This window comes from Hemicordylus capensis, chromosome 4 (genome assembly GCF_027244095.1).
Source record: "Hemicordylus capensis ecotype Gifberg chromosome 4, rHemCap1.1.pri, whole genome shotgun sequence".
NCBI classification, from domain to species: Eukaryota; Metazoa; Chordata; class Lepidosauria; order Squamata; family Cordylidae; genus Hemicordylus; species Hemicordylus capensis.
This window is the reverse complement of record NC_069660.1, coordinates 37024815-37313172: the sequence shown is the minus strand read 5'-3', so window position 1 is coordinate 37313172 and position 288358 is coordinate 37024815. Positions and strand designations below refer to the sequence as shown.

Below are 288358 nucleotides of genomic sequence, written 5' to 3'. Positions count from 1 at the left end.
TTGTTTATCACACATCTAGGCAGTGTTGTGTCATCAAGTCGGTGTTGACTCCTGGCAACCACAGAGCCTTGTGGTTTTCTTTGGTAGAATACAGGAGGGGTTTACCATTGCCATCTCCCGCGCAGTATGAGATGATGCCTTTCAGCATCTTCCTATATCGCTGCTGCCCAATATAGGTGTTTCCCATAGTCTGGGAAACATAGCAGCAGGGATTCAAACCAGCAACCTCTTTCTCCTTAGGCAAGTTATTTCCCCGCTGCACCATTAGGTGGCTTCTAGGCGGTGTACAAAATACAAATTACAATATAAAAATAAACAATTAAAACACTTTCACAGAATAAAAAACAGTTAAAAACAATTCACAAAGTGAAACCACTAAAATAGTTTCCAACTAAATGGAAAGGAGAAAGTGTGCATTGGTCAAATTAATCAATTTACATTCAAGGTTTATGATTTAGCATAAGGTATAGGAAGTGTCCTTCTCTAATGTTGTCAGAAAAACAATGATGAGAGCTGACACTTGGATAGCATTTTCCTGCATTAGTCAATTATTAGGAAATACATTCCTTTCTTTAGCACACTTTTTTTTTTTTTAATTCCAGGTTCTACAAACCAAATAACAACTCCATGATAATGTGGGGTGGCGATCTGGTCTCTGGTCTCTTCTCTCCAGGCATGGTTTTTCCTTTTATCTGGCTTTTCAGCTGAATTAGCATGTGACCTTTTGCAAGCTGCTTAAGCTCTTTGCCTCAGTTTTTCACATTTAAATTGTGGAAAAGCTTAATCTGCCATCTAAGTGAGAGAAAATATTAGAGATTCTCCATGGTCATCAGTGAGCTTATTGGCTATGATAACCTGAATTAGATTGCCTGATTATTAATTCTGTTTAATGAGGTGGCTCCTATTCAAAGTTTCCTTTCCAAAAAGATCAGGGTGATGAGCAAAGGTGGGATAGAAGTTCACATTGCATTATGTTACTTGGTAGCTTTGGATACAGCTTACTTGGTCTGACTTTAATTGCATAACTTGTCCCTCTGGCTTGCACTGATTCAATTGTATAAAATATCTACAGATATTTTTCTTTTTCTGGAGTAAATATATGTGTGTTGTTTCCAAAGGAACTCTAATCAATCTGCACCTTGGTCCTTCCAGTTTCAGAATCATTTTGTGTACAAAATGCTGCATTCCCAACAAGGCCATACAGAGCTCTCTTGTCAAATGTCAGCTTATATAGCTTCAAGCATCGGTTTTGATCAAATAACATCAGGTTATTTTTCTCCCCTTTCTTAAAAGGACACTAAAAACCCATGCTATTGATCATATGCGCTTGCTTACAATAGCATTAGTGCAGTGGTTGTAACTACTACTGTGCAATAGTATAGGACTGTTTTATAAGACATTCCGCACTCCGTGTTGCAAACAATGGCATTTCTTTAGTGAACTGGTTACACTCAAGTGTGGCTTAGAAATGCATTCCTATTGCCCTATAAATCTGGGCAAAGGGAGCACATCTTTCTTTCAAGGACTAGTATGAGCTAAACAACTGTTGCTGATTTGTTATGTTAACTTCGTTCAAGCAAACACTGGGACAGTTTTAAAGGTAAAATGTGTCGCTTCTTGAGGGGAAGGAATTACTTCTATTGTTGGTCAGCATTATGTCTGCTGTGCAGCAGGAAAACAGCCCAGCCATCAAAGACTCTCTCTTAGCATGCATTTGTAGGAACAAAGAGAAATTGTAGCTACACACTGTACTTGGGACAATTTAATGCCTACCCACTTCCTGGCATAATGCCCACCTACTTCCTAGGCTGTTGCATCCAGGCATTACATATTATGCAGAAGTCCATACAATAGCTTGTCTTTGAGAAGTGTGAAGCTCTGAGGTGAGGAGGAAGGCAGGAGCTTGTTCCTGCGATTTTGCTGGGTGTCGACAGTACAGTGACAGTACAGTACTTCAGAGCCCGCTGTGTTATCTGATATTCACACCTACACTGTTGGGGAGGTGCATGGTCTGTGGGGAAGATGCCTGGCTGATTATCAAGGCCAGCCACAATGTATCGATTCCTAATGCTGTGTGTAACTGAAAGTTTTATGTGTATAGAGTCCACTTTGCATAGGTTCAATGAGCTCTGCTTCTCACCTCTCAGCAGTTGCTTGAAGTACACCAGCAGTTGGGGTACTAGGGCATAACTGCTCCATTAAAAGCTCTAATATGGCTACCTATTGCACCTGTCCAAACTGGAGCCAGTCTGGCTTCTGTGGGGCTTGTGCAGGAATCACTTTCATATTTCTGTACCATTTATGTGTGGGTTCCTGCATGAGTGCGCATGTCTACACCACTCCGTCCTCAAAGGGGGAATTGTATTTGGTGCAGTCACGTGGGGAGTTCTCTGCCGGAATAACTATGAACTACATTTAAACAAGTCACTATAACATGGTGATAAAAATGGCTCAGCTGGAATGAGGCTCATTTTGTGTCTGTTTCACACCTCTTCTGCCTGCAGGGGCAGATGTCAGGGTGGAAGGGAATGCATCCCAGTTGCCATGGGAGCAGACTGATGTTCCACGCCCTTCTCCAGTTACACTTCGTTAACTAGCTTGGACAGCATGTAGATGGAGATGTGCCTCCAGATAGGCATCCCTCTCTGCATTCTGCCCCAGCTAGTCATGTAACTGTGAAATCAGTGCTGGATTGGGGCAGAAGTCTTGCTGTGCTGCACTTCCAGGCAATGAAATTACCATTACAACATGGCAGTAAGGAAAATGTCAGCCTGGTTGCCTGAGCAATGGAGATGTGTTACCTCTCCCCCTTCAAGTGAGGGCAACAGGAGGGCTTTGTTTTCCCTCAGTGCTGATGTCATGTAGCTAGGTCTGATTGACTATTTGGTGCTGCAGTATGATGTTTCCTATGGCTGTGACCACGTGGTGTAGAAACCCTAAAAAAAATTTTTTTTAAAGTGGTGCTACAGAAGGAGAAGATCAAGGAAGTAATGGTTGTAAATAGCAAGATTTTTGTGTCGACCTTTTTGTCTCCTCTCAAAATGGCAACTTTCACATTCCTAATGAGGTTCAGAAGTAATGTTAGTGGCCTCATTTGTGAGCTTTCATCCCACAAATGGCTAGATCTGTTTTGAAGATGTAGAGACTATAGCTCTATTCACACATTATATTCAAAGCATGTACAATCCAGTGTTCCCTCTAAGGTGTGTGCACATGCTCACATGGTTTTTTTGTCTGCTCAGTCAATTTTAGATCCCACTTAGGTTAAATCAGGATGGCCCCACTCTGAATGCACATGCGCGCGCACACACTGCCTTGACACTGCTGCCCAGAACAAAATTCATTCTGCACACAGATGGGGTTGGGGAGAGAGAACATTGGTACAATCTGTGTACGGATCTGTACGCATGTGCAGTTATTTATACATGTTGAAAGCATGTACGGTGTACACTTCATATCTGCACTATGCATTTGAGGGATTTGTATTCAAGTTAACTTCTTAAATGAACGCATATGCAGCCATTCACACTAAAACATGTACATTTGCAGAGACAATCTGTATAGACATGTAGCATATCTGAATTGTGCTTATTTCTCAGACTCATGATTAGATGGAAGCCTGGATTGACTAGCCATTGAAGTGAATAATGTGGCCTCCTGAATCTGCTCTCTTTGAGAATAATTAAAGGGATTTGTTAAACACAACTGTTCACCTGATAAACTGCTGCACTTTCAATAGTTTAATGGGTTTCTGAAGAACTAACTGAACATGAATGTCTCAGTGGCCTGAACCTTACTTATAGCACAAGTGAGATTGCCATCTGCAAATGTTAAATCAGAACCTACTGTATGGCTCTTCAGTTTACAAGGGCCGCCTTTAATTCAAACAAAGCCACATACAAAAGCAAGTATTTGCATAAGGGCAAAGAGTACATTTATATCTTCAGGCATTTGTTGGGTAGCCCACTGGATTTTATTCATTTTCTTAGCTGCACTGTCAGCAGAAAGTGTGGAAATTACAATAAGTATTCAACATGTAATTCATGGTAATTTTTCTATTAATGACATTGTGGAATAATTGCGCAAGGAAGATCTGGTGAATTACTGTGTTATTGGCAGCTGACTCGCTCTTCTGTTTAATGAGGGATGAGAAGAATTTTTTTTATATTTTTAAAAGGGAAGTCTTACCAAAATCTGCAAAGTTCTTTCTCATTATAAAATATTTGGCTTGAATGGTTTCCAGAAAATGGTTTTTGGTTTAACAGACCTTCAAACCTCTACCTTATTTTTCATAGGATACCCGCTAGCCTGTGACATGAGAAATGAGTACCTCACGTGTATGCCTTTACACTCCCCCGCCCCCCAATGTCTTACAGAAGAGATATTGCATATCTGAAAGAAAACTGGATTTGACAGGCGAGCACTATAAGACACATGAGGCCATGTTTCTTCTAGCATAATGATTAATTCAGATATTTAAGCATTGGAAAGTAACCCCTCCCTTTGCTGTCTGATCCTATGCATGTTTACTCAGAAGTAAGTCCCATTGAGCTCAGTGGGGCTCTCCCCCCCCCGCCCCGTTGTATGTAGAATTGCTGAGGGTGGGAGATTAGCTTGGCAACCCCCCCCAACTAAATATTTAGAAGGTAGCAATGGATTTATACATTATTTGTGGTTAGGTAAAATCTGGTAGCTTCCAGGAGTTACCAGTTTCTAATTGCTTCAGAACATGTGTAACTGAGAGCTGCTTCCTGTGTTACATTATAAAGGCATTTGTGCACTCTTGTGATCAGTGTTCCCTCTAACTGGGATTCCCAGATGATGTTGACTACAGCTCCCAGAATCCCCACGCAAAAGCTATTGCAGCTGGGGATTCTGGGAGTTGTAGTCAACAACATCTGGGAATTCCTGTTAGAAGGAACACTGCTTGTGACCCCACCTACAAAGCAGGCATAACTCTAGATGTGATTTCTATTAGTCTTATGTGCCTGGTCAGACTCATTCCTGCCTTACATTTGCACATATTTTCAGGCATGGGTTAGACATGTGCATGGGTTAGACATGTGCATATTTTCAGGCATGGGTTAGACATGGGTTAGACATGAGAGTAGATAGCCTTTGGCCTGATCTGGCAAGGCTCTTATGTTCTTGTATACCCATTTAGATGTGTGAAGCAGCTCTCAAAGTGTCTTAGCAGGAGAGTCTTAGGATCACAGGCAGGAAGGGTCTCATTTTTTTGCTAGTCAAAAGGCTGTTTCACACATTACATTCAACACAGGGTTGTGGCCTCTCCTGACTCTTTTTATGAGTGTCCCTGTAAAAATACATGCATTTTCAAACACTGATTCAGGCTTAACTGTTTTATTGTACACTTTATTTTTGTTAAAGGTGGTCTATCCAGACAAACCTGAACTCTTGTGAAGCGGCCCTAGCTCTCTTACCTGAAGCTGGATCTCATGCACATTAAATCCTGATCACATCACAACTTATCTCTCCCTACCTCATCCTGCATGTAATACTTTAGCTAAAATCGGGCAGTATGATTAAGATGCCAAAGGTGCTTGACCAAGGACATGTTTTGTAGAGTAGTCACTTCTGATATTCGCTATTTCAAAAATGCATACCTGTTTGGGGATAAAGAGGATAATCTTTTCTGGCTTTGATACACTAGAGGAACAAGTGCATTCTTTTTGGTGAAATGTCCGCGTCAGGTTTCCACCAGTTCCTGATGATAGAAATGAAAGAGCAAAGATAAGTTATGGGAGGGAGGACAAGAGAGAAACAGCAAAGGGACAGTCAGCAGAGTGCCTGAAACTTCTAAGAGCTTTATCAAAAACATGCAGCGAAAATACTTTGTCTCCTCAGAATGTACCTTAGATAAGGGCCAAGTTATTCCGTACTGGAGAATGTCATAAGAACTGCCCTGCTGGATCAGGCCCAAGGCCTATCTAGTCCATCATCCTGTTTCACACAGTGGCCTCCCAGATGCCTCTGGGGGGGCCACATGCAAGAGCTAAAGGCATGCCCTCTCTCCTGCTTTGCTCCCCTGCAACTGGTATTGAGAGGCATCATTCCTCTGAGGCTGGAGGTGACCCGCAGCCACCAACCTAGTAGCCATTGATAGACCTGTCCCCCATGAATTTGTTTAAGCCCCTTTTAAAGCCATCCAAGCTGGTGGCCGTCACCACATCCCATGGCAAAGAATTCCATAGATTAATTATGCACTGTGTGAAAAAGTACTTCCTCTTGTCGGTCCTAAATTTCCCGACCTGGTGACTCCTGGTTCTAATCTATTCCAGATGCTGTCCACTTCTGTTAGCTTTTGTGCAGTGGTCTCAGGGTGGCTCCCCACGCCCAGATGTAGATATTAAGCTCGGTGTGTATTTTGGAACATGTGCGGGTTGGTGTGAATGTCTCTTTCACTGAAGGCACGTAGGTTGGAAATCCTATGTGCCCATCCATGCCCTGCCCTTGTCCATGCAACTGAAAAGAAGCTTGAGTCACCAAAGACAGCTACACATTAATCGGTGTCTTGGTTGAAGCAGTGTATGAAATGCCCCCTCTCTTTGGCACTGCTTTTATTGCAGTTGTTTTCAGGAGTTTTCTTTATAGTCTTCCTTGAAAATGAAAAAAGCTCTTCCATAGCTTGAGGGGTGAGCTAATTTGTGCTGTCAACTGCTGACCACCAGTTCGCTTTGTGGAAGGATTTGTCTGGTGTCACTTGCTTATATGTCTGCTCAGTTAATTTTGGACCCCGCTCTGGTTTAATCAGGAAGGTCCCACTCTGAATGCACATGCACACACACTGCCTTGATGCTATCACCCAAAACAAAACTCATTTTGCACACAGATGAAAAAATTTAGAGAGAACACTGGTGTGAAGTGCTTTTCCCAGCAATACCTAAATGAATGCATTGGCCATAGGAAGAACAGAAGCCTTTATATCAGGGGTTCTCAGATCTGTTACTCCAGGTGTGGTTGGATCACAGCTCCTGTCCTCTCCAGCCCCACTGGCCTTTGGGACTGGGGATGGTGAGAGCTGTAATCCAGCAATGGATGGGATGGGGAGTCCAGGCAGAAAGTCACTGTTACTGGGGTAACAGAAAGTCACTGTTGCTGTTAAAAGGAAAAGAGGTCTATATGTTTAGCAAAAAATAATCTGACTTGCTTCTGAATTTGATATAAGTTGCTATTGCAAGTTTTGAAATCTCAATAAAGTTGTCAAGTTCAGTACTACTGCAGAAGGGAAGTTTTTTGACTCTTGACCAGTTGCCTTCGAAAAGATTCTGTTGCACTTCTCTCAGTGTACATCCTCTCGGTTCTCATTTTGAGTATATTTTTTTCTGCTTTCTTGAGGGGGAGGAGTCATTTGTTTCTGTATTGTCTGCATGCTTAAAAAAAATCAACCTGTTTTCTTTAGATAGCAAACCACTAAGAAAGCAGTTTGTGGTGCCTTATTAAAGTGGTTGCACATTTCTATCATGATGATGATTAAAGCCTGCTAAGGGGTACAAAATTGTTAAAATTATTTGCCAGAGATTTGCTGTGTTGTTCAGATCTGAACTACGAGATGACTAATTATAGACCAGTTCCTCCCTCAAGGAAGAGAGTGTGTACTTGCAGCCTCCCTTAAAGCTTCTCACTTAGGTATATCTCATGTCTTGCTAGATCATACCTGATCTCCCCTTCAAATGGGTGCCTATGTACATAAATGGCCCTAGCTAAAGACATGTTGGTTTCTCTTATCTATTGTTAGAGCAAATTAACTATTATACCTTTTTGTAAAAGCTTGCTTGTTGTCAAAGCCAATACAGTTATCTCAGGCTATTGTATTTCTCCTCTCTTATTTGAAGTTTAAAATCCAAAAGTCCCCTTTGTGTTGACTTCAAGTGCTTTAAAGCCAGGGGACATTTGCTGTTGACTTAAGTGGGCGGTGGATTTCCATCTTCCACCTCTGCTTGCTGTCATTCTAAAGTTCTAATTCCTGATATACAGCATCTTAACGCATTTCCACAGTGGCAATTTGGGATCTCGCCAGCAGAAGATTATTCAGCTGCAGGTAGAAAACAGGCGAGAAGCAGCACAATTTAGGCTTCCTCTTCATTGTGGATAAAATTGTTAAAAACTGGTTTTGCTGATATTGCTTGAAATTTGTTCAAGCTGTTAATCAGTTTGCTGTTAAGCTGACTGCTGTGTGGAAATGGTGGAGCTAGCTTTTCTTCTCAGTCTCATGGAAGGCATTTTAAATGAGAAGTTCTCTTTTCATACAAGTGTCCATATTAATAAAGCACTGGGAAAATGAGACAGAAATAATTCTGGGTTTTATTTATGCAAATTACTTGATGAAAAATCGGCATCATCCCCACGACTTGTTGGGTTTAACAACACTGTGCTCCTACAGGGATTTCCCATTCATTTCAGTAAAGGGCACTAATCTGTGTGCACATTCTTTTGTAGTGAAATTCTGTGCACATTGAAGTGTATAAAGAACTCTATGTCAGAGCATTGGTTCCATAGCATTGCATGACAAAATCAAAGTAACTTCAAAGGAAGTGTGATGCCTCTTAGGAATCCCTGAAGCTTTTAACTTGGCTTTGTAGTTGCCATTTAGTTTTGTTTTCTGACTGGTACTTTCCTGATAAATGAGAAATTGCAGAGATAGGATACTTTTGGAACCAGATCCCAACATTCCAGCAAGTTCTTTTGTTAAGATGTAGGAATGCTCCTGCAGGTCATTCATGTGCCTGAAAGTATAATATGGACATTTTTGTGCATATGTCAATATTTGAGGGAAACCATGACAAACTGGAAGACTTCTAACATTGCAGCAACACCCCAAAGGGGGCAAGGGGAAGATAGGGAAGGTGGCATAAGAACAGCCCTGCTGGATCAGGCCCAAGGCCATCTAGTCCAGCATCCTGCTTCACACAGTGCCCCACCAGATACCACTGTGGAAGCCCACAGGCATACCCCTTCTCATACTGCTGCTCCCTTCAACTAGTATTTTGAGGCATCTTTCCTCTGAGGCTGGAGATGGCCTCAGACTAGTAGCCATTGGTAGACCTTTCCTTCATGAATTTCTCTAAACCCCTCTGAAAGCTAAGTTAAATATAAGTTCTGTCTTTTTTATAGAACTTATTTGTTGCATGTTCTGTTTATGAAGCACCCAAATAACCCATGAATTAAACATATAAAACCTATAGCATTATTATAAAATGAACAACCATTTTGAAACAGTGTCACATATATTCAGTTCAATGATGAAAGATTGTTTTGAGCTCTTGTTGCTCATCAGTGATGGTCTGTGCACCAATTCCTCAGTGGCCAGCGAAGTCAGTGGCCAGCAACCTTTGGCACACTTGCCAAAAGTGGCTCGTGAGATCAGCCCCTGTGGCACACTCACTTTCCTGAGAGAAGACTGCAACACTGAATTTAGCAGAAGCTGTGCTAGATCATTTTCCCCTTGTGTCCAGAAAGGGACCCTGGAATTTCTCCATGTCTGTATCCAGGGATGGACATTGTATTAGTGGGAGTTTCTCAGAAATTATGCTTGTCCAGGAGCAACTAAATTAGTCAACTGGCAAGATCTGTATTTTAATTAATTTTAAATTTAGCTTATTAAGCATTTAAAAAACATTATTTACTTTACATACAATGTGAGTGAGTGTAGGAGAGAGAACTTCTGCATTTATTACTGGCATACAAAACCTTAAATTAGAGTAAATAAATGAAGACTTGGCACACCACTTCTGAAATGTTTCCGACCCCTGCTATAAATTATGCCCTGTATCGCAGGAAGTTGCCTGTAGTCTGGCCTTTTTCATGAGGGAAGCAGAAGAACGGCCAGCCATTTGGATGTTTTTATCATATGTGTCTTACAGAAGTGACTGGTGGGAGTGCTCCTATTACTTAAAAAGGTAACATGAGAAGTTGCCTTTTCTTTTAGATCTCTATCTATTAGTGAACAGTCTTTCCTTTATCTGGCTCAATATGTCCCCTTAAGCGCAGTTCTCTCCCTGACTCCACAAGTAATTGGCATGGCTTAAATTGGGCCCTTCATTGACGGATATGCATTCCTGGTCAAGGCTAATGTTTCTGTATTTGAATGAGGGCCAACGCTTGTTGAAACAGCTGTTTGGTTTCCTCTGAGGTTGCAGTTCCTTGTTCTAGAGAGATGCTGCTCAGAAAGGACATGCATACACATATGTTGATGTTGGAATACACTTGTGCCATAAATGTTGCTTGTATGGTGCCAGGGATGTTTTTGAGTTAACGAAGTAGGTGAGTGCTCTTTGTATCCCTGTATGACTAGCATTTGTTTTGTAGTTTGACAGTGCAAAAGGATAAAAACAGACCACTGCAAACTTGCTGTAAGTAGTCATGTGGGCTGGAAAGTTTTCCATTTATTAAAATTGCCTTTTTTGAAGTAAAATAATAAATGGATTCGGTCCCAGTCAAATTAAGTATTTGGAGTTCTTTTTAGTTGACTGTCCCAAGGATCCATCCATCTAAAATATACACGCACAGACAAACACAATCTGTTGATTTGTAAACTGGGAGGAGAAGGAATGTAAACACTGATAAATTAAAACTAAATGTACATAATCCAAATTTGCTGAATGAAATTCCAGCCTCAGAGGCAGGATGCCTCTCAATACCAGTTGCAGGGAAGCAACAGCAGGAGAGGGGGCATGCACATACACCTGTGGGCTCCCCAGAGGCATCTGGTGGGCCACTGTGTGAAACAAGATGCTGGACTAGATGGGCCATGTGCCTGATCCAGCAGGGCTGTTCTTATCTTCTTATGAAATCCCCATTGATTTAGGGCACTGGAAAGATTTCCAGTCAAAAATATTTTGCACCAGATGTCTATTGGTTAGGATGCCAAATTGGCAGTTGGTAGGAGGATGTATTTCTTTTGTACCTTCTTTCACTCCCCCAGGGCTGTATCTTCTTCTTTCTCCCCTGTATATAAACTTGAAACACAGATTACATTATTTTTGAAAACTCATACTAGAGAACTGACAGAACCAGAATACTTTAGTCAGATAACTTAATTTTCAGGGATGCAGTTGTGCACACACTGTTCAGCTTCTTAAATCCCATTGAAGCTAGTGAGATTGAAGCAGACTGACTGTAAACAGGATTGCAACCTAGAACAGAGCTTGTAATACTTGAGGCCAGGCATTGTCTAGTAGTGCATGGCAAAGGAATGCTGGATCTGTAGAGCAGGAGTACTGTTCTAGGTGTAGGAAGAAAGTAGTTACTTCTCTTCTCCCCCTCTCCCTGATCTCTCTTTCAGGTCATGTTAAGAACAGCCCTGCTGGATCAGGCCTGAGGCCCATCTAGTCCAGCATGACCCACCAGATGCCACTGGGAGCCTATAGGCAGGAGCCGAGGGCATGCCCTCTCTCCTGCTGTTACTCCTCTGCAACTGGTATTCAGGCATTCTACCTCTGAGGCTGGAGATGGGCCTTCTGACTAGTAGCCATTGACAGACCTCTCCTCCAAGAGATTATCCAAAGTTGATTATGTGTTGTGTGAAAAAGTACTTCCATTTGTTGGTCCTAAATTTCCTGGCAATCAATTTCACCCCCCTGGTTCTAGTGTTATGTGTGTGTGAGAGAGAATTCACTCTATCCACTTTCTCCACATCACGCATGAGTTTATAGACCTCTATCATGTCTCCCCGCTGTCGTCTTTTTTTCTAAACTAAAAAGCCTTAGGTCAACACTTGCCTAATAAGCAGTGTTCTCTCTTGGAATGAGTTTTGGTCTGGGCAGCAGTATCAAGGCAGTGTGTGTGCACATGCATTCCAAGTGAGGCCTTCCTGATTCAACCTGAGCAGGAACTAAAATTAACTGAGCGGACATCAACAAACATGTGAGTGCATGCATTAGAGGGAACACTGCTCATAAGGAAGGTGCTCTAGGCCCCTCATCATCTTGGTTGCCCTCTTCAGCACCTTTTCCAGTTCCACAATGTCTTTTTTTAGATGTGGTGACCAGAATTGAATGTAGTACTCCAGGTGTGGCCATACCATCATTTCGTATAAGGGCATTATATTAGCTGTTTTATTTTCAATCCCCCTCCTAATGATCCCTAGCATGTAATTGGCCTTTTTCACAGCTGCCACACATTGAGTCGACACTTTCAATGAGCTGTCCACCATGACTCCAAGATCGCTCTTCTGGTCAATCACCGACAGCTCAGATCCCATCCGCGTATACTTGAAGTTGGGGTTTTTCATCCCAATGTGCATCACTTTACGCTTGCCAATGTTGAACTGCATTTTCCATTTTGTCGCCCACTCATCCAGTTTGGAGAGATCCTTTTGGAGCTCCTCACAATCCGTATTGGATTTCACTACCTGAAAGAGTTTGGTATCATCTGCAAATTTGGCCACCTCACTGCTTACCCTTACTTTTAGATCATTTATTAATAAATTAAAAAGCACCTGTCCCAATACAGATCCCTGGGGGACCCCACTTCTTACTTCTCTCCATTGTGAAAACTCTTCATTTATCTCTACTCTCTGTTTCCTGTCTTTCTACCAGTTAGCAATCCACACATGTACTTGTCCCCTTATCTCATGACTGCTAAGTTTTCTCAAGAGTTTTTGACAAGCAACTTAGTCAAAAGCTTTTTGGAAGTCCAGGTATACTATGTCAACTGGATCACCTTGATCCACACACTTGGTGACACTCTCAAAGAATTCCAAATGGTTTGTGAGGCAAGATTTACCTTTGCAAAAGGCATGCTGGTTCTCTCCCAGTTCTATGTGCTTTACAACTTTATTGAGAATGCTTTCCATCAATTTGCCTGGAACAGACGTTATACTAGCCGGCCTGTAACTTCCCAGATTGCCCCTGGATCTCTTTTTAAAATCGGTGTTACATTTGCTACTTTCCAGTCCTCCGGTGAAGAGCCTGATTGTAGGGATAAGTTATATATTTTTGCAAGGAGGCTGGCAATTTCCATTTGAGTTCTTTAAGGACTCTTGGGTGGATGTGGTCTGGCCCTGGCAATTTACTAGTTTTCACTTTTTCCAGACAGTTTAGGACATTATCTCTTGTCACTTCTATCTGACTCAGTTCTTTAGCCTCCATCCCCGAAAAGCCTGGTTCAGGAACAAGTATATGCTCAGTATCCTCTGCTGTGAAGACGGACACAAAGAACTCATTTAGCTTCTCTGTAACCTACATATCCTCCTTAATAATCCCTTTCCCTCCCTCATTGTCCGGCCACCTCCCTGGCAGTTTTCCTGTGTCTGATGTATTTTTAAAAAGTTTTTGATATGCCCCTTGCTTCTTTTAGCTAAATGTTCCTCTTTTCACCTCCCTTATTGTCACCTTGCATTTCTTTTGCCAGAATTTTTATTCCTTTCTGTTCTCTTCATTTGGGCAGACTTTCCAATTTCAGAAGGAAGTCTTCTCCTTTATGGTTTCCTTGACTTTACCTGTTAGCCATGCTGGCATCCTCCTGGACTTAGTGATACCTTTCCTCCCTTTTTGGTATACAGTCTAACTGGGCTTCTAGTATTGTGGTTTTGAATAAACTCCATGCATTCTGGAGCGAAGTGACTCTCCTGATTTTCCCTTTCAGCTTTCTTTTCAGCATACTCCGCATTTTGGAAAAGTTTCCTCTTCTGAAATTCAAAGTGTCTGTGTTAGACTTCCTTGTTAAATCCCTCCCCTCATGTATGCTGAATTTGATTGCACTATGGTCACTTTCACTAAGGGGTCCATGACACTGACATCACGCACCAGATCCTGGGTGCCATTCAGGATTAAATCCAAGGTCTCCTCTCTGTTTAGTTCCAAGATCAACTGTTCTAGGGTACAATCATTCAGCGTATCTAGAACTTTAACCTCTTTGTCGTTACCTGACTGTGAATTTACCTAGTCTATTTGTGGGTAATTGAATTCACCCATAATTACAGCCCTGCCTCTCCTTGACGCCTCCCTGATTTCCTTCTGCAACTCCCAATCACTGTCACCATTTTGATAGTACATCCCTAGTAGCACATTTCCTTTCAGCCCTTGTATTGTCACCCAAAGGGTTTTTGTGGAGGACTCTGGTCCTCCTAGGTTTTCTACCTTGTTAGATTCTATCCCTTCTTTAAAATACAGTGCTATTCCACCTCCAAGGCTCCCCTCCCTGTCCTTTCTATAGAGTTTCTATCCAGGGATAACAGTGTCCCACTGGTTCTTGCTGTTACACCATGTTTCTTTTATGCCCACTATATCTATTTCTTTGTTAGCAAGCAAGCACTCCAGCTCACCCATCTTGGCTCAGAGGCTTCTGACATTGCCATATAAGCACCTATATGCTGAATCTCTTACCTCGTGTGTGATATTTTTCTTTTGGCTCTTAGATCTCTTTGACCAGCTAGCCCAGCTTCCTTTCTGCTCTTTATGTGGTTCTGCTCTGTCCCCTTCTATTTGATCTGAATCTTTTACACCTTTGCACCTTAAGGGATGGCATTTGCCAAACCAGATACTGCCCAGCTCTTGTCGGCTATTCCCCAGGCGTCATTTTAAAAGCTGCTCTGCAACCTTTTTGATTTTAAGCGCCAGCAGTCTGGTTCCATTTTGGTTCAAGTGCAGCCTGTCCCTTTTGTACAGGCTTTGCTTGCCTCAGAATGTATCCCAGTGCCTAACAAATCTAAACTCCTCCTCCTGGAAGTAATGTCTTACCCACGCATTGAGACCCTTCAGCTCTGCCTGTCTCACTGAACCTGCTTGTGGAACAGGTAGCATTTCTGAGAATATTCCTTAGCAACACATCTTTGGGGATATAAAGCAGTAATCAGGGCAGATATAGAATACACTGTTTTGGGAGAATGTAATTTTGAATACATCTAAGAATAGAACTTTGCTATGCATTTATCCTGTCCCCTCCACACCAATATTGAAAGGGCATCTTTGCTTCAGTGCCAAAGAGTAAGAAATATAGCTAGAATAATACCTATTAGCACTCGGGAAATTTTGTCTTTTAAATTCTTGTCCCTGATTCGAATGCCTCTTAACTATTTAGCATCATGACTCGAGTCTTTAGGCTATATTTTGGAATTATGCCTGGTTGAATCAGTAATAAACCCATTCGACGGGTATAGTGGGAAAACTGGGAAGGGCATCTACCAGTTTTAACATGCCTAGGAAAGTTTCCTTTCTTAGTATGGTTTTCCTTATGGTCTTCCTTTAAAAATATGGGCTACCTTTATAAATTCTGGGAGGTTTTGTACATGACGAATTTGGATATCCCCATGTGTTGGCGTGATTCATTATAACATTAGCAGTTGACACAAAATGTTGGGGGGCAGTACTTCAGCCATGCCTAACTGCAAGATCTCAACCCCCATGTTATTCACTACCAGGCTTGGGATCTGCCACCTTGCCCAAAAAGACTTATTCAAACACAGCAGTAATAGGATTGCTGATGGTGTTCATAATGATCTTGATTAATACTTGAACACTTGTAATGTAACTTACATGTCCTATCTCTGTCATCCATCAGGGATCCTCAGTGTTGGGCCCCCAGATGTTATTGGACTTCAACTCCCATAATCCCCATCCAAAGGCCACTGGGTCTTGGGATTATGGGAGTTGAAGTCCACTAACATCTGGGGCCCAACGTTGAGTATCCCTGATCTAGATAACAAATCTTTCATAGAAGTCAGTAGTATCCCCCCCCCCCCAATCACACAGCTGTGGGAAGGACTGAGGTGGAGAATGCTGTCTTGCCTAAGGCTCTCTAGTGAGCTCATCATGGCTGAGGTGTGGCATGACCAAGGGGCTTACCAGCTCACTCTCTTTATGTCAAATTAGATGCAACTTTAATGATGTCATTGGTCCTGGTGTGTTTGCTTCACCCTCTTTAAATAGCATATTGGGGGGGTTATCAGGATTGTGGCAGGGGAGTGGGGGCTTTAATTTGTCCCCCTTGCACAGTTGCAGTGTGTGTGTGGGGTCTTTCTCTCTCTCTCTCTCTCTCTCTCTCTCTCTCTCTCTCTCTCTCTCTCTCTCTTTCTCACTCACTCCCGGGTAGCCCTTCCATGGGACAAGATGAGGTGGTTGCCTTAGGCAGCAGATAATTTGGGCACCAGGGAGGCAGCAATTCACTCTCATGCCCCACTTAAAACAAAGAAGGTGGGGGAGTGGAGGATGCATTTATGGGGGAAAGTATTTGCCCACTGCCTCAAGTGCATAGCCACCACTGCTATGTGCACATGCTATTTGTCTTGGGCAAAGAAAGCTTTTATTGGCTCCAACTGGAACTTTTGGGGGGGGGGGACAATGTTGGGGAGAGGATTGTGCCTCCATTACCCCATCAGTGGTCCCTATCTGGATGCCCCTGCCCCTATGCTTGAAACTTACAGAAAAACAAACATTCGACAGCCAAAGGTGTGATTAAAGCCACCTCTAGCTTGGTCCCTCTTCACTATGCTAGATCAGCCTGGAAACAATTGGCCATTCTGGAAGCACATAGGAAGGTGTTGGAAGCACTCGCACTTCCCAGAGACCTCTGAGATGCCTCTGGACTTGGCAGTGGCTGGTTGATGTTGTCGATGGGCATCCTGAAGGATCTGGTGCAGAAAGTCTTACAAGACATGAGTGAGGATCACAGGGTAGTATAAGAGAAAGGAATGGGGCAGAGAGCTGTGGGCAGTAGAGAGGTAGCCCTGCAGCCCAGGAAGAGCACCTGAGGTTTGTGAGAGGAAGAGGAGACAAGTATTCCTTTAATGTCTCACCTGTGTACTGAGGTTCTGGAGTGGGAGGGAAGGTATCCCATTCTCACTTTGTACCCTGTTAGGGTCTAGTTTCAAGTTGTCCTACATTGGTGTTCACAGTGTCTGGAACTGAAGCTTGGAGAATAACTGTATTCAAGTATGTGCAGAAGTACTTGACTCTCATTCTAAATGAAATTTAGATTGTGTCTCCTAAGCATATCCTTAAATCCAACAACTTGCTCTGATTTGTTCTGTTTGAGATGAGCTGAAACTACTTGGGCATCATTTATTTGCCTTGACTGTTCCTGCACATTTTTATTATTGAGAAAGCTTGTTTTTGGTTGGTTATGTTTGGGGAAATAAGTGTTTGTCACTCTAAAACAATTGATCCAGTGTTTACAAACATGCTCTTGGATAAGTACTAAATCTATGGAGAGAAGACTAAGGTCTTGGAAGTCTCTTCTGTATAAGTGTAGCCTGGGATGCTGCTGAGTCTTTGTCTTTTTCCTGTGGGTTGAGAAGTATCATTGCTGTGTGTCCTCAGATAAAGCTAAGAGGTGAGTACTGATTGTTCTCTAGACTCCAAAAACTAGAAAGCATATAATCCTGTTTATGTATACAGATCTGAGCTGGTGTAGTGTAGTGGCTAAGAGTGCGGAATTAACCTCCTGCGGTCAATACATGTCAATGTTGGGTAAGCACTTGTGTCTACAAATGTCACAAGCAAACTTCAGGAACAGCATGAATATGCTGCCTCCCACAATATATTTTCAATACACTGAATGTGGGTACTCTTTTCCAGAAGGACAGATTCTTTGTTGCAACAACCTAATCTGCTGTTGGCTAGGTTTTGTGGAAGGTGCATTGCACATGTGTGTTAATCAGGGCTGCATTATTTGATTCATTGGTTAACTTTTAAATCTCTCAGTGGTTTTCGATACCATCAACCATGGTATCCTTCTGAATCACCTGAGGGATTTGGGGATAGGAAGCACTGTTTTACAGTGGTCCCACTCCTATGTATGTCTCGGGTAGACTTCAGATAGTGGCACTTGGTGACAGTTATTCTTCTGAGCGGGAGATACTATATGGAGTCCTTCAGGGCTCCATTCTGTCACCAATGTTTTTAACATCTACATGAAACTGTTGGGTAAGGTCATCAGGAGATTTGTGCAGGGTGTTATCAGTATGCTGATGACACCCAAGTCTATTTTGCCTTGTCATCTATATCGTCGTCCTCCTCCTCATTGTCAGGAAATGGCATTCATTCCCTAAATGCCTGCCTACAGGTATAAGAAACTGAAGCTGAATCCAAGCAAGACATTGTTGGGGGTCAAAATCTTCAAGATGGGATAGAACCTCCTGCTCTGGATGAGGTTACACTCCCCCAGAAAGAACAGGTTCATAATTTGGGAGTGCTCTTGGACCCAGGACTCACCCTGGTGCCTCAGGTTGAGGCTTTGGCCAGGAGCACCTTTTACTAGCTGTGGTTGATTCAGCAACTCTGCCTGTTCCTTGAGGAGAGTGACCTGAAAATAGTGGTACATCAGCTGATAATTCCCAGATTGGACAACTGCAATGAGCTTTATGTAGGACTGCCTTTGTATGTAGTCTGTAAAAGTCTGCTAGTCCAAAATGTGGCAGCCAGATTGGTCTCTGGGGTATCCCAGAGAGATCACATTATGCCTGTTCTTAAGCACTGGCTGCCAATATGTTTCCGGGCAAAGTACAAAGTGCTGGTTATTACCTTTTTAAAGCCCTGAATGGCTTAGGTACGAGTTACCTTAGAGATCACCTTCTTCTGCATGATCCCCACCGCACGTTAAGGTAATTTGAGGAGGTCCGTCTTCAGTTACCATCAGCACGTCTAGTGGCGACTCAGAGGCAGGCCTTCTCTGTTGTCACCCCTAGGTTGTGGAACGCGCTCCCCATGGATATGAAAGGATTATCTTCCTTGGAGGCCTTCAGGAGAGCCTTAAAGACCCATCTTTTTAGCCTGGCTTTTAAAGATCTCTAGTTTTAGTTTTAATCTGGCTTAAACATTTTCTGATTTTAACTATTTTATTATGTGTGTTTGATTTTTTTTTTTAATGTAAACCGCCTTGAGCCACTTTAGAAAGGGCAGTTTAAAACAGTCCCCTTGGTTAATTTAAATTTAAATTAGCCCCAGCTAATTTAAAGTTAGTAGTATCCACCTCAGCTTTGTACTAGCATGGATGCTGTTTTCCTTGTGTAAGGATATAGCACGTGGCTGCTGTGTGACAAAAAACCCACCACTGTTCTAGACTAGTTATTGCTCATGTGCAACCTATAAGCCCGTACATATGCAAATGGGAAATTCTTTGCTAAACAAGCATTTGGATGGTTTCTCTTCCACATGCAATATAGTGCAGCTTCACAGAGCTCCACAAGTGCAAAAAGTTCCATGAGTGTCACTTGAAAAACTCACCCAAACAATCCTGCAACCAGCAATATTAAAAAAACACCCTTTTTTCTCTAACAGGAGAAATGCATCTCCTATGAAGAAATCTATATGACATAGGTTGTTTTTCCTTACTAGAGTACACACCTTGTGTCAGAACGATTGGTTTTTGCCGATAATCAAATTTATGCAAATGTGATCACTTAGTTAAAATGTCATACAATTAATCAACCATGATTTTGCTCATCAAGTGAGAGTGCTACTGTTGATCGGTACTGAATAGAGTTTCCAGATCCTTGCATTGAGATCCTAGCTGTTGCTCTAAATGACTGGAGATAGTAGGAAAGAAGGCAACTCGCTACATCTCTCCCCCATCACTCTAGGATCCTGTTTAATACAGAAGCCTTTGAGAGAGGTGTAAACAAAGGGACCAGAGGGTGAATTGCATCCCTTCACACTGCATTGGAACTTTTAAAGGGGTAGAGTGCATTTCTGGGCAAAGACCTGGCAGCTTTAGTAATGAATGCATTCGAAGAACTTGGCAAATTCTTCTGTAACATCTTTCTGAGTCCAAGCTGCAGGAGGTAATGTATCATTGCTATCCTCGCAGTGCCACTTTTGGGGGGGGGACGGGGACGGACATTGCAGCAATAATTATTTGATGTCAATAGCTATGTATTGTAAAATAACTAGTTATCTTTTATTAACCTAATATTATGTCATTTTACATAATAAATCACCTCTCCCTGTATTAAATGCATACCCAAGAAAGCTTAAAACCTAAGCATTTACTTAAAGGAATATCTATATACATTTTTTAATGTCCTCTGTTCTTAAGGAAGCCTGCCATAGCAGTGTGGAGCTCTCAAGCACTGAATATTTTTAACTGTTGGTGCTCGAGTGTTGGGAAATCTTCTACTCCTCAAGGTTAGGAATAGCAGGGTTGTATCTGAAGAATCCACTGCATCATCTTTTACAATGGTCCTTTGTAGTTTGATGATGAAGCTTCATTTGTTAGCCACCCCATAACAATTTGTTCTCTGGGCAGCTCACAACACAGCATTAATAATGAAATAAAAAGACATAACACATTAAGTCAAAACAGACCAAAGTGGGAGGGGAGAAAATACAAAATACAATAAAAAGCAATTTAAAATCTCTTTTAAAACAAGTTCCAACATCAAAATTTAAAAGGTCTGCATGAACAAAAAGGTCTTTACCTTTTGTGTGCATTCTCTTAATAGACTTATGTGTTTGGCCTATAGAGAGAGGATATATGTAACTGAACTAAATTCTCCCAAGTGGCTTGCTTTTTGTCCATTAGTTAACCTGAATAAAGTAGGAGAGAAAAATCATATCGGCTCTTTGCAGTGGGAAGAAGGGTTAAAATGTTGTGATGTTATGCACAGATGGGTTGAAATGGATAATCCACCCAGTGGCTTTAGGTAATACTCTGCTCCTCTGCTTCCAGATCTGTTCTGATAAGAGGTGGTTCAGAGCAAGCCTTGACAAACTTCCTTTTGATCTAGGAGCCAGCACCAAAATTTAGGAGCTCGACAATGGATACTTGACAAAATTACTGGACTTCTTTGTGGAGTGGGAGAGTGAATGGGCTTCTCTTTACAAGTAAAGGACAGAAGCAGGACTGCCTAGGACAAATAAAGATGTTATTTAACAAGTATGGACCTGCAACAACAAAAATAGCACTATATCCCTAGTGAGCATGTGTTAACTGAGCCTGTGGCTGACCAATGGTGACAAAACAAAAGTTGGCAACAAAGACAAGAGTCCATCCTCTAATTTGAATCTTACTTCATGTACAAATTTTATTTTAAGAGTTAGTGTTAAGAAGCAGGATTCTCCAATTTTGTGTGAATGTTACAGAGTGGGCCAAGACGTGTTTCTTCTGTTATGTCGTTCCATTTACAGAGTGTTCCCATAAAGCTAGAGAGTTGTGAGGGAATTCCTTCAAAACTTGCCCACCAACACCTGTGAAGGCAGTACTTCATAATATCAAGAGATTAACTACAGGTGGACCTCATTATCTGCAGATTTGTGTATCCGTGGCCGGGAAAAAGATACCTGACCTCAGCATATGTGGATGTGAGGGTGAAAAAGAAGACAACATGCTGACCTCGTGTATCTGCGGAGGTCATTACTGGCCGCCATTTTCTTCAAGGGAGCCACAAAATGGCTCCAGTCTCTGTAAGAGAAATAGAAAAAGAAGGGGGGGACACACACAGATCTTTGGCCAATTTAGGGGCACAGCACAACTCATGGGGAGCAGCAGAGCAAGGTAAGCAGCTCCCCCCCCCCGGTGAAATTCGGCTGATTTTCAGCCGACTGGGAACCTGACTCCTGCGATTGCATAGGTTCCCTTAACTCCATATTTGCCGTGTCCATATCCACGGCTGCAGCCTGTAACAGAACCCCTGTGAATATCGAGATCCACCTGTATGTCAAACTCCTTCCCCTTTAGAAGCAGAACAAACTTCTGACTGGTAAGGGAGCCACAGAGTTTCAGCATTTTCTTCTGCAAAGACTATTGGACAGCTTTTCCCTTCAGAGGCAGCAGGGGTTGCGTACCTGCTTTGAGGGAACACTCTTTAAGCTAAGAAATTTCCCACACTTTTTGCTGAAGTCCTCCCTACTCCCAGCCACTGAGTTCCGTTAGCAGGAGTGAAGAAATGCTAGCTTAGTTTATCAGCCAGACAAAATATTTTACTCATCAGATGGTTCCTCAAGCTACTTTGGTACATTACTCATCAGAACTTTTTTCACTCGGGCATCATTTTTCACTTTTCACAGACTAATAGACTAGTGGATTTCCTCAGCCCTGTCCATTAGCTTCACACACTTGTTAATGAGCTCACAAACATTTTGTCCCATTGACTAACATTGGGGCAGGGTGGGGGGCAGGGTTGGCCCCTTCCAAGTTTTGTGAGACGTATCTATGGGTCTCTGCCAGTACCTCTCACTTGCTTGCAGGCACTCAAGTTCTCTATCCAAAAGGACTAACATTTCAAGCTCTTTCAGAAATAGATATAAGTAACCCTACTGCCTGAATAGAGCCACCTAATGGCGTGGTGGGGAAGTAACTTTCCTAGGGAGCAAGAGATTGCAGGTTTGAATCCCTGCTGGTATGTTTCCCAGATGATGAGAAACACCTGTATCAGGCAGCAGCGATATAGGAAGATGCTGAAAGACATAATCTCATACTGCGCGGGAGATGGCAATGGTAAACGCCTCCTGTATTCTACCAAAGAAAACCACAAGACTCTGTGGGCGCCAGGAATCAACACAGATTTGACGGCACAACTTTACTGCCTGAATATCCTAGCCCAGGCCAGTTGATCAGATACAAGGGAGTGGGCATGCCCTCGCCACTTGCTTGTTGGCTTCTCAGAGGCACTTGGTGGGCCACTGTGGGAAATGGGATGCTGGACTAGAACTTGAGCCTGACCCAGCAGGACTGCTGCTATATTCCATGGCTCCCTGGTGCCTGAGATCTGTCAAGCCGTGATGTAGACTTGTGGTGAAGAAACTGAGCTTTGAACCAGGAAGTCCCAGGTGTAAGAATCACCTCAGTCATACACTGACTAGGGCCCAAAATCTACATTAGGCACAAGGCACACAACAAAACTGTAAGAGCCCTTTCCTCCCCCTAAAGGCAACCTAACTTCAGGAGGGGGCTGTTCAAAGTGAAGAAACAGGTGGGTGTGCACACACATGTACACACAGGTAATTAACTAACTATTCCCTCACATGCTGCTTTTCCAGTGTAATCCCCTCTCCTGAACACAGTTCCAAATCACCAGATATACACATTTGTAGTTATGCCTGAGGCCATCAACTCTCTCTCAACCTCACTTCTCCCATTTCCTCCCCCACATATGATGATAATACTGATGACCTAGTTACTGAGTTGTTGTAAGGATAATTAATGTGTGCTTTGAACACTCAAAAGTTTGATAGAAATGTAGAATGATATTGTTAGGCCATACTACTTTTCTAACCAGCAAATGCTGTCGTTCCATGGGGGAGAGCAATGGATCAGGAAACGTCTTGGTTTGCCTGTCAAATGTGTTCTTGTTTTTAATTTTTATTTTAAAAAAACACACAACAGGAAACCTTTGTAAGGACAGGCAGTGTGAAATCTGCTGATAACTAGGCCATAACCATTGCAAAGCTGTCTCTGTGAGAAGTGGTCTGAAGCTCACTTACTTTTTCTTGCTGACATGAACAGCAGCCCCTACCAGTGCAAATGTGAGAGTTTTGCATCTTCAAACTCTTCTGGATCCTTATGAAAACTGTCTGTTGGTATATTTGTTGGTTCTAATCTATCAAATGTGTATTTCTCCCTATGGTAATGGAACATAAAATCTGTGGGATGGGGTAGTGCACATTGCCCAAACCCTGTACCATAACAGCATTCCATAATTAAGGCTCTGCCCTGTGAACCTGTCCCTGTGGGTCCAATCTATTTGTAGAGGAAGCTGCCTGTTCTGTCTCCCCATTATTAACTTCTCTGGGCTTTCCTTCTTCTAATTAGGGATGTGTGTGAAATGGATTTTGTGTTTCGTTTCAAGCTTGAAACAAAACGCAAGTGCCTGGATCATTTTGTTAGAACAACTGGTCATGCCAGTTCCAGTGAAATGCACTAGGAACGTTCTGTGCATTCAGAGTGCCATTTTGGAGGGATGTTTTTCTGGGGAGAGCTGGTCTACTGGTTGGGGTCAGCGGGTAGACCAGTCCTCTGCCCTGGACTTAGAGCATCAGCCTACCTTGGTGGACTGGCCTGCTCACCATATGAGGCAGGTAAATCAGTCTTCTGCCCTAGACTTAGCATGTTGGCCTGCCTCCGAGAACTAGTCTGCCCAGTAGACCAGTCTTCCAAGGCAGGTCAAGTCACTAAGTCTGGGGCAGAAGCCTAGTCTACCCACTGGCCCCATCGGTTAAACCAGCTCTCCCTGGAAAAATAGTCCTCCAAACTGGTGCTCGGAACATTTCAACTTGAAACAGGGTCATTCACTTCTGAGCTCAAAACAGACCCTTCATTTGAAGGACATTTTGTTTCGAGTGCAGAACACTCAAAATATTTATTTATTTATTTATTTATTTATTTATTTATTTATTTATTTATTTATTTATTTAACACTTCTGTCCTGCTCTTTCTCCGAGGAGCTCAGAGCACCTGTTTCAATCATAATAAAACATGGGGAAAGCGTTTTGCACATCCTGATATTTTATTTATTAACATTTATATCCTGCTTTTCCACCAAGGAGCCAGAGTGGTATACATGGTTATGTTTATCCTCAACAATCCTGTGAGGTAGGTTAAGCTAAGAAATAAGTGATTGGCCCGGAGACTCCCAGTGAGTTTCATGTCTGAAAGGGGATTTGAACTCAGCAGCGGGGAAATGGCTTGATTAGCAAGCCAGAGGTTGCCGGTTTGAATCCCCACTGCAATGTTTCCCAGACTATGGGAAAGACCTATATCTGGCAGTAGCGATATAGGAAGATGCTGAAAGGTATCATCTCATTCTGCTCGGGAAATGGCAATGGTAAACACCTTCTGTATTCTGCCAAAGACAATCACAGGGCTCTGTGGTCGCCAGGAGTTGACACTGACTCCACTGCACACTTTACCTTTACTATTCCCAGGTTCTAATCAGATACTCTAACCACTAGACCACGATGGCTCTCAGTATGCCTTGCTTGAGGGCCTGGCAGTTCTTTTGCATCTGCCTTCAAAGCAGCCCCATCCCGTTTTTCTTATTTGTCCACACTTTAAAACGTAACTTTCTGCATGTCAGTGAAATATGCTTCTGATTTTATTGTTTGTTTGTTTGATTTCTATACCACCCTTCCAAAAATGGCTCAGGTGTTTTATGCAGAGAAATAACAAATAAGATGGATTCGTGTCCCCAAAGGGCTCACAATCTAAAAAGAAACATAATATAGACACCAGCAACAGTCACTGGAGGTACTGTGCTGAGGGTGGATAAGGCCAGTTTCGTTCAAAGAAAACAGTTCCCTATTTATTGGAATATTTTGAAAACACTGCAGGGTGTGCGAGACAGCAATGTGCTGAAACTTGACTTCAGCGTGTTTAAAAAAACTGGAGGGAGATCAGCTATACTGCTTATCATGGATAATCACCAAACCAAAATACACAATAGATTCTGAAGAGTGCCTGTACATACATAAATACATACAGACTTTTTTTTTTTTAAAGCCCTCAGTAGGTATCTCTGGCTCTGGGAAGAGTGATGTGGATTACAAGTAGGTTGAGGGTTGGTGTGTTTGATGGAACACCTTACTGTACTTGTAACATGACTTCGGGAGTGTGAAAGAGAAAATTGAAACTGTTTTAGGTGTGTGCCCTCTGCCTGTTGCAGTATTAGTCTCTCCCCCCACTCCCATTACGGTAAAAGGCATAACTCCACTGAATGTTCCTTTTGCACAAATTTAATTAACATAAATGAGATCTGTACAGAAACTATTCCCTTTAGATTGTGACCTCCTTGTGTTGCCAATCTGCCCTCCTCTCATTCTGTCCACTCATTGCCACCTCTAACATTTATTGGATTCTGAAACAGCCCTGTGATCTTATATTATGCTCATATGAATGTTTTTGCAGAGTAGGGTAGACTCCTCTCTCCTTGGCACTATTATCTCCCGCAACCCCACCCCCCACCCCGTTTTATCTTTATTACAAAGCAGAGGGGAAGGAAGCATCAGTTTTGTGTTTGGCAACGATTGTATATTGAACTGAGCTGAGACTAACCCATTAGCAATATTTAGAAAGCTCAATTCCTACAACTTTGTTTCTAATATTAGAGCATCTTTTTTTTTTTTTTTTCCTGTGCTAGGTAGCCTCACTGCTTGATGTTGGCCTTGGAAATAACTACCAGGAAGCCCATTAAGGTTTCACTTTCAAATGCAGCAGAAACAATTAAGTTGCTTGTTGCAGTTGCTCTCTGTAAATGGTGCAATCTGCATTACAATCCACCTTGCAGCAAACTGTTGCTGATGGCAAAGTGCTTTCTTAACAATGACATTTCAGAGCATAGGACAAACATAAAGAGAGCTTGTGCATAGTTTGAAAGGTTAAGTAGTGGCGTGTGTGTTGTGTTTGAACCAAAGTCAGGAAGCAGCACTTGGCACTGGAGTTGGCTCTGCAGAATGAAGATCAAAGTCTGTGTTGGAGAGAATGAAATATGTTGCTGAGTGTGAACGCTGCCCCATTTGCTAAATCTGCTTTTACAGGCATTGGTTTGTGACCTCACCAGTCCAGTCTTCCCACAGATGAATGTTCATTATTAAATGACTACATCAGGTGAGATGACTTAACCTATTCTGTTCAGCTGTCACAGATCAAGTACCAAAGATTGTATTTGCATGTCAGTAGCCATCATCTGTAATGTAGGGAACACACTTGTTCAGCTGAAAGTCAAGTGTGAGAGTTTCACTGATGTACATGCGTTTGTGAATCAGCTCTTATCCCTGAGCAGGGCTGTAAACTGCAATAGGATTAATCAGTTTAAAACTTTATAGCCTGATCCTATGTAAGGACCACTTCATTCAGTGGGACTTGATCTCACTAACTACATAGCAGCAAAACTAGCCACTGCTAGCAGAGGCTTCAGAGCCAACAAGACAGCACCAACTACAGATTGCATTACTCTTTGCTTTTATCACTAAAGGAAGTGTAATAAATAAAAATTACCACTCGTGTTAGAGAAAAACACCTTCTTTGCTCTTTAAAAACATTATTCTCTACAGAGGTACACTGTGGCCAAGGGGTGTGTGTGTGTTTGGTGCCTATCAGTTGCAACGTTCCTGATTAACCCATGCTATTTAAGCAACTAAGGCTGGAATCTTGTGCCCTCTCACTGAGATCAAGTGATAAAAAGCACTTGTATTGAAGTTCAGCGGTCATCTTCTGTTGTGGCTGGTCATGATGGGAGCTGTAGTCCTTTTAAACATTGTTCACTATTTGTGATGTATATTCCTATACACGCATTGCAAACACAATAGGGAAAATAAGGCAAAAAACCCTAAAGTAATTTTTACTTTAAAGCTTAAAATCAAGATCCGTCATATTTGCTGAGGCCCACCCGCATTACACCACATACACTGAACTGTAACTTCAAAAGTGTGACTGGTTTCTCATTTTTCAGACCCTCAAGCATTAAAAAAAACCTTCTTCAGATGAATTATTTTTAAAGCATTGTCATAACTGCAAAATTGTAAATGTGTCATTCTATATCGATCTATCTATATAAATAAAAACACTTGGGATAAAAATCTGAAAGATCTGGAAACCCATGGAGAAGAAAAGCAGGGAAGGAAAGCCATTCCATAAAAGCCATGCAGCTCTGTAGGTCGAGAATACCTTTCTCTCTCCACTCTGTTATTTGCCATGGGTTTTTAATACAGGTGACCAATTTACAAAGTGGTAAATTTGGAGAAGATTTACTTCTTGGTAAAACTCTGACCTTTACCACAACTATAGTATCTTGCTGCATTTATATTAACACAGTCATCCAAGCAATTAGGTGATAAGTTGGTTGTCAGTATTCACCCAAAGTCTTGAAAACGTATGGGTAACCTTGGTAATTGCAACGCTTAGGCTAGAAATCTTTTTCTTTCATTTAAAAGATTGCTGAGATTTTTCTGGCACTCAGTACCGAATTCTGCACTTTCATGGTATCGTCATGGAATATAGGCAAACTTACATGCGGGCGGGGGGTGTCCTCGCCTACTACTGCGAGTAATGAAACCATGAGTTATGAGGCATTTTGCTTTTGGAAAATGTGGGGTTAGGTTCCAGAATGGACAAAAAAGGCAAAAACCATGCTCTATGGGTTCTATATGTGCCCTGCAATGCCCCCCCCCCCCAAGCTGTGAGAAATAACGGAAGAAAATGCTTTTTGAAAATGAATTGAGCCACAAAATTGATCTTCCTGACAAAATGACGGCTGGAAGTGACCTCTGGTCACTTCCAGCCCTCTAGGAACCACAGATACGTGGGTTTTAACCCTTTTGTATCCATACATAATGAAATTGGGTGTCAATTAGACACCCATGAATATGCGGCACCACGAATAGCGGTTCAGCGTATATCAAGGTTTGTCTGTACACAGCCTCTGTAAATGAGGCAATGCAATGTTTGTTTTTGTCGGTACTGCAGTTTTCTGTGATAACTGTGTGACACTGTTTAATTTTATGGTATACAGTTATGAATATAACGAAATGGGTCTCAAAGGACTTCTAGGCTCTGCCATACAGTTCTGTCAAATACCCCTCCCTATACTGAAGTATTCTGATTTATGGTTGAGTGGAACAATATTGTTTGCTTTTGTAAATGAATTTGTTCTGTTTTCTTTTCTCCACATCTACCCTGGTTTTATCAGCATGATAGATGTTGTCTTAAAAAGACATGATATATGTTGTTTGAAGGAGCCAGAATAGATTAACACTACCTTAAATGGAGCCTCCTAAACCTTGCAACAGTTGTGTGATTCAGGCAGTTGCCATTTTAGTTAGCATATCACCCTGATCCACTTGTGAGGAACTGGGATTTTGTTTGTTTGTTTGATTGATTTTTATACTGCCCTTCCCAAATGGTTCAGGGTGGTTAGAATTAGAATTAGAATTCTCTGCTTTCATCTTTGTTTTGAAATCTTGTTTCTGTGCAAAACTCTGAACTTTGATTTTAAGAAATGTGATGACAAGTAGCATCTCTCATTTAGGAACTTAACTAGAGTTGTAAAGCCACTGATTCATAGGGAGCAACCTTATACAGTACCAGACCACTAATCTGTCTTGCCCGGTGCTGTCTACTCTGACTGGTGGTATACTCCTTGGGCTCAGGTTGAGGTCTTTTCTAACCCTGCTGCTTGCAGTTCTTTTAAGTTTAAATACCAAGGATTGAACCTGGGACCTTCTGTATCTCCTTTCCCAGCGTTTATATGATTGAACTATTTGGTATTCTGTTTGTTTAAATTGGAATAACTTAGCTGAACAGTGAAGTAGCAAATGAGATCTGGTACACATGTTCAGGTAAAATGATGTACATTACATCAATCCATGTACATCAATTTTACATTTCAAGTTTGAGTACAAGCTCAGCCCTCCATCTGTTTTCATTGGGCTAGGACAAATGCAAAATGCAAAGCAGTGTAATGTCTGTTTTGAAGATGGAGGTACGTGAATAAAAGTCAGTGTGCATGAACAAAACTCCATTCTGTGTTTCTGTGAAACTCCATTCACTTGTTTTTAAGGGAGGTAGAGGAAAAACACGCTCAAATATAGTATATTCCGTGAGCAGTGATATCTGATGGAAAGTTGTCATATGTACTTATGACATAATTCTTCGTCTGAAGTCTGAACACCTGTCTGACCCCTGCTCCCATCTTCAAAGCAGGTGGGGAAGGGGAAGAAAGCTGTTAAATAGATTTCAGTGTGATATTTGAATGTTTTGCTGTTAAAAGTGTATTTTTAAAAGCAAGGATAAGTTTAAGGCAGTATTTAGGTTTTGTTTTTCTCCATCTTCCCTGTGCCCAGCTCATTCCAGATAAAATGCCACTGGCCTTTCTCCCCCTTGCCCACATAGATGTCCACAGACATCCTGCACTAGATTGCAGACCCCCCTCCAGCACACATGTGTTTTATCAGTTTTATGTTTTTTTCACTTTCTTAGAAACTATCTTCCTTCTTTGAAGGATTCCAAAGACTGCCCTTTTCGATTTGTGCCAGGCCTATCCCCTTTCCAGCAGCATAGATCACCTGATGATAATGATCAGCTTGGAGGCTACAACCCATATTCAACAACGTGTCCTTATAACTCTGCTGGGCACAGTATTGAAACTGTTAATGAAGTTGTTAGCTAGCCACTCAAGCAAGCTGACAATTTCTTCCTGCTTCTCAGATTGACCTGTGACAGATAGATATCTGTTGGTGGGTAAGCAGATGCATCTGTGTTGAGCTTACCTGCGTAACTAGTGAGATGCTCACACAATGGTGGGAAAGGGCGTGGAATTTCTACCCAAAGATGGCGCTGTTTCTGAGAAAGTGTTTGAGGGGCAGTCCACTGCTGCCCCAGGAAGTGCAGTGGCCAGGATGTGTCATTCCAGCCCCCAGAAATTTCACAGTGCACCATGTGAGTGTGCAGTGCATTGTGGGGATCCTCCCAGCGATGGGTGGCCTCCCATCAGTGTGTCAGCACTGGCTGAAAGCAGCCGGTGCTGACAGATGGTCAAGTAAACTTCGCTCCCTTAACCCCATTTAAGAGGTGAATTCCCTAGACGGCACTGTTCCCTCTAAGGCGTGTGCACATGCATGCGCTCACAAGTTTTTAGATGTCTCCTTAGTTAATTTCAGATCCCGCTCAGGTTGACTCAGGAAGGCCCCACTCTGAATGCACATGTGCACACGCTGCCTTGATACAGCCGCCCAGAACAAAGCTCATTCCACTCAGAGATGAAGAAAATTACAGGGACCACTGCTAGATGGGTTTGCCCTTTGGTTGGGGGCCCTTTGGTTTCTGTGGGTTTTCATGGGCAGCCAAGCCTAGGCCTAGCTGCCCTAGCCCAGTCTTGGCTGCTCATGAGAGCAGTATGTGTGTATGTATATAGTTAGATAGATACTCTGCCTAAGTCCTCAGAGCACTTCGTTATGTTAAATAAAAGCCAGTTCTAACATGTACAGCCCGCATCCCCAGAGAGCACTTTTGGCAAATATTAATGACATCTGAGAGTTGTGTCCCAATACAGCTAGCTCTTGCTCTGTATGCACTGGGTGTTGCAATATCCTATTGCTTTCATTGGAATTCTTGTTTAAGAACGAGGCCTCCATAGGGAAACTGCATTTACCAGGCAATTCTCTTCATCTTCCAGGGGTATATTAAGGTACCAGCATGATCTTGCGGCAGTAAGGAGGCTTAATAAAAGCTCTGTACTCTCAAGTCCAGAAGTGTTAGTGATTTCAGAGACTTGTGCTGTGCTACCTGCAAGTGCCTTGTTTTGATATTGGCACTGTTTTCGCTTGACAGTTCCCAAATACTGCTGCAGGCTTTTTCTGGGCTGAAGTAGGATTACTTTCAAAATGCCCTGAGGAGAATGCTTCAGGTTTGTGTTGTTTCTTAGAGCTAGTGTGGTAATAGTGCACAGTGCTGTTGAACTTGGGTCAGGGGAGGCAAGGGTTCAAATCCCTTTTAAGCTCAGTGGATGATCACTGGGTGACCATGGACCAGTTGTAAGCTCTAAGCTTAATCTACTTCAGAGAATGGTTATAAGGATAAAATGGGACGAGCCAGGGACACCATCCTGAAGTTCTAGGAGGCAGGATGGGCTAAAATGTGATAAAGGGAAGTTGTCCCCCCGCCACCCCCCAAGGCAATTTGATCATGATTGGTAAACTCATCCCACACTTGATTATAAGAGCAGCCCTGCTGGATCAGGCCCAAGGCCTATCTAGTCCAGCACCCGGTTTCATACAGCGGCCCACCAGATGCCTCTGAGAAGCCCACAGACATGCCACCTCTCCTGTAAAACAGTGCCTGCTATCCCCAAATTCCTCAGGCAATCCATAGGGATATCGTGGTCAATGGTGTTGAAAGCTGCTGAGAGATCCAAAAGAACCGGCAGAGTCACACTCCCTCTATCAGTTCCCTGGTGAAGATAATCTATCATGCCGACCACGGCCATCTCAACCCCATAGCCTGCCCTAAAGCCAGTTTGAAATTGGTCTAGATAATCAGTTTCCTCCAAGACCACTTGGAGCTGGTCAGCCACCACACTCAGTCATTTTACCCAATCTTGGGAGGTTGGAGACTGGCTTATAATTATCCATCGCCAGGGGACCAGAGTGGGCTTCATAAGAAGGGCTCTAACCACCACCTCCTTCAAACAAAGTGGCATCCTGCCCTCTCTTACCGAGGTATTAATAATGTCAACTAGACCAGCTCCAACAGCCTCCCTATAAGATGAAATAAGCCATGTTGGCAAAGATCCAAAGAACAGGTGTTAGGCTATACTACTCCAAGCAGCTTGTCCACATCCTCAGGATTCACAAACTGAAACTGATCCAATCTAGTATTGCAAGAGGGATAGCTGGGCAGCTCCCTAACTGAACCTGCAGAAATACTGGAGTCCGGATCAGCCCAAATGTGAACATTTTAATCAAGGAACTCATTGGATTTGTGACAGTGAGACATTGTTTCCTGAAACAGAAGCAGCTTGAGTTAAGCCCCTAATATTTCTCACTGTGCTGACCTCCTGCAAATGCCACGTTTCCCCCAGTGCCGGTGGTTGAGGTGGGGGGTACTGTCAAGCCCCAGTGCAAACTTAGGTGGTGTGCATGGACTGCTGGGAATCATAGTCCTTCCCAGTGCTTCCCCCATAGTATTCTATGGGGAAAATGCTGGGAAGGACTACACTTCCCTGTGCTCCATGCACACCTTCCAAGATGACATTGGGGCTTTCCTGTAAAGGACCCCCACTAGCACTAGGGAAAGTGTGTGTGTGTGGTGGGTTTTGTCACCTCTGCATGGTGCCAGGGGAGCTGTATGGAGTACTTGACTTTGGCTGAAATTTTGAGCCGGCCTAATAAACAGTTAATCAGGGAGTCACGCTTAGAGACAATGGGAGCTGCCACTGGCTCCCGGGCCTTGCAGTGCCTTGAGCATTGGGTTAGAGTGCTGGGCTTTTCTAGGGAGATCTGGGTTCACATTCCTCCTTTGCCTTGGGCTAGTCACAATCTCAGCCCAACATACCTTACAAGGCAGTTATGAAGAAGAATGGGATAACTTACTTCAGCTATGTCAGCCCAAGCTTGTTGGAGGAAAGCTAATATACCAGTGTAATCCAGAAGTGAAATCATCTTGCTTATCCATTTCATCTGTGAAGTTATGAAAAGTTCTATACATTCTTGCATTTTAAGCCTTTCAACAGGAGATATTCTCCGAGTTATTACTTTTGCTTCATTTGCACACCTTGTTGTCGTGGTTGACGTGCACCATGAGTTTGAAGAGCAATCTAACAGAACTTTTGCATACCTTCACAGTGCCAGCTTGTAGACTTGACCTTCTCAATAAATATTTTTAGCCCCTAGTACAAAGCTCTACGATATAATGTTCTGTTAGAAATGCAAAGGTTTGTGTTAGCACAAAAAGTGGCAGAAGAACATCTGGGACCAAATGTTCAGTGCACATTTTGCTGAATGAGTCCTTTTCTATGTTGTTGAGCGGGAACATGGAAAATCAATGAAAATAGTATAAGGCAGGTTGAAAGAGTCACACCAACTGCTGATCTCTTTATAGACCCAGTTCAAGGTGACAAGGCAATCTTGGGGTAGGGGGTTGCTTCATGGGCCGACACCAAGTGAAACCTTGAGTTCATGCATGTGGGACAGTGCTTCTCAAATATTGCCACCAAAATCTGTAATGTCCTCCTTGAGGTGGTCCATGCAGTTTCCACCCTCAGCCTTCCACACAGGCTTGAAATATTCTTCTTTGGAGAGACCTTTTGAGTAGAAGGATGATTTGGCTTCTCTTTGCAGCTGTGGTCAGCAGTGATATTTTTTGTTTACCTTTTAAGCGAACAGGTAAGGCTCTCCTTACCTGTTTGGCCCCTCCTCGCCGCTCCTTCCCCCCCCCCACCAGCGCTCAATTTTGAAAGAGATGTGTGGGGCTTCAGCATTCCTTCCTGCACCCCGATCGGCATCAGCATGCCTATGGCTGGCGTGCATGCTCCCCGGTCATTTGCATGTTATGTTGACCATGCAATGACCCACTCGTGTGCTGACACTGATCAGGGCTGCATGAAGGAACGCTTCTGCCCAGCACGTCTCTTTCAAAATGGAGTGCTGGTGGCAGGGGTGGAGAGTGGTGGGGAGGGAGCAAACAGGTGAAGAGTGCCTTTCCTGTTTTTCAGAGGGGGCCTCCACTGCCGCCCGTTGAACCGGCTCGAATGCCAGCGTTCGGACAGGTTTGGCGCTCCAGAAAGGAGCACCCTATGCCTTGAGGCTGTTTGGTGAAAGGCAGTTTTACAAAGATAGATAGATAGATAGACAGACAGATAGATAAAAATAAATAAATATACAATTGTCATATATCAATAAAAGGAGGAGCTGCCTCTAGAAGACACAGAAAGAAAACTCCATGGGCACCTTCCTTTACCTTCTGCCATGAGATGATCTTCTTTCTTCTTTCTTCTTCTTTCTTCTTCTGTACATTAATCTTAAGCCTCTTAGCCAGGGTCAAGGTTTTCAGGATGATATCATGTTTCTAGCTTGCTGTCTCATCTCTGTTGGGAATAGAGTTGTCAACATCACTGTAGTCTTAATTTAGGGTATCCTAAGCTACGGGATCTCAGGGAATTTGTTTATTATTATCTGCTGTTTAAATTACACTTTGAATCTGCCTTTCTAAAGAGATCCATTAATTACTTCTTTGTGATCAGAATCCCTACTATTGTTGCTGCTACTTAGAGCCAAATTACACTTTATGTTGAGTCATTAGAGCTGATGTGCTCTTGAGACTTTTCTGTTCTAAATAGCTGTGAGAAGAATGATCCAGATTGGACCACGGTGTGTGGGGAAGGGGACTTTGTCCCTGCCATGATCTAGATTCTAGATCAGACCCCTCTGGTCTTGCTGCTTGCCCTGAGAGGAAAGCTTCCATTGGAACCAGTGGGAATTTTTCTCCTGGAGCAAGTAGCTGTAGGAGTCAGTAAGGGCTGTGGGCGGGGAGGGAGAAATTCAAGTCCCACTCCATGCCATAGGCCAGATTGGAGGCCCCTGTGGCTCCTATTTCGGAACAAAAGCAAGCAGGTCAGCTCTAATGACATTCTTGATGTAACATGTATCTTGTCTCTTTTTGTTTACATATGACTCAGGAAGCATTTTCTAGTACTGTGTTTTGTTTCCCCACCCCACCCTGAGTTTTTCTCAACAGCAGCAACTTTGTACAGGACGATACTCTTGTCCCCATGTTATAGATGGGGATTTGAAGAGAAGGGGGAGATTTGCCAAGGCATCACAATGGTTCATTTCAGATGACCCTCAAATGTGATAGCTCTTGTTTCCAAATCAGGGGGAACAGGATTTCTGATTCTGATATGGAGGGTGACTGTTAACCATAATTGATTATTTGGACACTAGGGCATTCTATAATAGTGATGAACAGGAAGTGGAGAGGGGAGGAGAGAGTATGCAAAGCTGCAGTGTGTTCGTGATAGTTTTGAGGATTTCTGAATTGAGGTAAACAGTGTGAAGCAGACTGGAATTCAGGTCTGCCAGACAAAAGTCCATTGATTTTTAAACCTTAAAATCAGGTAAAGGTTTGTATAGATGTTGCATGTAAGGAATTCCATGAAAAGAAAATCAGCAAACAGCTTCTTCACTTTATGAATATGCTTGTTTCCAGAATTTGTTCTTTTGTGACAAACGAGTCATGGGGAGTGTGCAGGCAGCTAATACCATTTGACAGAGCTCCATAAACTATTCTTGTCTTGAGATTATTCAGCACCTCAATAGTTGTCTTTGTCACATTTTGTGTAAACAACCGGGAGATAATATCTGGGAGAAGTAATATGCTGCTTTTAACCTTATCTAGCAATTTAAAACACTCCATGCTAATGTTTCTTGGACATTTTTTCCCTTTTACATCTGCTGCATGGCAGGTCAGGACAAAGTGGCTGCAGGATTTAGGGACTATTCCTTGGTGAAAGCAGTGCCTGCCTAATTAATTAATTTAATCATATTTATATAGCACCTGATATGTGCATCTGTAGATGGGGTACACAATTCAAAACACAACAGATACAAAACAGAGTAAAAGTTAAAATGATTTCACAGAATAAAAAGTTAAAACAATATTATGAGATAAAAACAAATTAATTAACTGAAAAATTAATTTCAGTTAAAAGCCTGAGAAAACAAGTGTGTGTTGAGGTGTCTTCCTAAAAGCAAACAGAGAAGGAGATGCTCTTATTTTAACAGGAAGCATATTCCAAAGCCTCGGGGCAGCTACAGAGAAGGTCCAGTAAGTATCCTGGACCCAAACTGTTAAGGGCTTTATAGGTAATAACCAGCACTTTATTTTGTGCAGGAACAGGTCGGCAGCCAGTGCAGTTCTTTTAAAACCGATGTTATATGGTCCTTCTGGGGCTGCTGCATTCTGTACCAATTGTAGATTCTGGACTATGTACAAAGGCAGCCCCACATAGAGTGCATTACAGTAGTCAAGATTACAGCATATGCACCACTATTTTAAGGTTACTTCTAGAAATAGACATAGCTGACGTATCATTCAAAGCGGATGAAAAGCACTCCTGGCCACTGCCTCAACTTGAGTAACCAGTGAGAGTTTTGGATCCAGGAGCACTCCCAAACTACATAACCTGATCTTTCAGGGGGAGTGTAACCCCATCCAGAACAGGCAGATCCATTCCACATCATCTCTTGGGTCCCGACCACCCACAGTCAGTACCACCGCCTTATTTTGATTCAGCCTCAGTTTGTTATCCTTCATCTAGCCGATTACTGCCTCCAGGCAGGCATTAAGGAAATTATGCCATTTCTTGATAAAGTTGATATGGAGAAATATATATACTGATAAGACCCTGCACCAAACCACCTGATGATCTCTCCATAATGGTTTCATGTAGATGTTAAAGAGCATTGGAGACCGCATGGAGCCTTGTGGAACTCCATACTTCAGTTCTCGCTTTGCAGAGCAGAAGTCTCTTAAGTGACAACATCTGGAATCTACCAGATAGGTAGAAACAGAACCACTGTAATGCAGTGCCACCCAATCCCACTTCCCTCAGGTGACCCAGAAGGATACCAAGGTCAATGGTATCCACTGCGAGATTCAAAAGGATCAGTAGTCATACTCCCTCTGTTGATAGCCAATTGGAGATCATCCATCAGGCCGAAAATGACAGTTTCAATCCTATAGCCTGCTTGAAAGACCCATAGACACATCGATTTGAAATGGGTCTGGATAATCTGTATCATCCGAAACTTCCTGGAGCTGAGAGACCACCACCTGCTCAGTCACCTTGCCCAACCATGGAAGATTGGAAATGGGTCTGTAATTGGCTAACTCTGAGGGATCCATTGCAGATTTCTTCAAATATGGTCTAATAATAGCTTCCTTAAGACAAGGAGGCATCTTTCCCTCCCTCAGGGAAGCATTTATTGTATTTACCAGACCCACTCTAACACCATTACCAGATGAAATAAGCCAAGTTGAGCAAGGGTCAAGAGAAGAGGTTCTAAGACGCACATTCTGAAGAGTTTGTCCACATCCTCCGGAGTCACAAACTCCAATATAATCTTATAGGAGGAGTTGCTGGACACCTCCACAGTAGACTCTGCAGTAACTGTGGAATCCAGTTCACCCCGAATATGAGATTTTATCTGCAAAAAAACCTTTGAGGACATTGCAGCAAGTGAGTGATGGTTCCAAATTCAAATTCAAGGGGGAGCGGGCACATCCTAGCCCAACCACGACCCTAGAACTCCACATAATCATAGGCACCCATTACTGCTCCACATAACCATAGCCACTCATTTAAATTACTTGCATGAAGGGTGAGCATCTTTCTCACAGGAACACAGAATCCTAGTGATGAAAAAGGTGCCACTGGCCCAGCCCTTTCCAGCACTGGGATTCTTTCATAGACTTAAACCAAACTGGACAAATGCTCACACAGTCCCCTCTTGAAAACCTCCCACAAGAGAAAGCTTCACAGTTTTTCTGAGCAACCCGTTCCACTGCTTAAACTATTCTTACGCTTAGAAAGCATTTCTGCTGTGCTCCCCTAAAGTCCTAGAGACACACAGTTCTATTCTGCTAGCTTCCATTTTCCCTAGGCTTGCTCTTGATGGACATTTCATTCAGCTATCCCATTCTTCCTTCTATTGTGTTAGCCTAGTGCATTTCCTTGCACTTAAACATTTGTCACACTTAAATGCTGGCCCACACTTGACATTACATTGCATTTCCAGCCTGCAAATGTTCCTTGAGACTCTGTCTTTTTGTAGCCCCAGAAATGTGCATGCAGATCCCCCACATTCCCTAACAGCTGATGTCCATGACCCATTGGCTCAGTTCAGGTGTTATGCTGGGCTGATAAACCAAACCAAGCATTTGGGAGTACCCTGTGGGCTCTTGTATGTCTTCTCTTGCAAAGCCCTTCCTATGCAGTTTCCCCTCATCTATGGTTTAGGGTTATGTCTGCATAAATGTCTGCCTTTAAATTGGAGATTGAAAGCACTGTTCAAAGTGAAATGATAATGACTAGCTATGGTTAGTGGCAATTATGATTATGTTGGTACAGGTGTCATGCTGAACCATAGTTAATGTGGATTGGAATTGGAGGAATGGGATGAGCCTGCTGGTTCCTCCCAGTCACCAAGTGATAGCTTGGCAATTGGCTCAGCGTGATGTCTGAACCAGACCTATACAAAAATCTGTAGGCTTCTATAATTACTACTATTTACATTTGAATGTGTGCATTCTTGGGCAACTTATAAATGCTTATGACTTTATGGCCCTGACCCTAACCCCTACTAACTAGGCAAAGAGGCACCTTTTTAAAGTGGTGATTCTCTTTATTTAGCAGGGGGAGAGCAACTGGCCCTATCCACCCCCCAGCACAGAATCTCTCCAGTGACTGTTGCTGGTGGCTATCTTATGTTTCTTTTTAGATTGTGAGCCCTTTGGGAACCCCCCCCCCCAAAAAAAAAACCCACAACCCCCCCCCCACCCCACCACTTTGGAAACTTTTGTTGAAAAGCAGCATATACATATTTGTAGTAGTCAGTCTGCCTGCAACTCTTGGGTATTGCAAGTCTTCCGTGTGATGCACTGGCTGCTTATTTTCTGTCTAGTCTGGCAGGAGTTCTTTCTCCCTACTTAAAAACAACAACGGTACTTTTCCAGAATAAAGACTCAATTTTGCTAGTGTATTTTGAAAGTGTTTGACCTTTTGCAATTTCACTTCACTGTTTCAAGCCTCCAAATGGCTAGCCGCTAGCGCTATCTGGGGACATACTGTACTTCATTTCCTCCAAATGATAAGTATGCACTTGCAAGGGTTTCACCCTGGACTCTCAAGATGGGAACTGCTACTATCATGATAGATGGCATATATCTTCCCTATGTTAAAGTCTTTTTTGAATCATTGAGAGGAAGAGGCTCAAATTCATCACCTTTGAGAGCAATCTGCATTAAGCCTTTAGTGGTGCTGCATTTGAGCCTCTTCCCTTCAGTGAGTCGAAATGGGCTTTAACATGGGGAATGGATATGACACCTACCATGATGGCAGCAGTTCCTATCTTTAGAGTCCAAAGCAGACTCTTTGCAAATGTGTACTTAACCTATGGAGGAAATGAAGTATATCCCCAAATTGCTAGTGACTAGTAGTTTGGAAATAGTGAAGTGAAATTGCAAAAGGTCAAATACTTTCAGAACGCTCTAGCAAAATTGAGACTTTATTCTGGAGAAGTAGCTGTAGTGTCACAAAATGCTTGCAGCACTGTAGAGCGTATAGTATGAGTGAATAAGTGCCTACTTTCTTTTCTCCAATAACATAAAAAGCAACCTTTAGTTCTGGGGACAGACCTTGTGTCTGCAAGTGCATGGACAGCTTTGTGTCCATGTTGTTGGACTCCATTGTCATAATTCTGTTAATTCTTATGCTTTTTAATAGCACAGTATTTGGTGTGATTGTTTAGGGTAGGCCTGCTCAACTTTGGCCCTCTTGCAGATGTTGGCCTACAACTCCCATAATCCCTGGCTATTGGCTACTGTGGCCCTTGGATTACGGGAGTTGTAGTCCAAAAACAGCTGGGGGGCTTAAATTGAGCAGGCCTGGTCTAGGGAGTATTTCCTAATCTCAAGAATGTCTTTCCTCCCCCTCCCCTCAATCTGCCATTTGATTAGTACACGACTCAACAATTCCCAGGTCATCATGGCACCTTATACCAGATCAGACCATTGGTCCATCTTGCTCAGTATTCTCTACACAGACAGGATTCTTTCCCAGACCTACTTGGAGATGCCTGGGATTGAACCTGGGACCTTCTGCATACAAAGCAGGTGCTTATCCACTGAGCTGTGGTCCCACCAGCAATTTGTTTTTTTAACTTGAATGTGTTCTCTCCCCCCCCCCCCAATTTTGTATCTAGCAGTTACATGATGCATAAATGTGCATATTTGTATGTCATTCTGCTTGACTGAGCTCATGTTATTTGTAACTGTCAAACTCTTACTACAGATGATATCTGCTCTGTTATGGAGACTTTGTGTGGCAAAATACACTTCTAGTCCCAGGCACAGTTTGGATAATTGAGCAGCACCCAATAATGCAGAGGTTTCCCACCTTTTCTGTGGAGAGGAAGCCATAGCTCAGATGTGTACCTTGTGCATACGCAGAACATGCTCCTCTGTGCCTGGCATCTTCAGGCAGGGCCTGCAGAAAGCCCTGTTTGTAACCCTGCAGAGCTGCTGCCAGTCAGTGTGGATAGTAATGAGCTAGATTTAGCGATATCCTGATACAGGAATGATAACTCCATGTGTTCAAGTTGAAATCTGAAGATTGCAAAGCTTATTGCATCCCTACCTCCCCAACCCTCATTCTTCTTTTCCTTTCCATCTTCCTGCTGCTTGTCGTGATTCTTCCCCACAATGCTTACACAGGCAACTGTCTGTCTAGCTTCCTCCTAATAACAATTTGTTTACCCAACCTCTGTTAAACAAAGCTTATAGCTGGCTCTACAGTTAGTCTTCTAGATTATCTCTTTCCCCAAAGCAAGTTGCTTTAAAGATGTAGAGTAGCTGCTGTTATGGTTTAGGTTTTCTTCCTGGTGTAATACATGGTTTTTGTATAGCTTTCTGCTACAGTAAACCAAGTTAATGTGATGCCTATTAAGGCAAAGTAGTTTGTTCATTTTTGCCAGCAGAAGTTTGTTTGCTTTGTAAGACTACTCATTTACAATTGCTGCGATGATGACATGCACGCTTGCAAGGCTCTTACAGTGAATCAGTCAAAATGTCATGCTATACTATAATAAAGCTAAAGTGTGCAGTCGAGTCTCTATTGACTCCTGGTGACCACAGAGCCCTGTGGTTGTCTTTGGTAGAATACAAGAGCAGGAGGGGGTTTACCATTGCCTCTTCCTGTGCGGTATGAGATGATGCCTTTAAGCATCTTCCTATATCGCTGCTGCCCAATATAGATGTTTCCCATAGTCTGGGAAGCATACCAGCGGGGATTCGAGACGGCAACCTCTGGCTTTGTAGTCAAGTCATTTCCCCGCTGCGCCATTAGTACCAGCCTAAAATTACTACTGTATTCAGCTTTTAGATCATGGAGTTGTATTCTTAAGACCATAAGAGGTCTGCTAGTTGAGACCAAGTGGCCTTTTAGGCTAGATTCTGTTCCCCATAGTGGGATACCAGATGTCTCTAGGGAAGCCCTCTATCAAAGCACAAAGGCAACCATTCTTTCCTTCTCTTGTCCTCCCGCCACCACCCCCAACAACTGTCATGCTTCCTGTGAACACGGAGGTTCCATTTAGTCATCATGGACCTATCCTCCTGAATTTGTCTAATCTCTTGTTTTAGGGCAGGTTCACACATAGCACAGAACCTACTTGAAATATCATTTACCCAGTTTTCATGATTGTGTGAACCCACCCTATGGCAGGAACCACATGTTCCCTTGGGGCAGAACCTAGCTGTGTAATCAAGGTCTGAAGTTGGTTGGTCATCCCTAATAATGATCCACCTTAGATTCATGCTACATCTGAACCCACACTCTTCATGAAACCCTGGATTGTTTCATGTGAGGCTGCCTCCTTTGCCATTGAGACAAATGGCAGAGAAGTGAATGATGAAGGAAAAGCTTGCCATTTGCAGGGCAGCACAAGGCAGGCTAAGATAGCATTCAGGCCCATGCTGGGAAGCATGGACACGGGGCATATCGCTGTCTCAATTCAGCTGCTTCCAGCAAACTAAGAGATGTTACTGTCTGCAGCACCCATTTTTAGTTCCAATTATAACTTGGGCTGCTTGAGCTATAGATTCTCTGCTATGTGTACCCTCTCCCAAAGATAACCTAGAAACCATTGTCATCTCTTGTGGCAGCAATTCCTATAAATTAATGATGGGTTGTGCAGATGCATAACTTTTTCTTTTGCCTGTGAGGATTCTGAGACTTGCACCTTCTTTCTGTGTACCCCTAAATCACATTGTATCATTGTTAATTTGTTCCTCCAAGTCTGTTGTGTAGAATATGGTTGCTCCATCTTGAAGTGCATTTGTTCCCAAGTTTGTTCCTGGCTGCCACACTGGACCAGGGCAGACATAGAAGCTATTCTCATGAGCAGCAGGAACCGGGCTAAGGGAGCCCAGCCCAGTTCCTGCTGCTCATGTGCAGCAACAGGAGCCATGGGGCTTCCAGCAGTGGCTTAGTGGCATGCCTGCTTTCAGAGCCTGCCACGTAGCCTGGGTTTTGGGTGCAAGAGTGCCCGAAAAGCGGGTTAAATTATCGCATGGCGCCAGAACAACTCACGAGTAGCCTCCCAACCTGGAGGCTACAACAAGCCTCCCGCCGTCGGGCGGTTCCCCAAAAGGCCCCACACACTCACGCGGTGCCTTATGGGACTCCCAAGGGCCAGGAGGTCTCCAAACCCTGCCGCCCAGGGAGGGCTCCCTGCTCGTCTGCGGAGAGAGCAGGTCAAACCCGTTCTCCCTGCAAACCCCCTTTTGGCTCTGCACACCAATTGTGTATAGAGCTTTATAATGTGACCTTTCCAGTAACCATGGTTAAAGGATGGTGGGAATAGTCTACAGAATTACTGACTTTCTTTCGCCAGCCCCTTCTCTTTCAAATGCAAACCTCTTCTGTATCTACCAGCCTTAACCACAATTAAGGTTTTACTAGCATCAGCCTGAACTGTGATTAATGAAAACCAGCATTCTGTCTTAACCAGGATTTGAAATCAAGATTTGAAGCTGGTTTCCAAACATGGTTAAGATGGAACCATGACATTCTCACTGACCTTGCAATGTATATTGTTTCCAGCCATGCCTAAAGGTAAAGTTGTGCCCTGGAGTCATTGTCGAGTCCTGGTGCCCACAGAGCCCTGTGGTTTTCTTTGGTAGAATACAGGAGGGCTTTACCATTGCCTCCTCCCGTGCAGTGTGAGATGATGCCTTTCAGCCCCTTCCTGTATTGTTGCTGCCCAATATAGGTGTCTCCCATATTCTGGGAAACATACCAGCAGGGATTCGAACCAGCAACCTCTTGCTCGCTAGGCAAGTCATTTCCCTGCTGCCCCATTAGGTGGCTAGTGGCATGCAAAACCTCTGTATTTTGTTGAACTTGCATTTGTCTTCTTAAAAATTAAACTCAGGTGAAATTGGGGTTTTTGGTTTGGAGGCTACTGGATCCAGGTGTGCTTGTCAAGTGGAGTTTTTGTTGTTGTTTTTGTTCTGCTTCAAATTAGCAGACTGTGCAACATTGCAAGTTACTGTTCACACCCAAGTGTTAGAAATAGCTTGCAATGTTCTTGTAATTGAGCTGCTTATTAAAATGGTAAAAGGCCAACTGCACATGTACTTTGCTTAACTGAGCCCTGTGTGTTTTACCAAACATCGCTGACATCAGGAAATATAGGAACCAATTGCCATGCCAGTGTTGGAGCTGTTGGAGTATCATGCTATCATGGTCTAGGGGGTCAGAGGCAGAGTTCTAAGGCAGCCTGGTGATTAGTTTCTGGAGCAGGCTGACAAAAATCCAAAGCGCCGGATGAAGTGGGCTATGACAGGTTGGTGGTCAAGTTTTGGAACAGGCAGACAAGGAAGCGAGGTGAGTTGCACTGTTCCCTCTAACAGGGATTCCCAGATGTTCACTACAACTCCCAGCATCCTCAGCTGCAGTGGCCTTTGGCTAGGGATTCTGGGAGTTGTAGTCATCAACATCCGGGAATCCCTGTTAGAGGGAACTCTGGTGAGGTGGTCTGCTGGCAACTTGAGCAACAAGTTGCTCAGATGGAGGAGCCTAACCTGTTGCACGTGTTCTATACAGCCAGCCAGGCCCCCATTGGTTTCTCAGATCACTTAGGGGTGAAATTGGGATGCTTTGGTTTGGAGGGTACTGGGTCCAGGTATGGTTGTCAAGTGGGTTGTTCTTGCTGTTTGTTTTTGTTCTGCTTCAAATTAGCAAACTGTGCAGCATTGCAAACTACTGTTCTCACCCTGGCTGTGAACAGTTTGGCATTTGTGTGCTGTTTGGCCATGCAATAGATTTACTCCAGAGTGGATAAAAATCAATGATTTTTTAAATTTTTTTTTAAAATGGATTTTTTAAATTTAAATACATTTTTGTTTATTTAAATCGGATTTTTAAAAATAAAATGCCTTTTGAGAGGAAAAAATCTATCTAAAGATAGTTTTCTATTTAAGATACATTATAGTCCAAAGGTTATTCATCATGAAATAAAAATTAGTTTTTAAGTATGTAGCATTAGGCTGTATATATGCAATGTTTAAATTTTTTGGTGAATGAATTCCATTAATCCATTCACAATGTCATGCTCTTTCAGAAGTTTCTGTAAGATTATTTTGAGCAATTTTTCTATCTAGAAGAGGACCAAAAATAGAAACGTCCATCTGGTTGTAAATATTAAGATTATAGCAGCAAGAATGAGACTTTATGGGAAAAACCATTATTTAAATCTAGTCACTGACAAGTGATTTAAATCCATTTGATCTAAATCGAGATTTAAATCCATTTGATTTAAACCAAATCCACCCTGATTTACTCTGCTGTAATGTTGCTCAGTGGAAGAGCATCTGCTTTGCATGCAGAAAGTTCCAGGCTCAATCTCTGGCATCTCCATGTAGAGCTGGGAAATATCCACCTGAAGCTCCAAAGAGCTGCAGCTACTTAGTGTAGACATTACTGAGTTAGATGGACCAATGGTCTAATTTGGTATAAGGCAGCTTCCAATGTAGCCTATGAGCAGCAGGAACATCGCTGGCCATTAGAAGCGGGATGATGCAGCACACCAGAGATCAGACCAGTAATTTCATATGCAGGAGAACTGCACAGGAAGCAAGGGAAGAAGCCTGACACGATATCTTTCATCACAGTTAAGCTGATCATAACGTACCTTGACACACACTTGACAGAGTTTAGTGTTGACTCTTGCACATTGTAACAATGTTAATGTGAATATAGACCTACGGTAGTCAATGCCTGCTAGTTTATTTCCAGATTAAAACATTACTACAGAATAAATTACTGCTTGACATTATTGCCTTTGGTAACTTTGATCGAGGCCTTAAGCATCCAATTAGTGATTTATTATTACTACTTGTTCTAACTGAACAGATAAACAGAGATGCATAGAGAGCTGTTTGACATGTAAGCGCTTGTTTGGCCATGCAGCGGATTTACCCTGCTATAATGTTGCAAAGTGCTAGTTTTCTTTTTCACTGTCTGCCACACTTGGCTAATTCTGACACTTGAGTCTGGTGGCTTAATTCTGAATTATAATTCAGATGTTTTACACCAAGTAACGTGTACATTTCTTGTATGGGGGAAAGATCTTGTGAGATAGATTAAGCACTGAGGGTAAGCAAGAGTTTCAGGCAAAGAGTTTTTCATTAAAAAGAGAAGGCAGAGTCTCATCTGTGGATCCAATACAGGAGAAGCTGTGCTTTCTAAACCGCTAAGAGAGATCAAGCTGACCCTGCATATAGCAAGTTGTTTATTGGATGAGAACCCTGGGGAAGGATTTGACCTACCCTCGCTTGAAACTTCTAGGGATCCTATGTCAGATGTTGCTGTTGAAATATTTTCAGAACTATTTGTCAGCTTGCTATTGAGCATTCAGTGTGTGAAAGGCAGTAGTCCATATTTGACCAAAGTATTAGTTAGGTCAGGAGATTAACTTGCCATAGCAAACGTTTAGATTTTAGACACTTTCCTTTTGTGCTGGTCTTTGTGGCAGGCTCTTTTATAATAACGAACACTTCTGAAGTCCTTGTCTTCTCCATGTATTTTTACCTTATTATTTTTATTTTATTTTATTTTATTGTGCGTTAGAAAACCTGCAATGAGCCAGAGGAGGCATGTGTAAAATCCTTAACTTTTTCCAGGAGACCAGTAGAGACCAAGGTATTATTTAGGTTCCCAGGAGGATAGGGACTCTGCTGGTGGCAGTCAAAAGCCTTTCTGGCGAGTGTGTTTTGTTTTGATCTTATGGTTGCAGCTGCATATCTTTATGAGCTGAAAAATGGTATGACTCTCTTTGTGTAGAAAGCAGAGATGAGAAATCTATTGATTAGCCTTTCTGCCCGTGTGTGTGTGTGTGTGTGTGTAGTTGTGTGCCAATTATCTGAAACCTCCATGAACAAGACTGGGGATTCCTTTAATATTTGCAAGGATAAACGGTTGGGGGAAGTGTGGTCTGTCTGTTTAAATGAAGACTGTGTTTCTTTGTTGCTCGTTTTGCTATGAATTGAAAAATCCAAATGCTTTAAATACTCTTTTTCTGTGCCTTTATTATGTCATCCTCTGCATAACAGCAGTGTAGACTTGTTTATCCCTAGGGAGAATAGATAGTCTGTAAAACATATGGCAAAATAATACAGAAAAGAGTGGGGCTTAGACTTGCAATATACCTAGGTCCCTAACAGATGATGAGCACTATTAGCATTGACAAGGTTACTTGTGTTCTTGGAGAGGGTGGAAGATTGCCTCTCCATCCCAGTGGGGGTCCCGATCCAGTGGTTCTGTGCATGGATTTGCCTAATGAAATTTGCCATATATACAAATGCTGTTGCCGTGAAATGATGAACAGCATTGGTGCTGGGATTAGTCAGGGTTTATATTTGTAACAGCCAACAAGAAGCTGCTTGTTTTCCAACTGTATTTCCTAATTCCTTTTCTACTTACAGATTCTCACAAACACAAAGATAAACACAAAGACCGAGAACATCGACACAAAGAGCACAAGAAGGACAAGGAGAAAGATCGAGAAAAATCCAAGCACAGTAACAGGTGAGATTGTCAGCAGTTGTTTCCCCCTGGGCATGCAGGAGTAGGCCCATAGAAACTTAATACTGGTCAGGTTATGTTAGGATTGGGGGTTATGTAAGCCCAATCTTGAATAAGGTGGTAATACATTTAAGGAATCTGACAACCAGTGGAAGGAAACAAGCCAAATTCCACTGCTACTGCTATCCTAATGGACACCTCCTGAATGGGGCCTACTGGGCTGTTGCTGCCAGTTCCTAAAGATGCCTGCTCAAGGCAAGTTCTGCTTGAATTGTGTAGGCTGTTGTGGGTAAGACGAAGCTGTACAGCATTTTGAGACCCAGTGCAGTCATTCCAGCTAGCAGTAACTTGCAAAGCCCTGCTGCAAGCCATGTTAGAGCAGTTGGGATCAGAAAAATGAAAGTGGGTGGCAAGAACACCTGGAATCTGGATGAAGAAAAGTGTTGTGGTTCAGGTTTAAATTTGATCCGTTGTCCCCAAGGTCTGAGCCGCGTCATGGTCTGATTGGTCAGGCCGTCATCCCTTGCGCAATAAACACTTAGGCTAGGAACACAGGAAGCTGCCTTATGCCAAGTCAAACCATTCGTCCATCTAGCTCAGCACAGGCTATACTGCCTGGCAACAGCTCTCCAAGGTTTCAGGAGGGAATCTTTACCAGCCCTACACGAAGATGCATGCAAAGCAGATACTCTGTCACTGAACTATGGCCCCATCCCCTGAGCCAAGTATATATGTAGGCAGCATACAGCCTTGCTTTCCCTCCCTTCCATCACTGAGTTTTATCTACCTACACAGTTATACAAATGCATCTTTGGCCAAGCTTAATATCTTGATATTGGAATGCATTCAGTCCAAACATGAATACATTTTCATGAGCTTTAATTCCCACTTCCCCCAATTTTGTGGCTGATGGGAGATTTGCAAGGTAAGATAGCTCCAGTGCTTACAAAATCCACAGACCTCAGAGGCAGAGACTGTGCATTTCTTGGCTGCACTATTGCAATATTTTATTGATTGCTCAAATCCTGCCAACATGTTTCGGTCCAATTGTACATCGTGCTGCTTAGTATGCTTTTGGTTGGCGTGTCCCAAATTGTTGCAAGATACCCCCCCCACACACACACACACTCACTCTCACACACTAAGTTGCATTTATAACTCTTCAGAAAAGGTCCCCTTGTGTGTCATGATCCCAAACCTGTCTGGCTTTCAGTTTATTCTTCTAAAGTATATTTTATTTACAGATGCCTTTATAATTTAAACTACTCACAATCTCCCCAAAAGAGCACTCTTCACTTACTTTTGGTAGATAAGAAGTAAGTAATGCCACAACTGGCTGCTGTAGCAACAATGTCTTTCTGAATGTATCTTTTCTTTTTCCTGAAAATGGAAAATGTTACTTGTATTCACTCAGACTTCAGCATCTTGTCTTTAGTGACCCTTCTGCCCAAGTGTAGAATTGTTTGTTATAATTTTTATGCAATCAAATTAACTATGGTATCAAGAGTTTCAAGCATTGTTGCTTAGTAATTGTACTGATAAAGCCACTTCGCATTTGGTATGATCCAAAATGCTGGAAGCATTTTAAATGAAGGCATTTATGTACCAGTTACTGTTGGAAAATGCATTACTTATCCAGTCACATACTCATGATTTCTTGGACAGATAACACAATCTAAACCTTTGATCGGTTTAGATTTTTTATTTCCAGTTAACAGAGATGCACAAAGGTTTTGGGCTCACCGAAGCATGTATTGTTTTGGTCTCGCCCAAGCATGTGCTGTGTAATCGGCATGATCCAGTAATACTAGATTCAGTGTAAACTTAACCTTCCTACATGACATCCAATTGGAGCAGATCAGGTGATACATTCCAGAATTGATCCCCTCCATGTGGTGGAGAGCAAGAGCACACCTGTTCCACAGTACTGGACATTCATGTGTTGAGAACCTCATTATTCATGGAAATGCTATTCACGGTTCCACATCTGCAGGGTGTCTAATAGACACCATTTTCCAGTATCCAAGGATACCGTTGGGTTAAAATCCATGTATCCATGGTTCCTAAAGGGCCAGAAGTGACCACAGAGATCACTTCTGTGCTCCATTTTGTCTTAAGGAGCCATTTATTGACTTGTTTCTTTACAAACCTGGACTTTTTCCTGTGTTTTTTGAGTAATTTTGTCCTGGGGGGGCGGCATTCCTGTGCACATGGAGCACACCACAGTTTCCTCCACCCTGCAACCTAACCCGCCCATCACCATAGCCTCGTTAATGCCTCGTTACTCGTGGTAGTAGGCGAGGAATGGAACCCCTGTGAGTAACGAGGTTCTCCTGTATCTCGTTCAAATAGGACATTCACTCAGGTCATGTGGTTGATTCCTGGATTTTATATGCAATATCAACTATGCAATTTGTCTATGTACACTAGCGTTTGTGTGTGCACACCACATTTGAATGTTATGTCTAATGGTATTGATGGGACATGGGAGTGATGACAGAAGCACAGATAACTGTGCAGAGTATTTTAATGGTCTTGAAACTATAATAATGGTTTAGGGGAGGGGCTGCTGCTCAGTGCTGGAACACCTACTTTACATGCCAAAAGTCATAGGTTCAATCCCTGGCATCTCCAGGTAACACTAGGAAAAAACCCTGTCTGAAACCCTGGAAAGCAATTGCCAGTCAGCGCCGACAGTCTTTTGGTACAAAGCAACTTCATATGTTTTTGATACTGTATTTTGTAGTCATAATGGATTTAAGGATATGGCTCTGTGATTCCTGACAATTCCATTAAATATGTTTTTGTATAACAGGCTATAACGTGCTTTTCATTCTGTGCCAATTCCACACAATGAGAAGTGTAGATTAGGTGAATTTATGTGATCCAATAAAATGCATACATGTCTTGCTTTTTTTTTTCTTTCCCCTTCTTCTTTCTGCAGGCTTTCAGACCCCACAGGTTGACACTCAGTTCCTTTGTTCAAAGGCAGCATATTGAGTTGAGCATGCAACAAAACTCAAGTCTTGTGCGAGGCTTCTTTGAGGCTGTTCTCATGAGCAGCCAAGACTAGCTAAGGCAGCTAAGCCAGGCATGGCTGCCCATGGGAACCGGCAGGAGCCAAGCTGTTCCTGGTGGCGCATTGGCAGCAAACCTACCTAGAGAGTCCGCTTCATAAACGGGGTTAACGGTGTAAGCACTCCTTTAGCCGTGTTTACTCGACCATGTGTCAGCCAGCCCTGGCTGCTTTCAGCACATGTGGACACATTGACAGGCGCTGCCCCTCGCTAGGGGGATCCCCAGGGAGCACTGCCCACTCTCACAGTGCATTGTGGGATTTCCGGGGGCCAGGACAATATGTCCTGGCCCACGTACCTCCGGGCTGCATGGGGCAGCAGCAGCTCATCTGGGCACATGATCTCCATGCCCAGCAACTCTTATCTAGATAGTCTGTGAGGAAGGTAAGCTGCTACTGCTGCCTTCCCCACCACCTGCCCTCAAGCCCACTCACGGAATCATGAGAACGGGCTCTTTGTGTTGCAGAGCGGGGAAGCCTGGACTTAGTTGGGAGTTGCCAAGGTAATACAGACCTTGAAAGTGAGAAATATTGGGTTGGTATGTTGTATTCAACTCAGTTTCCTATTTAATTCGTCTCCTGAGGAGAAGGTACATCTTAACTCTAGTGATGCCATCAATAGAGAGAGTCCTACTTGCTTTAACCTTGCAAAGAATATAGCAAAGTGTACTTAAAGCAAATGATTTTTGAAGGAATAGCTTTGCATCAATCTATTCATAAAGTAAAGGGTGTATTGCTCTTTTTAAAAAAATTTTCTGAGAATAGATCTTCCTCTGAATCAAATCAAAAAGCTTTTATGAAAAAATACACCTTTCTGAGGAGAAATCTGGAGAATGCAAATGCTTAAAACACTTTATGGTAACAAGACTATCCTTTGCCAAGTGTTTCATGCTTTTGTGTGCAGAATTGTTAGTAGAAGGGACCAGTGTTCCCTCTTAAGATGTGCACATAAGCACATTTCTTGATGTCCACACAGTTAATTTTAGTTCCCGCTCAGTTTAAATCAGGAGGGTCCCACTCTGAATGCATGTATACACACACTGCCTTGATACCGCCACCCAGAACAAAACTCATTCTGCACTCAGATTAAAAGTTTTTAGAGAGAACTCTGGAACGGATATTTCAGACTGCTGTGCTGAGTTGAGCAAAGGGTGTTAGCTTTCTACCAACCGTCCAGTCAGTGTGACAAGTAACTTGAACTTTTCTTTTCTTTTTTTTAAAAGAGAGCTGTCTCTGATTTGAATCTTCTTCACCTACAAATTATTTTACACACTCTGTAGGTTCAAAAATTTTGAAGCCATAGCAGAAACAATCTCCACCAATTAGTCAAGGTTTCTAGTTCATTTCCTTTTAGTTTTCTGGTCCTTAAGGTGGCATTGTTGTTTAATTTTTGAGGCTGTACATCAGTTTTAGCCTTCTGCCAAACACAGTGTCACTGACTCAAAATATACCTGTAAAAATATTTCCAGAGAATATAAACACTCAAACCAACAAAAGGCTATTCTTAACTAATATTTTCTGGTGGTTTTTTCCCTTCATGTGCAATAAAGTGACAGCAGAAATTGCATATAGTAAATGATATCAAAACACCATGTGTCGACACAAGTAGAAGACAAGATGGAAAGACTGGATGATCACAGAAACATTATAGAACATTTAATTGCAATTTGTTAACTGCACTTATGCCTACCCAGAATCTTAATGGTGTAATGAAAAAAGAGACAAATCTGATAACTTGTTTGTTTGCTACATTTATATCCTGCTCTTCCGAAAAGAATCAGGAGGTCTGTTTGTTCGACCTTTTCAACAGATTCTTCTTCATGGAGACTCTGCTCCATATGCAGGAGACTAAGCATTGAAACATATGGCTCCATGTGTTACCAATTTCCACTTACAAAGAAGAAAAGCTGTAAGATTGGATGGAAGCCCTGCCTAGATTACTGTGAAAATTGCTATACAGAGTAAAATAAGGCAAAATAGCCTTTTCTCTTAAATATATGGAACTGATGACCACATTCTTGTTTATAAGAGCTTTGCATTTTGACTGGTATCAATCCAAAGGTGTTCCTTTGAATTTTTGCTTAATCCTGTAGGTAGTCGATAGTATCTAAAGCTACTGAGAAAAGAATCAATGAGGTCTTTCTGACCCAGAGCCTGATTCCAATGGTCAGAAAAACCAACCTCCTTGTGAATACTTGTAACTGGGTGATCACTGCTCCCTTGACCACCCGTGCTAAGGAATGGAAGTCTGAATAGTTAACTGGAAGCTACCAACATCCTCTAGATCAAATGCAAGTTTTTAAAGGAGATATCCCAGGACTGTCTCCATCGTGAGGTACTCATTGAGGGATGTGCATGAACGGCTCGTGCACACGCTGGCGGGGCAGGGAGCGCTTCCCTTAAGAAGCTAGTCAGCGGGTCTGTATCTGCTCCACTGCTGCTTTTCCAGGTGCGGCACTTTCCCTAGCAATAGCCACATGGGTGCGGTGCTGTTCCCTGCAGCCTCTGCGTGCAGCATCAGCACACCCATGTCCACATGGGTGCCATTTGCATGGTCAGCATGGTGTTGCTAACCACACAAATGACACCTGCACATGTGTGGACGCAATGTGCATGCTGACACCATGCTTGAAGGATGCAGGGAACAGCACCACAGCCCTGTGTGGCTTTTGCTGGGGCGAGCAACACGCCCAGATGAGCAGCGGGGCAGCAGCAGAGCAGGTAAGGACCTGCTTACCTGCTCCTTAAGGGAACCCACTCCCTGCCCCAACCAAACCAGTTTGGCTGTGGCTGCCCAAGCCAGTTCGGTGCTTCCCAAAGGAGGTACCGACCCGGCTCGTGCATGAAAACTCGAGGCTATCATGATAGCCTTGTATAAAAAGAGGTCATCTCTCCTCATAAGATTTAATGAACCAGTGTGAACAAGATTGTAGAGCCCAGGTGATCTCTAAGCATGCTGTTCACATAACAAGGAATGTCAGCTGAAGCTGATTCATGTAATTTGAAAAAGGAGGGTTAGGATTCCAAGCATGATGTTTCAATGAAATTGTGGATTTGTGTCTTGTCTTTGCCCTGTAACACTGTCTCCTGTTTGTGTAAGTGTGTGTTTTAATTTTATTTAAAAAAACATTTCTGCCTATTAGTTGGAATCTTTCACAAAGCAAGGATAGCAGGATTCTGTTTATAGCTATCTCTGATGATGAATAATTGGAAAAATCCTTGTCTGCAGGCTAATTGCTACTGAAAAAGGGGGAAGGGGACAGGGAATGGTGATCACATTTATATAAAAGTGTGACTCAGTGCTTATGATGTTGGACTATGAAAAGTATAATGCTAAAATATTCCAGAGCTTTGGTGGTGTGAAGAAGAAAAAGCTATTTAGCACATCTGCTGTCCATCTGGAAGTACTTTCTGTTTTCCCCATGTGGTCATTAGGGATGTGCACAAACCAGTGCGGCACGCCTTTTTTGGAGTGCCAAACTGGTTTGGAAGTCCAGCGCACGAGCTGGTTCGGGAGGGTGCTTCAAGGGGCAGGGAGGGTGGCCTTACCTGCCCCACCACTTTCCCCTCACCGACGCTCTCCCCCAAATTGTCGCTGCAATGTGTGCATGTGCGTCGGCCACTTCCGGTATGATGGTGACCGGGGCTGCAGGGAGGTATGCTGCAGCCCCATGGCAACGATACTGGGGAGAGCACCAGTGGGGGGAAAGCAGTGGGGCAGGTAAGGGCACCCTCCCTGCCCCTTGAAGCCCCTGCCCTGCCTCCCAGGAGTGCATGGACCAGTTAGTGCACATCCCTAGTGGTAATAGTGTAAGTGACTGGTGGCAGCTGCATACCTTCCAACACTTGTGTTCTTTCTTTTCTGTGGGCTAAAATGTGCTCTTTGACCTCCAGGCAGTACAGCCCAAAATGCATTATCTTACAGTTGGCTCTCTTGAACCCTACCATTATAATGGACCTGGGAAGCACAGGTTTTTATCCCAGTTCAGTCATGAGTTGGGGTCAATTCATACGATCCTTCAGCCAGTTTGTGCAGACTTATAAAAGCTGCATGTCTCAGATATGGTAGCATAGTGTACCTTTTGGTAGTACGCTCTGTTCTGAGATGCATCTGATCAACAGATTCATTCAAATTATACCCCTCTGCTTCTTAGAGAATTCTGTGGAAGGGAGTTCAGCACCATCCCTTTCTCCAGGGTCTAGAACAGTGGTTCCCAACCAAGGTTCTTCCAGACATTACTAAACTACAACTCCCATCACCCCCTGCTACAATTTATTATGGCTGGGGATGTTGGGAGTTGTAGTTCAGCAACATCTGAAGGAACCCTGGTTGGTTTGGAACCACTGCTCTAGGAAAGGAAAACTTACAGTTTCGGAATGGCTAATAGTCATAGTTGCTTTGGCCCAAGATGAGGAGGAGAAACAACGGTTGCATACAGTGTCATCTTATCCAGGCTGACCTTAATATGTAACATTGACTTGCTTACTCTGGGAGTCATTGCTTTTCCCTGGTAGGCAAAGTAGCCGTACCCAGAGTAAAGTAAGCCTCTGCTGCTGCTTATTCTCTATGGCTGCTGGCCAGAAGGAGGATTAAGCGATGATTGCTGCTGCACCTTTTAATCCTAGTCAGAGAGCAAGGCAATTATGTCTATTAGCCAATCCCTGCAAACCTTTCTGCTTATGCTGAACCCTGGTGGAAGGAATCCTGCTCCCTTCCAGATAATTCCAGAACAAACATATTAAGATTTGGATTCATGTGGTTAATATAGTGTGGACATCAGCTTCAAAAGTGAGGTGTCCCCTTTATTAAGGCAAATAAGGAATTCATCTCATGAACTCCTTTTAAAAAAACTTTTAATTAGATTTGTATTTTTATATTCCAGTTTAATATATTCATTGTGTAACTGTCTTATAATATTGTGTTAAATGTTTTGTAAACCACCTGGAAATTGTTTTAATGAAAGGCAGTATGAAAATCTAGTAATTTTTTAAAAAAAACTCTTTACCAAGGGTGGGACCTTACCAAGAGTGCAGTGCATCTTTAGTCAACTTCAAGATTAATTCCAGAGGCTTTGATCTAATATGCCATCTCCATTGCCCATCTGTAAAACAGGAATAATTAGTATGTTCTATTTCACAAGATGGCTAACTCTTAAAAAAAAAAAAGAATATATTAAGTAATACCATTCAAGAAGCACTGTAAAGTGTTTTGCATATTAAGTGATATGAATACATGATAGTTGTATTTTCTTTACACAAATCTAAAATATATGATAATTTGCTAACCTTACTCATAACAAAATCAGCTTTCTTTAAAATGGGTGTTAATTCCATGTAGTGAATACCATGCCAGTATTGCTTGTTTAACTACCTGTAACAAAATGGTGTTACTTGAGCAGGCACATTGTGCCAACATGTGTTTCATTAGATGTACCATTAGTCTATGTAACGTTCCTGTTTCACGGCAAAGACATTCCATTCTTCAGAATGACTTTCCTATTCTTTTCTGCTGTCTTGCAAAATTAAATCTTTTTACAGCAGGGTTTTCTTTCTGTGCAGAGGTTTGTTTGTGGTGATATTTATTGTGTGTGTTCTCTAAATAGGTATGCGTCACCAAGGAGAGGTTCTTTGTGTCTCTCCCTTTTGGTTGTCAATCTTTTTAGCTGTGGGGTGCATGTATTTGTGATCTGAAGTAGTAGAACAGAAATCTGGGGTGCTGCAGGTGACAGGAATGCATGTCATTTTTCCAGTTGTGCTAATAGCTCCAGGGAATAGAAGTGTAAAAGCAGAGGAGGTTTCCCCAGTAGAAAAACCTGTACATGCTGTGACTAAGGATTACCTACAAGAAGGCTGCAATCGCTCAAGTGAGCACTGCTACTTAGGAAGCACCATATTGCTGTCTTCTGTGCACTGGAGTATACTAAATTACTACTACTGCAAATATTTATACACTGCTTTTCAACAAAAGTTCCCAAAGCGGTTTATATAGAAAAATAAATAAGGTGGTTCCCTGTCCCAAAGGGTTCCCAATTCGAAAAGAAACACAAGACAGACATCAGCAGCAACCATTGGAGGGATGCTGTTCTGGGGTTGAATAGGAACAGTTGCTCCTCCCCTTTTAAATAGAAGATAATTGCCACTTTAAAAGTTGTCTCTTTGCTTAACAGGGGTAGCATTCAACTTTTTCAAATGCAGCCCAGGAACCGTCCTTAGCCCAATCTGCAACATGTTGTCTATGTTTTTATTTATTTTTAATTATATATGTTCATCTTTTCCCTCTCTTTGTACAGTTGGTTGAGGATTCATAAAATGTGCAGGTGTCTTGATTAATAGTCTGGGAATGGGAAGTAGATTCTCTTTTCTTAGAGCAAGTAGTAGATGGCATTTAGCCATTCCTAGGTCAGCATCTGCTTGCTTCATGACAGGCAGAGCCAAAATCAGACATGATGATAAGTGGAGAGGTTTTGTAAATTGACCTTTTCAGCATCACTTGCATAAAGACAGAAAAACCGTGAAAATGTTTCATCGAATATTTATCTATCTATCTATCTAAAATATTTCTATGCCATCCAAAACCTGCATGTCTGGGCAGTTTACAATTAAAATCATTTAAAACATTAAAAGATTTAAAACCCAATATTAAAACTATAAATCTAATTAAATGCCTGGGTGAATAAATGTGTCTTCAGTGCCTTTTTAAAGGTTGCCAGAGATGGGGCGACTCTTATTTCAATAGGGAGCGTCCAGGGGCAGCAACGGAGAGGGCCTGTTCCTGAGTAGCCGCCAGATGAGTTGGTGGCAACTGTAGACAAACTTCTCCAGATGATCTTAACAGGCAGTGGGGCTTATGGTGAAGAAGATGCACTCTTAAATACCCAGGGCCTAAACTGTTTAGGGCTTTATAGGTAATAACCAGCACCTTGTATTTTGCCCAGAAATGTATCGGCAGCCAATCTAGTTCTTTCCACACAGGAGTAATATGGTCTCTCCTAGATGATCCAGAGACCAACCTAGCTGCCGCATTCTGGACCAGCTGTAGTTTCCGGACTATGTACAAAGGCAGCCCCACATAGAGCGCATTGCAGTAATCCTTCCTAGAGGTTACCAGCAGATGCACCACCGTTTTGAGGTTGTTTATCTCAAGGAATGGACGTGGCTGGCATATCAGCTGAAACTGATAAAAGGCACCTCTGGCCACCGCTTCAGCCTGGGACACTAGGGAGAGGTTTGGATCCAGAAGCATCCCCAGCCTGTGTACCTGTTCCTTCTGGGGGAGCGTGACCCCATCCAGAACCGGGAGATCAAAATTGTCTCCCAAGTTCCAACCCTGCACAATAAGTACCTCCATCTTGTCTGGATTCAGCCTCAGTTTGTTATCCCTCATCTGGCCAATTACTGCCTCCAGGCAGACATTTAGGGAGGTTATGCTTTCTCCTGATGATGTTGACATGGAGAAATAGATTTGGGTGTCATCAGCATACTGATAACAAATTCCACCTCAGAAAGGTGCATTTTCAGTGCCTTCTGTTTTTCCTTTTGAAGCTTAGCTAATCTTGACAGTAGCTTTTAGAGGCCAAATGGTACCTTCATAGCAAGCATTTGGTGGCCAAGGATAAGCAAGGCTTTATTATATCATATTAATTCTCCTGGGTGTGCCTTGGAATGTGCATCCCAGAGCCCAGCTGATTGGCTGGGCGGTGGACGGGCCTGATTGGCTGAGGCGCACTGAGGAGGATTGGTTGCTGCGGCAGTGGCCCAGCTGTGAAGGCCAGAGGTGGCCACGGAGGCAAGGCCCAGAAGAGCGGGAAGGAAGGTGGCGGGGGGGGGCAGACGTGGCAGTGGGGAGGAGATGTGGCTGGGCCTGGAAGCAGAGACTGGGGCAGGAGGGGCGGGGGAGAGGTAACTACCGGCTCCAAAGAGCACACAGATGCTCTGTGTGGGGTCGGCTAGTTTATTTTTATTACACCCGTGTAGTTGGGACCAGCAAAACAATGAGGCTGTTCACACGATGGTAGAAAATCAGGCTAGGGGAGGCTAGCCTGATTTTCTCCCATCGTGTGAACCACCAGGCTTGGCTGCGAGCCCAGTGGTTCTCAAGCGGGTCACCCATTTCTGTAGCCCGGTGCTTAAACCGGGTTTGCGGAGCAAGTGCTCCACAAACCCGGTTTAAGCAATTGTGAGTAGACGCGGCGCGGCTCTGTGCCGCGGCTACTCACTGGTAGACCCCCAGCGGGAGGCTGAAAAGCAGCCTCCTGGCTCGGGGGGTCTCTCCAGTATGCCCTGTGTGCTTGCGCAGGGCGTACTGGAGCTTCCGGGGGCCGCACAGCACCCGATCCTCCCACCCCCCGCCGGCGGCTGATTGTTGTGTGGGCGGCCGATCCAGCCGCCCAGGGCTCCCGCCCCGCTTGTCTGCGGGGATATCCCTAACCCTAATGTGCGAGCATGCAATCCCTTACCCACATATCTATAGGATAAAGTTAATTACACTGAGAGCCAGTCTGATGTAGTGGGTTAGTTGGGCTGGAATAGGGAGACCCAGGTTCAAATACCCGCCCCCTGTCCATGAAGCTCACTAGGTGACTTTGGGCCAGTCACTACCTCTGAGCCTAACTTACCTCATAGGATTATTAGGAGGATGAAATGTGTGTGGTGGGAGAACTGTGTATGCCACTCTGAGCCCTTTGGGTGGGATAAAACCGTCATACATGAATAAATATAAATATTCATTGTGTGTCTGTCTCGGTAGTAGGTTCAAGAATCATCCAGAGGGACAAAGCAGTAAAAGATGTTGAAGTGCCAAAGTTTTGTGGGCTTTTAGAATCAAACTGCAATAAATAGAACGGAGCCGCAAGTGGCAAGAATGAAGATGGAATCCAGAGCGCTCTAACTTGCGGTGTCAGTGAGCGGAAAGGGGGTCAGGATAATGAAGTTAGGAAACGTAATGAGTATAACACTAGCAGGCTGCAATTGACTTCTCAAAATCCAGTGTCTGTGTTCGGCATTCTATACCATGTGCTTGGTATAATGTAATCCCCTGCATATGAGCTACATGCAGGTGTTTGAAATCTTTTCCTAGCATTCAATTTTGAATAAACCACATCCAAAAGCATTTTTCAAGCATGTATCTCTCTAGTTGATAAACAGTCTTTTAGGCTGGTCATGGTCTAGGCCACCACTGAATAGTTAATTGTGAAATGGCTTCTCTCCAAAGAGGTTTCTTTCTTTTCTCTTTGTGAAGGGGAGGAATGCATGGGATTAGTAAGGTGCCACATTGTTGCTAATATAATAGAGAAATCTGTCATTTTTACCCATCTTAAGCAGTGTTTTGTTTCTTTTCCTCCCCCTCACAAGTGACACAGGCTGTTCATGAAGAGGGAGCAGAAATGAGCCTTGACCACGGTCACCTGTGCTATGACCTAAAACACCTAAAATTCACTGCCTAAATTTATACCTAAAATTCACTAAAGAGAAGAGGAATATGAGGAAAATAATTAAGTTAGACATGGAGAGACTTCTGAACTCATTTTCTGGCATAAGTGTTCTGTAAATCTGTTTCTCTCTTGTTTTGATAAATTGTTAGATTTAATACTTGTATGAGCTGTAAAGATGGCACTTGGTGTCATGACTATATGGTTCCCCCTTCCATTTTCACTTGCCTCAATGGAGAAAAACCCCACAGAGGATTCCAGTTTCAGTTCAAAGCATATTTGCAAAGAAGGTAACGTTGAGTATTGGGTGCAAGGTATATTGAACAGTAGATATATTGTTGAAAATTCTACAGGAGAAATTGGTGTCCCTGAGGCAGGCTGACTTCACCACGTTTCCTCCTTTAAAAAACAACAGTTAATTGTAAATCAAATATGGTTTGATGTTTTCCATATGAGTATGTTCACAGCTGTGAATTTTTTAGGGCTTGCAGCTTCAGTCCACTTGGTCATTGATACTGGTTATATCCCAGCTGTCTCTTCTCTGAACCGATTCTTGTATCTTCCAGTGAGCACAAAGATTCCTCGGAGAAGAAACACAAAGAGAAGGAGAAAACCAAACACAAAGATGGCAGTTCAGAAAAACACGACAAACACAAAGACAAACACAAAGATAGAGACAAGGAGAAGCGAAAGGAAGAAAAGGTACAGGATGGTTTCTGGAGTGTTCTTTGGGCAGTACTTTGTGAAAAAAGACCCGACAGCAGTTTTTTCAGGTTTTGAAGTGTGAAGCTGTTACCCAATAGCCAGTTTTGACAAACTTGAGGCTATGAGGATAAAGGCCATACCATGAGGCATTTTAGATGGCAGCACTATGCCTCTGTTTGAATAGCTGTCATAAGAACAGCCCTGCTGCGTCAGGCCCAAGGCCTATCTAGTCCAGCATCATGTTTCTCACATTGGCGCACCAGACGCCTCTGAGAAGCCCGCAGGCAAGAGGTGAGCGCATGAGTTCTCCCCTGCAACTGGTATTCAGAGGCATCTTGTCTCTGAGGCTGGAGGTAACGTATAGCCACCAGACTAGTAACCATTAATAGACCTATGAATTTGTCTAAGCCCCTTTTAAAGCTATCCAAGCTAGTAACCATCACCACATCCAGTGGCAGAGAATTCCATAGATTAATTATGCACTGTGTGAAAAAGTATTTCCTTTTGTTGGTCCTAAAATTCCCGGCCTTCAGTTTCGTGGGATGACCCCTGGTTCTAGTGCTGTAAGAGAGGGATAAAAAGTTCTCTCTGTCCACTCTTTTGATTCCATGCATCGTGATCCATTGCATTCATAAGGAATGGGTTCTGTACCTACAGTGACCAGAACAATACGTGGTACTCCAAATACTGCTGCACCATAGATTTGTATAAGGGTGAAAATCTGTCATAAATATTTGGCAATAAATGTCACATTGAACTTCACAGCAGACAAAGGCCGACATCCTGACTAATAAGCACAGGTGCTATGTAAGAAGCACCGGTAGTGCTAATGGGCTTGATTAATGCAGCACTGGCTTCTTGGGGAGTGGAATTTTCCCTATTGTGCAAGCACCGGTGTTAGTCTGGAACTCAGCCAAAGTACTGGTGCTTGTCTTATAGTGCCTGGACTTTGTTAATTAGAATGTTGGCCAAGAGATTCAGTGTATTAATTGTGTCCCATACGAAGTGTGGTATTGCAGCCCACTTCATGCAGGACACATTGCACTGACAGGTACACTGCTTATCCATCCTGACAGATTATGGGCGGGCAGTAGCTCAAGCTTTTACCTACCCCACCCCTTCTTGTCTAGGAAAAGTATGGAATTGCACAGCTTTATAGTGTGAACTTCCACTCCCCAAGGAAATTGATTGCCAGGAGGTCTAGGACGAACAAACAGAAGTACTTTTTCACACAACGCGTGATCCACTTGTGGAACTCTCTGCCACAGGATGTGGTGACAGCCAACAACCTGGATGGCTTTAAGAGGGGTTTGGATGACTTCATGGAGGAGAGGTCTATCAATGGCTACTAGTCAGAGGGCTGTGGGCCACCTCCAGCCTCAAGGGCAGGGTGCCTCTGAGTACCAGTTGCAGGGGAGTAATGGCAGGAGAGAGGGCACGCCCTCAACTCCTGTCTGTGGCTTCCAGCGGCATCTGGTGGGCCACTGTGTGAAACAAGATGCTGGACTAGATGGGTCGTGGGCCTGATCCAGCAGGGCTGTTCTTATGTTCTTAACTGAAGCCTTGAATACACAAGGAGAGGAGTAGTGGCCAGACAGAAGGAAAAAATTGCATGAACAGCTCTAGACAGGGAAAGACAACTGTGTGATGTACATGTTTGGGATTTGCCCGCTTCATCAAATAATGCGGAAAGAGTTTATAAGGGATAGCTAGAGGTGGACTTGCTCCTGGTGAAAAGTCCTTTGTCAGTTGCATTTGGATGCACAGGGAAGATCTGCCAGGGCTTTTTATAGCATACTGACCAACTCTCACTCCTGTCTTTCAGAATAAATCCTCTTCTGGTGAAGTGAAAATAAAGAAGGAAAAAGAAAATGGCTTCTCCAGGTATGCAGATGCTAGGTTTGTGTGAAGATACATCTGTTTGATTTTTGGTTTTATATCTGCTTGGGAAGAAGAGTGGAATTTCACTGGGGAACGTAAGAGTGTTAGGTTCCTTTTCCCTATTGTCAGTAGGCGACCATGTAGGATTGCCTGAAGAGAAGCTAGCATCAGAAGTGGATAGGTTATGTGTTACGAGGAGATGCCCAGCTATACAGTCAGGATTTGTATTGTAAAGAATTCTCTGGAGTTTGTTTAAACCAAAAAAACCTAGGGTAGGCACAAACACCCTCTGATTTTAAATGAGGACTAGAAAACATGTACTTCTAAAGCCAGTTTCAAACTCTCAGTATAAAACTGAAAAATCAAGTTCACACACTATAGTTGTTCTCCGGTGTGAGAAGAAACAATGGGATATCTAATTCCACACAGTATCATTTGAATGGGTGATTTTCTTATAAGTGCAGTATGCGTGGATTAATAAGGGGCAATCAAACAAGGATTCTGTTTTTTCATCCTGGTTAAGCATACGCTTTTGGGTTCACTGCGTTAACATACAGACGATGCATTTTGTTTCCCCAAAGTCTTTAGAACTATTTAAAGATCTAACTTCTCAAGGATTTTTGGTAGAGGAAGGTTAGGCCCTCTCCAGGGATCGCTTGGAACAGCAGTGTGGAGAATACAAAACCCACGTGCTTATCAAAAGTCTGGTAGCAGTAATGCTCTTCATAGATATTGGAACTGACACTTGGCTAGTCCACCCTTACACAGCCTGTTTTTAGTGATATCTTGCATTATGGGTCATGGATGCTGAATGGATTCAAAACATAATACAAACTAACATTGCAAGTTCTAAATCTGTCTGATGGAGATCTGTGATTTCGACTGCTCCTTGAAATTGACATTCTGACATCCTGCCATGCATTCTTGCTCATTTTTCTCATTTTGGTGGCAAGGAGAAGGCAGTATTTTGTTCTGCTGGCATATTTCCGGTAGAACATGTATTGCCATCAGATATGATCAAAGCTGAATATTTAAGTCTCTGCCCTGTCATCTTGTTTTTTTCATATCTTCTGGGTTTTTTGTTTTGTTTTTGGTAGGGCCATTCATGCTTGCTTGTCAGTTTTTGCCATGTTGTATTTTACTTATTTATTTTTACATTTATATCCCACTCTTCCTCCAAGGATCCTAGAGGTTATGTTTATCCTCACAACAACCCTGTGAGATGAGATTAGGCTGAGAGAGAAATGACTGGCCCAGAGGCACCCAGTGAGTTTCATGGCTGAGTGGGGATTAGAACTTGGCTCCCCCAAGTCTTAGTCCAGCAATCTATCCATTAAATCACACTGGCAATGTTTTTCCCTTTTTTTCTTGTTCAGTTTTTCTTTCAGGGGCAGGGTTTGAGGGTTCCTTATCTTTCCCAGTCTGCCCTAGGGGCAAGGCAGCCCTTTCCTTTGGAGGAACTAATCTGTAAATGATCCTGCTTACTGTTCCAGGGGAGGCACCATGCCACTGTAGAACGCCCCCGAACCAACTCGAATTTAAGCCGAGCTGGGGGTTGGGGGAAAACCAAACATGCCCAGTTCAGTTCGAGTCCGATTCGGACTCGAACTGAAACGGGCAAACCAGTTTTGTACACACTCCTAGTATTAAGCAATCAGAGATGAAAACCCAAAATTTCAACTAACACTTTCTAACTGAGAGATGTACATCTGACTGAGGATCCAGCCAGTGGAAGCATATGCCATAATAAACCTGTTAGGCTTCAAGGTTCTACATGGTTGTGTTTACTGTTGCAGACTAACATAGCTATCCCTCTGGAATTCAGTTGTGATCTCCTATGCCTGATGGTGTTGTTTATTGAAAACTTTAACAGGTAAAGTGAGCTGTGTGAATTTAAGATAAACCAAGGGAAAATGAAAAGGCTGTCTGTTTTTAAATCCTATTGTAATATTTTTCATTTTAGCATCTGGATTTTTGGTACACAGGCAGCTGAGTATAATTTAGTGTTCTATTTCATAGTATTTAAGCAATAAAAGTAGATGAATCAAAGTAGCATTTACTATTATCTATACACTCACCCATGCACATGCGTGTCTTTATGGATTCTCTCTCATTCTCGCTATCTATATATCTGGGTCGAGATCCATAAGAATATATATATATATATATATATATATATATATATACATACATACATACATACATACATACATACATACATACATACATGCTTACTTTGCTATGGCTTCTGGCCAGCTACAGGTGGCAGGAGAAATGAAAAGGTTTGAGCTGCACAGTTGAAATGTTGAGTAACGGATAGTGCCTCAGCTTGAGGCTCTGTTAACACTTTCTTCCCTTGCTCCTTAGTCCGCCACGTATTAAGGAAGAAATGGATGATGATGGCTACTACAAAGAAGACTACAAGCCCCTAAAGAGACCCCGAGAAGATGATGAGTGAGTTGTTTGTGTAGCTTACCCATGGTAGAAAGGGGGCATTGTGGAGAATTTGAATCTGTCCACAGAAAGCAGCTGCAGTACATAACAAATATTATTACATTAATGTTATTAATCCATACTTCTCAGCTCTTACATATGTTCTTCTGTTGATGTAAAATTACTGATACTGTTTAAGTCATGTGACTCCCCTAGGAAAACAAAGAGAACTCAGAAAGCTTGATTTAGTAGTCATTCATCATACATCTCCATGAACTCTTGAATTCTGAATTGTTTTAATTCCCCTTGAGAAAGGTCCAGATGACCCAAATTGCATTCAAGATGAACATGTTTAAGAATTGAGTGAATCATGTGGATTGATAATAATATATTACCTTTGTGTAGCCTAGCTGTCTTCTATGGACAATTGCCCTGATCCAGCAAGGGGGATCTAATATAGATGCAAATGTGTATCCCCATCTGCATTTGAGATCCAAATAGTTGTCTTATGTGTGTGTTAGATGCAGATTGGGATGTTTGTCTCCACTTTATGCAAGACTAGGATTTTGCAACTAGAACTGGATTGGGGCCAGTGGCCAACATCCTAACTAATGAACCGTTGGTGCTTAGTACACACTGTGGTTGCCTATCTCCCCCATTTCCAGAAGCACTCCTGCGACCCAGAAGTGGGTTCTTAAGGATCACACAGCCTTCAAGGACCCATCTCTGGGACACAGGGAGCATTTCCAGGGCAAGGGAGATTGTTGACCCCTCCTCATCCTGCACACACATGCACATGCAACCAGCAGAGCACTACCAGGATATCGGCCACTGTCTGTTGCCACAGTACTGTGAAACATTTGTTACAGAGGACCTTGAATTCCACCCCCCAGCCCCCGTGCGCTTTCCGTGTGCAATTACTGAAAATGGAAAATAGAAGACCATTGCAAGTGAAGAACAATAGGCTTCATCAAATGCTAAAGCAGATTCAGAGACTTCCTAACAATGTAGTTGGTCATCTACATTCTCTGTGTATAATGTGCTGTTGTATGTAAAATCCTGTCAATGCTCGTAGCTCAGACAGAATACAGACATTGGAAATTACTATTTATAGTTTCTGGGCTTGTAGAAGAGGCTTCAAGAAACATAACTAATTATTTAAGGTAGGCAGCATATTTTATGAGAAGCATGTAATACGTCGTATTATTCATATTCATATATAACTAATGAAAGGGAGGGCGCTTTTGGAATGAAGGCATTCTCAAACAGTGAATTTCGCCATCTGCAAGCAGCACAGTGGTAACATTTTCAAAAGACAATATATATCGGGACCTGGAAAGAGATTGATTGTTTGTGATTGTTTGGCCTATTTCAGTATTGACTACAAACCCAAGAAGATCAAAACTGGAGACATCAAAAAATCAAAGAAGCGGAAACAAGAAGAGGAAGAGGTGTTGTTGAACTTATATTTGATGGAGCTATGGGTGGGATGGTTACCACTAAAGATGGAAAACATGTCCTAAGGATTAGTTGTTTTTGCATAGACATTTGAATTTGGTGATCATCTGAAAATGTTTAAACAAACAGAACAGGATCTAGAAAAATGCATAACAAAGCCAGTGTTGTGGAGAGGACTTTTATGGTTACTCAGCAGTGGCTCCCTGACATAGCTTTGGAAGGGAAGTAAATCAGAAGCACCTTGTGATGCAGTGCGAGGAAGCTGCTGTTGAGAAAAAGAATGTAACATAAGCTTGTGTGCATGAACAAACAGGTGAGGGCTGAGTTGGATCAGGGTTGAGATTTTCGGAGAAAGCCATTCTCTCTCAGGCATCCAACATGAATGGCACATTTCAGCTGTAATGCATTTTTTATTGCCTAAAGGTGTTTTAGCAAGTTCACACTGATGAATGTAACATTTTGGAGATATTATGGCAATCTGACATTTAAACTGAACCCATGTTGATAACGTTGACTGGGAACCATAATGGTGCTCAGGCAGCTCCTCCCTTGCCAGCCACCATAGCAGTCCAAGCAAGCTTCTCCTTCTCATGAGGTTGTAATTCTTCATCCATCCAGTTGGGTTAAACAGCAAGGGCTGGCTCCTTTCCCCCTCACTCACTGCTCTCTACACACCTCCCTAAACTTCTCCCTATTCCATCTTCCTTATGTGCCCATTTATTAGGGACTGTCCCTTCTCCCTCTGATATGCATGTGGCACTTTCCTGATCAGCTGTATTTCTTGGTTACTAACAGTGCCTTAGCAACATCAGATAAGCTTTTGGATAGAAGGATGTTTTCATAACTACAGTGCACCTCTTTTATCTCTTTTTAGGACAGCAAAGCCAAGAAAATAAAGAGCAAAGATAAGAAGACTCCTGAAGGAGACATCAAGAAGAAGAAAACAAAAAAAGAAGAGGAGCAGAAATGGAAATGGTAACATCTATACTTGTGAAATTTCAGCTGATGGCCAGTTGTTTCCTCTAACATCTGAAAAATTGCTAATATAGAGTTGTTTCTGGCTGTGTTGTTTTTAAGCTACAATCAGAATTCTCATTATCCCCCCCCCCCGCACCCCCCCAAAAAAGAAACTAGGGCTGTCAACCAAGTAGTAGGTTCCTTAGTAGGTTCATCATCGTAGGGTTTTGTTAGTATAATAGTAATCTTTTTTTTAAATGAATTCATTAGTTACCCAGTGAAACTAGCAATTCCTAAAAGTTTGATATGGGTGACATTTTGAGATAGGGCAAGTTCAGATGATCCGCGGAAAGCAAGTAGGAGGTAACAGGAGGAACTGGATTGTAATCCGTTACATTCATAATAAATGGGTTCAACGCCTGCGCAGGAACCTTCTGGATAGATGGACTAGCTCCTCATGACGCCTACTCTGCCAGGTACGTGCTCCGTGCTTCCATTGAGCTTGGCAGTTGGGGCGCCATCTTCTCAGTTTCTATTTGACCACCAAAATGTCAGCATCTCGTTTCTGGTTCCTTGGTGCAAATAGATTAGTTAAAAACAGTGAGATAAACTGTTGATTATTGTTTGGACTTTGGACTGTTACATGATTATTCTTTGCTGTTTGGACTTAAATTTGGTAGAAAGGGTAACATCAGACCAGTGGGTGCTACGAATTATAGAAACTGGTTACGCAATAGAGTTCAAAGCTTTGCCTCCATTTTCTGGCATGAAATACACAAGGGCAACTCCTGTGTTGCTAGAGGAGATACAGTGTTACTTCAAAAACAGGCAATTGTGCTGATGCGGTGGATGGAAAGAATGTCCGGATTTTATTCCCATTACTTTCAAATCCCAAAAAGGGATTGAGGCATTCGGGCAATTATGGACCTGAGGGAACTCAATGTTTATGTGTGGACATGCATGTTCAGAATGATGACGTTGCAAGGTATACTACATCTCCTGTGCAAGGAGTTAGTGGGCGGCAACGTTAGACTTAAAGGACGCGTACCGCCATGTGGAAATACAGGCGAACCATCACAAATACCTAAGATTTACAATGGGCAATGCAGCTTACCAATATACTGTCCTTCCATTTGGTTTGTCAACTTCACCACGTGTGTTCACAAAGGTGATGGTGGTAGTAGTGGCATACTTACATACTGAGGGTGTCATGATCTTTCTATACAAGACAATTGGCTATTGGTCAGTGATGACAAGGAAATGTTACTTTTTTAGATCCAGTTTGTGTTATGGCTTCTACAGGACCTGGGCATCAGTGTCAACTGGAAGAAGTCGAATCTGGAACCACAAAAGTGCATATTTTACATCAGAGCAGTACTGGATATGTAGTTTCAAAAGGCATTCTTGCCAAAAGACAGACAAATCAAAAACCTAGTTAACCTTGAGTCTGCTGCACCCAGCGGAAGCCATTCAATGACTTATGGGTTTAGTGGCGTCATGCAATGTGACAGTGAGTTATACACATCTACGGCTGCAGACACTGTAGATGTGGTATCTAAACAATTCCCCACCCACCCCTGCCATGTAGACAGTCAGCAGGAAATGCTAACGCTTCCTCAGAATGTATTGAACTCTGCGGTGGTGAACAGTGAAGTCAAATCTGCAAACAGGAGTTCTGTTCGAACCCTTGATCCCCACATGATGGGTAACAATGGATGCTTCCCTGAGGGGGTGGGGGGCACATTGTGATGAACATCAGGTGCAGGTTCAGTGGATGAAGCACCAGAGTTGTATGCATATAAACTACTTAGAACTCCTATCTGTGTTTATGGTTCTGAGGGCTTTCAAACCGTTGCTTCAGAAAGGTGTGGTACAATTCATCTGGGCAATACAATGGCGATAGCATATTTAAACAGACAAGGAGGGACAGTGTCCTGCTCCCTCTGTCTGCTGAGTCTTCAGATATGGGAATTGTGTGTAGACCAAGGAGTCTGCCCTTCAGCCATCCACATAAGGGGTGTGGACAATGTGCTTGTGAACGACATCAGTCGTGCAGTCAGCAGTATCAACACCATGAATGGGGATTGAACAGCGTCTGCCTCGAAAGAGTCTTTGACCTGTAGAGTCATCCATCAATAGACTTGCTTGCGACTGCTGCCAACAGAAAGTTCCTGAGATACTGCTCACATGCAGGAATCGGCAAGGGATCTTTGGGAGATTTGTTCCAACATATATGGAACAAAGCACTTCTTTAACTGTTCCCACCACAACCATTGATAAACCGTGTACTGGCGTGAATGATACGGAACAATACATTAGGAATCCTAGTGACTCCATGGTGCAGCCATGGTTTGCATCACTTCTCAAACTCTCGAGGGATATCTTCTACCAGTTCCCACTCCGCCCAGAACTTCTGAGCCAGGACGGTGGGGTGGTGCATCCCCTAGAAGTAAAAACTCTATGAATAGCAGCATGGAGGGTTGGTTTCTAAATAAGTTGATTTGATTAAGTGCCATCAAGTCGGTGTCGACTCTTAGCAGTAGCAGCCACATAGATAGATTCTCTCCAGGATGATCTGTCTTCCTTGGCCTTTAAGGTCTCCCAGTGGTGCATTCATTGCTGTCACAATCAAGTCCATCCACCCTGCTGCTGGTCATCCTCTTCTCTTTCCTTCAACTTTTCCCAGCATTATGGACTTCTCAGGGGATCTGGAACTTCGCATAATAAGTATGATAGTTTGAGCCTGGTCATTTGAGTGAAAATTCTGGATTGATTTGTTCTATGATCCATTTGTTTGTTTTGCTGATTGTCCATGGTATCCTCAAAAGTCTTCTCCAGCACCAAAGTTCAAAAGCGTGGATGCTTTTTCTATATTGCTTCTTCAAAGTCCAGCTTTCACATCCATAGTGTGTCACGGGGAAAACCATTGTCCGAACGATTCTAATCTTTGCAGGTGTAGACACTTCACAGCATCTAAATATCCTTTCCTCTAGATGAGATACTGCTTAATAATAGAAGGCTTTCAAGAAAGAATTAATACAGTAAATGGAAAGGATTCAAGGTGTACACAAGTCAACATGGGTTCCTTCCTAGGAAAGCCACATTGAGACAAATCTTGGTTTATATGACCTCGTTAAAACTTAAAGGGTTAGCAAATGTGTGTCTTGGAGTGTCTCATTTGACAGCTATTTCATTAGAACACAAAGGAAGGAATCGTGCAACAGTATTCTCCCATCCAGTCCAGATTGTAAGAAATTCCTTCAAGGGCTGAACAACTTGTACCCACCAATTAAGAGGCCAATGGAGCTTGGTATTGTCATCACTGACTTGAGCAGCCTTTTGAGTCGTTAAAGATGCATTTTTAAAACTGTTGACTTTGGAAACGGCTTTTTGATTGTGATCACTACCACTAAGCATGTGAGTGAACTAACTGCATTGAAGATGGACAAACCACAGACTCAATTTTATCCACATAAAGTAGTTATGTGCATGGATCTGCAATTCCAACCTAAAGTGCTGATAGAATTTCATTTGAATGAAGATATAACGCTGCCTGCCTTCTTTCAAGACACGGAAACAAACAGGCTATTTGTAGCGTACAAAGGGAAAGCCAATGGTCGGCCAATATTGAAACAAGGACTAGCCCATTGGCTGGTGCAACTAATTGTGTTGTCATACAAGCGACAAGGGGTTAATCCCCCACATCCTATACAAGCTCATTCCACAGGGGTGCATATATCTTCAGCAGCCCATCTATCAAGAATTTGTATGGCTTATACCTGCAAAGCTGCTACATGGTCATCTCAGCAGCCATTCATAAACCAATACACCATTGAACTGCGTTTGGCAAAGGAAGCAGGTTTTGGGAGGAGTGTGCCAAAGCGGGTGCTGCCATAAGTTTCAAGGGTTACTTTACCCACTACTGATGGGGAAGATGGCTAATGACGCATTCATTATGAATGCAACAGATCACGATCCAGATAAGCAGGTTGTAACTGATGATCTGGTAGTGATCCGTTGTATTCATAAGACCCACCTGAACCTCCCCGCTAAAGTAGCAAAGAGCAAACCTTACAAGGGCACTTAAAAGATCGTCAGCAGATGGCAGTCTACAAGAAAGTGAGAAAATGGCACCCCAACTGCCATTAGCAACAGAAGCACGGAGCACGTACTTAGCAGAGTGGGCGTCATGAGGAGCTAGTCAATCTATCTGCAAGGTCCCTGCGCAGACACAGAACCCATTCATTATGAATACAGTGGAGCACTACCATATCATCAGTTACAGGTGAGCAATCTGTTTGTCCCAGTGAGTGCACACTTTCGGCGCGATCCTGTACTTTTGCCCCTTTCCATGTCATCAATCCTGGAAATGTTGGCTGGACAGTGTTGGATTCCCTCTGCCACCCAACATTTTGGTGACAGGGGGAACTTGACATTGTCCACTGGATATTTCTGGATTCACAGAACATGGAAAGTGGAGGAAGTACCAGCTCACACAGGAAGCAGCCACTCACTCGGAACCTCTGGTTCCCCCCTGCTTTCTGTGAGACATCTGAACCCAATCATATTGAAGTGATATCTCTCTCTCACTCATTAGAAGGAAAGTTCATCCACAGTTTCTTCTTATTTCCTATTGCAGTAACACCTAGAACCAAAATAGCCTTTTTATACCAAAAAAAAGTGAGTATACCCTTAAATTGCAACCTCACTGATTAAAATTAGTCCTGTGGCAGATTGTTTTGAGGTTCAATTATTTCTGTGAAAGTTTGTATTTGGAAAGCTGTGAAAATCTCTAGGGCCAGTGCAGAAGCAAGGAACTATGTCCCCAACTAATTGTATTTTTAAGCTCACAGGAAGGATGCACAGTATGCCTCTGTGCTTCCTGGGATCAGGACCAATGTGATCTTGGATGTTGCTTTAAATGTCATGACCGTGGTGTTAATGGTGTGATGCATTCTGATCTTGATTTTTAGCCGGGCTCTGTTTTATGGAGCTGTGTGTTTGGATAACTTTGGATTCATTCTTTAGTTCTGTCTGTTTTGGCTATCTGGCGCGCAGTGTTTGGAGATACACTCCTTAGAAAGAGGATATGTCAACAAAAAACGTATTAAGTGTTGCCTTTCAGCAGATATCTAAACATGTTTTAGGGCCTAATCATCTGAGAAAGTCTAGTTTCCATGGAGAATTTCTCACTGTTTCAGTATAGCGTGATGTTAAGGGCAGACCTGTTGATACTCATCTTAAATTTTGTTCTTATTTTCTTCACTGCTGTTCCTTCTTGTTGTTCTTTGATTCAGCCTGAAACCACGACATCTATTTGAATCTACACAACTCTGCTTCTTAAATTCACATGCCACCTTAACTTCTGAGGGCTGCTTCTCACATAAGATGTTTTAATTGTAAACTTAAGTTAAAATGTGAATGCAATAAATACATGGTTGCAATCACATGTGTTGTACAGGTATATATGTCAGGAAGCTGTGATTGATTGTAGCTCCATACTGAGTGCTCACTGAATGGCAAAACAGGGGATTGTTGCTGTGTAATTTGTGAAGCAGCTCTAGTTGTTCCTTTAGCCAGCAGGTCCTGTGGTGGTGGTGTGTGTATGTGTGTTTGTTTCCGATAGTGGCTGACATTCCAGCTGTAAAGAAATACTTTATACAGCACTGGCACTTTCATTGGGGACGGGGGGGGGGGGCGGAAGAGAGGTGAATTTCAGCTATTACCCCTTCTCCCCAGAGCACTCTGTGCAACCCAAAAAGATGTCCCTGAGGGCTGCATGACTCTCAGGGACATATTTTTGTGTGGCACAGAGCACTTCTGGGAGAAGGGCAGGTTGTCAAAATTTACCCTGCCCCCAAGGTGCAGTCACCACTGCTGGGTTACTCAAAGTCATCAGGAGCTCCCACAACTTCTCACACAGCGCCAACGTTTCCTTAGTCGGGATGTCAGCCTTTGTTATTATTGAGATACAATCCTCCCATCAATTCCATAACTGTGTTTCAGTTTTCTTCCTTCTCTAGGTTTTGAAGAGTATCTTGACTACCTTTGTGTTTAATTGACTTTGGGGGATGCAAAAATGGCTAGCTAGGACAGGATAGAGATACATATATCAGGCAGTGTATAAATATAATAAATAAATAAGATCTAAGCCTAAAATCTTTTGGCCACTTTTGCTGCATTTGTGTCATTTTTCTAGAATTCCATTGCAATGATCCCTTTTTTGTCATAACCATTATTCTACATTAGCCAACCGTTACTAGAATGCTCTAGCAGTATCTGTCTTATTCTTCTCTCTTGCTTTCCTGGGTTTGGCAGTAAAGCTTCAGTTAGCTGTGCCAGATCCCCGAAAGCCATGCTGACTGGCTAATAAAGCTGCACATTCAGTTCCGTGTTTTGCTAAGCGCCGCAGTTGTTCGGATTGCTTGCCTACTGATGTTCTCCATCTGCAGCTGCTGTTAATGCAAAGTGCTTCTTCCTGGCTCACTTCTCAAGGCTGACCTTTCCTTCCTTAAAGGATCCCAACCTTTGCCTTTAGGGCTGTTTCACACATTAATGTTCACATGTGAAAACACAACAGGTTTGATCCAGCCAAATTAAGCACTTTTATGTCCCTTTCATTTCAGTGCTAGAGAATGTAATATGCAACTTAACATTCCAATTGAAATCAGTGGGACTTAAAAGTGCTTAATTACACACTATTTGGGATTTAATGTGATTCCATGACAGTTTCGGCCAGGGCTAGGCAACCTTGGCTCTCCAGATGTTCTTTATCTACACCTCCCATCATTCCCAACCATAATTTATTGTGGCTGGGGATGATGGGAGTTGTAGATCAACAGCTGGAGAGCCAAGGTTACCTACTCCTGGTGCAGCCCAATTCTCTGTCTTAAGGTAGACTCCTTTGGACTAATCCACATAGCATCTAGCGCTACCTACACTGGATCCTCCAGGAACTGCTTAGGCAGAGATATTCACAATGACTTTAAAATCAAGGATTGTGATCTGAACTCTAGGGTGTCTTTTTTTTTTTTTTTTTAATGAAGAGTTCCATTATGTGGATGTAATTATATGGATGTAGTGAGTCTTTCTTGACCATTTTGCTGATTCACCTGCAGCCACTCTTGTGAAGCCATCTTCTTTTCAAATTGAAGCTGGAGCAGTCAGCTCACATTACCTAATCAATTCCCAGAATTATTTGCACATAATTAACCTGCGCCTCATGCAAAAATGACAAGGTGGAAGCCCAAGATCCAGCTGTGATTTTGCAAGGTCAGAGGGACACTGCTTTTGGTAAGCAGTTTGGCTGGGGTAACAAAAGGTTAGAAGAGTAAAGCTGCTGACCCCCTGCTATATAAGTAATCCCTCCCGGCTATTTTCTCAGCAGGAGTTCTTGTGGTGGGTTTGAAGTTTTGCTTATTTCTGCTATATGAGATGAAAGGTATATGCAAAGGGAGGATGACATAATAGTCTAGAGAAAGATCTGCGGTTCACCATGTGACAGGTTCCTGAGACTCTGACTTGGGCCTGATCTGTACAAGACAGTAGAATGAAATTTACTACTTATGGCTGCAGACAGGAGATGACATCTCCATAATGCTACCTTACATTTCACCTCTCACCCCTGTCCCCCTGCAAATAGAAAGGAAGTATAGCTGGGTGAAGACTGGACTAGAACCTCGTGTGCTACTTTATAACTTGCAAGGAGGTTGTTAGTTTGGTTTAATTTTGTTATTTAACATTGAGAAGTAGTCAAAAGTGACACCTTTCACCTGCAGGAGTATATACTTCACCTCAGAAGTATAACTCTATCACTTTGGTCTACTGCATGTGTAGACCAGGGCTTAGGTTTTTGCCACTTCTAAAATAGGAATAGGATTGCTTTCTAGGCAGCTTTCTTTTTATCATCGGTGTCTCTTCCAGATGGTTATGCCTGCTGGAGCCACTTCACAATGATTCCGTAGATGCAGGCACGTGTTTTAAGAAGTCAGGTAGCATCCAAACTAGAGCTGCCCTTCCACAGGAATGTTTCATGTACGCAGTTATTTTTGCCAATTCTCCCTTCCCTCTGCTACCCCTGATGCCCTCCTTAAATATATCTGAGGGCTGGGGAACTCACAGGTACAGTACATACATAAAAGGTAACGGAGGAAAGGAGGCGATAGGCAAACAACGTTGTGTGTTCTAACACGAGAACACTGTTTTTCTGGCTGGTGCCCATTTTGAGTATTTCTATTGAGTATGTCGCCCATATGTAGTATTCACTTCATAGGAAGTCAACATGGTTCCCTCCCTGATCAGATGCTGGAGGTTAGGCATTTGTCTACTGGAGAGAGGATCTTTTCCCCATTACTCTTTCCCAAGGCATGTTCATTATAATGGTGTCTTCATTATAAGTGCCAGGAGAAATTTATCCTGTTCTTTTGAGCTTTTCATGGCATTTAATTGCCTTTTTGTCATCTGATCTTTTCCCCTCTTTTACATTTAATTTAGAACAAATATGGACTATATTGTTTTGCTTTTATATTCCACATATGTTCATTTTATTTGAGTTGCTTTTTGTTTTATGATTTTGTTTTATGACTTATTGTAAAGTTTTACAGTTTACAATTGAGAATGAGTTTTGCTGTGTCACTTCTGTATATCAAGCAATGCTATCCTTATTTTCGTGTGTTGCTGATGTTCCTCTAGGAAAGGACATTGGTTGGAAGTAACCCTCGGGGTTTTTTTAATTTATAGAACATACTAACTGCTTTAAGTAATACCCCAAATGGATAAAATATAATATCAATATTAACTTTTAAACAAATCTTAATTGTATGTAGAAGCAATAGTGGTGAAGTCTGTAATGTATTGTCTATCTTCAGATAAGTGTGTGCTCAAAAAATGTTGGCTCAGTTCACCAGCCAGACAAAATATATTCCTCAAGCTGTACTGGTACATTACTCATCAGGACTTTTTCCACTCGTCAAGCATCATTTCTCTCTCATTACAGACTAGTAGACTAGTGGATTTCCTGAGCCGTGTACTTACATGTAGTTGAGTAACATAACAGCTTGGCTGGCTAGATACGGCAGGGATGGATAGATACCTCATAAAGTTTGCTGAATTGACTAATTTTAACGTTTGAAATATTTGATGACCCTTTGTATAGACCCTCAATCTGTGCAATATTGGCTGTATTGGCCCATTTTCATTTCTTTCTTTTTCTTTTTAAAGGTGGGAGGAAGAACGCTACCCAGAAGGTATTAAGTGGAAGTTCTTGGAACACAAAGGTCCTGTGTTTGCACCACCATATGAACCTTTGCCTGAAAATGTCAAATTCTACTATGATGGTAAGCTATTAAAGACTAATGCCTGGTAGAAGAATAGGTGTCTTTTATCATGAGCAAGAACAACAAAAGATACTTGTGGGTACCTTAACAACTAACCAGGATTTTGTGACTGGAGCTTTTGTAGACAAGGAATTGTAAGATGCCAATAGACTTTTCTTCATTTTGGCTGGCTGCAACAGACTATCACTGGCTGCTTGTTTAGATTTTATGATAAACGGTTCTTTGGGCAAGTAGAGAAGTTGGAGCAGTGCTATGAGGTCATCTTCTCCTTTCCTCTCCCTCCCCCCTTATGCACTCCATAGAAAAAGCATGGTGATGGAGTCCACAGTCCCATGATAATCAAGGTGAGGTAGGCCACCTGTGAGTAGCTTTGCACATTAGTATGTTTAGTATACTTATATCAGAGCTGACAGGTTAGGGATGCCATAGAAAAGGCTGACAGGATCCCCTCCATGTTTTCCAAGGGCAGTCCTTTGTTTGTTGTTCTACTGCAGCTTCTGAGACTTCCAAGAAAGTCACTTGTACATTTGACTGGCATCATTTCAGGTAACATCCAACACTGCCTTTAGACATCCGTTACTATTATGCCCAGGTGTACATCAGCATTTGATGCAAATACAACCCAAGTGCCACTGCTCTGTAAAACGTTCAATCTACTACATTCCCTGTGGTAGCACAATTGGTTCAGTAAGTCTCCCAAGAGCAGGCAAAACTGTCTTCGGGCAGTTTAAATTACCTCAGGCCCCAAACCCACGGCATGTGTAGATGGTTTGATTCAATATGGCCTAGCTGCTATTACACCAACATATCTTGATTCCTTCACATTATACGCATTTTGTTGTACACATTTAATTGAGCTGATGCAGTATGTCAGTCAAACATTGGTTGTCCAAGATGGATAGTGGGCCTTCTTGAAGAGGGGTAATTGCTAGAGGAACTAGGGCATAACCCAGAGTCCTGACTTTCTCTGACAAGTGCCAGTTGTTCCCTAATACCTTGCACCCAGCCTGATTTTATGCATGCTTCGTGATAAGGACTCTGGGTTGTATCAGAAGAAAGTTAAGATACTTATGTTCTGCTGAAATTAATGGGACTTAAGTTAGTCATGGCTGACTAGTTTCATTGAGTTCAGTCGTGCTTCGTCATGAGTAATTTTCTTAGGATAAGAGCCGTAATATCTGTGTGTGTGTGTGTGTGTGTGTGGTTGGCACTAGACTATAATTGTCATGGGCATTTTGCTTCCTTGTGTTGCTCACTTGTGGCCCTCACAACATACTGAGGGAGATTCTTCTGGTCCTGTTTCTCTTATGCAGCTTGTATTCTGACCTAGCATGGAAGTAAATACAGTCAGCTGAGGAACCAAAACTCCTTTCTTGCACCTGAATTCAGCATACTTGTCTTGTTTATGCACTCAGCTATTGTCTTCCTCAGATATTTTGAAGCAGGGTACAGTCCTTTTCTAGTTGTGCTTCTGAGTGTTTGGAAGGGACACACTCCAGATTTATACACCTGTAAGACTTTGGTATCTGTGCTAGAGTACAGAATGAGTAAAGTGAGAATCGGCTCTCAATAGCTGATCCTTAGACTGGTTGAAAGATACTTTGGGAGAATCACCAGGATTTAACACTTGAGGGCCTCTAATCTGACACATAGAACTCGTCTTGGCTGTTTTCTACAGTGTAACTAATTTCCTTAAAGCTAGGCGATGAAATTCCTCCCCCACTCCGCCCCTCACACCCTACATGTTGAGGAGGCTCATTATTTGGCCTTCTCTGTCTGTCTTAATTACGCCAGTGCAAGCAGTGGCTGGATTTTATTTCACAAGAATCCATCGTTCTAAAATGAAGCCAACTCTATAGAAGATTGCTGGCAAGTAAAATATTTGTCCCTCTTTTCTCTTGTTGCAAAATGCTGGCAAACCTTTTCTGTAGGTGCACAGTCTGGACCCACTTTAGGAACGTTGAGTAGGGAAGGGAGGCCTTGGATCTGCAGCGCATTGGATGCAGCAGTTGCTTTTGCCTCGAGCTGTGGGAAAAGCTTTGTGCCTTTCCACACAGCTAGTTATTTCATGCTGAGCCTCTATTATACTTCTTCAGTCAAGGGGAAACAGGACAGTCATGAATCATTGGAATATCAGGAAGGCAGTCTCTTAACAACAACCTCTTGAGTTGGTTGAGTTAGAAATACCAGTGTACTTTCGTGTGTCACAAAAACAGCCCAGTATGGGGGCTTCTGGTGCCAGTTGTACAGCGTACAAGAACCATACCAAATGAGAGAGAGAGTGACGGACACTCTGACTAAATTACTGAGTGGAAGTAATTTAGTCAGGATGTCAGCCCGTGATGACAGACATGTTTGCTCCTAATTTTTCTGAAATGAGAAACATTGCCAACACACTCACTTTCTAGTCTATACCTTTGTCCTGGACCTACTGCTTTTTCATAAAATAGGGTCAGTACAGTTGTGTGATGTGTGAACATACTTGTGAGCTGCCCTGATGCTCGCTGCCTTATGGAGAGCTTTCATTACTACCCCCCTTCATAACAATAGAAACGAATTGGCTACACTTAGTGTATAGACTAGGAAATTGTGAGCTTTGTCTTAGAGAAGGATTTTACTATCTACCCACAGAGGAAAAGTTAAAAGATGTAAAATCAACACAAAGAGAGAACCAAAGACTTCGGTAGTCCACTGCCTTAGGAACAGTATTGGAAGTTAAGGGATGGGATGGCCTTCAACCATTGTGGCTGGGGATGATAGGAGTTGTACTTTAACAACAACTGGGGGCCCAAGATTGGAATTCTATGAGATGGGTGAAATGGAAAGTGGATGTCAGAGTCTGGATTGCCAAGTCAGGGAAATTCCATATTTGAACTAACCCAGTTTGTTGAGAGGGACAAAGGGAGCTGAGCCAAGGACCCATTTCCATTCTTCTTGCGCATGGAGGTTCCTGGGAGAACCTAAACAAATCTAAAGTTTCCTTCTAGCAAAAGGATGTGGTGATGTTTGTTAGGAAAGTGTATAGAATGAGCTGGTTCAAATGGAATGTGGAACTTTGGTGGTTAGAACTGGGCTCTACACAACATCCCTGAGCTTCAGGAGTGCATTCTCCCCTCCCATCTCCATAGGAACATCTTATTTATTATTTCTCTGTGTAAACTGCATTGGAAACTTTTGTTGAAAAGCGGTATATAAATTGTTGTTACTTTCTATATAGGGTAAAAATAAGCCAAGATTGATCATGTTTTCCAAATCTACTAGTCTCACCTTATTCTAACCTATTTGCTTCAGATAATCCAAGATCTGTAACTTGCTTCAAACCTTGGGTACAGATCTTGGCTAATTTGAAGTAACTAGGTCAGAATAAGCTAAGATTGGTGGGGTTGGACCAATCTCAGCTTATTTTAACCTAGATTGGAAGTAGGTGCTTACATGGGGCTGGGGTGTGCGTTCCTGAGCCTCAGGGATATTGTTTGGAGCCTGGCTCTAAATGAGCTTCCACACAACATCTGAACCAGCCCATTCCATGACATCTGAGTTAGATGATGGGCTGGTACTGTGATATCTGAACCAGCCCAACTTTACTCACAAACAAGATCTGGAACAGACACAGCTTCATGTTCATGATGTCTCTCTTGTTGCCTCATGTAAAGATGCTATGTTAGATTAGGCAATTAAAAGTTAAAATGGTGCAGCTTTGGAACCAAGTGAATGATGTCCATTACAGCACTCCTCTGTGGGCCCTAGTTTACCTTGAAACACCAGGATGTGCACTGACATGTTTGTAGGGTCATTATTCTAGCTGTGCATTGTATATTCACAGAGGGCCAACGCTGGGTAGGGATGTTCCTGGATCCCTTCTCTCTGAGGTAAGAGGAGTAGATTCATTGAAGGGTTGAAGTGTAGGATGCCACCCTGTTTCTGTTTCCTTATGAGTTGCATTTTTTGTTACAGGTAAAGTCATGAAGCTGAGTCCAAAAGCAGAAGAAGTTGCCACGTTCTTTGCAAAAATGCTTGATCATGAATACACTACAAAGGACATCTTTAGGAAAAACTTCTTTAAAGACTGGAGAAAGGTAGGGCACCATGAAAGGGTAGGGGTGTTTGGTTCCTTCAGAAGGCTGAAGACATCCAGCTTGCCACTTGCCTGCTGGTTGATGGTGTGTAACAGTTGCTTATAGGGGAGTAGTTGGTTCCTCCTCCTTTCCTCATTCAGTGCTTGGGATTCTGTGCTAATAATTCTGCTTCTCAATCCCTTGCTTCTCTCCTCCATAGCCAACAACTCTTCACCATTTCAACACTTGCAGGTTTGAATGGGAAAGGAAGAGAGAAGCAAATGAGCCAGAGAGGAGGGCGGAGAACATGCTGCCTGTAGTTTGATTGTCAAGGGAGAACCTTGCAATGGGGATGGGAGTGAAGAGAAGATGTGAAGGAGCCATAGGAATATAGGCAGAGTTCTTACATGCTGACAGTGCAGGAGGGGAGAGAGTGGCAAGTCAAGGCACTGGGAGAAAAAGGCCATGGATAGCCTGTTTTCCTGCTTGAGTGATCCCCATGTTGTGAATAGAACCTTTGTTTAAGCTGGAGGGCAAAAGTGTTCATGTGCAAGGCTTACATGTGTGCATTTTAATATTTTGGAATTCAGATTTCATTGTTACGTGCCTGTTCTGAGTGAATGTTGTGGCACCCAGTTTGTGGTCAGCACTTGTCTATTAAGCAAAGGTTTTAGACAGAAGAAAAGCCCTGCTGGATCAGGCCCAAGGGCTATCTAGTCCAGCATCCTGTTCCACACAGTGGCCCAACCAGATGCCTCTGAGGAGCCCACAGGCAAGAGATGAGGGCATGCCCTCTCTCCTGCTGTTGCTCTCCATAACTAGCCATCAAACTAGTACCCATTGATAGACCTTTACAGTAATTTCCTAGTATCTAAAGGTATCCAGGTATCATCCTTGGGGCAACTGACATTTCAGTTCTCCTTATTTGTGCACCTACACAACCAGAACTTACATGGGCATTGACAATATCTTCTCCAGCACCTCCTCTTTTGTTCTTATATCTTGAAGTTGAGATGCTTTAAGTGTTGCCTGTCACATGAGGAAGAGTCGGCTCTTCTGCTGAATTATCATGTGCTACCAGTGCTGCGTGAGGCTTTTGTCAAATTGGATGGTCTGACCTTTCTCAAGGCTAGCTTGGTTGTGGTACTGTTTTGTGCAAAGGCCTGCTTTGCTTGAACTTTGTAGACCCGGAACCTTTTATTAGTAATCTTGGCTTGTTTTTATTAGTAATCTTGCCACATGACAAAGTACACTAGCTCAGCTGGCACAGACTTCCCAAATAACCGGAGATTGACAAGGTCAACCCCCATCCTCCTTGACTCCCATTTCGACCCTCCAGCTGAACTACAACTGCCACTGTAGCTGGGGATGATGGCAGTTGTAGTTCAGAACAGCTGGAGGGTTGAAATTGGGCAGCCCTGAGTTAGTGTCAGATTGTGCTGAGGGAGAACAAGGTTCAAAATCACACTCTGCCCTGAAGCTCTCTGAATGACCTTGGGCTAGTCGCATCTTGCAGGGTTGTCGTAAGGAAAAAAATAGGTGGGTGAGAACCATGTATGCCACCCTGAGCTTCTTAAGGGCAAGGTAAAAATATAATAAATGAAAATTGCATATTAAAAAAAAGTTTGGATTACATGTGGGCAATCCTGGTTCAAATCTTTACTGAGTCCTGAAGTGCACTCTGATGGCCTTTAGGTAAGGCTGAGAAATGACTCCTTTATCTCTTAGGGTTGCTGGGTAGACGTATCCCCATATAGGTCACCCTAATGGGTACCCATTTGTGTTACATTGAGAATTTATTTTATTTTATTTACATTTATTTCCCGCTCTTCCTCCAAGGAGCCCAGAGCAGTGTACTACATACTTACGTTTCTCCTCACAACCCTGTGAAGTAGGCTAGGCTGAGAGAGAGAAGTGACTGGCCCAGAGTCACCCAGCTAGTATCATGGCTGAATGGAGATTTGAACTCAGGTCTCCCCGGTCCTAGTCCAGCACACTAACCTCTACATGTAGATGTAACAAATAATGTTGGCAGAACAAGTACAGAATTTGGTGTCCTGGGAACCTATCTTTGAAGGAAAAGAATCTAGTGTACACTGGGTGAAAAATGTAACGATTAAGGAGAGTGCTAGGAAGGGCTTCAAGAGGTCAGGGCTGTGACTTTAATGCCCTGCAAAAATATTTCAGTGCCTTCCTCCAGACCCTATTCTCTGTGTATTCCATTCCTTGCCAGGAAGGCATCGAAATGCAGGGTTTCAAAGCACCGTGGAAACTACATTAAATGATACAAATGCATTTAATATGCAGAATTCTGAATGCAGAGTTTGAACCCCTCTGGAGCAGAACGTAGCTGAGGTTTCATCACACTGCACTGGGTTATGCTCTCTTGCTTGATATTGGTCAGGATCAAAGATGCAACCACAATGCTCTTCCTCCATTCCCTTTGCATCTGTCCCCTTCTGGATTTTATTTATTTAGTTAACATATTTTTATACTGCCCCAAAACATACGTCTCTGGGTGGTTTACAACAAAGTAAAAACAGAAAAAGTAAAACAGTTAAAACAAAACAAAACATTACAACAATTTAAATGTTTTAAAATAATATTTTAAAACAATGTTAAAACTATTAAAACAATATTTAATTAAAAGCCTGGGTGAACAGATGTGCCTTTAAATACTTTCTAAAAGTTGTCAGAGATGGGGAGGCTCTTATTTCAGTAGGGAGCGCATTCCAAAGCCTCAGGGCAGCAGCGGAGAAGGTCCGTCCCTGAGTACTTGCTGGACGAGCTGGTGGCAACTCCAGACGGACCTCTCCAGATGATCTCAATAGGCGGTGGGGTTCATGACGAAGAAGATGTTCTCTTAAATACACAGGGCCCAAGCCATTTAGGGCTTTATAGGGTATAACCAACACCTTGTATTTTGCCCGGAAATGTATTGGCAGTCAGTGTAGCTCCTTCAATACGGGAGTAATATGATCTCGCTTTAGCCCTTGTTACAGCCTGACAGTTTTTATTTACCATAGCAGCATCTGAACTTATTTTGCAGAGAATGAGGGTCAAACAGAGTTTCCTTCTCTAACTTGGAATGCTTTTAAGATCTAATTTTCCTCTTGCAGGAAATGACCTCGGAAGAAAAGAGTACTATCACAAGCCTCAGCAAGTGTGACTTCAACCATATGAGTCAGTATTTCAAAGCTCAGTCAGAAGCCAGGAAACAGATGACCAAGGAAGAGAAACAGGTATCTTAGGGTTATCTTGAAAAAGCTTTTCAGCAGAAAACTAAGAGTATGTTCAGATTGCTCTCTGTCTGTACCACCTGTTCTCAGTCCCCTGCATTATGACATCATCTTTACCTGCATTTTGCTCAGTGGATTATCTGAAATCTCCTGACTTGGCAAAAAAAAATGCTTCTGCCTAAATCTACAGGGACTGAAGGTATTTGGTCCCACTAACTTCCTTCAGCAGGCTTGTTTTGCTTTGTATTTTGCACTTTGTCCTGATGTCACAGGTAACACTCAGTACATTCCCTAATAAGAAATTGGCCTCACTTAGGAATTCTTTGACTTATATAAACAGAACCTTTGATCCATTCCTCTGCCTGAAATCTCCTTAATATGGGCAAGATGTGTCATGTGATCAGCTGTGGATTTCAGTAAGAGCTAGAATTTTGGTCTCCGTTTGGTGCCTTTTAGTAATGCATTTTGAGTATCTCTCCACCTTGGGAAGCAAGGCGCTTGTTAACTGAGGGAAAATGCATTTCTTATTTGCTTTAAAAAGCCCTCTGGTGCCAGAATCCAGAAGGTTCCTAGTAGTGGACAAGAGTAAGGAATATGACTGGCTACTTTTATTTATTCATTTAGCAAAAAACTATGGACTTCTCCCTCCCCCTGTTAATAGAGGTGGAACACTTGCTTGTCTTGCTTTTCATTTGTGGTGTCAGTGATGTCATTAGGAGCACAGAAGCACTCTAATAGGGGGCACGTTGCCTTTTTGTCCTGTATTAGTGCCCTTTCACATGTTACCCAGCAACAGACCTGGGTTTGCCACTCAGGCTCTGCTCTCACATTCAGCACCAAACCATGGTTTAGCACAGAAGAAAATAGTCTTGTGCTCCCTCCTTACCTCCCCTTCCTCCTTCTGTGCACTGCTTCGATGAATAAGGCCTGGTTCAGACATAATGGGAAACCATGATTTCCTACACTATGAATGAGCCTCTGTGAGCCATGGACTTGTGTGATCCCCACTTCCCTCTTTCATGTACAAGAGGGGCGGGGGGGGTTCACTTTAAGTAAACCGTGGCCATGCATTATGTGCAAATTCAAGCACCTGTGGTTTACTTTAGAACCACTTGCACGCCCGCCAACACTTCAGTGATGAAAAATAGCAGATGTGTAAGTGGGGTGGCCAAGCAACCTGGAAAGGTGTGGCATACAGTGTATAGAAGTGTGGCCAAGCATCCTGGGTGACATACAGTTGTGACTACAAGCGTGTCACAGATGGAAAGTGGGTAATCAGGTGCATGCAGAACTCCTGATTGCAGGTAGCCGAAACCAATGAGCCAAGCCCAGAACCACCATCATTTTGCAGGTACAATCCATTTCTCATGCCCAGGATCCCCCCAACCATTATTACACATTGCCGTATGCTGCATAGTGCCTTAGCGTTATGCAACCCCATTGACATGCAGGTGCACTAGATTTTTAGAAACCCTGGGGAGGAAGCTGAATTCTAAGGAACATCAATTTAAGAACTTGAACAAGGCATCCCCAAGAGGCAAAAATAGGGATCGTGATTAATCAGGGACCAAGTCCAGAATATAGGAACTGGTAATAGGGGCAGTTGGAGCTCATGCTGTTAGAAAAAAACAAATAAGGATCTAACCATGATTTCAGATGCTAGTTTGTTCCTTAACAGTGGCTGACATCCTGATTAAGAAAGCACATGTGTAAGATGAGGATGTAGCAGGGCTCCTCGCCACGGTTTCATGTAATGGGGATTTCTAAGGTGTTATTGACTACAACTCCCATCACCCCCAGCCACAAGCCCATTGCAGATGGGGATTATGGGAGTTGTAGTCAATAAGACCTGGGAATCCCTGTTACAGGAAACACTGCTCCTCTCCCTGTCCTTGTGCCTTCATGATGTTACGCAAGAGGGCTAAGACTCTGTAGTGCTCTCTGCGCTTCAGAAATGCATAGTAACACGTTTCCGATCTTATTAAGCAGGAAACTCTCTGGATTCTTATCTCTCTTGCACAGCAGCAGGGGGGGCGAGGTTGGACACAGAGTGCTCTTTTGTGCCTCCACACCCTACTTAACACGTGTGCTTTTTTAGATTGTTGGCCACCTTAAGCTGGTACCTAATTTAGGATTGTAGTTTACTTAAATCCGCAAAACAAAAGCTTTCCCTTTCCCCCCTCTCATTTGCAAAAAAGTCTGAGCCAAGATCCTGGTTTGACCAAACCATCACAAGTGGGCACCTTTAAAAGTGCATTGTGTGATGAGGCTCTTGGTATTACGATTTTGACCAGCTTCCCTTGCTCCCATGAAGTGCAGGAAACCTGAGTTATTCACAAGGAATGAAAATATACAGGGATGTATTTCTGCCATAACAGAGTGCTTCTAGTGCACAGGGAAGGCTCCAAAATAATTACCCTCCTGTGCTTCAGAAGCATGAGAACTACTGTGTAGGTAGTACTGTGTGCATGCTGGTGTCCGGAACCCACAGCATTACTCAGGATGGCAGCTTATATAGCTGCCACCTCCTCTTTCATTGCTGTTTATTCTTCATCCCTTATGTTACTTTATTTTTTTAGCATCTGAAATTGCTAGGTGCCGAATAGTAATTAAAATAGAAGCCAAGCCCTCTCCACAGATTTGCAACCTAGTCTAAGATGTGACACATTAAGGAGAAAAGGACAGGAGGGTCAACTGGGTAAAGAGTTGGATCATTTTGGACTACAGCTTCCATCATCCCTGGCCTTTGGCCACTGTAGCTCAGAATGATGGGAATTGTAATCCAAAAATATGTTACCCAAGACTAACCCAAACCTTCCTCACTACAGACAACATTTTTAAAAAAACAAAGAAAGAAGTTGCTCAACCTCAGTAGATCAAGGGAGGGTGGGTGTGTTGATTTTCATAGTGTTAATTTGCATTAGTCAGTCTCCAAATTTGGAAGTGCATTAATCTCCTAGTATAACTTAGTCCCTCAATTTGGAAAGACACTTTACAGCCATGGCAGCAGCAGCAGTCACGCTGTGGGTATTTTTCAAGCCCTTCCTGTAGCATGTAGACCAAGCCAAAGACTGTAAGGCTCCTGGGAGAACAACCACTTTCTTGCACTGTACTTCTAGTACTTGTAAAATGCCTTGCTCAGCAGAGGTCTCTGAGCACAGCTTGAATGCAGCTAATGAAGTTATTGTAATTTGGGCACTGAATAATTTATATAGTGGCATTGGGTACATGTAATTTTTCCCTTTTCCCCCTTTTTGGTGTCTTAGAAAATTAAAGAGGAAAATGAGCGGTTATTAAAAGAATATGGTTATTGTGTCATGGATAACCACAAAGAAAGAATTGCCAACTTTAAGATTGAGCCTCCGGGTCTCTTCAGAGGGCGTGGCAACCATCCCAAAATGGGCATGCTGAAGAGACGGATCATGCCAGAAGACATCATCATCAATTGCAGCAAGTGAGCACTGGCTAGAAGATAGTTCTGGCTATAATACATAGCACCTATTTATTTTTTACATTTTATATCCCGCTCTTCCTCCAAGGAGCCCAGAGTGGTGTGCTACATACTTAGGTTTCTCCGGACCCCAAATAACCTCTTTGTCATGGTGTGTTTGTTTAGGCTAGACAACGTTCCTCCAGTTCAGGCGGATATTCACAGGGGTTCTGTTCCTGGCTGCAGCCCCAGATACCGGAACTGTGAATGTCAAGGCATTGGTGGCTATGGGATTGTGGGGGTTAGGTTCCCAGTCGGCTTGAAAATTCCCCCCAAATTGCCAGAAATCGACCAGATTTCGAGGGGGAGGGGAATGCGTAGTGGGGGAGCTCCTTACCATGCTTTGCTGCTCTTCCCAAGTTGCGCTGTGCCCCGGAATGCCCCCAAATCAACCAAAAATCTCCAGGGTATTTATTTTTGTTTTTGTTTCCTTTTTTCACACGTATGTGTCTTTTTCCCAACCGCAGATATGCAAATCTGCGTGTAGTGGATTAAAGCCTTTGTCTCAGAGCAAGCTCATGTGAGGGAAAGAAATGCTGAATCATCCCTGCTGAGCTACATGACTAGGCTTCTCCTAAAACTCTTCTTTATTTTTGGTAGGTTCAAAAATGGCTGCCGCCACCACCTCTCTTTATTACAGAGCTTGAACCTCCCTGGACTTGGGATGGAATTCCCAGGGAAAACTCTCTTCCTTTTGCTATTGGAAAAGTACACAAAAATCTTCCATGTGCAAGCTTGCACATGGTGAGAAAACTGGTAGCTGCTGAACGTCTGAGGACGTGCTTGCAGCAGAGTAAGACCCCCTTTCAGTCCCACTCCCTTCTCCTGAGTTAAAAACCCCACTCAGAGAGGCTTGTAAAAGAAAATAACAAAAAGAAAAACAGTTATATTCAGTTTTTAGTTACAGGTAAAAATACTCAGCAGGTTACTTAACTTACTTAATACTTCAGAAAGCACCCTGAGTGGATGTTGGGGTGGTACTCTTTAAAAACCGTAGTTACCCGGTTGCAAAGAACATGTATGCAGGAAAATACAAAAGCACCTTTAAAAGCTTCCAGAGTCTTTTGCAACTCCCTGGCTGGATGGGCAAAGGCTAGTGTTTCTTAGTTTAGTTACATTACAGGTAAGCAATAATAGATCAGTCTCAGGAATATACAAAGCACTCACTAAAGAAACAGAAAGTCTAATGCAAAATCTGTCTAAACAGACTTTCCCTAGACTAAACTTCCCAAAGTCAAAGCCCTGGCTTCCTTTGTCTTGAACTCACCAAATCCTGGATGAGAATTCAAGTCCCTGCAGTCATCCTCCAGCAGCCATCCTTCTTGGCCACATGTGTTCCTCTCTGTGCCCCCGCTCCCCCAGCCTGCTTCTTCCAACAGAGAACCTCTCCTTCTTCCCAGTGGCTCTCTAGCTTCCACCCACCTGGTGTGCTGATTGGCTGAACCCTGGAGTTCACCAGCCTGTCAGTCAGGACAGGGTTCACTTCCAGTTAACGCTTTAGGGGAGAGGTGACTGATCACTACACCGTGAATAATGAATCCACAGATAACAAGGTTTCCCTGTATATCTTAAATGGCAATGGGCAGTGCAAGGGTCGAATTGCCAGCACATTTATCATATGTACTGAAAATGAGCTCTGAAATGTGATAGGTTTGTAAGAGGGGCACTGAGGGGGTTGATTTGGTTCTTTTATGTAGTGTGAACTGGCAAAACCTGAAGGTTTGGAGCCATTTGTTAAATCGTAAATATGAGTATGTGGTTGTTGCATCTTACAGGAATCTTGGAGGGTTGTACACTGGGGGTTCCAGCTGCTGTCCAGAAAGAGACTTGATTAGCTCTAACAAGAGTACAACTTGGGTCCTCCAGCTGTTGTTCGACTACAGCTCCCCTGATCCCTGACTATTGGCCACTAGCTGCAGATGATGGGAGTTATAGTTCAAAAACTGCTGGAAGGCTGAAGTTGTGCACCCCTGCTCTAACAGTATAAATGCATCCTGTGACCTCCAACCATTCTCTCCGTCCTAGATTTCATGGTAATTATTGAACCAAAACGTAGACTGTGCTACACAATATAACCCCATTTAAGCCGAAGTTCCTGGTATGCTATAATTCCATGGTATCTCTCTTGCCTAGTGTTCTTACTTGCTGGACTTGTTGAAAATTATCTGCAATTCAGGATATTTTTGTATTTAAGGTAGAGGAGCAGTTACAAAATATCCAGTGGTAGAAAACCCTGGAATGCTAGTAGCCAGGGGCGTAACAAGGCTGGAGTGGGCCCGGAGACAAAATTCTAAAATCGGCCCCTTGTTCACACACACACACACACACACACACACACACACACACACACACACACACTTCACAATATATAGTCATGTGACTTGCCTCTGGGGGGCCCCTCGAGGCTGGGGGCCCCCAGGCAGCCGCCTCCCCTTGCCTAATAGTAGTTACGCCCCTGCTAGTAGCCTAGTCTGCCTGAGGAGCAGCGTATTTTCTATAATACTGACAAACTGATGAATGCAGGGATGTTTGATGAGAGACAAGCCATCTGTAGGCAGGTCCACCTATCTGAAAAAGTGGCTCCTGTAAGGTTCAGAACCTGACTTGACATAATTTGAACATAGTGATTTCAAAAATCATGGTGCTCAACCAGTGAATGAACCCCAAATTGCAATTTGATTGCATCGTTTGAAAATACTGCTCAGAATTATGTGTTCCCACTTGGCAACATCCATTGGAATCAAAGCAAAGATTTATACTCCCCTGTCGTGCCAGCCATGTAGTTGATCAGGTGCAATAACCAGGTCCATTGCAGCCTTCGATGTAACACCTATTCAAGGTTGTGTTTGTGACTGTTTCTTGCTCTCCACCCCTCACCCCATGGTTGCCTATGGATGGACGGATTACTGCTTGTCAGACCTAGAGGTCTAGAAATATTTGCAGAGCCAGGCCTCTAATTGTTATGCCTCTAATTGTGATTTGTAGTTCCAGTCTGCATTGCCTGAACAGACTGAAAAAATGATTTGCTAAATGTATTTTGCAGATATGTATGTCTTCTGCTGTAGTTATCCCCCCCCCTTCCTGTTTTTAAACTCTTTTTCTGTCCTCCCTACTTGTTGCCCCATGTAGAGATTCCAAAGTTCCTCCACCTCCCCCTGGACATAAATGGAAAGAAGTCCGACACGATAACAAAGTGACCTGGTTGGTGTCGTGGACAGAAAACATCCAAGGATCTATTAAGTACATCATGTTAAACCCCAGCTCTAGAATCAAGGTGAATGTTTATCTGAAAGCGTTCCAGGCTAGTTTTGCCAGACCCAGCAAGCTGTAGGGGAGGATATGTTGCCTAGTGGAAGATCCAAAGATTACTAGCTCTGCGACCCACATGCTCCAACCTTGAATGCTTTTTCACTTGTACACATCTGTACAAGGGGAAGTAGAGCCATTGGAAAAGTGGAGTGCAGTCTGTAAGAAGGCAGTAAGGAAGCCTCAACCAAATATTTGGCCCAGGTAGTCCTATACTCTGGGTCTGCCTGGGTTTGCATTTGGATGAGTGACTATCTGTGAACATTGCCTACTGTGAGATACTCCCCTTAGGGAATGGGGCCGTAGTTCATTGGAAGAGCATCTGCAGGTTTGCATGCAGAAGGTCCCAGGTTCACTCCCTGGCATCTCCAGATAGGGCTGGAAGAGGCTCCTGCCTGAAACCTTGGAGAGCCCTTGTCAGTCTGTGCAGACCCTACTGAGCTAGATGAACCAATGGCCTGACTCGGTATAAAGCAGATTCTTCGATTTCTGCGGTGGGCAGGGGAGGGGGACCCAAGCTCGCCAGTCACTTTCACAGCATTCATAGCAACATCACCAGCATGCATCAGTCATGGGACAGCATGGTGATGCCCGCATGAACCAGGCATCGAAGGAGCCGGGCTTTGCTTGGTGATGGGGAAACTCCCCCCCTGACATCAGCTTACCAGATCGCCCACACAGCCCTCCTGACACAAGGATGCCATGGCACCTTCTGTTGCACGAGTCACTGTGGAAGCAAGAGCCTGGAAAGAGAGAGCCAGGACTGCTGCCACAAAAGAATGGTTTCAATCACCACCTTCTGCAGATACCAATACAGGATGCTTTTAGGGATCTTTTTGAGCACATCACATAAAGGAGGGGGCGAGAGTTCCCATGGGGTGGGCGGGAGTATGTGCAGCATGCCTTGCCCCTGGTCCCAGACAAGGGCTCAGATCCCCCTGGGGGAACAACACCCTCTTCAGGGAAGCACCTTTTTGATTGGACACTCGACAAAGGGTGCCTCAGTTGCACTCGAGAAAGGGCGGGGGGATGCTGGGAGCTCACAGAACAGAGGCTAAGAACGCCTGGTTTAAACCTAGCCAGGGGGAGTGGAAAAGTTCTGGTCACATTCACCGTTCTAAGGCTTGAAAGAGACATGGCTGGCCAGCAATAGCCAAGTCAGAAGCAAAAGTGGTGCAGGCAGCTCTTAAGCCTCGCACAGCTTACTCCGCAAAGGAGCCTCCTAACTACCTGGCTACAGCAAGAGGCAAACACTTCCAGCCCCCTTCTGTGACCCAGCCATATCGACAGGAGCACAGAGGCAGCTGGTTGAGCGCTAGCCCCAAGGAGCAGCAAAGGTCACAAGGGGAAGCTGTGGATCTGATCCCCCTTTGGAAAGGGCTGGGCTGGGAGGGTTCCCCCCCAAGCAGGCACATTGGAGAGACTGCAGTGTCGCAGCCAGTCTCCTGGCCTTCACAGCACATTGCTTGCCTTTTGGTCCAGCCATTCCATCATCTTGCCGCACGTGTCCCTTGCTTGCTTGTCTGATTGGCCAGCAGCCCTTATGATCCCCTCACCCTCCCTCCCTCTCACCGGACTGCCTCATTCATCATGGCAACAGCTACATGGCTGCCTGGGAGCCCTTAGAGGGCTGCCCACTCCCATCGCAGGGGTCATAGAGCCCATGTGGGCAGAGCGCAGTGCAGTGGCAGGCCCTGAACCCAGGTGGCAGAGGAGTCCCTGCCCTCTTCCATTCCAGGTCCTGTCCTAAGGGCAGCTGAGGTATGAAACCACTTGAGCTGGAGGAAGGGCTCCCTGTCTGCTAACCTTTGGTAACAATATGCTAAGAATTGTGCAACATCAAAACTTGTATTAAACAGCATCGGAGGCAAAGTGACATTTGAAAGAAAGACACGTGCCGAGTTGCCATCTGTCCCACCTCAGCAGAGCTCCTGTGCCTTTGCACATTGCATGACAGGCAGAAAATAGCACTTGCTCTTTGTTTGGATCTGGCTGCATCTGTTAGCGAACTACCCATCAGGGAGCCTCCAAAGCTATGGAGGTCTGCCTGGAACAAGTAGCTTGGCAGCTCCATGGAGAAGCAGCTGGAATCACACTGGGCACTGCTGCTCATGCTCTGGGCTCCCCTTGCAAGCTGCCCAGCCATGCGTCTGCAGAAGGTTTGGTCCACCCGTTGGAGAGCTGCCTGTAGAGAGCAAAGAGAGACACGGAAAGTCCCACCCATTGGTCAGTGGTGGCAGCAGATGGTTTCTGGACCTGCCTGCAAGATGAGTGTCTGTGATGGAGAGTGGCACTGCCACTGGCCAGAAAAGTGCAGCAGCTGAGGCCATCCTGTTCCCTCCTCCTCTGTTAGGAGTTGAACTCTGGGTGCAGTGACTGTTCTGCTGCTTGTGGCCAGCCTGCAGCCCTGAACCACAAAGGGGCTTATGAATGTTTGGCCGGCAGTAGCAGGGTCTGGCATGCAATGCCCAAGAGAGAGCCCGCTTGCCCTGTGTCTCCAGTGATGGAGAGGCTGCTCTTTGCCATGGAGCGGGAGGAACGGACCATTGGCCCACACCGTTTTGCCAAGGCACCGCAAGAATAAAGGAGGGTGCGGGGAAACATATACATTGGGGTGGGTGTGCTGCAATGGGATTTAGTCTGAATCCCATGGTGCTGGGGTGGGTGGGTGTATGAAGCAGAAGGCTGTGGGGTGGGAGGGGGTGAAGAATCTGGCATTTTTTTGCTCTCCATTGATTTCAGTTGGTGTTTTGTTTTTGTTTTGTGCCACCTCCGACATTACATAACTGTGGTGCAGCGTAGCTATGCCAGCAGAGTGTTCTGCTGGTGTGTGGAGATGGCAGAAGCATCTCAAGTTCTGCCAGTAAAAGGGAGCGAACACCAGATCCTGTGCCACTCAGGCTGGCTCTTGTTAAAGTGTTGGCTTCCACCCTACACCTCCAGACTGGAGCTCTCCTATTCTGATGCAAGCCATCACAACATTCCTTCCTCTTGTCTCTGCAGGGTGAGAAGGATTGGCAGAAATATGAGACAGCTCGGAGATTGAAGAAATGTGTAGATAGGATTCGGAATCAGTATCGAGAAGACTGGAAGTCCAAAGAGATGAAAGTGCGGCAAAGGGCCGTTGCCCTGTACTTCATTGACAAAGTAAGGACTGGTCCCTTTTCCAGCTCCTTTGTGTGGAGTGGGGAGGCAGGGCTCCTGAGCCCAAGGGCTGCTTAAACTCTGCCTAGAAACAAATAAGCTTCTGAAGTGAAGCGATGCAGAAGGTGCTGGAGAGGTGCTTGCCAAAGGAAGCTACCCGCCCTTAGATGGGCAAATGGAACACCCCTGTTAGCTGAGCAAAGGGACACCTTTAAAAGTGGTGATTCTCTTATATTTAGCAGGGGGAGAGCAACTGGCTCTATCCAACCACAGCTCAGCATTCCTCCAGTGGCTGTTGCTGGTATCTGCTGTATGTTTTATTTTTTTTAGAGCCTCTTAGGGAGAGGGGACCATTTTATTTATGTATTTATTTTTCTATGTCTGAAGAGCGGTGTATAAATATTTGTAGTAGTGGTTTTGTGGCTTCTCTAAGCTAAATGAAGGTAGCTGACATACTGAGCAGTATCCCATCTGCCTTGCAATGGGATGTGGGTGCAGTTGCACAAGTGTATTATTGTGAAAATGCAGGAAATTGCATGATTACAGTGGCACGACTGGGGTCCCTTACTTCCAATGGCTGTTGATTGAGCAACTGCATTTGCGCAGTTTCCTACATTTGCACAAGAGCGCTCTCTGCACACCTTCAGTTACAAGGTAGTCAGAACATTGTACAATATGTCAGCGAGTACTCTGCAGATAAAGGTCTGCCCACATTCCCCAGTAAGACCCCACCCCACACACACACACACACACACACACACACACACACACACACACACACACACTACACATAAGTATCAGTCCTAAGCTGTACTAAGCTTGCCATATTAGTTCAGGGCTCTTTGGGGTGCACAAATGGGCCCATGCACTGCAAGTCACCTATGCCTGTTGTCAGAGATTATTTTTACCAAGCAGAACTTCATTGTTTTTCGAGACAAAGTTTAGCATAACTGTTCTGTTGAAATTGTTTCTTTATTGCATTTATGCCCTTCCTTCCTTCCTTCCTTCCTTCCTTCCTTCCTGGCGCCCGGGGGGGGTATGCATGGGGTTCCAAGGCAATTGCCCATCCAGGCATTGACTGAGACCTAGACCTGCTTAGCTTTGGCAAAAGGGCCATATCGTGTGCTTTCAGATCATGGCCTGGAATCCATTTCTGTATGTCTTGAATCTCAGCTCAAAGAGCCCTGAAGCGCCACCCAACTGGATAAGCAGTGCAGTTTTAAAGCCCTTCTTCCATCGGTGTCGATTGTTATTCATGACACCTCTCTGCTCTCTCTCCCACTGTTTCATATTTGTAGCTCGCCCTGAGAGCTGGTAATGAGAAAGAGGAAGGGGAAACGGCTGACACAGTGGGCTGCTGCTCTCTCCGTGTGGAACATATTAATTTGCATACGGAACTGGACGGCCAGGAATACGTAGTAGAGTTTGACTTCCTTGGTAAAGATTCCATCCGATACTACAACAAGGTCCCTGTTGAGAAACGGGTAAGAAGCTTTCCCCATGCTGTGACATCTTTAAAGGAATTGGGGAAGTCTGCAAGCACTCACGATTTCCTAGCCTTATTGGGTATTCTGTGGATGTCCTTCGCCTTTTGGTGGCTTTTTTGACCTCATCTAGGGTATAGAAAGGGCTTGTATGAATTTTAAGAAGTCACTCTTTGAACTCTTGGTCTGGATTAGAGCAAGGGCCCAAACAGTGGCTAGCGCCAGGCAGCGCAACTTTGGCCCTGCAGCTCTTGTTGGACTACAACTCCCATTATCCTCGGTGGCCAGTAGTCAGGGATGATGGGAGTTGTAGTCCAGTAACAATTGGAACAGATAAGAAGCCAAGATATTGTTTGTCTGCTATTCGGTCATACTATCACTGAAAATGGAGGTTCCATTTAGCTGTAATGGATAACTGGTCTATCAGTGGTGGCTTACCGTATATTCTTCTGAACCTTCAAAACCCGGTGGCTATTACCACGTCATGTGTCAGAACATTCTCAAAGCTAATCCCTGTGTGAAGTAGTATTTGTTTTGTCTGTCCTGAATCTACAGCCAATCAATTTCATTGGGTGATCCCGAGTTCTAACATCACGAGAGAGAGAGAGAGAGAGAGAGAGAGAAAAATTGGCCAGCACCCTAACTAACTGTGTGTGCGTGCTTGTAACAAAAAGGTGCTCTTGCATGAGAGCATGACTATTTTCAGTGCTCTCCCTTACTCTGGAAGTGTACTTTGATGGTGGGAATCCATCCCTGAGGGCTGTGGAACCCTCAAGACCCATTTCTGCGGTCAAAGTGTGCTTGCAGAGCAAGCGGGGAGTGCTGGAAATCATTGTGCTCTTGCTTCAGAAGCACAGAGGTCAGTGATGCATGTGCGCGCTTTTGTTCAAAGTGTGTGTATACACCTCCCCCCCCCATTAATCTGGATGTTGACCACTATCTTTTCTTACCATGAATAAGGTAATAAATCACTTACCTGACCCCTCTTTTTAAGATTTCCACCCCCACCCCAAGTTAAGATGTTCCAAATGCTTTAGCTTTTGCCTCTTGAATTCTGCTGTGGAACCATTGGAAATAATGGGCATAGCATCGCACAGCAGCAGTTCTCCTATTTTAAGTAGCCAGCGCACCAGCCCAGACCCACAACACTGCAGATGTTTGAGATGTGTGCAGCAGCATGGGAGGGAGGATCTGTGCCATCTGCTCTTCAGGATTGCGCTGTGCAGAATCTCAGCCAACAGCAGTAATGTCCGGTAGCACAAACCAGCACTGTGATTCTTGGGTTTGGTGCTCACATCCACTAGCCAGAAGTTCTTTGTGCCATTATCAGACCACTAGGTCGTCCAGTTTCCTTTTTTCACGTTGTCACTGTTCTCTTCTTTCCCCTGCACTTGCTTTGTAGGTTTTTAAGAATCTTCAGTTGTTCATGGAGAACAAGCAGCCTGAAGATGACCTCTTTGACAGGCTCAATGTAAGTGCCTGCTGGATGTCACGTTTGAGAGTGTTGCGCACTATGATAACTGAGGGGGCCTCTCATAGAAGCTTTGGTTTCGGTTAACTTAAATGGTGTGGATTGTGCCATTTTGGAGTCGACGATATATAGAAGTTGCTTTGCTTTGGGGAGGGGCTGGGTTTTGGTGCCCCACTTGCAAATGGGGACAGTCTTGTGTTTCTCTCCTTGTGGCAACTGATGTGCAAGTCACTGGATGCAGTATGAAAAAAGGTAGAAGGCAGTGTGCAAAATTCCATTGCTTACCACTTCACTCAGACTGGCTTAAATGAGTAAACATGAAGGAGAAATTCTGTCATTGTCACATGAAAATCCTCCCCACTTCCTAGTGCAGTAATGTCTCCTAATGCCTGTTTCCATTCTGTATCCTGCACCCCAGTTCTTCCTAACTGCATCTGTGAATGTCCTTGCCATCTACTGAATTGGTATTTCTTCTTGTAAGGCTCTGGGAGACAGGGTGGATGGGTTTCCTTCCTTTATAGATCCCACCCTTGTTCCAAAAGATCAGATACAGGCTGCATGCAGAAATGTATGCATGCGGAAGAGCCAGCATGGTGTAGTGGTTAGAGTGCTGGACTAGGACCAGGGAGACCTGAGTTCAAATCCCCATTCAGCCATGAGAATTGCTGGGTGACTCTGGGCCAGTCACTTCTCTCTCAACCTAACCTACTTCTCAGGGTTGTTGTGAGGAGAAACTTAAGTATGTAGTACACTGCTCTGGGCTCCTTGGAGGAAGAGCGGGATATAAAATGTAGATGATGATGATGATGATGTTTGCCTCCCCAAATGGTGAGAATAGGAAGCTTTTTCAAATACTTTTTTGAGGAATTCTTGTAAGTAGTGCTAGACTGGATGAATACCTCTGTGCATCTTTCTCTCTCCCTCCACCTTCAGACTAGCATCTTAAATAAGCATCTTCAAGACCTTATGGAAGGGCTGACAGCCAAGGTATTCCGAACATATAATGCCTCCATTACGCTACAGCAGCAGCTAAAGGAGCTCACTACCCGTAAGTGCCTTTGAACTAGCCCACAACAAGCTTTATTTCTCCCTGTATTGATGTTGCCCTTCATATGGGTGTGCAGGCTTTAAGAGATTGGGTTGGGAATTTACCTGGGCTTCTCCATCACCTCCCTTCATATTTGCTCACAGCCAGATCATTTAAACTTCGTTGAAACAAAATTGCCTAATGAACTTACTGTCACTGCCAGCTTGAAAGCAGGCATAATGGTAATATATGGGTAATTCTTTTGTACCCAAGGCCATGCTTATTCCATATAAGAATAAAGAAATGGACCCCATGAAAATCTGTGAATTTTTTTCTTCTTTGTAGCTTCTTGATTTATGATTGTGCATTAAATTGCTTTGCATTAGCAACACATTAGCATGAATAAAATTGCCATTTAAAATCACTATCCATATTATCAAGGCCCTTTGCAACTTTTTTCAAATAGTGGAAGCTGTTCTTTTTAAAGGAGTGGGGTGATGGAAGCTGTGTGATGGTGAAGTTAAGTGTGGAGGCGAATTTTTAGAATGACATTTCACCATCCCATAAATGTTTCTGTGACTAATTTAAATAAAGAGTCTTCACAGTACAGAGAGACTACCGCAGAAGTGCTGGGTTTTCCAACTGAGTTTATCTCTGGTTTGTTTGTAAGCTTAGAGCAGCTTACATTGTTCTTTAGAACTAATAATTCTGTCTCACAATCTTTATAAAAACATCGAACAAAAGTTAAAATGGGGGGAGTTGCCAGAGGGGAGGGGGCAGGCGAGTTGGTCCTCCTCAGGCTGCTGCAGCCTGGTGACGATGGCTGTGGAGGAGGCCGTGGTTCTTCACAGAGGGCGGTTGCTATTTGGTCAGGAACGTGACCCTTCATGGCAGCATTTCCCTGTCATACGAGTGATGTAAATTTGTCCTTGGAACCGACAGGTTTGCATCCGTCCAGGGGCGTAGCAAGGTTGGAGTGGGCCCAGAGACAAGATTTTAAAATGCCACCCCCCTCCCCCAATGAAGCTCAGCTCAGGTTTTGTAAATTGTGGATGGTGCAAGTCATTTAATGGTACTAGAGAAAGACATGCTGTTCTGGGAGCTCCAGGTTTTAACACTCACATCAATTTCGGAGAATGAATACAACTGAGGGAAGCCCGGGCAGGTGTGTGGCTGGGGGAGTCAGTCATATGACTTGCCTCTCGGGCCCCTCCAAGGCAGTGGGCCCTCAGACAACTGTCTCCCCTTGCCCTATTATAGTTACGCCCCTGCATCCGTCTCCTTGAAGCACCGGCCATGTTTCCCCTTAATTGATATTTTATTTAAATTATTATTTTGACTTTATAACATGTTTTCTATTTACTAAAAGCACTGTACAATTAAAACCCCAAATTAAAAAATTAACAGTGATACAACATAAATCAACGGAAAGGCAACTAGCCAGCCCCAGACATCTCAACCAGCCTAACAATTTACAAGGCAACGGAGAGAATATAAAGATGCCACAAGGCAGGCCTTTCTAGGTAGGTTCCAAAGGCACGATTCTTGAGGGAGCCGCCTTCTGTGTGTCTGCCAGCCTGATTTCCCAGAAGGGAGGAACACAGTAAAGGGCCTCCCCAGCTGACTTGGGTAGACAGGGAAGAATGATCTAGAAGAGACTCCCCTATGGTATGGTAATGTGTCATTTTAGGGTTTCAAAGGTGATTACTAGCTCCTTGATTTGGGCATGGGAGCTCATTGGTAGCCGGTTCAGATGGCAAATGTTGCCCACCCTAACCCAAAGTGAAGCCCCGTAATTCTGAACGAGTTCTAGTTTCCAAGCAGCCTCCAAGGGCAGCCCCAGATAAAGAGTGGCCTCTCTATATTTAAAAATAAATAAATGTGTCCATATTGCAAATGAGGGGCTGAGGTGGAGAAAGTGTGGCTTACCTAGGGCCACCTAGTGGGCCCATGATTCAAACAATGGACCTATGGATTTATTCATTACGTTACATCAGCCTAGTCTGCTATAGCTGGTTGAGGGCCAAGTTGCTCTTACCTATGGAAAAGATGAAATCTCACATGAGATCTTGACCTTGTTGTATAGAAATCAATGCCTACTTCACTTAATCTATTTTGAACTCTTTCAGCGGATGATAACATCCCAGCAAAGATTCTGTCTTATAACCGTGCCAATAGAGCTGTTGCTATTCTCTGCAACCACCAGAGGGCGCCTCCAAAGACCTTCGAGAAGTCCATGATGAATTTACAGAGCAAGGTACACTTCACCTTCAGTTAAAAGCCAAATTAAGATTTACCCAACAATGGTTACCGCTGTTCCTTAACTGATTTGTTTTGGGTTCTTCTCTTAGATTGCTTCACTACTGAAGCCTGTTTCCCTTGCTTTTAAAAAAAGAACCCTGTTTGTTTTTAATTGCCGAAAGTCCCTTAAAGCCTCGGACTTTTCAAATCATTCGCCTTCCCACCAAGCCACTTCAAAAGCTAACTTCTGTTTTCCGTCTCAAGCTGAATTGGACACTTTAGCAAGTTGGCTTTAGGACTGCAAAAATATCTCAAGTTTCTTTGGTGGCAAGAAAATTTCATCTCCATATTATTTGGGAAAGGGATGTTCTCTGGTTTTCCATCCCAGTTTAATCCTAGGACATTGAATAGAATTCAGGAAGGCCTTTATGTGTGCGGAAGGCACCCCTGCTCACAAAAAGAGAGAGCATTTCCAGTTTCTCTGAATGTTAGCTTTTCTAGCAGCAATCCCCCATGCCATATCTCATACTTTGAAAGGGTCCACTTTTCCTCAGAAGGGACTTTTCCAGATGCACTAGGGTCTAGATAGCATGGATCCCACTCACGAGGAAAGGGGTCACTTGGTTTATTAAAGAACCACCAGAGGCTGAGTTGGTGGTGTAATGGCTTGGGGCCTTTCCTGAGGCTCCCCTGAGGCATCATGAAGGTGTACTCTGAAAAAGCTTTGTGTGGACGCATCTTTACTGAATGACCTAGGCCAATACCTGATGTGTTTCTGCACAAAAAGCATGGTGGAACTGTCCTTGGACTGTACCACTTGAGATTTTAGATGGGGGAACATAGGAACAAATGATCTGGATCGTGATCCATTGTCTTCATAAGGAATACAAGATCTGGAAGGTCCTTATGAATACAATGGATAACCTCCAGATCATACGTTACAGGTGAGCAACCTGTTTTTTTCTAGTAAATCACAATATTCATTTCATATAGAAAACTAAGTAGATAGTGGAGAAGGGTTCTAGCCTAGCTTTCTCCCTGAGGTTGTAGTCTTCTGTATGCAGGATTTTTTCCCCATGGAGAAACATTTGAACAAGCAACCCTTTCCCTTGCCCCATGCAGTCTTTTAACGAAAGGCGGTATAAAAATGCAAAAATAAATAAATAAATAAAATGCAGTCTGAAGTGGTAAAGTCCATGAACAGTTTTATCATGTGTAGACCAGATCTGATTCTTCTGAAGTGTTCTTGAGGCTTATGATTTGTGAACTTAAATGAAGTTCAGAACTTCAGTCTGTTTCGTGTCCTTAGCTGGAGGATGATGTTGAGGTTTAACACGAAGTCTTTTCTAAAAGACACATGAGGCAATTAGCCCCCTCCCTCCCCACACCATTGTGGTCTTTTATACATTCAGCATCTATTTGTGTTTCACTCCTCTAACTCACCCTTTTCCTTTTCAGGTTGTATCTGACAAAAGCCCTGAGGTCAATGTGGTTAGGTCGGTTTAAAGCCTGAATCTGAAATAACCCTTTCAATAAGATATTCTGTTTTATTAATCACTGGGGTGTTATTTTGGCTTTCATAATACCTAACCTGGCTGCTTCCATCATTAGGACCTACAGCTTTGACCAAATGATGATAATGACTTGGCTGCCTTCTCTGACCTCCCCTGAAACCAGTTTTTATCATTGGGTTGTGCCTGAATTCATTACGTGAACGGAAGGCACTTCCATCTGGGCAAGGAGGGAGCAGTTTTTTTATGGACACCCTCCCCCTCACGCCCCAAAAATCTGCTCCCGAGAATTGGGTGGCCTTCTGATGCAGAGGGCTGCAGGGGGATGTGAGGGGAATCGACAAATATCTGAGCTGGTGGCAACCTCATTCGTTCTCCCCCCCCCACCCCCAGCACCAATGGAACTGCCCTCTGCTTGTGGAGGATATAGTTAGGATGCAATCCATTATTTCCCAAGGAGCTGGAGAGTCTGCCAGTAACAACTCTAGGTGAAGAGAGTGATGTACCTCCTGGCTTCACATCCATCGATTGCAAAATTTCACTTTTCATTCCTTTTAACCAAAAAAAATGGCTGGATCAGCACAGGAAGCATTGTATGGTTTAGGGACAGTCGACATCTAAATCTTGAAAGGGTTCCAGTTACGTGGCCACACAGAATCCTTACCAGTTGTACAAATGTATTATATAGTATTGCACAGTGTGTTCACTGAATCCCCTTATTTGTATGAAGGTAACTGACCCTTCTTTGTGTAATTGTCCATTTGAATCTTTGTATAACTCTTCCTGAGCCCTTGGGATTTAGTTGATTTTAATTAAATTGCAGCCTGCATCTCTCCCAGGTTTTCTGCCTGTTGGTGTGAAATTATTCTCTCCAGCCTGCTGATGGCACTGTTGTCCATCTGAAAGACAGTCTCTGTGCATATTTTCTAAATGGTTGTCAGAATATCTAAATTTTGAAACACCATCTGTGTGTGGCATGAAAAGTTAATTAGGAGGAAGGCTGCTGTGTTAGTCCTAAAATGCTTCTGACAACAAACCTTTGTTGTACCAACTGCACAAACTGGTAGAAAGTTTTTGAATTTTACAGAACTAATTCTCTTCTGAAAGAGGTCTATCTTTTCAACATTTCTGATACAGTACAAATATATTATTTGAAACTTTTGGTCTCCAAAGTAATTTCAGGGGTTCATAGTCTGACAGTGCACACAATTGGACTTATGACATATTAGGGGGAGTTTGCTGGATAAATCCCTGACTCTTCTGAGGCCGGAATCTAGAGCCCTGCTGGACACTTCTGCAAGCTTGAGTGTCCTATGCTTAGCTAAAAATCCAAGTTCCAGCCTATGAACTTTTACAAGTCATAAGATAGGGGAAAGATTCTTGAACACTCAGTGCAAGTTCTCCTTCTGGATAGAGACTCTACTAGGATGCTTGTATGGTACCCAGGAGGCGGCAAGCATCTCTTGATCAACTGTTTTGAGGCTTGTCAGCGCCACTCTTTCCCACTTGTGCTTTTTGTTGGGGTTTTTTTGGCCTTGTTTAGATTGATGCCAAGAAAGAACAGTTGGCCGACGCCAGGAGAGAACTGAAAAGCGCCAAAGCAGATGCCAAGGTTCGGAGGGATGAGAAGTCTAAAAAGTAAGTCTGCCTGCTATGACATATGCAAACATCTCAATGTGGCCAAGAGTACAACACAGGAACGTAGGAAGCTGCCTTCTACCAGGTCAGACCACTGGACCACCCAGCTCAGTATTGTGTGTTCTTTGGCAGCTCCTCTCCAAGCTTTCAGGCAGGAGTCTTCCCCAGCCCTACCTGGAGAGGCCAAGGATCGAACTTGGAGCCTTTTAAGTGCAAAACAGATGCTCTTCCACTGAGCTATGGACAACCTTTGGTTCAAAATGAGACCTTTGCTAAAATGGCTCTCCTCTGAATACTAGACTCTTGAATTGTGTCTCATTCTCCTTCCCATGCTGCCTTTGAGCTTTTCCTAGACCTGCATGCTCAGAAAACCTCATAACTAGCCAGTAGTAGGGGCAGTACAGGGTAGGTTCACAAGGCCTACCCCAGAAAATACATCATGAGCTGGAGGAATGTTGTTCCACTGGCAATGCTTCTCCCCAGGTGGGAAGACCTGGGTTCAAATCCTCACTTATCCATGAAGCTAATTTTCGGCGACTCAATCAACAGCTGCGCCTATTCTTTGAGGAGGATGACCTCAAAACAGTGGTGCACCAGCTGGTAACCTCCCATCTTGACTATTGCAATGCGCTCTACATGGGGCTGCCTTTGTACGTAGTTTGGAAACTTCAGTTAGTTCAGAATGCGGCAGCCAGATTGGTCTCTAGGGTAACCCAGAGAGACCATATTACGCCTATTTTGAAACAATTGCACTGGCTGCCGATATGTTTCCAGGCAAAATACAAAGTGCTGGTTATTACCATTAAAACCCTGAACAGCTTAGGCCCAAGATACCTTAGAGAGCGCCTTCTTCTGCGTGATCCCCACCGCACATTAAGGTCATCTGAGGAGGTTTGCCTCCAGTTCCCACTAGCTCGTCTGGTGACGACTCAGAGGTGGGCCTTCGCTATAGCTGCTCCAGGGCTGTGGAATACACTCCCTGCGGAAATCCGTAATTTGATTTCTCTATTAGCCTTCAGGAGAGCCCTTAAAATGTATTTGTTTGGCCTGGCTTTCCAGGGTTTTTAAATCTGTTTTAATATTCTAACCCGTTTTGTGGGCTTTTAATCACTATAATTGTTGTTTTAAAATGTTTTTAAATTGTTAATTGTTGTTATATTGTTTTTAAATTGTGTTAGCTTTTATTGTTTTAGTGGTTTGTTTTAATTGTAAACCGCCCTGAGCCATTTTGGAAGGGCGGTATATCAATCAATCAGATTGATTGATTGATTGATTTCTAAGCCTAACCTCACAAAAATGGACGTGTTAGTGAGAATAAATTTTTTTTCTTCTCGACCAAGGTCTCTCTGGGCCACCTTGGGCAAGTCAGTGTATCTTTCGCATTCATAGAGTGTCATGGGGGAAACCATTGTCCAAATGATTCTAATCTTTGTAGGTATAGACGCGTTACAGCATTTAAATATCCTTTCTCAGGCCTTCATTGCTTAGTCTATATCTGATGCAGGCATATTCCTTACATTGATTTTTTAAATTCCCTAGTTAGGATAAGCCATTTATAACTGCTGCATGTTCTTTCTTCCTCCTCACCCTTCACAGGACAGTGGAAAGCAAGAAGAAAGCCGTACAAAGAGTTGAAGAACAGCTGATGAAGTTGGAGGTTCAGGCTACAGACAGAGAGGAGAACAAGCAGATTGCCTTGGGAACCTCCAAACTTAATTACCTGGATCCTAGAATTTCTGTTGCCTGGTAAGCCTCCTACCTGGGGAAAGAGAGTTAGCTGCCCTTTTTCTCCTTGTCATTTTATATATTCATTTACTCAATTTATATACTGCTCTTCCTAAAGTGGCTAAAGGTGGCTTACATTAAAAAAAAAACCCATTTAAACCAGATTAAAACTCATTAAAATTAAAACTAGATATCATTAAAAGCCAGGCTAAAAAGATGGGTCTTTAAGGCTTTTCTGAAGGCTTGTTTTATCTTTGGGAGAAATTAGATGCTGGTCCTGCTGGGATACACTTTTGTGGTTTATGACTGGCCAGCAGTGTGTGTCTTTGGATGCTTTAGTATCCAGTGTAGCATTCCAAGTAAATGTTGAAATGCTGGGTAGATCGTGCACCTCTTGGTTTAACCTAGCTTTTGTTTCTAATGATAATGCAGATATGGCAGTATCTGTGTACAGCTTACCTATGATGGAAGAATGAGGTTCTGTCCACCTGCCTCTTGGGCAGTGGGGTAGATGACAGATGGAAAATGACATGTCTTAATGCTCCTTCACATAAAAATCTTGTTTGTTTTTTTGCTTTGTTTTTTAAGCACCTTGTCAGGCAGAGAGTTCTAGCCTGGCTGCTGGACTTTATTTTTCTATGTGGGAAAGCTTTTTCTTTTAAAAAGTGGGGTTTTATATATTAAAGTGGGGTTTTATATATTGCCTTTCAATGCTACCATTCCCAGTATTACAGCTTACAGTAGTATTAAAACAAGCAAATAAACAACAAAAAGATTGTTTCGAAAAAACAGATTTTAAACTGTGAAGCAGTAAAAACTCAGCAGCCGCAAAGAGAAAATCAACACAATGTTTTAAAAGACATGGTGAAATAAAAAGTTCTTCGGTGTCCAAATGATGTAAGAGTGGGTGCCCAGGTTAGTCTCTCATAGGTGGGGCACCACAATTGAGGAGACCGTCTTCCCTGGTTTCCAGCCACATAACCCCCAAAGGCAAGATAATCCAGAGAAGGATCTCCAAAAATGACCTCAAACATACTGGCAAGTTTATATGGGAATATGTGGTTCTTCAGATATCTGATTCACCTCCCCACCTACAACACCTGAGCTTGAAATGGAACAGCCTAGCAAGAGACTACTACCACTCTCATGGCACTACTGATACAGCCAGCCTTATGGGTGTTTGAATGTAGCTTTCAGTACCTGCAGGTTGTGACTACAAACCATTGGTTATGGCCACAAACCTTATAGCTCGTGTAATGACATAAAAGTGCAATGCAGTGCTGGGTTCTACTGGCTGGAGAGCTAGCATGCTATTGTAACTAGTTTGTTGGATTCTGGCTGGGGAGACCTGGGTTCAAATCCCCACTGAGCCATGAAGCTCACTTTGGGACAGTCCCTCTCCAAGTCTAACTTATTCAAAGAAAACAGGGTTATTTGTGAGAATAAAGTGGGGTATACCCACCCATCTCCTGAACTCATTGGAGGAAAAGGAAGGGCAAAAAATGTGTTTTGTTGTTACAATAATGTAGCTGGTGAAAAAAACACAGTCAGGAGCTAAGAAGTTAGTAGTGTTGGGATTTTTCAGGCAAAGGAGTCGTTTCAATGTCTGCATGCCTGAGAAAACAGCACAGATCTTACGTGTTTCTGACGTGTGTGTGCGCACGCACACACACACACACACACACACTCTGTATATACATACACACCCCAGCCAGCCAAAGTCGTGTACTGTGGACCTGTTTCCACAAAGTTGATTGTCACAGCTCTTGCTGCAGTGTTAATGACAATATGTACTAGCTCTCACAAGCTGAGGCTGTTCTGACGATCCGTCAAAACCGGGCTAAGAAAGCCAAGCCCAGTCTTGGCGGATCGTCAGAACTGCCAGAAGCCATGCAGCGCCCGGCGGCAAATCTGCCTCCAGAGCCTGCCTTTAAAATGAGGCTATGGGAGCAAGTGCTCCCTTAACCCCATTTAAAAAAAAAAAATCATCTGCCAAGCTGCCAGGGCTGGGAGACTGTGTGGCTCCCGGCCGGCATCAGGAAAATCGCCATAATGCACCGCACACTTGCACCGTGCATTATGGGAGTTCCACTGGCCTCCTGGCCCCAAAACCTCCCTGCTGCTGGCAGCAGCCAACAATGGTATGGGCAGGCGATTGGCCCACCCAGCAAAGCTATGGAAATCATCTGCAGGGGAGGTCAGCTTTTTGAGGCTTCCTCCCCTGCCCCTTCAAGCCCTTTCTCACGGATTGTGAGAAAGGGCTTGCTCTGCTACATATGTTTTGTCAGAAGTCACATGGTAATCTGTCCTCTTACTTCGAGAGAGTCTCAGCTTACTGAATAGTGCAGAATTGACCTTCGGGGTACACATGCTTTGCTGTTAACAACTTCTGTGTGCTTGCGCTCTCTCTCTCTCTCTCCCTTTCCCTCCCCTCTTCAGGTGCAAGAAATTTGGAATACCTATAGAGAAGATATATAACAAAACCCAACGGGAGAAATTTGCCTGGGCAATTGACATGGCAGATGAAGACTATGAGTTTTAACCTGATATTAATGGGATGGATTTTATGGAAGAAAAGGGGAGTAGCCTGGTTTTAGGGAGATTGATAAACTGTGAGCCTTACTTGTCCTTTATATTGGGGGTGGGAGGGGCTTCGGGAGGGGAAAGTGAGTGGCTGACAAAATAAATACCCAACATCTTTGAGAAAAGAGACGCCTGGAAATATTATAGAGGAGCTGAGCCAGTTGTCCTATGGACAACTTATTTAAACCTGTTTCAGAGACCCAAATTCTAGCTGTATGGTTTGTGTTTTATCTCTGGAGGGAGGATGAGTGGATGGGGGATTTGTTAACCTTCCACAAGGCAAATTCACCATTTCACTGAAGAGCTTGGACATCATTAGCTACTGTATACAGAATCCAATGAGATATTGGTGTGTTTTTACAGTTAGGGTTTTGCAATAACTTCTATATTTTAATAGAAAATGGACTCCTTAATTTCCTGCCCCATACCCCCCTCATTAATTTAACACAACAGAAGCCCTCAGCACACTGGCTCTGGCCGTAACGGTCGTCATGGAAACACTTAGTTGTTTTCATTTTTACTTGCCACCATCATGGTATTGAAAACGTATAATAAAAATGCAACATCTCTTCAAAGCAAAGCATGATGGGAAGATCCTTCCTGACTTGAGTGGGGTTTTTTTTGTTAATGTGAATTTTTACTACTTTTAATTATTTTAAAATATTTAAACTTTTTTTCTTCTTGATCTTGAAGATCATGTAGATTTGCAGAGGGTAGGAAGGAAAGGGTTGGGGAGGGTTAATGGATTATGAGTACAAATGAATTGGTGATGAAATGGTTTCCCATCATACTTTGTTCTGAGTACATTATATATATCAGAAATATCCACATTTGTGGGTTTCATTTTTATGTTTTGTCTTTGGCAGGGGTTTTTTCTCCCCTTTTTAAAAACTTCTGCCCTCCCCTCTTTTACTTGAAAGGTTTTATTGTGTAAAATGAACTTTCACAGGTCAATAAAATTTTGAGGGAAGTGAACTTTGGTCCCCAAAAAACAAAAAAAAAGAAGAAAAATGGAAAATAATCAAGATTTTAGGGCTTTTATTTTTTTTTTCTTTTGTAATTGTGTAAAAAAATTTAAAAAAAATTAAAGCAGAATTTTAATGTGAACCCTTTTTTGCTATAATCCATTAGTTTTAGAGGCATTGTTAGCTTAGTGTGGTGCAAAGACAAGTTTCCCGCAGTCTTTCCTCAACAAGTATCTTCTATTTTTATCATGAATTCCCTTTTAATCAACTGTAGGTTATTTAAAATAAATTCCTACAACTTAACGCAATGCCAGCATCTGTGTATTCTTGTACCCAGAGAACAGAACAGCTGGCTGCAGGCCAATAGCTGTCAATTTGAGGTGTTAGAGATGCAGCTGGTGCGAGGGCGAGTGTGGACTCCAAGACGAACTCTCAGAGCAACAGTGGGTGGGGGCAAGCTAAGGTGGTCTGGAGTTCCCCTGTGGCTTTCCAACCCACAGGCATTAACAGCCAAACGGTAGATTACAAGTTCTCTGGTTGGGCTGCATTGCATTTTTGTACAGCGACTTGTACAGCACGTTCATTATGTTAATGAACATAACTCCGTTATGTAGGATTCATGTTACGTTGCCCTACATAAATCTCAGCTAGCCTGTGTCTACAGGCCTTCTTCTAGACTCTTATCCATAGCTGGAACAATTTATCCCTTATCTTCTCTAGAAGTGGAGAACCAGGAACAATTGTTTGGGAAGGAAGCACTGTTTTCTTCAAGATGACTATATTTACACTTTCAGGAACTCAAACAATTTGCTTTCTTGGCACAGGAAGATCTGTCATATGTTCAGAAAACTTGAGCATATTTGCTTGGAATAAAATGCCATTGAAATCTTTGGGTCTTGTTTCCGAGAAAATGCTTGGAGGCATTTACTTCTAATGTTCTTACCAAGAACTAAGGTTCTCTCTAGGGTATATCATACCAGATGGTGTGAATCTGTAGCAGTGAATGTGGTACAAGAGGAGCTTCAGTTTCGTATACTGCAGGTGAGTGGGAAGTCAGTATGACACCCTGGTACTAGGATGCTGCTGTTGGTTAAAATGTTATTCATCTTGTGTCTCCAGCTGTACAAAAATCAAAATGCATTCACACTTCTCTTCTGGAATTGATCAAGAATCTAGTACAGTAGAAACCCCATTTGTTTAAAAGGCATGGCAGTTTATTCACACACGTGAGCAAGCCCTGGGAAGGAAACTACTCTAAAGGTAGAAATGCAAAGTAACCAGAGGTAGGAATATTCTATGCTAACCTAACCTTACCTTACCCCCATCTAAATCTCTTTTTATGCAGCAAGGAAGTGCTGATCCAGTGGCAGGAATACATGTGTATACACACTTTCCTTAGAGGGATCATTTGGCTTGCGAGTCAGGACTTTGTAAAAAGCATTTGTCTTTATTATGTTGAATCCATTATGGTCACTGGTGAGCCACCTTGAATGCCAAGAGGAAAGCTGGAAGAATTATGAAGGGGAGAAACTAAGAGCTATAGAGAAAGGAAGAGATTTCTGCATCCCTTGACAAATTGAACTCTTTGCTTTATCGATTTAATAACAAGGTTTGCAATTATGCTGGGTTGAAAAATAAAAACATAACAGGGCTATTCTCACGATTGCTAGCCTCCACTAGTCCAGTTTTCTGTGATTGTGAGAACCACTGGGCTCGGCTGCGAGCCCGGTGGTTCTAGAGCGGGTAACCCACTCAAGAACCCCTGCCGTAAAACCAGGTTTGCGGAGTGAGCACTCTGGAGGGGCGGCGAAAAGCCGCCTCCCGGCTCTGGGGCTCTCGCCAGCATGCCCTGCGCACTCACGCAGGGCATGCTGGAGCTTGCGGGGGGCGAATCGGCTCCAACCTGCTCGTGTGTGGGGAGAGTGGGCTTAGCCTGCTCTCCCCGCTCAGCACCCCTAACTGGGTCTCACTGATTGTGAGACCCAGCTCAACTTCTTTAGCCAAACCATAGTTTTGTGTTAGAACCCAAATATGCACACATGCCCAGGTTTGTTTTGAAGCCTCCAAACCAGGATCTGAAACCACAGTTGGCAGTTTGCTTGCAAAACACAGGTAGGGGCTGCTGCACTCTGAAAACAGGAGCAAACCTATGAAGCTGAGTCCTGAGCAGATGTGGGGGGGGGGGGAATAAAAGCAGACCAGAAGATAGTTTGCCTATTTGTATATCTGGAAGCTCAAACCATGGTTTGGATTCTCAATTATGATGAGCACAAACTATGGTTTTGTGTTACGTTACCCAGCCTGAGAGTTTATTAATGCAGAGTTATTCTCTGTCTCAGTAATCCTCACAGCAGTAGAAGCTGTCATTGTTCTCTCTCTGCAGTGCAAGGAACAACCTCAGGGACCTTCTGGCTGAATTGGGACATGTTCCTATAGCCTAGATTTAGACAGTTCAAATAGTATTGACTTCTTCTGCAGTTCTAAATGTGTGAGAACTAATTGTGGGCAGCTGCATTCTGTACACAAGAGGTGGCCTCTTGGGTGCTTTGGAGCCTAGTGTTGAGAACATATTCACACAACCTTTCAAACGGGGCGGGGGTTGACAAAAGGGCTATTCACATATTGAATTGTATACATGTACAGGTGTCTGTACCCTGTACACATTTTCATGTGAAAGACTAAACACACATGCATTTTTAAAAGTCAACATAGGGACTGGATCCCTCAAAAATGCAGAGTACAGTGTATGTTTACTGCTATATGTGCATTTAATGTATGAATAACTGTACACATGTACAGATTAACAAATACCTGTATACTGTACACAAGTTGAGTATAACGTGTGAATAGGACTAAAGAAAAAGTCAACCAAGTTTAAATTCAGCCAAAATAAATGTGTGAATTATCCCTTTGTTTCCATTGAAATACTGATTTTGAGATTTATTTATTTTTTACTGAATCCAGTTTTGAGAGCTAAGGATACTTCTCAACTCTTGCTTTTTTTAAAAAAAAAAGAAAAGAAAAATGTGCATCACAAACTGCACCAAAAAAGCTAGATTCCGCAACCTGTATAAATTAGGCTAATAGAACAAATTTGCATAATTCCCTGTATATTCCATAATTTATTCTCATTTTGCTAGTTCCGGCAAGGAGCTATGCAGAGCACTGAAAGCCTGTTCCTGACCACTGCTAAATGACAAAAGCTAATATTCTCAGAAAGCTGAATTCCATCTCCAGTGTCACATTCTGCAGACTTTTCTGTGCTCCTGCAGAATTGCAGTATTCACACAAACCCTTTCTTTTCTTTTTTATTGCAGCAAACAGAAATGTTACCAAATATAGACCCAGGCCACAAACCAGCACAGGCTTGAATGCACTTAAGCCCATAGAAATGAATGCACTTTAAGCATGCCTAATTTCTCACTAGGTTGTGGACAAAATATGGCATGCTTCTATTCAGAATTTAACTACAAACTCTGTTCGGTTTGCTGTGAAGTGGCCCTATGAACTAAATCCACGATTGACAGTGTGACTACATTACTCATGACAAGCCCCATTTAAATTAAACAAGTTAGTCATGACTAACTTGTCCCATTAATTTCGGTGAGGCTATTCATAATTTGAACAGGGAAGTAACTTGCCTTGGGAGCAAGAGGTTGCTGGTTTGAATCCCTGCTGGTATGTTTCCCAGTCTATGGGAAGCATAGGAAGATGCTGGAAGGCATCACCTCATACTGCATGGGAGAAGGCAATGGTAAACCCCTCCTGTATTCTACCAAAGAAAACCACAGGGCACTGTGGTCACCAGGAGTCGACACAACTTTATTCAAAAGAGCCCCTGGTGGCGCAGTGGTAAAACTGCCGCCCTGTAACCAGAAGGTTACAAGTTCGATCCTGACCAGGGGCTCAAGGTTGACTCAGCCTTCCATCCTTCCGAGGTCGGTAAAATGAGTACCCAGAATGTTGGGGGCAATATGCTAAATCATTGTAAACCGCTTAGAGAGCTCCGGCTATAGAGCAGTACTTAAATGTAAGTGCTATTGCTATTGCTATTGCTATCATTTAGTCTGGCTGTTGGCCAATATTCATAGTAGTAACAGCATACACAGTGATGAGTTTCCTTACTCCCAAGCAAGGGCTTCTTATTCCATAACCAGGACTCTTACTCCAGAGTAAGGTTCAGAGTAAAGAAAATGATGAGGCTTTTCTCATGCACATCCTAATCTGGGTTTAGGGACTCCCAGCCCAGGTTAGGATGCATGTGAGAACCACCAGGATCAGGCTCTATCCCGGTGGGGCAGCACCGCCTACCCCCACTTTCAAACCTGGCTGTTAGCTGAAGTAAAGGGAGTGAGCTCTTAACCCAAGCTAACTGCTCATGTGTTTGCTAGGACTCTGTTTAGCCTCCAGCGGACACAGAGACGGGTGCCTAGCGTGCCTGCCTCCTGGGGGAATCCTCCAGTGCATTGTGCAAGCTATACGGAGGCATTGTGGGATCTCCTGAGGCCAGGGCGCATTGTCCCAGCCTCCGGAGCTCAGCACTGCAGGCACACAGCACTGCTCGTCTAGGAGCACAATTCGTGCCATCTGGGGGGGAAGGTGAGTTTACCAGGCCTTCCCCTGCCCACCCGGTCATGTGAACAACCTCTATATGTCACCCAGTAATTCTTTGTCATCCCAGTTAAACAGCAGAGGGGTGAGGGTAGATCCGGACTGGGATCGCAGTGTGGGGTGAGACATTTAACTCTTTCACATTACAGCCCCAGTGAAAGGCTGCAGTTTGCCTTGTCCAGAAGCTTCTGTGGAACCATATCCTTGGGAGGGAACTTCTGTTGGCATCAGGTCTGGTTCTTTGCCTCCTCCAAGGCAGCTACGGTAACTAAAAAAAGAGCACCATGTCAGACGATGCATAATGTTTAGTTCAGTGTTCGGTTGGCATTATTGATTGTGTTAGCATGCTTTGTGGTGTCTGTGTTCCACCACTTGAGCTCTAAAATCACCTTTGTTTTTGGTTTCTCTTGCTTTTAATTTGTGTTAATTTAGTGGTGATGGTGGTGATTATAGCGGCAAATAGTAAAAGTTGCTTGCAAGCAGCTTTGTTTCCTTCTCCAAAATAGGAACACCGCAGCCTGGTATGAATGTGCTTTCTATTTATACATACTCCCTCACCCATCCTAATCTCAGTCTGTCTTAATCAGATGTGTGAGATTATTCTCCTGTGCCTGAGATTGACGGGAAAGTCCAGTTCAGAACAAGCCTGTATTCCTAAGGGATAGCATTTCCTATCAGGAGTTCCCTCCTGCTTTTGTCTGCTTCTTAATGCAAGTAGGAAATCCAGAGTTCCAAGGCCTCTCTGTGTGATGTATGGCCCTTGATACGAACAATGTTGCCAAATGGGAGACAGTAATACACTTGGAAAATCTACCCAGAAATAGCACCTTGTTTTAGCTTCAGATCTGGCCAGCCTTAAGAGTATTTCCTGGTCATTTTGTAGAAATGTATATTTTTATTCCCTAGCCAATGTCATAGGATCAGAGTGCTAGTATTTCCTTTATTTCCCTATTCCACTCCACTTCCTTCCTCACCTGGAACAAAGGTTTCTCACGCACTTAACATGACAGTAGCATCCTGAATCTCAAATTTACATTTCACAATTTGCTGATTTTTAATGTGGCATTTAGTAGTGTCTCGATAAGCATGTGCATTTGGCTGGAGCAAGGCTGCACAACTTTGGCCCTCCTACAAATGTTGGACTACAATCCCCATCATCCTTGACTATTGGCCATTGTGGCTGGGGATAATGGGATTGTAATTCAATGACTTCTGAAGTGCCAAAGTTATGGAGCCCTGGACAAGAGCTTGAGTTTTGTCCATAAAATGTAAACACGTGCATCTCTTTGCCAAAATCTGAAATCGCAAACTGAAAATCACTGAAATCCTGAGTTTTTAGACCAAACATATGAAGAAATTTATTGTAATAGAATAAACTATTAGTTTGAAATAAGTACACTTCTGGATGTAACATCAGGGTGCTGATGTTACATCTAGGCTTGCCTTTTTTCTGCTCTGTCAAGAAATGGTTGGAACCAGAGTTCCCTCTAATTTTTTTCATCTCTGTGCAGGAATGGGTTTTGTTCTGGGTGGCAGTATCAAGGCAGTGTGTGCACACATGCATCCAGAATGGAGCCTTCCTGATAATTTTAGATCCTGAGTGGGATCTAGAATAAACTGAGCAGACATAGACGTGTGAGCATGTGCACACGCCTTAGAAGGGGACACTGGCTGAGACAATAAAATGGGGGGAAATCTATATCTTTTGTTAACTTGGAGGCAGGCAAAAGATGGTTCAGAAGTTGTTCAGTTAAGTCTGAGCAGCTTAGCCTTTATTGAGCAATGAATTGCTCAAACTGAGAAGCCAGAGTCAGCAGTTGTATGGTCAGATGGGAATCATGGCTTTTCAGCTCACCTGATTCTGTTGCGCTGAAAGTTGCAATACACCCTCCAGCCAACAGCCGTGGTGGTGGTGCAGTGCAGCAGTCACTGAAAACCTTTTTTTAAAAGTGAACTATAACCGATTCAAAACAGTGCTGAATCCCTGTGTGCCTATCGTATAACTCGGTATGAATTGACTGACTTTCTCTTTTGTTCATCAGACTCTAACTAGAATGTAATGGGATACAAATGCTTTCGTAAATAGTGCATATTTCTCTTTAGAAGTTAGTTTTTTTGTGTGGTCCTTCACCTACAGAAATCCTCTTAACCCTGAGAACTTGATGTAAAATGGATATTCAAGAACTAGAGAAGACCAAATGCCTAAACACGTACAGTGCATATCTCAAATTAAGAAAACCTAGATCCTGTGCTCTAGCACTGCAGGTACACATGGAACTTAAACTGACAGCAACAAGAGCTTTTGAATGGAATGATGTACTTGCATCTCAATGCACAAATTAGCTGTGGGCGCGCTAGATTAACTGCATAATATGAGTACCTTCTGGGCCTCAAAAGTTCCATAGGTGGCAAGATGATCAATTTGTAGTATTATCTAGACCTATGCAAATTCGGATTTGAAAATATGGATATTTTAATGTGAATCTTTTTCAAAGCTATGGGTGAACCCCGATTTTTGACATTTTTCTTTTAAAATGGCTAAAAATTGTCAAATCTGGCGTGTACCAAGCCAGAATTTTACAAAGCTTCTGAAACTGAAGACCCTCCTTGGACCATCCTTCCACCAGCATGTGGAAGAATGCCATTGCCTTCATGAAAAGGGGTAACAACGTGCCTCCTCACCCCAACTTATATCTCCTGAATGGATGGGCATACAGTTATGAAATCTGGCATACATGAAGTCCACATTGGCGGGACTCTGTGTTATCTTTTTTTTTTAAAGGCTATGGGTAACTCCTCTTATTTGGGAGCAAAGTTGGGGGTAACTAAACTAGAAAAAGGGATAAAACTGGCTTGTTTCAAGCCAGGACTTTACAAAAAGTTCTGGATTTGAAGCCCTCCCTAGGACCATCATTCCACCCTCATGTGGAGGGAAAAAGGAAATGCTATTAATTTTTGTCTTCTCCATTGCAGAAGCACAGTCAGTAAAAGTGAAAGTTTTTTTGAATGTTTCTGTTTTTGTGGTTAGACATAATTTCTCACTTTCCCTTCTAGCCATTAAGGGATTAAAAGGAGTGAAGTCCTTTTGATCGCTTTTAAAAAGGTCTGCCTGTTCCTGCAATGGGGAAGGAACAAATTAATATAAAATCAATGGAATGTCCTTCTTCCACATGGGGATGGAATGAGGAGTGGCTTCAGATCCAAAACATTTGTAAAGCTCTGGCTTGAAACAAGCCAGATTTCACCATTTTTAGCCATTTTAAAAGAAAAATTTCAAAAATTCAGCAAAAATCAGGGGATTGACCCATAGCTTTGAAAAAGATTATACCAAGTCCTGCTAATGTGGACTTCATGTGTGCCAGATTTCATAACTCTATGCCCATCCATTCCACATATATAGAAGGGGTGGCAAAAGGGGCATGCTGTTACCCCTTTTCATGAAGACAAAGGGCAGATTCCTTCGAATGTTGGTGGAAGGATGGTGCAAGGAAGATCTTAAGTTTCAGAAGTTTTTGTAAAGTTTTGGCTTGAAACAAGCCAGATTTCACATTTTTTAGCCATTTTTAACAAAAATCAGGGAATTGACCAATTCTTTTAAAATTCACTACAGAGGGCCCTGACCTCCTTCCCCACACTTCTAGCACATTTCAAGACTCTAGGGCCAACTGGTAAAATTTGATGATATTTTTTCTCTTTCCCGATTGACCGCTATGAGGGAAAACCAGAATTCAAGCCAGAATTCGGATTCAAATCAAATATCACCAGAGCCCATAGAATCTGAATCCAATATTATCAATTCTCTAGGAATAATATGAAGGAGAAAAAAATATAGTAGACCTGGGCTATTAGTCTATACTGTATATTTTGAGACTCTAGGCCCATTCACACATTACCTGTATCCAGGTTCACTTTTAAAATGAACACAGGTACAGTCATTCACACAAACACTTGTAAACTGCCCAGAGAACTTGCGTTTTGGGCGGTATAAAAATGTGATGAATACAGAAATAATAAATATGAGTGTACAGACTTCTGTACACTTGTACAGCATAATGTCTGTATTGGGCTTGTGTGCCTCTTAGAAGGGAGAGTGAGGGAGGGATAAAAGATACTTGAGCAGCTTTGGTTTTCTCCAGCAGACTGGGCCTCGGTTTGAGCTCGAGCCAACCCTAGAGCCCTGGATGACTGTGCTGGGCACTCAACATGTCAATCCTTGGGAAACTGTGTGGAAAACAAGATATTTTGCATAAATGGTTAAAGCAGCAATAGAAGACTCCTCAAACTGAGGAGTAGCATCTCATATTTTATTTATTTATTTATTTTCCCCTCTTGAAGAAACAATTATCAAAAGTGGGCCCTCAGAGTCTTCCTTTTATGCTTCCCGCACCTGTTGTAGCCATCTCAAGAACTTCTTTCAAACAGGGAAGTGTAGAATAAAAAAATACCTTAATGTAATGGAAGACCATGTCACATAGTAAGTCCGTGGTGAAATGTGACATGTTCAGGTTTGCTCTTGTGGTGTGCTGCTTTATCTAATATATTTTGCAATTTCTGTGTTGCAGGAAAATCCCAGGCTATCAGATAAAATACTCCCCAGCAGTGCACGGCTAGCTCAAAAGCCCTAAGGAGAAAACTAGGCCCTGGCTGCTGCCCAATAACCTCCAAACCTGAGTAAATTTAATAAAACCCCAAATGTTCTTGAATAAGTTAACTAGAAGAATACCAATGCTGACCTTACCCCTTTAATAAATTTGGGATGAATTAGGGCAGACAGTGGTGTAGGCACCAAGTAGTGTGTTCACTCAGCCACTGCAACTGTGAGTGGTGAATTGCATGTGTGAAGCAGCCATTGTGCATCAAATAACAGAGACAGCTATTGGATGGCTGTCATACCACTTTACTATTCAGAAGAATAAATTCATTGGCTTAGCTGTGAGTCCCTGGATGATGTGCATGCAGGTGTATGTATCAGCCCACAGGGGGCAGTGTTCTGAGTTAGCCAGCAAGCATTATGTGCCCCAAGGAAGTTAATGTAAGTAAGTTACAGTAGCATGCCCTTTCTAGTATACCGCCCTTTACTTTTTGTCCCTGTATAAACAATGAAAAGCCATAAGCCCTATTCACACTTTAAGTTGAACACTTGTATGACAAGTCTACAGGTTCAGATCTGTACATGGTTATTCACACAATATGGTGAGCATATTGCACAGCTGTGTACATCCTATCTGTATACTTCCTATCTGTATTTGAAGGCCCTGTAAAGGTTCACATTTAAAATGGGCACAGTCATTCACATGAAAACATATACAAGTGTGTAGCAGTGCTCCCTATAGCAGGGATTCCCAGATGCTGTTAACTACAACTCCCATCATCCCCAGCTGCAATGTTTAGCTGGGGATGATTGGAGTTGTAGTCAATATCTCAGAATCCCTGCTACAGGGAACATTGGTGTGCAGACATCTGTATTCTCATTCAACAATGTCTGAATAGGGCTATAGTGCTGCACTGATGTGAAAAATACTCATAGGAACATAGGAAGTTGCCATATACTGAGTCAGACCATAGGTCCATCTAGCTCAGTATTGTCTACACAGACTGGCAGCGGCTTTCTCCAAGGTTGGAGGCAGGAGTCTCTCTCAGCCCTGTCTTGGAGATGCCAGAGAGGGAACTTGGAACCTTCTGCTCTAAGGGGAATATCTCTCAGTGCTCACACACATCAAGTCTCCCATTCATATGCAACCAGGGCAGACCCTGCTTAGCTAAGGGGACAAGTCACGTTTGCTACCACAAGACCAGCTCTCCTCACCTCTGCATACTCCTTGGTATGCAAAACACCATAGTGACACAACTCTATATGATATAGGGATAAGCCATCCTTCACATTTCAAGTTAATTGCATTACAAAGATTAGCATAGATTCGCCTGTAGGAGCCTCCTTGTGGTTAAAAGGCCCTGTAAGATTTGGCTCACTGATAACTGAATGAGATTAGCTGACATATATCCTTTGCAAGCCTAGTTATTGTTGTATTTTCTCAGCTCTCCACGTAACCCACACACACACACACACCGAATGTGAACAAGAGGCTAGAGGCCCATCTGCCAAGCAACCGGAGTGTAAGTTGAAGTATAATGGGAACCATCTTATTTATTGTTTATTTCTTTATATAAACAACAGTGAGAACTTTTGTTGAAAAGTGGAATATAAATATTTGTAACAGTAGCAATGAGGATTCCGGGGGGGGGGGGACTGTGAGGCTATCCACACAAGTGTGTAAAACTGGGCTAAGGAAGCCCAGCCTGGTTTTGCACACTTGTATGAACCACTGGGATTGTAATTGATCCTTGTGGCAACACAGTGGCAAACCCACCAAAGTAGCCGCCTAGTTGAACGAGGTTAAGGGAGCGAGCGCTCCCTTATGCTTGCTCATTTGATCGTGTGTCTGCTGCGGCTGCTTGCAGCTGTGACGGGCACACTTGGGGCGGGGGGCGATCTCAGTAATGCATTGCACACTTGTGCGGTGCATTATTTGGGCTCTGGGGGGCGGGGGGGCTATGGCGCTGCACGGCGGCGTTTTCCTACACTCAACCCCCAAAGCGGCCGGGTAAGGTGCGGGTTTGCTCGTCAGGGTGGGCAATCTGCCTGCACAGAGACCTCCTGGAAATAATCTGCAGGGAAGGTAAACTAAATCCTCCTTCCTTGCAGAGAGCCTAGAAGCTCTTCTCACAGATGGTAAGAAGAGCTTCAGTGTTTAAAGCTTTCGTAAGTAATTATGCTGAGAGGGTAAGTGGCACCTCCTAGCCCCATTTTCCTCATTTGAGATGAGACTGTAGCTCAGTGGTAGAGCGTCTGATTTGCATGCAGAAGGTCCCAGGTTCAACCCCTGGCATCTCCAAGTAGGCCTGGGAAAGATTCCTGCTGGAAACCTTGGAGAGCTGCTGCTGTGTGGACAATACTGCTCTAAATGGACTCCGTCTCAGGCAGTTTCCTATGTTCCTATGAAATCTCTGGCCAGAAATACATGACTGTACGCTGGACTCCCTCCCACTGTAAAAGCTGGCCCTGCTGCTTTTACAGTATCATACAGTGCCACAACATCCCCAAAGACCATGCCAGGTTGCCATGACAACATCATCACGTTTACCCTTGAGATAGGAGGAGTGCAGTCTTGAAGTTATGTTTCTGGAAGTTTGCTCGTTGCCACAACCACAGAAATTATGTGAACACTGGTGCAGATACAAATGCTGTGGTAACCATTTCCCCTTCAACTGCTTACTTTATGTTCATGTAGGATACACCACAGGTCATGCAGTGCATAGATTCTAATACCACAGCTGTGTAATAATGCACTTGTGTGTCCAGAATGAAATCTCAGGTCACTGCTCCATTTTGGTTCCGAATGAAGTTGTTAACAAGGATTGAGAAGCCTCACTTCATATATAAGTGTGCTGAAAGAGTGAGGGGAGGAAATACTCTTTTAACTTCCTTTATTGTGAATGAGAGTGGGGTTTGTTCTTAACATATTTATTTAAAACAACAAGAATTAAAATAATTATACTGGCATAGTCATGCCAGTATTGTTAAGAAGATGAGTGTTTTCAACATTCCACCATTATAAGCCCTGGACATTCTATTGCTTATGCTTCAGTGAGGAGGGGCATTTTAAAATCTTGTCTCTGGGCCCACTACAACCTTGCTACGCCCCGGGGGGGGGACATTTCTTTGGGGATTACTTCTGAGTAAAAATGAATAGGATTGAGACCAAGGGCTGCTGCTAGGAAGTTCCAAAGGAAAGGAGGAACCTCAAGGAAATCCTAAAAACCATTCCCACCCTGCATCAAGAAACCATCATTCTGGTGTAGACTGCCCTTGAACATGGGAGGTTCTACATGAGAGCCAAACCACCTGTGACTATGGAGGCTTTCTTTCTTAAGTATGGCCAAGTGAAGCTTCTATATTGACTGGCAGTTTGGCATATTCACTGGCAGTACTAATAAGTATCATTAAAACATGCCTAACTTTATTAAAGGAGGAAGAAGATTTTGGAAGGTGTGTGGAAGGGGAGGGGTTGGGCTCAAGGCGTGAGTGAAGGAATGAGAAGACAGAAGGGCTCCTAGAGGTTTCCATCCCTTAAAAGATTTGAGGTTTCAAGAATTGGGGGGCTTTTCTTCTCTAGAGAGCTCATAAAGCAGAGTATGGGTCGCTATACAGTATATGGTAGTAAGGCACGAATCAGAGGGTTAAGGCCTAGTAGATTGGCTTAAGGCTTACCATTATTTTGCTGATAACACCACCCAGAAGGAAATTACATCAAAACAAGTGTGAGGTTTATGGGAGATTTCTGGATAGATAATCTATAGTTTTTGACATGGTTGTTAAAGCATTTGTTGTTTTTAATTATCAGTGTGTGTTTTAAGAAAAAGAAAAAATCAAGTACAGATTTAAAGTGAACACAAATTATCTGCTGCTCGTTCTATCCTTATTCACTGAGGTGGGATCACACTGCCACTATTACTGAATCCACTAATTTCATTTAATAGTGTTTTTTTCAGGCGGGGTGGGGAGTGTGACTTTATCTTGAGGTTTTGCAAAGTTTTGGTGTTCAACATCAGGAAGTTGAGGTTTGGGTAAGCTCTTCCCCATAGTGTCTAATCAGATTTTATTTTTTCAAATGCCTGGAAATTCAAAAATCCAAAACCCTTCAGTTTAAGATGAAAGTTAGGATGCTTTACATTATATAAGCAAACCTCATTCGATTCACGTATCTGCGGTTGGGAAAAAGACACCCAGACTCGGCATGCGTGGGGGCGGGGGAATGTTGGCCTTGCGTATCTGCGAGTCAGAATGGCCAGAAATGATCACGGAGGTCATTTCCAGCTGCCATTTTGTTTCTCAGAGCCACAAAATGGCTCCCTTAAACACCCCCCCCCAATGCGATTTTTGAAAAACATTCAGGCATTCCGAGGACACCGCGTGACACAGGGCGAGCAGCAAAGCATGGTAAGGAGCTTCCCCCCAGTGTCCCCCCCCCAAATTTGGCTGAAAATCTGCATTTCACCCTCATTTTCCTGGCGACCAGGGACCTAACTCCCAATTCCCCCTTCACTCAATACCACAATATACACAGTTTCCATATCTGTGGTACAACTGCGGAACGGAACCCCTGCAGATATCGAGGTCTTCCTGTATATGCTCTAAAAAGAATGGAAATTTCAAGTTAAGGTGCCCGTCTTAACTTCCATGCCAAATTAGCTGTAAAGACTTTGAACAGTCTAGTATATGATGATGACTTTAAAAATGAGGCTCCATGAACCCACATTTTGCCTTGGTCTTTCAATTGGGCATTGGGCTGTGGAGGGTAGGGTTGTGGAAGCAGGTTCAGAACAGGTTCGAAGTCAAACCAGTTCAGTTTGAAGGCTTGGGGTCAAGCCAAACCACCCCTGGGGTCAAGCCAACCCCCCCCCCGGACCATTTTGGGGGATTTGTGGGCCTTTTGCAAAACTTCCCCCCTAATTTTTTAAAAATTTACTCCATCTGAGGGGCTTCTCTGAGTTGGGGGAGGGGTCTGTGGAGGTTCCCAATCCCCCTGCTGGCCTTCCTTTCAAAAATGGCCCCATTCAGCCCAGGCCATGCAAAGGCCCATTGCACAGGTGCGGCAGCCTCCAAAGTTGCTGCCACGCCCGCAGGAAAGGCCTGAGCAGGCCGAAGAATGGCTGAACAGGGCTTTTTTTTTTTTTAAGGAAGTTAGGCTGGTGAGGGCAGGGAGAACATCCGCAGACACACACACACCCCACCACCTTGGAGAAGCCCCCCATTGGGGGTAAGCTTAACAAAACTAATCCTCCCACACACACACACACACACACAAAAAGAACTTGGGGATCTGGACTGGGGGGTTCGAGAGGGTGCTGGACCTAACGGGTCTGGTTTGGGTCTGGTTCGGACTCAAACGGAACTGGACATGCACACCCCTAGTGGAGGGATGCATCCATATTGCCAACATGCGCCTTTCCTCCTCATTCACTGAATGGGAAACTAGGGATTTGTTGGCAGGAATGTGCATGCAGGCAGACATTTAACGGGTGCAGTTTCCCTAATCACTTCCTAGAGATGTCCCTGATAAACCTCTGCCTGATGCATCCCTGATTAAGGCAAAGTGTGGGTGCATGGAGCCTCATTTCTAAAGCCATTTTTATATACCAGACTGTACAAAGTCTTTACAGATTATATGGGGCAGAACTTAAGATGGGCACCTTAACTTGCAATTTCCATTCTTTTTAGAGCACAAGTGAAAATGTAGAGCATCTTAACTCTCATCGTAAACTGAAGGTTTGGGGGTTACTGAATAAATATGAAGCATGACAACTTCATTATTTTTGCCAATACAGAGTGGAGCACAGTAAATTTAAAAACCTTGTAAGAAATAGTTAAGTAGTAAATGTGGAAGTGAGAGAAACTAGGTCTCAAGGTTCTTTTCCCTCTCCAGTACATAAACATTACACAGGAATGAGGGACAGGTGCTTCCTACAGAAAGATGGCGTCTGCATTATTCACATTTCAGAGCTGAGCCCTGGCCCTGGAAACAACTCTGGGTCTAAACCTTGGTGAGCCCTGCCTCCGATTAATCAATGGAGCAAACAATGGCCTGCAATATTAACCGCTGAGCAAGCCGTGGGTTTCTCTGTCTGGCATTTGGGGCTGCAAATGTCATAATCCTGCCAGTTCCCTGATGTTCCATAGCTGGAGTTACTAAATTCAGCAGCACTTCTGAGCTGTAAGTAGTTGTCTAAAAGGCAGGATATGCATAGCAGTTGAAGTAATTGTCCCTTCTATGCAATCTGTTAAAGGCACTGTCTTGAATCTTTGCCCAGCTGAATCTGGAAATCTATCAGGAGACATAAGCATACAATCACCATGCAATTAATACATCCTATATAATAAGATCCCTGGCGTGTGTCCGTGACGTGCGTCCGTGTCTCGGACGAAGGATGGTGTCTGCGTCCGTGTCTCCCTCGGCTGTTCTGGGCATGCGTGGTGCGCAGAAGAGCCGAGGGAGACAAGGACGCAGGTGCCGGCCGCCATGTTGGCCGGTTGGTCAGCCCGGCCATGGGGAGGGCAGAGGCGGCGGCGGCGGGTCCGGCCCAGCCCCGGGGAGGGCAGAGGCGGCGGCGGGACCGGCCAGGCTGTGGGGAGGGCAGAGGCGGCAGCGGTGGGTGGCACTCTTGGCGGGGGCAGAACTGGCAGCGGCGGGTCCAGCCCGAGCGTGAGAAGAACAGAGGTGGCGGCGGCGAGTCCAGCCCGGCTGCGGGGAGGGGGAAGACGGCGACGGCGGGTCCAGGAGGGGAAAGATGGCGGGGGCGGGGGCGGCCCAGCCGCAGGAAGGACAGAGACGGCAGCGGCAGCAGGTCCAGCCCGACCGCGGGGAGGGAAAAGGCGGCGGCGCGGGCAGCAAACAGCAATGGGCATCAATTTTCTGGAGACTAGCGCCCGTTATTTTAATGGGCTGAAAGGTACTAGTATGTAATACTTAGCTATCCCTCTGCTAAATATAATAGAGCCACAACTTTAAGAGATGTCTCTTTGCCCAGTTCAGAGATTATGATTTTTATCTGGGTTTAGCAGGGAGAGGGCTTAAAAAAAAAAAAAAAAAAAACATCTGCTGAGGAGAGTTCAAGAGTGTGGGCATTGCATCCAAGAAGGCCCAAAAAGAGGTGGGAAGTGGGACATTCTCAGAAGCCCTATTCAGACTTGATGCTGAATTAGTGTAGTGTCTATGCACTCATACATACTAGCCGCTATCCTAAAGTGCCGCAGTAGCCATGTAAAGCGGTACAAATGGTCGGTAGTTCTGCCTCTGCCCCATCAATCACTCTCGTATCCCACTGCTCATGCTTAAAGCGGAGTTTGACTGAACAGGGAAGCACCCTATCAGCAATTGCGGGCACTTCCGTTATGCCAAGGCTGGATCACCCCAGCCTCAGGATCGTGGAAGAACCCACCATCATGGATAGGGTACTTCCCTGTTCATACAAACCCTGCTCTAAGTGTGAGCTTCAGGGAGCACTAGTGACTGAGGGGTCAGGGGTGGGACTTCTCAACCATTTGTGCTGCAGTACACAACTGCAGCAACGCTTTAGGATAACTTCTGAAGAGGGCCGCTGTTGTGTGAATGAGTGTACCTGCATTATCTTAAAAAGTAAACCTGGGTACAGGTCCCTCAAATGCATGGTACAGATTGGAAGTGTACTGCTGTACTTATCCCAACTCAGACATTATGCTGTACGAGTGTACCGCTGTCTGGACAGTCATACATGTGTTTGTGTGAATGACTGTACCTGTGTTCATTTTTTAAAAGAATCTGGATACAGGCCCTTCAAATGCTTGGTACAGACAGGAAGTGTAATGCTCTACCTGCATTCAGAGTAACGTGTGAGTGACTGTACCTGTGTACAGCAAAGGACAGATCTGCACCTATGTACACTGTACATTAGTATGAGTGTTCAACATAACATATGAATGGGCCTCCTGTGATCAACTTAACATGTGAATGAATGTAGCTGTATACAGATCCATACCCGTGTACACACTGTACGCTTCTTGTATGGGTGTTGAACATAAGGTCTGAATAGGGCTAGAGAGAGAGGGCAATTCTGGCCTGTGCAGATTTCAGTAGTAGGGTAATGCCACCCACAAGGTGGCCCCAAATGTACATGCACAAGTGGCTCCTTGGAAAAACTGCCCGCATTGCAGGGGTGTATCTAGGGTAGGGCAGGCAGGGTACGTGCCCTGGGCGCCAGTTGAAGGGGGGCGCCATTTTTTTAAATAACAAAAGAAATTTAATGGCCACTGAAAACAAAATGGCTGCCATGCATGCTCAAATGGCCTCTGTGAGGCCCTAGGCCATGCCAGGCCTCGCAGAGGCCAACTGAGCATACGCGGTGGCCATTTTGTTTTTGGTAGCCTTTTTTAAAAAAAGATTTTTAAAAAATGGACACTGCACATGCTCAAATGGTCCCTGCAAGACCCTCAGCCTGGAACGGGCTGCAGCGGTGAATTAAGAGCCCGGCAAGGGGAGGGGGAACCTTTGCAGACACCCCCCCATGGCCTTTAGGAAGCTCCCCGAAGGGGCTACAGGTATTTTTTAAAAAAATTTAATATAATATAAGTCACTGTACACATATTCAGTTTGGCACTATGTACAGAGAATCAGGGCTTATGAATACTGAACTGAAGCTTATGAGCTAGGATTGTATTCATTTGCTCTTACTTTGCTTCTTGTGATAAGTGAGTTAAATGTGACGTCTTAATAATACGGCTATTAATGGCGAGTTTGTCTTTGAATCAGTGTGAAATCCTTAGTATTAAGGCCCACTGAGAGTTTCTTGGTATCTTTCTCTCATTTTAACCGTCTTTCTGAAATACTAGAATATAGTCCAAGCAGTGACACAGTTTACTCTGCATATCCTTTAATTATTTCCAGAGTCTCTGGGAAAAGTCAAATTCTCCGTTTATTTTTAAAACTTATGTCATGGTGATGCTACAATGCATAGTAGAGAATTAGACAGGCACTTCTGTTTAGTTTCCCAAGTACACCTCCACATAGTATTTGGGTATTTCATGAGCCCCAGCATGCTGAAATTTGTAGTTTCCCAGCATTTTTTGGTCTGGCTACATCCACTGCTAAATAGTTTTTGAAATGTTAAAAGATTAACGAGCTTGGCTTATATTTTTCAGCTGATATTACAGTAAAGTTATCTAAAAGATGGGTGTCAGATGTTTGGACAGGGGGCGCAATTTCAGTGCTTGCCCTAGGTGCTATTTTCCCTAGATACGCCTCTGCCGCACCCATCCCACTGCCACCACCAAAGCATGGGGTCAATGTGTGCCGTGAGTGGAGGAGGATTGTGGGATGGTGGATCTTGCCTTACAACCCGAGCTTCTGTAGGTGTCAAGGAAGAGTTGACTTGCACTTTCCTCAGGTTTGCACTCTCTCTGCTCAATGAGTTGATTTTCCTTGCTGCAAAACATATAGTGCTTTTGTATGCAAAGTTCATGGGGCCCTGTTCTTGATGACGATCTCTGTAGAGAAAGCCTCTGACTGAAGTAGGTTAAACAGCATGGTTTCCTGTGTTGCTAGATTATATCTTGCCAGTTTGCCTCGCTCAAAGGAACATGCTTCTTGTAGGCAGGGAACAGTTTCATCTTGTATGTTTAATACAAACTAGCTGGGCCAGGCGCAGAGCATCTGTGCCTCTAGTTCGCTGCTGCCGCTTTCTTCCCCAACCCCTTGCCGCCGCTTTTTTGCCCGCCTGCCTGTCTCCAGCAGGCACTACAATGCAGGCATCATTAGAGAATGACATTAGCAGGCACATGAGTTCTGATTTTTGTTTAATAGCACAGTTTCAATACTAACACAATGATGCACCATATCTCTGAGCTTACTTCCTCTAGATTTCTCTAAACTTGAGGCTGTGGAGTGTTCTGAAAGCCTAGATATCCCTATTAAGAAGAGGAGGATTTCTGCTAGCAGCAGTTCTGCTTGAGAAGTCTGTAGGCTTTTCTTTCAGATTCAGATGTAGCAACCATAATTCAAGCTTCCATTACTTCGAGAAATGGTGCACAGAGCAGGTTCGGTGTCAGCACATGGAACCCTTGGGCAGCTGCTGAGGGCCCAATACCTCAACAGGGGCAACTGCCTATGCCTGCCCTCAGCTTCCCCCGGAGGATTGGACTTGGCTGCCATTTCACTTGTGGCTGCCATTTTCAACACAATGCCCCAGAAGGAAACTTATGTCTGGGGCATTGTGGGGGAAAATTTTGCCTCCATTTTGAAAGAGCTGCACTGGCTGCCAATTTGCTTCTGGATCCAATTCAAGGTGCTGATTATCTATCTTCTATATTATTAATTCCTGTAGATGGACCAGGGGGATGTGGCAAGCCACACACCCGCTGAAGCACCTGATTGTACAGTGGAGATTCCATATGCAGATAGGGGGAAGGAGCCTGTAAGAGCAAAAGCACCATGGTGATTGGGCAGTGGGGATTCCATATGCAGATAAGGAGGAGGAGCCTGTGATGGTTAAGGTCAGCTCGAATGCAACTGTTACTGGTCGGAAGATGTTCTGTCAGCAGCCTGAGGGAAATGAGCAGCCATGGCAGCAAGGAAGGGCCCAGTCAACCACTGCTGTTGTTTGGAGCTACCAAGGCCATTGTCAGAGAGAGGCAGGCAGGCAAGGGACGAGCCCAGGCATGTCAGCAGCCTGAGGGGGATGAGTGGCCATGGTTGTGGCAGCAGCGAGGAACGGGCCCGGTCAACCACTGCTGCTGCTCCTGTGGGGAGGAGCAGGAGCGGGGCTCAGGTGAGGATGGGGAAGTCTCTGGGGCTGCAGCTTGGCCAACAGGCAGCAGCAATGCTGCAGTCACGACCAAGAGGGATGAGGAGGATGGAAGCAACGGGATGGAGAAGGAGGAGGAGGAGCTGGAGCTGGAGTGCAGCTCAGGTGAGGGTGGGGAGAATGCAGCTGAGGTGAGGGGGGCCGTGGCAGGGGGTGAGGGGAGCAATCAAGTACTTGTGCCCAGATGTTCTAGAGTGCGCGAGAGTTCCAGCGCTGAAGCGGAGAGAAATAACGGTGGCGGCCAGGAGGTGGAGGGCCAGCAGGCAAAGCCCCGTCGGCCAGAAAGGGTGTGCGGACAGCAGGCAAAGCCCCACCGGCCGGGAAAAGGAGGTGGGAGGTGGTGGCGGGATGGCCTGGCCCTGGCCCGCCCGGGTGAGGCAGCGGAGGGCCCTGGCCCGGCCGCATGGAGGAAGTGATGGAGGGATGGCGGCAGGAGGGAGCGGCTGGTCGGCCAGCCAGAAAGCTGGGCATGGCGGGGCGGGGGGCGGCTGGGCCCAACTAGAGGCACAGATGCTCTGCGCCCGGGCTCACTAGTTACCTTCAAAGTCCTTAACAGTTTGGACCCTGGATACTTGAAGGACTGCCTGTTCCCAAAGGTTTCTGCCTGCTTGACATCCAGATAATTCGAGCAGAAGTGGGCTCTGCTCTGCATGCGAGCATTGAGAGAGGCATATGGGACAGGGCCTTCTCAGTCACTGCTCCCAGGCTTTGGAATGCTCTCCTACTGGACATCTGCTTCTCAGACTCCCATGTTCACTCAGGCCTTTGCCTTCTAGAGGGTGCTGGGTTTTCCTGATTATTGGTATTGTTTTATGAGCGTCCTTTATGATTTAATTGTTGTGTGGTTTTATTACTGATTTTATTATTGTCTGAACATTTCTATTGGGAATCACCTTGAGATATTTTATGAAAGGAAAATAAAAATCTAACACATATAAATACATAAATTGTAAGGGTTCTTAAATTGTTTTTAACTGTTTTAACGTTTTTAAGTTGAATTGTTTAGGTTTTATGGCTTTAAGTTTGGTTTTTGACTGGTTTTTTGTTTGTTTGTGTTCTTGTTTTGTAAACTGCCCAGAGCCATAGGATGGGGCGGTGCAGAAATGCAACAATAAACAAATAATAAATAAAAATGTGGCCACCTGCCACTGCACGGAGCAGAAAGGACCCACAAGGCTTCAAGTGCCTGCATGCAGGGAGTCACCCACCGAGAAGTCCTACCAAGGGACAGCTTTCTGAGGACCCCCTCAATGCTGGGTTGTCATTTGTACTTTTAAGAGCACATTCGGACCACTACCTCATGAGTGTCCCCAAATTTAGTTAATTGAAAAATACATATAGAAATGACAGTCAGCTATATGTTCAAGTGGATTGGCCCTTTTGCAATTTGTTTTTAAATTACTTAAAGTGCTTTATAAAAAAGTTTTAATTATTTGTAGAGTCTGCCGTTCCGGTCCTGGTAAATATGTTTGATAAATATTTAAAAACTGTTAGCTGCTGGGAAATCACAGTGAACTAACTCTACGATGGGGCCCTGTTATTTTTTTTTTAACCTGATGTTGAGGCTGGGGAGACAAAAGGAAATAGGGGATTTTGAAAGAAGGAGTATAACGAACTGCCCCCAAATACTTTCCGTACCAGCCCTTAATTCCCATAAGCTGCTCTTTGTTCTGCTTCCAGTGGAGCTTCGCAGTTGGCAGCATAGTTTCAAATGCTATAAGAAAGCTGGTGTTAATTGGAAAAGAAATCTCACCTCTGTCTGAGATGCAAGTTGGTTTTATGTGAGATGGGAAGGAAATACTTTCTGGTTTATTTTTAAATGGGGTCAGTAGGGGCTTTCGGCATGAAAAGGGATGAACTTCTGGCTCAGGCACTGGGCTGAGGCTTTAGGGAACGCTGACTAATTTCCTGTCTCTGCCACAGATTTCCTTTCTGACCTTGGGTAAGTCCACAGGAGGGGGGAAATGTTTAACACATTTTAGTAACAGCACGCATATAACAAGCTCACATAAACACAACTATATGTGCTTAGAATGTATAGACGAATCTATAATACAACCTAGCCGAATCCAATAATATAGTTTGGGGATAAGACCCACTATGTAAGCCACATTGGCTTTCTTCCAAGAACTGTGTCTTTAATATTTAGGACGGGGAAGACAAACGATGAGATCTTGCAAATTACCATTAAATGCAGGAATACCTCTGGGTGTCCTTGCTACTCAAGACAGAGGACACTATTGAGATACTGTTTCCAACCATAGCAATACTGATTGGGAATGGTAGAAGAGGAGCTGACCTTTTATTTGCATGAATCAAGTCACGGCAGGTCAAAACCAGAGCTTGACTTGTGCACACAGAAGGCTGTAGGAAGCAAGTGAAAGACTGGAGATATATTGACACGTGTTCCTGAAGGAACCCTAATCTGGAAGTGGGTCATAATTCTTGTACCAGTTGCAACCAACTTCAGTTTTCAGTTCCATACAGAATGCATAACTTGGTGGTGGTAGTTGTGTCTCAAGGTTATGAGCAGCTTCATCTAGTCAATTAATTGTGGCTGGGGATGATGGGAGTTGTAGTTCAGCAACATCTGGAGTACCACAGGTTGGGAACCCCTGGTCTACTCTAGACCAGTGTTTCCTGTAACAGGGATTCCCAGATATTTTCTAGAACTCCCATCATCCCCACCTGCAGTGGCCTTTGGCTGGAGAGTTGTAGTCAACAATGTCTGGAAATCCCTGTTAAAGGGAATACTGGTCTAGACTGGAAAGAGAGCAGTGAAGCCTTCTTATATCACTAGATGGTGCTGGTGGGAAATGCTACTGTCCACGGTTGCTGACCTTAACAGCAAGGGCATGTATGTATGTTTTGTGGTAGATATGGTTGGTCAGATGAACATCTCTGTGATCTGCACACTGTCTTTCCAGATGACAACAAGATGTGCTACATGAGAAGCTTGTGCACAAGATAACTTGCCACACACTAGTGCTGGCTTCCAGCTCCCTTCCCCGCATGATCTTATACTCTGACCACATGCGAAGCAGGGTCCTTGTACAATGTTTGCAGTGCCACTTACTTGCTGAGACAGCTCTTGCTTGCTGAGAAGAACCATCACTTTCCCCCATTCACCAGAACAGTAGTAATCAAAAAGCAAGAGCTGGCCAGCAGGTGCCACTGCAAAAATCGCACAAGGATTCTGCTCACAATCTGAACAGAATGTGAATTCATGCTGAGAAGGAAGATGGAAGTCAGAATATGGAAGTCAGCATAATTCCAGGGCATTGTGAGGAGAAAAATCATGATTGACACCTACCAGTGGCTACCAGGAGGAGTCCCAGAGAAAACAAAAAAACCCAAACATGGGAAGGAACATAGGAAGCTGCCTTAAAGCAGGTCGTGTGGTAGCAAGCATGAATTGTCCCCTTTGCCAAGCATGATCCACCCTGGTTTACATTTGAATGGGAGACTATGAGGCTCTTCTCATGATCGGTGAGAAGAGCCTGGATGGGGTTTGCGGGGAGAGCAGGCTTAGCCCGCTCTCCCTGCACACGAGCAGGCAGTCTGCTCCGGGTGGCCAAAACGGCCGCCCACATGACAGCTGGCTCAGTTATGGAGCGGGCAGGGGCTGGGAGGATTGGGGGGCGCGTGGCCCCCCAAATCTCCAGCATGCCCTGAGCACATGTGCAGGGCATGCTGGAGAGACCCCCAAGCTGGGAGGCTGCTTTTCAGCCTCTTGGTCAGGGGTCTACTCGTGAGTTACCATGGCACGGAGCCACGCTGTGGCAACTCATAATCAGAAAGTCCAGGTTAACAAAGCGCTCGCTCCACTAACCTGGGCTTAGGAGAGGGTTACTTAAGCGAGTGACCCACTTAAGAACCACCGGGCTTGCAGCCAAGCCTGGTGGTTCTCACAATGGTAGAAAATCGGGCTAGCGGAGGCTAGCCCGATTTTCTACCATCATGTGAATAGCCTCTACATGTGTGAGCTCTGCAAGGTATTCTCCTTAGGGGATGGGGCCGCTCTGGGAAGAGCATTTGCTCTTGCATGCAGAAGGTTCCAGGTTTCCTCCCTGCAATCTGCAAGATAGTGCTGAGAGAGATTCCCACCTGCAGCCTTAGAGAAGCCACCACCAAGATGTATAGACAAAGCTGAACTAGATGGACCAGTGTTCTGACTCCATACAAGGTAGCTTCCTATGTTCCAAGTCAGACCATGGACCATGTAGCTCACAATTGTTTACACTGACTGACAGATTTGAGCCAGGGGTCTTTCCCAGTCCTACCAGGAGATGCCAGAAATTGAAACTGGGACTTTCCACATGCAAAGCAGGTGTGCCTCTACCACTGAGCTATGGCCCTATTTATCTTACACAAGACAGTGCTCACATGTAGTCACCCAGCCAAATGCTAATCAAGGCAAACCTTGCTTAGCAAAGGGAACAATTCATGCTTGCTACCACAAGACCAACGTAATCCACAAAACCACGTGTGTCTGACATCACCAAAGTAAGCCCCCATCTGCATAGGAAGGAGCCCATGGGAGGGCATGTTGATAAGGGCTCCCTAAACTAGAGCTGGCCCCATCCAGGCTGACTCCACTGTCTATGCAGCCAAATAAGTGATGTCCACATCAGGCTCTCCCATGGCATGTTAAGAAAAGCTTTCTGGAAGAAATCTTTCTTCTTGATTTGGCCCTAAAATAATTTAGGAGCATACAATCCCTGTCTAAAGAAGCACTTCCAGTAGGGAACACCTGAGGAGCAAATCCTCATGCACATTGTTTGAGAGGAAAGGAAAGCCACTTTCAGGAGGGAGAAAATATGTTTGGGGCACTGAAGATATGAATTATTGGGAGGGGGGTTGGGGGGGAGGGAGATTCAGTAAAATGAGGGGATATCACCTTAAATGTGCAGGAAGGAATCTGCACCCCTGCCAAGACCACCTGCTGGAGTGACTAGAGCAATTGAAACCTCGATCATGCCTGTTGTTCCCACTCCTTCCTGATCAGTCTCCTACTGACTGAATGGCAGGATTGTCTTCTCTTGGGCCAGTTACTTTTCAGTTGATGCCAGGTAAGTATCCTTTACCACTATTCCACCCTGGCAATGAATCAGCCCCTTGTTCAGCTCATATGGATTACTTTCTGATGATGTCACTTCCATTCCAGAGTGTGGAAGCACACTTGTAGCAACATGTCATGGTGGTGAAGCCATAGGAAATTTGTAATGGTGCTCAGACAAGAGGTGCTTCGTGATGCTTTTCTCTCCTATGGTTTCCCCCGAAGATCACTTTGGGATTTCAGATATCTACAAACATGTCTTGGAGAAAAAACATTTTAAAAAATTGATATTAACTGACTGACTTAATTGTTGGCTTCCTTTTATTCCAACTCTTGCTAGTGATCTTTATATGTATGACTGATGATTTAATAAGGAAGTGGGGTCACTCTGGGATGAGACAGGAGAAGCAGATATTGTCTGAAAGCCAGGCCATTGAGTCGCCAGCCCTCCAGGGCTGGGCTGGAGTCTCTAGGGATTCGGCATTCATCTCCAGGTCACTACTGAAAGCAATAGTGGAGATTTTAAGGGCTGGATTGAGCAGGAGAGCATGCTTTTTTAACTTGAGACAGGCAGGGGCATCTGTGGGCTGGCTGAAAGCACCTTGAGGGAATAAGGCAGTGTACTCTGCTGTAAGGCCGGGGGGGGGGGTGGCAGTGGTGGCCCCCATCAACCCTAAGTCCAGCCCCCTGATTAATTGTTTACAGGACCTGTGTGAAGCTTTGGCCAAAGCTACATACAATCACCCTCACCAACCACAAGGGTTCTGTTCTGGAGAAACCTTGCTGTTGGCGAATTCACAGTAGACGAATCGCGGTTGCAAAAGGACCGCAAAATACAGTAAAGAAAATAGGACAAAATCCCCCCAAATTACCAGGAGTAAGAGGAGTGAAGGGGACCCCCCAAAAAATTACCCCCGGACCCCTGGATTTTTTTTTAAATTTAAAATATTTCTATACTGCCCAAAACTTGCATCTCTAGGTGGTTTACATGACCCCTTGACCCCCCAAAATCACGAATCCCCCCCACATTGAAAAAAATCTCACCCAATTGCGGATACTCAGGTTTACTTTTGGTGAGACTGGTTACAATTTCCTGGTCGCAGATACTCAAATCCGCAATTGGGAAACTCGCGTGGTTGGTGAGGGATGACTGTACTTTGCTCAGTGCCCCTGGCACCATGCACTGCTGCACTTTGCCCAGTGCTGGGAGAGGGGTGGGATTCCTTTAAGGTAAATTGAGGACCATCTTGGAAGGCATGCACAGAGTGCTGGGAAAACCTCCCAGTGGTTTCCTCCTAGAGCTCTTAAGAGAGGGGCTCTGTCTCTCTTAAAGGGCCCTCCCAGCCCTGGGGAAAGTGCAGTACTGTGTGGAGGTCAGTTCAGTGGTAAATGGCTCTCACACTGAAGGTTTTTGCCAGAGTGCCCCCCTCCCTTGAAAAACAGTGAAGATCACTGGTGTAGGGCCTTTCTGGGGATCTGATGTGGGGTAGCAAACCTGCTGTCTTGTAGGAGTGTCTTTCTGCTTCCACTTATGTTTTTTGCTTGTACTGTATATTTGCAAATAAAGCAAATATTACCAAAAATGCTATGGGTCTCCAATGTGTTTTTCATCCAAATAATGCTCAACCCAATAGCACTACTTCTGGAAGTTCGCAGCACTATGGGAAATGCGGAGTGCACAATCTTACGATTATGAGTCGAAGAGCCTTGTACCGAGATTGCAGCTCAGGCTGTGCAGATCCCTTCTTAACTGCCATGTAAATGGGTGAGGAGGGAGCCCAGCGTGGGCTCATCTCACTGTGACTTCTGTAGCTTGGGGCAGTTTAAACACTATCCAGTTACCCACCCACCAAACCCCATGTCGATGCACACCCAGATTCTAAAGATCAATCGACTTCCAGCTTTCAGAGGCAGCATATACCTCCAAGAACCAGTTGCTGGAGGGCAACCATAGAGGAGGCAGGTGGTTGGCCACTCTGGGAAACAGGATGCTGGACTTGATGGACATTTTGTCTGGTCCAGCTGGGCTCTTCTGTTCGTAAATGCAAGCAGTGGCGCTTCATCGGCTTTGATGGGGAAGGCTTCACTTGTTTCCTTTCAACCTATTATTCATTAATTAATTCATTTAGAGGTCTAATTCATTTGCTTCTATAGACAGGAAACACGCAACACAAGTAAAAAGGCAAGAAAACAACCAAAAGTTATAAAACTAGTCAAAAATCAATAATAAGCAGCTCATAAATAGCACCCAAGACCAAATAAGTAAAATCATGGGACCAGCAAAACAACACTCAGAGGATTTTAGTCACAGAATCAGAGAAGTTGAGAATTGGAAAGGACCTTGGGAGCCTTCTAGTGCAATCTGCCCTGCTCAAGGCAGGAATTTGCCGCAGCATTTCTGACAGGTAGCCATGCAGCCTCTGCCTGAAAGCTTCCAGCAAGAGAGACCCACCATCACTGCAATAAGAAGACTGCTGAAACAAAAAGGCCTTTAAACAGTGATAGAGCTCTTCCAAAGGAGCCAGACTAAACTCTGGTGGCAGGGAGTTCCATCTTCTACATTCTCCTCCACTTCATTGCCTGGTTGGTCATCTTTAGCATCATCCTTATCTTCGACTATGCAGGGTTGATGGGGGTCAAACAGGTTTATTACCACTGTCTGGGCATGGGGGACCTGTTGGTAGTGAAGTCCTCACATGCTGTCTGCCTCTACTCCAACCTAAGCCACCCTGTCTACCTGGAGTTCCTCCTCATCCTCTGGGCCGTTCCTTGACTCTCCCTCAACCGCCTGCTGCTTGCTTTGCTCTTTATCACCCACTTAATCACCACCCACTTCACTTCTGTGAATGAAGGAACATGTAGGAAGGCCTCACCAGAATACAGGGTGCCAAAAGTTTAGGGGGAGGAAGGTGGCAATCCTTGTATTGCCCATCCCTTAGGACTCCAAATCCTATGCATATTTACCCAACGGCAAGGCCACCTTCCCCAATGGGCTTACTCACAAGTAAACATGCACAGGACTGTAGCCAGGCAGTACTAATCATGCATTGGAAGCAAGTCCTCCCTAAAGTGGAAGTAAGTTTTCTAGGAGTTCAATAGGACTTACTCCCAAGTAACAGTGCCCAAGAAGGCAGATCATATGTGCATTTACAGAGAAGCAAGTCCCGATTAGTTCTATTGAAATGGTTCCAGTTAAGCATGTCCAAGGATCCATAGATCATATGCATGGAGCCACAGCTCAGTGGTAGAATATCTGCTTTGTGGAAGGTCCCAGAAGGTTTGATGTCCAATCCCCTGGCATCACCAGCCAGGCAGGGTTGGGAAAGACTCTTGCTGAAACCTTGGACCATCTAGCCAGTCTGAGCTAGATGGACTAAAGGTCTAACTTGGTATAAGGCCGCTTCTTATGTTCCTATGTTCCTTGTGTAAGACTCTAGCTATGCAATCCCATCCTATGCATCTTGACTCAGAAATAAGCTTCCAATGGTGCTTATGCTTGTCTCACGGCTACACGGGTGGGCCTTCTCTGTTGCTGCCCCAGGACTCTGGAATGTGCTCCCTGCTGAAATAAGAACTTCCCCATCTCTGACAACTGTTAGAAAGTCTCTAAAGACACATTTATTCACCCAAGCTTTTTAACTGGACTTGTGGTTTTGAAGTGTTTTGAGGTTTTAATTTCTGTTTTAATTTGTTTTATGTAGCTGTAAATGGCCCAGAGACAGAAGTTTGGGGCGGTGTACAAATACAACCAACCAGGGGCGGAGCCACCATTCAGACAATGGGTTCAAAGAACCCGGGCCACTGACCAATCAGGGGCCGCAAGAGCGGACCTGACACGCCCTGCGTGTCTGACGTCAGACGCAGGGGTGGTAGTTTAGCTCCCGAGAGGGGGCCGCGCGGCCCCTTCGGGAGCTAAACTAAATGCAGCGCCAGCCAGCAGCTATGCAATCCCATGGAAGAGCCGCTGCGAAGGCAGCGCCAGCCTAACTAGCTCCTGAAGGGGCCACGCAGCCCCTTCAAGAGCTAAAAGACTGGCGCTGCCTTCACAACACAGCCCAGGAGCGGCTCTTCCCTGCAGGGAAGAGCCGCTCCTGGGCTGCACTGCGAAGGCAGCACCAGCCTTAGTTAAACTGCTGAAAGGGCCGCGCGGCCCCTTCAGCAGTTAAACTGCAACCCCCAAACGGCTCTGGGAGCCAGACCATGCCCCAGCATCTGACGTCAGATGCGGGGGGGCTAGCGGGGCCCCCGCCACGGCCACACACGGGCCGCCAGCGGTCTTGCTACGCCCCTGCAACCAACTAACCAACCAATAGAAGAAGAATCTTGCTAGATCAGAGCAAATCTCTACCTAGCCCAGCTTCCTGTTTCATTCCCACTGGGTGGGCCAGTTAGTTACAGGAAGCCAGAAGCAGGCCATGAAGTTAATAGCTGTTCTCTTCAGTTGCTCCCCAGCAGTGGGTATCCAGGCATACTGCCCCTGAACATAGATGTGCAACTCCCCTATCTTGGCTAACAGCCATTGATAGGCCTATCCATCCTGAATGTGTCCAATCCCCTTTAAAAGCCATCAGAAGCCCTATTCTGAAATTACATTGTACATGTGCCCAAGTGCCTATACAAATATCTGACGCACAGATAGAGGGCCATTCAGATGAGCAACCCCCACCCACACGCTATACAGGGATGCATGAATCCATTGGGTCATCCTTCAGGCACACTCTTGGCACAACTCCCTCCTTATCCCCTGTGCCGGAACAGTTTAATCCATACTAGCCCTGCACATGTGTTCACTTTATAAATGTACCTGAAGACAGGCCCCTCAAATGCAGGGTACAGATAGGAAGTGTACTACTCAATATGCATGGAACATAGGGTGAAAAAACTGTACATGCATACAGCTTGGTATGTTTGTCCATGTACACACAGATTGCACATGGTCCCCCAGGGATTGGTACTGGGACCAGTGCTCTTTAACTTGTTCATAAACGATCTAGAAGTTGGGGTAACCAGTGAAGTGGCCAAATTTGCTGATGACACTAAACTATGTAGGCTAGTAAAACCCACAACGGATTGTAAGGAGCTCCAAAAAGATCTCTCCAAACTGGGTGAGTGGGTGACAAAATGGCAAATGTGGTTCAGTGTAAGTAAGTGTCAAGTGATGCACATTGGGGCAAAAAACACCAACTTCATATATACACTGATGGGGTCTGAGCTGTCAGTGACTAACCAGGAGAGGATTCTTGGAGTCATGGTGGAAAGCTCATTGAAAGTGTTGTCTCAGTGTGCGGCGGCTGTGAAAAAGGCTAATTCCATGCTAGGAATAATTAGGAAGGGGATTGAAAAGAAAAGTGCTAATATTATAGTGCCCTTAGACAAATCGATGGTGCGGCCACATCTGGAGTACTGCGAACAGCTTTGGTCACCGTATCTTGAGAAGGATATTGTAGAACTGGAAAATGTGCAGAAGAGGGCAACCAAAATGACCAGGGGCCTGGAGCACCTTCCTTATGAGGCTAGGCTACAGCATCTGGGGCTCTTTACCTTGGAAAAGAGGTGGCTAAGGGGAGACATGATCAAGGTGTATAAAATTATGCATGGAGTGGAGAGGGTGGACAGAGAGAAATTTCTCTCTCACACACACAACACTAGAGGAGAGCTGGTCTTGTGGTAGCAAGCATGACTTGTTCCATTAGCTAAGCAGGGTCTACCCTGGTTACATATGAAAGGGAGATTAGAAGTGTGAGCACTGTGAGATATTCCCTTCAATGGATGGAGCAGCTCTGGGAAGAGCAGAAGTTCCCAAGTTCCCTCCCTGGCCTCTCCAAGGTAGGGCTGAGAGAGATTCCTGCCTGAAACCTTGAAGAAGCTGCTGCCAGTCTGTGAAGACAATACTGAGCTAGATAGACCAATGGTCTGACTCAGTATATGGCAGCTTCCTATGTTGAACCAGGGGTCACCCCATGAAACTGAAGGTCGGGAAATTTAGGACCGACAAGAGGAAGTACTTTTTCACACAGTGTATAATTAATCTATGGCATTCCTTGCTGTGGGATGTGGTGATGGCCACCAGCTTGGATGGCTTTAAAAGGGGATTAGATTCATGGTGGAGAGGTCTATCAATGGCTACTAGTCTGGTGGCTGTGGGCCACCTCCAGCCTCAGGCAGGATGCCTCTCAATACCAGTTGTAGGGGAGCAACAGCAGGAGAGAGGGAATACACATACTTCTTGCCTGTGGGCTCTGCAGAGGCACTGTGCCACTGTGTAAAACAGGATGCTGGACTAGATGGGCTTTGTGCCTGATCCAGCAGGGCTGTTCTTATGTTCTTATGAACATAGGAAGCTGCCTTTACTGAGTATTGTCTACACAGTCTTGTCTGCTCTGTATTGTCAACACAGACTGGCAATGGCCTCTCCAAGGTTGCAGGCAGGAGTCTCTCTTAGCCCTATCTGGAGATGCCAGGCAGGGAACTTGGAACCTTCTGCATGCAAGCATTCAGGTGCTCTTCCCAGAGCTGGCCTAAGGGCAATATCTTACAGTGCTCACATGTAGTCGCCCATTCAAATGCAAACCAGGCCAGACCCTGCTTAGCAAAGGGGACAATGCATGCTTGCTACAAGACCAGCAGCTCTCCTTGGAACATAAGGTGTGATCAGTGCTTGAGCTAATGGCTATCCCCACATCCTTGGTCGTGCATTCCATAGTTAATTACGGATCGTCTGAAAACGTACTTTTCTTCTGTCTGTCCCCACTGCAGCCTCATATCTTGCAGGTGGCTGCCAGAACAATACCTCTCACCCCACATCGCCTTTTTCCTGCTTTCCGTTGTTTGTGCACTGTCACGTGTGAGTGGCGCGCGCGTGCAACATCCCCCCCTCCACCCGAGCCCAGGATGGAACAGTCAGACATTCAGGAGAACACACGCATGCTGCAGTAGGCGGTGACCGGGAGGAGGCAAGACGGGGAAGAAGGCCCCCTGAAGTGTGGAGCCTGATATCTCTTTAAGAGACTAATCACTCTTCTCTCTCCACCCCCTCTCTCTTGCTCTCTGCTTTGTTTTAATGCAAAGCTGCTGGGGGAAGGGCTCGTGGGAGTCTCTCTGAGCGAGCGTCTACCTACTCACCTCACTCACTCTGCAGCTTTCTGTCTCCGTCCTCTCCAGAGGCATTTTAAGCAGGATGCTCTAAGCAAAGGGGGATCAGACGGAAGGCAAGAGAAAGCCGAGCTCAGTCTCAGAGGACCCCAGGCAGATTTCGCATTCCAGGCTCCGCTTTGGGCAGACGAATGACTAATCCCCCCCCCCCGCCAGTTCCTGCACTCGTTTATTTTCGGGGGTTGGTGGTGGTCACTTCTCTTGTTTCCCCCCACACCGCACTCCCTTGCAACGTTGCTGTAGAAGCGCCCCCTCCCCGCCAGCCCCATACAAAAGAACCTTTTAACAGTGTGAGGTCGACTCGGATTAATGTAGGGGGGGGAATCAGAGAGAGAGTGAATGAATGAATGAATTATGTAGGTATATATGCATTACACGTATTAATGAAAGATCTGATAATGAATGAACTAATGAAGAACCCTATATGTGTGCGCGCACACACATGTACATGAATTAGTGCGTATGTACGCATATGCACACACGCGCGCGCGGGGGGTGTTATTTTCCTTCTTCCTTCCAGCCATTACTTGCAAAGCTCTCGGGAGAGATCTTTATCAGCCTCTCTGATCGATCCAGGGAGAGATCTGCAGACACAGAAGAGACAGTGTGTGAGTGCAAAGGGGGCGGGAGGCCGGCAGGCAGTAATCGGTGCAAGGAGGGGGGTGGCTGGGAGAGAAAGAGACCGTGGGGCTTGCAAGAGATCTTCTTCTCTCCAGCTCCGGTTGACTCCAATCCTTTCAGCGCCCAGCCAGCCTTGAGCTGGGAAAGTCCTCTCTGCAATTAATATTTCTTTTCTTTCTCCTCCTACCCCGCCCCCGCTTCTCCTCTTTGCTGGTTGGTTTCGCTTTAGACTCCGCTTGGGAAGGCGAAGAAAAGGAAGAGGGGAGGAAAAAAACCCGAGGAAAAAATGGTGCATGATCTCAAGCAGCAGAGAGGCGATTTTCTGCTGGTTTTTTGGAGTGAAAAGTTGTTGGTTTTACGAGGGGAAGCACCAACCGACCGCGCTGGATTTTCTCTCCTAACCCCCTTAATATAAACATCGATTCATTGGGACAGTCTCCCCTTTCCCTGGAGGAAAGGAGATAGGTTTTTATATGCGTGTACTTTAAATATTGCGTTTGAGCCGTGATCTACAAAAAGGACTACACTTGGAAGGATGTTGAGTTAATTCCTCCCCACCAAAAAAACCCAAAACAAAACCCAACACTCTTTATTTTTCTTCTTCCTCCAGCTCTAGCATAAAGGAGGCTGAAGTTCTCTTTCTTTTGTTTGCAAAGTTTTTTTAAAAAAATCCCCCAGCGTTTGCTGGGGCGGGGGGGGGGAGGAGGAAGAGGGAGCTATGGCGTCTGTTTTTACCAATGGACCCTGTATCCAAAGTGAAGCCGAAGTGATTCACCTCTACAGGAGCCTGGAAGTAGGCACTGTGATGACTTTGTTTTACTCCAAGAAATCCCAGAGGCCAGAAAGAAAAACGTTCCAAGTGAAGCTGGAGACCAGGCAGATCATCTGGAGCAGAGGCTCGGACAAAATCGAAGGCGCGAGTAAGTTTAAAAAAAATAAATGTATATATTAGGGTGCAGTATATAGATTGTACATCCTCCAGACATAGTAAGCACATTCATGCATGTGATTATATATTCTTTGCTTTTTGTTTAAAGTTCTGATTTGGGCTTAAGGGTTCCCGTTTAAATGAACTCTCTATATTGTAAGGGACTCGGCTGGTGAAATTTTAAGCCTGATTAATACATGCATTCGTTCAAAATAAAAACATGAAATGCTTTTTTGTTAGCCTTGCAGATGTGTCCACAAATTGGCCTGGCTGTGCTGAGCTAGAATCCTAAACACCCTTGCTCGGGGCTAAACTCCACAGACTGAGCCCCGTGGGGATTTACTTTTGAGTAGAGCTGCACAGCATAGCACTGTTCAGCCATTTGTGGTGCATCAGTGGGCCAAGACAGCGGTTCTCAGACTTGGGTTCCCAGACGTTGGACTACAACTCCCATCATCCCCAGCCACAACAGCTAGGGGTGGGTATATAGCCCAACAACATATGGAGACCAAGTTTTAGAACAGCTCCCATCCTCCTTAGTTGTTGTGGCTAAGGTTGATGGGAGTTGTAGTCCAACAACATTTGGGGACCTAAGTTTGAGAACCCTTGGCCTAAGAGGAAACAATCGTTTCCTTTCCTAGTCACTTGGGGAAATCCTTCCTTACCCTAGACAATCATTCAGTGGTTATGCAGTTCTGCTTTTTGTAAAGTTGTTGGCATGTTGAGCTACATCGATGAATACCACCAATGCAGTGCAGGCCTTAGGAGTGTTAGACTTGGGAGACCCTGATTCAAATCCTTCTCAAGGAACAAAACTTACAGTATTTACCTAAATCCAAAACTAGTCCCCCCCCCCCCCCAGTTCTTTCATGTTAGAAATCAGGGGAGTCATCTTAAATTCAGAATCCTCTTCCTTTTTATAACCTGTATTTAACCTCTGTTTTTAAGGAGCTTGTCTTAAATTCAGGGTTGTCTTGTATTTGGGTAAATACGGTATTAGCAGCTTTCCTTGGCGAATCACTGTCTTGATTAGATACCAATGCTACTGAGTCCATCTCATGCAGTAGTTGCATGATAGTGTGGCTGCAAGTTTTATTTTTGATAGCAGTCTTTTTATTTAAGTACTACTTCATCCTACCTTATCTCACAGAATTGTTGCAAGGATGTGAAAATGCCTCTTTACTCAGTGCATAATCAGTTTTCAGAACTGAGCATGCATTGACTGAAGTTCAAGAGTGCAAGATGTCAAGATGGGCACTGGCTTGGAGTCTGTAGGAAGCTGCTGTATATAGGAAGTTAGACCATTGGACTGTCGAACTCAGCATTGTCGACTCTGACTAGCAGCGGATCTCCAAAGTTTCAGGCAGGGGTCTTTCTTCTCAGCACTACCTGGAGGTGCTTAAGATTGAACCTGGAGCCTTCTGCCTGCAGAATGGATGCTCTGCTACTGAGCTATGGCAGAATGGCCAGTTGAAATTAATTTAGAGAGCTGGTGCATACAATGATTGAGAAGAGACTGAGCTACAAATCTGGAAGTCTTGGGTTTGAATGTCACCCCTGTCATGAACTCACCCAGTGGCCTTAGGCATGCTACTCCCTTTCAACCTGAGCTTCCAAGCTGCAGTATGGGGGATAATTTGAGAGCTAGTGTGGTGTAGTGGTTAGAGTGCTGGACTAGGACCGGGGAGACCTGAGTTCAAATCCCCATTCAGCCATGAAACTAGCTGGGTGACTCTGGGCCAGTCACTTCTCTCTCAGCCTCACCTACTTCACAGGGTTGTTGTGAGGAGAAACTTAAGTATGTAGTACACCTCTCTGGGCTCCTTGGAGGAAGAATGGGATATAAAATGTAGATGATAATAATAATAATAATAATAGGTAATAATAATACTTTACAGGTTGGTTATGTGGAATGCACCAAGCATCTAAAGCATTCTGAACACTTGGAAGCACTATACAAATGCTGTATTATTGTTATTTTTATCATCATCATCAGACTCCTTTAAAAAGAGATTAGACCAATTTCTGGGGGATTTTATCAGTGGTTAGAGCCTCCAGAGGCCGTATACCACTAAATACCATTTGCTAGGGACACCAGTTGCAGGGTGAGGGTTGTTGCCCTCCTGCCTTGCTTGTGGGTTTCATTGTGTTGTGAAAACAAGATACTAGCCTAGACGGACCTTTGGTGTTGTAGCTTAGTGGTGGAGCATCTGCTTTGTGTGCAGAAGATCCCAGGTTCAATTCCTGGCATCTCCAGTAGAACTGGAAAGGATTCTTGTCTGAAACCTTGGAGAGCCACTGCCAGTCAGTGCAGAAAATACTGAGTTGGATAGATCAGTGGTCTGACTCAGCAGAAGGCAGCTTCCTATGTCCCTTCTTTGATTTAATGCAGCAGAACCTTTATGGTCTTATGAAATAAAAGCAGGGGAATATTGTGTGCCATCACAAGTGAGGAAAGCCAGGATAAAACTATAATAAAATAAATGGTTGAGTTGACTTTATTTTATTGGGCCAACAACTGTGGGTGAAAGCATTATTGTACGAATGGGAAGTTCACAAAACTCTGATTTTATTCCTGAATCTGCTGAAGTGTGGTGTGTTGCCTGCAAAGATCTTCTTAATATGTAATATCTTTTTAATATGTAATACCTCACAAATATTTGATATGCATGCAATTCATCCCAAGTTGAATATCCTTTAGCTCATACTAGAGTACATGGATCTAAATAGATTTGGGCCATCTGCCATTTCAGGAATAAATAACTTTTGATTTTTGTGCATATCTAATGACAAATGTTAGTCTTGATCACCTGACAGTCCCACATATCCCAGTTCTCCTTCTTGCCTTGTTGAGACGTCAGATCTGCTAGAAGAGAAGAGATTTCCTGTTTTTCTCAAGATTAAAATAAATTATTTTTCAAGCTTTTATTCTGTCAAAGGTACTAATTTTTGCCTTCCACGTTCTCAAGTTTGAATATAGTTATAGGATAGCATGATTGCAAATTTTATTTTTGATTTTTAAAAAGATATTAGTAAAATACCAGTTTTGAAGCAGTGTAAAGCTTTATTAAACCATCTTCTAAGGATTTTGACACCAAGTTTCAATCCTAATTCCAGCAGGCAGGTAAACAGTTAATTGTCCATTCACCCTTATTGAGTAAAATTTGCCTGGACATGATGAGACAAATAGGATTTTGTAAGAGTAGGAGGTGTTCTTTCTGTCTCACTCATCTCCTGTAGATGTTTTTAGTAGATTGGCTAGTACAAAATCCTGTGGGCCAGCACTTCTGTGAACTTATTTTCAAGGCTGAATTCCTCAGTCAGATGTACTATCGGAGTATCTACCAACTTTGTCGGATTGCACTGACAAACTTTTGATTCGTTATATTACACATAAAGAGTGCATTATTCCATGCAATACAAATCTTAACTGTTCTGTGAGCCTCACTTTTTAGCATGTGTTGTCTGCTGCATCTGCATTGGAATGTAAAGACAAACAGAGTCAGTAACACTTGAGTCTAATTCTCCCTTCCTCCACCACCACCTCCTCCAACACACACATGCACTCTGTATCCCTGCAACGAGATCATTCATACATGAAGCAATGGAGGGCTGTGATTGAGTACTAGGTAAAAACTAGGAAATTAGGAACTCCTGTTTTTCTACTATCCTTCACGAAATCCATCTATCAGTCTGCAAAATAAAGACAGATAGGCTTCCCTATTAAAGACACTCAAATTTACTGTGGCATAAACTTTCATGGGTTGGAGCCCACTTCATGAGGTGCGATAATGTTGGCCTTAGTTGGGGCACCCACACACTAAATAAAATGTAAGCATTTGGGCCAAAATGGCCATGAAATAGAAGCTGTAGATGAAGTCTATTGACACTGCTACATAAAGCCCATATTTTTACATGCCATGACCTTCTTATGTGCAGGTACAGTACATAATATGTACTTAAATAGCAACTGAGGACAGCACTATGAAGAGGGCTCACAAAATCCTATGCCACAATAAAGCTGATACTTTTAAAAATGCCCAAAGACTCCGTTGTTGTTTTTGCTGCAGTACAGGAACATGGCTACCTCTCTGGAATCTGCAAAGTCAGAAATGCTCTAATCTCTTAGATAAGCCATTAGTAACCAATTTAGCAGCCTTTCAGGCAGAGGTTTTCACAGCTGGATGGTGGATTGATTAGCTGTAATCCTCTTGTAAACTCTGCAAGATGGGCCTTTAGACATCACTAATTTAATATTGCTGTCCAAGCTTTGTATGCATTAATTTTGGAGACAATAAAGCAGCTTAAACTGAGCTTGAGGGAGGGGAAAATTGCAGTCTAGAATGCATCAGCTCTTTGTTGTCATAGAGTTCTCTGTGGGCATCAGTGTTCAGTACAGTAGTAAATTGTGGTGGGGAGAATAATTTTCCTTTTTCGTGATAGTGTGTGCCTTCCTCATGATTGAGGGGATCCTATTTCTTCTTCTATCTGTAAACTAACCATATGCTGTTGTGTATGTTTCTTTGACTCGTACGTAGAGTGCTGTTTAAAAATCTGTAGAGAGCTAAGATTGCCAGTGATGAGTCCTGTTCTGAGATTCTTTGGGGCCATAAGTAATACTTTAGTCTAGGAGTGGCCAACCTGAATCTCCTCAGCTGCTGTTGGACTACAGTCCCCATCATCCTCAGCTGCAGTTTGCAGCTGGGAATGTTGGGAGTTGTCGTCCATCAACAGTTTGAGATGCTCAGGTTGGCCATTCTTGTATTAGTCCTTCAAAAGCCCATGAAGGATTTTATTTTTATTTGGCATATTTATGTACCACCTAAACACGTCTCTCAAGGCAGTTTACAAAAGTTAAAATTAAAATAGTGGGTAGATAATCAAATTCTAAGGTGACAGATTGTAATGTCGATTGTAGTTAAATAGCATTGCTAGTCCAAAACCTCCCAAACAAAGGAGGCTCTCTTGGATTGTGTCATTTGTTCTTAGCATTTTATTGTTATCTCACTTTTCTTTCATCGTGGCACTCAAGATAGTGAACATAGAGTCCCCAGGCAGACTCTGTCCTGTCCATGCACTGGCCAGGCCAAGACCTGCTTGGCTTCAGCAAGGTGGCTGTATCATGTGGTCTCAGGCAGTGCCCTGTAGCCATAGAGGTCATGCACACGACCTCAGCCACGTGCTCGGGAGGGCGGCTGTGGGGGAGGCAGGAGCTTGCCTGCTTATACCCACAGACGAGTGGCTGCCATCTTGGCCTCCGCTGTGCCGCACACTCACATGAGCAGCAGTGCGGTGGAGTCCAGAGCTGGGGTTGGAAGTCCTCTATCATCCCAGTGTGTCCTGCGCCAGCAGCTGCTCAGTAGAGCAGTTGCTGCGTTCAGCGCGGCCACTCTATCCCTCCCAGCTTGCTGCCCAAAATGGTGGTGGGCCAGGGGGAAGCCCAGCTACCTAGCGGTGATCACACAGACAATCGCCTGCCGAGGTAGAATGAACCCACGGTATAATGCTGGGTAGAAGAGGCGGGTAACCCTCAACTGGAGCAGCCGGGCCCCTGGCACTCCAGAAGACCAGGCAGCTCGTGTCGTGTGAATGCCTTCATAGTCTTCTAGAACAAGAACTGAAAGGCATGCTAGGGCAGCCTAGCAGAGAAGTCATGTTATTCATCTGACTTGCTCCACATACCTGTGTGTCACAGGCCATTTTAAAGTTGTATGTCTGGTGAATGGCTTCCCAAGGCGAGGAACATCTGGAAGGATGGTCTGTAGTTTGGTCAGAATCTGAATTAAGGAGTGCTCCTTAAAAAGAGGAGTCTGGGAACTCTGTTTCTTTAGGGATTGTTGATATACGCACGTCATGACGCCAAGCTGAATGTGGATGAATTGGTTCCATTGGAAAGTTTAAAGTGATCTGGAAGATCTGTGGAATGTGATCTGTGCTGGCTGCTCATTCACACATGCAGGTTGCTACTCAGATATTGCCATCTCCAAACACTGGATATGTGTGAACTGGTCCAAAGTGCTAGAGATGTTGCAAAACTAGACTTTGGATGTCTGTGACAGTTTTCACATCGAGTAAGTAAGCCCCAGCCACCTAATGGTGGGGCGGGGAAATGGCTTGACTTCCAAGCCAGAGGTTGTTGGTTCGAATCCCCACTGATACCTATATCGGGCAGCAGCAATATAGGATGATGCTGAAAGGCATCATCTCATACTGTGCGGGAGGAGGCAGTGGTAAACTCCTCCTGTATTCTACCAAAGACAACCACAGCGCTCTGTGGTTGCTAGGAGTTGACACCGACTCGACGGCACAACCTTACCTTTACCTTTTCAAATGTGTGGCTTTTTGCTTCAAAGTATACAGGAGCAGGGGCATAATTCTTATTTGATTGCAGAATCCTTGTGTTTGCAAAGGAAGATATGTTTGAAACATGTGCCCGTGCTTTATTCTCTATTATGTATGTGCTCGATGCACTACATGGCATTTAGTATTGTATAGCAGGCACAGTAGAAATAATAAATGTATTTATAGTTATTGTTCAATTTTTATACCACCTTTCATAAGGCATCCCAAGGCGGTTTACAAAAATTAAAATACAATTATACCCCATAACAATCACATTAAAAAAAATCTGTAAATCAGTTAAACAGTAAACACCACAGAACAACCAAAAAAACCAACCATAAAAAGGCAAATTGAAGCAGGATTGCTGAGAGACCTAGCAGCCCCTAAGGGGGTAAAAGCCTGAACAAATAAAAAGGCCTTGAGTTGTTTTTAAACAACTTTTTAATATGTATTTATTATACTGTGGTATTTTGGACCTGAGAACAGAACGTCTAGTGGCCCTGATTCACTGCCTTCCTACGACGACGACAAATATTTATATACTGCTCTTCAACCAAAATTCACAAAGCAGTTTACATTAAACAAACAAACAAACAAACATAAATAAGATGGTCTCCTGTCTCCAAAGGGCTCACAATCTAAACATTGTGAACTCTCAATCAGTTCTTGCCACGCTGATAATATGTACTAATAAAGGTAAGGTTTGGTTCTCCCCTGGCTCCCCTGCCCGCCCGCCCACATCCATCATGGTGTGAAGACCATCTTTATTTACCGTTAATAGCAGCCTTTTCCTTATTACCTAGCAACCTGCAACTGAATGTGAGGATAAATTTTGTCTCCTCTCTTGCATTAAAGAGCAACATGTTTTCTGTTGTGCCCTTAGCATGTATTTTTAAGACCTGCCTAGCTGTGCCTATCTTCCTTCCAAGCTGTAACACCCAAAAGCATCTATAGATTCTGTCTCGGACATGAAAATTAAGCCCTGGGCCCTAATACAGGAACCATTCCTACATTCCCCCTTTCAGCATTTGCAAGATCCTGAAATAGATTTACTTGGTTTTGTATAATGATGGGAATTATCTGAAGCAGCAGGTTTGGTGGTTTGTTTGTTTTTTAGAATTTTAATTTTATTTTCAACCAATACAGCATATGTATAAAAAATGGAAGGAGCAGTTTTTACCCTGGTTTCAGATTTGGTACCATCTCTATCGGAAAATAAAAGAAGCATTTTCTTACTGCATATCATTTGCTGCACAAATTCAGCCCTCCTGTTTTTGGACGAAAACTCCCATCATCCCCAGACACAGTGGTTAGTAGTTGGGATTATGGGAATTGTAGGCCAACATCTTCAGGAGGGCCAAAGTTTCGCAGCCCTGCATTAAATGATGTGTAAAGTAAAATGTTCCAAAATAGAAAGATGGTGCCTTTAATATGTCATTCTGTCATTTATTTCCTTTGCCAAATAATATATGGTCCATACTAGTGCTTTAGCAGATCCATGAAACCACCTAAAGCACTGCCGACACCCATTTCTGGTCTAATTGCAAAATCATAGAGGATGGCGCATGCTAAAAGGTCATCAGTTCCAGTCTTCTCAACCTCAACATAGGACTCTTTCTATATAGATAAATTCCCTCCCTTCCAAATTAGAAAATGGATACAAGAAGAGTGAAATCTGGCTATGGTATCTGCAGAGCATGTGTCTGCAGATATCTCAGGGAGGGGACAAAGAGAAGAAGGGGGAAATCATCACAATAAAAAAATTTGTCACATCATGGACATAAACAATTATATAAACCAAGCTGTGCTACAATATTACATAGAATGATTTAAAAAGTTGTTTTGAAACAATTAATTTCCTAAACATATGATAAGCAAAAAAATAAATAAATAATAGCCATTAACACTTAGGTATGAATGTTTGAATTCCCTAGCTTGCCATCTTCATCAGTGGCCTGCGTATATATACATTAGTCAGCAAGTTGTTCCAAAGTTCAGTGAGGAAACGTAGGCTTTGCGTTCACCAGTGTAAGTATTCTTTAACGAAGACATGTTACGTTTCAATACTTTTGCATGGAAATGGTGCCTGGTAGTCTTCCGTCACCCCAACCAAAGTGCTCTCTTAAGCAGAGGTGTCTGTCTTGTACTCACATGAGAGCAAATGGTTTTTGTATAAAAGGCAGATATGAAGCCTTTTGCAGCAGGTCTTCTACACAGTCTCAGCTAGATTCCTTGAAATCTGCAGACAGCAGAACCTGCAGACAGACCTTTTATTCTTTTCTATTTATCTCTTGTGGCTAGGGATTGGGTTTGCCATGGTTTGGGGATTCTAACAGCACCAAGCAGTAGGAAAAATGAAAAATGCAACTACAAAGCAGAAACAGGATGTCGTAATAGAAAATACTTCTAACACCCACAATGAACATCCTTTGACTCCAGTTTCTTCAATGATGCATTCTGGAGGATATTGTAGGCCCACAGAATGTGTAGCCCAGAGACTTATCTATCCGCTTTTGTTTTGGCGTTGCACCAGATATTGCCTTTGCTCCCATTTATAATAGAGGAAATTAGCCTGCTGAGTACTTGGCTTGCTTAATTAAATGGATTATTAATATTAAAACAACAACCAAAAAACCCTAAAAGCACTGCTTGTGGCCTGTTCTTCTTTGCCAGAAGAGCAGCCCGTGTGAACTAGTAACATCCAGTGCAGGTCTGCATGTACAGTGCTTACTCTTAAGAGAATATTACATCTCAACACTGGGCCAAGAACTAAACAAAGAAACGCATGAAAAAGACCAGAGAGGCAATAAGAGGGTCTTCTCTTCAATAAATCAGTCACCACCTTGTTGTGGAACTGGCTCCAAATCCACCTTTCTCACAGCAACGTGTCTTGCTTGGTTTGCAGAATAATTGACGTTTTCCCTACTCCGGTGGGCCCTTCATCACTATAGCAACAGTCTGGAAGGAGCATCACTTCTGCCATAATAGGAATATTATTTTCCCACAGTTACATAACCTCAGACCTGGAGCGCCTAGCTTGACGATGCTGGGCCGATTTGTCACTGCAGTCATGCTTAGTTGTTGTTGGCTGAGGAGGTTGCGCTGGTGGTCTGTGGAAGTCTACAGGCCTACCCTTGATGGAATATTCTGGTGTTTTGCCTTCAGTAATCACCAAGGCCAAGTGGATTAGGAAGTCCTCGGCCTCATATTTGATGTATTCATCGAAAGGGTGCCCTCTCCGCTTTTGTAACTCCTTTCACGGTGTTCTTTCTGTCTTCATATTAATCTTGATAAGATGGTTCCTGTGGTAGTTTTGAGTTGTGCCATTTTTAGGCTTTAGCCATTTTGCTGATGGACTGCAGTGATTGAAGGCCATTGAGTTAAGTCAAGAGATGGAGAATGAGTAAGGCGAATTCTCCCTACAGTGATTTTATTCCATGGTTTTCTCTCCACCCTTCGAATCTTAGACTTGGTCTACACATACCATAGAATGAGGTGTTAAGAGTCTGAGGGTGGGGGAAATGAATTCAACCAAAGAATTATTTCTTTGGGGGAAATAATGGGGAAATCACATGTTTGGATGCTCCTCAGAAAATCTAGTTACAAAGAGGAAACTTTCACGGCAGGGAGAAGGCTCTGCTAGCATTTTTCTTCCTGATGTGCTAATTTTTTTTTATATCGAGTTTTTAATAATGTCACATGAATGAGCTTAAGAGACCTATGAGTTTGTGTACTCCCCACACATGAGGGGAAAGAGTGAAAGCTTTTGCTTTTGTTTCAGAAAAGACCTATTTTTTAAAAAGTATTGTGTATGAACTCAGAATTGTTAACTAACAATAGTTAGAGCAAGCCAGGATACCAAGCCATAGTTTGATCCTGGTTTGATACTTGGCTTGTTCTAACTGTAGTTAACAGATCCCTGTGTTTGTACACAACAGAGAGTTACACTTCGTTCTTAAAGTATACTGTAAGTGGAAGCATTCATTCTCCTCTCTCATTCATAACAGAGGAAGTGATGGGATGGGTGAGGTTTTGATCTGTAGGCTTGTTCATGTAGTATTAAATCGTGGTTTACCACTGTATCTGAACTGGGCCAGAAAAACAGGACCTGTGTTTGGATGGATAGCTGATGGTTTCTCTCAGCAACAAGGTGTCCAGATTGTGGATGTGTAGCAGATCTAGAAGCTTTGTATCAGACAGTAGAATGGCATTGGTTTCATCCAATTCCCTAACCAGGTGTTCCCAACCTTGGGTTGCCAGATGTTGTTGGACTGCAGCTCCCATCATTCGCATCCAAAATGGCTTTCTATTGTGGTTGGGGATGATGGGAGTTGTAGTCCAACATCATCTGGGGAGGTGACCCAAGGTTGGGAACACCTGGTCTAGATCAAGAGGTTTCTGGGGGCTGTTGTAATCACAAGTTAGCCTCATTCAGACTTTAATCGATGGAGGCTGTCCTTGAATACAGCCTCCAGAAAAGTCCCGGAAGTCCTGCCTGGCACCTCAGTCATTCCCTTTCCCCTGACACGCAGCTGAAGCTGACAGTCTTCATCTGAAGAGCAGTGTTCTCTCTATTTCCACCCCCATCTGTTTTGTCCTGGGTGGCAGTATCAAGGCAGTATTCAGAGTGGGACCTTCCTGATTCAATTTAATTTTAGAGCGGGATCTAAAATTAATTGAGCAGACATCAAAAAACTTGCTCATGCCTTAGAGGAAACACTGCTGAAGAGGCAAAGGCTGTACGGCAGGCACTTCTGTGAGCAGGAAACATGGGCACCTGAGTACAGCCTCCATGGATTAACGTTTGAATGGGGCAATTATGTTATGTGAATGTACAGGAGAACCGTGCAGCGGGCGGATAGTGAAACCGCAGATAATGGGGCATTAAGGCAATAGGAATTGGGGGTTAGGTTCCTGAGGCAGCAAAGAATTGGATGAAAAGGACGGGAAATGGGGGACCAGTGCCCTACCATGCTCTGAGTGTCCCCAGCTGTCCAGCAATGCCCCCCTGCAAAAAAAAAAATCACACTTTTATTTTGTGAAAAAATGTTATCTCCCTCTCTCTCTCTCTTTTTTTTTTTTGCACAGTGGTGCCACAAAATAGCTCCTGTCCTCAAAATGGCAGGTGGAAATAACCTCAGAATTCACATAAAAACATACGTTTTTGTACATGTACTGTACAATCCACACAAAACACATACATGTTTACGGGCCTGTTCACACATGCAGTGTAATGTTTGTATAGGGCTAGAATCTTGATTTGAACCCCTGTAGGAAACCTAGTCTTGTGGTAGCAGGAATGAATTGTCCCGTTTGCTAAGCAGGTTCCACCCAGGTTTGCATTTGAATGGGAGACTACATGTATAAGCACTATAAGATCCCTTAAGGGATGGAGCTGCTCTGGGAAGAGCTTCTACATGCTTGCATGCAGAAGGTTGCAGAAAGTTCCGAGTTCCCTCCCTGGCATCTCCAGATAGGGCTGAGAGAGCCTCCTGCCTGTAACCTTGAGGAGAAGCTGCTGCCAGTTTGTGTAGACAGTCCTGAGCTAAGTGGACCAGTGGTTCCCATGTTCCTCTGACCAGCCAGCTCTAATGGCTTGGGGACAGAGAACCTGTGGCAGGCCCATAAGAATGCAGAAGAGTCATACATACTAGATCCAACCAAGGGTCTACCTTATTTAGTGTTGTTTCACTCACACTGGCTGGCTGGTTGCCTCTAGCAAGTTTACAAGCAGGGCATGAAGGCAGCAGTACTTTCCTGTTGTACTTCCCCAGTACTGATATCTGGAGGTTGACGGTCTCCGCAGAGGCTCCTGCCGGCCGGGAGGAGCAACCGCAGCTCGCCTCGGTCCCCGGCGCCGAGCTTCCTGCAAACTAGAGCAGAAGTTTGGATTGTGTTGCCGGGGGTGGGGTCTGAAGTGTTATTAACCTTAACATTATAATAATTCTTTATCCCTCGGGGGAAAGACAAGCAAGCATATGGCCTGGAATTCTTCTTCCTCAAATTATTGTTGTATATTTACTATTGTATGTTTTTGTGAACTGCCTAGAGCCTTTGGAGTCAGGCGGTATATTAAATAAATGAAATTAATTAATTAAATTACTGTTTCTAGACATGGTTATTCCAGTGATGTGTAGCCCCAAGATAAATAGAATTGTGGGTGCCTTTCACACTCCCCACTCCACAAACAGCAAGTCTCCCTTTGCCATTGGTAGACAAAGCCTCCTTACATGTGTCTAATTCCTTTTAAGATCTGCCTAAGCCAGGGATTCACAAACTTGGCTCCCCAGATGTTGTTGAACTACAACTCTCGTCATCCTCGCCACAATGGCCCAAGCTTGAAAACCTCATACCTAAAGAAATGCTATAAGTTAATGATGTGTTGTGTGAAATAGTGCTTCCCTTGCCTGTTTGAACTACTCCCAATCAATTTCTTTGTGTGACTTTGAGTTTTAGCAGTATTAGAGAGGGAGGAAAGTATCTCCTGTCTCATTCATAATGTTTCAAACGTCTGTCATGTTCCTTTTAGTCATCTGTTTCTAAACTAAAATGCTCTAAATGCTGTAGCTTTTCCTTTAAGGGTAGGTATACCAACCTACTGCTCACACACACACCCCCCGCCTTCTGTACCATTTCTAATGCTATGCCATTTTTAATGTGATGTCAGTTTTAAGAGGGGGCGATTATAACTATACACAGCTCAACACTAAAGAACTGTACACAATATTCCAAACATGAGTTTTCCAATAAGTTTTGCATTGGAAAAAATCCTGGGAAATTTTTCTCTCATTTGCATACAATTTATATTACAATTCTTCAGAAAGCTTTACTGTGCAATTCTTCTGATTCTCCAAACAGATTGGGATTTGATTTGGGATGTTATCTGACCTAGATATTTAGCTAAAAACAACAACACACAACCCCTAGCCCTTCCAAAAGCCAATAAAACATAAATGTAATGCCTCATACACTTCCTAGGGATAATCACCTGGAAAACATTAACTATGACTTTGCAATTTTTGTCAAAGTTAGTAATTTCAGTGTCATGCATTCATTTTCTCTTTGAATTTTATGGAACAATGAGTTTTTAGAAATGGAAAACCTTCCACAGAAAAATAAAGTACAGTATAGGAATTTTTGTCGAGAATATTTTCAATCCCACACCTCTGATTTACATAGAGGCAATATGATATTGGAAGTTTTATTTTTGGCACCATCCCTAATGATTCCCAACATTATGTTCATCTTTTTCATTGCCACTATTCACTGAATTGACGTTTTTGGTGAACTGATGCTATTTCCCTGAGATATTTTCTACTTAGTCACAGCCAGTTTGGACCCATCAGCATATATATATATATATACAGTGGTCCCTCGACTTACAAACTACTCGACATAAGTATTTTTCGAGTTACAAACGGCAGTTTTAGATCCGGTTTTAGATGCAGTTTTTTCGACTTACAAATTTTTAGATGGGGTTTCCTCGACTTACAAATTTTTAGATGGGGTTTCCTCAACTTACAAATTTTACATGCAGTTTCCTTGACTTGCCTGCCTGTTTACTGCCTGTTTATTCTTGAAAAGAAATGTTCCTGTGCAGTTTGCAAGCCTTACTGGGGGTCTGGGTCTTTTTTCTAGGCTCCGGAACGCATTAATCCGTTCCCAATGCATTCCTATGGGAAACCGCTTTTCGACTTACGAATTTTTCGACTTACAAATGTGCATTCGGAACGGATTAATTTCGTAAGTAGAGGGACCACTGTATATATGAAACTAGGAGTTTTTGCCCTGGTGTATATCACTCTGCACTTAATTGCACTGAATTTCATTTGCCATTTTGTAATCCTTTCACCCATTTGGAGAGATCCTCTTGGAGTTCTGCAGCCTGCTTTGGATTTCAGCCTCCTGAGTAATTTGGTGTCATCTGCAAATTTGACTACCTTTCCTGTAGACAGAGCCCTCTATTTGAGTCCTCTGCTGCCTGACATCCAGGCATTGACTGAATTCTGTGGGTTCCATGTTAATAATTTCACATCAGCCCAATTCAGACATCATGCTACATGAGCATACAGATGTCTGTATGCTCGTACATGGGTTTCTGTGAATGACTGTACCTGTGTTCATTTTAAAAGTAAACCTGGATACAGGCCCTTCAAATGTGAATGACTGTACCTGTGTGCAGTGTTCACTTGTAGAAGTGTTGAACATAATGTGTGAATGGAATTTTCTACATTCAACCTGATCCTTTACAATTAGATCCATGGCAGATGCGAATGTTGTAGCCAGTTAAGAGATACTTCTGTAATTACCACTTTCTAGTCCATTTTGCTTTTAAAAATGGATGAGACTAAGAGTCATTGCAATCATTTGGAGCTCTTCCTTCCAGATCTTATGCATTTACTCCACTTTTATAGTGCTTTTCCTCCCATATATAAATAAGCAACTCTGTTGTCTGTTCCAGGAGGCTTATCATTTTTAATAGCATAATGCAGGAAATAAGCAACATACGGTCCACAGGTTACATGTGGCCCAAGCAGTAGACTTATGGTTATTTTAGAATGCTACAAAATTTTATGAGTTTCTTTTATTATCTCCCCCCTCCATACTGTTGCAGAGACATCTGAAATTGCCCTTTATGGGGCCAATGTGTTATAGTCCAAAACCAAGAATTTGCCATGTTTTAAAGGGCTGCCTCAGGTAGTTATTTTATTAAGTGCATTTTTATACCGCCCCAACCCAAGGTCTCAGGGCGGTTCACAACAAACAAAACCAAAACATTAAAATCAATTAAATACTAAAAACCGTATTATTATTAAGTGCATTTAGGGTTTTCAGAATCCAAATATTGTAAAGTAAGTGTTGCATACCTACTGACTATTGTTCAACTGCTGCTATTATTGTAAAAATGATATGCAAGTTGTATGCTGTTGAAATGACTTGCTCCTTACATACTCACTTCTGGCATATTCACTTCTGCTAAGCAAAGTCAAAATACTTTGAAGAAGCAAGATAGAAAAAGCATTGACACTTTTGAACTTTGTGCTGGAGAAGACCTTTGAGGATACCATGGACAGTCAGGAAAACATCAGTATGCTCAGGGGCGCTGCACCCCCAGTGAAACATCACACAGCATAAATTGGTTGGAACTGTGAGCTGCCCGATTAGCAGTCATTCACTTCCTCTCTCTCATAGAAGGACAACATGTGCTCCTATGCATGGACAACGTCACCACAAAATTGCATATCAACCACCAAGGTGGCACTAGATCCCAAGCCCTGATGAGGGAGACCAAGCATCTATTTCAATGTGCAGAGAGTCACATAGCCCTCATTGTGGCAGAACATCTCAGGGGAGTTGCCATTGCTCAAGCAGTTTGACTCGGCCACCAAGCAGTGGATCCAGTGGAATGGTCTATTCACCCAGACACCTTCCTCTATCTGACGTCCATTCTGGGGAACCCACAGGTAGACCTCTTTGCGTCTCCCCTCAACCACCGCCTTCTGCAGTTCTTCTCCAGTTTGCAGACACCAGAGGGGCAGAGGCCCTCTCAGGAACCTGGCCCTCCAGCCTCCATTACACCTTTCCACCAACTGCCACCATCCCCAAGGTGATCAATAAGATGCTTTCGGAAAGAGCGGAAAACATCCTGGTGGCACCTCACTGGTTAAGACACTCGTGGTTCTCAGACCTGACATCCTTGGCCATATGTCCTCTGCTCTTCCTCACGCCACATCCAGACCTGCTGTCCCAGGGTCGATTCTACATCCTGACTCCGACTGGCTTCATCTCCGCTCCTGGAGGTTGAACACAAATTCCTATCCTGCAAAGGGTACTCACTAAACGTACAAAACACCATCTTGGTGTTCCGCAGGCTTTTGACCAACAGGATATACCAAGCCACCTGGGCCACATCCTCGTGATTCACACACAGGAAACTTCTGAACCCACTTAGGGCAGGAGTCCCTGAAGTCCTCGCCTTTCTACTGACAGGCATTGCTCTAAAACTGAGACTCAATACCCAAGCTTCATGCCTGGCATCTGTCCTCAATTTATCATCATCGGGATCCACAGCTCTGCACCCTCACATCTCAAGGTTTCTACAGGGAAAGGCTAATTTGGTACCCCATTCACTGCTTTCCTTCATGGCGCTTGAACAAAGTTCTCTCACCAGAGCCCCCTTTGAACCTCTGGCCTCAGTACCCCTGAAATCCCTCTCTTATAAGGTCCTCTTCTTAGTGGCCATTGCTTCTGCCTGCAGAATCTCTGAACTTGCAGCCCTCTCAGCCTGAAAATAACTCTGCACCTTCATTCCAGATGCCGCTTTCCTCAATGTTGACTGCCAAAAGTCAACTCTACCTTTCACAGGGCCCAGGACATCATCCTGCCTTTGTTCTGCCCTTCCCCTACCCACTCCTGGGAAAAGATATGGCACACTCTGGACGTACACAGGGCCCTGTGGATCTACCTTTGATGTACCAAGAATCTTTGCCGGTCGGACTCCCTGTTAGTGAACTTTCATCTGACTTCCCTGGGATCCAAGGCATCCAAATCCTCGTTGGCTACCTGGCTCTATCACTGCATTGCCCTTGTGTACGAAGCCTCCAACCTTCCGGTCCCAGGCAACATCACGGCACACTCTACTCGCAGCGCTTCTACCTTGACCACGTTCTCTGCCCAAACTCCCCTTGCGGACATTTGCAGAGCAGCTACATGGCCTTCATTTGCACCATTCATTAAGCACTATAAGATCTCCTTTCTAACTTCCCGGGCTGCCTTCAGTTACATGGTCCTCCAACAGGTGATCTGATGACATCTGGTCCCTCTTGACAAACTCAGCTTGGGCATGTCGCAGTTGTACTGGCCTACGATCTTGCTGGGGAAAGGAACATTGGTTCTTACTGTGAAGGGTTCTTTCCCCTAGGGATCATAGGCCATCTGACCCTCCTTCGGATGTATATAGTTGTTTCTGCACTCGGGAAAGGGAACCAGTGTTTTGGGTGTCCATGGCTGCCAGGGCAAATAAATATTCGGGGATCCCTTCCTTGTGGTGTTCTAAAGTTTTCTTCTCCTATGCTGTTTGTGCTAATATTATTTCCCATTTAGGCTACCATAGACCTGGTTACCTCTCTACACTGTCATCGTCTCTCTGCTCTCTTGGCAAATGAAGTCACGCAATTGGCGATGGGCACTCTCTGGCACCAGAAACAAGCCTTAAAATTTGACTATTTCCTGTCTGCTTTGAGCATGCCTCCAACACAACCCAATTGTACAGGATAGCTTACAATCCCTGGGAAAAAGAGCCCTTCACGGTAAGAACCAATGTTCCTTTCATGAGCTTAGGTTCACTGTTCATTTTTAGGAAAGAAAACTGTGGTCAAACTAAGCATGTTCCATCTCCTCTATTACCATGGTGGTATTTATTAATAATAAAATCCTGATTTTGCACTCTTTTGTAAAGTTTCTTTATTTATACAAAAATTTTCTTCACTTCCTTTTTGTGTACAGTACTGGCTTACATTACTTAATCATCTTCACCATGGTGTTGCCTTCCAGCTCTTGGTGTAATCTGTTTGTTGGGCACTTAAGTGCTGCTTATACTTTTCAAAGAAGTAGAAAATATTGCAATGAATTTTCACTTTCTTTTGTCTTCTCATCTTTTAGACCTTCTTTACTAATCACAAGGTTGCTTTGATTTAAATTAAATCAAGAAGGACTTGATTTTAATGATTTAAATCACTTGTCAGGAAGATTCTGTTTAACCATTATTTTCTAGTAAAAGCACATTCTTGTTGTCTAATGTACCTTAATACATATTCAGGGGTAGGTCTCGGTTTGATTTTTAAAAGGTAGGTGCACACATCTCATAATGCTGCTTCGTTTGGGCAACCAGGCCTTGCATTTCTTTGTTGCACTGTTTGCATTTTGCATACATGCCTGTCTTACCCACAGGTACTGGAACTGCATTAAAAATATTCCCAAATGGGGTCTCCTTTACAGCCTGCTGCCATGATAGGTGTTTCCTTTCTACAATGGAGGATACACTCTGAAAAGGTTTCCTCAGGACTGCATGAATATGTTCCTTTCGCTTTTGTTTTCACTTTCTATTCCACCACACACACACTGCCCCTTGCATCCAGATGACGACTCCTTGCTCAGATCTTCTCCATCCCCTCAAATTTTCTGTTCATTTAGTGACGTGTTTTGTCTTTGCACTTTTGTGGCCAGGGGCGCGGGGCACTTGATCAGGTCTGTTATTTCTCATCCCCATATACTGCTATTAACATCTTCATAGAATATAATTAGAAGTTATGATTAATATTCATGATGATCTCTCTGACCTAGGTTCTTTTCTTAACAAGTTGCTTTAAAAAAATAAAAATAAAAGCCTATTTAAATTTTAAATATCTGATTTTTTAAAAAACGCATTTAGTCTTATCAACCCTTTCTAATCATAAGGGGGAGGGAATGGGAAGTAATAGAAATGGTTGTTTGTGTGTGATATTCTAAACTGTGGAAGAAGAACAGAAGGGCAGCACCATAAACTGAGTAAAAAAGGAGTGGTGGATTTCCGTAAGAAAATACACATTTATTACAGAATCCCCAATGCGTTTCGAATGATGAAATAAGTGGCTGGCATACCACAAAAGGGTATGTCAGCCCAATCAAGTTGCATGTACAGAAGTTGTGTAAACTGCACACGTTGCACAAATGCAAAAATTGCTCAAATGATCTTACACAAGAATAAGTCCAGATTGTGTAACATTATTTGAGATTTTTGCATTTGTGCAACTTGCCCTTGTGTAGTGCTGTGTGGTATGTCAGCCACTGTTCTGTAAAGATTCCTCATGCCTTAACACCATGCCTTATCACTGTTATTTCATAATTATTTTCTCCTAATGAAGAGCACATAGCTCAAAATGCATTGGCATTTTGTAATAAACACATCTTTTCCTACATGAATCTACTGCTCTTTTTTTGGCTCATGTTTTCAACTGTGACTGAAAATTTCTGAACTCTGAGTGCTAGCAAAATAACAGTTATCCTATCTGAGTGGCCTGAGAAATGTTCTCTGAATCTTTTACATGTTGAACTACAAAATGCCGATTTTTATTTTTAAACCCTGTTGGTCGACCACATATGGAGCAGATTTCTGGAAGTGACCGTGAAATCATCAGTTTGACAAGTTGCTCTAATATGGCAGTGAAAACTCAAGGTTTTACAAAACAACAGCTTCCTTCTCTGCTCATTACTCCCCTGCTCCAGTTTTCAGAGACTGAAACAGCAAGTTATTCTTGTATCATAGAAGCTTACAGTCCTCTCTTGTTCAGTAACTCTAATGCACTCAGGGGAATTGCAGTCCCATATATATCATGGAAGAATACTTGGTAGAGTCCTGTGCAAGCACTGTCTTCCTTTTCATGAATGAATGGAATGGAATGTTCCTTGTGGGAGTCCGTGAACACTTGCTATGGAACCCTGTAGAAAGTTTGGAATAAAAGCCATGAATTTACCTTTCTCGTCTTTTTATTCACATCCATTGCCTAGACTTAAGCCTGCAGCAGTTCCAAAACTTGGGACCTGAGGAATGATGGACCAAGTACCATTTTAGTGGCACCACTCCATTCTAGTCAAAGGGGGGAAATTTAGAGAGATCCATAGAGAACCTTCTTTGCTGTAATAGTCCAGATCTGGTCGTGTAATACTCCCATTTCCTTATAAAAGCTTCTGGGTTGAACGTCCTTAATGGGAAGTAGGGAACTTCGCTGTTGTGCAAGGCCACCTTTTGTATCTGCCTTTGTTTGTTCTTTTATCTCACCTTTCTTCCAAGGAGCTCCAGCAACTGCCACTGGGAGGAATGTGAACACCATACATGCACAACTAAGGGACAGCCTCTGAGCACATGCTCAGCCCAGGAATTTCTTTTCAGTACCAGAATTGAGCTCACAGTCCTTCCAGACAGAAATCCATTCCTGGCTTTCCCCCAAGCATTTGTCATTTCAGCAGCTTATTTTAGGGCAGAGGGAGGGTCTTCTTGTTCTGTTCTTGTTAAACAGTTGGGAATTGAAGACCTGTTCTTATCTACTGTGGATCGCCTCATGATCTACCAGTATACCCCGATGTACCTCCTCTCTGCTCGCCACCAATGAATGTGAATCCAGGGACATCTGGGGCTGCTCATGCTTAGAGCAAAATTGCCTGTCAGAAATCTCATTTGCTTCCTACAAATAGTGAGTACTAGAAGAAAATTTCCAAGTGCTTATTTTGTGGGAAACCAAGTTGACTTATGCAAACTGCCAGTTGCATCTGCACAGAAGCAAGTGATTGGAAAAGTTTAAATATGGCAGTTATTAATCTTGGTGACCAGGTAATTGCATCCATAAAATGCTGCAGTAGGGAGCTGCAGATCCCATCTGCCAGATGAATGGTCCCAAGTTGCTGTTCTTCAAGTGGTGTGGGTAACTGCTTAAGAAAGTAGACTTTTTCCTGTTTGTAGCACCAGCTGAAAACATCTTTTAGCAGATGCTCCATAATCAGTTGCAGGTCAAATACAATCTGCATTAGGAAACCTACTTGAAAGTGCTTTTATATACTTTTAAAGAGAGGAGTTTCCACATCTGAGACTCCAACATGGAGGTGTTAAAAATGTTGCTTAGTATTAAGTGAAATCTGTGTCTTCCCCCCCCTTTTAGATACTGCTATTGCAGTTCCTGTCAAGCAGGGATGCTCAAATTTGGGTCCCCAGATGTTGTTGGACTGCAACTCCCATAATCCGCAGTCACAATTGCTGAAGGTGAGTTGGTCCAACAACATCAGGGGACTCAAGTATGAGAATCCCTGCTGTAAGGATAATGGTACTCTAACAACGCTTGTTGCAAGATAATTTTAGTAAATTTTATTGGCATGTTTTTCTAGTATTTTGACCATATTCCTTTCATATTCCTAACTACCCATTTTGGTTCATATTGGTCCAGGCATTGTGAAATTGATAGGAGGGGACACACACACTGTCAGGTGATTTCATAAGTTTACTTTCTCTAAGGAAAGTAGGCTAACAAAAGCAGAACTCATCTAAAGAACAATTAGAGCTGAATAACAGGAATAGAAGAGTGATGCTGAAAAAAACATGGTTTCCAAAGTGACTATTTACACCACCTTTCTTAGATCCAGTTTTATGAGTTTCTACTTGTACCCGTTAATGTCATTTTTTTAAAAAATGTATGAAAGATGGGAAACTGAGGCTGAGAAATTATTACTAACACAAGAAGCCAGGTATTGTTAATGGGATCTTAGATGTGACTAAACTTCTCATTTATTTAAATGGTGTTTAGTCATGACTAATTTAGTCTAGATTCTGCCTGGTGTCACTGGATATTGGCTTCTATTTTGCACAGTGAAACACAGACAGTTCAGCACTGTTCCACCTTGACTTAAAATGGCAGTAATCACAGTTGTGCGACACTATGTCCATAATTTCCAGTGGACGCAGCATCACACAATTGTGATTGTGCAACTTCAAGTTTGCAGTGGAACAGCCGAATTCCACAACAGCATAGGCGTTGCTGAGCTGTCTCTGTTTCACTGCACAGAATCTGAGCCCCTGTTCTTTAGTAGCTTTGTAGCCTGATTGTCTCCACTGATTTGAATGGGATTTTCTCCCATGTAAGTGTCCTAGAATTACAGCCTTGGTGACCCTGATGTCCCAGGAGTTTTTCCATGTAATGATTGTTTCACAGGTTACTTTTACAAGATGGGAGCCCATGTCCATCTGCTTCTAAAATGTCTGGAAACGAAATGCAGAAAGAGCATAACACATTTTTGTTTTGTATAAGGCCGGCCAAGAAGTCATGTGTGCACGATGAGAAACCACCATGTGTGTTACATTTATGTAATGTGTAACACGCCTTTTCAAAGTAATGTGGAAAACAGCACTGATGATGAAGAGGCAGAGGGGAGGTGGGTTGCATCCCAGTGGAAAGATGCAGGCTGAAGGCAGCTGTTGGAAGGATTTTTCCTGTATACATGCTGGGAGAGGTGCCAGATGGTGGTTAAAAGCCAACATTCCTCTTTGCCATTGTTTCCTTGAGAAACATGTGCCTAAGATGAAATGAGCTCCATCTTTTTGAAATGTCAAGAACTGCTATGTCTCTGTGCTTTGCATTGTACCTGCTGGTTTCTTATTCTTGTAGTACACTTTTCCAGTGTGTAGATACTTGCAGCAGCTTGTCTTGGTGTTTCTACTTCATTTTGATAAATTGCTCTGTTGACTCAGATCAGGAGTCTTTGTCATCTCTCTGTCAGCTTCAAGTACACACTTCCTACTACCAGCAGGGCTGCTAGATTTGGTACATGCTGTGCTAAAGATTCAAGACTTCTTCTTCCTGTCGTTATCATTTGATGTGTTGATCTAGTTATCTAGTCTAAAGTCATCTTCTAGACATGATTTTTGGAGGTGGTAGGATTTCACAGTTAGAAATGGTGTGTGTGATCTTGCATCTGTGTCTGCAAGGTAGACTTTCTTTTGAAAAGAAAAAAGAATGGAAATGATTGACAGTAGAGCCATGGTTCACTGAGACACCAGTGGACAGGATCCGATGTTGCCAGTGCAACCAAGCAATTAGGGTTTTTTTGTGCCTGGACTTGAACTCCATGCTGGTGCATCTTCAGCCATTGGTACCTCTGCATTATTCAGCTACAGAAGTGCCCCTACAGCCTTTTATATTGGTGCAATGTTTTTCTTTCTGAAGCAGAAAGTAAAAATATTTTAGTAGTTTGCCTAATATAGAATATTGCTTTATTTTAAGGACCTATTCCCATATTACCTGCTTTAGGGCAGGGTTTGACAAATCCCAGGCACCAGGGAACCATGGCACCTCGAAATATAACTGTGGCACCGAGATTGGGATATTCAGAGGCAGAGTTATTTAATAACACTTTAAGTTGTCCTAGACAACTCTGTTTTTGTTCGCCTAATTTCTGTAAGGAAAGTAAGTTGATGAGATCCCCCCCCACATGAACTTCTCAGTATGAACCAAATTGGGTACAGTTCATAGGGACACATAGGGACACTCAGCGCTGTAGTTTATGATGTCATCCATCCCATTCAAGATGGCGGACACATATAAATGTTTGAGACGCACGTGGGCTAATTTGTGAACAGCCTGATTGAACCAAATTTGCTACAGCTGTAGGGATGCCTCCAATGGCATAGTTTGTGATGATGTCATCCACTCTGATTCAAGATAGCAGATATGTGAACATGAGAGGCATGAGTGGACTAACTTGTGGACTGTCTAACTGATTTGAACCAAATTTGGTACAGTTGTAGTGAGTGACACCTCAGTGGCGTAGTTTGTGATGATGGCATCTACTCCAGTTCAAGATGGTGGATGTATGAACATTTGAGGCACAAGTAGGGTAACTTGTGAACTAACCAACTGATTTGAAACACATTTGGAAAAGGTTGTCTGCCCAGGCCCCACCCCACAACCTGTAGGCTTGCCAGGAAGGGCTTGTGCGGTTCAGGCCTCAAAGTTTCCCCAAAGGTGGGGGCTTGAGTGCCACCCTGGTGGTCCTTCTTTCCATGCTGGTCGGTCCTGGTGTCCGCCTCTTTCCAGAGGCCCAGGACACCACCCACAAGATAGCCTCCCTTCTCTGGCCATCCCCTTATATGCCGCTTTGCAAGCCATGTACCGCCCACCGTGTGTTGGGCCAATGCCCTCCTTTATTCGCTGTAATGTTTCATCCTCTACAGCTGCTGCAGGGTTGTTCCCTGTACCTCCCTCCTCCCTCTCAGGCCCCCTCTCCTTGGGAGGTATACTACTGATGTCATCCTCCTCCCCCCCCCCCCGCTCGCTCTTTCCCTTGGCTGCCTGGCCCTTGATAGCTCTGGAGCTTCCGGCCAGTGTTCCCTCTAATTTTTTCCATCTTTGTGTGGAATGAGTTTTGTTCTGGGTGGCAGTATCAAGGCAGTGTGTACACACGTACATTCAGAGTGGGGCCTTTTTGATTCAACCTGAGCGGGAACTAAAATTAACTGAGCGGACATTTAAAAACTTGTGAGCAGAAGCATGTGCGCACACTTTAGAGGGAGCCCTGTTCCCAGCTGCTTCCGCCTGTCCTTGGCCATGGAGACTTGGCTTCTGCCTGTTGGCGGGACCCCCTGCTTCCTCTCCCTGGCTGCTGCTGCCCTCTCCTACATCTGTTGAAAGCCCTGAGGATTCGTCTATGGGAGTAAGGACAGTGGGTTGCACCGGACACAGATATAGGGACACATAGGGACACCTCAACAGTGTAGTTTGTGATGATGTCATCCATTTGATTCAAGTTGGCGGACGCATGAATGGTTGAGGCATAAGTGGGCGAACTTGTGGACTGCTTAACTTGTTTGAACCAAGTTTGGTACAGTTGTAGTGAGTGACACATGGGGACAGCCCAAGGGCATAGTTTGTGATGATGTTATCCACCCCAATTCAAGATGGCAGGCGTGTGAATGTTTAAGGATGAAGTGGGCTAACTTGTGAGGATGGTAATTATCAATTAAGATTATAGTGAAAAGAAAGTAGGCAGATACATTCTTACCAGAAGAACTTGTTCTAAGTGTGTTAATTCTAACGGGAATAAAGAGCCCATTTACCCTCCCCACGTCATATCCATCTCTAAATCCAGTCATTTTGCCAAGTGTTCGTTGTCTGGCTCCTAAGGTTTTGGACTGATGCCTAGTTCCAAATAAAATTGGTCCAGACCTGCTTTTAGGATCCTTTTTCTACCTGCCCCATCTTTAGAGGTGAGGAAGGTAGCAATTAGAAATAGGGTCTTTTCTGTCATGAATGTCCCAGATGTGGAATCCTCTACCCCAAGCTGCTTGCCTGTTGCCTGCTTTGTTCATATTTAGCTGTAATATGAACAGCTAAAATTTTTGAAAGGTGTATCATGAGAATTTGTATTTTGTTTTCAATTGGAAGCTGACTTGGAAATCTTCTTGCAAGAGAGAGAAAAACTGCCCGCTAACTTAGTTCAGACGATACATCCTACAGCCCTCTCAAATGTGGTCCCTGATCATTTAAAGGTCAACACCAGCATTTTGAATTGGGTTCAGAAATCAAGAGGGAGCCAATGACACTGTTTCAAAATTGTTGTTTGGTCTTGCCAAAAAAGCATCTCCTTAGTTTAATTTTGTATTTTAGATTATTTCCTTCAGTGGGGTTTTAATTTATTTTGTCTCAGTCGGTATTAACACAAATATTTAACAAATATTTGTCATGCTTTTTGTTCTTTGTTAATGGTCACGAGTCTTTGGCCTTATCGCCACTGTAACCACTACACCACATTGGCTACTTCCACAGTTTCTCTTAATGAATGTTTTGCATTGATCTTGGAATTCAGATTGCTTAAGCTCCATCAGCACTCAGCTGTTTAGCTCAGTGCTTCCCAGTCCACCTCATAGGAGCCAAGCCAGCTGTAGCCAGGGGCATGTGCCTGGTAAAACCAACCCTGGAGTTGCAGCAAAGCAACCTGTAGTTTCAGGAGAGGTGGGGCAGGCAAAGAGATCAGAGGTCAAGGAGGTGATTCCAAGGCTAAAGAGGTCTTCGTATGAGGAGGGGAAGTGCAGGTCCACCAAGAGGAGCTTGAGCAATGCATCCTGTTGTTTTCCCGTGACTGTGCGCATGGCCACCTCTAATCTGCTTGTCCAAAATGGTCACAGACCACACTAACAGCCCAAGGGCTGTGAACATGCTAGTTTAATTATAACTTGACAGTTTGATGCTTTTGTTAAAAGCGTTGGTGGTTTTAGAATGTTTTCTTTATTTTGGGGATGGTAAAGATCTAACAGCTTAATAATAAAAAGTGAACTGGGCTATACTGGAGAGTTGCCAGTTAAGCTCTGGGATTTACTCCTGTTCCTCCTTGCCAGAGCTTTGTTTCAGATCTTAAGCTTTCATTGTGAATGTGCTTATTTTGAACCTTTCATCTCCCATTTGGTAGACAGTCCAGCAGAGAGCTGGAACCTATTACAAGAAGGAGTAGAGAGGCGTAGCTAAGGAATTTTAAACTTAGATTTAGACCTCTGATTTTGTTTGTTTTTAAAAGAAAGGACATGCAGTTCGAGTTCAGCATAAACAGCAATATTAGCCTTTCCCCAAAATGTCAAAAATGCAAGCAAAGAGAAAAACCAGCTCCTTCTCCAGCCTTTTATATAAGACTTGGCCATGTGTAACTATGTGCCAGATTGCAATCTTTATCTTCATTTCTTCTCTCTTAAAATTAGATCACTTCCCTTTCTTGCAGTATTTCCTGGGTATTGATTTCATATGCTATTCTTTGTATCTTTAAGTAGAAACTATAAAGACAGCGGAACAGACTTGCTGGATTAGGCCAAAGATCCATCTAGTCCAGTATCCTGTATTCAGCTGCAATGTTTTCATGCATCTGGGAAATTGCCAAGCAGGGAATAGCTCTCTCCTGCTATTGTATCCCAGTAACCAGGATTCAGGTTTATCCTGCCTGTGAAAAACTCCCCGGTTAACGATTGTTTATGTTTGTATATGCTTCTTGGTCTGGGGTTTAGTGATGTAAGCATGGCAACTGTTGCTAGGTATTGGGATTGACGGAGAGTTCCTTGGACCTTGGAAGCAGAGTCATTTGGAAGTTAACTGGCAAGGAGGAGGCTGGAAGAAAGGGTCTTGGAGGGCTGCTCAACGTCAGCCCTCCTGTAGATGTTGGTCTACAATTCCCATAAACCCTGGATATTGGCCACTGTGGCTGGGGATTATGGGAGTTGTAGCCACCTAATGGCGCAGCGGGGAAGTAACTTGCCTAGGGAGCAAGAGGTTGCTGGTTCGAATCCCCACTGATATGTTTCCCAGACAATGGGAAACACCTATATTGGGCAGCAGCAATATAGGAAGATGCTGAAAGGGATCATCTCATACTGTGTGGGAGATGGTAAACCCCTCCTGTATTCTCCCAAAGAAAACCACATGGCTCTGTGGTCACCCGGTGTCGACACCAACTTCACAGCACAACTTTACTTTAATCCAAAAACAGCTGTGGAGCCTGAGAAGGCCTGGACTAAAGGATAGTTAATTGTAATGGGTTGTGCTTTGAGCTGTGCATTTCTTGGAAAGGACCATTTTCTAGTTGTTTTTCTTTGTGAAACAATACATCCTCTTATTTTTAAAATATTTGAACTTTCTGTGTTATAGTTACACCCTTTCCCTAAAGTATTCCCCTGCTATCAAGGGCAATATATATTATAGGAGAGGATTATTGAAGATAAATAGTGGCAGTGAATACAAGAACCATTACACTGTCTCTCAGCGTAAAACATACCTGCCAGCATGTCCCTGTTTTCCAGTTCAGGTTAAGGGGAAAATAGGGACATGTTGGTACTTATGCATAAAGGCTCCATTTAGGCCTCATGGGTAGCCTTCTGTCCTCCGTGAACTTCTTTAATCCTCTTTTAAAACCACTTAAATTAGTGTCCATCACCACATCTTGTGGCTACAAATCCAGTATATTGGTTTTGCACTGGATATGTTCCATCATCTGCTCTGAACCTGCTGCCGCTCCATTTTGTTGGATGGCCCTAGTATTATTAGAGGTCAATTTCTCTTTGTCCACCTTCTTCACACCTCTCTTGTGTCCCTACTGTAGTCCACCATTTTCTAAGCTAAACGCTCTGGGCCAGGAGTGTTCTATCTTGGGTCCTCAGATGTTATTGGACTATAACTCTCATCATCCCCAGCCACAATGACTTGAAGGATGATGGTGGCCAGAGTGCAGCAATAGCCAGACAATGGGAGCTGGAGTCCAGCAAATGCCGTGGGGCCCAGGTTTAAGAATCCCTGCTCTAGGCTTTCCTAGAAAGTTGCTCCCAACCAGTGTTCCCTCTATTTATTTATTTTTCCATCTGTGTGTGGAATGAGTTTTGTTCTGGGCAGCAGTCTCAAGGCAGTGTGTGCACATGTGCAGTCAGACTGGGGCCTTCCTGATTCAACCTGAGCGGGATCTAAAATTAACTGAGCGGACATCAAAAAAACTTGTGAGACCTGCCTTAGAGCAGGTCTGCTCAACTTAGGCCTCCCCAGCTGTTTTTGAACTACAACTCCCATAACCCCCAGCCACAGTGACCAATAGCCAGGGATTATGGGAGTTGTAGGCCAACATCTGGAGGTGGGCTGAAGATGAGCAGCCCTGCCTTAGAATGAACACTGTTCCCAATCCCATGATCATTCTGGTTGCTTGTGTACATAGTGTTCCAGATGTGGCCACACTATAGAGTCATTGGGGCATTGGAAATATGATATGTTACTCCCTTTCTTAATAATCCCTAGTGTGGAATTTGCCTTTTCCACAGCTGCCATACACTGAGTTGATGCTTTTCGTTGAGCTTTCCATCGTAGTCCCAGGATCTCTTTCCGGGCTACTCACTGCCAGCTCAGACCTGGTCAGTGAAACCTAGAAAATAAAATAGGCCATTGGTGTCTCAACAAAATCTGTGCCAAATAGCTAACATTTAACACTTATCACTTTTACTCTGCTGAGTGATTATGTTGAGTAATCTCACAATAATGCTAAGAGATAAAATTATCCTCATGGGAATGGGGCTGTAGCTCAGTAGAAGAGTATCTGTTTTGCATGAAGAAAGACCCAGATTCGATCCCCAGCATTTCCAGGTAGTCTGGGGAGGGTTTCTGCTGAACCCCGGAGGGCCCTGCAGTCAGTGTAGATAGTATTGAGCTAGGTGTACCTATGGTCTGTCTCAGTAGAAGACAGCTTCCTACGTTTAGGGGGTGGTTGGGAAATGGATGCAGACTGATGGGACAGGGCTTTGAGCCAAGGTCTTTCAGATCCAAGCTCAGTCTCTTGTCCACTTTATCACATCAACTAAAAAGTGTATGATTAAATCAGTTAAGCGTGTCATCGAATGAAATAAATTGGCTAATCACATAAATTTCAGTCTATCAATGAAATTTGCATTTGGGTAAAACCGGTTCTGAATCAGGAAACCTAAGTTTGGAAGCAGGAATAAAAAGCAGGGTATTTGAGAGAACTCCTTCATCGTGAGCCCTGCTGCCTCTTAAGACTGTCTGGGGAGGTCCGACTAAGGCTGCCACTGGCTCGTCTGGTGTCAATTCAGAGCTGTGCCTTCTCTATAGTTGCCCCTGAGACTTTGGAATGCACTCTCTGTTGGAATAAGTGCTGCACTATCTCTCCCACCTTTTACAAAAACCTGGAAGATGTTTATTCAACCAGGCTTTTAGTTATTTCTTTTAAAAACGGTTAAAACGTTTAAAGCTGCTTGCATGTTTTTTGTAGCTGTATTTTTATTCTTATGCAAACCGCCTTGATACATTTGTTGTAGGTGGTAAGTATGCAAAATAAGTAAGTGGCATTTTCTCCTAATGTGTGAGAGAAATGGGGTGGGCGGGTGGGGATTCTCTTTTAAGAAGATGCTTATTCTTTGCAGCATCTATATTAATAGTGATATACTAGCTTATCCCACGCAGAACATCTGTGCATCCTTCCCCCCGCCCCAGCTTCGGTTTTATTGCTCAGTGTCAGCCACTCATTCACTCACTCGCGGCCACCCCCTTCTCCTTCAAATCACTCACTCCCTCAGCTCACCCCCTCAGCTCCAACTGCTCACTCCCTCAGCTCCAACCGCCAGCCTCTTGACACCTTGCTGAGTCTCCTCGTGAGGACAACGGCCAAACTGGGGCTTCTCATCCGGCCTGCATGGACAGCCCCTCCGTCTACCACTCAGCCCTCCTCCATGCTCTCTCTCTCTCTCTCTCTCTCTCTCTCTCTCTCTCTCTCTCTCTCTCTCATATTGAGTGTCATCAGAACTCTTGTGAGATGTGCCGCTTAACCGCGAGATGTGTCATGTACATGCTTAGGTTTTTAGATAGATATAGTGGACTGCCTGATTAATTGGAAAAACCTTTGTAGTTAATTAAAAGTGTTTTAGTTGATTAATTTTACAACGAATATGATGAATATGTATATATACCACTTTTCAACAAAATTTCCCAAAGTACATAGATATAAATAAGTAAAATAATGGCCCCCTGTCCTCAAAGGGCTCACAATCTAAAAAAGAAACATAAGATAGACACCAGCAACAGCCACTGAGGGGATTCTGTGCTGGGGATGGAATGGGCCGATTGATTGATTAAACATAGATTAATTACAGATGAATTGATTAAACACAGCCTAAACTTGAGTACAGAGAGAGAGAGAGGTCAGAATTGAGCACTTTTAAATCCTAGTAGTTGAAATGGGAGAGAGATGACTCTCACTGTGCCATGTGCTTAACTCTCCCTTTTCAACCAAAGGGTCTCTCATAAGTGCTGCTTTGCGTCTTATGCGCAAATATTGACTTTTAACTAGTAATGCAGTCTGTATCAAGTGATTTTTATCTTCACAGTAGCTCTTTAAATATTTTTGTGTGTTAAAGTGTAGAAGAATCAAGCAAAGTGTTTTGGGAGTGTAAATTATCTCATCATGGGGGGGAAACATTTATTCATAGCATGGATTTCACCCCCACCTCCAAAAGAAGGGCTTTGTGGAGCTAGAAAGTGGGTATGTTGGCCCACTAACAAGCAATTCTCTTAACTGCAGCCTTGCTGAAGCTGAACAGATCTGAGATGGCTCAGGAACCCCATACGAACCCCATATAGACCTTCTGGAGTTCTGTGGTGGAAAAAAGGGATAGAAATACCCGAAATAAAAGTAATAAAAATAACTTTTGGCAGGCAGTGTTTTGCTTTGTGGACCATATAGAAACAGTTATGGTGATTATTAGTATTTATTGCATGCTTAATTTCTTAAAACACACACATTCACAAACGCTTACTGCTTTGACCCTTAAGTATAGAAATAATTCATTTATGCTAAAGTTATACTAGATATACTGGCTGCCATACAAACTAACCTACTCAGTAGTACTACTCAGGAGTTGCTCTAGGTAAAGGTAAAGAAGTGTGCCGTCAAGTTGATTTTGACTCCTGGTGCCCACAGAGCCACGAGGGGTTTACCATTGCCTCCTCCCACGCAATATGAGATGATACCTTTCAGCATCTTCCTATATCGCTGCTGCCCGATATAGGTGTTTCCCATAATCTGGGAAAGGAATGGTTCGAATCCCTGCTGGTATGTTTCCCATAATCTGGGAAACATACCAGCAGGGATTCGAACTGGCAACCTTCTGCTTGTTAGTCAAGCATTTTCCCACTGTGCCACTTAAGGTTACTAGTTACTCTAGAGGACTACTTAATTTTAGTAGGGCTGCTCAGGAATAATACAGTCTGGATGTCTGGAACTGGAATTTGTATTTACCACCAGGACAAGAAAAAGAATTCAAATTCTTAGGCACTGTTTGTGTGTAGAGGATTACACACAAAATTCGTATGCAACATTTGTCCATCATTCTTTTCCTATCACCCACCTTGTGAACTATTTGAAGAATCCAGCTGTTGCTAATGAAGGTGTAAGCCGAAATGTGCAACTTAAATTTTGTCTAACTTTCTATTGTTGGCCATCTTTTTGGTGTGTGTTCGTTCTCTCTCTCTCTCTCTCTCTCTCTGATTTTCCTACCCCCTGAAATGTTGTTTTACAGCCATTCCATCTTTGTGTTAATAACCTATTTTAGTTACTGTTATCTGTCCCCATCTCTTATGTTTTTTGGATTTTTTCCCCCAGGGTACTGTGGTGCACTTTAAATCCTTGCCTGCACTTTTCATTCCTGTGGTTTATCCAGCCTTTTATGCATGGCCAAAAACACTGTGGTGCAAGCAGCAGCCCCTTCTTTTGAAAATGTTTGATCCTGCATTTTTTCATCCCTTCCTCCAGCTCTTAAACCTCATGGACGCCAAGTTGAAGAGTTGAGTACGTTTCTCATTACTGATTGAGCTTGATCCTCTATGGGTGTCTTTTTCAGATCTGGTTCGCACTGCACACCCACTCCAGTGAATGATATGGGTCTGTTCTAATAAGTTTTGCTAGCTGTCTCTTTCAGTTTCTCTCCATTCTGAATTTTTTCTTCCTGCATTTGGAAGAAAATGAAGGAAGAGGAGGAGACCCAAGGTGTGTCCTCTGCATAGTAAAAATAAGGTCACCTTGGATGGCCTGCGGAGCTCGCTGCTTTTCAGTTGCAAGAAAATTTAATTGCGGGTTATTTTCCAGATGATTTCTGTTGTAATTTTGCCACTGACTTCGGCATCAGTTGGTTAACTGTACATGTGTGTTATGGAGGAGTTGTTTGTTTTGTTTTATTGAGTTATTTCAAGTGGCTTTTTTACCTTGCCTTTCCATTAAAAAGAATCCCAAGACAGCATTCAATTATTTATTTATTATTTATTAATTCTGTTTCTATACTGCCCTTCCAAAAATGGCTCAGGGTGTTTTACACAGAGAAATAAGATGGATCCCTATTCCCAAAGGTCTCACAATCTAAAAAGAAACACAAGATAGACACCAGCAACAGCCACTGGAGGTACTGTGCTGGGGGTGGATAGGGCCAATTACTTTCCCCCTGCTAAATAAAAAGAATCACCACATTAAAAGGTGCCTCTTTGCCACATTATAAATAATATAAAATTATAAATAACATGAAAACAATGCAAGCAAAACAAAATAATACTAACGCTATCAGAGCAGATTAACAGAATAAAATCAGCTGAAAATGTTGGATTTACACTTTTAAAAAGGTGTTCACCTGGCACCTTAAGGTCATTAAATTAAATTAGTTGCCGAGCAAACTTTCCATTATTCTGAAGATGGGTCACCAAAGCTAAAAAGACTTCTTCCCTGATTATCATCTGCCTGGTGTCTGATAGTGGTGGCACCCAGAGAAGGGCTTGGATGACAACCTTAGAGGAAGGTCTGTAGCTCAGTGGTAGAGCATTGGTGTTTCTTTTAGATTGTGAGTCCTCTTGGGACAGGAACCATCTTCTTTTTTCCATATAAAATGCTTTGAGAACTTTTTTGTTGTTGTTGAAAAGCTGTACATACATATTCTTGATGATGCAGAAGGTCCCAGGTTCAATCCCTGGCATCTCCAGGGCAGTGGCGTAGGGAGGGCATAGGTGGCCTATGTTCTTGCGGGCAGCCTCATACTCCCTAACCCTACTGATGGTGGTGCCCCCCCCATGAATACCTACTCCTACCAGCCATGTGCCACGTCCCCAATATCTTGCTGCTGGGGCTGAACAGTATTGCACACCGTTCTGCAGGGAGGAGAATGGGGGTGAGCGAGGTGGCCCCAGAGACAAGCTAAGTGGCCCCTGACGCAGAGCAGTATGGGTTCCTGGTACCTGTGTGCCCTGTTATAGCTCTGTACCCAGAGGCTGGGAAAGACCCCCTCCTTGAAATCCCAAAGAACTGCCACCACTCTGTGTAGATCAACCTCTTAAGTAGCAAGTACCCCCAGCTCCTGAAACATTTAAGAAGTACATCAATTTTCCAGGTGATTTTATATTTATAGTAACGTGTGCCATATGTTGCAAGGTTGTATATATAGAAGGTTGTATATATAGAATCATAATTTGACCAACGATTGGTCTAATATGTATAAAATTGCACCGGGGTTTACAGCTTGAGTATCCAGTGGGATGGAGGTGATGTTGGTCAGAGCCAGAGGGGCTGAACCAAACTATTGCTGGGAACTCTAAAGCACTGCATATTGAATGGCGCTCCAGTCTTTTTTGCCGTCATTTTGAGAGTAGAAAGGGGCAAGATAGAGGGATGGGGAAAGAGGCCAAGAGGGTGGTGGTGGTGGCAGCTTGATAAATGTTAAGTTTTAATAACGGCAACAGTGTAAAAGAGCATTTCCCCCTTTGTAATAAAGATTGGCCTGGTTTGAATAATAAGTCTGGTTTGTTTTTGTTGATTCCTAAACTTTGTCTTTTGAAGTAGTATAGTGAACAGCACACTAACTATTTGCACACAGATTTTTGGTTATATTTTGATTAAAAGCAGTTAGGTTGGAAATCCACCTCAAAATGCTCTATGGATTAGTGGTACGACAAGGTGTGAAGTGCTGTCAGACACACCTGCGTACCTAATTTGCCTTTCAGATGTGCAAGTTTCTTTGACAGCGCTTGAGTGTGTATGTGAATAACGGAAACTTGCTTCAGCCACCAAGCGACCATCAAACTTTGTATGTGCTTTTTAAATGTAATTCTTGCACTGAAACAGCACATTCATGTTCTCCCAATAATTGGTGGATACTATATGCAATGTCTCTCAGTTGCTTTGTTGTTCTGATGTTTGTTCTGTATTAAATAGGTAGAACAGGATCCTGACTAGTTTAGTCATGACTTATTAAAAATAATAGAAATTAGGTTAGCCATGACTAACTTGTCTTATTTATTTCAATGGTACTTATTTATTTTTAAATAACTTGAATAAAGAAAAGTCTATTGAGCCAATACTATAATACTATAGTATTATATACTATAGTATTGCAATACTATACAATACACAATACTAGAAGCCCAGTCAGCTTGTATACCCAAAAGGAGGAAAGGTACCACTAAGTCCAGGAGGATGCCAGCATGGCTAACTGGTACCGTCAAAGAAGCCATAAAAGGGAAGAAGACTTTCTTCTGAAATTGGAAGGCCTGTCCAAACGAAGAGAACAGAAAGGAACACAAACTCTGGTAAAAGAAATGCAAGGTGACAATAAGGGAGGCAAAAAGAGAGTTTGAGGAACATTTAGCCAAAAGTATCAAGGGGAATAACAAAAACTTCTTTAAGTACATCAGAAGCAGGAAACCTGCCAGGGAGGCGGTTGGGCCATTAGACAATGAGGGAGTGAAAGGGATTATTAAGGAGGATATGGAGGTTGCAGAGAAACTGAATGAGTTCTTTGCGTCTGTCTTCACGGCAGAGGATACTGAGCATATACCTGTTCCGAAACCAGGCTTTTTAGGGATGGAGGCCAGAGAGCTGAGTCAGATAGAAGTGACAAGGGATGATGTTCTAAACTGTCTTGAAAAACTGAAAGCTAACAAATCACCAGGGCCGGATGGCATCCATCCAAGAGTCCTCAAAGAACTCAAATGTCAAATTGCCGACCTCCTTGCTAAAATATTTAACTTATCCCTGAAATCGGACTCTGTACCAGAGGACTGGAGAGTAGCAAATGTAACACCGATTTTCAAAAAGGGATCCAGGGGCGATCTGGGAAATTACAGGCCAGTTAGCCTAACGTCCGTTCCGGGCAAATTGATGGAAAGCATCCTCAAGGATAAAATTGTAAAGCACCTAGAAGAACAGGCCCTGCTGGGAGTGAGCCAGCATGGCTTCCGCAAAGGTAAATCTTGCCTCACCAACCTTTCAGAGTTCTTTGAGAGTGTCAACGAGTGTGTGGATCAAGGTGATCCAGTTGATGTAATATACCTGGACTTCCAAAAAGCTTTTGACAAACTTCCTCATCAAAGACTCCTGAGGAAACTTAGCGGTCATGGGATAAGGGGACAAGTACATGTGTGGATTGCTAACTGGTTGAAAGACAGGAAACAGAGGGTAGGTATAAATGGAGAGTTTTCACAATGGAGGGAAGTAAGAAGTGGGGTCCCCCCAGGGATCTGTACTGGGACCGGTGCTTTTTAATTTATTCATAAATGATCTAGAAGCAGGGGTAAGCAGCGATGTGGGCAAATTTGCAGATGATACCAAACTCTTCTGGGTAGTGAAATCCAAAATGGATTGTGAGCAGCTCCAAAAGGATCTCTCCAAACTGGGGGAGTGGGTGACAAAATGGCAAATGCGGTTCAGTGTTAGCAAGTGTAAAGTGATGCACATTGGGACAAAAAACCCCAACTTTAAGTATACGCTGATGGGATCCGAGCTGTCGGTGACGGACCAGGACAGGGATCTTGGGGTTGTGGTTGACAGCTCGTTGAAAGTGTCGACTCAATGTGCGGCAGCAGTGAAAAAGGCCAATTCCATGCTAGGGATCATTAGAAAGGGGATTGAAAATAAAACGGCTAACATTATAATGCCCTTATACAAAACTATGGTGCGACCACACTTGGAGTACTGCGGACAATTCTGGTCACCACGTCTTAAAAAGGACATTGTTGAACTGGAGAAGGTACAGAAGAGGGCAACCAAGATGATCAGGGGCCTAGAGCACCTTTCTTATGAGGCAAGACTACAACACCTGGGGCTTTTTAGTTTAGAAAAAAGACATCTGCGGGGAGACATGATAGAGGTCTATAAAATCATGCATGGCATGGAGAAAGTGGAGAGAGAGAGAGATTCTTTTCCCTCTCACACAACACTAGAACCAGGGGTCACTCCATGAAATTGATTACCAGGATGTCTAGGACCAACAAACGGAAGTACTTTTTCACACAACGCGTGATCCACTTGTGGAACTCTCTGCCACAGGATGTGGTGACAGCCAACAACCTGGATGGCTTTAAGAGGGGTTTGGATGACTTCATGGAGGGGAGGTCTATCGATGGCTACTAGTCAGAGGGCTGTGGGCCACCTCCAGCCTCAAGGGCAGGGTGCCTCTGAGTACCAGTTGCAGGGGAGTAATGGCAGGAGAGAGGGCATGCCCTCAATTCCTGTCTGTGGCTTCCAGCAGCATCTGGTGGGCCACTGTGTGAAACAGGATGCTGGACTAGATGGGCCTTGGGCCTGATCCAGCAGGGCTGTTCTTATGTTCTTATGAGCCAGACGTTTACGTCTCTACACCGGCCTTAGTCTCGCTTCTTCCTCTCTCCTCCCCTCCCCTTAGAGCAAGATGGTGGTCCCTGGTCACTCTGTGGTGACAGTTGAGGGACTGACTTAGTTTGGGTTCTGCACATAATTTTAAAGAATGGGTCAGTTTCACTTGGGAGCAGGTAGGTGTTCAGGTTTGTTGGTGGATAGGCACTCTTTTTTGACATAGTAGGCCTCAGCAGAGAAAACTGGGGCGAAATTATACATGTATCCAGTTCTGCTTCAAACCTGGCAAGGTTCTTTGTTCCAACAACACTTTCAAAGGTGTTGTGTAGGACTACATGTCCCTCAAATGCACTGCAAGGAATTCCATCTTTTGATGCTGAAAGGCATCATCTCATACTGCGCAGGAGATAGCAGTGGTAAACCTCTCCTGTGTTCTACCAAAGACAATCACAGAGCTCTCTGGTCACCGGGACTCGACATCGACTCGACGGTACACTTTACCTTTACCTTTAATAATCCATTTGAGCATAGGCATCTTTAAAGCGATGATCCTCTTGTATTTAGCAGGAGAGTAAGTGTCCCTGTTCAACCCCAGCACAGCATCCATCCAGTGGTGGTTGCTCCCTTGGATTTCTTTTTAGACTGCGAGTCCTTTGGGGACAGGGATCCATCCTTATTTATTTATTTACTCATGCATTAATTCTAGTGAGCCACATGAGAACTTTTGTTGTTGTTGAAAAGCAGTATATAAATAGTAATCGTCCAAAACAGAATTAGGCAACTTTGCATTTGTTTCCTGCTGTGCTGTGAGCAAGCAAGGGCTGAATGCATGGTATGGATCACTAGTACATTTATTAAGTCCAAATAATTCAGTGGAAATTACTCTCAAGAAAATGAGTATAAGATTGCAGAGTATCTAATCTAAACTTTGGTTGTGCTGTCTGCAAGAACAGTTATTGTGTCTGCTGCCAATGCAGAATGAAATTTAATTTCCATAATTAAATATCTACATAACTTTATATATACATTTTTGTTCTGCTTATTATGGAGAATATTAGTTTGGAAATTTGAGGAATTTTGAAGTGCAATCTTGCAGTCCCTCAAAAAATAATCACTGCATCTTGCCCATTTAAAAATGTAATCCAACCCCTTGTCCATCAGAACAATATTTATATACTGGTTTTCAACAAAGGTTTCCAAAGCAGTTTACATGGAGAAATAATAAATAAATAAGATGGCTCCCTGTCCCCAAAGGGCTCACAAGCTAAAAAGAAACCTAAGACTGACACCAGCAACAGTCAATGGAGGGGTACTGTGCTGGGGGTGGATAGGGCCAGTTACTCTCCCCCTGCTAAATAAAAAGAATCACCACGTTAAAAAGGTGCCTCTTTGCCCAGAAAACATACAAAACCTGTTATGTATATTAGGGGGAAAGCTGGCTAAGAAAATGACTATACACGTTGCTTGTTTTTGAAAATAATTTCCACTGAGAGCTTGTGATACCGGCAGAATAATTTGCTGAAAGGAAGTCTCATGCCATCACCTTCCTATGTCATCCTATCTATAGTGCTGCTTTGGGAGCGACATTATTTTATGCACAGAACAGCTGAGCAAGATATATGGGCTCATAATGCACCCTGCTTCCGCCATCAATTTTAGAGCCATGTCAATAAACTTGAATTGCTGTCTGCTAATTACACTGCTATCCTTTTTGTGGAAAATGTCCATTGCAAACTGGCACCGTTTATCCCAGCTGAGAAAGTCTGTTTTCCAAAAAGTACATAACACATGTTTTATGTATATACTAGCTGGCCGGGACACAGAGCATCTGTACCCGCTGCTATCTCTCCCCCTCCTGGCAGTTCGCTTGCGAACTCTTGCGAGAGCTGCCACACGCAGGATTAGCCACGGGTACGCCTTAGCAAAATATATAGAGAAAGCTTATACTCACACACACTCATTCGTGTTATTTATTTAATAACCCCACACACTCACTCATGTTATTTAAATAACACTCGCGCTATTTATTTAAAATGTAAGGGGTAAGTCTCCTTTTGTACATGAACTGAACCATACTGCCTATCGGCATACATCTTATTTTGCACATCTTAGGTTTTGCAAGAAGGTGCAGAATACCGATACAGAACTAAAACCACAGAGATTGATTAGTAAAATGGAAGAATAATAGAGGGTAAGTATTAAAGTGCTCTGAGGTTTGGCAGGGGCAGGCATTGTAGTCGCCGTAGCACAGTTTTGGAAAAAGTTAACATTGTGTTGGCGTTTTGTATTTGAATCTTGGAAGGAGGCAAGCGTTGCTCATAACTCCTGTCACACCGCGTCCTTATCTTTGGTTTGGAATGGGAAAGGACCCACTTCTCAGAAGTGATAGAGTTCATATAGATAGTATATACTAAATTATATTTTTAAAAAAACCTGCCCCCAGACAAGCCACAGGCAATAGCAACCATGAGGCTGTTCACATGCACGGCCTAATCCAGGCTAGGGAAGCCCAAATTGGGTTAGTATGCATGTGAGAACCACCAGGATCATGCCCGACGCCAGTGGGGCAGCATCGCCTAGCCCGGCTTTTTAGCCAGGCCATTAGCTGAGGATAAGGGAACAAGAGCTCCCTTAACGCTGGCTTGCTGCTCATGTGCAAGCCAGGCTACTTCCAGCTCGGTTGCACAGAGATGGGTGCCAGCAGCACCTGTCTCCTGGGGGACTCCTCCAATGGAATGTGGTCAGTGCATGGTGCATTGTGGGATTCCCAGAGGCCAGTACACGTTGTCCTGGCCTCTGGAGCTCTGGGAGTGCAGGCAGCGCTCCCAGAACAATCAGCACTCATCTGTGGGAAGGAGAGTACAACCAGCCATCCACCCTGCCCGCACGGTCTTGTAAGTGACCTCAAAATGTTACATGTTTTATTAATCTTTATCATAATACAAAATATAATATGTTTAGCCAGTTTGTGTACGGGTCCAATTCAAGGTGATGGTTTTGACCTTTAAAGCCCTTAACGGTTTGGGCCCTGGATACCTGAGGGACTGCCTGCTCCCAAGAGTTGCTGCCCGCTTGACAAGGTCATCTGAGGCGGCTGTGCTCCAGGTGCCAAGAATGATGGAGGTTCGGCTGTCATGCACGCAGGACAGGACCTTCTCTGTTGCTGCCCCCAGACTCTGGAATGTTCTCCCGGTGGCTATTCGCTTTTCAGTCTCTATCACAGTTTTTAGAAAGCGTGTGAAATCTTGGCTTTTTACCCAGGCTTTTATATGATTCTCTACTGCTGCTGCTTTGTATTTTGTATGGTTATATTGTGCTTGTATTTTAAATCTTTTTAGTCAGATCGATGTTTTTATATTCTATCTTGATATTTTAAGCTAGAATATTTTAATTGCATAATTTTTATAGTCTTGTTTTAATTTTTGTGTGTGAACCACTTTGGGATTGTTTTAGTGAAAGGCAGTATACAAATTTAACAATAAGTAAATAAATAATGCATGCTGGTGTACTGGGTAATTAAGGGACCGGGTACCTTAGGGACTGCCTGCTCCCAGCTCAATTGACCCACCTGACAAGATTGGTTGGGAGAGCTCTGCTCCACATGCCCACACCTTCCGAAGCCCACTTGTTGAGTACACGGGGCAGGGCCCTCTCCGGCTTTGGAGTTCCCCGGCTGTGAAACCCGCTTCCAGACTTGCATGGCTCCCAGCCTTTGGGAGGAGAGTGAAGACTATCCTTTTTATTCAGGCTTTTGGCTCATGAGCTGTCCCTGCTCTTTTAAATTTTTTAGCTACATTCTGTCTCATTTTTATGTTTGTTTATTGGTTTTTATTGTTTTATCTTGTTAACCACCCTGGGGTCTTAGGACGAAGGATGGTATATAAATATAAAATAAACAAATGTGACTGACTCAGTCTGAAATATAAGCCTCATTCAGTTGTTATTAATGGAGGCTGTGCATCTTCTCATACTGTGAGGGAGGAGGCAATGGTAAACCCCTCCTATATTCTACCAAAGACAACCACAGGGCGATGTGGTCGCCAGGAGTCGACACTGACCCAGCAGCACACTTTACCCGCTCAGCATGTCAGTCACTCTCCTCTGCTGGGCAGGTCCATTACGCTTACAACCTTTGTCTGAAGAAGTGAAAGCTCTAAGTGTGATTGTGTTTCTTCCAGTGATCGGGAGAGTGGGGCATCCCAGTCTGCCAGTCACAGTAAGGCACACCATCACACTTACAGCCTCTGCCTCTTCAGACGAAGGCTGGAAGCATGACTGACCTGCCCAGTGGGGGAGAGTGACTGACATGTGGGACGAGACGTCTGCCTCATTTTTGGAGGCCTCTGTTAATAACATCTGAATGAGGTTATAGCCTCTCCTCATACTGTTTTGCTATTAATTAAGCAGATGCAGTATATCCTTAGCTCAGTTGCATCAACGTGTCCTTATTTGTGCCTCCATGGATGTTATTTACTGGATGGGTTTTCTTTTGCTTCAATTACTGGAACCGAATAATTTAGCTAAGGGTATTTCTGTACCAGCTGTTTCCCTGTAGGATCTGTGCAGCCTAAACACACCACAGATAACGTGGGTAGTCCGCACCTCATGCTGTTTCCTGTCCTGATGTTCCACTTCTGGGTGGGTGGTTGTGTGTGTGTGTGTGTGTGTAAATAGAACTACTGTATTACCAAATACAAAGCACTGCAGACAAAGGGGTTTAGTTCCTTGAAAGTGTGGTTCAGATACTTTCCGCGGATCCTGCTGAAGAGGAAATTGCCTGTACTCAGCTGACAGGAATAATAAAAACACGTACACAGTAGTTTTGTGGCTCATTCCATTGGCCTGAAGAGTGTTGGGCTGATATGTGGGAGGGGTTTGTGGTAATTCTCATGACTGAGGCTAGACTGAATCACCAGTAGTTGATAAGGGACTTGAGGAGATCCCCAAGAGTGTGATGTCTGTGAATGGTTTTCTGATTCCAGTCAGCTGAAATGACACAATTTCTCCATCCATAGGATCCTTAAATAGTATTGTACCCGTTGCCACCACTGGGGCTCTGGCACCAGAATAGTATAATGTCACAGGTTTTGCTGTGTCTTAGTAATTGAAATACCAAGGAGACAAAGAGACATGGTCACAAACCAACCAGCTAAAGGGAGGAAAGTGAGTGGATGGAAGACCTCAGTCATATGAGCCTGTGACTCCACTTTTTCATGATTGAACCTAGATGCCACCAACACTTGATAATGAAAATCATGTGGCATCTTAAAGACTTGTACATCTTCTGTGGCAAAGGTTTTTGTGGACCAGAGCCACCATCATATGCATGAAGTGGTAACCTTCAGGCATTCCTTCAGAAGTGCATCTGTATTAGGGGTGTGCACGGAACCGCCACACTGCGGTCCGGCACTGGGGTGGGGGGTAGCTTTAAGAGCGGCGGGAGGGTTTACTTACCCCTCCTGCCGCTTTCCCGCTCTGGCGCCGTAATCTTAAGAGTAATTGGGGCGGCAGGATACCTCCCTGCCGCCCCTTCCCCGCTGCTGGTCTGCAAAAACTCCCAGTAATCCTTTGCGCACGCGAACGTCGTTCCACCCAGGTCCGGACCGGTCTGGGCCCATCCCTAATCTGTATGCTCAATGGATGCTCATAGGATGGGGGACATAATTGAAGCAGCAGGCTCCATAGCCTGTCCGTTCTGGTACATGTCTGCAGCTTATCCACATGCATATCCTTATACATGTGTAAGCACCTTTCCCAGTCTGCAACACTCCCAACTAGTGATGAACTTGCAAAGCAAAATGAATACTGTGCACAAAACACCCAAAGAGGAGCAGTTAGTTTGTATAATGAACTAGCCTCTCCCAGTCCCTTTTGAGCCCAAGCCTTTATTTGTAGAATCAAATTTGCAGATGAATTCTAAGTCAGCAGCTTCATGCTGGAGACGGTCTTTGAAACCTTTTTGATGAATTATGGAAATGTTCATGTCCGTTTTTAGGGATGGAGGCTAGAGAGCTGAGTCAGATAGAAGTGACAAGGGATGATGTTCTAAACTGTCTGGAAATACTGAAAGCTAACAAATCACCAGGGCCGGATGGCATCCATCCAAGAGTCCTCAAAGAACTCAAATGTGAAATTGCCGACATCCTTGCTAAAATATTTAACTTATCCCTGAAATCGGGCTCTGTACCAGAGGACTGGAGAATAGCAAATGTAACACCGATTTTCAAGAAGGGATCCAGGGGCGATCCGGGAAATTACAGGCCAGTTAGCCTAACGTCCGTTCCAGGCAAATTGATGGAAAGCATCCTCAAGGATAAAATTGTAAAGCACCTAGAAGAACAGGCCATGCTGGGAGTGAGCCAGCATGGCTTCTGCAAAGGTAAATCTTGCCTCACAAACCTTTCAGAGTTCTTTGAGAGTGTCGAGTGTGTGGATCAAGGTGATCTAGTTGACATAGTCTACCTGGACTTCCAAAAAGCTTTTGACAAAGTTCCTCATCAAAGACTCCTGAGGAAACTTAGCTGTCATGTGATAAAGGGACAAGTACATGTGTGGATTGCTAACTGGTTGAAAGACAGGAAACAGAGGGTAGGTATAAATGGAGAGTTTTCACAATGGAGGGAAGTAAGAAGTGGGGTCCCCTGGGGATCTGTACTGGGACCCGTGCTTTTTAATTTATTCATAAATGATCTAGAAGCAGGGGTAAGCAGCGATGTGGCCAGATTTGCAGATGATACCAAACTCTTCTGGGTAGTGAAATCCCAAACGGATTGTGAGCAGCTCCAAAAGGATCTCTCCAAACTGGGGGAGTGGGTGACAAAATGGCAAATGCGGTTCAATGTTAGCAAGTGTAAAGTGATGCACATTGGGACAAAAAACCCCAACTTCAAGTATATGCTGATGGGATCCGAGCTGTCGGTGACGGACCAGGACAGGGATCTTGGGGTTGTGGTGGACAGCTCGTTGAAAGTGTTGACTCATTGTGCAGCATCTGTGAAAAAGGCCAATTCCATGCTAGGGATCATTAGAAAGGGGATTGAAAATAAAACGGCTAACATTATAATGCCCTTATACAAAACTATGGTGCGACCACACTTGGAGTACTGCGTACAATTCTGGTCACCACATCTTAAAAAGGACATTGTTGAACTGGAGAAGGTACAGAAGAGGGCAAGCAAGATGATCAGGGGCCTAGAGCACCTTTCTTATGAGGCAAGACTACAACACCTGGGGCTTTTTAGTTTAGAAAAAAGATGACTGTGGGGAGACATGATAGAGGTCTATAAGGTCATGCATGGTTTGGAGAAAGTGGAGAGAGAGAGATTCTTTTCCCTCTCACACAACACTAGAACCAGGGGTCACTCCATGAAATTGATTGCCAGGAAGTCTAGGACCAACAAACGGAAGTACTTTTTCACACAACGTGTGATCCACTTGTGGAACTCTCTGCCGCAGGATGTGGTGACAGCCAACAACCTGGATGGCTTTAAGAGGGGTTTGGATGACTTCATGGAGGTCTCTCAATGGCTACTAGTTGGAGGGCTGTGGGCCACCTCCAGCCTCAAGGGCAGGGTGCCTCTGAGTACCAGTTGCAGGGGAGTAATGGCAGGAGAGAGGGCACGCCCTCAACTCCTGTCTGTGGCTTCCAGCAGCATCTGGTGGGCCACTGTGTGAAACAGGATGCTGGACTAGATGGGTCTTGGGCCTGATCCAGCAGGGCTGTTCTTTTGTTCTTATGTTCTTATGTTACAGAATGTCCAGGAAATGCTTCCTCCACTAGTTTAAGAATTACTATTTTTAATGTTGGGAATAGGTCATATTTTTTCCAACTGGTCTTATAGCTTGATGACATTTTCATTGCATAGTAACATCTTGCATTGTGTGGTGCTTGGGCTCTGGCTTGTAAAAGCTTATGCCACAATAAATGTTAGCCTCAGGGTGCCCCAAGACACCTTGGTTTTCTTGCTGTAGCAGAATACTACAAACTGCCCTCTGGAACTTAATAAGCAGTTTTTGGGGAGGACTTCCGGTCTTCCCTGCCAGGACTAATCTAGCTGTCAGTTTCTTGGACTGCACTCATCCTCTGAGGCCTATCAAGCTATTAAATGTAACCTCTCAGCCGCTTGTTCTTTTATGATATTTCATACCTTCAACCCTCTTTAAATGTGTGGTGGTTTTGTTTTTTTAAAGTAGGGATGTTGTGCTCACATAGGGCCAGTTTGGACAACACAGTTCCCACCACCCCACTATGCATCATTAAGGCGGGAATGTGTTGAGAATGCGCCTGCCTTAACATCATTAAAGGCCGTGGCAATGCATTTTTGGCATGTCCTCTAATCGTGTGTGATGGTGATCATCCTAATGGATTAAACTGGATTTTGGAGTACAGGTAGTGGGGTGATTCGGATGATCACTCCTTACACAAGACTGCGTTGGCACCTACTTGAGTGAAGTAAGAGTGGGCTCGTTCGCGGTGAGACTGCAGCCTTATCATGTGTAAAAGGGGCAGCAGGCTGATGTTAATCTGAACTGGCCCATACAGTGTTTATCTACAGAGACAAATGCTGTAGACCAGGGATTCTCATTGTTGGGTCCTCAGATGTTATTGGACTTCAACTCCCATAATCCCCAGTCCCAGTGGCCTTTGGTTGGGAATTATGGGAGTTGAAGTCCAATAACATCTGGGGATCCAGCGTTTAGAATCCCTGCTGTAGACCATGGATAGCAGGTGCGTGGGGCTTCTGAGAGCATCAGTATGGGGGTGAGGCTCCAAGGTGTGCTCTCAGGACTCTGTATGCAAATACAGTGTTTCTGCCCTTAAAAAACAACACAACAACTTCTGAAAAGGGCTTTTGTTTGTACCCCAATCTCAAGGTGATGATCTGCCACATGCCTGGCACAAACCCCAAACACCAGCAATAGTTTTAAAGGCAAGAATAAACCAGGTACAAATATCCCAAGATGGTAATTGTTTTCTTACAACTTGTGTATGCAAGACCTGTCATTTCTCCCATTCCGTGCCACGTTACTGAATGTAGCTGTGGTGTTTTGTGGGGTGGGGAGCATGGCTAAGTAAGTTCTCAGAGTTGAAAGTTGGCTAGACTCACCACCCCCTGCTGTGATAAGCCAGCCGGCTCAAAGCAGGATTTGGTTAACTCTCATAGCTGCTCTTTTATTGGCAATGACTGAAGAAAATGTTAGGAAAGAAATGTGATAGAGGGGGAGGGAGATGCTGAATGTTAACGTTTTAGTTATGTGGTTGCCTCTAGCTTGTCGATGTGTCACACTGATGTGTGAGAGGCCGCTAATATGGGCCATAAAGTGTCGCTAAAGAAACTCATCACGTCTGATTATAACGTTATATAATATTACACCGTGCTCCTCCGTCTTCTTTGTGCCCTTCTCTTCTGTCTTTCGAGACCTCTGCAATATTCTCAGGCTACGACACCCATCTGTCACCCACTGAGACCTATTCCCAACCCCGTCCACAAGGCACAGGAACAAATTGCCACCCTCAGGGTACGAATGTTTCCCCTTATGCCAGCCCTCTTCTTCCAGCTGCTTCAGTCTCCTTCCACCCAACTATGATTGCATTGACAAGGGAGAATGATTGTTTATGTAACCAAACCCCAGTGCGTGGGATCGGGTCACCTCTGGCCCTGGCTAAAGTAATCATTGTTGCTGGAACAAGACTATCACTGTGCTTGAGACAAGAGGGAGCGCTGTAAAGCCTGGAGACCGGAGAAGAGTTCCACTCTGGAATGGCTTCCTGTTTACCTTCAGGAGGGTGGCTGGTGTGGGCTGAGGCGTTTGTGTTTATTTGTGACTTGTATGCACCTAGGTGGGGAAAGTGGTTTGAGGGCTTGCGTTTGTTTTATCGTCTTCCTTTCTGTGTCCAGTGCCAGCCCAAGACAGCTGGAACTGTGGCGACAGCACAAGGCCCAGGATAGGAACAAGTGGGTGGAATCCACTAGGGAGGAAAAATTTAGCAAGGACAAGTTCTAAGCTGCAGTTGAGACAGCGGCTGACATGATGAGGAAAATTACTCAAAGCAGTCCCATTGAAATTAAAAGGATTGCCTGCAGTGGGATACTTCTTGAGTACTTTTCCTCAGCCTGTCAGCCAGCATTCTTATGAACAAAACACTAGGTCTGTGAGTGTCTTCAGTACTATGCATTTGCTCTGCATGTATGGGACTACATTTCCCAGTGTTCTGCCTAAAGCATACTGTCTTCTCAGAAGCTTATGGCTCTCCCCTGCTGTGCTTTCTTGAGTGGAAGTAGAAATCCTTGCAGAGGAATTGTAGAAAAGGGTGAGGGTTGACACAAACTCTAAACCAGGCTTGCACAACACAAGGCCCGGGGGTCAGATTCAGCCCACAATGACTATTTTACTGGCCCCCAGGTATCCTGCAGCAACACAGGAGTTGGAAACTGCCTTATAGCATCATCCTGTGCATGCCTTCTCAGAAATATGCTCCAAATATGCACAGAAATGTGCCCAGTGAGACTTACTCCCATGTAAGCATGCCTGGCATTGCAGCTGGAAGCAACAATAATTTAGGGAGAGGAGAAGACTTGGCATTTGTTTGGGACTGGCATGCCATGCACTCTAGGGGCCCCACTGATTGAGCGGGGATAGGACCTATTCTCTGGCCACTATCCTTGTTTAAAACTATGGGTTCATTGATGGGGGAATAGATCCACAAGTAACTAATAACATTTTTAATTTTAATGTGATAATGTGCTAAAAATTTGACCTTGGCCCCTGCACACCAAGTGGTGGATGGTTCCGGCCCACTAGAGCATTTGAGTTGTGCAGCCCTACTCTAAACTAACAATGATTTGGATGATACTTTGTCCATCTGGTCCATATGATATAGGGGTGAGTGTACCACATGACTCCCCACCCCACAGGAGTTTTGTTCCTTAGCTGTGTGGGGGTGCCATTTGTCTGACCTGCTCTATATTTATGGTCCAAATGCTACTTTAAATGTCAGTATTCTTCATTGTAAGGCCCAGGGGGCAGTGGCGTTCCCCATTAACCCTGAGTGTGGCCCTTTGACTAATTGTTTATGGGGCCTGTGTGAAGCTTTGACCAAAGCTGAATACTCTGCATGTATTCAGAGTAAACTCTGAATACCGTCCCCATGGCACCATGTGTGTCGTGGCCTGTTCCAACCGTGTAGTGTTGCACTTCGTCCAGCACCAGTGGGCTTCTTTCAAGGGAAACATCCACCATTTTGGAAGGCATGCACACAGAGTGCTAGGAAGTGTAGTCCTTTCCAGTGCTTTCATGTGAGAGCTCTTAAGAGAGGGCTCTTGTCTCAAAGGACTCTCCCAGCACAGAAAAGGACAGTACTGTGCGGAGATCAGCACCGTGGGAAGTGGCTCTCCCACTTTGAAGGGTTTTTGCCAAAGTGGTAAACTTTAGTATGTGGACTGCATGTAGAGGAGCCACCCCCCCATGCAATTAAAGAATGGTGTGCTACAGCAGGGGGTAGAAGCCATGTGCGTTTGTGTCTTTGTCATGTGGGGTTGGGCCAGTTGGGCATCATATCATGCGAACTGGCCTCTAATGTTCTGGTAATAATTTTCTGGCAGAATCTCAAGAATTGCTGTGTGTGGGTGGTTTCCTTAAAGTACAAGTTCAGGGGGGAAAAACATGTGAACTGAGTTATTTTCTAGTAGAATAAATCTGCCCCCCCCCCACCTGCCCACTGGTTTCCATTTAATCCCCGCACTCCTCTTGGCAACTTTTCTTCACACTTACCTTTTGTGTTTTGAGCCTCATCTCTTCTTCCCAGAATCAGAAACAAAGACAAACAACTCCAAATAGATTAGCAAAACACAAAAAAAATCCCCCAAACCAAGATTGAACAAAGATAATCTGCATATATTGTGTTGATGTACTCTGTATTTCTTAGATGGAACATTGGAAGTGGGAGGTGTTTCTTTGTTATTGATGTAGAATCCTTCTGGATGTCTGATGGGATATTGTAACATTTTAAATAGACACTGGTGATATAGACCCAGAAACTCTGCAAAGTGAAAAATGGAGAGGAGTACCTATAGCTCTCTCCTCTCCGTCTTGATAGCTGTGTTTAAAGGTGAACATTCATTCTCGGTTACAGTCTGGTAACCCTAGAACTGAGACGTTCTCATTGGGTAGTGTAAATAATCCCCAGTTTGAGTGTTTTCAGAATGAACTCTGGAGAGAAACAAACTCCCAAGAATGGAGAGTTTTGTGGGAAACCCTCCTGGCATCCAAGAGGAGAAATAATCGATATAGTTAAGCAGTTAAGACAGAACAGTTCTTAGTGTTTTTATTCAATATGCACATCATGGCCTTCTCCCTCTTTCTCAGAAGCTCCCTTCTTGCTAAGAAACAAAGGGGGAGGAAAGGAAGACACATGAACCACAATTGTGGTAGCAGAGCAGAGTATTGTACATTTAAATATTCTGCTGGCACAAGGTTCAGGGAAGTGGTTTCTACTGTCATGCTATACAAGGGCAAATTTTGGAGGCAGGTGTAGAAAGGAGCAGAGAAGATAAGTATGCTCTTTGTGTCAAAAACATCACATTGTAGATAAAGGGGAAAGAATGATGTTTTTTTAGCTGGCAATCAGATGTGTGGTGTATTCTTTTTCTCATGTAACTTTTTTCTTTGATAACTCCGTAGTCTGTCTGTTCTCAGCCTCATTTTTCTGACCTCCTCTTACTTCACCATTGGAGCTGTTTTCTCAGACACATTTTAATTCCCTAGACAGATGTGGAGATCTGGAAATAAAAAAATATTTATTTATATTTATTTATTGTTAGATTTTTATACTGCCTTTCATTAAAAGAATCCCAAGGCGGTTTACAAAACACTTAGAACAATATAAAACTATCAAACAGTTAAACAATAAAAATATTTAATTTTTAATATATGAACAAGAAATTCACAGAGCTTTAAACAATTCCCAGTTTATAAACAAATACTATCATTCCTTGGTAACTTCTAATATTTTGAATAATTTGTTGTTGAACACTGTTCTGAAATATGGCCTGGAATCTTTGCTCAGGATGCTGCATAAGGGGATTTTTCCAACTTTGTTAAGGTCTTCAAAATGAAGTTTGAATGGGAGCAGTGGTGGTGGGGAGGAGCCTGTTAAAAAAAGTTGTCTTGTTGCTCCAAAAGGGGAAAATAGCAAAAAATGTACTATAGTATATTTTCTTCTTGAATAAACAGTGACAGTTTTTAATGCGAAGGTGCAATGTGAATAATTCTTTCTGCCCTCAAGGCAGTTTGGTGGTGGGAAAACCACTCAGGATGAAAGTTTTTTCCTAGGCCATGAATCTAATGAAATGGGTATTTATAAAAATACATTAGCAATGGCTGAGTTATATTAGAGGAGTTCTTAGAATGGCTAGTTTTATTTATTACAACTTACTGTGCAGTTGTAGGTGTGTGATGGCTCCAATGCAACAGAATCATGGGGAGCTTCTTAGGGCTGTGGCACATAGCCCTTAAACACACACACACACACACACACACACACACACACACACACACACACACACACACACAGAGGTCTTGAACGCCAGCCAATCAGCTGTTGGTGGAAATGGGGAGTGGGTGGGGTGATGGAGTGGGACTGAATCCAGCCCCGTCTCCTGCTTCCCAGTCAGTCGGCAGGATTTCAGCTTTGTTTGGCTGCTAGGTCAGGGATGGGAATTGCGTGCTGTACTGGATATTTTCTGGCATTGCTCGTCTGCCACTTCTAGTTCCTCAGGGAGAAGAGCAGCACTGATTCCTTATGGCGCTTCCAGCACTCCACCAGAGCTCTTAAAAGGGAAGAGACAGGTTTGGGATGCCTCAAGAAGGGGTCATTAGGTCCGGCATTCAGCAGCTGGCACATGTATCTTTTGTTGCAGTTTGCCCAATTCTTTTTGAGAGATTTAGGGCCAAACGATGTGCAATGTTAAATTCGACACACAATGTTAAATGTTAAATTATAAGACTTCTTCATGCAGAAATGGATCAGAAGTGGTCCTTTTATCTCTAAAAATGAGCTGTGGGGGTTATTCCTGATATAGTCCAGGAAAATGGTCACAGTGAAGAGGATGTGAACTCTTAGCTCCTGTGCCATTTTTACCTCTACATCTCCCAAGTGGCAATTTGCCCCCCAAAAGTGTTTTGCTACAAATTGCCACTTGAGAGGCAAATTGCTGCTCCAGGATTTTGAGGGTGAAAATTGTGCAAAGGGAAGTGTTGACTCCCTTCTCACTGTGTAACACATCCTTGGGCTGGATTGAGCCTCCCACAGCTCATTCTTAAAGATAAAAGAACCATCTCCATTCCTCTTCTGCATTGATCCCAATTTGAAATGTTTCATGTTACATACATAAATGTCACACTTCACTCTTAATATGAAGTGTGCATTTAGGTGTTTCCCTAAGGAATCTGAGCAAAGAGGCAACTTTTAAAAGTGGGTGATTCTCTTTATTTACCAGGGGGAGAGCAACTGGCCCTATCCATCCCCAGCACAGCACAGGCTGTTGCTGGTGTCTGTCTTATGTTTCTTTTTAAGATTGTGAGCCCTTTGGGTACAGGGAGCCATTTTATTTATATATATCTATGTAAACCTCTTTGGGAACTTTTTGTTGGAAAGTGGCATATAAATATTAGTCATATTCATATTTGAATTATGAAGTGGCTTTGTATTGAGGTTGCCAAGCAGTTTCCTAAATAAAACCTCTGTGGTGGTTTCTATTTATAGGTTTAATGGGCACAGGCATCCTGGAGTTTGTCATGGCAGCTTTCTAATGGGGGTGGGAATCTTGGGGGTGGGGTGGAATATTGGTGTGGTTCAGCTTGCTTGTCTCACTCAATGTTCCCTCTAAGGCATGTTGGTGTGCATGTGCTCACATGTTTTTTGATGTCCACTCAATTAATTTTAGATCCCACTTAAGTTTAATCAGGAAGGCCCCACTCTGAATGCATGTGCACACACACTGCCTTGATACTGCCGCCCAGGACAAAACTCATTCTGCACGCAGATTGTGGGGGTGGGTGGGCGGGCGGGGAGATAGAACATTGGTCTCCATTCTTGGATGTAGAAAAGTAAAAATATTGTGGTGGGTTTTGCCCTAGGGGGCACCCCACCGTCTTTGAGAGGGAGCGTTCTGTGTGCTTGCACTGCTCCTGTACCATACACATGAGATCACAGTCACCTAGAATGCCTTCATGGCAAGCATAGAAACTCAACAAACCTCAGATTATGCCCAGGAAACATATGTTCTTTCAATGCTTGTAAAGCATATTTTATTCTGGCATTTTGTAATTCTAAATCCTGTTTTCAGCATGTTTCATTTTGTGTGTGCTTGGACACATCTCTTTGTTTGCTACAGTGCCTAGCAGTTTGAATGGGTGGTTCTATTAAAAACAAAGGTGCAGAATAAGTTAGGACGTCAGTGCCTCATGGTAGAACATTTTAAAATATACTTTGACATTGTGCATAGGTTTGCTAACTGTTCACCAACCCTGATAGCTGAGCAGTGAGGCAGCTTACAGTGGTGATTCTCTATATATTTAGCAGCGGGAGAGCAACTGGCCCTATCCAACCCCAGCACAGCATCCTTCCAGAGGTTGTTGCTGGAGTCTACTTTATGTTTCCGTTTAGATTGTGAATCCCTTTGAAACCCTCTATCTATCCATCCATCCATCCATCCTGCCTAGGAAACTTCTGTGGAATAGCAGTATATAAATAGTTGTAGTAGTTTGCTAATGGAAATGTGTCTTAACTCACTTCTCTTCTCTGCCTTTAACCGTGTCTGTGTGGTTTGTTTATTTATTTTTATGTCCCGCTCTTCCTCCGAGGAGCTCAGAGAGGTGTACATGGTTATTTTTATCCTCACAACAACCCTGTGAAGTAGGTTTAGGGTGAGAGATATATGACTGGCCCAGACTGGCCCAGTGAGTTGCATGGTTGAATGGGGATTCGAACTCAGGTCTTCCTGGTCCTAGTCCAACACTAGGAGGTGTGGCGGGGAGGTGCTTGTCCCCCACTCCCCACATCATGGACGTCATCTTCCCAGCCCCTAATCATGTGAGGGGACAGTTCAGACACCACCCACATGCATAGGAGACTGAAGGACGGTGCCCCTATGGAAAAGAGATGTGTGTTCCCACACTGTTCCTCAATGTCATTAGGTTGAGTCAGTTAAAGTGTCATCTCAGCCACCCTCTGTTGTTTTTAAAAAACAAAAACTTGCCAATTGAAATTCTGCATACCAAGTGTCAGTGCGGTGTGATGTTTAGAGTGTTGGACTGGGTAGCTCTGCATTCAAATCCACTCTGAGCAACCCATATCTCTGGGTGAGCTTGGGCCACTTGTTATCTCCCAGTCTAATCTACCTCACAGGTTTGTTATGAAAATAAAATGTGGTTAATTGTGCATGCTTCTCTGAGCTCTTTGGAGGAAGGAAGAGATATAAATGCAAGTGATTGTAGTATTAGTAGGTAGTGAATGAAAAAAGTATAGTGATGTGATGGTGTAGGGGCTGGGAGGGATATGTTCTCACCTCTGCAAAAGGTTTTTGTTTTGCTGCTCGGAAGTGACTTGCACGTCTAGAAAACTGTGAGTCACAAATGCTATTAATTGATTCAATGGAGGTTTTCAGAATCCTTTTTCCAGGAAGCATGCTGACCTGTTGGTTTTTTATGTTAAAGAAAATTCTGTGCATCTTCATTAGCAGTGGGAGGATGGCAGAAATTATTTCCCCCCTCTGCCTCATCCTTTCATACCTAAGTAAGTATCAGTAACTCCTGCTTACTGAGCAAAGAGGCACCCTTTAAAGTGGTGATTCTCTTATATTCAGGAGGAGGAGAGCAACTGTCCTTATCCAACCCCAGAACAGCATCAACTCAGTGATTGCTGATGTCTGCCTTTTTATATTGTGAACCCTTTTGGAACGATCTTATTTACTTATTATTTATTTTTCTATGTAAACCACTTTGAGAACTTGGGTTGAAAAGCGGTATATAAAATATCCATAGCAGTACTAGTACTTGTTATCACATCATGATGATGACCATCACCATCCTGTTCATCACCGAGGAATGTTGCCCTGCTAATTCTTGAGGATCCTTTGACTCCCACATACTTGCAAGATGTGGAATTCAAGACGTGGAATTACGAGAGACAAGACACTGTACTTAACCAAATACAAGACTACTCTGAATTTATGACAAGCCCCTTAAAAAATAAAAGTTAAATACAGGTTAATATTTGTATTATATTTGTCCCAAAAGAAGAGTACTTTGAATTTAAGATGACCCCTGATTTCTAACATCAAAGAAATTTGAAAAAAAATCTAGGATTCAGGTAAATACAGTATGGCTGCACCTGTCCATGACTCTTAACATCAGGTTCTGGAGTACATAGCTGTAGAAAGATGGTCAGATACATGCAAACCAGCAGATGTTTCCTGAAAGGATTACACCACTATTAATACACTTTGTATGGAAATGTGTGTGTTGGGGGGCCTTTTCTTTGAGCCTCTAAGGCAAAGGTGGGTTTTGCTTCCGTGGGGTCTTGTAAAACTGAAACGAAGGGGCTTCTGGCTTACGGTCTCGTTCCAGGTAATGGGGAGGGCTGTTGAATCCCCTGTAGAGCGCTGGGAAGGAAAAGGTGGTTAACTAGTTCCATGCAGAACAGGACACTGTGCTGAGCCTTTCCCCCCTGCGCTGGAGCTCATCAGAATGGGTTGTAGATTCAGCATGCTCGAGACAGGGCCGGATCACGTGATACTAGTTTCCGGTTGCCAGGAGGCACCATAGCCCCAGCTCCACTCCTTTCTTTCTCGGGTTCACAGGTCTTGTAAAGAGCTCATCAGTGTTGGAGATTTTTGCAAGGCTAGTTTCTATTTCTTGACTTGGCATTTTCCTTGTATCTTCTTTTTTATTCCTCTCAGATTATGCAAGGGTGGGAATGGGACTCTTTATAGTTATCTCTTACATTCCCAAATAGCCTTTTAAATTTCTAATTTGGCTAACTGGTGTTTAGTTTCACTTTTGATTTGTTCCTCTTTGCTCCACATGGAGCAATCTCAGGCTGGCAATTTGCTGCTTGGCTCCCTCTCAGAGGGCACACAGCCAAACTCTTGGGGCAAAAGCCTGCCGTGGGAGCCTCCCACCTCCCTAAAATGGGCTAGGTCATCCTCCCCCCATGACCCCTTCCTGCCCCTTCCACAGTGGCGGAAGCCTCCTCCGCAACTCCCATAAAGGCGGAGAAGAAAACAAAACATTGTTCTGGGCCAGGCAAAGCCTCCACAAAAGAAAAAGTGCAAGAAGCCAGCCCTCAGCCGTTCAACTCAGCGAGCACATTTTGATTCAGGCAGTTTGTCAGCAGAAAAAACCACTCCGCCTCTCTACTGTTCCTGCTAGCCTCAAAACAACGCAGGATCACAACCACTGCCCATTGGGCACGTCTTGAGGCTCAGACCCAACTAGCCCAATGATTATTGTGGCAGAGGAGGAACTGGCGGGTTCATGCATTCGCCCCATGCCAATGGCACCCAATCCCAACCCGGACAATTTGTGCCACACTTCCCACGGATTCTGCTGGTGAGGCCCCATCTCATAAGGAAGTGGTGGAGAAACCAGAGGGTGCCCTTCCAGTTCTCCAAGATTTGCCTCCACAGTGGCTGCTGATGCATGTACCAATGTCCCTCCTTGGGTACCGATGATTTCCTTTACCCCAGACATTGCTGACTGGTTGAGAGATTTCATTGAGAGGGAATGCAAGGTGTTATGCAACCCCTTCCTCCCTGCCCCTGTGGTACCACAGCCGGTTGCCTCTGCTCTTCCGACCGGGCCTCCTGTCAGACCCAGACGTACTGTTGGGCAAATTCCTTCTCTCTTCCTCCTCTCCTGACTCCAGCCCCAGGAGGGAGGGCATTCCACTTTCAGAATGGGGCCTTTCTGAACCATTCAGGAGAAGGGACACTAGACGCGAAAGGAGGGTACGCCGCAGATCCTCCTTGGAGGACCAGCCACTTCCACCTAAGCACCTACATATGCAACCAACAATTCCTATCCCTCCTGCGATACCCCTGGAGTTGCCCTCGCCTGTACCTGTATTGCCTCCACCACTGCTGATTCTACAACATCCCTCTGGGAACCTGATCTTGCCAAGGTCAGATTCTGAATACGCTCATTCTCACCATCTTAACCCACGGGTGTCTGATAGGGAGGAAGGAGAGTTATATGAGGTAGAGGTCACACAAGTACCCATCTCCTTCAGTCTATTCTTGTCCATAGATTTTGAAGTCCTTCTTGCTAAGGCTAACAGGACTATTCATGATGTTACTCCTATTGAGGATTTGCAGCCCTCAACAGCATTGGACCAAAAGTATCTTCCCTTCTCCACCCCTTCTGCCACAGCCCCCCCCCCCGATCAGCCTCCTTCCATCAAACTTTTATAGGACTCTCCAGCAGTATTTCCTCTAATTTTCTCCATCTCTGTGAGGAATGAGTTTTGTTCTGGGCGGCAGTATCAAGGCAGTGTGTGCACACATGCATTCAGAACTGGGCCTTCCTGATTCAACCTGAGTGGGATCTAAATTGAAATGAGCGGACATCCAGAAACTTGTGAGTGCATGCATGTGTGCACAACTTAGAGGGAACAGTGCTCTCCAGTGCCTAGATCATGGCATCATAGTCAATCCGGAAAAGATTACCTTCATCCAACACAGTCCCTTTAGCACCAGGGAGCATTATTCAACACGGTCCAAGCATCGGTCTCTCTTCCCCAGGAACAGAAAGACAAGATATCAACTCTCATCACACCTTTCCTACACCAAAGGAGGACAGATCTGATGCCCTTGGCCACTGTACTGGGATCCATGGTGGCCTGCCTCATGGTCCAGGTGGCACTCATGTTCCCTCCAGTGGCTGCTCCTTTCCTATCAGGAATTGATCATGGCAAGCGTACACAAACAGGTAAAACATCCCTCTCAGGGTGTGCCAGTCATTCCATTGGTGGATCTTTGCAGCAATCTACAAAGGCCTCCCCCTGATGGACCCTCAGAGAATAATAGTGACCACAGACACCAGCCTCACCAGTTGGGGCATCTACTGCTTGAACCAATTTGCCCAAGAACACTGGTCCCCTGAGGAGTCGTGCCGAAACATCAACTGGCTAGAGCTCTGGGCTGCCAGACTCACTCACTTAGAGTTTCACCATCTTCTGCAGGAATGCTATGGCCTAATCCACGCAGACAACATCGCCACCAAGTCCCATGTCAGTCGTCAGGGAGGCACCGGATTTCGGTCCTTGATGGTGGAATCCAATCTCCTCTTCAGTGGGCAGAAGACCATTTAGCGTCAATCACAGCAGAACACCTGAGCGGGGCTGACAACTTTCATACAGACTGGCTTAGCGGGCGCACGGTGGACTCAGCAGAGTGGAGCCTCCACCTGGACGGCTTCCACCAGCTGATGTCACACCTGGGCCAGCCAGAGGTGGACCTCTTTGCATCCCCATCAAACCATATTCTCCCCTGCTGCTGCTTCAGGTTTGTCTCCCCTGGCAGAAGCGATTGATGCCCTCATGGCTCCCTGGCCACAGGCCCTACTCTACGCCTTTCCTCCAACAGCCATCCTCCCAAGAGTTCTCAGAAAACTCATAATAGAACAAGCAGAGCTGATCCTCGTAGTTTCTCACTGGCCCTGGAGACCCTGGTTCTCCTAACTACTCTTTCTGTCAGTCCACCCACCCTGGCAACTCCCCTTCCGAAGGGACCTCCTCTCACAAGGTCTCCTCCTTCATCCATCCCCAGAGGCTCCAATTCTCCGCCTGGAGGTTGAGCATACAAAGCTAAACGCTCAGGGCTATGCCCCACCCCAGTCCAAGATACTGTTCTGGCCTCTAGGCGCCCATCCACCAATCACATTTACCAGGCCACATGGGCAGCCTTCTCTCAATGGGCATGTAGAAAACACTATCTTGGTGGGAGTTCCCAAGGTCCTGGCTGTTCTCCAGTCTGGGCTTGAGTTGCAGTTCTGCCATAGGAGTTCTAGACCTGTCCTCTCCTGGGTGATCCACACTTCACCCACACATTACAAGATTCCTCAAGGGGACATCCAATCTGGCCCCCCCTTCACAGGTTCCCATCATGGAGCCCTAACAAGGTCCTGAACGCACTCACACAACTGCCCTTTGAACCCTTGTCCTCTGCCTCCCTCAAGGACCAATCATACAAGGTCCTATTCCTGGTAGCCGTCATGTTGGCTCTTAGAGTATCCGAACTGGGGTGCCTTTTCGGTTAGGAAAGAATTCTGCGTCTTCCAACCAGACTCTGTAGTCCTGAAGCATGACCCCACCTTCATTCCTAAAGTTAACTCTTTCTTTCACTGCTCTCAGGACATAATATTTATTTATTTATCACATTTGTACACCGCTCCAAATTTTAGTCTCTTGGCGGTTTACAATAGCATAAAACAAGTTTAAAACATATACAAAATACTTAAAACAATTTAACAATTTAAAATAAACCAGAGATTAAAACCTAAAAAATTTCAAAAAGCTGAGAAAGCTTGGGCAAAAGGATGGGTTTTTAGGTGTTTTTAAAAAAATTGCCAGAGATGGGGAGGATCGTATCTCAGTAGGGAGCACGTTCCACAATCTCGGGGCAGTGACTGAGAAGGCCTGTCTCTGTGTAGCCTCCAAACGAGTTGGCGGTAACTGGAGACGGACCTCCTCAGATGACCTCAATGGGCAGTGGGGCTCGTAGTGAAGAAGTCGCTCTCTTAGATACCCAGGGCCTAAGCCGTTTAGGGCTTATAACTAGCACTTTGTATTTTTTTCCGGAAACCTATTGGCAGCCAGTGTAGCTCCATCAGTAAGTACTACCCTCCTCCTGTCTGTCACCATCCCATTCTAGGGAAATGGTGAGGCACATCCTTGACATCTGCAGGGCTCTGCACCTCTATATCTGTCACACGAAAGAATTCCGCAAATTCTGTCTCTCTGTTTCATTCCAGTCCTCTTCACTAGGCTCCAAGGTCTCCAGAGGTACTCTAGATGGATCAGGCCTTGCATCCTCCTGACTTATGAGACGCTTAATTTACTAGTCCCTACTGGACTTGTGGTACCTTCCACTCACAGCACAGCTACCTCGGCGGCCTTTTCGGCACACACCCCTCTGATAGATATCTGTAAAGCAGTTACATGCTCTCCTGTTACTACCATCATTTGGCATTACAAAATAGCCTCCTCCTCTCACCCCGAGCGGCTTTTGGCCATCAGGTCTTACAGCAGGTAGCATATGCATCCTTCCCACCCCCTTTCTCAGAGGGGGGCAAGAGAGGGGGCAGGAGGGAGGGGGAGTGGGGCAAGAGAGAGTGGGGCAGGAGGGGGAAACAGCTGGCCCCAAAGAGCATGCAGATGCTCTGTGCGGGTCGGCTAGTATATCTCAATTACATCTAGACTGGATTGCTGTAACACACTCTACATGGGCTGCATTTGAAGACCGTTCAGAAACTTGAGCTGATACAAAATGCTGCCTTTAGAATTTTAACTGGTGCCAAGTTCTGGAAGTATGTTATTCCCTTAGCTATATTGATTGCACTGGTAACTGGCCCATTTCCAGTCACAGTTCAGACAGAGTGCTGGTTATCGCCTTTTAAACAAAACAGCTTGGTTCCTCATGAGAGAGCTTGCCTCCCCCCCCACCCCCCGCTGCCCATGAATCTACCCACCCACTACGGTCATCTAGTAATGTCCTTCTGCTTTTCTCCCCACTTTCTGAGGCATGGTTGGTTTTGACACATGATATGGCCTGTGCTGCTGTGGCTCCCAGTCTGTGGAACTCCTTGCCCCAGGCACATGTCTTTGTCAGCATTTTGTTGCTGAGTGAAGATTTTCCTTTTTCCGCAGCTCAATAATGCTTTTGTTTAGTTATTGACTCCTCACTGTTTTTTCATTCTACTGCAATTTGTTGATTATTTTACCTGGCTTTATTTTTGGAACTGGAAAGGTGGGTAGAAATTTCCACACAAATAAACTGACAGCAGACAAAGTATTCATATCCTTAGTGCAAGATGAAGTGTTAACTCACTAATTTATCAGGGATCCAGGAGGGACAGCCTGCATGTTAATGAGGCACTTTTGTTTTTATTTATTTGTAATCAAAACATAGAATTAATAAACACTAATAATAATAATAATAATTAATAAAACTTATTTGTTAGCCGCCCCATAACAAATCATTTTCTGGGAGGCTGTTCATGTGATTGAAAACCGGATAGGACAAGTGACTCAGCTTCAGGAGCTGTGCACGCTTCCAAATTGCAGTTGTATGTGAACAAATAACTAAGTAGGAGGAGGGGCGAGTGATCGTTTGTGTGAGAGAGGAGCTGGGTAGGATGGCTTTTCTTCCTACCTTGTTAGTGCTGGGCGCGAGAGCTGGGTAAGATTCTACTGTCCTATCTAACTCTTCTCTCACACACATTTACTCTGCCCTCCTCCTACCTAGTTGTTTGCTGGCACACAATTGAAAGTCGGGAGTACACATAGCTCCTGAAGCTGGGTAGGATGCTTGTCTTACCCAGTTTTCGATCTCTGAACCCAGTTTTCGATCTTTCGAGCCCTGGTTAATAATGTGCATGCACACACATGCACACCTCACACCTATTTGTATGACAAAGAAACCAAGGTCTGAGTTCACTTATATTTTCCAGATAAAAGGTTTTGTCTCTGCTTTCCTTTGTCCATTAATATTTGCTCCTGAAACACCTATTGCACTTCCCTTTTGTTTGTGTGAACGCATTCTTTGCTACCGTGCTGGAATATTCCATAGTGATCGCCAGTGTTCCTTCTAATTTTTTTCATCTGTGTGCAGAATGAGTGTTGTTCTGGGCGGCAGTATCGAGGCTGTGTCTGCAAATGTGCAGTCAGAGTGGGCCTTCCTGATTCAATCTGAGCGGGATCTAAAATTAATTGAGTGGACAGCAAAAAAACATGTGAGCGCACACACATGAGCACATCTTAGCAGGCCTGCTCAACTTAGGCCCCCCAGCTGTTTTTGGACTACAAGTCCCATAATTCCCAGCCACAGTGGCCAATAGCCAAGGATGATGGGAGCCTCAAAGGCAGGATGCTTCTGAGTACCAGTTGCAGGGGAGTAACAGCAGGAGAGAGAGGGCATGCCCTCAACTCCTGCTTGTGGCTTCCAGAGGCATCTGGTGGGCCACTGTGCGAAACAGGATGCTGGACTAGATGGGCCTTGGTTCTGATCCAGCAGGGCTGTTCTTATGTAGATGAACATTTGCAGGAGGGCCGGTTGAGCAGCCCTGCCTTAGAGGGAACACTGTTGATCACTAGTAGTCTCAGGTAAGACCTACTGAGCAATCCATAATGATTTGAAATGCAAGCAGGGCTTTGTGTAACTACTACAGGATGAGCAAGGTGGTTTTTAACAGTGCAGCCAATGCTAGAGTGCACTTTTTAAAACGGGAGGGACCTTTTAAAAGTATATGAATTGTTAAGCTTTGTCCGTGCCTCTGGGTTTCTTGGTTACACTTTGTGCCTCTTTGGTTATGTGTGTTGTCTGCCCTTTCTCATGCTCCAATATCTCTGTGGGCAGGATCCAGACTAAGTTAGTCATGACTAAGTACCATTAAAATCCAAGCAACAAGTTAGTCATGACTAAATGGAGTCCCTTTTAAATCTCAGTGGGACCTACCCATGATTTAATCTCAATGGGACTTACTGTGAATCATGCCCATTAGATACACCACTGAGCACCTCCAGAATTGCCCCTAGTTTGTCTTAATTCTTTTTATCAGATGGATCTTATATCTCTCTCTCCCTCTCTCCACCCCCTTTGTAGTTGATATTCGTGAAATCCAAGAGATTCGTCTGGGAAGACATTCCCGAGATTTTGACCGATACCAGGAGGATCCTTCTTTTCGGCATGACCAGTCTCACTGTTTTGTCATCCTTTATGGCATGGAATTCAGACTGAAAACACTCAGCTTGCAAGGTGGGTTTCTTCTCAGCTCTTAGCTTCCCTGGGTGGATAGATTCTAATGACACATGACCATTCTCCTATTCCCCTGTGCAGTCATTGCTTAACCACCTTTCAGCAGAGTCTAGTTGCTGGCACCAGAAGGGAGCAAGTGATTGAGAGATGGCAGTGCTGCTGAGGAGGAGGAAGGGAGTGCTTAGGTGCCTGGAGCAGCTGCCGGAATACATAGCTGCTGCAGGGACTTAGAGGCTTCTAAACACATGGCTACTAAGCACCATTGTTGTTGGTACAGGTGGACCTTGTTATTCGCAGGGGTTCCGTTCCCGCTGATTTCCACAGGGCATTAAGTCTACGGAGATTGGGAGGTTAGGTTCCTGCAGGGCAAAAAAAGGTTTTAAAAGGGCTAAAGACAGTGGTAATCCAGGAAAGCAAGTGCTGTGTCATGGTCCCCAGCTGTCCAGCAATGCTCCCCAAATACCGAATTTTGCCCATTCCCCCACAAAAAATTACGGAAAATAATGATCCACAAAATGGCTTCTTTCTTCAAATTGGTGGCCAGAAATTACTTCTGAGGTCATTTTCAGTCCCCCAGGGACCGTGGATATATGATTCTTAACCTTTTATTTACCCACATATGCCAAGGCCAGAGATAAGCAAAAACGTGGTTCTTGGGACCACGTGTGCGGAGGTCCACCTTTATTCGCTTTTCCTGGCTTCTGTGTTGGGGGCAGCAGTCATTCTGTCTAGCAAGTTCCATTATGTTGCTGTTTTTAACTGTCTGTAGTCATTCTATGAAGCCTCTATACTGACTTGCAAGCTTCCTATAGATGTTTTGCCATTTATTTTAAATAGGGCTGATTACAGTTTTTTGTTCCATGATCATTTCCTGTTCTTAACTTGCTAAAGCAACTAAATGTTGTGGTTTTGAACATATTAAAACTGATTAATCTTCTGTTTAATCATCAAATATTAATTGATAACATTTAAACCAGTTTGCACACTCTTAAACCTTAATATAAGTGCTTTAGTTTTGATATTGAAGGAAGTTTGGGGGCTTATAATTCGACAAACAAAAGCTATCACTCCTTCCTAGAAGGAAAGACTATGTTTAATGTTTTCTTTTTCATTCCTGTTATAGTATCCAGAGCCAACATAGCTTTCTCTCTGTGTCTCCCCACAAATTAAAATTTCTCTGCTGCTTAAGCAACTAATGTTCTTGATTATTGATCTATCAATAATAATGTGAAACTTGGAACTCTAATTTTTATAAAACAATATTCTCTTCCCCCCCCAGTGAAAATTGTGATAATGTGATAAGAAAAGGTTACAGTATCTAGTAGGGATGTGCACGGAACCGTTTGGCGCTCCATTATAGGAACACCAAACCGGTTCTGTCAACTGGCATTTGAGCCAGTTCGGAGGGCCGTGGGGGTGGGGGGGTGTACTTTAAGGGGCAGGAGAGGTGCTGCCTACCTGCCAGCCCCCGCCCCGGTGCTCTCACAAACAGTGCTCTCACAAACAGCCCCCGCCCCGGTGCTCTCACAATCAGCATGCCTCTCTGCAGCCCTGGTTAGTGTCACCACGCAAATACTGATGTGTGTATGCGCCATGCGCACGTGCATCGGCCATTTGCGTGACAACGATGACCAGGGCTCCGGCCCAGCACACCCACACTGCGGCCCAGCACACCCACTTTTGCGAGAGTGCCATTGGGGGGAAAGCGGCGAGGTGGGGGTGGCAGTGCCTCCCCTGCCCCTTAAAGAATCCACCCTCCCGGGAGTGCACGGAACCAGTTCCATGCAAATCCTTGATATCTAGATGCAATATATGCTTAAATGGACTTTTCTCTTTAACTTTCCATTTAATCTGGAGGTAAACATTTTGATGTGCTGATATTAACTAGCATTAACTGAGTTCATCAGTTAATTAATGAATGCCCTTCTCTAAAATACAGAAAGAGCTGTCATGTTGAATCTCATACCAGAAATTGCATAAATGGGATGGTGGATATATACTGCTTCTGTCGGCCTGCTCTCTTGGTCTACTGTGCTCATGCAAATTCTGTTTAATTGTGAGAATGTAAACAGGAAAACCATTTTTGGTTTAGCTTATTTCCATTGTGGGCCTTGGAATCATACAAAAATTGTTCTCCACCCTCAATTCTTGGAATCCACCAACTTACAGAAAAGCTAAAGGAAATATGCAGTGCCTAACACCTACCTTTTCCTCAACACCTTCCCCAAAGTAGAGAGATGGTCTTGAGGTAAAGGTAAAGTGTGCTGTCGAGTCGATTTCGACTCCTGGTGACCACAGAGCCCTGTGGTTTTCTTTGTTAGAATACAGGAATAATACATTGCCTCATCCCACGCAGTATGATATGATGCCTTTCAGCATCTTCCTATATCGCTGCTGCCCAATATAGGTGTTTTTCATAGTCTGGGAAACATACCAGCGGGGATTTGAACCAGCAACTTCTGGCTCGCCAGACAAGTCATTTCCCCGCTGCGCCATTCATTGGCTCTTAGTCTTGAGGTGGTGAGCATGACGTGCCCCTATTGCTAAGAAGGGTTTGCAGTGGTTTGCTTTTGAATGGTTGACTACATGTGAGCACTGTCTGTTGCAAGATGCTCCCCTTAGTGGGTGAGGCATTTGCTTGCATGCAGGAGGTCCCAGGTTCATTCCCTGGCATCTCCAGGTAGGACTGGGAAGACTCCTGCCTGGAATCTTGGAGAGCCACTGTCAGTCATTGTAGATGCTACTGAACTAGATAGACCAATAGTCTGACTCGGTTTAAGACAGCTTCCTATGTTCCAACTGATTGTGGTTCTGTAAGCGATGAGAATGTAACTTGCTTGGATCTGTATAGACGGACATAATTATAAAAAGTTTATGGACTTATTTTGTTGTTCTCTTCTGTTCCCATAGTCTGTGCCACTATAAATCTTCCCAGAATAGGCTGGGTGATGGAATGGTGGACGTGGCACTGTAGTATGGTGATGACCACACCATTGTCTTTTAAAGCACATTAGTCACAATGGCAGTATGGACCCTCCAGATTCAGAGGCAATATTCCACTGAAGACCAGTTGCTGATGATCAACAGTGGAGGAGGCTTAATGCTTTCAAGCACTACTTGTGGCTTTCCAGAGGCATGTTTGGCCATTGTGAGAACTAGAATGCTAGACTAGATGGACCTTTGGCCTGATCCAGCAGGGCAGCTTCTACGTTCTAATAGCAAAGCAGTCACATGGCCATCACCATGTGCAATACTCTGCATGGATCCAGTCAGTCCACATCTTCAGTGTGCTGTTTGGGTCATGTGAATTGTCCTACAGAAGGATGTCTTAAGTTCCAGGGAAGGGATGTGAGCTGGTCTTGTGGTAGCAAGCATGAATTGTCCCCTTTGCTAAGCAGGGTCCACCCTGGTTTGCATTTGAATGAGAGAATGTGTGAGCACTGTAAGGGATAGGCCCACTCTGGGAAGAGCATCGGCATGCTTGCATTCAGAAAGTTCCACGTTCCCTCCCTGACATCTCCAGATAGGACTGAGAGAGACTCCTGCCTGTAACCTTGGAGAAGCCGCTGCCAGTCTGTGTAGACCAGAGATTCTCAACGTTGGGTCCCCAGATGTTATTGGACTTCAACTCCCATAATTCCCAGCCCCAGTGGCCTTTGGTTGGGGATTATGGGAGTTGAAGTCCATTAACATCTGGGAACCCAACGTTGAGAATCCCTGGTGTAGACAGTACTGAGCTACATGATCAGACCAGTGGTCTGTATAAGGCAGCTTCCTATGTTTCTATGGAAGGCTTTGCAAATAAGTATTCCAGAGTTATTAGCCCTTTGAAATGTCTACTAGCTTGCCTGCACACAAAACTATGTTACATCATTTGTAGCATGCAGACTGGCTGCCTGACAGGAAGAAAAGAATGGACTTTTCATTTATAGCAGGTTGTCTGTCTGGTCTCCTGGAGGTGATTCTCACTTGCCACAGGTGACCAGACAAGTAGCAATTTACAGGCTTTCCTGAGAAGATGACAAATGAATTCCTTGTTTATGTAGAAAGAGTAGCTGTGAGTTCTGAATGCTGAAACGCAGGTTTTGTTCTCCCATTATCATCATTCTTCTTTTAATTGTCTTTTATAATGCGTGAGCCACTACCTCAGTGGGATGAGTTTCCTCCTGTTGGAGACCAGCTGTGAAGGGACTTCCTTCATGGAAACAGGGGTCAGTGCCTGTGTCTTGTATCTTTACAAGTCCAGCTTCTTCTTTATTTTCACAGCCACATCCGAAGACGAAGTCAACATGTGGATCAAAGGGCTGAACTGGCTTGTGGCGGATACGCTAAAGGCTGCTACCCCATTGCAGACTGAAAGGTAAAACAAAAATTGGGAATAGGAAGGCAAATGTAGGTAGGTGGGTGTAGCATGGATTTCATTTAATCTTTATGTTGCCAACATAATCCTCTTTAAAATATCTTCTGAGACTGCATGTGTTAAAAGAAAAATCTGTAATGAGCACTTGTAATAAATAACGGCCGACATCCTGATAATGCTGTGTGCATGCAGCTAAAAAAAGTATGTGTGCAGAGATAATATCCCTGCTTCTGAAGCGTGGGTGGGCACGATTTTTGCCAGTCTTTTCTTCCCCAGAAGTGCTCTGTGGGACACGAAAAAATTACGTCCTCAAGGATCGTCAGGGACGTAAATTTGCACTGCACAGAAGGCTTTCAGGGGAAGAGAAGATTGGTGAAAATTGCATGGACATGCATACACCCTGTGTGCGAACCCCTGAGCTTCAGAAATGGGGACACTATTGCTTTTTTTTTTTAGCTGCCAAGACACTGTGTTAATCGGGATGTCAGCCAACAGATATTTATGTATAGACAGTTCACTTGCAGAATTATTGTGCTTCCAAGAGCAAACAATTTTATGTATTTATTTAACACAATAATAACTAAACATCATGTGGTGGAGAGAAAGAAGAGAGAGAATGAGGCATTCCCTCTGCCACCCTGTGCCCAAAAAAGCCCCATGAAGTTGGGATGGAACAGCAGAGCACAAAGTTCCACTGCTTTCACAGTGGTCAGCTCCTGCCAGCCACTATCCACCCCCCCCTTGAAATTTGCATTCCAAGGGGGAATAATGCTGGCCAGCAGAATTCAGTGCTGCTGCTGCCCATCAAAAAATGGCATTTTCAATTAAAAGAAAGAGGATACTGCCATTGCTGCCAGCACCGGCAGCAATGGTGTCCTGCTGCCCCCACATTGAAACCGCCAATGAACTTTGTCCATGACCCCTCCCCTGCAAAATTTGTCAAACGACCCCCTCCACATGCACTCATTTTTACCACCTGCAAAGGGGGTAGTGAAAATAGTTATAAGCATCTGCATGAGCTCTAAACGTTTCCTTCCTTAAAAAAAAATTTTTTTTTTAACATGGGATTTTAGGTAATGTTCTTGCATTCAATTCATTTCATTGCCTCCACTTTGGAGATATTGAAGTGATGGAACTGCTATGTAAATAACATTGTTGTTAATTTTACCTCTTGCAGCCAGCCTATTTTAAGACACCGCCTCCTCCTTTATTTCCCTTTCTATTCTCCAACATTGACCAAGGACTCCCCCTGGAGGCACCATGTGTGTCCTGAGTCTAAACGGCTTGTAGGAGGTAGTTTGGTGGCTAACTTGGTGCTGTGAAAGTTTCTCAGTGATGTATCCAAATGTGACCCATCTTGTTTCAAGGCCTTTGAGGTTGGCCTGGTAGAGGATTGGCAACTTTAGCTTCTTTTTTCTATGTGTTTGAACAGAATTTTAAGTTAGTTAATTACAGTACCGATTCAGTATATTGTACAATACTATAGAGATCTGAAACCTGGGGAAAGTGTCTAATTTAAAGAACATTTCTTTGTATCGAGTCATGTGTAATTAATATGCTAGACATATATGTGCCTAGTTATTCTTTGGTGAACTATAGATAATCTGTACTCTGAAAGTTCTGCAGAGCATAGGAGAGACTTGCATTTCATCACGTATTTACTTTCAGGTGGCTCCGAAAGCAGTTCTACTTTATTGATCGCAACAGAGAAGACAGGTAAATAAAGTGAAACATTGTTGTTTGCCATGTGGTTTTGTTTATCTGAATAATTAGTGAAATATGCAGAAAATATGTTTGAAATAGCCGTTCTCCTTTCCTGAAACTGTGAATTCACCTAGCTGAACCTGTTGAAAAACCAAGGCCAAAGTAATGACTATTGTGTTACTTTGGAAAAGGAGGAGGTATCTTCTTCTGTTGTTGGTTCTCAAGAGTGACCAAATCAGAAGCACTTTTAAATGGAGATAAAGCACTGGACATTTTTTTTAAGCTACCATAATACCATACTAAGTGCTCACCCTCTTAATGATAGCACAAAGATAAATACCCAGCCTTTGCTTAGATATGTGAAATTCCTGAAGTAGACAGGGTTGGCCTGCAAAATATGGTTATTAAGTGCATCAGAGTTGCTAAGTTAAGTCTGGAGATACATGATAGGTTTTAAGACGATTGAATGTGATGTGTGTGAGAGAGAGATATCTTGCTTTCTGCTCTCTGTGTGTGCATTTTTTGTCCTTCAGTTGCCTCTGGTCCAACAGGTTTTGCAGCGATTTTTCTTTTCTTATTTTCAGTGTTAGAAATACTTGCAGCAGCTGTTTGTTTGCTTATCTATCCATCTATCTATCTATCTATCTTCTATACCTCCCAAACTTTCGTCTCTGGGCAGTTAACATAAAAACAACTAAAACACATATAAAAGTTAAAACAATGCAACAATTTAAAAACAGCCATAAAATTCAAAACAGACAGTTTTTAAAAGCTGGGAAAGCTTGGGTGAAAAGATGAGTTTTCAGGTGTTCTTTAAAAATTGCCAGAGATGGGGAGGATCGTATCTCAGCAGGGAGTGCATTCCACAATCTCAGGGCAGTAACTGAGAAGGCCCGTCTCTGTGTAGCCACCAAACGAGTTGGTGGTAGCTGGAGACGGACCTCCTCTGATGACCTCAATGAGCGGTGTGGCTCGTGAAGAAGACGCTTTCTTAAATACCGAGGGCCTAAGCCATTTAGGGCTTTATAAGTTATAACTAGCACTTTGTATTTTTCTGGAAACCTATTGGCAGCCAGTGAAGCTCCATGAGCAGAGGAGTAATGTGGTCTCTCTGAGATGACCCAGAGACCAACCTGGCTGCCACATTCTGAACCAACTGGAGTTTCCAGACTACATACAAAGGCAGCCACATGTAGAGCGCATTACAGAAGTCAAGTCTGGAGGTTACCAACAAATGTACCACTGTTTTGAGTTCATTGATCTCGAGAAACGGGCGCAGCTTACGTAACAGCCGAAGCTGATAGAAAGCACCTCTGGCCACTGCCTCAACCTGAGAAATCAAGGAGAGGTGTGGATCCAGAAGTACTCCCAGACTACGAACCTGTTCCTTTTGGGGAAGTGTGACCCCATCTAGAACAAGGAGATCAAGATGGTCTCTGGAGTTCTGACCCTGCACAATAAGTACCTCCGTCTTATCTGGATTCAGTTTCAGTTTATTCTCCCTCATCTAGCCCATTACTGCCTCCAGGCAGGCATTTAAAGAAGATATGCCATCTCCTGAAGAAGTTGGCATGGAGAAGTAGATCTGGGTGTCATCAATGTACTGGTAACACCCGGCTCCAAATCCCCTGATGATCTCTCCCAGCGGTTTCATGTAGATGTTAAAAAGCATTGGAGAAAGTACGGAGCCCTGAGGGACGCCATACTTAAGCTCAGATCTCGAAGAACAACAGTCTCCAATCAACACTGTTTGGAATCTGTCCGAGAGGTAGGAGCGGAACACTGTAAAACAGTGCCTCTACTCCCAACACTCTCAGACGTTCCAGGAGGATACTATGGTCGATAGTATCGAAAACTGCCAAGAGATCCAAAAGGACCAACAGAGTCACACTTCCTCTGTCAATTGCCAATTGGAGATCATCCATCAGGCCGACCAAGGCAGTCTCCACCCTGTAAGCCCGCCTGAAAACCAGTTTGAAATGGGTCTAGATAATCAGTTTCCTCCAAGACCGCCTGGAGCTGAGGCCACCACCCTCTCAATTACCTTGCCCATCCATGGGAGGTTGGAAACAGGCTTATAATTGCTCAACTCTGAGGGAGTTCACAGACTTCGCAGGCTTCTTTAGAAGAGGTCGAATGATTGCTTCCTTAAGACAAGGAGCCATCCTGCCCTCCCTCAGAGAAGCATTTATGATTTCCACAAGGCTGTCTACAACAGCCTCCCTGCTAGATAGAATAAGCCATGTTGGACAAGGACAAGAGAACAAGTGGTAGGCCTCACTGATCCAAGCAGCTTGTCCACTTCCTCAGGAGTCAAAGAGGCAAAGTGGAATTATGAGAGGCAAAGTGGAATGAATGTATACCCCCTCATTCAAACCATCTTCAGTTTTCTAGGGGAGTTTAAAAAAATCCTTTTAGTTAATTACTAGTCTCAAATTTGACATCGGAGAAATCCTTTATAAAAGGATGTCTATCATTTACACAATCATTGGGCATGATTCAGAAGCTTGTGTCCACAATGGAGTTTTTCTAAGGAATTATTCTTCAGGCAGCCCCCACAACAATAACACCCCCTCTTGTTTCGCTTTTTAAACTCTTCCAAATTTATAACCGTTGGTAGCAGGCTTCTGCAGGGGGGAACTTCTAGCTTGTGTGTGCGTGCGTTGTGTGCTACTCTGAATTGCAACCTGTATTTACTTTATTCTATTTCAAGTACAAAGTTCACTCGTAAATGTGGTTTGCCTGCTATTACTTTAAACTGTGTGTGATCCCTAACCTGCAAACAACATCCGAGTACTTTATCATTCCTATGTCAATTGTTCACGTGTGAGCTCTGTTAGGTGGGTAGCTGCTATTGCTGTTTTGCAGGTGTGGCACTGAAGTTGAGAATTGTGACTTGCTTAAGGCTACTTTCTGAGTTCATGATAAAACAAGAATCTAAACCAGGCCTGCTCAACTGAGCCTGCCCCCCAGCTGTTTTTGGACTACAACTCCCATAATCCCCAGCCACAGTGGCCAATAGCTAGGGATTGTGGGAGTTGTAGGCCAACGTCTGTAGGACGTTGCCGAAATTGAGCAGCACTGATGGACCTAAGGTCTAGTATTCTCTTATTTGTGCCACACCAAACAGGATTACTGTCATCAAAATACATGTAGATTCTACGGGTAATGAATAAGAGGGAAAGGGCTTTTATATTTAAACAAAGTATTTAGTTTAGTTAGTATCCTAAGCTAAGAGTTTAGGACGAACCCCTTTCCTCTTCCCATTGTTCAGCCTAAACATATGACTGGCCAGCTTGCAAGTTGGGGACCTGGCTGAATCTGCCTGAAGCTTAGGTGTTCCATTTTGATCAAGGCTGTTGCTGGAAGTATGGCCAGTGGTCAGAAATATCGGTTGAGATCCAAGGCTAGCCGCTGAATCAGGCTGGGGCATCCATCTTGATTTCAGTTCCCAGGCTGAAACAATTGTTCTGCTCAAGAAGGGGTGAACTTTGTTTTCCACAGAACTAGTCTATAGTGCACCAAATAGGGAGCTGAAAACAAAAGAAACAAGACAAAAGTCAATGTAGGGAAGCAGGAGCGGCAGAAGGGAGTTGCAGGCAATGAAGCATGGGATGCCTGTGCAAGGCTGGTTGTTTCCTGGAGTTGGGAGACTGTAGATTCCCCAGCCAATCAGAAGCATATTCTCAAAGCCAGTCAGAATCTGTTTGAAGAAGCTGTGGAAGCTAGGGTGTTCCTTTTCTTCTTTTCTTTTTGTTAAACTTCCTGTTTTATTGAGTATTTTTTAATGCAAACAAGAAAAACAAAATGTAGACCTTTCCCACCAGCCCCATTGCTCACTCTTTGAAACTTGACACTTCCAGATTCGTTAGTATGTGTAGCAGGTTTGTTTAAGACACTTAATATAAACATAGAAAGGTCGCTCACACAATCATTTTTCCTGCGGCTGGAGGGGAAGGCAGGAGAAGTCCTACCTTCCCATGCATGACCTGCGGTGTCTAGCAAACCATGCCGCGCTCATGCCCACACGATCACTGCTGTGGCAAGCAGCGCAGCTTTCTGGAGGGATGAAGCCTGGCCTCCAGGAATCCCACAATGCACCTCACTTGTGCAGTGCATTGTAGACATACTAGAGGCTGGGTCGTTCCTTCCCCCAGCCACTATGGCTGGCGGCAGCCCCAGAGAAGCTGCCAACAACCCGACCGCACACACGGCTGGGCGGTGGGCAGTGGTCCCTCTAATTTTTTTTCATTTCTGTGCGGAATGAGTTTTGTTCTGGGCGGCAGTATCATGGCTGTGCATTCAGAATGGGGCCTTCCTGATTCAACCTGAGCGGGATCTAAAATGAACTGAGTGGACATCCAAAAACTTGTGAGAGTGCGCACGTGCACACGCATTAGAGGGAACAGTGGCGGTGGTGTAGGAGGGCGTGGGTGCCCCTTCCTACCTCGCTTTTAGCCCAGGTTTAGAACCTGAGCTACCTGGCTGAGGAGCACCGGGATTGGGACCAATCATGGCAGTTCTCATGAGCAGCTCTACATGGGTAGAGCCAGCGTGGTGTAGTGGTTAGAGTGCTGGACTAGGACCAGGGAGACCCAAGTTCAAATCCCCATTCAGCCATGATACTTGCTAGGTGACTCTGGGCCAGTCACTTCTCTCTCAGCCTAACCTACTTCACAGGGTTGTTGTGAGGAGAAACTTAAGTATGTAGTACACTGCTCTTGGCTCCTTGGAGGAAGAGCGGTATATAAATGTATGTATGTATGGATGGATAAATAAATAAATAACCTACCTACCTACCTCATAGTTTGGTAAATGTTTGGCTTATTCCAGTTCACAGGTTTAGGTTCCCAGCAGGGTTCTCTCTAATTTTTTTTCAGTTGCATGCAGAATGAGTTTTGTTCTGGGTGGCAGTATCAAAGCAGTGTGGTGTGCACAAGCATTCGGGGTGGGGTGGGGGTGGGGGCTTCCTGATTCAAACTGAGCAGGATTTAAAATTAACTGAGCGGACATTAAAAAAAATACACATGTGCACACGCCTTAGGGGAACGCTGGTTCACAGTAAGTAATCACTGCCTACCACCAGTCTTCCAAGAAGTGGTCCTCCTTTGCTAGGTTTGAATTTGCTCTGTTAACTTGTCTATTATCAGTGGATCCCAAAAAATATCCCATCTTTTTTTGTTGGTGGGTCAACACATTTCCACTCTTGTGATATGGCTAGGCATGCCTCTGTCAAGAGACTATGGATTAATTTCTTTGCAAAACAGTTTGTGTTGATTGATACAACTCCATAGCATTGCTAATGGATGAAGGTGTAGATTGCATTTTCTACTTCACTTAATGTTGGTTCTGATCATTTCCCAAAATAGTTGCATTTTGGCCCCAGTTCACCTGGAATTCCCATTCTACGATTAGAAACGGGGGTGTTTCTATTATTGTCTGAGCAATCTGAGGTGGCTGAGTGAGAAGATTTTGACCCCTTGTTCTGAAGGACCTGACATCTGGTCCCAGTATATGACACGGCAGTGGAGCAGTTTGCTCACCCCAGGCAACCTCTCATTAGTTCAAAGAGGGAACTGCACTTTATGGCTGCAACCTTAAGGATCCATGAATGCAAACTGCTTTGGCACAGAGACACATTGCACCCAAGGAAATAAATTGTGCTGTCCATTTGCTGACATATTTTGAAGAGATTGAGATGTTCCGTTTTCCAACATTTGCTGTGTGCCTTGTAGCCTGTCCTTCCATCTTAGTGTCCTCTTCTATTATTGCTAGGTTTTTCTCCCTCTCAACACAGGTCTCCTTTAATGATATTAAGAGAGTACGTTAACCTTTCAATATCGATTTTTTTTTAATGCACTCTTCCCCTGGAGAGATTAAATGTTTTAACTATTAGCATTGAACACAGAAATACGAGAGGGAGGAAGAAGGGCACTGCCATACATCTAGTAGAGTCTGATTTCAGTAAGAAATCTTCCCAGTGGTTCTGTCTTAATGCTTGTGTTTTGCCTAACCATAAATACTGCCTTTGCTGCAATGGAAAGTGAGCACCTGAAGGATTTAGTAGTGCGCAGGATCACTTGGTTTGGTATCTCCAGTAAAACCTTTTTGCATGAAGAGTGGGTTGTGTTCTTTCTCCAGAGATGTGTTGCCATTTCAGTGAGAAGAGGTTTTTTTACTGCTTGTAAATGCCAGAACTGTATGCAGCTCTTTGAAAAGATTAATTTCTTAGGGAAGCAAGCTCTTCACGAGTTGTTATCCAGTTCCAGGAGAAGCTTTTGAATAGGGTTGCTGATAGGGCTGTTCACATGACCATAAGACTGGTCGGACAAGCATCCTACCCAGCTTTGGGAGCTGTGTGTACTCCTGATTTTTGATCATGTGTACGTAAAAACTTGTACATGATCGTCTGTGATACTTGTGCTAGTTAGAATGGCACCATCCTACCCAGCACCTGTACCTAGTTGTTTAATGCGGTAGGAAGAAAAGCCATCCTACCCAGCACAAGACTCACATATGATCACTTGATCACTCCCTCCTCCTCCTCCCTAGGTTTTTACTTGCACATGATCAAAAGTCGGAAGCATGTACAGTTCCTGAAGTTGAGTAAGATGCTTGTCCTACCCACGTTATGGTAGTGTGAACAGCCCTACTGCCTCCTCTACTTTCATCCTGAAGCAGTGATTTTTTTCCAGCTGCATTCCAAGGAACCCTGGTGTTATTGGAGGTCCTTCAATGAGAAGACCCTTGCTGGTGGAACGTTTTAGGCAACTTGTCCATCATAAGAACATAAGAACAGCCCTGCTGGATCAGGCCCAAGACCCATCTAGTCCAGCATCCTGTTTCACACAGTGGCCCACCAGATGCTGCTGGAAGCCACAGACAGGAGTTGAGGGCGTGCCCTCTCACCTGCCATTTCTACCCTGCAACTGGTACTCAGAGGCACCCTGCCATTGAGGCTGGAGGTGGCCCACAGCCCTCCGACTAGTAGCCATTGATACACCTCTCCTCCATGAAGTCATCCATACCCCTATTAAAGCCATCCAGGTTGCTGGCTGTCACCACATCCTGTGGCAGAGAGTTCCACAAGTGGATCACGCGTTGTGTGAAAAAGTACTTCCGTTTGTTGGTCCTAGACCTCCTGGCAATCAATTTCATGGAGTGACCCCTGGTTCTAGTGTTGTGTGAGAGGGAAAAGAATCTCTCTCTTCACTTTCTCCACACCATGCATGATTTTATAGACCTCTATCATGTCTCCCCGCAGTCGTCTTTTTTCTAAACTAAAAAGCCCCAGGTGTTGTAGTCTTGCCTCATAAGAAAGGTGCTCTAGGCCCCTGATCATCTTGCTTGCCCTCTTCTGTACCTTCTCCAGTTCAACAATGTCCTTTTTAAGATGTGGTGACCAGAATTGTACGCAGTACTCCAAGTGTGGTCGCACCATAGTTTTGTATAAGGGCATTATAATGTTAGCCGTTTTATTTTCAATCCCCTTTCTAATGGTCCCTAGCATGGAATTGGCCTTTTTCACCGCTGCCGCACATTGAGTCGACACTTTCAACGAGCTGTCCACCACAACCCCAAGATCCCTGTCCTGGTCCGTCACCGACAGCTCGGATCCCATCAGCATATACTTGAAGTTGGGGTTTTTTGTCCCAATGTGCATCATTTTACACTTGCTAACATTGAACCACATTTGCCATTTTGTCACCCACTCCCCCAGTTTGGAGAGATCCTTTTGGAGCTGCTCACAATCCTTTTTGGATTTCACTACCCGGAAGAGTTTGGTATCATCTGCAAATTTGGCCACTTCGCTGCTTACCTCTGCTTCTAGATCATTTATGAATAAATTAAAAAGCACGGGTCCCAGAACAGATCCCTGGGGGACCCCACTTCTTACTTCCCTCCATTGTGAAAACTCTCCATTTATACCTACCCTCTGTTTCCTGTCTTTCAACCAGTTAGCAATCCACACATGTACTTGTCCTCTTATCCCATGACCGCTAAGTTTCCTCAGGAGTCTTTGATGAGGAACTTTGTCAAAAGCTTTTTGGAAGTCCAGGTATATTACGTCAACTGGATCACCTTGATCCACACACTCGTTGACACTCTCAAAGAACTCCAAAAGGTTTGTGAGGCAAGATTTACCTTTGCGGAAGCCATGCTGGCTCACTCCCAGCAGGGCCTGTTCTTCTAGGTGCTTTACAATTTTATCCTTGAGGATGCTTTCCATCAATTTGCCTGGAACGGACGTTAGGCTAACTGGCCTGTAATTTCCCGGATCGCCCCTGGATCCCTTCTTGAAAATCGGTGTTACATTTGCTATTCTCCAGTCCTCTGGTACAGAGCCCAGTTTCAGGGATAAGTTAAATATTTTAGCAAGGAGGTCGGCAATTTGACATTTGAGTTCTTTGAGGACTCTTGGATGGATGCCATCCAGCCCTGGTGATTTGTTAGCTTTCAGTTTTTCCAGACAGTTTAGAACATCATCCCTTGTCACTTCTATCTGACTCAGCTCTCTGGCCTCCATCCCTAAAAAGCCTGGTTCAGGAACAGGTATATGCTCAGTATCCTCTGCCATGAAGACAGATGCAAAGAACTCATTCAGCTTCTCTGCAACCTCCATATCCTCCTTAATAATCCCTTTCACTCCCTCATTGTCTAATGGTCCAACCATCTCCCTGGCAGGTTTCCTGCTTCTGATGTACTTAAAGAAGTTTTTGTTATTCCCCTTGATACTTTTGGCTAAATGTTCCTCAAACTCTCTTTTTGCCTCCCTTATTGTCACCTTGCATTTCTTTTGCCAGAGTTTGTTTTCTTTTCTGTTCTCTTCCTTTGGACAGGCCTTCCAATTTTCGAAGGAAGTCTTCTTCCCTTTTATGGCTTCCTTGACGGTACCCGTTAGCCATGCTGGCATCCTCCTGGACTTAGTGGTACCTTTCCTCCTTTTGGGTATACAGTCTAACTGGGCTTCTAGTATTGTGGTTTTGAGTAAACTCCATGCACTCTGGAGCAAAGTGACTCTCCTGATTTCCCCCCTCAGCTTTCTTTTCACCATACTCTTCATTTTGGAGAAGTTTCCTCTTCTGATATTCAAAATGTCTGTGTTAGACATCCTTGGTGATTCTCTCCCTGCATGTATGCTGAATTTGATGGCACTGTGATCACTGTTCCCTAAAGGGTCGATGACACTGACGTCACGCACCAGATCCTGGGTGTCACTCAGAATTAGATCCAAGGTCGCCTTCTCTCTGGTCGGTTCCATGACCAACTGTTCTAGGGCACAGTCATTTAGCGTATCTAGAAATTTGACCTCTTTGTCCTGACTTGAATGTGAATTTACCCAGTCTATGTGTGGGTAGTTGAAATCACACATTATTACAGCCCTGCCTCTCCTTGATGCCTCCCTGATTTCCTCCTGCAACTCCCAGTCACTGTTGGCATTATGATCCAGAGGGCGATAGCACGTCCCCAGTAGCACATTCCCTTTCCGGCCTTGTAGAGTCACCCACAGGGTTTCTGTGGAGGACTGCATTCCACCTAGGTTTTCTAGCTTTTTAGATTCTATCCCTTCTTTAACATACAGTGCTACCCCTCCTCCAAGGCGCCCCCCCCTGTCCTTTCTATAGAGTTTATACCCAGGGATAACAGTGTCCCACTGGTTCTCACTGTTCCACCATGTTTCTGTTATGCCCACTATATCTATTTCTGCGTTAGCAACCAAGCACTCCAGCTCACCCATCTTGGCTCGGAGACTTCTGGCATTGGCATACAAGCACCTATACACTGAATCTCTCCCCTGATGTATGCTATTCTTTTGACTCTTTGACCTGCTGGCACAGGCTCCCGTCTGCTCTTTATGCGGTTATGCTCTGTCCCCTTCTGTTTTATTTGAATTCTTTGCAGCCTCACACTTTAAAGGATGGCTTTTGCCAAATGGGATACTGCCCAGCTCCCATCGGCTGTTCCCCAGGTGTCATTTTAAAAGCTGCTCTGCAACCTTTTTGATTTTAAGCGCCAGCAGTCTGGTTCCATCTTGGTTCAAGTGCAGCCCGTGCCTTTTGTACAGGCCTTGCTTGCCCCAAAATGTATTCCATGTATGTATCCCATGGGGATCCCATGGGGCAAATAGTCATACATGTGGCACTCTGTGCAATACACTGGGAAGTGCCCCTTCCCCTGCTGACCTTCTCTCTTCATACTGTTTTTGTTGGCTGTTTACAGTATTTAGGGAGCTTATTTTCCATTTATTAGATAGTTTATTAGAAGGATAGGTCTCAGCTGTAATGGTCAGCTATTTAAATGTCCAAACAGCCTTTCCCAAGAATATGAGGGATACGAGGGAGGGATATGTACTTACGTTCTCTTCTCCACCAGGCTCCTTGTGATCGCAGGGGCTTGTTCCAGGCTCCCCCCGCACACTTCCCGCTAAATTCCTGCAAAACTCCGACGTCCTGTTTGCTATCCCTGTTCGCTATTCTCTTGGGCCTTCACCTCATATGTAGAGTAGCCTTCCAACTGTCACACAGGATGTGAGTCAAAGGAAAGGAATGTGGGTCTCTCCCAGCCCTAGCTGACTCCACCCCCTCCAAGCAGCCTCTAAGTAAACACTGGAGTTAGGTAAGAACTCCTAGCCCTGTGATATCTTAACCCTAACAAGTAACCCTAACAAGTAACACACACACAGAGATAGAGAGACTAAGACCTACCCCTTAAAGAGAAACAGCCCCTGCAAAACTCTACTCTTCCTGTTAGTTTGTTTGAAGGGGAAAAGGCTAGATGTTTAGAAAGGCTTGCTCACCTTCTCAGCTGTGTCTGCTCTTCCCAGAGTAGCCTTCCAATCATGACTGATGTTCACTCGCAAAGTGTGTTAATCTGTTGTATCTTGATGATAGAACTCAGAATCCACGTAGGTGTTGGTAGCTTAAGTGGTTTTATTCACAAGCTTCTACACAGCCCTTGGCAGAACTCCTAATACAGACTTGCTGCATGATTTCCCCTGTGCCATTGGAAGAAAAAGGGAGGAGGGTGGCGAGCAGTCTGCAGCTGGGTATATATACGGGGACAGTGCACAGTTAATTCACTGTACCCAAATACAGCACATCTCCTGTGCAAACAGGAGAGAGGTATCGTATTGCTGGCAATGGCTCTGCTCACACTGACATCAGATTGCAACACAGCCCTTCCATTCTTTGGGCTGGGAATGCAGCCGTTCCCTGTCCTGATCTCCCATCGCAAAACCACATGAGGGCATTTAGGTGTGTCCTAAGGTGTACTCTGAGGTTTCACAAGGTAACAGCTAAGCCCAGCAGGCCTGGTAAGAAGTGGTGGTGCTAGTGGTGATGATAAGTACCCTGTGTGACCTGGACACATACCCTTCAGTGCATATTGTTCCTTAGCAATCCAGTGAATGTGGAAAGTGTTCTACAGCCTTGAAGGAAGGATGCTTCAGAGTGCAAACTTTGTCACCAATGCAGTGATATGTGAGAAGATGCCAGGGGCGTCACTAGGGGATGGCCTCATGGGGACAGGCCCTAAACGATTTGCTTAAGCCCCAGATCTCATCAGTCACCTCGCTCTTCTATAGCCTCTCCCAGAAAGAAAGTGTAGCAGTGGAGGCACCTTGTACAGAGCATGGGAGAGAGCTCCTAGGCTCACCTAGAACATAAAAACAGGCCTGCTGGATCAGGCCCAAGGCCTATCTAGTCCAGTATCCTTTCACACAGGATGGCCCACCAGATGCCTCTGAGAAGCCCACAGGTAAGAGGTGAGGACATGCCCTCCTGCTGTTGCTCCCCTGCAGCTAGTATCTAGAGGCATCTTGCCTTGGAGGCTGGAGGGGGCCTATAGCCACCAGATTAATAGTCATTGATACTGGACTTGTCCTCCATGAATTTGGCCAAGTCCCTTTGAAAGCCATCCAAGCTGGTGGCCATCACCACATCCTGTGGCAGAGAATTCCATAGATTTATTATGTGCTGTGTGAAAAAGAACTTCCTTTTGTCCTAAATTTCCCAACCAACAGTTGAAGAGGATGACCTGGTTCTAGTGTTGTGAGAGAGGGAGAAAAAAATTATCTCTGTCCACCCTCTCCATTCCATGCGTAATTTTATACACCTCGATCATGTCTCCCCTTAGTTGTCTCTTTTCCAAGGTAAAGAGCCCCAGATGTTGTATGCTCACCTCATAAGGAAAGTGCTCCAGGCCCCTGATCATCTGGTTGCCCTCTTCTGCACCTTTTCCAGTTCTACAATGTTTTTCTTAAGATATGGTGATCTACCTCTATGCTGTTTCCACCTTCATAGGTGCTGTATTATAATATTAGAGACTTTTTAAAAAAACCATATGTTATACTTTGGAGCGGGTATGATTGAGTATAATTATCAAAGAGGGGGCTGTGGGCACGATCTTTTTAGTAACTAGCAATGCCCTTGGAAGGTTCTGCACTAGGCAAAGTTGACTCGAACCACTTTTTAAAGGCAAAGGAGCCCTATTGTGTGCTGAATCTGGCAACTTTCAAGCTTGATCCCAGAAGTGAAACTGCTGCCTGTCTTTCCCCACCAAACAAACGAAAGTAGCATTTCCTTTACTTCCAGTGCCAGAGGCTGCCTGGCACCTCTGCTGCTTACTTGTCTCCTTTCTCCCTTGGGCAATCTCTCTTCCGATTTCCTGTCCTGGCAGAAGGCCACTTGGGTTGATCATTATTTTGACTAGGAACTGGGACAGAGGCAGCCTGCAACTTCAGAGCAACATGGCTACAAATAATGGGCAACATCTGTCAGAGAGGGAGGGGTACATTTTTGCATGATTTGCATATTGATGAGCTTGTATCACGACTTCAGGAGATTATCGCCACCTGCTTTCTGAATACTTGGCTCCAGGGACTCGCTTGCAAAGCAGAAAAATGCTAAGTGCTCTCAATGGATATAATAAGCCAGCCGAGTATGCTAAATGAGCCTTTGTCATTCATCCTTGTTTTTATGTGTCTTTAAAAAAAAATATTTGCAACTGAGTTTTCCTGTTTCCAGTGTCCCCAGTCTGAGAGGGAAGAAACAAAGATGCAACTGGCTGGCATGTTTAAAAAAGAGTCCTTGTTGTATGAGGAATAAATAGGCTTCTTTTTGTCCAAGAGGCATGAATGGTCAGATTACCAGAGTAAGGCTCTTGAAATCTGAATGGCAGTTATCTTCTTTATGTGTATATAGCCAGCTCTTTGTGGGAAATTCCAGCTACGCAGCTTGCCTTGGCAGATCAGGTGTGGTTTAAAAGGGGAGAGATGTAGATGTGGAGGCTGGAGCCAGTGGGGTGTAATGGCTGGAGTTTGTGGCTGCAGAGACCCACTGCAGACTCACTGCAAAGACCCACTTTCCAAATCCCTGTTTAGCCATGAAGCACACTGGGTAACCTTGGATCAGTCACTGAGCCTATTCCCACGATCACTGGAAAGCGGGCTAAAGGAGTCTAGCCGGCTTTCCAATGATCGTTGGAACCACCAGGCGAGCCCGGTGGCTCCAGGGCAGCTAGCCCGCCTAAATCCCCCCCCCCCTTGAATGAATGCTCCATTAACCTTGAGTTTTTTGCATGTGTGCCGCTGCGGCGCACGGTGATACATGAGTGGACCCCCGGCTGGGAGGCTACAAGCAGTCTCCCAGTCTCGGGAGTTCTACCAGAATGCTCCGCACGCTTGCAGGGGGCATCCTGGGACTTACGGGGGCCACATGGCCCCCTGATCCCTGCAGCCCCCGCTGGCTCCGTGACGGAGCCGGTAGTCATGTGGGCGGCCAATCCAACTGCCCAGGGCTGCAGTCCTGATCGTCTGCTGGGCGAGTGGGCTAGCATCTGCAAGATAAGGCTGGGAGAGACTCCTGCCTGCAATTTTGGAGAAGCCGCTGCCAGTCTGTATAAATGATGCTGAGCTAGATGGAGCAATGGCCTGGGCTCAGTATATGGCAGCTTCATCCTATGTCCCTGAAGTCAATGCAGCAAGAAACTTTAAAGCCAAAGCTTTAAATCCACATTTTGCTTTATTGCTGACAATTGTACATACAAATATATATATATATTGGGGCAGTTCCAACCGCGTATGAGTTAAAGCCAAGGTCAGAGGCACCGTCAGTGCCTAATTTGCATATTATGTAAATTGGCGTGAAAATAATGTTTGAGCAGAATAGTGACTGTATGTTTTGCTCCATAACTCCGTTTCGACAAGGGTTAGAACTTAGCTTCTGCCACCCCCTTCCTTCCTTCCTTTAAAAAAAAACAAAAAACGAAAGCTGGAATCTGGGTGGGCCAAGCAATCTGGGTGAGATGCTTAAAATCTGGGTGAAACCCGGAATTTCCGAGGGCATGGCAACTCTAGGGTCAGAGGACTTTTCCTCCAGCCTCCTTGAGCATCTGGGTTGGGTATAGCCGCTGGGCAGCAAGGATGTCTCCAGCCCAGCTCCTGCTTAGCAAATGAGCATGGACAGCTCCTCCAACCTTGGTTTTAACTCTCACATGATCGGCAAACAGCAGCATGCACAGCTCCCAAATTAGGGTAGGAGGCTTCTTCTACCCTAATCATGATAGCGTGAACTGCCCTTTTGGCTGATATCCCTCAGTGTAACCTACCTCATAGGGCTGCTGTGAGGATAAACGTAACCATGTATAGTGCTCTGGGCTCCTTGGAGGAAGAGTGGGGATATGTATGTAGTAAATGAATACTGGTATCTAATGAACAATTGAGGTCAGGCTTCTTATGAAATAAAACAAAAATGCATCCAGATCTAACTTCCTTCTCTGCCTTTATCTGATGCTTTCTTAATGTATATTTATACCTCTTTAGAGAAATCTCTCTTCCTGCAAGTAGTCAGTCTTCCTAATCTTTATATAATCATCACATTCATACCAACTGTTTCTTGTAAACTCCGCCATCCTCAAGCTTTCAGAAACCTCTTAACATTCTATTCCATTCCACTCTACCAATCGTGCCTGAGATCTCAAGCTCCACCTTCTGTTTCCATAACATTGACACAAGTTAATGTTAGCACTCTTCAGATGTTGTGAGCTCCATGGGCACTCACACTTGCAGTGGCAAAAGTGGGAAGCGGAGGTCCTGCCCCGCCGCTGTTACTCACCTCCTCCTGCTGGGTGCACACGCTTACGGCGCCATCTGTCTGAAAGGGGATGTGCCGTAAGCGTGTTCACCAGCAATTCTGTGAGTGCTAACTTGGATCGATCTAGCTGGCAGCGGCCCATGTTTATATTTTTTGGTGGGCTAATCCCACAGCAACCCCCTCCCACCACTGCCACCACGGCCCTGTTAATCACCACAGCTGCCCCAGCCGGTAGACAGTTGGCCATCAAAAGGTATAATGACGTCAATGCCCTGAGCCGGGCAGTGACATCATTCTACCATGTCATGGGAAGGAGAATGAGTAGGGCTTCCTCAGTGGAGGTGACAGATGGTGGCAAATGGTGGGGTGAAAGGGGCTCATGGGTCCTCTTCCCTAATGGGGCCCCTTGCAGCCTGTATTCCTTGCACACAGCCACACAAACGGTTTTTCACTCCTAGGCTGCTGGGTACTTGTTCCCCAAGGCACAATGGGTGTGTAGGAGACTGTTTCAAGTAAACCTGCAAGGTTTAGTTGCTAAATTAATCCACTAAAGTTGACCAGCAAGGCCATTTTTAACCTGTTGGGATAAGAGTTTAGAGCATGCTGCTATTATTATTTCTTGTTTACACAGTCAGACAGGTGTTATTGACTGGTTTGTTTTATCCAGACATCGAGTCCTTCCCAAGGACCTGGGATGGCTGGATTTTATTGTCAATTGTTATAGATATCGTCGCAGAATATAGGCTGTTCCCAGTAAAGCTGCTTTTTGTAATTGGCTGATGGTGATTTCTGTGGCCCCTATGGTGTTGAGGTGCTCTTCAAGGTCTTTTGGAACTGCACCCAGGGTGCCAATTACTAGGGGTGTGCAATTCGGGTTTTCGGTGATTCGGTTCGGGACCCGAACCGAATCACCCCCGTTCTGTTCTGTGCCCGAATCTGGGCTACCTGAATCACCCCTGATTCGGTTCGGATTAGGATTGAATCCGAATCGATTCGGGTAAGAAAAACGGGTCCCACGGGCAAAATAGTGGGGTGGGGTGGTAGTGCCCAATGGTTGGAGGCTACCACCCAAATTTCAGGGGAATTGGGCAAAGGGCTGATTTTGGGGGGATTTTTGAAGTTTTAGTGTCTTTGGGACAGTTTGGGGGCATAGCGTGGGATCTGGGCAAAAAGAGTGGGGTGGGGTGGTAGTGCCTAATGGGTGGAGGCTACCACCCCAATTTCAGAGTGATTGGGCAGAAGGCTGATTTTTGGGGAATTGTTGAAGTTTACGCGTCTTTAAGGTTTTTCCCCATAGAGAAGCATTGAGGTGTCAGCAAATGTATAGCTTCACGCGGGGGGCAAAGGGGTGGCCTAGAGCAGTGTGGGGTTGGTGGTAGTGCCAGGTAGGGTCAAGGAAGCTACCTGAATTTTTTCAAAGGATTTGGGCAGAGGGCTGAATTTTGGGGAATTGTTAAAGTTTACGTGTCTTTAAGGTTTTTCCTCATAGGGTATACATGGAGCTTTCAGCAGCCCCATAACTGCACTTGGGGGGTGCTGGGGTGGCCCAGAGTGAGTGGTAGTGTAGTGCACATAGGGTGCCAACCACCCCCATGGGTTTCTAACCCATGGGGTACAGGGTTCTGTTGTTTCAGAGGTATTTTGAGTGTGGATTCTATGATAGCTAATGAGATTTTCAATGAAACACCATGAATCCACTCTAATTTAGGCACTACCACCCCACCCCACCCTTTTTGCCCAGATCCCACGCTATGCCCCCGAACTGCCCCAAAGACACTAAAACCTCAAAATTTCCCCCCAAATCAGCCCTTTGCCCAATTCCCCTGAAATTTGGGTGGTAGCCTCCATCCATTAGGCACTACCACCCCACCCCACTATTTTGCCCCTGGGACCCGAAATTCGAGCTGACATCACATCAGACCTTTTTGCATTCAAATCAATGAAGGCAAAAAGGCAGGAAATTCAAAGAGACGTCATCCCGAATCACCTGAATTTTTCAGGCACGAATCAGGGGTGATTCGGCTCGGCCCCGAAAAATATCGGGGGACATCGGGGTGATTCGGTTCGGACCCGAATCACCCAAAATTGCTCGTTTCGGGCACAGATCAATCTGTGCCCGGATTTTTTTGCACATCCCTACCAGTTACCACTGGGATTACTTTGGTCTTTTTCTGCCACAGCCTTTCAATTTCCCTTTGTAGATCTTTGTATTTGGTGATTTTTTCTATTTCTTTATCTTCTGTTCTGCTATCCCCTGGTATTGCTATGTTGATTATTTTGACTTGTTTTTCTTTCTTCTCGACTACAGTTATATCTGGTGTATTGTGTGGCAGATGTTTGTCTGTTTGTAGTCGGAAGTCCCATAATATTTTTACATCTTCATTTTCTTCAACTTTTTCAATTTTATGGTCCCACCAGTTCTTGGCTACAGGTAGCTTGTACTTTTTGCAGATGTTCTAGTGTATCATCCCTGCTACCTTGTCATGCCTTTGTTTGTAGTCAGTCTGTGCGATCTTTTTACCACAGCTGATTAGGTGGTCCACGGTTTCATCTGCTTCTTTACAAAGGCGGCACTTGCTGTTTGTGGTTGATTTTTCGACTTTTGCTCTTATTGCATTTGTTCTTAGTGCCTGTTCTTGTGCAGCCAGTATTAAACCCTCTGTTTCTTTCTTCAAGTCGCCATTCTTAAGCCATTGCCAGGTCTTGGTGATGTCTGATTTTCCACTTATATTGTGCAAATATTGACCATGCAGTGGCTTATTTTTCCAATTTTCTGCTCAGTTCTTGACTTGTTCTTTCTTGTAGGCCTGCTTTGTTTCATTGGTGTTGAATAGTTTCGCGTTCTTGACCATTTGAAGTGCATCTTCTTCACTGTCCCTTATATATTCTTCAAGGCCTCTTTTCTCCTCCTCTACTGTTTGATGGACTTGCAGCATTCCTCTTCCACCTGAGCTGTGAGGGAGGTATAGCCTATCGACATCACTGCGGGGGTGCAGAGCATGATTGATGGTCATGATTTTCCTGGTCTTACGATCTAGCGTCTCTAGCTCTGCCTGGGTCCAGTCTATTATTCCTGCAGTGTATCTGATAACAGGTATAGCCCAGGTGTTTATGGCTTGTATGGTGTTCCCGCCATTGAGTTTGGACTTGAGGATTTTTCTAACTCTCCTGATGTATTCACTTCCAATTTTTCTTTTAACTTCAGTGTGTGCGATGCTATCAGCCTGGAGAATGCCCAAGTATTTGTAAGGTTCTTTTTCTTCCAAGTTCTTGATCTTGCTTCCATTGGGCAGTTCTATTCCTTCTGTTTTTGTTATTTTCCCTCTGTTCATTATTAATGCAGCACACTTGTCTAGTCCAAACTCCATTGCTATATCGCTACTGAATATACGGACGGTGTTTAGCAGTGATTCGATTTCTGACTGGGACTTTCCATACAACTTCAAATCGTCCATGTACAGCAGATGGTTGATTTTACTTGATGTTTGAGATGTTTGGTAACTGAGGCCTGTTTTGTTTAGTATTTGTGAAAGTGGGGTCATGGCGATTACAAACAATAGAGGGGATAGTGAGTCCCCTTGGGAAATGCCTCTTCTAATGCTTACCTGTCCAAGTGTCTCGCCATTGATTGTTAACTGTGTACTCCACATGCTCATTGCTTTTTAAAATAAATATCTGAATGTTTTTGCTGACACCAGTTGTTTCTAAACATTGTAGTATCCATGTGTGAGGCAATGAATCGAAGGCTTTCTTGTAGTCAATCCATGCAACACTTAGATTGGTTTTTCTTCTCTTGCAATTTTCTAAAATCATTTTGTCAATCAGCAGCTGGTCTTTTGTTCCTCTGGTGTTCGGGCAATTTCCTTTCTGTTCAACTGGAAGCTGTTTGTTAGTTAATAAGTGTTGCATCACTTCATCTGCTATTATTCCAGTTAATGAACATGGTTGGCAGACAGGTTATCGGTCTATAATTACTTGGAACTGCACCTTTTGCTGGGTCTTTCATCCTGAGATGAGTTTTCCCAGTTGTTAGCCATTGTTCAATATCACCGCCTTTCATAATGTGATTGAACTGTTTTGATAGTTGTTTATGAAGGCTTGTTAGGTGTTTAAGCCAAAAGCCATGCAATTCCTCGTCGCCTGGAGCAGTCCAATTTTTAATTTTCTTTGCTCTTTCACTTATTAATTCTGGTGTTATTATTAGATCTTGTTGGTTACATTTTTTGACCTCTTTCATCCAGCCTGCTTTTTTATTATAATCTATTGGATTGTCCCATAATTTCCCCCAGAATTGCACTGTTTCTTCTTTATTTGGTGTTTCTATGTTTCTTGTAGTTTCTCCTTCTATGCTTTGGTAGAAATGTCTCTGATGAACAGGCACGTTTAGGTAGAAACAGGCACGTTTGGGTAGAAACGTCTCTTTGGTAGAAACGTCTCGACTGGAATTGGAGATTCTGCCTGTGTTGTGTAGTTCTGGCTTCATATCTGCTAATCTTCTTTGACACTGCTGTTATTTGCTGCTTTATTATTTCCAGGACTTCTCTAATTTTCCTTGAATCTAGGTGGTATTTTTGGATCAGATAGTGTTTGGTGTTTTCATTCTTCAGCTTCTTGTCTTTCATGTCTTTCAATTTACTAGCATCTGATCTTAGCCTGGAGATTTTATTTTCTAATCTAATCTTCCATTTAGGTGATGTACTACTTTCTTTTTTTACAGGTCCATTGATCTTATATCCAAGCTCTTGTGTTGTTATTGTTGCTGCACTGTACATTAGTTGGTTTGTTTCTTGCAAATTATTGGTTGTTACTTCTGCAAGTGCAGCATTGACATCTTTTAATACCTGAGCAAGTTGTTTTTTGGCAACTGTTTTTAGAGCTGGAAGTCGAACCCTGGTGGTTGTTTGGTTCATGTGCTCAGCTATTTTTTGCTTTAGTTCTTGTTGCTTTTCTGTTAAACAGCATTTGGGTTTTTGAGGTGAAGGCAAAGGGGAGGTTGCCTGGTTTTGATTTTGAAACAGTTCAGCAACAGTGTTATCCTCTATTTCCAACACCTCCTCCACCTGCGCCTGAGCAGCTGCTTCAGTTGGTGGTAATTCTTCTTCCATATCTTGAGCCTGTGTTGCTCTTTGCAGTTCTTCCAGCTCAACTCCTGTGAATACTTTATTTCTTATTATGAATCTTCTCTGGTCTGCTAGCCTTTGTTCTGTTATTTCTGTATCTGGATGCTTCTCTTTCGAAATTTGGTACATTCTTTTAAAATAACCTCTTCTTGTTGGACTAGACTTGTAATAGCAGATCATTATTTCCTTGGCATTTTTCGTATATTTTTTTTCGGTTAAGCGACATTTCTTCCAGTAACTTTGCTGTCTCCAGCCCTGGTTGCTCAACTGAAGATCCTGAGTCCTGTTGCCCACTTGCCACCAGATGTCCAGGGACTCCAGCACCTGGCGCGGTCCTTGTTGACCCGGGCGACGACCGATCCGGTATAGATTTATTAAAGTTACGTCTCACCATATTGTTGATGGGAGAGGCACTCTTTGTCTGGCTCCTCTGGTGAGACCTGTCCAGTATGGTTGGACCTCTGGCATAGCTCTCACCTTCCTCAGAGCACGCAAGCCCCACAACCACGCCACTGTAGTGCCTTACTGGGGGTTGTTGTTGTTGTTATTGTTATTATTATTATTGGAGAATATTACTAGTAATGGAAAGAAATAATTAAGAGGGTCTACCTACCTAATGGTGCAGCAGGGAAATGACTTGACTAGCAAGCCAGAGGTTTCCGGTTTGAATCCCCGCTGGTATGTTTCCCAGACTATGGGAAACACCTATATCAGGCAGCAGCGATATAGGACGAGTCTAAAAAGCATCATCTCATACTGTGCGGGAGATGGCAATGGTAAACCCCTCCTGTATTCTACCAAAGAAAACCACAGGGCTCTGTAGTCACCAGGAGTTGACACCGACTCGACGGTACACTTTATCTTTACTACCAAGGAGTGGTAGCTTTTATTACTCGTAAGTTATCTTGTACTTCCTTTTAACATCTCAGGAAGGATCTCATATTGAGATTTCAGTAATAACACAAATATAGTTTAAGTTTGGTTAATCAGTGAAAAGGCAGATGGTTTGCAGGAGGACGTTGCTAGTGAACTCATGATTTAAAGGAACAGATTAGTAGCCCTTTTAAGTTTTCAAAAGCACTTACTGCCTTGGATCTCAGATAGCTTGCCAAGAGAATTGCACTGAATAGAAAAACAGCTAAAAATAAGATGGCTGTATTGTGCAGAGATGGCTTTACCATGTTTACCAGTGGTGACTGATCTAATATGTTTTGAGCTCTTCATCAGGGACATCTTTACAAAGAAATTCTGGAACAAACTGTAAATAATCACAAAATTAATTAAATCCAAAATTTATTTTTAAAATCCTGCATTAAAAATGAGCATGCATATTCCAGGTTTAAAATATTTTTGACGATTGATGTGCCTCAAAGACAGCAAACATTAACACAAAAAAAGAGAAAATAATTGTGTTTGAACAGACAGCTGTAATCCTGAATAACAAAAACTTGCCATCTGTTTCCCACAATTTGGTAAGCAGTATGAGGTGAAGATTGGTGAGGCCCCAGGACAGCAATAATTTAGGATGTCCCTCCGGATACATTAGAGTGACTAGAGCTGGAAGTGTACTTTTGCTTAAGTGCAGTGCTCTTTGCTGCTGCTTCTTTTCTTGCCAGCAGTCTATTCTTGCTTCTGGTCACGGAAGGGAGTGAGGAAGAAAACAATCCCAGGGTGCATCCAGCAGTCAGCCGCTTTTGCATGAATGGCAGCGGACTGCTGATGCTGCTGGCTTCCTTGCCTTGAACCAGTCTCTTCATGTGAGATCTATGGACGAATCATTTCTGAGCAAGGCTGTGCACTTTGAATAGGTGCACAGCATACATCTGTGGGGATGGAGTTGTAGCTCTGTGCAAGAGCATTTGCTTTGCATGCAGATGGTCCCAGGTTCCATTCCAGGCATTCCCAGGTAGGGCCAGGAAAGACCCCTGAATGAAGAGCCACTGCCGGTCAGTATAGACAGTACTGAGCTTGATGGACATAGGAAGCTGCCATATAGTAAGTCAGACCATTGGTCAATCTAGCTCATCAGCACAGACTGGCAGTGGCTTCTCCAAGGTTGCAGGCAGGAATCTCTCTCAGACCTACCTTGGAGAAGCCAGGGAAGGAACTTGGAACCTTCTGCTCTTCCCAGAGCGGCTCCATCCCCTGAGGGGAATATCTTACAGGGCTCACACTTCTAGTCTCCCATTCATATGTAACCAAGGCAGACCCTGCTTAGCTATGGGGACACGTCATGCTTGCTACCACAAGACCAGTGCTCCTCTCCAAAGATATGCTGTTCCCATACCGGGAGTCGATGGTCTGACCTGAGACCAATGGTCGGACCTGGAATAAGGCAGCTTTCTATAATGTAACCTGAATACAGTATGGAAAAGGCCCTCGTCTAAAACCTCAGAGAGCCACTACAAGTCAGTGTAGACAATACTGAGCTTAATTGACCAATGGTCTGGCTCAGTATAAGGCAACTTCCTGTTTCTAGTCTTATTTTAATAGTCATGGTTTCGTGAATCTTCAAGGTGAGGAGAGGGTCAAGGCTGGCATCCTTGTGGCAGCTGTCCTGATTCCCCATATTCAGCTGAACTTTTAATATTGGTTCTTCCCACACAGCAGATCTCTGCAGCAAACACTGTGGTTAAGGGCCAGTGACCAGAGTGTCAAGCTGTGAATGTTGGTTCAGCGGATTCCTAGTTTTTGCAAATGTTGAAGTGGCCATATGACCTCAACATCTCTTCATCTCTCAATCCACATTTGTCACAAGGTTGCATAAGCTACTTTTACCCTCTTTGTGGTGATGCAGAAAATGAGAGTTGAGTTGCTGGTGTGCTGGAGCAGCCATATAACTGCTTTGTTGTCTGGGTGCATTGAAAGGGCATTCAGCAGTCACCAGTTTGATAGTGTCAATTGGCTGTTGACAATGCTGAAAATCAGTTAAATGCAATTTCTCACACAGAACTCCCTCTAGTGCAAAGATGATAGCACTACGGGCTTTCCTTCTGCTTCAAACTTGAAGCAGGTTGAATGAACTTCTTTAAGACAGGAGAACAAATGTATATTTGAATCTCCTCAAACATAATGAGAAGACAGCCACAGTAAATTGTTTTACCTGGCCTTAACCTGAGAGGGGAAGAGAATGAATGGGGCCGCATGAACCACAGCATAGCTACTTGCCCCTGTGGGAGGAACAAGAGGGAATTACGATATTAGTAGGGGTGGGGGAAGTGAGAGCCCATGAATCTGGAAAGATTTTTCTAACTGATGAAGGACTGCACGTGTGATTAAATATAAAATATCCAGTCTAAGGTTAATTTATTATGAAGAAAATGCATAAATGTAGCTTTACAAACTGAAAACGCTTCTTCAGAGACTACTACATTATAGAAGTCCGAAGACAGAAGATCATTGAAAAGAAAAGAAAAAGCCTCCTGGAGACCAAAACTTAAAACAAAACAAAACACCCCAAAACCTCTCGAAACATGTTGGGTCACGTGTTTTAGAATAGGAATATAAGCAATCCTTTATAGCACCTGTGGATATTTTCCTCTTCTGTATGTTGTCAGCTTGGCAGGGGGTAAGGGGAGCAATCAAGTACTAGCGCTCAGATGTTCTGTGCGGGTTAAGCTAGTGTAAATATATTGTGTGGGGCAGGGGGCAGTTCATTCAAATAATAATTAGACTGACATGGGTTGTGGTCATTGCAGCATGGTTCTTGTAATAGTTAAGGTTTCTTATGGTTTGTTTGTTTGTTTGTTTACATTTATATCCCGCTCTTCCTCCAAGGAGCCCAGAGTGGTGTACTACATACTTGAGTTTCTCCCTTGGTTGATGGTTTAAGGATGCTAAGGGGAAATGTTGATGCAAGATTCCAAGGGTTGGCTGGTGATTTGCTTCCAGTGTTGCCTGATCCATTCAATAACAGAGGAATGAAATGTTTTGCTGTATTAGAGCAGTGTCTGTCTAGTCAGGTGTTTCATTTCCAACTAGATGCTTCTGTAAGTTCACATGTATGAAGGTGCTGGCTCTCCACTGTTGGATTTAGTGCGAGCATCATCCCATGCTTAAAAAGAAGCATTTCTTTACTGGATATTATCTGGCTAAAAGTAGACAAAATATAAAAAGGAAGGCTCTGAATTCTTCCTGGAGCCGTGTTGGAAACCCCTGGCGTAATGCAATCTTCTTATTCAGACTATACAGTGGAAACATCAAGTGTCAATGCGAATGTAGGCAACATTTGATCAGTCTTTTACATTTGTGCAAATGCAGCCTCCATATGATCACTCTAAACAAGAGGTTATCAGTTGTTCCGTTGCATGGCTGTTAGCCATGACAGCTACATGGAACTCTCGTGTTCAGAATCAACTTGTTTATTTTCCATAATCATATTATAACAGAGAAATAAAATGCATGGATTGTAAACAAGCAGTGGCCAACATCCAGGCTCATGCTGTGCTTGTGCAATAACCTTGCTGCGCAAAGTTGCAGGGATGTGCAAAGTTGTGCTCTGGCACAGAAGTTGCCTGCAAAACATACGCGGAAGCTGGTGGTACATAGCACTGATTGGCTAGTAGCCATGATATTATCAAGAAATCCCCCTCCCCAAACAACATAGCTAAACTCTTCCCCCAAGCAGCTTTGTACTTTATTTTTTAAAAAAGTTTTCTTTTGTATTAATAAGGTAGCAAATAGATACAAGTGACTGCAGTGGTTTAAAAAGCGATATTAAAAATGTAAACAGCCTGGCTAAAGCATGGGTAGAGGGTCAAGAGGCTAAGTCATTTGCTAGTACATGCGTCTGTCATTTTGGTTGCAAAGCTGGGCTCACCCAGTGGCTGAGGGCCGTGGGCTGAACTGTCTATCTCGCTATGCTGTTCCCCACCAATGGATCGCTGGTTTGAAGCTGACATGTCCACTGTAGAACTCAAGGGAGGAGAGAGGATGGTAAAAAAAACCCTTCCTCTGCTCCTGGCTGTCTGCTGCAGCTCAGCATACTTTCCCCTCAGCCTGTCTGGCAGGCTTCAGAAAATTAGAACTGAGTACTCCCTTTGAAATTAATGGGACAACTAAACTTATCCCATTAATTTCAATGAAAGTACTCATGAATAATTTAGTCTCGATGTAAGCAAGTGACTGGAGTAGCCTGTCTCATAACTTGTAACATTTAAGTGTGTGTACACATAGACACACAATCTCTAGGTGGTATCTGAGCTGCAGGTTTGCAACAGACGGGGTACACTTGTTAACGTAGGTTGGAAACCCCGGCCCTATGCCACTGAATTTGCAGCTGTTCTTGGAATCCCTATGCACTGGGGGGAAGAGAGAGCCTGAAGTCATGCCTCCTATCAGTGGTTACAGTGTGGAGAACGGATTAGTGACCATTGGTCCTTTGTTCAGCCTTTCTCTTCCCCTTCCCCCTTCTTGGAATGCAGACACTCTCTTCTCACCCACTGAGATCTGGAAGTAATAAATGGGTAGTTACTGGGTTCCATTTCCTGACCTAATGACTGCAGCTAATCCTCCAACTGCAAGGTTGTCTGTCTGCAACATGCATCTCTCAGGAGTTCAGCTGGGGAGGATTTTTAACTGGATTAAGTCCCGTGCTTTCCTGTTCTGCTGAGGAGGGAGTCTCTGTTCCTGGGGAGAGGAAACCATTGCTTCTAAGTCGCCAAGAGCACATGCCAGCAAATCATCATCTGAAATTGATTTGCCTGGGTTTCATCAGTCATCATTTGGCTGACTTAAATTGTAGTGAATCATTAGACATGGGTTGCTCCTCTCAACAGCAGATTGCTCTGTGGAAGAGAGAATCCCTAGATAAATGGAAACCATAGCTAAGTAGCAGGTGGGTGAGCTCTGGATGTTGAAAATGCTCATTAATTGAACTTCTGTATGCTGATCCAGAGGTTTGAGGTGGTGCACAAAAACATAAATGTGACACTTCTCTAGTGTAGGAGCAGTATGTTCATGCTCTGCTCTGAATCTTTGGCAGCCATTTGTGCAGTGCCGTTTAAATAGTCGTCATGCATATGCTTTTGATTGTTAAGTAGAGTAAGGCTGGGAAAAGGTTAGCATGGATGTTCATCCAGCACAGCCCTTGAACTTCTTCATACTTGTGACCTTCATGAAATCCTTTCTGCATCAACTCCTCTGTGGAAGCACTGCTGAATGTCTGCCACAGCACCCTTATGCATTGAAGAAGATTCTGATGCGTAGTTGAAAGGGAGTGTGGTGTAGTGGTTAGAATGTTGGTCTAGGACTAGGGATCATTCAGGCTCAAACCCCAACTCTGCCATGACGGTCACTGGGTGACCATGGACCAGCCTCCCTCTTTCAGCCAAGCCTATCTTGTACTTATGGAGGATAAAAGTGGGCTAAGAACCATGCATGCTGATCTGAGATCCTTGGAGGAAGAATGGAACATAAATATGTTCACTAGCTAGCATGCAGGTCACTAGCTAGGCCTGTCTGGCTGCCTGATTAGACAGTCAAAATCAGAATATACTAAATATTTTCCTGTGGGAAGTCAGTCTACCATTAATGATCTTCTCACTGAAAAACCCTGATAGGTTTCCAACAAACAGAGCCAGAAAACCATGGCTTAGACCCACGGAAGCTGGTCTTGTGGTAGTAAGCATGACTTGTCCCCTTAGCTAAGCAAGGTCCACCCTGGTTGCATATGAATGGGAGACGTGATGTGTGAGCACTGTAAGATATTCCCCTCAGGGGATGGAGCCGTTCTGGGAAGAGCAGAAGGTTTCAAGTTCCCTCCCTGGCAGAATCTCCCAAGATCGGACTGAGAGAGATTGCCTGCAACCTTGGAGAAGCTACTGCCAGTCTGTGAAGACAATAATGAGCTAGATAGACCAATGGTCTGACTTGGTATATGGCAGCTTCCTATGTTCCTATGGAAATGTCGAACAGTAGCTCCAGGCAGCATTCCCAGGGCCTCTTTCCCAAAAGCAACCAAATCAGTTCTGCCAGAATGGCTTCTGCCACAACAGGTGGGGAATGTCTTATTACAGTGCACTTTTGCTCAACACTTATTGAACAGAAGCCATTTCCCAAACAGTTTCTGAATACTGTCCAAAAGGTGCCAGGAAAGCAAACAGACCTGTTTTTCTGAAGCTGTTTGGAAAGACTCTTTTGAAATGGTTTCCGTTTGCTGCTTGGAAAAGATGTGCAGAAGTAAAAGCAGTCTTCCCTTCCAAGCAGTACCTTGCAGAACTGCCAGCTTTAAAGCTCTCTGTGCCTTGTAATTTTTTGAAATGCTTGAAGATAGTCGCCTCTTCTGCTAGTCCATTGCTGGCTTTGATCTACATGCTTCCATTTGTCAAATTGCCTTTTATTGGATTTGATATGGATGTTATATATTTTTGCATTGATTTGGTTTATTTAGTAGCTGTCCTTCAGCAGTGCTCCCAGGGGTGGCATATGATTGAAAGTATAAAGCAATACAATTGCATAAAATGCAACACAGCAATAAAGGTATGGAGAAACAGCAGCATCGGCCAATTAAAAATTGGCTGAACTATAGAACAAGCATTAAAAACAATTGTATGAGATGCTGAAATGCATGGACAAATAAAAGAAGCCTTTGGTGCTGGGAAAACATCAAAATAGGTCCCAGGCAAGCTTTTCTGGGGAGCATGTTCTGAATATGGAGCGCCAACCTATCTCGAGTCAACACCTGCCTAATCGCAGGTTATCGCCTAATCACAGGAGAGCCTCTGATGAAGGTTGTAGAGCAAGCCTTGACAAATTTTCTTTGGATCTAGGTGCCAGCCCAAAAATTTAGCAGCTAAATAATGGATACTTGTCAAAATTACCAGACTTCGTGATGGACATGTGGGGGCAGGTGTTGGTATTTATAAGTAATATACTTGGACAGAAACGGGATTGCCTGGGAAAAATATTTTATTAAATAACTTTGTCTGTTAATATTCTAGTCTATGCACCACAGTTAAATTTCTAGGCACCATAGCCTCCTGGGATTCGCCAAGCCCTGTTGTGTAGGGTTTGGCATATTTGCATGGTGGAATCAGTAGCTTGTTTTCCCCTTTTCCTGGATTTTAGAGGGAGGGCTCAGAAGGTTTTGGGGAAACCCCAGTGTAACCAGGATACAGTGGCATTCCCTGACAAATATTCTCTCCCCACCCCCCACCCCTTTGCCCTTGATGATCTAGGATTTCTGCAAAGGATTTGAAAAACATGCTGTCTCAAGTAAACTACCGAGTACCTAACATGAGGTTTCTACGTGAGAGGTTAACAGTAAGTACTTGACTTTAGTGCTGTGTCTTCTTTCTCCTCTTAGAGTCATTAGCTGCGCCACTAATATTATAATAGTGTATGTCTTGATATTGAGTAACTTCCTAACATATCTCCTTGGGGAAATCTAGGAGATCACATTTGTATATACCCATCAGGGAGACCAGAAGGTCTTGACTTTCCCTGCTAGGAAGATGGCATTTGATTTTGGACCTTTAATTCTTCGGATCATTCAACAGTCAAAAATGGGTGGCCATCATCACCACCTGCTTCATCCCTTTATTTTCTTGTAAAGATTTTCAAGTAAGCTGACTGAGGACTAGGGATGTGCATGGAACCGTGGCAGGGAGGCTCGAAGGCGGTGGGGGTGCCAGTTTAAGAGTGAGGGAGGGTGCACTTACCCGTCCCACCGTTTTCCCCCCACCGGCGTCTGTCTTTTGGGAAGCCCATTGGGGCAGCAGCGTACCTCCCTGCCGCCCCGTTGGCCCCATCTTCCGGATATGACCAGAAGTCGCTGTTGTGTGTGCACGTGTAAGCACATCGACGACTTCCGGTCCTATCTGGAATACGGGGACAATAGGGCAGCAGGGGTATGCTGCTACCCCGATGGGCTTTCCAAAAGACGGACGCCGGCGGGGGGAAGTGGCGGGAGGGGTAAGTGCATCCCCCCCCCACTCTTAAAGTGGCACCCCTGCTGCCATCAAACCAGTTTGGAGGCCCATAAAGGGCCGGTTCCGTGCACATCCCTACTGTGATGGCGAGAGCATTATAAATCCCCCTCCTTTTGGGGTGGGGGGAATTGTAGGGTACATCTCTTCTGTCTATCCAGACTGCACCCTTGGAACAGATTATCATCAAGCTCTTCCTCTGCCTGTAGGCAGTATGTATTACACAACCACCTCTCTTTCCACCACCAGTATGACACAAGAAGAGAGCAGAAATGTATCAAATGTTTGTAGAGGATGAATAGTTCAAGTAAAACAGCAAGGTTGTATGCTGTACACCAGGGTGGACAGTTGGTAGACTGGTGAATTATCAGCCAATTTCTGGTGGACTACCTTGCACCTGCTGAGACTTTTGCAAAGGCACTTATGTTTTTGCATACTCAGGTATGCACAGATTAGATGTTTTACTTATTCATTTAAAAGTATATATACATTGGGTTTATTAAAAAAAAAAAGATTTACAACAACAGTACAATTTAAAGACCAACATAATAATTTGAACTAACACAGCCAACAAAATAGAAACAGTCATAGAGATCAGCCAAAAACCTGATGGGACAGCTTCAGAAAAATTGTATGTATTCACTGCTGAGATATCTTGACTACACATTACTGCTTTGTATATTTAGAGCACATTGGTGGATCATGGGGTTTGGGCTCTCCTTAGGACAAGGTAACCAGGGTGACCACCCAGGTCCCTGCTTTTGGCCCTGCACACTCATTGCCGCCATTAAAATTAGTTGGAGGCCGCACTGGCTGATTTGCCCCAGACCCTGAACCCAGTCAGGGCACGTTAAGAATGACCCTACGTCGCATGAACATCTGCTAGAGACTGTCTTTTCCACAGAGAGGTGGGTTGACCTCTCCTACGTGATTTGAAAAGCAGACTTCATTAAAACTGTGTTCTTCTAATTTTGTCTTTTAGGATGTAGAACAAAGGAATGGAGATATCACATATGGACAGTTTGCCCAGTTGTACCAGAGCCTGATGTACAGTGCACAAAAAGGAGTGAGATGCTTCTTATCTTAATATTCAGTGTTGTTCTTTAAAATCTGCCCTCCTTTTTAATTTCTCGCTCCTTATTCTCATTCTTTCACTTTTGTTTGTCTCACATGTGAGTTTAGTAAATTGCAAATAGTAAACAGTTGCCCTGATTTAGCTAGGTGGGGTGTGTGTGAGGGGGGGGGGGCATGGCGTGGAGAGAGGGAATGAAAACAGATTTCTAAACCTAGAGAAACCTATACATTCTGCCCTCAGATAGCCCCAGTCATAAAACTTGTGATAAATCTAACCCTTGGTGCTGTTGCCAGTTATTTGACTGTTGCATGAGAAATTAGGGGTGTGCACAAAACTGGCTGGCCTGGTTCAGTTTGGGTCCGAATTGGACCCAACCAGAACCAGGCCAGATAGATATAGATATAGACACATACAGAGAGAGGTTTTTTTGTACTTATCGCTCCTCTCTGAGGCTGTGTGGTGGGGTGTCCCTGGAGGATCTCCTTCCCCCTGCTGGCCTCCATTATGTGTGAAATTGCCATGTTCGGGTGGTCTTCGGGCTGTTCTGGGCCTCACCCTGTCGCGGTGGCCATTTTGGAGGCCGCCACGCATGCCATACAGATGCCCATTGGGCATGCGCGGCGGCCTCCAAAATGGCCACTGCGACATATAATGGAAGTCGGCAGGGGAGGGGGAACCTCCAGAGGAGCCCCCCCCCCCCCAGCCTCAGAGAATAGTAAGTTAAAAATATTTTTTTTAAATGATGGCAAACTGCCATCGGTGGTTGGTCCGCCATTGCACCGTTGATGGCAAATGGTCTGGTGCCGAACCAAACCGGGGTGGGAGTGCGGGGAGGTTCAGTTTGACCCCAGACCATCAAACCTGTTTGCACATCCCTATGAGAAATGGGAAGTACAGGCACAGTTTAAGAGGAGGGTGACCAACTTGAGCTTCTGCAGCTGCTTTTGTACTACCGCTCTCATCATCCCTAGCTCCAAGTGTTATCATTAAGGTTGATGGGAATTGTAGTTCAGCTACAGCTGGAAATTCTCAAGTTGGCCACTCCTGACTTAAGATTTTGAAGCCATGGGAGAATTACAGGAGAGCTGTTGCATTACCTTCATTGGGATGTAAAGTTTGATTTGGTCCAGAGTGCGTGTGAAAGAGAGTGAACAGGATTTGTGCATTTCTTGTGAATTTGTCTGACTTGTGCATTTCTTCCTATGCAGATGGCTGTTCCATACTTAGAAAGGTAAAGTGTGCATCCTTTTTCTTCTGTATTGAGGTAATAAAACTGCTTAGCTGTGAATTACGAGTGCATGCGGATGGTTAGCCTCAGTGTTCACTCCTACAGGACCTGTTGCCAGGTTGCCACATTGTTGTAAAAATGCTGGCCTGAGGTGTTTGGTGGTAGAATCTCCAAATCAGGGATGCTCAAAATAGAGATCAGAGCACCTTTTTTCAGCCCTTAGCCCCCATCTTATGTCGAGAGCTGTTCGGTAGCAAATTGCAAACTCAATCAAGTTGCACTGGTTTTATAAGTTGCTGTGATAACATTTGGAATTGTTGAAGTTACTGGTGCAGAGTTCACACATTTTAGGTCTCTGTTCCAGGGGCATAGCATGGATGGAGTGGGCCCAGAGACAAGATTTTAAAATGCACCCCCCCTCACTGAAGCTCAGCTCATGAAGTAAAGAAATCTTAAAGGAGGCTGAATAGTGGTAACAAAAAGCATAGTAAAATTGATAGATAGATAGATGTCTCCAATGTGCCACAATAGAACAGCATCCTAAATTATTTTAGGATGACCTAAATTAGTCAGTCATGTGACTTGCCTCTGAGGGGACCCCCAAGGCAGTGGGCCCCCAGACAACTGTCTCCCCTTGCCCTGTTATAGTTACGCCCCTGCTCTGTTCACCTTCAATAGTCAGACATACTTCTGGTAATGGGGCTCCCAATGGCAGGATATTCTGTCCGGCAGTGATCTGTCTCTGTCCAGAGATCCGTTAGCACCCTTATTTCTTCAGCTGATTCTCAACATTGCACTGTGGAGAAGGAGGGGCAGAGAAAAAGGGTAAGGCTATCATGTGGAGAGCTGGTCCTCTCTAGTTCCTCTTAGTAGGGCATCTTGGCTCTCGCTGTCTTCAGGGTTTGGCTGATTTCCAAAAGTGATAAGAGTTTTTCCTCCAGCGTGATGCTTTCTAACAAACATGCCTTGTCTGTGCTTCCTCCTCTAGTAATGGAGAAAGGCCTGAAAACTGTAAAGTATCTCTGACAGACTTCCAGAGATTTTTGCTAGAAAACCAAATGGTGAGTTCAATGTGACAGCAAGGGAACAGAGGCGAGAAGAATATTACCTTTTAATATGGGGCAAATCCTAGGAAATCTTTGGATGCCCACATGTAGTCAGACTTCTGTTAGGCAATGGTGGCTGTACTTTGGAAACAAGACTTCTTCCCTTAGTCCTGAGAGAGAACTGGAAGCTTTCAGTCTCAGTACCATCCAGCAAAACGGCAGTAACAGTACCTTATTTTTCAGCTCTGTTGCACTGACACTGTTTGTGCTATTTAATAATAATATTAATGTAATGATAATATTAATTAATAATACTCATGCTATGGACCTCCCTTATATGAAGTTGAACCCATCTCTGAAGTTCTTTACCTAAACCCCTGCTAACTGGGCAAAGAGGCACCTTTTACCATGGTGATTCTCTTTATTTAGCAGGGGGAGAGTAACTGGCCCTACCCACCCCCAGCACAGTACCTCTAGTGACTATTGCTGGTGTCTGACTTGCGTTTCTTTTTATATTGTGAGCCAAGATAGGGATACATCTTCTTTATTTATTTATATCTCTGTGTAAACCGCCCTGAGCCATTTTTGGAAGGGTGGTATAGAAATCGAATAAATAATTACACAATAAACACCCAGGCACTCACTTCCTGTTTTGAACTTTCTGTCCCTTTCCTGGTTCAAAACAGGCAACTGCTGAAAAAGCCCCACATTAACAGACCACCCTGTGCCAATGGAACCTGGTATATGGAGCAAGACCCTTCCCAATTATCTTTTTCAATTTATCATTTTAGTTTAGGGGGTGGGGCCATAGCTCAGTAGTAGAGCATCTGCTTGCATGCGAAAGGTCCCAGATCATCTCCAGACAGAGCAGGAGAGCCGCTGCCAGTTGGTGTAGACGGTACTGAACTAGATGGACTCATGGTCTGACTCCGTATAGGGCAGCTTTCTATGTTCCTATGTACAGTTTATTGTTTCTAGGTAGATGGGAGGTTTTTAATGTCAAGTGTTTGTAACTGATTCATAGATGTTTCTTTTTGCTATATGTTGGTTCAAATGGGGGATGAGTGGGATACAGATATTTTAAATAAACCAATGTCCAGAGAATGTTGGAACTTGATGCAGTTCCACTGCACAGAGTAAGCAGGTTGCTGCTGTAAGCTCTTTGGATGGGAGGAAGCCTGAGAATTGTACATAGGCCACTCTGAGCTCTTTGGAAGAATGGGGTTACAGGCATAATTCATTCTCAACTAAAATTTACATTTTTTTATTTGTTCAGTTTGTATACTAGGGATGTGCACGAATTGATTATTTCATTTCAATTTGTACCCAAATTTCGATTTGTACACAAATCGAATCACACACACACATTTGGGGGGGGGTCTGAATCTCTCCCTCCCCCCAATCACCTCAGATTCGATTTGTACCCAAATTTTCCGAATCAATTCGGGGCGAAAAAGGGGGCCCTGGGGGCAAAAGTGGACTCTCATTTCCTTCCAAAGAATTTACTCTCAGAACACCTCAGAAACAACAAAACCCAGTGCCCCATGGGTTTGTGGGTTTCGGAGTGGTTGGCACCCTATGTGCACTACATCACCACTCTCTCTAGGTCACCCTGGTGCCCCCGCAAGTGCTGCTGAAATCCCCCTTATTCCCTATGGGGAAGAAGCATAAAGATGCACAAAATTCAGAAACTGTTTAAAAATCACTCCTTTCACCAATTTCTTTGAAATCTGGGTGGTAGCAGGCACCCGTTAGGGCACTACCACTTGACCCACTCTTCTGCCCCCGAAACCCCTTTTCCTGACCCTAATCTGCCTCAAAGACATGGCAACTTCAAAAATTCTTTAAAAATTACCCCTTTGCCCAATTCCTTTGAGATCTGGGTGGTAGCTTCCTTTCACCCATTGGGCACTACCACCACCACAACCCACTCTGGGCCACCCTGCCCCCCCCTTGGGGAGTTATAACTAAGGCTGCTGAAATCCCCATTATTTCCTATGGGAAAAAGCTTAAAGATATGTAAACTTCAAAAAATCATTTGAAAATCACCCCTTTGCCCAATTTCTTTGAAATCTGAGTGGTAGCTTCCTTGCACCCATTGGACACTACCACCCACCACAACCCACTCTGGGCCACCCTGGTGCTCCTCAAGTGGATGGGGTGTACAACCCCATCCAAAGCTGATTGGATCACCCTATCGCCATTGGCTTTTTTGCTGACTAGCAGCACCTCCGTCTTGTCTGGATTTAACCTCAGTTTGCTAGCCTACATCCAGCCCATCACTGCCTCCAGTCCCTGGTTCAGTACATCCAGTGCTTCCCTAGGATCTGATGTCGGAGAAAGATAGAGCTGAATGCCATCTACATATTGATGACACTTCAGTCCAAACCTCCCTATGAACTCTCCCAGGGGTTTCATGTAGATGCTAAACAGCATGGGGAACAATACTGAGCCTTGAGGGACCCCATAGATTAGAGGCCAAGCAGAAGTCCCCCAGCACCACCTTTCGGAACCTCCCCCCAAGAAAGGATCAGAACCACTCCGATGCATAACCCCCACTCCCTGTACCCGAGAGGCAGTCCAGAAGGATACCATGGTCAATGGTATTGAACGCCACTGAAAGGTCCAGCAGAACCAACAGGGACGCACTCCCCCTGTCTAGTTCACAGCATAGGTCATCCACCAGGGCAACCAAGGCGGTTTCAGTCCCAAACCCAGGGTGAAAACCAGTTTGAAAAGGGTCTAGATAATCCATATCATCCAAGACCCTTTGCAGTTTTCTGCCCAAGGGCATCCTAAGTAGCATACAACATGATTACAATGGAGTGATGTATTGTTAGAACAATATATAATATTGTTATATATTATATGTTGTGTTATATATATATATATATAGAGAGAGAGAGAGAGAGAGAGAAAACAATATACAGAACAACATATGTAATCTTATAATTACAATGGACCAATCAACAATTTTAAAATAAATAAAAGAACTAGTTGTTGCTCTTGCAATAACATAAATGCAAGTTTAAATTGACTAGTCTTAGCAGGTAAACTGGAAATCTTGATGCTTGTCTGAACTGTTTCTCTAGTACCTAATGCAGTCTGCAGTGACCCCAGGTGTGCATTCTTGGCTTCCAGAATGCAGTAAGAAACACCCTAACCAGCACAATCTCCATTTCATCCTGCTGCTATCATGGAACGAAGATTGTGGGCAGACTGATAGCAGACAGTGTTGGAAAGGCAGATGAAGAAGAGCACATTATAGCCAAAGAGCCAGCCCTTCTCCCTGGTCTCTTAATTACTTGGAGATGTGGGGAGTGGGGGTATGTGTGTGTGTGTTTTGTTAGACTTGTGAAAAGCCATTTAGGACCACTTTCACACATGATTTGTCTCCTCTGTGAAGCTAATTTCCCTTTGAAAACAGGCATTATCTTCTCTGTTATGCATTAAATTGGGCCAGAGAGTTTGTCACAAATACATTTATCAGGTATATGATGTGTGTAGAGGCTTCTCAAACTATGTTCCTAGGGTGAACTGAACTCTTATGCCCCACTTCATACATGGTCGTGCACACAGGTATTTTTTAAATTCACTTTTTGAGAAATATGCACCTATATGAACTTGATAAAGATATGGCATAAGGCACCATTCTGGAATACTGAACCTCTGTGGTGTTATGATGTATGGATTATATTTGCCATTGTAATGTATGTTGTTGTTCCTTGGAGGTAGGAAGGTGTTGGAGATGTTTTGAGGGAAGAGTGAAAATGGGAATTTGTTTAGCAGAGTGATTAAGAACTATGAGGTGCCTGGTTCAGATCTCAGCACAACCATAAACTCTCTGCGTAGACTTAAGTCAGGGGTTCTCAAACGTGGACCCTCAGATGTTGGACTACAACTCCCATCATTCTCAGTTACAGTGGCAAAAGGATGAGTGCAAAACGCGGCAGCGAGGGTGTTATCCAGAGCTGCCCGTTGGGAACATATCACCCCCATTTTGAAAGAACTGCACTGGCTACCGGTTCGTTTCCGGGTCCAATTCAAGGTGCTGGTTTTGACCTTTAAAGCCCTAAACGGTTTGGGCCCAGGGTATTTGAGGGACCGCCTGCTCCCAAGGGTTGCTGCCCGCTTGACGAGGACATCTGAGGGGGCCCTGCTCCGGGTGCCGACAATGAGAGAGGCCCGGCTGTCGTGCACTCGGGACAGGGCCTTCTCTGTTGCTGCCCCCAGACTCTGGAATGCTCTCCCAGTGGTCATTCGCTCCTCGGACTCCATCATGGCTTTTAGAAAGCTTGTAAAGACTTGGCTTTTTATCCAGGCTTTTACATAATCGTTTTTACTGCTGCTTCTGGGTGTTTTTATTTCTTGTATTGTTTTATGCCTGTTTTTATATGTTTTTATACTCTTAGCATGTTGTTTTTATTGTGTTTTTATTGTATGTTTTTAACTTTTGTAAACCGCCTTGGGGTTATATTTTAACGAAAGGCGGTATAAAAATGCAAAAATAAATAAATAAATAAATAAATAAATGATGGGAGTTGTAGTCAAATGACACCTGAGGACCCCAAGTTTGAGAACCCCTGACTTACACAACTGACTATTCATTTCTGCTTTTCATCACATCTGTCTTTCACCAATCCTTCGGAGAGATTCATGGCCAAGCAGTGATTTGTGATTTGGAGCCAGGTTTCTTCAGTGCAAGTAAAAAACCATCTCTCATCCTCAGCTTTGCATCTACAATATGGGAACAGTAATAAAACTGACCTTTTTGCAGGGCTTCGGCTCTTTAGAAACAAACGTTCTGCTTCAGGATGGTGGAAGAAGTCACACTAAGCCAAATAACATTTCCACCCCTTCTTTGCAGGAACTCTGGGCTACGGACCTTCTCTTGGTTCAAGAGTTTATGTTCAACTTCCTGAAGGACCCACTGAGAGAAATTGAAGAGCCTTATTTTTCCCAAGATGAGGTAAGACTCTCAAAGAGCAACAGATACACATGGGTGAGAAGGAATATTATACATCAGAGTTGCACAACTTTGGCACTCTAGCTGTTCTAGAATTGCAATACTCATTGACCCTGAGTGTTGGCCCACTATGACTGGGGATTATGGAAATTGTATTCCAACAACAGCTTGCAGAGCCAAGCTTGCGCACTCTTGTTGTCCCTGAATGACCTGGTCCTAGAAACCTAAAGGACCAACTGCTCCCAAATGAATCTAAGCACCTTACAAGACCTTCTGCAGGGGATCTGTTCCATTTGCGGACACCAGCAGAGGCCTGCTTGTTTAGCATATAGGACAGGACCTTCTCGGTAGTTGCTCTGAGAACTCCCTCCCCAGGACAACTTGTGCTCTTAACTTCCTCATACCCTTTCACAAGCAGGTTAAGACTGCTCTCTCCCTCCAGACAGAAGAGGGTTTCTGAGAGAACTTTTCAACCACTGCTGTAGATGTGTTTCTATTTGCTGCTGTGCCTATTTTAGTTGTGTTCTAGTTGCTATCTCAATATTGTTTCATTAATTATGGATTGGGGTTTAATTCTTTGCATGCTATCTTGTGGTCCGAAGATGACAGGTGGCCTAAAATGTAAATAATTTTTTTAAATGTAGCTAACCTGGGATAATTTAGAGTTCTCATTCTCTTATTGGTTGTCTTTAAGCCACATTGGGCCCACTGGATTAGGTATGTGCAGAATCGGTTGGATCGCGACTAGTCCACCACAACCCAGGCTGGTTGGAGCAGTTCGATCGCGGACCACTCTGAATTGGTTCAAGCTGCTTCGTTGACCTGACTTGACTGGCTCAGCCGATGGATTCGACCGAACTAGTTCGGAGCCCCACAGTTTGGTCCGAATTTGGATCGAACTTTGCCAACCAGTCCGTGCACACCCCTACACTGGATCTTTACCCCTCCTTCCCCCCCACTTGCAATTTATCTGCTATTCTTGAACACCCTTGTCCTGACTGCAGAATGGAAAGCTGTTTGTTCCTGGGGATGATGCGAGTTGCAGTCTAACAACATCTGGGGACCCATAGTTGGGAATCCCTGTCTTAAGGGACTGCCTTCTCTCATATGATCCCTACCTTAGGTCATCATTGGTGGCTCTGCTCTGATATGTGGTGGTTGCCCACCCAAGAAAGGATGACCTTCTCAGTTTTAATTGCTTCTTGTTGTTTGTGGATGGTTTACTGTTCTGTTTTTATGCTGCTTCCTTGTGAATCTTTATGGGACAAAAAGGCAGGATTTAAATAAATTTATATCTGTTTATTTTCACTTATTGAGCCCTTTTTGTATTGATACTTGGGTGGGTTTTTTCTCTCTCATTTCTTCTCCCTTGGCAGTTTCTCACATTCCTCTTTTCCAAAGAGAACAGCATCTGGAACTCAGAGCTGGATGTTGCCCGGCCAGAGGACATGAACAATCCTCTCTCCCACTACTGGATTTCCTCTTCTCATAATACGTAAGAGAGAAGAAGGGCTTCCTGCTGCTCCTTCCCATCGTATTCTGCTTCCAAGAATCTGTTTGCATGTTGTTTTGGGTTTGCTTTTGATGCCTGTTCATGCCGGCAGTTCAGCATGTGAGGTGACAGCTCTGGGATTTCTCTCAGCAAGCTTTGAGATCTTCCAGAACATTTCTTGGAGATCCCTGAGCTGCTAGTACATGCACTAAATTGGTGGTGAAAAGTATGGGAATGATGGTGATGTGTGAACTAACTCTTGAGTTACGATCCCTTGCACAGAATCTGGCAATCACACTTCACTATCACACCATCTGAAGACTTTCTAAGTTGCAATATTCTTACTTCAGTCCCCAAATTTCCCAGTTCTTTTCACTGTTCCCGAGAGAAATGAAAACATCAACCACTTCATTCTTCTTGCTCCATACCTTAAACTTTACACCTTAAATTTTACTTATCCCTACAGTGTATGTAGAATACTGTTGACAAACTCTTTGCCTTTGAACCATAGGTATTTCTACCAGATCAGTGTGATCCTATGCAACTTGCTGGGGGTATTCACAGCTACATCTTCATTGATCACATTAGTTTTTTCTCATGATAGGTACCTAACTGGAGATCAGTTCTCAAGTGAGTCCTCCTTGGAAGCCTATGCTCGTTGTCTGCGCATGGGATGCCGCTGTATTGAGCGTGAGTGTGCTGGCCTCTTTCTTCTCCCCTCCCCTCTTTCTCAAGGCTGAAATAATGGTCTTGTGGTAGAAAGAATGAATTATCCCCTTTGCTAAGCAGGGTCCACCCTGGTTTGCATTTGTATGGGAGACGTGAACACTGTACGATATTCCCCTTGGGGGGTGGGGCCGTTTTGGGAAGAGCATCTGCATGCTTGCATGCAGAAGGTTCCAAGTGCCCTCTCTGGCATCTCCAGATAGGTCTGAAAGAGACCCCTGCCTATAATCTTGGAGAAGCTGCTGCCAGTCTGTGTAGACAATACTGAGCTAGACGGACCAAAGGTCTGACTGGGATAAGACAGGTTCCTGTGTTCCTGTTTCATATTTCTACATAAGCCCAACCCAATGTTCTTTGGGCCAGAAACCTTTTAAGGAAGCCACTGTCACAGTTTCCTCTGGTGGATAACCCTCTACCCTTTAGATGACAATATTTAAAGATACATACTCAAGAGTAAAACTTATGTAAATAAACTAGTACTTCATACAAGTTTTTGTACTGCATATATGGGCACTAACAAGCAATTAAAATCAATTAAACAATTAAAATCATTAAACATTAACATCATTTAAAACCAATATTTAAAATGGCAATAAAAATAAATTAAGAAACACGGCAATGATTACACTGATTTTCATGAAAAATAGGGTTTCAAGTAGCGTAGGTTCAAGAAGCATTAGTTCACATACTGACGTATAAATTGTAAAGTAAGAAAAGGGTTAAGTGAAGTGCCCAAAGGCAACCTGATATCCATACAAATTTCTACCTTTTTAATCCTAAAATTTCTCATGATTATACAAAACCATAACTTGGAGAAACATGTCAACATTCTAGTCCCCTCTTAATACACAACTAGTGATCACGTACACGTTTGTTTACTGCTGCTTTGATCTATTGCTACCCTAACACAAATTTATAATTAACCTCCTTAACTAATCCATATGTTTGAGAAGCAAACATAGATAGATCTTAAAAACACATCCTGTGAAGCATCTAGTTCACGTAGGCATCTTTAAAAAACAGTTGCAGGAGCAAAGGTTGTAAGTGTAAAAAGGTTACAGGTAGGTTGTCGTCTTTAAGTCTAGCTGAATTAAAATCATATAAGGGATTCCCCTTTAGGGATGGGGCCGCTCTGGGAGGAGCATCTGCACTGATGCTTCATTCTTATATCTGTGACACTATGAAACTTATTCTGTTAATTTCCTTGAGCTTGTGAATGGCTCCTTCAATGCTGTTTTGCAATGCTATTGCACAATACTATTGCCCCTGTAATACTATGGTACTAATAGCATCATCAGTGCATTGCATTCTTCATGTCATCACCATGTTGCTTGAAAGTGCCTTTTTGGTGATTCACCACTTGTTCATGTGCTGGCATCGAGAGGAATGAGATCTTGTCCACTAGTATGTGTTGCAGCAAAGTAGTTGGCTATCACACAACTGTTTACGTTTGCCTCTGGCTTCTTCATTCACAGGAGATTCCCTGCAGGGCAGTGCCCTGCCTCTTTAATGTTGTGGTCCTTTGCTTGTATTGCAAGGCTTTGGCTTGAATGTCTTTTTCTTAATAATTTCCTTTTTAGTTGACTGCTGGGACGGTCCTGATGGGATGCCAGTGATTTATCATGGACACACGTTAACCACCAAAATCAAGTTTTCTGATGTCCTAGCCACCATCAAGGAACATGCTTTTGTGACCTCGGAGTAAGTAGAACAGGAGAAGCTACACCCTGTCTCTTATGAACTTGCCTTCCTGTAACTCAGATATCTGCATTTCAGGGAGCTCTCATAAGTGGTCTGATGCCTGCTTCTAAATGCTTGCTACAGCATGTTTGCATGCATTGCTGGAATTTATATCCATGAACCACCACTATAATGAACCTGTCTAAGACATTGTGCTGGCACAGTAGTCAATACAATATAAGAACATAAGAGCAGCCCTGCTGGATAAGGCCCATGTAGTCCAGCATCCTGTTTCGCACAGTGGCCCACCAGACGCCACTGGAAGCCTACAGCAGGAGTTGAGGGCATGCCCTCTCTCCTGCTGTTACTCCCCTGCAACTGGTACTCAGAGGCATCCTGCCTTTGAGGCTGGAGGAGGCCCATAGCCCTCTGACTAGTAGCCGTTGATAGACCTCTCTTCCATGAAGTTATCCAAAGCCCTCCATAAAGTTATCCAAAACCTACCATAAATATTTGTGCTCTCAGTGTGGGTACACAGAGGGGATCAGTGCCTGTGCAGAACATTGCTCAGGACTTTCTAGAGCAGGGCTGTATTATATCAGCCCTCCAGCTGTTGCTGGACTACAGTTCCCATAATGCTCAACTGCAGTGGCAAATATGGGAGTTGTTATTGAGCAACAGCTGAAAGGCTGAAGTTTTGTAGACACAGGGACCTAGGAAGCTGCCTTCTACTGAGTCAGACCACTGGTCCATCTACCTCAGAATTGTCTACACTGACTGGCAGTGGCTCCCCAAGGTTCGGTTCTAGAGCTTTGACCTAAAGGGTTTTTGTTATTGTTGGGAAGGCCTGCCCCTCCAAACCTAGTTTGCATGCCTAGAGGGCAGGTCCTGCGCTTCCCCTCTCAGTCCTCTTTTGACTGCTACTGCAGCAGTAAAAGAGAACTTTCTCTTGGTTATCTTTTCTAGTGAACTTCACCTGTGTCATATTCCTCATCATTTTCCCTTTTTTTCTTTAGTCTTCCAATCCTATGTATATATTTCTTCTTCTACATGTTACAGCATAGTCATCAGTACATCCCACCCTGGACCTTTCTTTCTCTGTTGCAGCAAGCTTTATAATTGGAATACAAGTAGTTCAGAGTGCATTTGACTCCTCTTGTGTGTGCCCTGGATCTCCAGGACATGCACAGTAGGAGTCACTGAATGTGCGTGTTCAGTTGGGTGTGCATGGTCTGGATTCTGCCCTAATAGCCCTTTTGTTTGGCTCTCAGCTATCCTGTCATTCTGTCTATCGAAGATCACTGCAGCATCGCTCAGCAGAGGAATATGGCTCAGAACTTTAAGAAAGTTTTTGGAGACATGTTGCTGACCAAACCAGTAGATATCTCTGCTGATGGGCTGCCATCTCCAAATCAGCTGAAGAGGAAGATCCTCATAAAGGCAAGTCACACTTGTGGCCTTTGCTTATGCAATGATATCTTGAACTCAAAGTGTGGATTAAGGTGCAAAGAAACCTGGGGACTGCCATATGCATACCCATTTGTATAGGTTGCTTGTTTGGATTTAAGTACCTTGATGTTAACAGGCTGGGTGTGTGTGTGTGTGTGTGTGTGTGTGTGTGTGTGTGTGTGTATCAGGGCTGCACAACTTCAGCCCTCTTGCAGATGTTGGACTACAACTCCCATCATTGCTGACTATTGGCCACTGTGGCTGGAGATGATGGGAGTTGTAGTCCAAAAACTGCAGGAAGGCTGAAGTTGCGCAACCTTGGCAGGCGTGTGTGTGTGTGTATAAAATGAGGGAGAGATATGTAAATATCACAAAAACAATGTATTTTATTGCTAATGAGAGAGAGAGAAAGAGAGAGAGAGAGAATTACTGGCCTGTTAAAGAAATATACTAGCCTATTCTTTGAAAAGGCCATTAAATAAATTTGCAATATTCTGCAGGGTATTTATGTGGGACCCTTTTATTAATGTCATTTGTTTATTATTAGTGCCACCCTTGAATGTATCTTGCAGATTATGCCAATATTAGAGACAGCCACTAGCACTTCACTCCCCATCACCAACCCAAACTACAAACTTAAAACCTCCTTTAAAATTCCTACAGATCATTTTCTTGAGCAAGATTTTTCAAATTCAAATTTCACCTTAGGCAGGATTTACCATGAAATAGTGTCCCTGGGCAAATCTTCAAGGTAATGACTTAATGCACAGTCTGCATATTTCTGGAAAGGTAGTCATGTTAGTCGGCAGCAGTAAACAAAAAACACCAAGAGTGTTGTTAAAGACGAACATATGTATTGTATCATAAGCTTTCATAAACTATAGATAGTGTGTTTGGTGTAGTATTTTGTGCACTGTTGTTACAGAGTGTATTGTCTGTGCCCCAGTGATATCAGAAAGCCATGCAACAGCCTAAACTTCAGTCTAGATCTTCTTGTAGTTCTTGTTTAAAGACTGTATGTCTCTCATTGCAGCACAAGAAACTGGCTGAGGGCAGTGCTTACGAAGAAGTGCCGTCATCTGCAGTCTATTCAGAGAACGATATCAGCAACTCCATAAAGAATGGAATCCTCTATCTGGAAGATCCCATCAATCATGTGAGTTTCTTTCCATGCTACTGCTGATGCCTCTGCTTTGCTATATGTTGCCTGGAATTACTTGAGGCGAGTACAGATGATACTTCACCAGCCCACACAGTTAAAAGAGGGATGCACTGAGAGCACACCCATTGCAGCATCTTTTGTGGACATTATAACACCCTCCGGAGACATCCATTTATCACTTAGGGGTTTGTTTATCTGAATGGCAGCTCTACATGCACTCGAAATACTTGTTTAAACACATATCTGTTTATTTGGAGCATGTATATGGTGGCCATATGGACGAACACCCATGAAAGAAAGAGGGAGGAGGAGAATGGTGCTGGATAGATTAATGAATGATTTATTTAATATTGCCTGACGCGTTTCGAGTTATGCTTTTCTTCAGAGGCAACTGTAGTAAGGTTTCAGTTTATAGTTTTAAAGCTTTGGTTTTAGAGTTTTTATTGTTTTTATTTAATTGTTTTAATTAAGTTAATGTGTTAGTGGTTTTATATTGTAAACCACACAGGGACTTTTTTGTATGGGGCGGTATATAAATGTACTTGATTAAATAAAACTATTTCTAATACCTTTCTGGGGACTGAATCCCACACCATCCCTGTTGGTGTAGGATACAGTCACCAGAAATATACTAGAAATACCTCCCCCGCACTTCCCTGCCCCTTGGATGAACACCCCCCACACAATAAAGGAACATTCCGGAAGGGTGTCAGGATGTCCACAGAAGATGTCACAAAGAGTGTACTCTTGGCATGTCCCCTTCCTAAACATGAGGGTTGGTGAGGTATCATCCAGATCAGCCCTTTGTGATCCTGATAGAGGACCTGAACAGCTTAGATCCTGAGAGCTTGGTTCTAGGATGAACATTTTTGCTGCATGTTTCCCTGCAGGATTGGAACCCCCATTACTTTGTCCTGACCAGCAGCAAAATCTATTACTCTGGAGAAACAACTCGTGATCTGGGAAATGAGGATGAAGAGGAGCAAAAGGAGGTATGTGAAGCAAGTTGGCATGATGGTTTCTGAGGTACTGAACATCTTCAGTCTTCTCTGTCATTGAAGAGCGAGAATCTGGAGGAGGTTAATTGGGGTTGGAAGACAGGAAGTCCTAATGCTTTCTATGGTGGTGTATGCAGTCTTACCCAGACTGAAACTCGTCGTCATCATCATGGCAGAAGACCAAAATAATCCCAGTAGTAATTGGCGCCCTAGGTGCAATTCCAAAACACCTTGAAGAGCACCTCAACACCATAGTGGCCACAGAAATCACCACCAGCCAATTACAAAAAGCCGCTTTACTGGGAACAGCCTATATTCTGCGATGATATCTATAATAATAACAGCAACAATATTGATAATAAAATTCAGCCGTCCCAGGTCCTTGGGAAGGACCCGATGTCTGGATAAAACAAACCAGTCAATAACACCTGTCTGAGTAAATAATAATAATATAATAAATTAAAGAATAAAAATAAAAGGTCAGGGTTCCAACAAAGCTACCATTTCAGGGAAAGCAGTTTTCAAGGCTCCCTTTTTCTTTTAGCCTGCCCAGTGATGAAGGCCAGGGCTAAAACCCAGTTGAGAAGGATTAGGAAGGACCACACTTTATGTAAGGAAGAAGCAAAGAGAAGTGGAGCAGCTAACTTGACTATTGATTTATTAATGAAGGAAGTGAATTACAGGGATCAGCAGCCAGAATTGGTTTTGAAATAAAGTTTATGAGCATGCAAAATTGCGTTATACTGTTTCCTAAAGCTATTTTGCATATTAACAGCAGCACACTGTTTTCTTAAGTTTTTATTAGAAGTTGGTGGTTATTATTACCATCCATGTATGTGATGCATTGGAGAAGATGAGAAGACAGATCTCAGCCCCAAGGAGCTTACATTGTAAAAGATGCAAGGGAGACAACAGAAGAAGGGAAGGGTAGCAGAGGCATGGATAAATTGTGGGAAGAATATGTGATTACTTCATGTAAAATATACTTGGGCTTAGTTACAATACAGTGTGAAACGTATGGAGTTGGGTCAAAGGTTTCTTGGGAAAGGTGAGTGTTGAAATGTATCGAATACTTCTTGTTATTAGCAACAGGGGTTGAAGATTTCACTAATAAATAATAATACACTTCATTTGTTAGCTGTTCCATTACAATTTTTTTTCTGGGTGGCTCACAACATAACATTAAAACATCCAATAAAGACACACAGCAAAATAAAACAAAATACAATACAGTGCAATTTAAATACTCTTTAAAAATCAGTTAAAAATCAAATTTAAACGGCCCGAGTGAACAAAAAGATCTTTGCCTGGCATCTAAAAGAACAAAGTGATGAAGCCAGGCGAACCTCACTGGGAAGGTGAATATCTTCCATAAATGGGTGCCACCACCAAAAAGGTCTTTTCCCTAGTAGCCACTCCCCTCACCTCTTTTGTCAGTGTCACTCAGAGGGGCACTCCAAATAAAATCTTAAGGTCTGGGTGGGGACATATGGGGCAAGGCGCTGTCTCAGGTAACTCAGTCCCAAGTCATTTAGGACTTTAAAGGTTAAAACCAGCACTTTGATTTGGGCCCGGAAATGGACTGGGAGCCAGATGAACCGCTGGCGTAAAATGCTCAAAATGTTCAGTCCCAGGTAATAACCTTGAAGCCCTATTTTGTTCCTTGGCCTTTCAGGAGCTTACTTTAAAGGGGAAAAAAATTAAAATTTTATTAGAGTTTTCCCTCTTCAAAATACAGTGACAGGAAGGTATCATAATATGGAATAAAAATGACACATATTTATAACATTGATTCCCCCTGCATCTATCAATTGAATAACCCGTTTTGAACATAAAGAATAGAGGCTTCTGCTCTTGTAGATGAAAGTCAAGCCAGCTGATACCTTTTTTTTAAATAAACTAATCCTTCCCCTCCATTCCCAAGACAGTCAACAGACAAATCAACAATTTAACAAGAATTAAACATAAACAAGATTGGTGGTGAGATTTCATTTCACCTTTCTTTTTGTTCCAGAATTTCTACAATGGTTAATTTACCCTTTGTCTACTTTGGCGGCTCCATTTTTACCATTGGCCAAATTTTTAGAGTGTTGCAACAAGATTGTCATCCATTTTATCATATAACATGTAAACAATGTATAGTACTGAGAAGTATTGATTGTGATATGCATATAGCAGGAGTATAGGAAGGATTAAGTTCAAATATATATATTTATAGCGTTTAGCTATTTCCTTCTTTCCTTCCTTGATTTCAAATAATTATTCAAAAGACCATCTCTGTGAAGTCCCCAAAAGAGCATTTTACTAACCTGTATACACATACACACACACACACACACACACACACACACACACACACACACGGACGCCCCATCTATAAGGGATATTTGCTGCTATTAATACTTCTGTTACAGGGCGCATTGTTCTACTTTGTTTCAAGGTTTCTGGAGATATGTCTGAAAACACTTGTATAGGTTTATTCAGATATTGAAAGTATCCATGTTTTCTGGCTTCTTGCAATGTTTTATATTTTGTACGCATATCCAGAAATTTTACAGCGATATCCCTGTGCTGCATTAATGGGAAGGGAACCCATTCAATATTTTATTTTATTTTATTTTATTTTATTTTCACGGCTCTACCGCCCAAACATGTTTAGTATAGTCAGGTAGATTCCAGCTTTCAAATGCAACTCTTTTTTTAACCACGTAGATATAAAAGAGATAATATCCCTGCCTTCTACCCTCTCTCAAAACCTCTAAATCGGTTGAGTCCCTTTTAAATTGGTTTTCAAGATTTTCAGTGTGAGAAAGATCGTCTACTTCATTTGTCTGCATTATTTGTATTTCAGCCTGTAAGATAGTACTTACTTCCATCGCTGTTTCTGCTGTCTGGGCACTGTCTGAAGTTTTTTGCTCAAGTTTTCCCATTCTTTGCTGCAAAGATTGCAATAATCATTGCATTTGTGTTAGAATGTTGCTTTGACTTTCTGCAACTCATTTAGCAGGAGCTGAGTGTCATTTGTTGATTCTGTGTCCACAGGAGGCTGTCAGCCATTTCTTTGCTGTGTTGATAAGGCCTTTCTTTGTTGTATTGATGAGAGCTTGAGGAGAGGAAATCTTTAAGGTCTTTTTTTCTTTTGTTGCGATCCTTAGGTGCTGCAGCACTTGATTTCCTCATTTTCATTACAGTAATGGGTACATTGACGCCTTTAAAAGATTCAGCCCTGAGATGAGGAGCTCAAAAATTAGGCGTGTGACGTCACTTCCTCCCCGAGCTTACTTTTCTACTTCTGTTATGCAGTAATGCAAGTTGAGGAGGATTTGGGAGGCTCCTGAGAAAGTTGTTCTCCTGCTGTGCCGAATCCTGGTTTTTAAATGCCTGGAATCTGTTTTTACTGGGCAGAGGAAGTTGAACTGAATTCTCGAACAATATAACAGTGGCTCCACTTTCACACACACAGCCAGTTTTTTCCACAGGGAACTAAGTTGGCAAGTCTACCTTTTGTTTCCATGCTAGGCAAGCAACAGCACTGAACTCCACTCCACCGAAAAGTGGTTCCATGGCAAGCTGGGAGCGGGACGTGACGGGCGCCACATAGCAGAGAGACTGTTGACCGAGTACTGCATAGAGACGGGGGCCCCAGATGGCTCGTTCCTGGTGCGAGAGAGTGAGACCTTTGTCGGCGATTACACCCTTTCTTTCTGGTGAGGGTATTTGATCCTGATTGACTAGCTCTGTAGCTGAAATGTATAGGTCCATAGGTAGAGGGCATATACAAATATCCCTAATACTGCAGCTGGGATGCTGATATAACTTCCATCAGCAAGACAAATTAGCAGAAAGTATGTGAGGCAAAGCATTCACATGAATATCCAGTGGTGGCTCCATCCGAATGGGGCGGGGAGGGTGGAAAACAAGACGCATGTGTGGCTCATTCCCACTCTCCTCGCCCCACCCTGGCTGCCTTTGCCCCACTGCTGCATTAATCTCGGATGCACAGACTGGTCATTTGCCTGGTTCCCAAGCCCAGCAACTGACCAGCCCCTGTGCCTGGGTTTAACATGGCGATGGGGCGAGACAAGGAAGAGCGAGGCAGCCAGGGTGAGAGGATTGGAATGAGCTGCACCCAGAGAAGGCAATCCATGAGGTTATCTGGCAGCTCTTTGCACAGTTATGGGTTAAAATATCAGCTGGCGCGGCAGGAAGGTATGTGCTACCTTGCTTATCTTTAGTGAAAGCTAAGAACGGGCATTCTGTAGAAGAAAACATTTCTTAAAACACTGTAATTGCAATATGAAACTCAGAATAGTCACAGAAGCATAAGACTCCTGTTGAGATTCAATGCTACTGAGTAAACAATGTGCTTGCATCATGTAGCATGTTCCTTTCTTTCATGTGTTTAGACAGTGTTGATCAGCAGTTAAATGAAGAGGGCAGCTCATTCTCTCCCTTCTTTCCTGTATACAGGCGCAATGGGAAAGTGCAACACTGCCGGATCCATTCCCGACAGGATGCTGGTAGCCCTAAATTCTTCCTCACAGATAACCTGGTGTTCAACAGCCTGTATGACCTCATCACCCACTATCAGCAGGTGCCGCTCAGGTGCAATGAATTTGAGATGAGGCTGACCGAACCTGTGCCACAGACCAACGCTCATGAGAGCAAGGAGTAAGCAGATGAGGACATTGTTAAGGGTGATGTCTGCACTATGCCATAAAAACCCCAGTCTATATCTGCACTGACCTTAACCATGGTTAATGCTAATGAGATCCTCCTCTTAACCAGGGTTTGCATACTAACATCAAGACCTCATGTTTATGGAAACCCTGGTTAGTCCTAACTATGGTTACAGTTAATGTGGTGGTAACCCATAACCATGCCTTTGGTGAGGGTTTTTATGAGAAGAGGGGGCTTTTGAGATTGTGGCCTGCTTTTGGACTCTTATCCCCGGGAAGATTACATCTCCATTGGGTTGCAGGAAAAGAGAAGCGGGGACTCATTTCGTTAGCAGTGCTTCTGGGATAAAATTAGAAATGGCTCTTAATCTGTAGGGAGAACAGCTTGGCCCCTTTTATCCCTTTCTGTCTTGTTCTATAGAATCTAGGACCCAAACCCTCACCAGTTATTCCTGGCCTTGCCATTCACTTATATCATGTTATTTTTTTCACCCCCAGATGGTACCATGCTAATCTCACCCGAGCTCTAGCTGAGCGCATGCTGATGAGAGTGCCCCGAGATGGAGCCTTTCTGGTGCGCAAGAGGAGTGAGCCAAATTCCTATGCAATCTCTTTTCGGTGAGTTCTTCCTCCAGGTACTCAGGACAATTGTGGGACATGTTTTAATGTGTGTGCTGATAGTGCATTTGTTTCAGGATGACCCTCTGCTTCTAGTGGAAAGGGGAGAGTGAATTTCCCCCTGGCCTTCATCAGGGCCTTTTTAAGAGGCCCAGGGGCAGAATGTTCATTTGAACCCCCTCCCCGTTTTGCTCTGGGTGACATAGTAAGCAACATTACACACAAGTTGGAACATAATGTTTGTGCAGTTGTGCAAGCGTGCTGTCGTGCAAGCGCAAAAATTGCACAAATGAGCTGCACAACAGTGCGACCATTCTATATAATAGCTGCACTGTTGCACAACTCTGTGCAATTTGGGGGCTTTCACAACAGTGCAAACGTTACATTCCAATGCAAGTGTAACTTTGCGTACTAACGTCAGCCGTTGCATCCTGTGTCAATGTAATTACCCAAAACACTGAAATAACTTTTGATGCTGCAGTTATTCTTCAACTTGATTAGGTTTACTGGCTTGAATGAAAAGGATAATTTCAAATACTGAACCATACTCTAAATGTGGGACCTCTCATGTGCGGGGGCCCGGAGAAATTGCCCTCCACTCCAAAAAGGCCCTGTCTTCATCCATTATAAAATGGTTATTTGGGAGATGACTTCTTCGGTCACTTGTTCTGCTGTTGTTTGTCTCCCAGGGCAGAAGGGAAGATCAAGCACTGCCGAGTTCAGCAAGAGGGTCAGATGGTTGTGTTGGGCAACTCAGAATTTGACAGCCTGGTGGATTTGATTAGTTACTACGAGAAGCATCCCCTGTACCGCAAGATGAAGCTGAGATATCCAATTAATGAGGAAACACTAGAGAAGATTGGGACGGCGGTGAGTGTGGCATTGGGAGTGGGCTGATGTCCAGTATTATCATCCTGGACTTGGGTTGGGACCACTTTTGTTTTTATGGCACACAACTCTATGGGAGTGCCATTGTTGGATGATCTCTGGTACTGCCTAGTTGGAGAGGACCTGCATTTCTTGCTTAAGCTGGAATGTTATTGCCCATACTTTTAGATTGGAGGAGATCTGGTTTTGTGGAAGCAAGCATGAATTGTCCCCTTTGCTAAGCAGGGTCTGTCCTGGTTTGTATTTGAATGGGAGACTACATGTGAGCACTGTAAGATATTCCCCTTAGGGGAATGGGTCTGCTCTGGGAAGAATAACTGCATGCTTGCATGCAGAAAGTTCTAATTTCTCTCCCTGGCATCTCCAGGTAGATGAGCGAGTCCCTTGCTTGTAACCTTGGAGAAGCCACTGCCAGTCTCTGTAGACAGTACTGAGTTAGATGGACCAAGGGTCTGACTCAGTAGAAGGCAGCTTCCTATGTTCCTCTCTGCATAGGGGACACTCCTTCTTGAAGTCAGTTTAATCTCATTGGTTTAGAATCTGCCACCTTTTCCAGCTGTCCAGTGCTGGAGATCTTAGTTACATCCTAACTCCTGTGATTCTTTCCCAAATAAGCAGCAAGAGAGGAGAGAAGCAGCAATAGACTCAATGATTTTCTCTTATCCACCAGGAACCAGATTATGGTGCTCTCTATGAAGGGCGGAATCCAGGATTTTATGTGGAGGCCAACCCAATGCCAACTTTAAAGGTATTTTCTTGGTGTCTGTCTTGCTACAACAATGAGTGAGCTGAGACCAGGGGCTGCATTTTCCTTTCCAGCCTTGTGAATCTTTTGAGACCCTCTGAGTTATAGAACGTCTAAAAGGAAGGAATAATTTGGATGAGGGGCAACAGCAGTGGGATTCGTATGAATGCATGCCGTAGTCTAATGGTTGTTACAGGTTTCCCTGTCAAGTGGCTCTGTGGTTTTTGAATGGGTGCTACTGTTGTGGGTTATATTGCTCTTTCACAAGAACTGCATTCCCTTTGGAATGTTGCTGTGCAGGCCCAATACAGTCATCTGGCCCTTGTGCCATGGGATTTGAAATGGCAGAGCATAGGGCAGGCATCCTGTGTGCTCTTGCCTTCGTTTCCGGTGTGATCAATAATGATGGTGCTCATGTGGCATTCAAGATAGGAGAAGAAGGCTTCTTTGTTGAGACACCAAATGATAAAACTGATGTTGCAACTGGAAGGGGCAGGAGTGAATTGGGGTGAAATGATGTTGCCTGGTCTTGTTAGCACTCTGACACATGTTCATCTTGGGTCCCCATCCCCTCTTTTTCCCCTCTGTTTTTAGTTCAAGGAAGGGTCTTAACAGTCAGTTAGCAGATATAAAAATGTATCCCATCTGCAAGAATTCGTTTGCTACACTGTAAGTGTGTACTTGGTGCCTTTTGTATAATGGAGGCACTAACATGTGCGATGAAGTTGTTTACACGTGCAAGCTTCTTTCTTGTATATCCATTTGGAGAAGAAACCGAGCTTCAGTAATAAGCACCTATCAGGCATTGGGATATTCCTATAGTTTGCATGCCAAATTTCTCACTGTGAGCCTACCCATGATGGGTATGTACAGGCAAGAGGTCTATCTGCAAGTGGATTCTTACATAATTCTGTAGCTATAGCCATGTTGCTGCTGTTGAAATTGGCACCCATCTCTGCTTCTGCATTTCTCATCTAGTCTCACACTTTTGTGTCTCTTAGTGTGCTGTCAAAGCCTTGTTTGACTACAAGGCTCAGCGGGAGGATGAACTCACCTTCACCAAAAATGCTGTCATCCAGAATGTGGAGAAACAAGAAGGAGGCTGGTGAGTTTTCTCTGCTCTTTCCTTTGTAAAGATCTACCAGGTAACCAGAGATCATTTGCTCACATCACCAGCTCTTACAGCATCTGTTAACGTCACTTAAAATAATTAAGTAGCTTCGGTGCATTATGTGCTTTCAAACATGCAGGTGGGTTACAATGCACCCCTGCCTCATTCTGGAGGTCAGGCTAAAGATCCATTGGCAAACCCTGACCCAGGAACTTGGGCTGTTGTCATGCAGCTGCAAAGTGGCAGGAGGTGTCATTTTGAAGGGGAGAAGGAGAAGTGGGCTTAATCCTTCCCCTACTCCCCACTTTTCTCTTGCAATGTTCTTTTCTGCCTGCTGCTTTCCCCCTCCAAATCAGACCCTTCCCTTGCTGTTTTGCGACTGCTTGAGGACAACTTGGTTTCCCAGATCTGCTCCTGCTACTGAGCATCTATTTAACTATTCATCAGGAACACTTTCCCCTGGAAGTTGCCGTATACCAAGCCAGATCCTTGGTTCATCTCAGTCAGTATTGTCTACACTGACTGGCAGCAGCTCTTCAAGGTTTTCAGGCAGGAGTCTTTCGCAGCCTTAACTGGAGATCCCAGGGGTGTGACTCTGAGGCCTTTTGCATGCCAGGCAGATGGTATAGCACTGAGCCCATCAGCACACTTTGACAATGACTTGGTTTGCTTTGGATGGCAAAGCAGGAACATGGTAACTTTTCCTCCACTGTTTGGAAGTAGGGCAGGATTAACTATAGGGCATACCGGGATCAACTGCTTGCCCCCACTATGCTACTGAAAGGTCTTCTGCTGATGCTGTTAGTATTCTCTGCAGGTCTGCTTAAGACTGCTCATCTCTATATTCTGATGTCTGAATCTAAACGAGAGTTGTTATATGGAGTCCCTCAGGGCTCCCTTCTGTCACCAATGCTTTTCAATATCTACATGAAACCGCTGGGTGAGGTCATCAGGAGATTTGGTGCTGGGTGTTATCAGTATGCTGATGGCACCCAAAGCTACTTCTCTCTTTCATCTGCTTCATCAGGAAATGGTGTTCATTTCCTAAATGCCTGCCTGTGGGCAGTAATGGGCTGGATGAGGGCATAACAAATAGAAGCTGAATCCAAGCAAGACAGAGGTGCTCATTGTAGGGGCTCAGAATCTGAGGGATGAGTTAGATCTCCCTGTGCTGGATGGGGTCACACTCCCCCTGGAAGGAGCAAGTACGCAGCTTGGGGGTACTCCTGGATCCAGACCTCACTCTGGTATCTCAGGTGGAGGCCGTGGCCAGGAGTGCTTTTTATCAGCTTAGGCTGATTCAACAACTGCATCCATTCCTTGAGGAGGATGACCTCAGAACAGTGGTGCACCAGCTGGTAACCTCCAGGCTTGACTTCTGTAACACGCTCTACGTGGGGCTGCCTTTGTACATAGTTCAGAAACTTCAGTTAGTTCAAAATGTGGCAGCCAGACTGGTCTCCAAGGCAACTCGGAGAGACCATATTATGCCTGTTTTGAAACAGCTGCACTGGCTGCCGGTATGTTTCCGAGCAAATAAAAAGTGCTGGTTATTACCTTTAAAGCCCTGAACGGTTTAGGTCCAGGTTACCTTAGAGAGCGCCTTCTTCGGTCTGATCCCCACTGCATGCTAAGATCATCTGAAGAGGTCTGGCTCCAGTTGCCACCAGCTCGTCTGGTGGCAACCCAGAGGCGGGCCTTTTCTGTAGCCACTCCTAGACTGTGGAATGCTCTCCCTGCAGAAATCCATAATTTGAATTCTTTATTGGCATTTAGGAGAGCCCTAAATACCTACCTGTTTGGCCTGGCCTTCCAGGGTTTTTAGATTGTTTTAAAGGGTCCTTAATGTATCAGGTTTTTATAAGGTTTTGAACTGTTTTATTTTATTTTTAGTTGCTTTATTGTATTTTAATATCTTTGTTCCTGATCACTGATTGATTTTAACTGTTTTGTGATATTTGTGAATCGCCCTGAGCTATTCTGTAAAGGCGGTCTAGAAATTGAACTAACAAATAAATAAATAATATAGTATATACAACCTTGCATTTGCACCTTCTGTCTGTCCTAGGTGGAGAGGAGACTACGGGGGTAAGAAACAGTTGTGGTTTCCATCTAACTACGTAGAAGAAATAACTAGCCCAACGGGTCTGGAGCCTGAAAGGGAGGTGAGCGTTCATTTTGGAGAATGGAAAAGAGAGAGCCACGAAGGCTCCAGGTCTTTTCTAGAGAAAAATCTACCTTCTGCTTCTGGAAAGAACCAAGTTTGAGTTTTCATCTTGAAATAAGGCCTTCTGCTTGTCCTCCTTACATTGTTTTGCTCATGTTTAGAAGCGACTGCAGCTAGGAAAGCGAGGAAGCTGTCTTGAGTCAGACCATTGGCCCGTTTAGCTCAGTGTTGACTGCACTCACTAGCAGCAATGGCTCTCCAGGATTTCAGGCAGCCGTTCCTGGAGATGCCAAGGATCAAACCTGGGAGCTTCTGCATGCTAAGCTGATGCTCTTCCACTGAGCTACAGCCCTCTTGCCCATCTCCCCAGTAGTGAGATGATGCACATGTGCAAAAGGAGGATTTGTACTACAGTAGTTTCCTGCTGGTCCCTTCTGATAGCAATTGCTTGTACACCATCTATATGAGAAAGGTTGCATAGAGAGGCACTCCACTGCTATAGAACCACTCAAGACTGGCAAATCTAAATAGTCTTCCAGCTTTTATTTCACTACTATTCAGCATTTGTTTAATAACCTGTAGGCCTTGTGCAGAGGCAGGTCAGGCATCTATCTGTGTATATATTTCTCTAAGGCATACCTGTTGCTAATCCCATGTGTGGCAGCTCTGCGAGAGTTTGCGAGCGAGCTGCTGGCGGGGGGAGAGGAAAGCGGTGCCGTTGGCGGACAGGCTTGCAGGCGAGGTGGGAGACAAAATTGCAGGGGTGGGGGAAGAAAGCGGCGGCAGGCAGGGGAAGGAAACGGTGGCTGGTGGGGGGATGTGTGGATAGAGGCACAGATGCTCTGAGCCCAGCCCAGCTAGTTTTTAATATGTTCATAAGGGCTTGGAAACATTTTAAAACAGCCTATATTAATGAATATTGTTGCTATGTTCTTTTAATCTCCCCTGCTAGGGTGGGCTATAAAATGTAAATAAATGTATTTTATATTTTTGTGGTCTTCCCTGCAGCAGCAGCTAGATGAGAACAGTCCCCTAGGAGACCTGCTTCGAGGCGTCCTGGATGTACCGTCCTGTCAGATTGGTAAGTGGACAGTGTGGCAGGAACATGTTTGTTAGTTTTTAATTCCTGGCCCAAACTGTGCTTCCCTTCCTTGCTGGTGCACAAGTGCTCTCTTTCCAAGGCCTTGCTCCAAAATAAAGGCTCTGCATAGATCTCTACTCACTCTCTCTCCCACCTTTGCAGGGCCATTTGGGATGTTGCTCTTCAGCAAGGATTGCAGATGCAAGACTATCTTGCACACCCATGGCATCACTAACGTAGATATTGGGCGACTTCTCATGACCACCAGCAAGTCTGCAGCCTAGGATAATATAAGGAACTGGTGGGCATGTCATGTGAACCTGCCCAGGTCCAGTCCAGGAGCCATCTGCCCTCATTCTACTGACATTCTCTGCCCACCTTCAAATCTTGGTCCCAACTGGGCGGAGAATGTTGGCTGGATGGCTTGGAAAACTCTCACTGCTTCAGACAGCGAGAAGCCAGGAGTAAAAATTGCATTGCAGTCCAGTTTTCTGTTGTTTCTCCCTTACTCCTGAAAATGGGTTGTTTATTATTATCTGTGCTACCTTGAGAGCTTTTTGGCTGAAACTCTGATCCCAGTTTGGTCTACTGCTTGGTCAGCTTTTCTGGCTGTGACAGTCTGAAGGAGGCATTGGCTTATGTTCCGTGGCCTAGCGATTTACCCTGCTTGCCTTCTGTCTTCCACAGCCATTCGCCCCGAGGGGAAGAACAATCGCATGTATGTCTTCTCTATCAGTGTGACCTCCGTCTCACGGTGGTCCCTCGATGTGGCTGCTGACTCTCATGAAGACTTATTGGACTGGGTGAAGAAGATCCGGGAGGCAGCCCAGACTGCTGATGCCAGGGTGAGGTACCCTTTTATAAAACATGGTAATTCATAGTGTGAAAAACCTAAGATCTGGAGGAGAACTGGTCTTGTGGTAGCAAGCATGACTTGTCCCTTTAGCGAAGCAGGGTCTGCCCTGGTTGCATGTGAATGGGAGACTAGAAGTGTGAGCACGGTAAGATATTCCCTTTAGGGGATGGAGCCGCTGGGAAGAGCGTCTATGTTCCAAGTTCCCTCCCTGGAGGCATCTCCAAGATAGGGCTGAGAGAGATTCCTGCCTGCAACCTTGGAGAAGCTGCTGCCAGTCTGTGTAGACAATACTGAGCTAGATGGGCCTACGGTCTGACTCAGAATATGGCAGCTTCCTATGTTCCCAAGATGTTAAATATTGGTTACCATGCACAAGAGTTGGGCCTAGTCTAGTACCGGGCACATTGTATGAAAATCTCATTGGTACAGAGCCCAGAGATCATTGCTCAAACCTAAGGCTGAATTATAGATCACAGAGCTAGGTAGGAACCCTCAGCTATTGCTTCTCTGCTTTAAAGCGTTTTGGTGGCGGAGAGTCCAATTTGCAGGGGGGAAGTAGCAGGCAGAGAGGTGCCTACACCTCTTTCCTCCCTGCAACTCTCCTCCAAAGCCGCTCTTCTTTCTGCTTGGCATTTCCCCCCTGTTGTATTTTTCCACATCAAATGGGGGGAAAGCTGGGCAACATGATGTGCATTGTAACAGACCCGGAAGGCTCCATGTAGGACTGCAGCGAAACAGCAAGAAAAGCCCCAATACTTTTAAGAACTGATGGCTCCGAAAATAGCATTACCATATTTCCTCCCATATTCGTGAGTGGGGATCATACAGTGAGGGAAATAAGTATTTGATCCCCTGCTGATTTTGTCCGTTTGCCCTCTGACACAGAAATGACCAGGCTATAATTGGAATGGTAGGTATATTGTAGCTGTGAGAGACAGAATAACAACAAACAAACCCTCAAAAGCCCAGTGCCCAAAAGTCAGCGATGGATTTCAATAAACCTACCATTCCAATTATAGCCTGGTCATTTCTGTGTCAGAGGGCAAACGGACAAAATCAGCAGGGGATCAAATACTTATTTCCCTCACTGTAAATGTGTTAATGCTGCTTCCATAGCCGCTGGGTCTTTAAAGCGTTGGGGCTTATCTTGCAGCCCCACAGAGCACCCTATGGCTCTTTTAGAATGCACACCAGGTGATCTGCTCTTCAGAGTGGTGTTGCAGGGGGGAAGCAAGTAGGAAAAGTTTTAGCAGTCACTATGACTGTGACTATGAATATTTATTTACCACTTCTCAGCAGTTCTCAAAGCCGTCTGTGGAACAAATAATAAGATTGTTCCCTTAGGGGATGGAGGCCCTCTGGGAAGAGCAGAAGGTTCCAAGTTCCCTTAAGTCCAAGAAGAAATACAGCCACTGGAGGGCTGCTGTGATGGAGGTGGATAGGGCCAGTTGCTCCCCTCCTCTGCTAAATATAAGAGAATCACCACTTTAAACGTGCCTCTTTGCTTAGTTATCATTTCTTACCTGCACATTGCTCCCCACTGCTTTACAAGATGCAGCCACCAGGGTTTCCACTCCTTTGTTTGCTGCTGAAAATGTAGTCTGTCTGCCACCAGCAGATAGACTGCAGGTTAGTAATTAGACGCTGTGTGTCACCAGCTGTAAATTCCCAACTCACCAGGATGCTTTCCAGTCTGGCTGCTGGAACAGCAGGAAAATGCCTCCATTTGGGAAAGTTGCATTCGGGATGTAAACAGCAGGGGGAACAGTCTCACAACAACTAACAACCCCCCAAACCTGCAACTTTTTCACGCCGGATGTATGACATCCTTGTTCTATATCGCAGCGATTAAATTCGCAACGAGGCATTGGAAATATGCACGGCATCCTGCTGTTCCCGTAGGGACTGCGGTGTCACGATGCAGGAAGTGTGGAAGCACACTTCCGAGATTCGTCCTGACCCTGTTGAGAGTCTGGAAAGCACCCAGGATGGTAAAAAAACCTGCATTCCTAGACCTAGTTGTTTTGTGTTTCTTCTTTACGCTCAGGGGCTTGATATCCCCGATGGTGGTTGGCTCTATGCTGCCCTTGTGAAGGACACTGTACACTGACAAGTGTTTTGAGTGAGAGAAGAATTTTGCAATTTTGCTAGGTGCCATGAAGATGTTCATAGATGGAGGAGAAAGCCTCGCAGACCTTGAGTGGTTGACCTGCTGTTTCTAATTTCTGGTCATTGAACATCTTGCATGCTCCTTATGCAGCCAAGCCTATCTCTGTCCCAGTGTCCTCACACACATAATGAGACCTGCTATTTTTATATCTGGCAGCTCTCAGAAGGGAAGATGATGGAGCGGCGGAAAAAGATAGCACTGGAGCTTTCGGAACTTGTCATCTATTGTCGCCCTGTCCCCTTTGATGAAGAGAGTAAGTGCAGATTCCTTTACATATATATTGCAAACTCCTGTACAGTGAACTGTTGCATAGCCTGAGTTGACTACCCAAGAGCTGGTGTTCGTTCACCTTGTTATTAACATTATTAACCTTATAGAGCCATTCGCCCCTTGTTGGAACTTTTAGCGGTTGAACAGGAGAAACCTGCAAGTCTTGGTCAACTCTTGCCCCAAACTGTTCACACATTACATTTCTCAAAGAGATGGAGGAGAATGAAGGCCAGAGCAAGGAAACACACAAAATTGTCTTGGAGTTAGAAAAGAGTTAGCAGAGAAGGAAATGTTCTTCTTACATGAGAATTAGTTAAATGGTTATTTGAAGGGAAATCGGTTGAGTCAAAAGGCTTCAGTGCTCTGTTTCTTATTCACAGGATAGGAATGATACATAAAGCCATCACTCATTTGGTAACTGTTAAGCAAATTGAAGAAGTGTTGCTGAGCTGAAATGAGTTGGCCTTCCAAGTCTGTTTTCTATGGATTCAAGTCTAATTTGCAATCATTGCAAAGTTAAATTTAAACTCAGTAGCTTACATGTCCTGCAGTGCATGACTTGTCCCCTTAGCTAAGCAGGGTCCACCCTGGTTGCATATGAATGGGAGACTTGATGTGTGAGCACTGTAAGAGATTCCCCTCGGGGATGGAGCCGCTCTGGAAAGAGCAGAAGGTTCCAAGTTCCCTCCCTGGCAGAATCTCCAAGATCGGGCTGAGAGAGATTCCTGCCTGCAGCCTTGGAGAAGCCGCTGCCAGTCTGTGTAGACAATACTGAGCTAGATGTACCTATAGTCTGACTCGGTATATGGCAGCTTCCTATGTAACCGCCTATGTTGCTTCAGGGCTCTAACACACACAGCAGTGCTGCTGCACAAGAGGGCAGTATTGGCGTTGCTGAATCTAGCACGGTCACAATTGTGTGCTACTTCCATTGGGAATGATAGAAATTGAATGCAACGTGCAATTCGCACAATAGTTCCAGTACTATCCCCTTGTGCAGCACTGTCGCTCTGTGTGTTATGGCTTTGCAGTAGTGCGGGCAGTTCCAAAACACCCACGTTGCTCTGCAAGACTTGTAAGCCAGTATCTTGGATATTTAGTCACCATCTTAGTTAACAAATCAACACCTAAACTGTTAAAAAGGAATACATGAAAAAGAAGTGTTGTTAAAGTAATGTTCCCTTTAAAAGGGAACACATGAAAGAGAAGTAAAAAAGAGGATGGATTCTTATGAGTATTTTTGATATGCCTTTTCTTCAGTGTGTAGTTCTTCCAATTGATTTATACATGCTGAACAGTGTTCAACTCAAGTTCTGGCCATGACTCATTATGTACTATAAAACTGCCAAAATTACATGTTGAACTGTTCTCAACACAAGTCTTGGCGACGATTCCTCTTGTCCTATAAAATGATCCCCCCCGCCAAAAAAAAAAAGAGCCAAGACATAGTGACCTTTGACCCAGGCACATGTTGAACTATTTGCAGCACACATCCTGTATGTTCAGATTCAATGAAAAACAACTTTGTGGACCAACACATGGATGTAAGAATTAGTCCTAAATTTCTGAAGTTTACTGAAAATATGGATAGCCGCTCTGCAGAACACTTCTCTTTTACTGAAAAGCGGTATATAAATATCCGTCCTATTCGAATTCTCTACCCTTGGCCCTTATAATGGTAGGAACATCCTGACTAGAGGATGCCCCCATGTCAGTTTCTGCTCCATGTTTTCTACAGAGATTGGTACAGACAGGGCCTGCTACAGAGACATGTCCTCTTTCCCCGAAACCAAGGCCGAAAAGTACGTCAACAAGATCAAAGGCAAGAAATTCCTGCAGTACAACCGGCTCCAGCTTTCCCGCATCTACCCTAAGGGACAGAGGCTTGACTCTTCCAACTATGACCCTCTACCTATGTGGATCTGTGGCAGCCAGTTGGTGGCCCTCAACTTCCAGACACCAGGTGAGAGCCACCTTCCTGTGGCGTGTTCCATTACTAGGAGCTCTCTGTGCTAAAAAATATGGTGACCACAGTTTAGGGGAATGCCTGCAGTACAGAGAGAGGTTTTGTTTCTGCTTCTGGTGTTTGATTCTGTGTGTCATTATATAAGGCTGCACAAGTTTGGCCCTCCAGCTGTTTTTGGACTGCAACTCCCATAATCCCCAGCCACAGTGGCCAATAGTCGGGGATTATGGGAGTTGTAGGCCAAGATGTGAAGGAGGGCCGAAGTTGTGCAGCCCTATTATAAAACAATCAACAATGGCTTGCTTTTTGTTGTTCCTTATGAACTGGGGTGATTTCCGCTTTCTATAAATTTTGCAGACTATTGTTTATGTAATGGAAAGAAACACACACACAAATACCCAGCTCTGTGTCTTGGTAAGAATTCCATCTCCTTCAAGGGAAAATCCCTCCTCGTAAAACAAGCAGAGATTGGTACAGAATAACTTGTTCCCACTAAATACAACCTGTCTACCTGACATGCTCTTCTTCCCCACATAATGCTATTGAGGGTTGGATCGTTCCACAGACAGGGGGGGTTGAGCTAGAATTGATTCACATGACTCCAGAATGTGGAAATATGCCTCAAAGTGGAGAATTACCAAGTGACTTCACCATGCGGCCAACAGCCAACTTTCCATTGGTAGCAGGATTTATTGTGCTGCTACAAAGGCTTCCGACAGTGTTAGTGGTGTGGTTAAATGATCTCCCATACGGAAAAATTTCACATTTTTCTGAGTTTTGTGAACTGGCCAGTTGGCACTGGCTTTCCAGTAAAGAGTCCTAAATTGTACTTCAAATTCAATGCAAAATGAATTCCCCCTGCTAACTTGGCAAAGAGGCACCTTTTACCGTGGTGATTCTCTTTATTTAGCAAGGGGAGAGTAACTGGCCCTGTTCACCCCCAGCACAGTACGTCCAGTGACTGTTGCTGGTGTCTGTCTCATGTTTCTTTTTAGATTGTGAGCCCTTTGGGGACAGGGATCCATCTTCTTTGTTATTTCTCCATGTAAACCGCCCTGAGCCATTTTTGGAAGGGCGGTATAGAAATTGAATTAATAATAATAATAATAATAATAATAATAATAATAATAATAATAATACTGTGTGTTTCAGACAAGCCAATGCAGATGAATCAGGCCCTGTTCATGTCTGGAGGCCGTTGTGGCTTCATGTTACAGCCAGCCAACATGAGGGATGACATCTTTGACCCCTTTGACAAGAGCACTCTGCGTGGAGCAGAGCCCCTTTCGATCTTCATTGAGGTTTGTGCTGGCTTGCTGTAAGCAGTCCTTGTTTTTCCTACCTTGTTTTGTATGGACCTTTTTGCTCTCCCTGCCGTCCCTGAAGTGTCAAAACACTGACATAGTACATCATGAAGATAAAATGTGTGTAAGTGCGTGTCTGCAAACAACTCTGCTTTTCATATGGAATGTTTACAGTCTTTGCTGGCTTTCCCTCACCCATAACTTGATGGGAAATAGCTGGGCCCCTAGATATGGGACTGTGTATTTTCTGTAGGCAGATTCAGAAGTATGTAGCTCACGTGGTGCGTGTTGTGATTGGACATCACAGGATGTTGGTTGATTTAGGAACATAGGAAGCTGCCATATACTGAGTCAGACCATTGGTCCATCTAGCTCAGTATTGTCTACCCAGACTGGCAGCGGCTTCTCCAAGGTTGCAGGCAGGAGTCTCTCTCAGCCCTATCTTGGAGATGCCAGGGCGGGAACTTGGAACCAGAGCATCTCCATCCCCTGAGGGGAATATCTTACAGTGCTCACACATTTAGTCTCCCATTCAGATGCAACCAGGGCAGACCCTGCTTAGCTAAGGAGACAAGTCATGCTTGCTACCACAAGAACAGCTCTCCTCATGACCTTTAAACTGCCCCATATTTGAAAATAAAGATTTTATGTTTGAGAAATTTAAGTCAGGTCTTGACAAATCTTCTTTGGATCTAGAAGCCCCAAAATTTAGGAGTTGAACAATGGATGCTTGACAAAATCAAGAGACTTGGCAATGGACATTGTGGGAGGTGTAAATTGACTTCTCTTTGTCCCCTTTACAAGTAACATACAATACTTAGAACAGAAACAGGGCTGCCTGGGAGAAATTGTATTAAATAATGCTACTTCTGAATATCTTAGTTTAGGTACCACAGTTATATTTCCAGGCACCATGGCTCCCTACTACCTGGGATTGGCAAGCTCTGACTTAAGTGTCCATTTGATTGCCCAAAAATCACGCCAGGAGCAACCCCATGTGAACACTTTGCTGTTCTTGCAATAATCAAGTAATTTCTCCTTCATAAATAACAGGGCTGTTCAGTTTTTCAGGGAACAGGCACTCTCTAGTATCTCCAGTTTTGCCTAGGGAAGCTGCTCATTCAGCAAGGAGCGTCTCATAGGAACATAGGAAGCTTCCTTCCACGGAGTCAGGCCATTGGTCCATCTAGCTCAGTATTGTCAACACAGACTGGCAGCGGCTTCTCTAAGGTTGCAGGCAGTTGTTTCTCTCAGCCCTCTCTTGGAGATGCCAGGCAGGGAACTTGGAAGCTTCTGCATGCAAGCATGCAGGTGCTCTTCCCAGAGCGGCCCCAAGGGAAATCTCTTGCAGTGCTCACACATGTAGTCTCCTATTCAAATGCAAACCCTGCTTAGCAAAGGGGACAATTCATGCCTGCTACCACAAGACCAGCTCTCCTCTGGGTTGCCATTATAAAGTCTGAATGACATTTCACTTGAACTTTCTAATGTTACAGAAGGCTTTATAAATTGAAGAATGGGGTGGGGAGATAGCTCTGCAGTAAAACACCCACCTTGCATATTGGAAATCCCGACGTTTGCTCCACAGAATATCTAATTATAAGGAACTGAGAAGGACCCCTCCCTGCCAGTGACCTTGGAGAGCTGCGTCCAGTCACCGTAGACAGCACTGGGCTTTGTGCACCCCTATCCTGACTCTGCATAAAGCAGCTTCATATGACCGTGTGTTATTAACATTGGCAGACATCCTGACTAATGAAGCGCTTGTGGGAGGATGATGTGCTGGTGCAAAGCTGTTGCGCAGGTACTTGCTTTAAATCTGGAGCTTGCATTCCAGACTCGCGTTGCGCTTCTGCAAGCACGCTTGTACTCGTGCCACACTTACGCAACCTGCAGCAGGCCTCATCGGTTTTAAAGGGAACATTTTTGCAAGAGGACACAATTCCACAAATCTCCGTTTTTGAGTACAACCATGTGATCTTATGCTAGCGCAATGTTGCTCATGATGCAAGCACTTGGTTAGGATTCATTGTTGACTAACAATAGCCCGATTTGGACATTATGCTGTAAGAGCATACAGATATCTGCACACTCGTACATATGTTTGTGTGGATGACTGTACCTGCGCTCATTTTAAGTGAACCTGGATACAGTGAACCTGGATACAGGCCCTTCAAATACACGGTACAGATAGGAAGTGTACTTCTGTACCTTCATTCAACATGACATGTGAATGACCGTTCCTGTGTACAGATCTCTACCTGTGTACACTGTACAGTCATCATACGAGTGTTAAAGTGAGCCAGTGTGGTGTAGTGGTTAGAGTGCTGGACTAGGACCAGAGAGATCCGAGTTCAAATCCCCATTCAGCCATGAAACTAGCTGGGTGACTCTGGGCCAGTCACTTCTCTCTCAGCCTAACCTACTTCACAGGGTTGTTGCGAAAGAGAAACTCAAGTATGTAATACACCGCGCTGGGCTCCTTGGAGGAAGAGCAGGATATAAATGTTGTAATAATAATAATAATAACAACAATAATAATAAACATAACGTGAATGGGCCTACTAAATCACTATTATTTATTGACATAAATATCTTGTTGTATGGAGCAAAACAATATGCTCTTCTCATGGCAACCACCAAATGTTTACTGATGATAACTGTGTCTCCTCCTCTGCAATAATGGTTGCATTTTCTGGGAATCCTTGTGTCGACTAGCCCTCCCAAGATGGAACCAAACCAGCATAAGCCACCCAGCCAAGAATTCAGTAGCAAGAATCTCCTTGAAATGGACAGATGAGAGCAGAGATCCCCTGAAACAGCTGTGGGGAAACTGTTCTCTAGGGAAGAAAGTTAGCAGCATTCAATCTCCTGACACCCATAGGTGTCACCCTCCATTTACAAATTGCATGTCCTGAATTTTACGTAGTATTTAGCACTGGGCTGCTCAATTTGAAGCATGGTCGTGACTCTGGTTCTGCCATGTAAGTACTGTGCAGCAGGAAAGAACAAAGAGCAGAGTGTGTCACTGCTGCTTTCTTGGCAATGCCACCATCCGCAAGCTCCTTTTGAGAGCAGAAAACCAAGAATCCAAGATGTTGGACAAGCTCCGTGGGAGGGAGGACTTCTGAACCCCTTCCAGAGCTCCTCATGCTGACTGGGATGCAGTCATGAGCAGTGTTCCCTGTAACATGCCCAGGATTTTTTACTACAACTCCCATCACCCCCAGTCAAAGGGCAGTGTGGCTGGAGATTATGGGGGTTGTAGTCAGTGACATCTAGGAATCCCTGTTACAGGGAACACTGGTCATGACAGTGTCCCAGACAGCATGAGGAGCTCTGGAAGGTGTTCAGAATTCTTCTTTGTCATCTCCATCCCACAAAGCTCTCCCAACATCTTGAATTCTAAATACTCTTCTCTGGAAATACTGGCCATGACTATCTGTACTTGGGGAGGTGCTGTAGCTCACTGGCAGAGCACATACCTTGCATGCAGAAGGCCCCAGGTTCAGTTTCTGGTGTCTCCAGTTAAAAGGATCTGAAGGTTAGGGTTTTATTTATTTATATTTTTATAACACCCTTCGTCCTAAGCCTCAGGGAGGTTAGCAAGAAGATAAAAACAAGTTCTAGTAAGAACTAATCAGCCTACTTTCCTTTCACTGTCTCTAAAACTGGACTATAGCCACATAATGACGCAGTGGGGAAATGACTTGACTAGCAAGCCAGAGGTTGCCGGTTCGAATCCCCATTGGTATGTTTCTCAGACTATAGAAAACACCTATATCAGGCAGCAGCAATACAGGAAGATGCTGAAAGGCATTATCTCATATTGCGTGGGAGATGGCAATGGTAAACCCCTCCTGTATTCTACCAAAGAAAACCACAGGGCTCTGTGGTCGCCAGGAGTCGACACCAACTTGAACGCACAATTAACCTTTACAACTGGACTAAATTTGGTTCATATTGAGGTTCACAAGTTAGAGCTCAAATGTTCATGCGTCTGCCATCTTGGATTGGGGTGGATGACAGCATTACAAACTACACCATTGAGGTGTCCCTGTGTGTCGCTCTATACAACTACCAAATTTGGTTCAAATCGATTAGGAAGTCCTCAAGTTAGTGAACTTGAGCCTCCAAAGTTCACACATCTACCATCTTGAATCCGGGTGGATGACATCATCACAAACTACACCATTGGGGCATCTCTAGGTGTCCATACAGCTGTAGCAAATTTGGTTCAAATCGGTTAGACTGTCCACAAGCTATCCCACTTGCGCCTCACAAGTTTATGTGTCTACCATCTTGAATCTGTGAATGACATCATTACAAACTACACCATTGAGGTGTCCCTATGTGTCCCCACAACTGTACTCAGTTTGGTACATATTGGTCCAGGCGTTGCAAAGTTGATAGGGGCGGGGACACACACAGAGGAGACGAGTACCTATCTCTAGCAGCTGTGATTGCCTGTGGAGTTGTCCTGAACTGCATGCACCTGCCAGACACTTCCCAACAGACACAATGCTGCTGTACTGAGAAGTAGTTGAGGACTACCCCTTAACCCCCTGAATTTCATTTGAAACTGGAGACCTACAACCATTTATTGGTTCTGATGTGCCACCCTTTTCGATCATCAGTGCAAGATTTCTCCAGAATCCCTTTTGCCAGTAGAGAGGGGAATCCTTGTGCTGTTCCTGTCTATTTGGTAGCGTACGCTAAGGCAGAGTCATGGTGAAAGTTTGTCTTTTCCACCTGTATAGGTCCTCGGGGCACGGCATCTTCCCAAAAATGGAAGAGGAATTGTCTGTCCATTTGTAGAGGTTGAGGTGTCTGGAGCAGAGTACGACAATGCAAAGCAGAAGACCGAGATGGTGGGTGAGTACCCGGACCTACTGGCCAGAACTCCGCTAGAACTGCAGAATACGTCGGTGGTGTGTGTTCCTCCAGACAAGGAAATACTGAAACATTCATCCCTCATTTCTGTAAACCAAGTTCTGCTTTGTGGTCTCTGTGCAGTTGTGCCTGTGGGATCTGCTCCTTTCTAAAGCCTTGTTCAAAAGTTTCTAGAGCTCAGCTTCAAGACTGTAGGTGCAAGCCTTGCCTCTCTGGAGCGACAATACATACTCAAGTGGGCCACCTCCCTTTTCAGTTCTTCAGTGACCACAGTGGTAGCATCACAAAGAATTTTCTCCATTTGCTCTAAAACCAAGCAAGTTGGCCCTATGTTAAACAATTCTTCAATGCACCCCTTTCTCCTTTCATGCATTTTCTGCTTTTGATTTGTGTAGGTTTTTTCCCCACACCTTCTTCCCACCGCTACTTTCCCAGCTGTGGCCATGAGCTTATGCTAGCACAGACCGAGTTTAAAAAAATTAAGACTTGTGGATGGCGGTTCTCTGTCACACACTGTAAGAGAACAACCCACACTGCCGCGTCTGTGGAAACACCATCAATGATATTGCACACTAGAACTCCGACGCGGAGTTGTGCAAGGGGATACCCATTGTCAGTGGGTGTAGTTATGCAGCAAGCTGGATGTAAAGTTGTTCAGTAGGCTTGAAAACAATGAGCATCTCTTTGCACAACTTCTTGTCATAGTCCTGGTGTGCAGCATCATTGATAGTGAACATAAGAACAGCCCTGCTGGAGCAGGCCCAACACCCATCTAGTCCCACATCCTGTTTCACACAGTGGCCCACCAGATGCTTCTGGAAGCCACAGGCAGGGGTTGAGGGCATGGCCTCCTGCTGTTACTCTCCTGCAACTGGTACTCAGAGGCATCCTGCCTTTGAGGCTGGAGGTGGCCCGCAGCCCTCTGACTAGTAGCCAATGATAGACCTCTCCTCCATGAAGTTATCCAAACCCCTCTTAAAACCATCCTGCATTTCCCCAAATGCAGCAGCATGGGCAGTGCTTTGTGGCTTCGTGCAATGTGTGAGCCACTGCGTTTTGTGTCTTGGTGAAAAGCACAAAGCTTAGTCCTATGTCAACTGTCTTGCGGGCTTCATCTCTCAACACCTTTTGAAGTGAATCTCCTTGATGGTTAAATTGGCATGCCAGTTGGCTGGTCAAAGCCCACTGTGGCTGGCATCTGCAACCTTAGACAGAGGTGTTGCAAAATCTGTTCAGCAGCCACGTGGCTTCAGTTGTCCGCTTTTGTGTGTCACAGTCAACATTCGCATCTGTGCTGATGATGCGCCTTTTGCCAGAGCTATCTTTCTTCTTTATTCCGCTAATGACCCTGCATCGTTAGTTCCAGGTAAGGTAACTTGCTCATCTCCCACAAGTGTGATTGCATAGACACTACAAAGAAAAGGTTGCTTACCTGCAACTGACACTCTTCGAGTTGTGATCCTTGAAGTCGCACAATCCTCCCTCCTTCCCGCTGCAGTGACTTCTTCCTAATATTTGCTTTTGTGGTGTTGCATTGTGGCAGTGTAATGGAACGAGGAAGAGGCACAGGCTGTCACTCCATAGAGCAGGGCTGCTCAACCCTGGCCCTCCTGAAGATGTTGGCCTACAACTCCCCTAATCCCTGGCTATTGGCCACTGTGGCTGGAGATTATGGGAGTTGTAGTCCAAAAACAGCTGGGGGGCCTAAGTTGAGCAGGGCTGCCAAAGAGACATGACTAGTGCCAGAATTCTTGAGATCACCTCTGGAAAGTTCCAAATGAGGCTCTGTGCAGGTGCAGATCCCAAGGTGTGACTGCACAGATGGCCACTCTGAGACCATCACTGACAGGTAAGCCAACTGTGCTTCCTCTTCGTCACCAGACTGCGATATAGTTTATGATCTGACACCCAGGGTCCTTTCCTGTTCCCTCTCCCCTGTCCTCTATGCTGTTTTTCCTCACACCTTGTGTGAAAATGAGGTTTGTTGTAGCATTGGCCAGTTTGCCTCAAAAGTAGTGGGGTGACTTTGATGTGGGAAGGAGTGTTTCCTGTTCACAGAACAGCTATAGGCAATTCTGCACAAAAGAGGAGCTCATTTCTGTGCTGATGCGAAGTGCAGAGATAAGTCTTCAGAACTGGGGATTGTGCAACGTGCTTTGGATGATGCCCAAGATGGTTGGAACAGAAATAGACGCACAGAGTTGATGAGACGGTATCTTTTGTTGGGCCAACCAGTAGATTGAAGTTGATACAGGCTTTTCAATTGCACTGAACTATCACACAATGCTATCCTGCATAGTATTGAGAACACATCGCATCTTATGCATCCACTTTGGTCTTAGTTTAGCAGACAAAACGCAACAGCTTTTTAAGAGCTTTGTTGGGTCTTCATCAGGTTACCATTTTAAATATTGCATGATTTTGTCTTTTTTATTGAAAACAAAAACCCACAGGAAGTATAGGTGATCGTTTTTATTTTAATATATAGTGGACAATGGCCTGAATCCTGCCTGGCCCCAGAAGACCTTTCAGTTCCACGTCTGTAACCCTGAGTTTGCCTTCCTCCGCTTTGTGGTGTACGAAGAGGACATGTTCAGTGACCAGAACTTCTTAGCTCAGGCCACATTTCTGGTTAAAGGCCTGAAGACAGGTATGTCAGGGAGAGATCTCCCAGGAAGCCTGGTTGCCCAGAGACATGCCCTTGCTAGGACTGGTAACATTAGTCCAGGGGTAGGCAACGTGCAGCTGTCCAGATGTTGCTGAATTGCAACTCCCATCATCCCGAGTTGTAACAAATTGTGTCTGGGGATGACGAGGGTTGTAGTTCAGCAACATCTGGAGAGCTGCACGTTGCCTACTCCTGCGTTAGAAAATATAAGGAGTCTGAAAGCTACATGAATATTATAATACAACAAACTCAAAGTAGCTTTTAATAGAACTTTACTGTAGAGTCTTGGTGACTTCACCTTCTAATTTGGGAGAAAGAGCAAGTTGCTAGTCCTCAGGTTGTAGATTAGACCCTAGAAACATCTGAAGAGTTTACAAAAGAATTGGACGTCCAAGGGATCTGGGTTGCATTCCCGTGCTGAGACTCAGTCTCTGCTTTCTCCTTAAATTGTTCCCTGATCTCCCTTTCCACATGTTGTCCCCAGTGTCCCACGAGCCACAGTCTTTCTCATATGTCCCTGCCTCTGTTAATGGTCCATGGAAAATACACAGCAACGAAAATTCCCAATTCCTGTAGGGAAAACACACACATACCAAACCCCTAATTCAAAAGTAAGGATGTGCAGTTTAGGTAAATGTTATACCTAAGCCATCACCAGAGCATGATTTTCTATCCCATGTTATGTACAGTGGTCCCTCGACTTACGAACTTAATCCGTTCCGAATGCATACTCGTAGGTCAAAAAGTTCGTAAGTCGAAAAGCGGTTTCCCATAGGAATGCATTGGAAACGGATTAATTCGTTCCGGAGCGAAAGGGGGGGGGGTCTTTACTCACCCCTTCCATGAAAGTAAGGCACTGTACTGTACTGTATTCCTTGTAGTAATCGGGCGGCAGGGTGCCGCCCGCTTCAGTCTCCCTCGGCGCGGGCTCCCGCTTCTCGTAGCCATAATCGGGGCGGCAGGATCGCTCCCAGTCCCTGCCGCCCCCTTTAAGCTCAGTCCCCCTCGGCTGGCGGCCGCCCCCTGAAGCTCCCCAGAGGTCCCCCGCCGCCCCCTTGTTTCCAAATCTAGCCCCATTTAAGAGGACGGCAGGAGAACTCCCTGCCGTCCGCTTGCCTTGCTGGCTGGGCTGCAACTGGCTTCTAGGAAGCCTTTTGCACAGGCGCACGAAAGGCTTCCTAGAAGCCAGTTGCAGCCCAGCCGGCAAGGGGGAAGGGGACGGCAGGGAGTTCTCCTGCCATCCTCTTAAATGGGGCTAGATTTGGAAACAAGGGGGTGGCGGGGGACCTCTGGGGAGCTTCGGGGGGGGGGGCCGCCAGCCGAGGGGGACTGAGCTTGAAGGAGGCGGCAGGGACTGGGAGCGATCCTGCCGCCCCGATTATGGCTACGAGAAGCGGGAGCCCGCGCCGAGGGAGATTGAAGCGGGCGGCACCCTGCCGCCCGATTACTACAAGGAATACAGTACAGTACAGTGCCTTACTTTCATGGAAGGGGTGAGTAAAGCCCCCTCTTTTTAAGTGGAACCCCCCACGCCAGTGCCGTTCGGATGTCGAAAAATTCGTAAGCGTGCGGCACTTTTTTCCGTTCGTAAGTCGAAAATTTCGGATGTTGAGTAGTTCGTAAGTCGAGGACCACTGTATTTAGTGTACAATGTAGCTGAATAACTGCAGTTAGTTGGCTCCTATCATAACGCTTTTCAGTAAAGGGAGGTGTTTGCTTTCTTTTAGGATACCGAGCCGTGTCTTTGAAGAACAACTATAGCGAGGACCTGGAATTGGCCTCTTTGTTAGTAAAAATAGATATTGTTTCTGGCAAGGTGAGTCTGCGGTTGTGAAGCGTTAACTTGGGACTGTGAAACATCAGAAACTTGCAGCAAAAGATTCGTGGCTTGAAAGCATGGTTGGTCTTAAGAAGGCTGCAAAAGGAGCAAATGTGTCCTATGAACATAGGAAGCTGCCTTATACAGAGTCAGACCATTGGTCCGCCTAGCTCAGTACACAGACTGGCAGCGGCTTCCCCAAGGTTACAGGCAGGAGTCTCTCTCAGCCTTATCTTGGGGACATAAAGTCTCCCATTCAAATGCAAACCAGGGCACACCCTGCTTAGCAAAGGGGACGATTTATGCTTGCTCCTACAAGACCAGCTCTCCTCCCATGTTATGTTGATTTGGCTCCATCACGGGGGCCAATCACTTTGTTAACGGCTCCATTACTGGGGGCCACATTTTCACTGTCAGGTTAAAGAGTTCAGCCACAATGCAAGCCCTGCACGCTCTCACAGTGTGTCATGGGAATCCAAAATTTCTAGGCAATCCTGGTTAAATTGCTTTGGTGAACCAGCATTTAACAGGAATGGCCTGGAAATTCCCAGTTCTCAGGACGTGCTCCATGCAAACCATGCAGGGCTTGCCAAATGCAGTGAGCTCTTTAACCGCGATGCGTTCTGGCCCTGAGAATGCAGCCTGGGTGAGATCTGGACAGGACAGAGCAGGGAAGAACCTGGCCCACCATGCACCTAGCCGAGAATCGAGCGAATCAGCCTGAATTCAAACAATGGTGGGCACTTCTGTCAACTGAAGTGACAGAAGCATTCTTACCAAACGACAGCACTTCCTGCTGTTGTTGCAACTTGTTGTTGAGGCTGACCCAAAGGTATATTGTTGGCATACTGGTTAATCTCCTTGAGGGCGGTTTTGGTGGGTGGCTAAACTTGATGGCTTGTGTGAGGCGTAGCATTACAGCTCCGGGGCATCTGCGGACATCAGAGCAAACCCTGGCACTATTCTGAAGCAGTCTGTGTGGAAGGCATTGTTTCCGCAGGTTTCCCCATTCCAGAAATGCAGCTCCAGATCAGCATCCGGGCTGGCTTTGGAGTCTGCAGAAGCCCTGGGGTACTGCAGGGTTGCAACGCTGTGCACAATTTAAGTCAGCGCTTTTTGGATAAATTGTAAACTGCCCAGGGATTTTTATATGGGGTGATATAGAAATGTGCTAAATAGAAATACATATCTTTCCAGTCCTTCTGTTCAAGAGTCTATGGCCAACTTGCTCGCAGTGCCAGTAAATACGCAGCCAGCCTAATTCTGCAAGCTGAATAAATGGCTTGCATTGCATGGCGACAAGCATGCTACACTGACAGATTTCGGAACGATGGCCTACCATATTCCTAAGGCAGAGGAGGCCCTGCTGATCTCTGTGCCTTGCAGTCAGCATGTTTGGGTGTTCAATTTCAAATGCTCACCAGATTGTTCTGCAAATTGCAACATATGAGCCTAGCTTCATTTCTGCTGAAGACATTTAACTGCATGCTTTCTTGGCATGTTGAATGTGATTTTTATGATGGCCTGGTTGTCCTGTTTAAGACGTTGAAAATAATGAAACTTGACTGCTGATGGGGGAGGGAGGAAATGCACTTGAACTAAAAGGAAATGTGGAGGCGTCCAGTGTTTTGTTGTGTCTGTGCCATTAAAAAACAAACCCCCAAACGCTCTCTAATGTAATGTGTTCACCCATGCCCGTATTATTTCCATTTAGTGGTAGAAAACAGGTTACCCAAGAGGATCCAGCGAGTTCTTGGCTGAACTGAGCTTTCAGTCTAGATATCTTCTATGGTAGCTGCCTACATGGTCTTAGGCAGGGCTGCTGAACTTCGGCCCTCTTGCAGATGCCCATAATCCCTGGCTATTGGCCACTGTGGCTGGGGATTATTGGAGTTGTAGTCCAAAAACAGATGGCGGGGGGGCTAAGTTAAGCAGGCCTGGTCTAAGGGCACATGACGCAGACAATACAGTCACCTTCTGAAGCTAAGCAGGTCTTGGTGTGGTCAGTGGCTGGATGGGAGACCTATGTATGCCACCTTTGTGGGTGGGGCCATAGCTCAGAGGTAGAGCATCTGCTTTGCATGCAGAAGGTCCCGGGTTCAATCCCTCCCATCTCCAGGTAGGGTTGAGAGAGACTCTGCCTGAAACCTGGGAGAACCTGCTGCCAGTCAGAGTAGACTGCCCAGAGCTAGATGAGCCAAGGGTCTGGCTTGGTAGAAGGCAGCTTTCTGTGCTCCCAACTCTCTGTGACAGCCACGTTTGCAGCCTGGTGTGCACATGGGGGAACCAGTGTACCTGTAGAATACACCAGCAGAAACTACCCCATTATCTTAGGTGCTGGGTATATCTCTGCAAGCACACACCCACAGAGAGAGAGAGAGAGAGAGAGAGAGAGAGAGAGAGCCTGTCTTGGGAAACAGCCTTGGCTTCAAAAATGTCTTTCCATTCTGAAGCAGGAGAATGGAGAAGTTAGCCCCTTTGGGGCTTCAGCCTTCCGAGAGAGGTCAGCAGATTCCCCAGGACAGCTCATGGCAGGCCGAGCCAGAGAAGGCTCCTTTGAAGCTCGATACCAACAACCATTTGAGGACTTCCGGATGTCCCAGGAGCATTTAGCAGACCACTTCGACAACAGAGACCGAAGGTAAGTCCAATAAGATTCTGGGCTTCTTGACACTTCAGGTAGAAGACCAAAAGGTCTAAAGTATTGTGGAGCTAAAAGGACTGCATAGCATAAGTGACTGCATCATATTAGAAAACCCTTTTTAAAAAGGGCCTGTTTCGAGCTCGGAGCAGAACCCTGTTTCGATCGAAACATTTTGAGTGCCATTTTGGATGCCTGTTTTTACTGATGCAGTCACTTAGGCTCTGCAATACTTTTAGCTCTGGCCCGTTTCAATTTGGAACATTTTGCCATTGGAACGTTCTGCACATTCCTACTGCAAATGATCAGGCTGTGGTGTGATCATTGCAGTCATCAAGTGCATAACACATCTGCATCAGTAGATGATAGTTTCGGAACTTGAATATTGCTAAGTGCCACATGATGATTGATTGCACTTTGTGCCACCCGCCAAATTCCCCCAAAGTGGTAAGGAAGCCAATAGAGTGTCGTGAACAGAGAGTTAGATTTGGATGAGGAAGGCCCAGGTCAGTTATTGGACACAGGGAAATCATTCTGAACCTACCTCAGAGAGTTGTTGTGTAGTTGAAGTTGCAGAACTCCGTGTACGCCACCCTGCTGCTCAGAGGAAGAGCAGAATGCAAAGCTGATTGAAGAAAATGAGCACCTCATGATCAGTTGTGCACTGAAGTGCCAGTCGTAATGTGTGCTTTGCCGTGTGCCATGTTCTTCTCCGTCCCTTTTTTCTTCCTTGCAGGGTACTGCGAAGGACTAGAGTGAATGGGGATAACCGCCTCTAGCCCAGTTTGACCTGCTGTGAAGCACCCCTCCTAGTGCCTGTGACTCTCACGGATTGCTGTGAACTGGTTTCTTTGGAAACGTCACTGCTTTGGCCTACTTGCAGGCAGTTTTTCCAGTTTCTCTTCTGAAGGGTGTTCAAGTGGAGACATTTTTAAAAGAAGCCAACCATGAATCAATGGTTTTATTGTTGTGACCATGAGTAATAACAAAACATGCTCCAAAAATGGCCCTCAACACCATACCAGAAACCAAGTCTGTGGAATGTGTATGTCTTCAGCACCCAAAGCTGGGCACAACTACCTGTCATCAGCTGCCTTCTCCCCCATGACTCTGCTTCCAGGGAAGAAAATACCTCAGAGCTGCCCAGCGGAGCAGCTGTGCAGATTTTATTTTTTGCCCAAACTGTTCCTCCGCTTGTTTCAAAGGACCTGACTTTTTCTTTTTTTTCTTTTTTAAAAATAAAACTTTTAATCACAGCTTTGGCACAGAACGTGAGTTGGAGAAATACAGCTGTCCTCTTGGTATTACAGGACAAGCCCAGTTGGGCTTCCTGACTTAAGTCTCAGTGGCCATCTCAAGCTATGCAAGACCCTTGAGTTTGTCTTTACAAAATGTCAGTATTAAGCGTGCATCCTCTTGCTCTTGGAAGAGGCAGCGTTGTTAGCTGTGGTTCATCTGCAAAAGGCCACCCACTAAACTGTCAGGCCGCTTCTTCCTTTGGGTGAGCTTATTTTTGTCAAATGTGGGGCAGAGCTACCCAGCTATTTCATTCCACTGTGCAGAGATGACAACTGAGATAAAAGGGCAGGCGGGGAGCAGGAAGGAGGGGAGCACCTCAGCCAACGCTTGCTCTGCAGGAGGAGGAGCTCTTGCCACTGAAACAGACTTTCTCTCCCCCACCCCCACCACCACCACTATTGAATTCAGCCACCAATAATGAGGCCAAGCAATAGTTACAGGGTTGGGTGCAGTTCAACAGCAGCTGTGGGCTCTTGAGACCTGAAGAGGGGCAGCGTGGCCTTGTTGGTGTTTCGAAGCCAGAACAGCTGCGGACGGCATTTTAACCTGTTCAGTCTCTACTGTGGCAGCTATTCTTGGGATGAAGACATCTGCGTGTGGTCAAACCACCTTTTTCTGGAGATGCCTCTGCCAATGTTTATGGAGTCAGACCTCAGGACGAGAGCAGTCACACCCCGTTGGGGGCAGGAAGCCAATAGTAAAAGTTGTGTGCTGCTGCCGCCGCCACCTTTTGTCCAATAAGTGACCCCACCTCCGACCAATAGACTGAATATTTTTTTATTTAGGTTGCCAGACTGAGTGGGAGTGGGGGGGCGGGGGCAAGTGTGCTCTTGTCTCTAGAGACAAGCGCCAATGTACACTGCAGGATTCTCTATATCTTTTGATTCTTAAGAGGAGCTTTGTCTTGCTTAACTCCATCCATGCTAGGCTCAGCTGGCTGTTACCTGGGATAGATCAGACTGCACAATAAAAGTCCTCAAGTTACCTTTTTGAGTCCTTCATGTTGTGTGCAAATAGAGCAAAGGCCAGTGGAAAAAATAGCCTCCCTTGGATATATAGAGCTGTTTCACATGTGAACAAGTCGCCTACCCGCCTAACCCTTCCATGTAGAAAATGAAGCTGAACTGATGTTACTGTCCCTCCCCCGCTCCCAAACATGAATGAAATTCACTTCTGAGTGAGCATGCTTAAACTGGAACTGGTACATTTAATGTTCAAAGTTTAGTTTGCATCAAAGCAGTTCTCAAAAGGAATTGAATTGTGCAAGCACAAATGAACTGGTTTTAAATTGCATTTATACATCACTTTTTTTTCTATAATAAAACTCAAGGTGACACTTTGGTTGTAGCCTAATGAATTAAGTGGGCACATTGATTGAAAATAAGCCAGCGGGCTTAAGCCAAAGCAACTTTTAGTTGCCTTGCCTTCAAGAGGAACTAGTCAGCACTTGATGGTTGAAAACTGCTCCATTTGTACTGTGAGTGCTGATATGCAGCGCTTATTCTTCAGAAGGTAAATAAAAGATAGAACCAATTAAGAAATAGAGACAGGGGGAACTGTAGCATTTCCTGCCAAGTTTGAGTTTGAAATGTGTATATCCTTGCTGATGTCGTTTTCAGAATATATCATCACTAGGCTTATTCTAACGGATCACTAAGGTTCAGGAGCTGGGCACGCTTCCCATTTTTGGATCATCTGAGTCAATAGCAGGGTAGGAGATGGGGGAGTGGTTGGGTGTGAGGCTCCCACAGGGTAGGACAGCACCATATGGCCCTCCTCTCATACCCAGCAGTTGGACAAGGTAGGATGGCATCAGCGTATCCAGTGGGAGCCTCACACATGAGCATTCCCCCTCTGTTTACTTGCAGACTCTCAAAAATCAGGAGCATGCACAGCTCCTGAAACTGGGTAGGATGCTTGTCTTAGTTAAC

At 44.2% G+C, this 288358-nt stretch overlaps 2 protein-coding genes and 1 non-coding gene across 8 annotated transcripts in view; all 3 read left to right on the top strand.

The window, feature by feature from the left end:
- The window catches only part of TOP1 (DNA topoisomerase I), a 114788-nt gene extending 6080 nt beyond the window's left edge, over nucleotides 1–108708 (top strand). The window contains exons 3-21 of one of the 2 annotated variants that reach the window (XM_053247837.1): nucleotides 47149–47251; nucleotides 60319–60454; nucleotides 62283–62356; nucleotides 64706–64792; nucleotides 66147–66222; nucleotides 67104–67204; nucleotides 76406–76521; nucleotides 80476–80597; nucleotides 83696–83818; nucleotides 87082–87269; nucleotides 90435–90579; nucleotides 93615–93758; nucleotides 95054–95239; nucleotides 96642–96710; nucleotides 97644–97758; nucleotides 99867–99994; nucleotides 103033–103127; nucleotides 104724–104873; nucleotides 107292–108708. In XM_053247837.1, coding sequence (XP_053103812.1) covers nucleotides 47149–47251; nucleotides 60319–60454; nucleotides 62283–62356; nucleotides 64706–64792; nucleotides 66147–66222; nucleotides 67104–67204; nucleotides 76406–76521; nucleotides 80476–80597; nucleotides 83696–83818; nucleotides 87082–87269; nucleotides 90435–90579; nucleotides 93615–93758; nucleotides 95054–95239; nucleotides 96642–96710; nucleotides 97644–97758; nucleotides 99867–99994; nucleotides 103033–103127; nucleotides 104724–104873; nucleotides 107292–107394 — 2261 coding nt within the window. In that variant the 3' untranslated portion in view covers nucleotides 107395–108708. The remainder of the gene's footprint in view (nucleotides 1–47148; nucleotides 47252–60318; nucleotides 60455–62282; nucleotides 62357–64705; nucleotides 64793–66146; nucleotides 66223–67103; nucleotides 67205–76405; nucleotides 76522–80475; nucleotides 80598–83695; nucleotides 83819–87081; nucleotides 87270–90434; nucleotides 90580–93614; nucleotides 93759–95053; nucleotides 95240–96641; nucleotides 96711–97643; nucleotides 97759–99866; nucleotides 99995–103032; nucleotides 103128–104723; nucleotides 104874–107291) is intronic. The other variant, XM_053247838.1, reaches the window with a different exon arrangement.
- A 32209-nt stretch (nucleotides 108709–140917) lies between these two features.
- On the top strand, nucleotides 140918–287768 carry PLCG1 (phospholipase C gamma 1). Of its 5 annotated transcripts, none has more exons than XM_053251003.1 (33): nucleotides 140918–141223; nucleotides 141466–142156; nucleotides 204075–204227; nucleotides 208494–208587; nucleotides 210256–210303; nucleotides 238681–238765; nucleotides 240413–240496; nucleotides 241714–241736; nucleotides 242722–242794; nucleotides 247647–247748; nucleotides 249122–249240; nucleotides 249842–249927; nucleotides 251544–251664; nucleotides 252915–253083; nucleotides 254126–254248; nucleotides 255145–255246; nucleotides 258772–258959; nucleotides 259723–259923; nucleotides 260430–260549; nucleotides 261239–261419; nucleotides 262108–262185; nucleotides 263184–263287; nucleotides 265362–265458; nucleotides 266472–266541; nucleotides 267229–267386; nucleotides 269724–269820; nucleotides 271576–271800; nucleotides 272956–273104; nucleotides 277868–277982; nucleotides 280489–280650; nucleotides 282396–282484; nucleotides 284944–285128; nucleotides 285865–287768. In XM_053251003.1, the coding sequence occupies exons 2-33, from the start codon at nucleotides 141955–141957 to the stop codon at nucleotides 285905–285907; spliced, it is 3846 nt and encodes a 1281-aa protein (XP_053106978.1). In that variant the 5' UTR covers nucleotides 140918–141223; nucleotides 141466–141954; the 3' UTR covers nucleotides 285908–287768. The 5 variants fall into 5 exon arrangements, with proteins under 5 accessions (XP_053106978.1, XP_053106976.1, XP_053106977.1 ...); XM_053251001.1 differs by having other exon boundaries at nucleotides 284941–285128; XM_053251002.1 differs by having other exon boundaries at nucleotides 266469–266541.
- On the top strand, nucleotides 144349–144420 carry TRNAT-UGU (transfer RNA threonine (anticodon UGU)). The gene has a single exon. It is a non-coding gene; the product is annotated as a tRNA-Thr (tRNA).
- Nucleotides 287769–288358: the final 590 nt, after the last annotated feature.

Excerpts from the sequence above, each read along its gene's own strand:
- PLCG1 (XM_053250998.1), top strand. The coding sequence starts at position 141,955 with ATGGCGTCTGTTTTTACCAATGGACCCTGTATCCAAAGTGAAGCCGAA. Across the intron at positions 258,960-259,722 it reads GATTACACCCTTTCTTTCTG|GCGCAATGGGAAAGTGCAAC; the intron begins GTGAGGGTATTT and ends TCCTGTATACAG. Across the intron at positions 259,924-260,429 it reads AACGCTCATGAGAGCAAGGA|ATGGTACCATGCTAATCTCA; the intron begins GTAAGCAGATGA and ends TTTCACCCCCAG.